We start from the raw sequence: 288358 nt of genomic DNA, 5'->3' as shown, positions 1-288358 counted from the left end.
GTGATACATACATATAAACAAGATTATCATAACTGGCAAATTATAACATTTTTGCAGATATCTTACATGGCATAGCTGGCTGTGACTGGTGTTCCAGGGTGGGATAGCTATGGTCACTCAATTAGTGTGAACTGCAAAGAATGGGGCAGACAATCCTCATAAAGCTGGTGGATATTCCAATTCTTATAACTTCACATACAAAAATGATACATGCATACAGATAGCATAATCGTAACCAGCAAAACATAACCTTTTCATAAACAACTCACTTGACAACCTTTGTATAATATTTGCTGCACATATATAACAGTGATTGCAACAATGATCTACAGGGTCATATTTTAATCAGATAACATCACACTTCCTAAATCCTATAGTCCTGAATATTATTTGTTTCTATCCTCAAGCATGAATGTCTGCTGTAGAAAAAAATAAAAGCAACAGAACTGCTAAACCCACATCAAAGCTGGGTAATCTTTCATCAGTATCCAGAGGTTTGTTAGAAACAATAGGTGTTAAATTTAGCAATGAAAGAGCTAGTTAATCTGCCTGCTAACATATAGTTATTTCTGACACAGCTAACTGAACAAAACATTTGTCACTTAAATTATGTCAAACTGTATTGTAAGGTCACCATTATAAGCTGGGTGTTATAAAGAGTACAAATGTCACCGTATCCCTGCCAGCTCACATCTTCTCCTTCATCTTAAACTCTGCATTCACCTGCAAGAACCCATTGCAATACACCTCTGTGCCTGCCTCATTTGACTAAAACCATGAATTATATGGGATGTGCGAGGAAAGGCTAGTCTTCAGAACTCCTTATTGTTCCTCTCTTTAGAGGAGGAGGGATTCTTGTTTCTTTTTGGTGTGGTCTGCCTAAAACACCCATACAGCAGAAGTTTTCTAAAAAAACAAGATTTATTAAACATAAAGAGAATGGTAGTAAAGCCAATGACACTGTCTGCATTATGTACCTCATATGAATACTTTGCAAAATCCCAGTAACCTTTGTTTCAGAGAAAATAAAATCTTACATTTCTCTAAACTGCTCTCACTCTGGTCACTCCCTGGTTAGCCTGACAGCCTCTAGTCACTATGTCCCCTACCTCTCTTCTCCCCGCTCTTTGTTTATCAGATCCTCATCTTTAGATTTCATCATCATATCAGGATGAGGTTTCATCAACATTTCCACAAATAGAGTTTTGTCAGGGTGAAATACCACATCTTTGTCTCCCAATTCAACAATTCAACAGGCCAGCTTGCTCTCCAGCTCCCTAGAAATACCACCCTATGTGAAGGTGATTAACTTCTGATTTGCATCTTTACTGTTCTTAATTGTAGGAGTTCTCAACTTCATGCCTCTGTTCCTTTGTCAGGAAATACACTAATGACAGACACCATGGGATGACTTCTGTAATTTATATAGACGTGCTTAGACTAGAACTGGTGAGAGAAAACTTTACAGAGTAGAGAAAATGGGGTCTGTAGAGGAGCCAGGAATCACTAATAAGTTATTCTTGTTATTTAGAGCCAATTATTTTATTCCTAATATAAGCATCTTTGTATTCTAGTGAATAGTGGCTGTCTTTGTGAAGGGACATCACTGATATCAAGGTTGTCATTGGTGATCGAACCACTCATCTGCACAAGTAGCACAAGCCTCATCCAATTTAGCTATTATTTTATTTTATTTATTATTTGTCTTGCCATAGCACCTATGAACCCTAGTCATGGACCAGGACCCCATTGTGCTAGGTGCTGTACAAACACAAAACTAAAAGATGGTCCCTGCCCCAAGAAACTCACAATCTAAGTATAAGACAAGAGATACAAGATGGATACAGATAGACTGGGGTGTATAAAGAAGTAAAGATACAATATTTCTCAGCATGATAAGCAGTGGTCTCAGCACACCAGCAACCTAGGCATCATGGTAAAGGGGTGTTTTGAGGAGGGCTGTGAAGGTGGTTAATGAGGTAGCTTTGTGGATATTCACGAGAAGCACCTCTCAAGCATGTGGGGCAGCATAGGAGAAAGCACTAAGGTTCTTGTTTGAAAATTTAATAAATGGTGGAGGCTGGCACCATGGTCCAATCGGAGGTGAGCATCAGCAACTTGATAGCAATCTCTTTACCTCAGGCTACTAGCTTTGAAGAAGACATGAGCACGTGCACTTGGCCAATATCTTATACTCACCTATAGACGAACGTGTCCTGAATATCTGAGGTCTTCAGGAGTTCAAGTTTCATCTGGGGGGGGGGGGGTGCCATTTGCAATGCACCATGACAGCCTACATACAAACACTGCACTACACTGGCTGGGACTTGCAGCACCAAAAATGCAGGCCCTTGTTACTTGAGCTAAAGGAAGACTCTTTTAGGTGTGAAAAACATTGCAGGCTGTGCAATCTGTGGGGGTCTCCTACTTGAAATAGACCTGATGGAAGCACCCAGCTCATTGTATTGCACTAGTAATAGCAGAAAATGGCCTTTGTGCTGTACCAAAATAGATAAGATATCCCTGGTATGTGACTTAAACAAACATCTCCAGAGCCAGAACAAAAATAGATTATTTGCTTCTTACACCAGACTACTTTGAATTTTGTTGGGAAAAAGAAAATAATGTATGTCCACGTCACTAGTTTCATATTCAATATGTTTAAATCCTGTAGGATGCAGAGTTAGCCATTCTTTCCTTCCCAGGTTAATTATGTTTCTGAGAGTTCATTTGCAAAGCAAAAACTCATAAGATGTATTAAGATGTAGGAAAAGCAGCAGAGTCCTGTGGCACCTTATAGACGTATTGGAGCATAAACTTTCATGGGTGAATATCCACTTCGTCGGCTGCATTTAGGATTTAGGAGTAAATTAAGGATGATACCTGTACAGACCTAACAGGTGCATTTGAATCATAAAGTGTAGAAATTGTGATGCACTAACAACAATTTCCTTTGGGCCTTATTCACGCTGAATAGTACCTTACTTCACAAATGGCCCATCGATGGAATTACTCATGGAGAAATGTACTATGCACTGTGAGTAAGGGTATTACAATCTGACTCTTTGTATTTCTTAGGCTTGGTTACTCCCTTCTCCACTGGTCTGGCCAAGTGAACCTATGCTGTTAAGATAATATACCTGTTTGCTTATGTCTCAGTTCATGTACTGTTTTTGTCTCATGCTATGGTTCATTATTATTTATTATTATTATTAACTCATAATCAGTGTTCCGAAGGTTGTTATTTATTGTTCTCTGAAACAGAACAGTGCCTCCATCAATGCTCTCCATTTTTAATGCCTTCCTTAATAATAAGTTTCCATGAAGGCCCTTTTATTACTGATGATTGTGACAATAATTACTGTGGTTGGATGTATTGTAATGTTATTTTTGAAATTCCATGATGCAAAACTGTAGCCCTGTTTGTTTGTTTGTTTGTTTGTTTGCTTGTTTGTTTGTTTTGAGATGGTGTTTTGGGAAAAAACACCAAAGCTCAAATTCATACATTTTTCTTTTAGAGGTGAATCATAGGCAATTAACGGGAACAAGTCTAATTAACTGACATAATTAAAAAACTAATAAAGTTTAACATTATTGTTTTATACAATGACATTAGCTTTAACAGCCTAGCAACACATCAAGACTTCATTTGCATAGTCACTGAGTATATTATTTATTCCTAGTTTCTTTGGTAACCAAATTGACAATAGGAACAGCAGTGTGAATTCCTAAATTGTTTTGCCATATAGTTTCATAATTTATGCCATTGGCAGTAATCATAATGTCTGTATAATTTCCTTTTAATTATCAACTAATGAAATTTACATTCATTTGGGTAAAAAACAAATATTCACATTCAACTTTCAATCACCTGTCCAAGTTTTCATTCAGTTTGCTGATGTTTGGTATCTTATATTTATTTATATTTTAAATGTCAAACAGTGAAAGATGTATTGAAATCTCTTTGATTATTAATGGTTGGAGGAATATTGATGACTGTATATGCTTCTATGGCACTCTTCTGCCTTCAAAGTTTCAGAATAGAAGAGAGATCCTATTGGCTTTTTCACATTAAACTCTAAGGATCTTAAGTGGAATTAATTCCGTAAACTTTAATTGCAGAATAATCTCTGCTTGTTCCCTTATCTCTTGATTTATTACATGCATTTATTTCTAGTTTGAAACATTCTCATCAGTTTCCCAGGGAATTAATTTAGATTTTCAAAAAGAAAAAAAAAGAAAAGATAAAAAGGGGGAGGAGGGAGGAGGAAATTGCTTCTAAATTCAAATTAAGATGCTAATTACAATAATTATTTCATGAAATTATATAGAAACTTTATACATATGAGTATAGTCATTTTGGAAAAAAATGTGATTTGCAGATAATCTTAATTGAACTCAACTTTTGAATGGAACAACACTTCAATTCAGTTTCTCTTAAATAATGACACTTGAGGAAAAACAGAATAGACCTTTTAGGCCCTGATTCTGCAAACATAAGCCTTTTAATCACATGCCTAGGTATCTGTAGTATCAGAAACTCACACGAGGCAACCCCATTGAAGCCAATGGGATTACATTTGAGTAACTAAGGAGAGAATTTGTCCAGGTGGACTAGGTGCCTGGTGCAACCTCATCAGGAATTGATCTGACTGACTATGTTTAGTGGGCACAAGTGGTAGGGTCATCTTAGGCAAGATGCCAGTGAGACAAGTGAAACCACTGAACTTAGTGAGACGAGCGACTCAGTGGACAAGGTACTGGGAAACGTCCTGTAGCAACTTGCTAAAATGTCAGCCGCTAGATCAAAAGGGAAATTAAGATAATTTCCCGGGTTCTGGTGGAGTTGCCAGTTCTTCACTTCTTTTTTCTCTGCAGCAGGTTAAAGGTCAGGGGGACTTTTGTGGAAGCCCCTGGACACAATGCTTGCAGCCCAACAGTAAATGGACTGCATATAAAGTGAGCAGTAAAGGCTATTATTGTAAATTGCCTTTCAGTGGTTAGAATATAGATTAGATGTGAATCTGTATGAGACAAATTAAATAAATTAGTGGATAATTTGGGCCAATCCTTGATGTGAAGCACACATTGTTTGTGTGGGGTTTTTTTTTGGTCAGACATGATTCTTGCACATAGAACCTATTAGGCCTTTTTGATTAAAAAAGGAAAGCTTGACAATTATAATTGCTAATGTGCTCTGTCCCTTGGCAGATGATGTCTGTCACCATTACTGCACTGAAGACTGAATCCAAACCGAGCTTTATGGATGGCTCCCCGAAATGGAACAATCTATGTATTTAAGGGACCAAGAAAAGCCTCTGCTGAAAAAGGTAACTGTATCAGCATACTTTTCTGTATCTATTTTGATTTTTTTTTACAAACTATAAAAGAGCATCCATCCACATAAAAATATACAAAATAAACAGACCCATCAGTTCCTCCAGATCAAATCAAATATACTGTGGTAAGAGAAATGTATTGACCACACACAGAGTCCTCAGAGAGCCACACCCAGCCCACCCAGCATTCATCTGCCTATGGGCAAGGGAGAAAAGGTGGGCCTTGCAATGCACCTCGAAGGCTGACCTGCATGGTCTGTTATAGATCTAGGTAGGAAGCAAGTTCCAAGGATCTGGGAACAAAATGGTCCATATCTATCACCCTGATCCATATTGAGAACACTCACCTCAATCCCTGGAAACCTCAAGGAATCAATTTTGAAGCACTTCGAGCAGAGGATAGTGATCAGGAAAAGTCAACATGGATTCACCAAGGGCAAGTCATGCCTAACTAACCTAATTGCCTTCTCTGATGAGATAACTGGCTCTGTGGATGAGGGGAAACCAGTGGACATGTTATTCCTTGACTTTAGCAAAGTTTTTGATACGATCTCCCACAGTATTCTTGCCAGCAGGTTAAAGAAGTATGGGCTAGATGAATGGACTATAAGGTAGATAGAAAGCTGGCTATATCATCGGGCTCAATGGGTAGTGATCAATGGCTCCATGTCTAGTTGACAGCTGGTATCAAGCGGAGTGCCCCAAGGGTCGGTCCTGGGGCTGGTTTTGTTCAATATTTTCATTAATGATCTGGAGGATGGTGTGGATTGCACCCTCAGCAAGTTTGCAGATGACACTAAACTGGGAGGAGAGGTAGATATGCTGGAGGGTAGGGATAGGATACAGAAGGCCCTAGACAAATTAGAGGATTGGGCCAAAAGAAATCAGATGAGGTTCAACAAGGACAAGTGCAGAATCCTGCACTTAGGCCGGAAGAATCATGTGCACTGCTACAGACTAGGGACCAAATGGCTAGGCAGCAGTTCTGCAAAAAATGACTTAGGGATTACGGTGGACAAGAAGCTGGAAATGAGTCAACAATGTGCCCTTGTTGCCAAGAAGGCTAACAGCATTTTGGGCTCTTTAAGTAGGAGCATTGCAAGCAGATCAAGGGACATGATCATTCCCCTCTTCGGCATTGGTAAGGCCTCATCTGGAGTACTGTGTCCAGTTTTGGTCTCCCACGTTTAAGAAGGATGAATTCAAACTGAACAGGTACAGAGAAGGGCTACTAGGATGATCCGAGGAATGGAAAACCTGTCTTATGAAAGGACACTCAATGATCTTGGCTTGTTTAGCCTAACTAAAAGAAGGCTGAGAGGAGATATGATTGCTATCTATAAATATATCAGAGGAATAAATACCATGGAGGGAGAAGAATTATTTAAATTCAGTACCAATGTGGACACAAGAACAAATGGATATAAACTGGCCATCAGGAAGTTTAGACAAAGGTTTCTAACCATCAGAGGAGTGAAGTGTTGGAACAGCCTTCCAAGGGAAGCAGTGGGGGGCAAAAGACATATCTGGCTTCAAGACAAAGCTTGATAAGTTTATGGAGGAGATGATATGATGGGATAGCCTAATTTTGTCAATTAACTGATCTTCGACTACTAGCGATAGATATGTCCAATGGCCTGGGATGGGATGTTAGATAGGGTGGGATCTGAGTTACTACAGAGAATTCTTTTCTGTGTGTCTGGCTGGTGAGTCTTGCCCACATATTTAGGGTTTAGCTGATTGCCATATTTGGGGTCGGGAAGGAATTTTCCCCCAGGGCAGATTGGCAGAGGGCATGGGGGTTTTTCGCCTTCCACTGCAGCATGGCGCACGGGTCACTTGCTGGAGGATTCTCTGCACCTTGACGTCTTTAAACCATGATTTGAGGACTTCAGTAGCTCAGACATAAGTTAGGGGTTTATTACAGGAGTTGGTGGGTGAGATTCCGTGGCCTGCATTGTGTAGGAGGTCAGACTAGACGATCATAATGGTTCCTTCTGACCTTAAAGTCTGTGATTCTATGATCTCCATTAGCATAGAGAATGGAGAACAGAGATTCCAAGGCAAGAACCACACTGAACTCTGGCACCAGAAAAGCAGGGAAGCACTGCATCCTGGGGGATTTCTGCTCCAGATGTTAATGAACCTACGCCTGCACACACCCAACTCAGTAGTTATCAGACCAATTCTAGTAATGAATCCTTGATTGATATCCAAAATACTGAAGCAACCTAATTGCATTGTGAGCTCCCTGGAAGAAACACCACCCGTAGCCAAGAGTGATCAGCTCCTATTGTCTAGCCTAAAGAAAACCCTTGAGTCATCAGTTTACCCATAAACAAATCTAGTGTTCTCCCTTGAACCATTGTTGTTTCCCTACAAAAAACCCTACCCACACTACAGTAAGTGTTCTGATGCATGGATCCAAACTCTGTATCAGTTTCACTGGGATTTCATCTTCTCCTGACTGATCGTGCTGGGGATTCTGCCTGTCTCCAGCACTCAGAACCCTGAGCTACCACCATCACCTGGGAATCCCGACCAGTTCAAGCTTCATGGAGTAGTGAGATCCCTCTCTCTCTCTCTGTTTTCTTTTCTACCTCAGGTATAACTTTCTAACCCTGACTTGTTTGATCAGGTATAGTTTTTTATATATGACTTTTGTAATCTTTAATAATGTAACTGTTATGTTGGTTTAGCTCTCCTTGTGCAGTTATCACTATTATTCAATAAATAACATTTATGGTTAAGCTGGTTGCTTCCCTCTCTCTCTCTCTGAACTTTACTCTTTTGCGTTTTTAGCTTCCCCCATTTACTCTGCAGCAACGCTTCTCTTACTTAAGCTAAAGATCCCTGTGGCACCCAAAAATACTGTGGGGTTTGCTCATCAAGTGGGTTACTACCAATACAATTGTAATGTGAAAATGGGGATAGGGACGTACTGAACCTGTGACATACGAGGGTGGCAGCTTGACCCAGTCAGCTGAGTCCAGGGGCATATAAGGGTGGCAGCCTGGAAGTGCTGTTCAACCCAGCCTGCTCAGGCTTACTCTATTCCAGTGCAGTACCTGTGGCATATAAGGGTTGCAGCTTGAAAGTGATGCTTGGCCCAGCCTATTGAGCCCAGGGACATCTAAGGGGTCAGCTTGAAAGTGATGATTGACCCAGTCCACTCAGACTTGCTCTGGTAATGTGTCTGTGTGTGTGTTCATCTGGTTCTGGGACTGGAGGAACCCAGCCCTGGGGAACTTAGGTCCTCCAGGATAGCTCCTTTGGGAGGGGATTTGCAGAAGGGAGAAGTAGAGTGCCATATGAAAACACAAGTGACACAAGCAGTACATTAATAGAATTACAGACCTCCCCCCCGCCCCAAAGAGTAACCCTAATGAATGAGCATACCCCAAAGCAACGGGCAAATCTGGTAACAAGAGCTACAAACATCAGAGTTAAGAACTGACTAGTCAACCACACACCTCATTTGGAACTGGAAATAGGCAATCAGGCAGCACCAGAGAGAAAAAAAAACACCAGCCCTTCTCCCCACAAAATGCAAATACAGTACAGTACTGTGTTAAATGTAAATTACTTTAAAAAAATGGAAAGCAGCATCTTTCTTCTGCATAGTAAAGTTTCAAAGCAGTATTAAATCAATGTTCAGGTGTAAACTTTTGAAAGAAAGAATCATAACGTTTTGTTCAGTTATGAACATTTCAGCATTACAAAAAACCTCTATTCCAAGGTCTTTGTACCTCTGAGGTTCTACTCTATAACATGAAATGAAGGATTTCTAATGATAACATTAAAAGCTTTGTTAGTTATATTAATTAGTTATTATTAATACATTTTAATTATGGATAGTGAATAAGTATTTACATAAGGTAATATACTGGCCAAGGCTTCACCTGGTATAAGTGTGTTTTTGTTTATTTGTTAATTTCTCTTTGAAAAAAATTGCTAATTTCTTTATAATGATATTGTTGGCAAGATATGTAAGATGTTGTGTTGGAAGATGTAAGAAAGAGGTACAAATGTAATGATAAACAAAAACTCCCTTTTTCTGGGAAACTGAGAAAATGGGTGACCAGGGCCACATGACCCTGAAATTGAAAATTCAGCAGAGAAAATTTGGACATTAGGAGATCAAAGCTTGCACATGTGTAAAATAAAGTTTATGTAAAAATAAATGGGTAACATTTTGAACACTGATGGGAGGAAAATTAGTAATGGAGAATATGAAAATGTTTAAGAGTATGTATGAAAATGAGCTCCAAAACTGGAAACTGAAGAAGAATCCTGAAGGATCAGACCAGGAGAACAGGTGAGGTGATGGCCATCCTGGAGGTGCCCTGGTATGTGGTAACTTGGTCCCATTTACCTATTCCGTCTTGTCTGTTCTTACTTGTCTGGCATGAATGTATGTCCAGACATTGTAAGTAACAATAATTCTGTCTGAAATTGTATTAAATAAAGGCAAAAACTGATTAAGCCTAAATTGGGTAGATGTATGACTCAGTTTCCCACTTTACACTCCCAATATAATAGTGTGCAAGCTCCTTAAAATAAAAGGAAGGTGACACTTTTAAGAAATAAACATCTGAGCTCAAACGAATTATACTCAGCAAGCAGCAATGGTGATCCACATCTGGGTCCACGGAGCAGCATTTCTATAGCAGTTGAAAATTAATTTAATTTCATTATCTGAACGGTTCAAGTACCCCAGTTTGGATCAGAGAAATCTTCTTAAACCTGCAGGAAACCCATTTACCCCTGCTGAGGCTGCAACTTCCTTTCTTATATTAAGGTAGAGTTGTCTTGCTTACCCACTCTGGCAGATATCTAAGATATTTATATATATAAGATTTGTATTGAGAAGAAAAGGAACATTTGCTGAAATCTGCAGTGGATAGGAATTGTGTTATTACCCTTTTCTGTTTTATTGAGGTCTGTTTCAAGGCTACTTTACTGATCTCTCATCTGTTACAAATACAGTTCTTGATACATTAGAAGGGAGAGAGCTGTCTCTGAGGTGATGCAGTGTAGAACAAAGAGAACAGCATTTGCCCTTTGAGATTTTACTAATGAAGGAAGTTGTGGTATCGTTAACTCAGAAAGAAAAAAAGTGCAGCCATCAGTGTGTAATGTTTTCAAATTAGGGAGAAATTAATGCATGAAATGTTTGTAGCTGCCAAGGTCCTGCTTAGTTCACCTGCACAGATCAACGCTCTGCTCTCCACTCCACACTGCAAATCTTGACCTAGATGCAGCTCTCAGTTACGCAGGTGTATATGCACAGTAACTTCACTGACATCAATGGGTTTATTCCAGATTTACACCCATATAAATGAGATTACAATATTGCATGTGCAGCACCCATTAGGAATATTGAGCTCCCACAAGCACAGAACAAGCATGGAATATGTAATAGTTTTCCACAGTTTGGGCCAGCATCTCAGCCTTGGTACATCTGTATAAATCCAGCCTGACTGCATTAACCTCAGTGGAACAGAATTGGGTATCTGTGGCATTACCTGCAGCAGCTACCTTTGTGGCCTGAAATGTATTCTACATTTTGTAATGGTCCCATAAAAGGTTATCCTAAAATAAATAACTAAATGTAACCCTTTTGCCAATGGCGTCAGCAGCAACTAGAGCCAGGTCCTTATTTTAGGGGATTCTCTATAATTTCTTAATATTTTTTTACTTGAGCCCCCACCCAGTAATCTGGAAACCTATAAGCATTCTGAGCATCTTTGCTAGGCAAATCTGTACCCGCTCGCAAGCACAAAGGTTTAAACAAAGAACTTTATTTGGGGGAGGAAAGAAAAGGGAATGGCTTGGTTGAACTGGCACAAGTATTTTCTGTGTCGAATCTTCCACCACTATTTACCTCAGGGTACATAAGTCACACTTCCTAATAATTGGGACCTAGCTTGGCTGATGCAGTTGTTCTGCCTACCAGGCTCCCAGTTCATGGGTCCCCAATTTCCTCACTTACAGCTTGTAATTCCAGGAGTCCAGGAAAATCGTGCTCCCTGTTTTGTAGGCAGCTCAGGGGCTCCACCACCCCTCCTGCTATAATGATTTCACCAGCTAGGACGGGGGGGACTCACCTGCCTCACTAGGCTGACATAGACAGTTGCTATGAATTTCTCTACTCCCACTATAGTGCACGCAACTCTTCTCACTCTGCCACTCACCTGCTGGAAGCTCTGGCCCATGGGTGAATCCAACTGCTGCCTTGCTATGCCTACTGTCAGGTATCTGGAACTGCTGCTGGGGTCTGACTGCTGTTTTTCACTAGCTAGACAACCAGGACCTCTGGTGAGCTCTGCGGTAATTATAGCTCTTAACTCAGCTCTTTCAGATTTGAGGTTATTGGTAGTCTTAAAAACTCATCAGAGTCCCCACCCTCCAGAGATGTATTCCCAGCAGCAAGCCATGAATGTGCATTCTTTCTTCTTTCATTTCCTATCTCTGTGCAGGGCCTCTTACCCACCTTGGCAAACATCAGTTTTTTGTTGTTTTTTTTTTTAATCAGGGTGATCTTATACCCAGTCATTGTCCAGGCTTTTTCCAGCAGAATAATCTTCAAAGTACAATACTTAGTCATACCCCAAACTACCTGCAGTTCATCTGTAAATGAGGTACTGACTCACTCAGTCGACTTCTCTTAGTCTCCAGTAGATGCCATAAAAGAGCTCACTCAATCGCCTCTGTTCTATCATAGGTTTCAGGCTACACAGCTTAAATAAAATTGAGATGATACATACACACATGGAATAATGTACTGAGTCCAATTACTGCAGTCAAGGGCAGACCAATGTGTTCCAGAGAGGAATTTCCACATGGGAATGTTTCATGAGTCAGATTGAGTGAACTATACCTTCCAATTTTATGAGTTCCTCTTGAGTTCTTTTTCCAGATCTGGGCTCCAATGGGTGTCAGAAATTTTGGAGAAGAATCCTAGGTTATTAGGTATTTCCAGGTTATTTTGTGACCTTGGACAAATCACTTAAGACCTGATATTCAAAAGAGCAGACCATGCTGACTCCTAATTTCTGCATGCAAATGGCCAGTAAGACACACAAAAGAGGGCGTTTGAGAGACAGAAGAAGAGGGAACAAAATAGTAAAAGGGAGAAAGAAAAGAAGAAAAAGGAAAAATGCTACAAAGGTGTAAATGGGAGATAGTAGGAGAGAACAATGGAAAAGATTAAAGAATGGGTAGGAGGGGACGATCTTCCTATGTGTGGGGAGATGGACAAGTTGACCTCTTGTGTCCCTTCCGGCTCTACATTTCTATGGTTCTATGGACATTAAGGGGTGTGTGTGTGTGCGTGCGTGTGTGTGTGTGTGTGTGCGCGTGTCTGTGTGTCGGGTTCCTACAGTGTTGTTTGTATTCCCCTGTCAGCAAAGGAAGGGTTGGTGTAGGGTTGGAGTGGGAAGAGCATGGTAGACTCACCTTAAGATATTTAAGCACAAAAGCTAACTCTTTTGGCTTATCAAACTGTGTGTGTATGTGTGTGTGTGTGTGTGTGTGGAGAAGAGTGGCTTTATGTCATAGGTAAAGAGGAATATTGGGGTCAATCTAATCATTGCTTGAAATGAACATAAAGAGATGGGGGTGAGGGGCATACTGCTATATTTTTTTCCCCAACCCCCCAGGCACTGTTTTGGAGATTACTGCTTTTTTGAACTGAGCAGTGGCCCTAATGAAATTTGTATCTGTCCATATGTTACACAGGCCTCTATCTTTCATGGAGTGTGTCTGTGCATGTGTTTCTATATCTATAAAACAAGAAAGAGAAAGAGAAAGAGAAGTGGTCACCCAAAAAATGCTACATTAAGGGAACACTTTGGCTGTACAATTAAGTACTCAAAAATAAGAAAATGCCAGCGTTGATCTCAACTCTGCCCCCTTTTACATAAATATGATGATAGACTGTGATCTCCTCAGAGGAGGGACCATCCTTCTTGTGTGCATGGAAAGCACCTACGAGTCAGTGAGTGTATCATAAGATACACGGATGTAGTTGTAGGACTGTATTTACACAGCAGGCTTACAATGAAGCACCTGAACTTGCAAACACTTATGGACATACTTAACCTTAGTCTTCTTAGTAGCCCCGTTGAAGTCAGTTCTTGGTTTCAGGAAGTTCAAGTTTCACTGATGTCAGTACTAAATTTCAGGCAGTTCTATGCAGAGCTAGGTGATCAGGCTGATATTTTGATGTGTTGTATTGAGACAGTACTAATGTAATGTAAGAACTGTGGGAAATGTTTGGTAAATGGTAAGTAGTATTATATGAATATTCTGAAATCCTGACTAGACATTTCCAAAAGTAGCATGTTGCAAATGACATTATTGCACAAACTTCCTGATTATTGAACGATAATTGATAAGGTCAAATCTTTTCTTATATTCAATTAAAACATTTTGAAGGAAATGAGAGGCATTTTTTGTTGAAAAAAATTTTCAATGAAAAATTTCACATTTTAGGTCTAATAGTTTGGAACAGATCTGGCTGAAGACCCTGCATATACTGATGCTATTACCTTCCAAAGAATGAAGTAAACATCATGTAATGAAGTAACTAACATAGGCCATGACCCTACAAATACTTAAGCATGTCTTATTTTTATTACTATTTAATCAATGGGAATATTCATGGTAGTAAAGTTAAACACATATGTAAGTGTTTGCAGGAATGGAACCACTAAGAAAACCAACAGGGAAAAAAACGTTTAAAGAAAACAGAACCAGTTAAAGCTGTTTCTCCCCAGCACATCCTATTTCACAGCTTTCTTTCTTAGCAAAGCCCATATTCAGTTTAAAGGAAAAATGATTTCCTCCACTAGAACTCTGGTTAGGCAGAAGAGTTTCAGAAATATTGCACTTGTGCAGACTCAAGATTTGGCATATTTATATGGAAAATGAATCCTGGCAAAAGTTGGAGACGACAAATGGTCTTGCTTAAAATGTTGGGGGAAGGAGGAACATAACACCCTTCTTGTGATTGCACCTACATCAATGCCAGGTGGTTTGGACTGACACTTCGGCCACCTGACTAGGAGTAACATTGTATGACATCCACAACACAATGGATTTGATGTATTGTAGATGGGGTAAATGCACAGAAGCAAATTCACTGGAGACAGAAGTGCACATGATTCCATTAGTCTTTAATGGACTTGGCCTTGCTTATCTCATCAATGAATTTGCCCTCCTGGAGCAAAGAGTTTTCCTGGATAGTGTTCTACAGCTACTTTTCTGTGACTCAAACATTCTATCTAATGATATACCTCCTTGCCTTTTCTAGAAACAACACTAGATGGCAGTATATTGTCAGATTACTGGTATATTACTCTCTCCAAATGCAGCTCATGCAGCTATCATTAAGGACTATCTGACTGAAAAGCCAGGGCTGCATTGATTCTTACATATGGTATTTAAAGCAAGGGGGACTGTATTATGCTGGAAAGCCTCTTTACATGTGAAAGGTCCCTTCCAGCTATCCCACCAAGATAAGATACTTAGTTTTAGCTAATGACAGGTTTCAGAGTAGCAGCCGTGTTAGTCTGTATTCGCAAAAAGAAAAGGAGTACTTTTGGCACCTTAGAGACTAACAAATTTATTAGAGCATAAGCTTTCGTGAGCTACAGCTCACTTCATCGGATGCATTTGGTGGAAATGCATTTTTTTCCACCAAATGCATCCGATGAAGTGAGCTGTAGCTCACGAAAGCTTATGCTCTAATAAATTTGTTAGTCTCTAAGGTGCCACAAGTACTCCTTTTCTTTTAGTTTTAGCTATCTGTGAGTATTCATTTCGTGTTACCTTTTCATATTTGGGGCCTATTTCTCTCTAGGTAAATACCACCTACCACAACTATGCAAGGTCATTGCAGAAAGAGGTCCTCGGTTTAAAAAATGGTCTGAATCACTAACATGGTTTCTCACCCCTCAGACCAGCTGACTCCCACTGATTTCAATGAGCTTTGAATCAAGCCTCAAGAAACCACCCAGATTATATACCTAAATCTATTAAGTGAAATTGTAGTACCATTAAACTCAATGGCATAACTCCCATTCATGACAATGGGATTTCACCCAGTGAGCACTATTCTGTTTCTATTAGAAGCAGAACCGATCTTTGCTGGAGTGGTCACATACACGGCATACCATTTATTTCAGTTCACTTTACGTTACAATGAATTACATGATGGCACATTGGGAGGTAACAACATAACTGGCTTTGACTGCCTCCCACTAAAACTACATATAAATTCAGGGTAACTCTCAACTTTACTGGATTGAGTTCAACCTCTGGAAACAAGGACTTTAATTGAACACTGATCATCAGCTAAAAGTGAAGAATTCTTTCAGAAATCATTTCAGACCACAAGCCACATAACAGTGTTTAGCAGCTGCTCTTTGTCTTACTGGAGCCTAGAGATAAATTGTATAGTGACTGAATCAGTTTTCTAAGCCAAAATTAGTTGGTCCTTTTGAGTCCTCTGATCAGTGATCCTATGATCGAATGATCAATTTTATATTGCCCAACTATAGTTATGGTCTTTGGAATTTTGGTACTAATATTTCTTTCTCACGCTCTGTATTTGCCTTACTAGGATAGTCCACCTGAGACTATCCTAGTTTCTGATATGTTGGTGCCCAGTAGTGTGTTCTGTCCTCGCTCTGATCCTCCAACTGTGTCCATACTCTTCAGAAGAAGAGCTGAATAGCAAAATACTGATTCTGAATAGAGTGATCTCATCTTTAATTAGAAAAACAGTTATTTTACCTGAAAATATTCATTTGGGGCAAATATGACACTTGCCCAGTGTGACTGAATGGTTCAGTTACAGTTTAAAAAAAATATTAACTTACGCTGAACATATCAATATGGAATAATGAAATCAGTACAGCCGCATTATCTTCTAAATTAACACAGCATAACACTGTGCCAAAAAGATGTAGGGCCTGATCCAAAGCCCTTTGAAGTTAATCAGGCCCTTAACTTTGCCAGTTATTATTCAGGGATCTAGTATTTGATTTCATAATCTGGTTACAGAAAAGGCACAGAGCAAGGTATACAATAGGATCATGAAGTCCATGGAGAAAACATACCCTCTCTGCCAATAGAGAAAATATGATTAAACTGAACCTTAGGTTGTTTAGTTCAGTTTTTGCATTGATGTGTGCTATTGCACAAAAAGAAAAGCTCCACCTGTGTTATGCTAATGGTATGCATCATGCTGCCACCTCCATCTTATCCATGGGCGAATTACAATTATGTCATGTCCCATAGGTCCTCCTTTCTAATTACACAAAGAGCCATCCTTCTACTGTGCATCTGTCTGCTGAAAATGTTGGGAAAGGAACAATTCCCCACAGTGCCATGTGCAACTCTCTTATAATACTGTAACTGTGTATTTGCCATAAGAGCTGGGAAATGCACGTATTCTATATACTTAGAAATGCATCACATTTTAGATTTTAAAAAATGTAAGTGGTAGCACAGCCATTTAAAACATATTTACCAACCCCTTTCAAATGAAAGAGTAGGGTTCTGTTTTTAGCACGTGTTATCATTCACATGAATTATTACAATTATTACACTGCTAAAAGGTGAAAAATGACCATCTATTTATGGATCAGTAACTTTATTTCTCAAAGATGATGGTGTGGTGGCCTCAGGGGTTCCCAACCAGGAACAGTCAAAGAAGAAACTGCTCCAGGTTTCATGAGCCCAGTGATTTTGGGAGCATAGTCAGCACAGTGTATCACCACTGCTATATCAACACACCTGGTTCAATAGCATTTTCTGATACAAGGACAAAAAAGAAAAAAGCAAGAGTTGCCACATTTAGGTTTAAATGTTTCTCTCACTATGTGTCCAATATGCTGTATTTAACGCCAAGTGACAAGACTGTAGACCATGAGTGAAACCATCAAAAGCCAGAGGTAAAAAAGCCAGAGGTCCATTGATTATGGAAAAAGCAGCAAGTCTAAATGCTATAGAAACCGAGCAAAGAACTTTCACCTCCAGAATCAGACATAAGGGCTAATGGCAAACTTTTCAAAACTGGCTACAATTTTAGGCTGCTTTGAGTTTTGGGGCCCCAATATAAGACACCTTGGGCTTGATCAGCAGAAATGCTGAGCACCCAAATGCAGGAGCTCATCTCCTCTAAAAATGAGGCTCAAGATACTTCAAGTTGGGCACCCAAAGATGGAGGCACTCAAAGTTAGTGACTCAAGTTAGGCACTCAAAGTTTCCCAAACTCAGCCATGGTGTGGATGCTACTCTGCTGATGCCACAGTAAGACTGTTTTTTTTTTTACCCTTAGAACCTGATTCTAATTTCAGTCACAGCCGTGTATGTCAAGAGTAATTGGATTGAAGACAATGGAAATACAGTATAAAACTGATGTAACTGAGATCAGAATGGGGCCCTAAGACTCTCCAGAAGCTAAGCCATGAAATTTGGAAATTTGACATCTTGCCTGGCTAACATTTCAGTCCTAAGCAAAGTTTCGTGGGAGAGTTTTATTTTTTTTCTGAATTGATGAACCCATCTCTAGTCATAAACCTATATTTTTGTTCCAACTTTTACTAAGAATATTGTAAATATCAATCTGGTGGGGCCAAAATACAATGTTGTGTTAGGGCAACTCAGGGCACAGTTCAAACAAACATGACCCTTTGGCTCAAGTGCTAAGCCAGAATTTAAGACTACCCTGGTAGGGCAGTTTCTGTTATGAGGAGAAATTAGTTATGTGACAGATATATTCTTGGTGTAATCTTGTTTATTTACAGAAATGTACACAGGATCCCATTTGTCTGAGCACAGCAGAAACAAATCATAGCAGGCAGTTTTTTTGCTCAGAAATTCCCAAGTCTGCCATTCGTGTGAGCTGTGTGGCCAAGAAGAAGCTCTGTTTCTTTGCTTCCTCTCACAGTCATGATTAAAACTCCTTCTCTAGGCTTTTCTGCTTCCAGCACACACAGGCTACAAACAAATATCCTAACCCTTATGTTTGCAACCAGGGAAACCTCTCAGGCCACATAGCTTATCTCAGACCTGTCATGTGTCCTAGTGCTTTGGGTGGTAGCCTCCATTGTTTGCAGCTTTCTTTACTACATAGAGGGTCTTCATTGCATCTTCTGTTGAGGCTGAAGGAGGGTGCTGTGTGCAGCCATTGGCTTTATCAAGGTCTATGATTGTCTTCAGAACCAAAACTCCACGATGGCAGCCATTAGCTGCTATTTCAGAATAGCAATTATTTTAGGATTCATCCTCATGTAGATCAATCTAGGAAGTTTCTGAAAGTTCAAAAACCAAAAATCACTTGCTATTTTTTCATGTGTTTTGTCCCTTTATTAGTACTCCTTCTCCCCCAGACAACAGTTAAAGACCATTCTAGGAGCCTTACACATAAATGACGTGAGTAGTTCCATTGCCTTCATGGGGTCAACCCACATAAGGGCCACCACTGTGAATAAAGGTTTGCAGAACTGGGTCCTTTAAGGCTTTCTCTAAACTGCAAGTCATTCAAATAAATGTAAATAAAATAAAAATTACTCTGAGAAAATTACATATTTACAAAATGCTTCATCATGTTTTTGCACATTCTTGAGTAGTTTTATCATTTCTCATTGGACACTATTGGCAAAATATTTCCTGGCACAAGCACACATTGAAAACAATGATCAGATTTGATAGGCACATTAGATCAAAGATGGAAGTATCTGCAGAAACAAAGGATAATGAGTCCTACACATATGTGAAAAGTGTTTCAGTACTGGTTCAGATACGTAAATTAAACCATCCAACCAGTTGGCTATGGGTTGGTTGCAAAAATGGAAGTAAAATACCATTACTTATAGATAAAGGGACAGTAGGTGAATCAGCTGTTTCCTTCTAGCTCAAGCTTTTTCAATGGCCTCTAAGGAATACAATACAATACAATACAAGACTTTGCTGCAGATTTATAGACACCTGAATCCCTAAAAAGGATTCTGACAATACCCTTCCCTAGACAAGTACTTGTGAGTTTTGGAATTATCTCATATTTTCCAAACTAGTTTTAGCATATCTAACTTCATAACATTCATCTAGCCCATATAACTCTTCATAAATTTTTGGCAGCTCAGCACAGTGACTTTGGCCCCAATATAGTAAAGCACTTATGGTCATGCTTACCTTTAAGCATGTGAGTAATCCTAGCAAAATAAGTGGAACTACTCGTATGATTAAAGCTAAGCATGAGGTTTGCTGGACTAATGCCTTTCTTGCTTCATTTGGCCATAAGGAAGACATTTAAACAACAACAACAATGAATAGAACAAAAGGCAGATTTAAGAAGAGTATAAAATCAGTAAAAAAAAAAGAGTATAAAATGCAGGGTATGATGCAAGCTAATTCATAGATTATTTTTGTATTTGTCTATTCCAAAATGTTCTAGAGGCTGAAGAAATATAAAGACTAAGAATCACCTAACCAGACAATGCAGGAAGCAAACTTTACTTGGTAGCAGGTGAGGAGAATGGGTTTGAAATGGTTGTTAGCTTACCAGGTCTTCTCCTTGGCCAAAAAGGATTTGCTTTGGACATTCTTCTTCAGCATTAGGCCCCGAGAATGATTTTAATTTCCAAAATAAGAGCTGCATTTGGTGTGAAGAAATTCAGCAACTATTATGACTGAAATTTTCAAAAGTGCTGTGATTTTGGGTGTCTCCATTTTTAAAGGTGTCTAACTTGAGACGCCATAAAGGGGCCTGATTTTAGAACAGTACCCTTTAAGGCGCCTTAAATTTGGCATCCAAAGATAGAGGGCACCCAAAAACACTAGTCACTTGTGAATATTATTTAAGCCCTTATATTTTCCTACATAGTTTGTTGATTCAGTGCTTTCAACAAGGCACATATGGGGAATAGCTGCCATATTCTTCACTATGCATGCACATCAGCCCTGGGGTGACTCATATTTGTCACTTCTTTGGTTTTGCACCATGATCTGCTACAAATTAATGTGTACTTGAAATCCCCTTAAGTTTTTCTTTTCCCTCACATACTGTGAATTCTCTTTTTTTCATTATATTTACAGCTGTTTTATATAAATAGTTTAAATTATATTATGAGACAATTACATAATTGTTTTGATTAGATAAATTGTTGCAAACATTTTTAATTGAGTTCTAACATTTGGTACTTAACACATCTGATACTCCATCACATTTAGATAGCTCTTTTTAAAGGGCAAATGAGTGGGAGAAGTGGTCTCTAAAAGGTAATGTCCAATGCCAGGAGCCAATCCTGCATGAGGGAGAATGTTTCTTCAGCTATTCTCCACCGGTAAATGGGCCATAACCGGTGGGTATATTTTAGAGAGCCCCTAGATTACTTTGAAGTACCTCAGGCCTGGCATGGGAAGGTCCCAGAATCAGAGAGCTGCAGCATCTACTTCCCATTGCCCAGCAGATATAAGGCACAGCAGAAAACCTGGCCCTATGACTCTTAGGAGGCTAGGCATGCTAGGGAGGAAAGGAAGTCCACGTCTTCATCCAAAATCAAATGTTACACTCATATTGACAAAAACAGATGGGAAAATGTCCACCTGGCCCTGACTTCCACTCCACATCTAGCACCAGCATTGGGTCTGTACACTGAGATTCAGACACAATGGACATAAGCCATCAACTGAGGGTGCCTGATTTTGATTGAGCTTCACCCAGCTAGCTCTCATGCAAATCCCTATGTCCTGTAGGTGGTTGGTCATCCCAATGAAAGACAATTGGAAAGGACAGGAGCCCTAATCAATAGGGTAATGTGTCTTAGATGTTAACCCTTTGGATTGCATTTGCCTAGACATGGAAGCAGATAGACAATTTCAATATTTTGAAGAGCCATCAGTGTAATAGGAAGGGAATATTTCAAAAAAGAAAAGTAAATTTTTGTGGGATTGTCTGTTTAATAACAATGGGCTAAATTCATCCCTGTTGTAATCCTCTGACTTAATCTCAGTTTAATTAATTGAAGTTATCAGTCACTTAGACAAAGCACAAATATTTGCTCCATTTACCAATAAGAAACATCCAGAGAGGTGCCCACTTAGTCAGGAGTAAGCAGACTTTTTCTAACAATGGTTAATGGCTTTTTTAATTGGGATGCCTTTTATACAGTACAGGAAGAATCAGGACTTCATTCTTCTATTAGCATTATGTTTTCTGTGTAAGCAGGATCAGAAGAACTCTGCAGCCTTTTCAGTCTCACCCAAGTTACCCATGCAACAAAATTGTTATCTTAAAAAAGACATTGACAGGAACAGTACTGTATAATTAAAGCAAAACATTAATTACCAGGCTTCCCTGATGACTATTAAACACTTGAGGCAAAATTGCTGTCTCTTACTCCTTGTTGAAGAATTGTTACTATTTAGTTTCAACACCCGGCTTTAACAATTTAGGTTGCTTCCTTTGGGGCAAATGGGTAGTCACAAAACAATATTTATGTGTGTGTAAGAACAATTGCCACAATACATTTTCCTTCCAGTAGCTCTGACACCATTCGACACACACTAACATTTGAGTGTCTGGATGTTTTTTGGAGGCTGGCAAAATCCCACAGAGGTGGACACATTCATCAGCTATAGACATAGCAGAATGCCTGAATTGTGCCTTTAAACTGTAACTCGGTATAATGCTGAATTGGGAACTTCAGAAGCAATCCGAGCTGAGTCAGCTAGAATCCTTCATGGCATGCTCGATGAGGCCGGGAATCTCCACCCTTGGGAAGAGGGCAACAGGTGCTCCTCTTTACACCCAGCATGCTATATCATGGCTCCTTTTGGGATGATAGCACTGAAACTATCAAGGAGGATGCCAGAATCTGGCCCTTAATGCATGATTCTGTTCCGCTTGGGAGCAGTCCTGCACAGAGGTAACTCTTGCCAGGAGCATGAATAAACTCAGTGATGTGTGTGTGTGTGTGTGTTCTGCATGTAGCTCTGAGCAGAATTTATTAAATTATTTTTTTACCACAGTGAAGTTTATTCTGTAGTGCTCTTTACTCCTCTTTTTCCTGAAGGATTGAATTGGGTGGAAGAGTGGTTATACAGGGGGCCACTGCCATACAATATATTTGCTATTTCATGTGAGGGCAGTCCATGTACGGTTTCTGTTAAACCAGTCTGATGCCAAAATGTCGGCTGCCCATTATCGAAGTAATTCTAACATGAATCCTTTAGCTAAAGAACATTTTTCTGTGGATGTGTGGGTAAATAAAAATGGCTAATTGTTATGCAGCGAACTCTGCTGGAAGGAACTGCCCTTTTAAGGTCTTCAGAAAGACTGGCTTCAGCTATGTTATTTGGAGTATAGTTATGGTTAAATGATGCCATTATCTGTGATATTTGAAGAATAAAACAAGTAGTAGGTATGCATTTGATGGGATCCATTAAGAAGTGGGCATTCCAGAATAATACAGACTGATATTCATGTTATGTACTAGGACCGGAAGAAACATGAGTCAGCCAAAATTGGTTTTCAAAAAGGAATGTATTTCCTTTTAACAGGTGTACTTCTCACCAAGGAAATTACTCCCTTGGTCTGACCTGAAAAGTGATGTAATATCAAATGCTTATTAAGATTTAAATCTGAACTTCCAAGGCCAATAGATTATACCTAGAGGGCCTCTAGTTAAACCCAGAAGACAGATGCACATGGTCATGTGATCAGATTTAGCTAACAGGCAGAAACAGATAGCTTTTGACTATGCAAGGAAAAGAAATGTTTGAAAGGAAAGGCATTTCAATATTCTTCTGAAATTTACACTCAATGCCAAGGCTACAGTCTTCACCCCTTCTTCTCCAAAACATGCCTCTGTATTTGTCATAATCCTTTACCCCAGAAGTTTTGACTAAAAGAACGTTTTGTCCACCTCCATTTATGTTCCTCTGGTGATTAATCCATATAATCCTATCATAAAAAAACTTTCCTCCTCTATTTCAAAGGGCATTCCTGTGCAATAAATAAGTTCACCGGTAGTTCATTTGCATTTCAATAAATTGCTCTTGTAACTTGTATTAGAATGATTTTTTTTAAAGAGGATAGTTCACAATTGTGACAGATATGGTAATTTCCTTGAAAAATCTTACTGAATGAAGTTGAAGTATCTCTGGGGTCCATTGTACTAAATGCAAAATGTTTGGATTATTATGGGCCAGAATTGTTTGCAATTGCAATGCAAATGCAATGCAACCTCTCTGGGAGGGAGAGATGAGGTACGTCCTGGGCAATCAAAGGACAATGTGACAGACAAAAATGGACTTTTAGGACAATCTGTGTGAAGTGGATTTCCTGGAAAATACCTAAGGAGAGGTTAATACAAATTCTCCACCTATGCAAAAACTTAGCCTTTTAAAGCTATGTCTGCTGATCACATGTTACATGAAATCAAGCTCAAAGGCCCAAGTTGTATAAAGGAAAGACTGAACTATTCATGGTTGTTCTGGTTTGAACCTGAGAAAGATTTGAACTTGAAACCATGGGAAAAACCCAGCTGTGGGTTTTGAAGGATTGACAGCTACCAGAGCCCAGAGTTGGAGTTGGGGTGACCTCTGGTGAGCTTATTAGCATTTGTGTAAGTTCTTTTATTGTTCTTACTATGTTTTTGCTATAATGCTTTCACCTTAAAAATAAATGTATTTGCTTATAATGATCTATGTGGTAACTTGTGACTGCTGGCAATTATAGCTGTTCATAGCCTTCAGAAAGAAAGCAAAATGCAGACACTGGCTTGCTGGGGATATTACAGTGTAGTCAGCGAAGTGTGCAGCCTGAAAAAAACCCAGTCAGGAAGGAGAGAGACGTGTGTCTTTATCCAAAAGAGGTGAAGTTTGAGGAGTCGGTGCCTTGGCAGACCATCAAGGGGGTATACAGGTTCATTTTCCCCTGCATTTGGACACTAATATGTGGGGGGGTTTCTAATATTTTAAACTCTTTCCTAGCTGTTTTCCATTTGACACACTCCTGCAAATTTAGAGCTAAATCAGATTTTACACATAGTCTGCTCTATATTATACATATCCGTGGTCTCAGTCCAGTTCTTAATGAACAAATATCCACATCAACAAAACTACCACTACACTTGCTTCTAATTGGCACCATTGGGCCAAATTCTGCTTGATTGAATTTTTGCCTGGTTAAGGACCACACAGTGGCCTTTTTTGCAGTTTAGAAGCCAATGACAGGAAGAGTATGTGACTAAACTATCCTCTCAGAAGGCATCAGGGTGGGTCTTTCTAGATCAGGAGTCTCCAAACTACGGCCTGGGTCTTCCATTTGTCCAACCCTCCAACCAATGGGAGAACAGCTGAGCAGGCACCCCATGCAGGCAGGGGGAGGGGCCAGCGGCAGCAGCTCACGCGGGGCGGTAGAACAGCTGAGCTGTGCAGAGGGGTGAGTGCCCCCGGGAGCCAGTGTCCCCCCAAAAGGGGAGCCAACTTAGGGGAGAGTGGTTGCTGCAGCCGAGCAGGAGACGCAAACAGGCAGGCATAGAAATACGTGAAATCCAACTACAGATTGACCTTGTCTAATGAACATTTACAATCAATTTTGATGATAGGGAAAACTAACTGTGAACCACAGCTAAATGCAATTTTGTCAGAAAAACATCAGTCCCATACTTCTCACTAATTCTAAAATAATATTTCTTTATTTTTGAATATGTGTATTTGTATGATATAAATGTGTGAGTTTTTAGAAATAAAATTAAAAAAAAAGTGAAATGATTTTTAATGTATTGACAAATATTTTGTTTGATTTCACAGTACCTGCATTGATTAACATTTATAGCTGATTTAGAATTTAATGCAACACTGACAGAGTAGAGTAGTGTTGTTTTTTTAACAATTTTGCATATATTTTGCATATATTTTATTTATTTCACAGTTGCTTTGGCCCGCGAAGCCCCTTCAAAAATCTAATATGGCCCTTGTCTCACAAAGTTTGGAGACCCCTGTTCTAGATCATGGTTGAGGCATAAAAGCAGAGATGTGAGAGTAACCTTTTGCTATCTCACTGTGTTATTGTTTGGATAAATAGTGGACCTCCTTCTCCATCTCCAAGATGCCTATTTGGCTCCTTTCATGAGTATTAAATATAGACAGACAGAAGTTTTGTTTATTCTTGGGTCATCATATGTGGAAAATAATTGATCCAGATGATTTATTAGACTTTCCGTGAAATAACAATCCATAGTTATCTTTTTCAAACTATGAACAATGATCCAAAGTCCATTGAAGTTAATTGGAGTCTTTCCATTGAGGTCTACAGGTTTTTGGATCAGACCCCAAACTTCTGACTGAGCTTAAAGTTTTACTAAAAACACAAATGTGTAGAATCGGGATGCGAGGAGGGGCAAGTCTATGCCAAAATATGAATTTCTCATTCCTCTTTTAATGGATTTGTGGAGTTGACTCTGACATTTTATAGCTTACTTAGATGGAAATGGAGCCTTTGGACAGCAAGATTTAGAACTAAATCAATTGAAAAGCAATATAAGGGTTGAAACTTTAGAGGATTAGAAAACGAGCCTTATAGTGACAGACTCAAGGATCTCAATCTATTTGCCTTAACAAATAGAAAGTTAAGGGGTGACTTGATTTCAGTCTATAAGTATCTACTTGGGGAACAAATATTTAATAATGTTTTTCCAATCTAAGGGTTTTCCAATCTAAAAGAGAAAAGTATAACACAATCCAATGGATGGAAGTTGAAGCTAGACAAATTGAGGCTAGAATTTGGAATTTCATATATTTTTAATGGTTAGAGTAATTAACCATTGGAACAATTTACCAAGGGTCATGGTGGATTCCACATCACTGACCATTTTTAAATCAAGATTGGATGTTTTTCTAAAAGATCTGTTCTACGAATTATTTTGGGGAAGTTCTATGGCCTGTGTTATACAGGAGATCAGACTAGATGATCACAATGGTCCCTTCTGGCCTTGGAATCCATGAATTTATAGTCTGACTTTTTATACATAAGCTTATATCACTGTGTATCTTAGAAAACCAGCTTCACTGAAGCTGACTCAATACAGTATGTGTTGAAAAAGCCCAATGAACCCAGCACTAAGCTTGAGCCCTGAACCTAACTTAGGGTATTTCACAGCCTTCCTGTGCCTCTTGTTTGTTATGAGGGCTCTAGAGTTATTATAAGAACCCATTCTGGTCTCTGCTGAAATACCTGTTCCTGTGTAACTGCACATTGGGCACTCAAGATTGCTTATTTTGCTGGAAAGAGGCATTTGGATTCTGGATATTTTTGTGCTTAAAGGAGCTGTCTTTTAAGAAGAGTCATGTTCAAAAACTGTGTGGGAGTCAGTAAGTCTTAAAAATATTGATTCTTTAGATGATTCTACAGCAGTCCTCCAATTCTAGTCTGATCCAATTATACCTAAGATAGGTGTCCTCACAGACTATTTCAAATACTACTTGTTAGGGCCTCATTGCTGTTTGGTCAGGTGGCCCATTCTTAGTCAAATGGAGTGTGGAAAGATGACTGAAGCCATCTGACTGGCTGATGTGCAGGGCATTAAATCCTACAATTTCAAGAGAAGTGTACATATTTATGTACACTTTGGGCTTAGGGACAGCTCTTTGAAAAAGAAAACCTCAAATCCTAATACTGCAATGAGACCTGTGTGGGTAGAGTCTTATGCTGGATGGAACACACCGTAGGTTCGGGGCCCAGGTAATAGAAAATCCCTGTACAGATCAACTGAAACCGCCTCTCCCCTTAAAAGAGATTCATACTCCTTCCCCTGTCCTAGAGTCAGCAACAGCAAGATACAGAATACTAATCTCAAGTCCCGGCTGAGCGTTCCTTGCCTCTGAGCCCTCACATAGTCTTAAATGCAACTTCAAGGGCTTTGGGATTGCATTTTGCCCCAACTCCCTGGCACATTTTGGCAGCCATGAAGTAGTTAGTGACGACTGGAGTTAATGATTTTGGCTTTCGCACACCTGGAGCCGTGGCTTTCTTCCAAGATGGTTCTTAACCCCCTGGAAATGCACTGCACCTTGATCATTAGTGTGTAGTGATTTATATATGCTTGACAAAGCCACGTTAACAAAATAATTTGTCACTCCAGAGCTGGGGGGCTCTTAGTGAAAAAGAAATTGCCCTGGCCTGGCAGTACATTTGCCAACAGAGATTGTTCATCTTACAAAGGGGCAGCGTTGAATATTTTTAAAAATCCAATAGCTTCACTTGCTGCTCTGACACTCTCGCCCGGTGAACTCAGGGGCAATGGACTTTGAAACTGCCCTGCCTTTCCTGGGGTTACAAGTCAACCACGGAGGGGAACTGGGCCGCGTTTCTCCCTCCCATGGGCTCCAGCCTCGGCGCCTAGGAGGAGAGAGGGGAGGGGCCAGGGCCGGGCTGCACCGTCCCCGGACGTGAGTGCCCGGGCGAGGAGCAAGGGAGGGGAGAGAGCCGAGGAGAGCAGGTAAGGAGCGGTAGCCCACTGGCTTCCTGCACAGGCCTGAGAGCTGGGGAGGAGAAAGCGGCAGTTCAGGGCCCCCGGGTCCGTGAGAACAAGGGAAAGGGCTGCCTGCCACGTCCCCTCCCTAGAGATTCAGGGGATTGATCGTTTGAGGCTGGAAATGCGCAGGTGTGGAAGCTGGGTCGAGAGGACTCAGCTGATTTTTATCACTCACGATCTGCTTTTTATGCCAGCTCTCTAGGTTGGGGGCTGGATGGAAAGCACCGGGCATAGCTTGGATGCCACTGCATAACACAAGCCTTAGCAATAGGGTTTCCTCTCTCAGTCAAAAAGAAAAGGAGGACTTGTGGCACCTTAGAGACTGACAAATTCATTAGCGCATAAGCTTTTCGTGAGCTACAGCTCACTTCATCGGATGCATTGAAGTGAGCTGTAGCTCACGAAAAGCTTATGCTCTAATGAATTTGTTAGTCTCTAAGGTGCCACGAGTACTCCTTTTCTTTTTGCGAATACAGACTAACACGGCTGCTACTCTGAAACCTCTCAGTCAGAAACCCTTTGGGGTTTTGCACGCTCTCCCTGGGCAGGAATGCTGTGGCTGTTTAAATGTGTGACATGCAGGAGATTAGAAATGTGAACAAAGTGATGGTTGTGGTGTGTTTTAAATTTAGCAGAGCTTGTTGGTGGAGAATGAAAGTGCTTGACTATCAGTTAGGGACCCATCCTCCTAACCCTTTACTTGTTCAGGCCCTCCTGTGACTAGTTACACGAGTAACTAACGTGAGAAAGGGATATAGGGTGAGTGAGGATATATCTTTTTATTGCATGCCAGCTTCTGTTGGGGGGAGAGACAAGCTTTCGAGCTACACAGAGCTCTTCTAGCTTTAAGCTTGTCTCTCGCCCAAACAGAAGTTGGTTCGATAAAAGATATGACCTTATTCACCTTGACTCTCTAATATCTGAGGACCAACATGGTGACAACAACAACACCAGGTTTCAGAGTAGCAGCTGTGTTAGTCTGTATTCGCAAAAAGAAAAGGAGTACTTGTGGCACCTTAGAGACTAACTAACAAATATATTTGAGTATAAGCTTTCGTGTAGCTCATGAAAGCTTATGCTCAAATATATTTGTTAGTTAGTCTCTAAGGTGCCACAAGTACTCCTTAACAATAACACCGTCTACATGAGAAAGGGATCTGCCTTGCAGACCCCTTAATGTTTGCTGTGTGTCTCTGGTAATGGAAGAAGTGTTTTGGGGACAGTAACATCTAAGGGTGAGAGTAGCAGCCATGTTAGTAAGTACTCCTTTTCTTTTATCTAAGGGTGACTTCATTAGAATAAAGGAGGAATGGAAGCACAACGAAGGGAAAAGATTGTGCTTAGATGTACAAACTAGGGCACCAATCCTACAAAGATTTACATATGAGTTTAACTTTACTCAGTGATGTCAGTGGGGTTACTTGCGGTATGTAAAGTTAAGTATGTGCATAAGGCTTTGCAGCATCCAGGCTTAATTAACTGAACAGTGTATCTTCCATCAAACAATATCACTCTAGACAAAAAGTCAGAGGGGAGACGCGTGCGATTGTGAGCCAGGTCCATTAGTGGTGATGTCCTGGGCATTTACAGGCTCTGGAGTGTGAGGATGACAGCTTTAATTATGTTGTGCTGCCGTGTCTATGGCTGATGGCACTTTTACTATAATTCTTTGTTTTCTGGCACTTAGAACCTTCTGGAAAAAAAATACCACTTCACATGTTGTCTCCTCCCAAAGCATATGATTAATTCTAAGTGTGTGAGTAGTCCCACTGAAGTGGATGGGACTAGTTTAGTGCTTTGCTAGAGTAGGGCCCCAATTTTAATGCCTGTACCATCTATAGTAAAAGTAAATGCACCAGTCAAGTTATTGCTACTGGAGGACCTAAACATCTGATAACTTCAAAAAATCTGAAATAAACATCTCAACTGTAATCTTGTATTAATTTAGCTTTTTGCCTAAATCAGGCATGTACTAGAGATAAAGATTTATTTCAGAGAATGCTGTACTGCATTATCTCTTCCAGTTACAGGCAACACAGATAATTGTCCCTTGATATAAGGAACTTTGCTCCCTGTGAATGTAGACACCCTCATTGCACCCAAAGACAAGTAAATATTTGCATGTTGGTTTTTTTTAAGTTGAAAAATCCAGGCATGTCTTGTCCCCCGTGCCGCTGCCCCCTCACACCTCCATGCACACATGCTTTTGGTAAAGAGTAAAATAAATAGCTGATTATATTCTCATGGGAAAATACTCTAGTATGATAGTTGCCTGAACTATTTATTGTAAATAAATTGTCCAGTGAATCTAGTTTATTTAGCAGTACACACATTCTTCATGAACCTATCCTGATTTCTATAAATATATTTGCCAAACAACTCAGATGAACGATTTTTCAGTTTATGGGTTGTTTGCAAATTGTTCCCTTTGACTATTTGCAGTTATATTTGTGCTGTATGATTGACAACCAGCATCATCTGATACTGTTTCTGTACCATGATTGGATGAGAGAGGGGGAGGGATAGCTCAGTGGTTTGAGCATTGGCTTGCTAAACCCAGGGTTGTGAGTTCAATCCTTGAGGGGGCCATTTAGGGATTTGGGGCAAAAATTGGGGATTGGTCCTGCTTTGAGCAGGGGGTTGGACTAGATGATCTCCTGAGGTCCCTTCCAACCCTGATATTCTATGATTCTATATTCTATGATTCTAAACCTTTTATACTGGAGAATAATGAACAGTAAACATTCCTCCCTGAGCACAAATAGCAGCGTTCACATGTAAGTACAGGTATTCATACAAACTATTGCTCAAACATTCATGAGAACAAAATACCTCAAGAAACTTTCCATAGATATTCATGAATAGCAAATTAAAAGGTGAATACATTTTTACTGAGTATTGTTGAATCAAATAGCTACTCCTCATTGAAATTAATGTATGCAAACACTGCATTGCAGTCATCATCCAATTCTAACTTGTAGCATTCAAATGTATTCTGTACTGAGAAGAGTTTACAACCAAGTGGAAAATATGTGTGTGCTTCATGCTGGTTGTCTGAAGATTAACTTTGAATGATCCAATCTGGATACTCAAATTCACTGCTTCCCTTTAAAATAACTATGAACCAGCCAACCCCTAGACCAGGGATGGGTAAACTTTTTGACCTGAGGGCCACATCAGGGTTCTGAAACATTATGGAGGGCCGGGTAGGGAAGGCTGTGCCTCCACAAACATCCTGGCCCCTGCCCTCGATCTGCCCCTTCCCGCTCCCTGATTGCCCCCCTCAGAACCTCTGACCCATCCACCACCACCCCGCTCCTTTTCCCCTGACCGCCCCCTCCCGGGACTCCCTGCCCTTAACCACTCCCCCGGGATCCCACCCCATTTACAACCCCCCCACCCCGCTCTGACTGCCCCGACCCCATCCATACCCCTGCCCCCTGACAGGCCCCCCCCAGGACTCCCATGCCTATCCAACCCTCTCTGTTTCCTGTCTCCTGACTGCCCCCCCCCAGAACCTCCACCCCATCCAACTGCCCCCTGATGACCCCCCGGAACCCCCTGCCCCTTATCTAACCCCCCCCGCCCCCTTACCATGCCGCTCAGAGCACCAGGGCAGGCTGGCGGCTCTCACAGCCTCGATGTCCGGCAGGAGTTTGCAGCCCCGCTGCCCAGAGTGCTGGTGGTACGGCGAGCTGAGGCTGTGGGGGAGCGGCTGGGGGCTAGCCTCCCTGGGCGGGAGCTCAAGAACTGGGCAGAAAGGTCCTGCGGGCCGGATGTGGCCCATGGGCCGCAGTTTGCCCACCTCTGCCCTAGACCTAAAGCTAATCATGTAAAAGAGATTTTCATAAGCAGGTAATAGCAGAGTGTGAAAAGAAGAATCAAACTATGACACAGAATAGGTATTTCTACTTTTATGGGACCTATTCTGAAAAGATGTTTCTAGTAAAGGAGCTAGTTGTCACGCTTATATGGCGAACAGTGCTTTGGACCCTTTTAGTCCTTCTCAAGTGGACCTTTAAGTGACAGGCTGGGCTTGCTGCACCTCAAACTGGGCGGAACTGCATGGTTTATCCATTCTGGGACTGCGTCTCTGGGTGTCAGCTCCCTGTTTTCCCAACTGTGTTAACTCAACAGGCCCAACCTCGTTTGGCTCTTGTAAACCCTTTCACTTCAGGGACATGTGGTGGTTTAGTGTTCCCATTGAGCTCTCTTCTCAGCTGTGGCAAAACAGCTCTGTCGCCAGAATTGGGGCTGTGGAGTTGCCTCATCATGCTGTAATTAAACCTGGCTGTTGAGTTTGAGTGTTGAGATGCTCCTTATCTGGGCCATTTTATTGCCTTTCTGTTTGGTTCCCATAGCAAGCTCTTTGGATCTAATTCATAGCAAGTAACTCATCACAAATACAGAAAGCATGCACCTTATTCACAAACTATAATACAGATAGGTTTCAGAGTAGCAGCCATGTTAGTCTGTATTCGCAAAAAGAAAAGGAGTACTTGTGGCACCTTAGAGACTAACAAATTTATTAGAGCATAAGCTTTCGTGAGCTACGTGCATCCGATGAAGTGAGCTGTAGCTCACGAAAGCTTATGCTCTAATAAATTTGTTAGTCTCTAAGGTGCCACAAGTACTCCTTTTTATAATACAGATGTTTCCTAGCTTGTTACACACGGCAGCTGCAAAGCTGACAGAGAAAATGTAGCTTACTTCACAAGTAGCAATTTTAGAATATTGCAGAACACCTATGTAAGACACAAGTTGGCATCTATCCAGTGTGCCAAAGGATTTCTCCATGAATGTCATGCCCTTTAGACTGTGCTTTCTGAGTGTAAGACAAGTGACTTTCTTTCTACTGCTGTCATAAATATAAAGGGAAGGGTAAACACCTTTAAATCCCTCCTGGCCAGAGGAAAAACCCTTTCACCTGTAAAGGGTTAAGAAGCTAGGATAACCTCGTTGGCACCTGACCAAAATGACAAATGAGGAGACAAGATACTTTCAAAGCTGGAGGTGGGGAGAAACAAAGGATTCTCTCTGTGTGATCATTTTGCTAGGAACAGAAAAGGAATGGAGTCTTAGAACTTAGTAAGAAACCTAGCTAGATATGTATTAGATTCTGTTTTGTTTAAATGGCTGATAAAATAAGTTGTGCTGAATGGCATGGATTTTCATGTACCCTAGAGTTCAGAGTGGGGAAGGAACCTTGACAACTCTGAGCTGCATAAAGTGTGTGTGGGGGGGGGGGGGGAAGAAATCAAGTTCCCGGTATCATTTCATTCTGTTAACATGATTTAAAACGTAATAGAATGTCACTTCAAAAATTATCTTTAACAAACTAGTGGTGCGATGTTAATTGTTGGCATTTCAAGGTCAGTACAGTTCTATTAAGGATCTTACGCTGTGTCCTTTACCATGGCATCAAAATGACCGTACAGAAATTCTTGTTTAGTGTGAAGATTTCTTAGATGTGTAAAGAACCTATGACCTGCTTTTCAGAGGTGCAGCTCTGTGTATCTAGGTGATTTAGCTCTCCTCCTGGACTCTGTCAAACTGAATATCTTCCATGGTGTGACATACCAGGGTACAATCAAGACCAATGAGTAGCTGTGTCACCCCTCCCTGTACCTGGTGTGCTTTTTACAATGCCTTGCTGCTGCAGCCTCCAATGTGGACTGCTCACAAACTGCCTCCAACATGTAAGTCGCCCCCAGCTATGTCTTTGTGTGTGTTGCAGCCAGCAAACCACACCCTGGCTCTTATCAGCCTTAAAGATTACCACAGGGTGACCCAAGCACACCCCTAGTGCGAGATTTCCCCCCAGAAATGTACGTCCTTTACTGCCCAGCCCTCTCCTAGACAGTACAAATATATTAAGTCTGTTATTCCTTTAAGGGAATAATCTGTTACCTCAAATGGAGTTATGCGGATACTTCAACTAGAACATACTGGATTAGATAAAAAAGTAAAATTAGTTTATGAACTACAAAAGAGACCTGTTAAGTGAGTATAAGCAATGAGGCATAAAGTCAGAAATCGTTAGAAGAAAAATAACGATAAAATGCCTGCAAAGTTTTCTCACCACATGCTTCCAGCAGTCCTACTGACCAAACCCTTTAGGTCAGGACCCCTCCTCCAGAGTCCAATGGCTGCTTCCTTTGTTTTTCCAGGTGCAGAGGATGTGATGGGCAGAGAGAAGGGGTGTCTTGGGGTATTTGCCCCTGCTTTTTATAATTTCAGTCCCCCTCTAGAAAAATATTTCCAGCTGGGAGCAAGGTGACAGGCAGTCTGTGTGGAAGGACATTCCATTCTGTTTGTTTGCTAAGATGTAGATTTTTTTTTTGTTCCTACCCCCTTTCCTACCAAAGAACAGTCACTTAGTAGGTAATGGTCCATCAGCCTTGTTTACACCTGGCAGAGGTGTCATCTTGCTCTTTGTCTCTGAGGAACTAGTTTGGCCACTCCCCGGATTTATCTGGAAAACATACTTTTGGTCATGATCTCAGCTTTTTTTATAACTTCACATATAACACTGCTATGTGCATTTTTCCATGATATTATTGATCAGCAAATTGTGAGGTGTCATTTAAAAACTCATAAGGTGCACCTTGGACAAACATTATTACAATAGCATGTAGGGTGTGAACATAGGTTTATATTCTGTCACATATTTAATGACTTGGACACCAGGCAGGTTGCATTGGTAGACGGTCTCCCGCTTACTATGTATGAAGCGGCAGTGTCCAAGCCGACATTATTCAATCTATCAGCACCTTGAGTACTGTTGATTGCAAGGTGGTGTTGAACACAACTTCTAGACCACAGTAGGAATGGGGGAAGCTATTTTTTGGGGTTGCTCCATTCTTGATGATCATTCACAACTAATTTTTGAGGACAAGTTTTCCTTCTCTCCAATGGTGTTCGTATAAGGGGTTCCATAGGATTCTGTCTTGTGTTCCCTGTGGAATGTGTACATGGGACCCTTAGGAGGTTTAGTAAAGAGACACGAGTCTTCAGTATATTGGTGATACGCAGATGTCTATCACCATTCTGTCCAACTCAGGCAAAGCTGTGCTTTCCCAGTATTTTGGTAAGATTGGGGTATACATGAGGGCTAACCTGGGAAGACTCAATCTGGATAAAACTAAGGTAATGTTGATTGGGGAAGCAGATACAAGACATGGCCGGGATTATCTCGGTCTCTTAGACCATGGTATGTGTCTGTCCTTTGGTTTGTGTTCACAAAAATCTAGGGATACGGTTAGATTTCCAGCTACTCTTAGGTGGCAACAGTGGTCAGGATGATACTCGTCCTCATGTGATTCTAGCCAGGATTTTGTGAATTTTGTTGCTGGATGCAAGCCTCAGTGCTACTGGTCGTGATTTTGTCACCTTGAGATTAGACATAGGCTGTGAGTTCCACATGAGGCTATGCCTGTTCAAGACCATTGTGAACTAAAGCAGGTATTGAATTTAGCAGTCCACTGATTGTGTTGTCTCTTGCCATGATCTTCACTGACTGCCTGGTAGTCTCCTGGTGAAGTTTGGTTTTGACCCATAGAACAAAATCTTAATCAAGTGTTTATAACCCATTTGTTTGAGTAAACATCTTTCACCATGAAGTACTGCTGCAGCTTCCTTGGCTTATAAGAAAGGGGCTGCTGGTGCATCTTTCTCAACTTTGAACCCCTCATCTCTGGGACTCGCTCCCTTACTCCTGTCTAAAATAGTCCAAATCCCTTGACATTCAGGACACTCTGAAATGTCTGTCTATGATCTCAACTTTTGGGAGTGGGGAAAAATTGTGAGGTGGTAATGGTGAGTTCTTTGTTTACTTTCCTTGATTGTTGGCAAGGGAGTGACTTGAAATTGCTGGATTTGTAATTTTGTAAACTTTTTTAAAAACTGGAGTCTTAAACATTTGTAAAGAGCATCCAAAGCTCATATGTTAAAGAAATTACAGTTTCTCTACTTTTGTTTTCTGCCTGAGATGTGTACTTGAAATATATTAAAGTTAAAACTTCTGTAGCCTGGATTAGTTGCTGGTGATTCTTTTAGCAAAATGTGCAAGCCAGGTCCATGCTGCTCATGGTGGTAGTGACATTCCTAATTTATTACAGCGTTAAGAGTTTCAAATGGCCTAATTGGGTTTTATGAGAAAATGCCTTAATTAATTAAACGTGCTGACTTAATGGTACTTCCTGTTTAGTAAGGCAATAATTTTAGTCTGGGATGAATAAACAAGGGCTGATGCTGTAGGCCAAAGCCTCGTGTAGTACAGGAATCAGATTGTTGTTGCTGAGTTAAATGGAAACAACTGTAAGTTCTTATTAAATTGACATTTTGTGTTTTAAATAATCATATTTTAAATGAGATTTTAAAAGTACAAAACCCAAAAATAATCTGTAAACTTTGGAAAAACCTCACTCTATATCTACTGCTTCCTCTTCCTCCACTAATGTTTTAAACCTTAATAAAACATTGCACAGATCAATTGGATCTTATTGTTGCAGGAGCAATTGTTAATTAATTTCAGATTCTCCAAACATAGACGTTTGACCACCTGACTTTTAAAAAAATATATTCATTAATCTGATTCTATATATGGTAAATGGAGTGAAATATATGCATATCTTCTGAGATATGCTGTTTATATACATGTTCACTTGAGATTAATCCAGCTGACACTGGATGTCACCATTGTACCACAGAAACATAACTGCAAGCAGGTTGGGACCTCATTCTTGGTGTGTAAAGCCAGTTTTCCCATGCTTTAGAAAAAATTGTTTTGGTTGGTGACTCTCCCACTGCCATGAAAAAACTCATATTGTGGAATGCTACAATGTTGAGTCCAGTCTTGCCACTTACTCAAAGTGAGCCGTTGTCTTTCAGTGTGAGTAGTCCCATTGATTTCAGTGGAACTGACTCTGCCCCTCTTGCATTGCATAGTCTTGGTGAAATCAATGCAACTACTTTTGGAGTACAGTCTTACTCAGTCTGAGTAAGATGGCAGAGATAGGAACTCCTATAAATTGAATATGACCAGTTTTGAGGTGTGGAATGAAGTGACAGGTGAAAAATACTTTTGACTAAGCAAATACTTGCACTGAAATTATTTGGATTGCCAATAAAAAAAATTACTGATGTCTTGTATGCTGTAGCATATTTGAATGTACATTCAGATGCAACAATTGGATAGGGGACTTCCTTAAGTAAATTGGGGGGTGGGGAAGTAATACATCTTGAAGACTTGAGAGGTCCTTTAAAATATGGAAATTATGCACAAGGTCATATTTGCAGCTGTCTTAAAGGCATTTAACTGTATATTATGAGCCTTACTGTATATGTTATTAATGATGCAATGGACGTGTAGATGCATGTACAAAATTAAGTTAATTCTCTATGGATATTTGTATAAATAAAAGACAAAATCCACTTCTCTCCCAACTATACAGAGCAGTGAAATGCACACATAATGAGTACCGCAGTGAGGCTCACAGAACATAAAACAAGAGATGACCAAGGGATGGAAGGAAACTATGTCCTTTATGGATCTTCTTCTGCCCAAATCACTGAAGAAACAGAATACATAAAAAAGGTACAATTTTTTCATTATTCTTATTGTGTTGTCTTGTCCTCTGATTCAGAGGAGAACAATGAATACAACCCATTGCAAGTAAGAAAATAAAAAATTTGAATCCTTCTACACTGTCTAAATTTTCCAAGCTAAACAAGTGTGTGTTGACTTACTGAGGAAATTCACAGTTCACTGTCCCTTAAACTCTTTCTGGCCTAATACAATTATAATGGATTCTAACACAAAACCTCAAGGAACATTGATCAGTTTGAGACAAGGATTTAATTGGAGTATACACATCTGTCTTTATAATGAGTCATATGAGGGAGCAAACCAAATGCTTGTCGGAACGCCTCTATGAGAATTTTGTATCAGTTACAAAATTATGATCCTAAGTCATATTCATGATGCAATATCTGAGGAATGGATGAATTTTTGAAACAAGTGTGAGACTTGTAGCTTAGGCCCTCTTTTGGGTCAATGAAAAGTATGTTGATCCTGTCACTAAAATAAATATTTAAATTCCATGAATCCATTTCTGCATTAGAGATCTCTTGGACAATACGGTTTGGCTTGTTGAGGACAGATGCTTTATTTCTAGTATTCAAGCAAAAGAGTACAATGGTGATCATGCCCAAAGGCAACTTTTCTGCATTGCTGCTGTCCTAAGGAGAATGTCCTGGAATAAATAACCTGGCAGATTGACAAGCAAAAATCTTTCTTTCCGTGACCTATTTCTAATCTTTTCTTTGCAGATCAGATCCACACTAGCAAAGATTCAAAATCAGGTATGCAAACCATAAAATTGCAAATGACACATCAAATGCAAAGGCTTCCCTTCCCCTGCAGCTCCCAATCCCAACCTCTCTGCACAACGCCTCACCATCTCCCCTCTGCCTCCCCGTGCCACTCCCCACTTTCATCCCTAGTCACAGTTGCTCTCTGCACACTCTATACTCTTTCAGTCTGTCTCAACAGCATGCTCAGGGGATGGCACATACACAGCTTTGTCAGCACTAGGAGCTCTGAGGGGTTGGAGCATGCTCAGTGAGGATGGAATTTGGGAGATTTTAGCCAGATCTAAGATCTATACAGAGGATGTGAAAATGAAGATTATTCAAAGGCTTAGCGATTGACCAAACTTTGGTGGATATGAAGAATATCAAAAGGCACAGCACTGACACAAAGGCCACCCTCTAGTCTATGCTCCAAAGCAGGGACTTTCTCTAGCATCATTCTGAAATGGCTGAACCATTTTGGCAGAAACATTCCAAAAATGCTCATCCTGAAGGAGACACCTGGCATGAAAAATGTTAGCCCAAATAAATAAAGTCTGGCAAATATAAGCAACTAAAAGAGGGTCTTATAATGGGTAGTGTCAGGCAACCTTCATAATTGGCGACACTGCTGGTCCCAATACTATAATACGCCATATGCTGCAATATTCTAAATGTTAATTAACCTCATGTACAAAGTTACACTCTGGAGAACCAAAAGCAGTTATGTATTGGTAATGATGTGTTTCAAATGTAAAACCCTGGAGAGCTGCACAAATAGAACACTGTTTTATTTAATATTGAAGGTGGGGAATTGGTCAGTACCTAGAAACTGTGGTGATTGTTGCTCTGTAATTACTCTAGACCATGATCCTGCAATGAGCACCATGCAGGCCTGGGTGCCTGGAGCTCATTGCAGGGTGGGGGCCTGAGATAGGAAGGTAGATGAGTGCAGCTTTACCTTCATGAACCCAGTCTGCTAAAGCTGTCATTTATAAATTATTTTCATGTTTGTTCATTTTTAGCAGCCTTTCCGGGTGCCCAGAAATGAGTTGGAGGCTGAGAAGGACACGCTTAACTCCAGCTACAATCTAACCATGGAAAAGCTGAAAGAAACTGACCAGCAGCTCTTGCTTGTGAACAGGGAGAATGAAATACTAAAGATCAAGGTGCATTCCATTTTAGAAGTCTCTAATGCATATTTCATCTTATCAGCCTGAAGAGAAGATCTCGTTTTGCCTGGATTAAAGTTCCATCCCAGCAGTGGCAGGAAAGCGATCGTTCATTGTGGCTTTGCCCTCTCTATGAAGTGCAGTAATCCTGCAGAGTCTCATCAGATTTTCTCAGTAGGATGAAATAGATTTTTAACTAACTGATGGTGGAATTTAACTAGCTGATTGCTGGGAACTACAGCTTGTTGGGCTGTGGTCTGGGCTTGGATTTTCTTGCAGTGGTTCCTGGCATGAAGTCTGCTCAGCCAGTGGTCTAGAGCAGGTGTGCTTGTAACCAGTCAGAAATGTATCAGTCATTTTAAACTCTCAACCTTCATCTCCAGTAAGGAGGGGCTGTTGTATCATATAGCAAATCTGCATCCTTTACTCAAAAATTAGAATTTAAATTGTATTTGCCATATATTTTAATGGGTTTGTAGGGGGGGGTTTCTGCAAGAATTGGTGCTAACAGTTGTTGCTATCATGTTTGAACTGCATCATTTTTGTGCTACCTGATTTCCACACCAAACTTTTAAAGTGTGACATACATTATTAATCCTATTGCAATGGCCTTTTCCAGCTGGATGCAACAAGAGAAGCAGGTGCACAGTCTCTAAGACATGCCTCGAAAAGTCTATATGAGAATTATTACAGTCGGTCTGAAGAACTGAAGAAAAAGCATGAAGATGATAAACTGCTGATGCAGGTACAGCACTTTCCTATGCGTGGAAAAAGGCAAACACTGGAGCATGCAGGGATACAAGTGTTCCTTCTCTCCAATATGCTGGCAACTCCATATGTCAACATAACAAATCAGTACCTTGGATGTATAAATAGAGACCTAACTCTTTCAAACACGACTTTTGAAAAACTGATGATTCCTTAAAGGGGCCTGATTTTCAGAGGATGCTCAGCACATTCTGAAAACCAGGTCCCTTTAAGATGGACACCCAATGTGGAGGGATCCAAAATCACTAGTCACTCTTGAAAATGTAAGTCAGGGCTTCTAATGCAGACTTCCATTGTCTTATAGGCTTAACTTTAACTACAGTACAATATAAAAAAGGAAAGCTTAATTTTTCCTGACTTCAAGTGTCCAGTCTCAGATTTGATGGGTACAGTGCTCAGAATAAGGCAGGAATAAAGGGGTAGAATTTGCCCTATTCTCTTGCTGCTCACTCTTGGGGAAAGAAGCATGGATCTTTCTTGACTACAAGTGGTCAGGATTTTCATGGAGGGTCAGTTGTGGGTCTAGCAACAAATTGAAGAATAGCAGCAAAATGGTTTTGCTGAAAATGGAAATCATCTTCATTCATTGGTTTGGGCTTTTTTTTTTTTTTCATTTTTCTCTAAACACAGGCCTCCAAACTTGAGCAAGAACAAAAACTCAAACAAAATCTAGAAAATGCCAATTGTGTAACTGAAAGACTCGAAGAAAAGTACAACCAGATTACAGACATGGAGAAACTAGTGCAACGAATGGAAGAGGTATGCTCATAGAGCCCAGTCATGCAGTTCCTGGATAGGCAATAGGAGTCTTCCCTATGCAAGGATCATGGCCACTGTCTCTGAGGCCATTATGTGGCTTTTGTTAGTATCTGTTGCACAATACTGACCTTGCAGGCTGTTAGCCATGTGGACAGTCCTTGCTCATTTGCATATTGCTCTTGATCTGGAACAAGTGCTATGAGTAAAGATATCAAGCTCTGTGGAACTACATTAAATAGAACTACAATATAAAGGGTATCCTGAGCACTCTTTATTGTCAGTCTCGTGCTGAACTCTAATTATAAAGAAGAGTTCAATTACTTTAAAAAGTTTTTGGGCCAGATCCTCAACTGGTATAAAAGCCCCCTGGATTTCAATGAGGCTACCTCAATTTGCATCAGCTGAGCATCAGGCCCTTTAAATGTAATTTTTAAATGACATGAGAGGTCAGGGGTTTTTTTCTTTCAGTTATTTAAACACTAGATTTTTAAATCAATTAACTTAATCTAACTGCCATACATGAATTCTAATTTATGAGACTTGAAATGTCCTGGTTTCTAAGAGGAAACACCTTCAACTCCAACTCTTGCATTGTCAAAGTACAGTATATTGCAATATGCTATTAATCTCCTCCCCTTTGTAGTGAATTTCTTTCCAAAATCCTTCCCAAGTTCTCAGCTGATTCAGAAGGAGTGAGTGTTTATAGAGAACAACTTTCCAATTATAGTAAATAATCGTTAGCCAGTGAAAGGTATTGCAATGACCATATCACATAAACTTTAACTTTCACCATCTGTTCTGGAGTAATTAAGAATGCAGCAAGATTACACATCACTAATACAGTTCTGCCAAAAAGTCAGATTAAAAGCATTTAAATGCAATGTGCTTTCAGGCCATTTTTGTCACTTGTCATGCCAAGCTGTGGTATGGTGCAGCCTGTGATGGGGAAGTAGAAGAGTTTGGTAGCTGTGGGAGTTCCCCCAGCAATTATGAGTGACTAAAGATAAGTCGGTGGGGGAAGCTCATTCTGAGTGGCTGCTGTGATGTCATTTAACAGGGGCAACATGTGCACTCTCCCACCCCGTGCCAGGTCAGCTCCAGTACCTCACCAGTACAGGAGCTGGGAGGTGGGCCATGTCTCCACCCTAACCCCCATTCATCACTCCATCAGTGCTGCTAGATTCTCTCCCTGTTCTCATGGTTAGGTTCAGGAGGACTGGAAATGTGGTTGGCTTATGCTCCTGCAGCCAAGTGGCAGAACAGCTCCTTATGCCCTCTCCTCATTTTCCCTGATCCCTATCTTTTTGCACACCTGAGTAGAGTCAGTCACAATAACTCATCTTCCGATATTTTTAATACACCTTTGAACATCTTTCTCCCTGAGTATACTGTCCTTTACTGTGTTCCCCTGAAGCATTTCTCAGTGGTCTTCCCAAGCCCTTCCCTCTGGTACACTCAGGCAATCCTCATGCACATCAATAGGTTTCTTACCCCACTCCAGTTTCTTACCCCATGCACTGAAACTTGCAAAGGTGCCTCCTATACCTCACATCTGACTGACCAGGCTGATAGCAGATATGGTTTAACCCTGTGTAGTTTGGCATTACAAATCTGCACACAATCTGTTGCACTGTGGAGCTGGCTGAGGAAAGGGGCTGTGGGTAGAACACACAAAGCTTCATTTTCATGGCTACATGCTAGGATCTCTTCCAGCCAGCTCCATAGATAGACAAGGTTTATATGTTGATGTGTTTTTGAAAAATTAGTTAATCACTTCATATAAGTTTTGTATGTGCACATTATTACTACTTCGTTGTTCCCTAGGAAAAGAAAACATTAATAGAAAAAAAGCAGTTATTTGAAGAGAAGCTTCTATCAAACTCTGAAGATACCAAGAGGTGAGCAAATAGTGCATGAAGAAATGCTTTTTCTGTTCAGAAGGATTATTTCAAGTGAAATACCTAACAATAACTTGGCCCGAGTAGTGGATATATACATGATGTTAGGCCTAATGCCTTCACTGTCTTTACTTTTTAAAGAAGAATAGAAGTTCTCCTGTGATATGTGCAATAGGGTTTCTAGACCTGGGTTTATTTAGACCAGGGGTGGGCAAACCTTTTGGCCTGAGGGCCACATCGGGGTTCCGAAACTGTATGGAGGGCCAGGTAGGGAAGGCTGTGTCTTCCCAAACAGCCTGGCCCCTCCCCCATCGGCCCCCTCCCACTTTCCGCCCCCTGACTGCCCCCCTCAGAACCCCCAATCCATCCAACTCCCCCGGTCCTTGTCCCCTAACCAGTCCCCCGGGACCCCACCCCCATCCAACCACCCCTGCTCTCTATCTCCTGACTGCCCTGACCCCTATCCACACCCCTGCCTCCGACAGGCCCCCTGGGACTCCCATACCTATCCAACCGCTCCCTGTCCCCTGACTGCTGCCTGGAACCCCCTCTCCCTTATCCAACCTCCCCGCCCCCGCCCCCTTACCATGCTGCTCAGAGCACCAGGACTGGCAGCCGCGCCACCTGGCTGGAGCCAACCACGCTGCCGCGCAATCTAGAGCACCAGGGCAGGCCGGCGGCTCTCACAGCCACGCTGCCTGGCAGGAGCTCACTGCCCAAAGCACTGGCGGCATGGTGAACTGAGGCTGCAGGGAAGGGGGGATAGCAGGGGAGGGGCCGGGGGTCTACCTTCCCTGGCCAGGAGCTCAAGGGCCGTGCAGGACGGTCCCTCAGGCCACTGCAGTTTGCCCACCTCTGATTTAGAGAATAAGTAATTGTTCTCTACTACTCTGACATGCGAAGGCACGAGATCAAATCATGCTTACTCTGGCAAAACTCTTGGTTCAATTAACAGGAATTCTGAGTAGAGGATAATTACGGATTGCAGGAGTTGGCCTGCTGAGAGGAAACCATACTACCCACCTTAACCCCCACCCTGTTAAGAATTAATATCTTAATGGCTTTTGGGGCCTCTTCCAAACAATACATTTTAATAATTTCTATCTTCTATTCAATTACCAAAATTTCCAGATGCTGGACCGGCAAATATTTTTAAAGCATTTGGTAAACATTCTCCATGCATAACTTGAAATGTTTGTCAACAATAACGATCAAGTGGGCACTTCAGAGAAGACACTGAACATATAAAGACAACACCCTGAAGAAAACTAGCATTTGTGTCTGAGTTAACAAAAACTTATCTGCTACTAACCTTATCAAGCTGGACTGCCTTCTCTTTGTAAGCAAATAGAAGCCGATCTTTCTCAGCTTCCTATGCACATCCAAACAGAATAAACTCTGTCATTGACACTGACTTTTTAATGTTAGGAATGAAAGTAAAATAGAGAATGGGAAAAATAACTGTCCCTGAACAGTGTAGAGTTCAGTCCAGTCTAGTCTGGTCAACTTCTTCAATGGTGGGTCCCCCGGCGCCACCGGGTGGGGCAGCTCCTCTCTGGTACAGTTTGGTGGTGGTGGGGTTGCAGAGTTTTTCCAGCTCCTTCTGTTTGTGCTCATCTTCCTCTAAAGCCCACCTCTCTCCCTAGGCTTCAGAGCCTAAGCTCTGGCCCAAGCCACAACCTAAAAGCACTGTCAATGTAGCTAGCACAAACCCTACAAGCCCAAGTCTGTTAACCCGGGTTTGGAGGCTTACTGCCACAGGCTGTCTAGACGTACCCAACTTACTACGCAGTACACTATTGCTTTGGAAGTATGTGCCATGATGAACTGTTGAAGAATTTCTCCAATATATTGTGCCGAAACTTTATTCTTCCAATATGAAGTATGAATGGTGCTGTTTTTCCTATAATTGAATATTGTTGTTAAAGATAATGTAAGAAATAAACTACAATTTTTCCTTCTTTTATATCAGACTATGCTTATTACCATGAATGAAATTAGTTCACGTACAGCTAATATGAGTCAAGGCCAATACAATGAGTTGGAATCCCATGTGGAATGCAAATTATTGGATCTGGTCACTAAAAGAATCTTAATGCCTATAGTTATAATTCATATATAAATGCAACTTTGGCCAAACCCAAAAGTTTGGTGCTCAGATGGCGAGTTTGTATATTCTTGGTCAGAAAGCATCTATCAGATCACTCAGATCTTTCTGGGAATAATATTTCCCTTTAATATCAACTGAAAAAGTTATTGGTAATCTATCTTTTCCCCACCAGCTGTCGTGATCTTCAAGTGGAGATTTTCACTGTACAAGAACAGATTTCTCACTTGCAGCATGTGATCCAGACCCAGCATCAAAGTCTACGCAGTGTGATACAAGAGGTCCGGTTAACAAAGCACGTTTAGTGTATGGGGAACAAACATTAGAGACTTGTTTTAGTGCTTCCTTCACTTTTGTGAAGTTTATTATTGATGATGTGATGATCTCCATCACAGGACATGCAAAACCAGTTAGCAATAGATGTTGTTATATAATATTTTATATATAATTAAAAAAAAAGTGGCATCACTTTAAAAAATGGGGGTGATTCTACCTCCCAGACTGATAGTGATTGAAATAGAATGTTGCAAGGAAGGAAGAAAGGAAGGTTTTTGTTTCCTGCAAGTGGGATGGAAGGGCTGAGGTAGCTGCCTAAGGAGCGTAGGAGAACAGGCCCATACCATAGGCCTACATCAGGAAATACCTAGTCCCCAACCAGTTTAAGGTAAATTGGGAATATCCCTAAAATGTGGCAGACCATGGATACTCACTCACCAGGGGAAGACTTAGTGTTGCTTCTGAAATAGTGTTTGGTTAGCTACTACTGCAGAGGAAGCAATGAATGCAAGAGCTGCAGACCTCTTATGTATGTTCCACAAAATGAACTGCCTTTTTATGGGGGACATTGAGTCTCTAATGATGCTTGGCTGCTGCAGTTACAGGCACTGTGTAAGACGGTCAATAAAATAAACAGGTGTCTGAAAATCTATAGGCTGTTCCTCATTAGAGGCTCAAATCCTACTTCCCTGATGCACACAAGCAATTCTAGTGAAGTCAGAGACCAAAGCAAAAAGGATTTGATCCCAGATAAAGCTGGAACAAAACTTGAAACCATTTTAATATTTATTACTTGACATCCCGTTTAAAGAGGGTACTAATATGAGCTACTCTCACGAAGGGTATTAATTTGTGCTCAGCTAAACTACCTGTACAAAATTTAATTCACATTTTGTGAATCGTCAAAGGGTAGGAACTTCTCTCATCAGCCTTAGCTTGTTTAGGCTAAGAAAGCTGCATGTGGGGAACAAGTGTGTGTGGGCACAGAGACCAAGAATAAAAAATGCAGATATGTTACCCTAAGTGGAAGTGTGACTTATGATCTGTTTAAAAATAAAAATAAGTCAGCCAGCCAATCATGTCATTGCACTTTCTCTAGAGCATTTTTTTTATCATGTAGACTTCAGACTATATTGACTTTCTTGATCCTCATGCTCTGAAAATGTATCCCTCTACTTAAAGGATGGTTATTGAAAGTGTATCTAATATATTACAAAGTTTGAAAACTATTTCTAACTTTACTTTCTAACTCTTAGATTGAAGAACTGAACATCGGACTACAAAACCAAGATAAAAAAATTAAGACTATGAAAGAAAAGATAACTATGCTTGAAGCTCAGGTAAAGGGAAAGATTGTATCACATCAAACTCTACAATTGTGAGCCTAAAACTATTTCAAATCTGCATCTTTTTGAGTCTCCTTTTTCCTTCCCCCAAGCAGTCATCAAGAGATCATACCATTGTCTTTGGCCAACTGTATGGTACGATAAGATTCTTTAAGTATTTTTCTGAGGACAGAGAAGTGGGAGTGGTTGGTACAGTTGCAGGTGGGGTTTTTAAAAGCACTCAGCAAGGGTCTAACTCTGCTCCTATTGAATACAATGGTAAGTTTTGGTCAAAGTTAGAACAAAGCAGAGTGCATTTGGAAATCTCTCACCCTACATGTCCCTAGAGCTATTTCTATTCAATATACAGTATTGGTGAGTTTGGGAGGAAGAATGTCAAAACTGCTAAATTTCTATTTAACAATTATTATTTGCACTATGGTAGCACCCACTACTTGCCAGGCACTTTCCAAATATGTGCTAAGACACTGTGCCTGTCCCAAAGAGCTCAACCTGAGCATACAAACAACATATGAAGACCTAAAGGTGAGGGATGAAAGGATAATTGCTTTTTTTTGTATCTACTTTCCCCAGTCAGCCTTCTGCGTAATCATAATTCTTTAGTAATTGCTTGTAGGCCACAGGCTGGAAGTGGGAGTTAGGGAGGAGAGGGAATGCTTTTTGAATTTCATAGGGACTGAAGGGAAGCAATGTGCATTTTAGGGTGGCTAGAGAGGAGGTTGTTGCAGTAATGCAGATATGAAATGAGTGCCTGGATGAGAATTTTAGCCGCGAGGATATAATTTAGGCTCTGATCCTGCAAACATTTACCCACATGGCAAACTTTACACACCACAAATAAAGTGAAGCATTTGTGTAAATAGTCTCAGCATAGGGCTTATAATATATATATGTTGGGCATCATTAAGAAAGAGAGAGATAATAAGACTGAAAATATCATATTGCCTCTATATAAATCCATGGTATGTCCACATCTTGAATACTACGTGCAGATGTGATCACCCATCTCAAAAAAGATATATTGGAACTGGAAAAGGTTAAGAAAATTATTAGGGGTATGGAATGGCTTCAGCATGAGGAGAGATTAATAAGACTGGGACTTTTCAACTTGGAAAAGAGATGACTTAGGAGGGATACGATTGAGATCTCTAAAATCATGACTGGTGTGGACAAAGTAAATAAGGAAGTGTTATTTATGCCTTCTCCTAACACAAGAACTAGGAGTCCCCAAATGAAAATAGGCAACAGGTTTAAAACAGCAAAAAAAGGAAGTATTTCTTCATGCAACGCACAGTCAACCTGTGGAACTCTTTGCCAGAGGATGTTGTGAAGGCCAAGATTATAACAGGTTCAAAAAAGAACTAGATAAATTCATGGAGGATAGGTCCATCAATGGCTATTAGCCAGGATGGGCAGGGATGGTGTCCCTAACCTCTGTTTGCCAGAAGCTGGGATTGAGTGACAGGGAATGGCTCACTTGATGATTATCTGCTCTGTTCATTCCCTTTGGGGCACCTGGCATTGGCCACTGTCGAAAGACAGAATACTGGGCTAGATGGACCTTTGGTCTGACCTAGTATGGCCGTTCTTATAGTCTTAAAATGTGTTTGTTTGGACTTTTTAATAATGGCCCTTGCTCACTTTCAGCTTCTGAGGAAATATTACATGTTGGTATTTTGGAAAGCATTAGGCAACAGTGAAGAACTGTGCATTTTGTCAAAATAATTACCCCATATTTTCAGCATTGCATAGAAACTAGCCTCTTGCAATTTTACATAATCTTCAGTAGCAATACTGTTATTGTTTTGTGTGGTTTTTGGCAACATTTTACAGTTTGTAACAATCTTTTGTGTAATGACGCATTGCAGCAATATAGTTCTTGACATCCCATTGTAAACACTAGTCTTTTATCCTGGAATTTACATTGGTACAAACATGAAATATATTACAAATAAAATGCTTTTCTGCTATTCAGAATCTTAATTTCAGTCATAGCAGATCCACTAAATTGATTCTAATTCCAGTATGTATGGGAGATTAATCCACACACATATATAAATATAATAAATACATATGATATGTCAATTATAACACTAATTATATAGTTCTAGACATTTTCAAAGTGACCTGTATTAGCTAACTAGTGTTACAGCATCCCATCCAGGCACGGTATATAAGGCCATCCCTGCCCCCAAGGATCTCGGTCTAAATGAATAAGACAGATCAAAGGATAATTGTTGCCATTTTTCAGACAGACCAGAGCGGGGAGACTAATGCATCACGCAAGATGTTGTCCAGGCCATTGAGGAGAATGAGAGCATGAGGCACCGCAGCAGAATACTCAAATCAAAATATTTTGGGGGCATTGGTTTTCTGATGGAAGAATATATAAATATATATAAAAATGAGTGGAGTCAAAACCTCCTCTTTGTATTGGAAAAACGGATTTGATGGAAAATTTTCAACTATCAAAAATGCTTTTCAACTAACAAAAATACTCCGACACTTCAAAAGAGCTGTGCGGGATTTTCTTACCAATAGAGCGAAATCCAAACAGTGACAATAATGCTGGGCACAGGAAATTGATGTTTGTTCAGGTTTTGAAGCTCTGCCAGCATGCCAAGACTTTCAAAAGTGACTGCATTGTATCCCTCAGTGCCTGTAAACTGTATTGACATTCTGGATGACCCAAAAGGCCAAATCCTAAACTGGTGTAAATTGGAATAGCTCTATCGAAGTCAATGTACTAATTGGACTTGTTTCAATTTATCTGTGCTGTGGATTTATACTAGCTGAGGATCGCACCCACAAATTGTATCTTTGACTTCCTTAAATGCTATAATATACTGGTGGAAATGCAATTAATTTAATGTCTCAATTTCAGAATAAAGAACTTAAATACAAAGTGGAATTCTGGTCTGGCCAACCCAAGATTAAAGTTTCAAAAGGTGTCTCAACAACGTAAGATTCTTTTGAAGTTATTACCATATATCTGAAATCTCTCTTCCTACACTGTCCGCAAATTTTGTTAATCGTAAAAAATTGTGTCGAATGATTAATAAGTGCTATTTGCGTGTTAATGTCACATTTATTCCAAACTGTTTGAATTATTCTATTTTAATCTTGTTAGAAATAGTCATAACATTTTCATGCTGTAGTTTCTTTATAAAGAAAAAAAACAAAAGCCTCAATGTGAGAGAGAAATTAAGTAATTGACATTCTAAATAATAGGGGTCTTAATTGTGCAACTGGCAATAAGTCCATCAATGGTGCATCCTTCTGCCTGTCTCATGTTGCATTCTGACTTGCAAATGGCAGTGCCCTCAGTCTTGAAAGAGATGTGATGTCTGTCCTATTTACTGAGACACCAATGCAGTCAAAATCATACAACTACACCAACTAGTGAGCATCTGCACAAAATGTTGTCAGATCAACAACTAAATTTGAAAAGTAGCTTTTAATAATTGGTGAAGATGCTGAATACTGTGATTAGTATCAGACTGGGCTTAGAGGCTTGCAGTTTCAACTGTAAAAACATTTTACAGTTGAAGAATGCCATCTCCATTAATGTCACTTTAACAATGTGTGAAATCACATAGGAGAGAAAATTACACATTCAATGTCTGGAGGAAAAAAACATTAAGACCCTTTCAGAATACCCTCACGTCTTGTGTGGCATTAACCTTAATTGCATCAGAGGAAGTGAATTGTTCACCCGAGGACCAGCACTGATGGGCTCTGGAGAGGAGCAAGAGTCATTACTACAGAGGGAAGGCAGCCATGAGTCAGGACTCTGATGAGAGACTGTAAGGGGGGGAAGAATGGAGGTGGAAAAGACAGAGTGCACTGCACACCAATATCTGGGTACAGTAGAAATGTCTAGATGCCTATACTAAGTTTGTTTTGTATTGGTGTGCTTCATTCTCTGAGTAATCGTTACCTTCTCTTTTCTAGTTCTTCCAGGATTGATGGGGTATCCCCCTATTCATTGCTAGCTAGGCTACGGAAGCAAAATGGTTAGATGAGTCCATCGGTGGTGTCTGTTCCAGCTTCCTCATAAGGAGCTCTGTGTATCTATGCTAATGACCCTTCATTCAGTCCTTCCATTATAATACAGCAACTTGACATGCTTGGCCACCAGGAATAGCACTTGTACAGAAGAAGATTCATTAAATGAATAAACAAATTTGGATTTAAGGCAAGAACTGAAGAGACGTGTTCTTATAGTAACATACAGTATAATTAAATGACAGCAGCATCCTATGGACATTGCTGATGGGGAAATATATGTCATTGTAACAGCTTCTTACCTATTGAAGAGTCCATCTTCAACAAGCATTTTATGGGCCATGAGGTACATCAAACAGCTAAGAGGATATTCAAGATTAACGAACTAAAACTTTCATAATTGTATACAAAAAAGACTGGTGTTTATCCAGTTTTAACACAATACTGTAATGTGACTAAACTTTTTTAAATTGAGAAATGAATTTAATAAATTATTTAATCTTTTCAATCTTTCCGAGTTAGCATCTTAAACTTGTCATTTCTAATCTATAGTAAGTGTGTGTCGATGGGGTTTTTTTATAGCTATCAGAACATGACATACTAATAGGTTATTTTGGTTTTTATACAGGCATTGGGTAGCTTCACCTAATGGTTGCACAAGTGACAACATGTGCTATGCATGTTGATTGCAGCATTTTCAGACTTTGGGAAAAGTCTAAAGAAACAGTTTTAGGCAAAGCAAAAGCTTACCTTCTATGGCACTTAACTGAATTTATTGATCTTCTGAGACAGATGATATTAAACTGTTTTGCAATAACCATATGTAGCTGAAAATGGTCATCTAACTTAAGTGGGAATGTTGTAGTCTGGCTATTTATAAGGTAAGCTTTCTTCCCCGAGCCTTCCAATAAGTCATAGAATATCAGAGTTGGAAAGGGACCTCAGGTCATCTAGTCTAACCCCCTGCTCAAAGCAGGACTAATCCCCCACTAAATCATCCCAGCCAGGGCTTTGTCAAGCCTGACCTTAAAAACTTCTAAAGAAGGAGATTCCACCACCTCCCTAGGTAACGCATTCCAGTGTTTCACCATCCTCCTAGTGAAAAAGTTTTTCCTAATATCCAACCTAAACCTCCCCCACTGTAACTTGAGACCATTACTCCTCCTTCTGTCATCTGCTACCACTGAGAACAGTCTAGGTCCATCCTCTTTGGAACCCCCTTTCAAGTAGTTGAAAGCAGCTATCAAATCCCCCCTCATTCTTCTCTTCCGAAGACTAAACATTCCCAGTTCCCTCAGCCTCTCCTCATAAGTCATGTGTTCCAGTCCCCTAATTTTTGTTGCCTTCCACTGGATGTTTTCCAATTTTTCCACATCCTTCTTGTAGTGAGGGGCCCAAAACTGGACACAGTACTCCAGCTGAGGCCTCACCAATGTTGATAGAGGGGAACGATCACATCCCTAGATCTGCTGGCAATACCCCCATTTATACATCCCAAAATGCCATTGGCCTTCTTGGCAACAAGGGCACACTGTTGGCTCATATCCAGCTTCTTGTCCACTGTAACCCCTAGGTCCTTTTCTGCAGAACTGCTGCCTAGCCATTTGTTCCCTAGTCTGTAGCGCTGCATGGGATTCTTCCATCTTAAGTGCATTAAATGAGCTACTGCTACCATCTTCAAGGAGACAGAGTAATTGTTTCTGTACCTTTTCACTGCCGAGACTGCCTCCCTGGTTGCTGTTTGTGAGGGAATAAACATTCTAGGACTTGCAGTAGAACTGAGCTACTTTCATATTGGTTCTATTAGCTGGCAGTGATCAGAATCCAGTGCTAAATTGACTAGATTCAAACTGCTGGTCTAGATTTTGTGGGACATTGCACCTGTCTACTCCTTCACACTTCATAATTTAACTGGAAGTACTGTAGTATTGTTTGACAGCCCGGCTTGCACTTTTATTTTCAGAGGGAGGAAATTGCTTATACTAGTGATGGATGCAGTATATAAAAACTTACAGAACATTATTACAAACCCATACATTTAAATGAAGGGGACAGTGAAATATCACTTTACTATAATCAATGCAATTTTATAAATTGTAGTGATTAAAGTTAGTTTTTAAAAAAAAATTAACATACTGATACACTAGTTTTATGCACTGGTAGAAATGTAGACCATAGGGCCAACCTAGCAGAAAACAGCAAAGAGACTAACTTATACCCTCAAGACATTTGACCCCGACTAAGCTGATCTCATGCTGACATGTTATGAATTCTGGCAAATTCATGTTTAGACCAAATAAGAGAAGTGGTCACATTTGTGTTATCCAATATGTGAGCTTTAAGGGTTATTTTTTTTCAGTCCAAGTTTACAAAGCAGTAGAATCTCAGCAGGAAACACCTGCAGCAGAGCTGAAGATGTGCATTACATAGAGGACACAAATACCAAAACCATGGTATTCTGCTGGGGGATTGTTGGATAGCTGACAGTGTCCACTCTCAGCTGTTAGAGGGTTGTAGTTTTCAGAGATGAGCAAGCTGAGGACTTGTCTACCCTAGAAGTGTTACAGCAGCATTCTCCTGCTGCCATAATAAAAACCATCTCTTTGAGAGGTTGGCAGGAGCCACTCTCCTGCTGCCCTAGTGCTGTGCACAACTGCTCTTAGGTCAGAGTAACTCATGTCACTCAGGGGGGTAGCTTATTCACATCCCTGAGCAACATAAGTTATGGCAACATAACCTGTAATGCGGACAAGCCCTCAGGAACACAGGGGGACTCTGCTGCAGTGTAACCTTCAACGTTTAATGCAAACAAGCTCATTTCCCAGGCTAGATACCATGTGAAACAGCTGTTTAAGGGGAAAGGTTGTTGCAGAGCTCAAAAGATTACCCTCATTTATGGAAGGCAGGGCTGTGACTGTTTGTAGGCTATAAAATATTTTTCCTACTCTAGCTAGATCTTACACTACAGAAAATGAGGTGTCCAGTACCTGCTCTCCTTACTTCAGTATTTATAATCTCCTCATGGATGTGGTGGAGGGAAAAATACACTATATGGATCTATTTGAGTGGAATGCCTCAATCACTTTTGGAAAAAGTGCAACTCCCTTTTAGTCATGTCTTAAAATGAATCTAATTTCAACAAGCTCTTAGTCCTGCATGACTTAATGGACTTGTATTCATGCAGCTTGTCACTTCAGGATTAGCACACTAAGGTGCAAATGAAGTTTACCTTCCAGCTAGTCTGGCAGTTTATTCAGCTGATATGCTGTGCATGATTAAGCCTTTGAATAGGCTTAGGTTAGAAAAAAAATACTTGACTGTCTTGCATAATTACTAGACAATTGTAGAGTGCTAGCTTTGTAAGCCATATCACAGCAATTGTTCTGCCCAATGCATGTCAATCAGGTACAATTCAGTCTCATCAAGCCCATCTCTTTCATTGCTTCTGAGAGTGAGATTGTGATTTCCTCACTTAAGTGTATACCTCTGCACCTGCTAAGCAGATGTATTTGCATAAGGCTCAAGCAGGATCCCCTACATATCTATCCCTATAATTATTGGGCCAAATTCTGAATGAGATTCCATCCTAGTGGAGGACTCAGCCTTTGGCTCTCTCTGTTTAGCAAGCTGCTACTCCACTCAAGAGGAAGATTTTTTGCTGGAAGGAGTTTGCAAATCAGATCACCCCTCTCTACAAAGGTAGAGCATGGTATACAATTAGTAGACATACCTTCAATGGCACAATGCTCCGTTTCAAAATGGGGCAGGCTATATAGCAACTGTCATTTTCAGTGATTCTACCACCGTATTGATCTAGAGGAACTTGATCTGGTCTAACTCTTCAAGCCAAATTAGGGCCTGCTATATGGAAACAGTCAGTGGCGGAGGGGATGGGGGAGAAGAATGGTTCCTCTCTCTCCCCCCTTGGTCAGTCATTCTAAACCTGGAATTATTGTGCTACAAACACTAGACAGCTGGGTCATTTTGTTTATGGAGGAGCTTTATTTTTCTCCCCGCCCCTCCCCACACAGCCAATACAACAGATATAAAATGCATTTTTATTTTGAAAAGAGCAGTGCAGAAACTGAATCACAGGATTACATTCCTTGACCATATCATACAAACCCAGACACCAGAGAATCATTGGACAATATATTTTGAAGCCATCAGTAAGTTGGTACAACAAAATAATGTTAACAGTGTTATGCAGGCACCACAGTCTATCAAGGGGCATATATAATAAAAATACTATGTTCATGAGTTTAAAATCACATTCATATCACTAGGCATAACGTTTACAGATCTGTTGCAAAGACAAACATAAAACATGCTTAAGGTGACATAACGGAACATTTAAAGGTAACAATAAACATTGTTAGCATTTGTTGGCCGGTTACCTTTAACAAAAAAATTTGACTTCCATAAATAAAGGTCCAGTGAGATACAATTGGTATCAGAGTATACAGTATGTACATTAAAAGCCCTATTGAGCAATGAGGCTTGACCCCTTTAGGGTATGCTTTCTAAAGAATATTTTCCATTTTTAAATTACCATACAAAAAAAAAAAGCACACAATGAGTTACCATCTGTATTTCCCTGAACTAGCAAATATAGACCTAAAAAGAAAAAAAAAAAATCAATCTAAAAACAGATCTGTCCACCAGCCAGAGGGATGGTTCTCAGCTGACTGCCTTGTCTCTGGTTCAAAAATTGTCCTATAGGCAGTGATAGGAGGGGTATAGAGCAGATGGCTTACATGTTATTGATGACAGGAAAGCAGCTATGAAAACAGTTTCCTGTTGAAAATACACCCCAAAAGATATTGCAAGCCTGGTCTTACTTGATTCAAATGGACCATCTTTGGAGTTACACCAGTGTAAAAATGCAGTTTTGAGCAAAATCAGAATGAGGCCTGAAATCTCTATATAGTGTTTTGTACCGGTACTAGAGTAGCAGTTGCTAATTTCTGTTTCCTGTCTAATTACCAGGATCCTTCAGTTATGGCACCACTGATACAAGTGGCTCCATTAAAGAAAGCAGAATTCTTTAAGTGTCTAAGACAGTTCACAGCTAGGTTTGATTACTATTGGAAGTACAGTTCTAGCTGGATATTTTGGTTCTATGTTTCTAGAGGCTGGATGTTGATCAAGGGATCTATTTGTAAGCCTTACAGTATTAATTTTAGGAGATGAACTCTCCACTTTGAGTGAAACGGGTTTTGAAATATTTGCTGTCAAGCAGGTATCAAAATATCTCTATTATATATCTTTTCTATAGTTAGTCTAATGGCCCAGTGTTATCTAAACTCTAAACAAGTGTTTGATAATTCTTTACATATTCAAAATTTTAACTAAGATTTAGCCTTCACAAAATATTTCTAAGGCAACAGATTTTACAAAATTAGCAGTATAGCTAATGGCAGCGTCTCTCAACTACATGTTGTAAGACAAATAATTTGTGGATTTTTGGTACAGCATATCAATCAGTCTCATCTACATAGTCGTGGAGAAATGGGAGTAACTGTTGAAAAGGCACCTATGACCCACCACAAGAAAAATGGAATATCTACATTCCTTTTCACATCTTTTAGAGAAAGTCTTTATTTCAAGCTCCAGAAAAGTGCTTTCTTGCCTTCAATGGCAATGGTACCATACACAAGGAATTTTATATATTTATGTAGGCAAGTTTTAGTTAAAGACATGTTTAGGCTATTAGCAACCCAAGTACATCTTTGGAGACCCAATATATTTTCAGAGATAACAGTATCTTTTTAAACATAAAAGGGTATGCTCTAAAGAGCAAACATGGGATTTGTAGTCCTCAAAGAAAGATAGCATTTGGGGCTTACATAAATTGACAGCGGCAATTGCAGTAAATTCTCCACCCTGTGCATTTTAAAGTTTTGTTTGTTTCACATTCTAATTTTGGGGAAAAAGGTCAAAATTAGAACAAAAGAATTAGCATAGAAAGTTAGACAGATGGATGTATTTTACAGAAAAAGGGGGAACTAATACTAGGTTTCATAATGATGTAAAGTAAGTAAGTTACAAAACGTAGAAGAGCATTTTAAGTTCAAACTCTTTTTTGCTGTCACCTTGAGTAGGAGTCTAATCCTGGAACAGTTCAGCACAGGCAGTGCTGCTGCCACACAAACAGGTGAGTGGCTATACTCTTTACATTATATCAATAGAAATCATATGCTTAAGGCTGCAACCAATCTTTGAGACAAGTTAATGTTGTTAAATGTTAAATGTTAAAAACACTTAACATTTTCCCCAGTGCTGATTTAATAGTTTTTCAAATAACTGGATAGTAAAAAAAGAAATCAAAACAACCCTGTTCACAAGCTTACATAGTTTAAAAAAGTAAGTCTTTTCTACCCAGTTGCATTTTTAAGGATTTGAACTACGGTTATTCTACTCTGGCAGTTCTACTTCTCTCCATAAAGGTGCCCCAGCTCTTGATTCAGAAAAGCACTTTGGCATATTCTTAACCACTTTGCCGAGTTGGAGACCCGGTGAACATTTTAGGTCAGGTCTATAATCTAGGGGTAATCTTAGAGACAGACTCAACCCCCATGAAGACGTCACTATGGAAAACCTGTGTACTATGTGCACCCTTCTTATGCCCTTAAACTCTGAGATTTAAGTAGTGCACTCGTCCATGTTTGGGCTCCTGTATTGAGGACAATGTCACCTGTAGAGGATGTAACATGCAGATTACATAGGTGACAATGAAGGATTTAAGAAGCTTTTGGTCATAGAAGCAGCTGAGACATCATTTTAGAGCAATGTAAACATGGCTATTGTATACTCACTGCAGAAAAAGGTTTCTATATTTGCAAAGAAGTTTTTGATTCGAGTGCCACCAGATCAATCATCCTTCATTTTCCCACAGATGCATTGGAAGACCCTTAAAATTCAGGCTAGAGATAGAAAATAAGACTAATTTAGAACAAATAAAGGATGCTGGAGATTGAGAACCAGGATTAAATGGATAACTTTGGCTAAGAGGACTTTCAGCTTTGGGGAATGGCTGAGAAGGTTGGTTTGTCTAAAATATTTCCTACTTGAGTTTTATGGACTCTCAAAATGGTAGTTTTCATGCAGCAGAGCACCACTTATTTCAGAAGCTTAAAACAATGACTTTTTTTCTTAAAGTGTATTTACCCATCTGCACTGGTATTTTTCTAACCCATTGTTCCACTTCAACAGCTGGAACTGAAGGCTGGGGTGAAGGTTACAGGAAACAAAGATTTTTTTAATAATACATTCTTGTTTTTGACCATTCTGAAATAAGTCTTCATACAATGCTGTGGGGTTGCTTAGTGTATTAAATAATGTCACAATTTTACATTCATGCTTCAGATTAGGAGGACAAAATACTTGTAGATACTAGTAACAGGAAGAAATGTTACTCAGGAAGAAATAATGGACTACTACCTGGAGTTAAGAAATGATTTCTGACCCTACAGTAGATCAAAAAGTTAATTGAGCATGGATGGAGATGAACAAGAAAACATACGAGACAAAAATCTGATGACCTCTGATTTGTACAAAGCCTGGAGGCTACCTCTGAAGAGAGTCGATGAACCTAAGACATACCTGATTCAAATCAAAGAAAAAGAAATCAGCACATTGTTGCTGGGTTTAGAGTCCTTGAAAATCAGATCTACATAGGTTTGGCAGTATTATCATCTTGGGTGCTGCATGTCATTCCTTGATTAAGTAATTACCATGGTCAGGGTTGGCTCACGCATAGCACCATGTATTACTGCAAACTCAGAAATGAGCACTACCTAGAAGAGTGTTACAAAAAAGGGTATTAAGGAGGGGAATTCTGGAGGGAGGCACACATTTCTAGGGGAGAAGACAGAGAAACCAGCAGGACACAGTGATTAATTTGTGAATTAAATTTAGAAACAAAGGTTAGCAGGAGCAGAAGGCTTATACTGATATTAAGTACTTATGTATACACATGTACAACTGCAGGAGTCATTGTTCCAATGCCTTTGGGATAGTTAGAAGGCTTGTAGCTAGGTTGTGTTTGTACATAAAGCAGATGTTGAGCTTCTGATCCAACTGGATACCACATAATTTATGCAATAGCAAAGTTGAAATACCGAGTCTAGATTACTTGAAAATGAGAGAGTGGTTACTTCTTGATGGAAATGGTACATGAAAGTGAATTCATTTTAGAGCCATGTGGTCCTAGGGGTATTTGAAGGAAGGATTATGCTCAAGTGCAGTGCTCCAAAGAATACTGGTGTAAAAAAACAGGTTTTGCAGCTGCTACACTCTGTAGCAGTTCAGAATGAAAATTTAAAGAGTTTGAACTGGTAAATATGAGTGTCATGGCAAGGGACTGAGTTCTCTACTTCAGCACCACATCTGTGTAGATATTGAACTATTCTATTAATGTCTCAGCTGCAACGTAGAGATTGGAAACTAATTGGTGCACAAATGAGTCACAACCAGTCATGCGTCACTCGGTATGGTCAACTCAGTACATTATCAGTTATGGAAAAGTTACATAGTGGGATCTGTGCATAGTGAACCTCCAGATAGTGAAAAATTGAAAAGGCTTCAAATGGCAACTGCAGCCATGTCCCCTCTTTTCTTATAGGAAGTGGTTAAGGGAGGGAGTTGGGGCAGTAGGGTAAGACTTCACTACATTAGAATTCCACTGGATACAGGCACTTTAAGAGCTTAAGACACACTGCTCTCAAGATAAGCATTTCAGGGTAGCTTACAGTAAAAAGGACACTAACATGGAAACTCTCACTTCCATTGCATGCAGCAATGGAGACATCTTCACTAACACAAAGGAGTGAGCCCAATGAGAATCTCATCATCTCAAATCACCCATTGAAGTGAATGGGGATTGCATCTGCTCAGTAGTTAGAATCAGGCCCCAAAGGCTATTACACGAATATAGCAGACTTCTCTCCACTAGAACCTGACCCTAAAAACAGTAGTTAGGAGGAACAAGAAGGGTGTGGGGAAATGGAAGCAAGCTGGGGAGACTTAAGAAATAAGGAAGTTATCTAGTTTCTTATGGAAAAAATGAATCTGGGAGTTCTCCAAATCAGCTACTAACTGCTTTGTAGTTAATTTTAAATAGTAGCTGAATGCTACTCAGCAAAACTTTGTATCTAAGGTATAGATTTACTTTTCTTTCCCTCCCTCCACACTATGGTTTGGTGGCTACCAGCCCAACCACATTAATATATGAAAATAATTTATGATGGCAGCAAGACTGGGATCATTAAAAATTGATAAGAGCTTTTTCAATGAGCTAGTATGTTAAGGCAATAGAGAGACTATGCCATACTCAACTGCCTACCAGTCTCAACTACAGTACGCAAGCAATGTCACTGGCTAAGGTCGGCCTGGGCCTCCTGCTGCTGCTTAACATACGAGGAAGGTGGGACAGGGCCAAGTCCAAGTTCGAGTGACTGGAATGAAATGGGGGGGAAGAAGTGCTGTATTGGCAGGAAATGCTGTCATCCCCCCAACAAAGTGTTGCAATGACATGGCTTCCTGCCAATGAACTGACCACTTACCTGCCGTACAAATGCTAAAGCTCCTGGGGAGGGACCAGCAGGCCCTGCTGGAAGAACTGGGGCCCGGTGCTGACTAATCCAGGGTAGGGGGAGGCCTGGGGTACCTGCTGCAGTTGTGTGCAGAGCATGGGGAGGAGCTGCCTGGCTGGAAGCTTTGCACAGAGGCTGGAAAGTTTCTGCCCTGGCTTTGAGATCAGCCCATCCTGACCTGCCAGGTGGGGCAGGGTAATTGGAGCTGGGTCATGCTGCATTGTGCTGTGACCTCATGGGGGGAGCTCTGGAGTGTGCCCCAAATGGGTAATAGCCATGTCAGGTCCCACAATGGGTCACCCTCCAGCGTGACCTGGGGTGAGTCGATGGTGGTGGTGGGGGGGGGGGGTCAAGCTCCCATGGCCTAGGGAGCCCTTCAAGTTGTGATTGTTGCACATTTCACCCTCAAGCAGTGGAATGTCTTAGAACAGTTAAATTTAGAAGGAACACCAGTTCTGAGACAGCCCTTTCCCTTGGGAGTTGTCATGCAATGGAGTTTAAAAGGGGAGGATTACAGGGTCCTGCTGTAGAGCAGTCTGCTTTGGATAACATGAGGGCAAAAGCCATGTTTTCAAGAGGGCTGGCCGCCTCACCCTGTTTGAATGGGAAAAACCAGACACTGTAAATTAAGTACTGATTCTACCTGGCTGAGGATTTAGGGAAAAAATAAAATAAAAATAATGAGGCAGGAAATCCCAGGTTACAACCATTCCTACCCTTATCACAGACTTTGTTCAGTTAAGTCCTCCAAAGCTCTGGTAGTATTTAAAGGAAGAGAAACTCCACTAACTCAATTTTCCTCAATTTTGTGGGACTGTACTTGAAATTTAAACAGCCTACTCCAACATTTATAGTTTTTGCCTAGGCAATAGCTACCAATTATAACAGTGTCTGTCCTGCAGCCACTGAAGTTCATGTGTAACATGTGCTTTTTATGGGTTACAAAAGGGCAGCAGGTATTTCAGAACTTGCTGCATAGAGTATGTCTTCATTTAGACACTTAGCAAACTGATTTTCTCTCTCCAATTTGTTTACAGGGGCTATTTGGTTACTCAACCTACAAAAACGGCTACCCTTATTGTCAGACCATCTGCCCTGTCTACATGCCAAATCTTTCAGTAAATATCATTGGGAGGGATGGGCAGGAAGTGTGATGCCCAGTCACCAAAGCAGCTGGTAAACCCACAATATTTTCCCAAAAAAGGTATTAAATCAGATAGTTTGTGGACCAGCCACCTGGAAAGCTTAATTGGTTCAGAATCACAGTGCTTCAAAAACAAACTGAAAACCTCACATTTGCTTTATGTTTAAAGCAGAGGAAGTCTGTCTCCCTTCCACCATCTCCCCCAACCCAACCAATTTAGTTTTGCTCTTTGGCGGAGCTCTTCCGTGAAACGTTTTTCCCTGGAGTGATTTTTAAAAAAGTTAGTCTGGAAGTACAAATTCATGGAGTCCTTTAAATATGTTGTTAGATCCTTAACAATTTAAAAAAAGTAAAGCCTAAATATTTTCGTGTATTCTTTGCATTTAAATGAGAAGCCAGTGATGAGACATTGTTGTAATAGAACTCTCATTCCTTCTCTCATCCATACTCAGAGATACTAAGACAATACAAAAAGTTACATTTTACCTTCCTGCTTTACTTTTTAATGCAACTGGCAGTGCCTTCTAATTACCTGCCATCCACCCCATTTCTATAGACTCTACACAATATATTTTATCTAGTGTTAGATCACATTTAATATGTTGGCATTCCAAATCCCCACTTAGAAGTATTTTACAAGGAGGATCACTTTCTAGTCTATTTTGTATACGAGAATGTTGTGCTGATTTGAAAACAAAGCAAAGCATACTGGCAACATCACAAATCATGGCAGGTGGTGAGTTCCCAGTCAACAACTGAATAATCTTTTAGAGAATCAGTAAGTGCTATACATTTTTTGCAACTCTTTTATAGACAGTGATACCATTTTCACAATTCCCTTTGTATGCCCTATGTGATGCACACAGCCGTGTCGAACACCGATTTTTTTTTTGATTAGCAAAGAATGCTTTTGCTTATGGTGAAATTTGCAAGACACTCCACGAAATGCATTCTGCCGTCCTCAAACAGTAAGTGTTGCCACTTTTCCATGTAATGCTGGAATTTGAGTATCTTCTCCCTAACCCTCCAAACCCTGCTTGATTATTTACTAGCAACACAAATAAATGTTGCATGTTTCCCTAGTTTCATTTTAAAAAGATAGCCTCCACCCCTTTCTCCTCACACACTAAATCATCACCAGTCAGTCACACCATTGCTTGCGTTGTGCAAGTAATAAGGTCATTCTTAATATACCACATAAAATTCTCTTTACTCATATCTCCACTTGAGCAAATGCCTGGTCTCTGACGTAAATACAAAGTAGTATAAAGAAGCAAGATTCATTTAAGACAGAGACCTACAAAGTACCCCCTTTTTAGTTTATCATGATATTCAATTTAATTATTTCTCCCCCACCCCATAGAAACAATAGTTTTTTCTCCATCCAAGGAAGGAGGGAACAGCTCTCCTACATTTTCTAGTCTGACTGTGTTAAGATAAAGATGAGGACTCTTAGCTCTTCCATGGTGCCATATCAGGAATATTTGTTCCAGCACAGAAGCCTCTCTGAAAACTCAGTTCTCTTGAGAAAAGCAAAAACCCAAACAAGACAACTTTGTTTCTGTGCATGGCCAGGTTTGAATTTAGTGGTAGATCAAATATTCTTATTGGTTCTCACAGTTTAGAGGTGAAGTCTAGCAGGCACACTTTTTCTCCTCTGGCTTTGCTGAATCTAGCTTCCCCGAGCTTCCTCCATTGGCTGTGTCCGACACTTGTGTCTTGTCAACACATTGTTCCATGCGCTTCATTATCAAGTCCAGGAGCATTTCCACAGCTTTATCCACATTTTGCCCAGTAGCTGCACTTGTTTCAAAGTATGGTATGCTAATATATAGGACATGAAAAAAAAATTAAAAAGCTCATTAGAAAGGGCTTAAAATGAGAGAGAGAGAGGCGCGCCCCAGAGCAAAACTCTTGATCCAAACACCCCTGAACAATTTTCTTGGTGGGGGATAGGGAATTTTGGAATTGAAATTGGTCTGTCCTTTATTGCATTAAGTGGGCTGAACAAAATCCCAGATCTTTAAACAGAGTTGGGGGAATGGGTATTAAAATCAAGGTAAGTTTTGCATCTTGAATCAACTGCCAATTTTAACCAACTTGGAGGTTCTGGCTTCAAACCAGAATGGCAGCATTTGCCCAGACTACATCTCGGAGAAACAGGCTTTCATAAAAGTTTAGTTTTTCCAACGTTCTGTAAGGAAGAACTGCAGTGCCTGCTCATAGAGAGATGGAACAGGAAGCAGAGATGTATTGACAATCACTTATTTAGTGCATTCAGGAGCATTTCCAGTTAAAATTTCTACAGTCACTCTCCCTCACTATTTGGTCACATGGATTTCCAGATACTTCAGCTTTGAAGTATTTCATACATTTATGCACAGGCAGTCCATTTTATGTCACCAGAAGTTTCCTGGGTAGAAAATAAAGACTGTCTGCATCTACAGTAACTCTCAAAGACCATTTTCCATCTCCAACAGAAGCATTTATCAGAAGCTTCAGGAAAAAAGGTGCAATAACTATCTACTAGATAGTTATGGAGAAGCCTACCCATAGTGGGATAGGATTAATTTTTTCCTGTGGGGAGCAGGAGGGTTTTAAATTTCTATTTGAAGGTTTTGTTTTTGGATTCTATTTAACGTAGCTGTGGACAGTATGATCTTTTTTCTGATCTCCTGTGTCAGTGAATTCCACAGGTAGATTCCAGCTTTACAGATTTTAAAATTGTTGCCTTTTGATTTTAATGGAAAGTATACTGAGAACAGGTAAGGAGGAGTGGTCATAAGGGTTTTTAAAATATATGTACCCTGTTATCCAATCTTGTCAAAGAGGAGTTTGGACTCTTCATAGGGAAGTTTTCCCATGTTTCTGATCATTGTTGTCGTCTACTTCACAGATCCCTGTATTTCTTCTGAATTCTTTTTGGAGACAAATGACCAGAATTGAACACAGCACTCTGGGGCGGGGCCAGTGGTGAGCTGGAGCCAGTTCGCTGGAACCGGTTGTTAAAGTTAGAAGCCCTTTTAGAACCGGTTGTCCCCCAAGGGACAACCGGTTCTAAAAGGGCTTCTAATTTTAAGAACCAGCCAAAAGTGGCGCCTTAGACACAGACTCCGTGGGTGCTCTGGGGCTGGAGCACCAGCAGCTCCCTGCCCCGAACCACGCCCAGCCCCAGCTCACCTCCGCTCCGCCTCCTCCCCTGAACGCACTGCCCCGCTCTGCTTCTCCGCCCCCCGGTTTCCCTGCAAATCAGCTGTTTGCACGGAAAGCCTAGGAGGGCTGAAGCAGGTGGTGGCTTCGTGCCCAGGCCCAGGGAGATGGAGGTGAGCTGGGGGGGGGGGGGGGACATGAGGAGGGCCGCCCACACCGCAGCAGGTAACCTGGGCGGGGGGGGGGGGGGGTGAAGAAGCCCGCAGGGGAACCGCTCCCCACCCCCAGCTCACCTCCACCTCTCTGGGCCTGAGCATGAAGCCGCCGCCTGCTTCTCAGCCCTCCCGGCTTCCCTGCATGAACAGCTGATTCGTGGGGAAACTGGGGGTGGGGTGGGGGGGCTGAGAAGCAGAGCGGGGCGGCGCATTCAGCGGAGGAGGCTGAGGTGAGGTGAGCTGGGGCCAGGAGTGGGGCAAGGAGCTGCCAAGCACCCACCAAAAAGTTTTCCCCGTGGGTGCTCCAGCCCCGGAGCACCCATGGAGTCTGTGCCTAAGGCACCACTTTTGATGTGATCAGTGGGGGGAGCGGCTGCTCCCCCTGCTCCCCCCCAGCTACTACCCCGCCCCTAGGAGCCAGAGGGACCTGCCGGATGCTTCCTGGGAGCTGCCCCAAGTAAGCGCTACTGGGACTCCCCACCTCGCCCCCCCGGCAGGTCCCTCTGGCTCTTGGGGTGGGGTGGGCACCCACTACGGTGGCCCACAAGACCCTCCTGCCCGGTTCTGGGGGCAGTCAGGGGACAGGGGTGGATGGGCAGGAGTCCCAGGGGGTAGGGGTGGGTCACGACCCCCTCATGGGGCGAGGAGGGAACCGGTTGTTAAGATTTTGGCAGCTCACTGGGTGGGGCACAAGACTAGTTTATGTAACAGCAGTATATTTTCAGTTTTGCTTTCATCTCACTCTCTATGCATTTTAGTATTGTGCATCAGCGGTCAAACAGCAACAGCAAGCAGCAGTTCCCACTGAGCGGTCACCCATGATTACCGGTTCACTTTTGAGTTGAGTCGTTACATTCCATTTGGAGTGCAGCAATGTGTAGGAATAGTTCAAACGATCCCTTTCAATGTGAATGAACTTGAATTTCATAACACTGATAATTCAATGGTGCCGCCCTATTATGGAATATTGAGTTACACTACTCTTCACATTTTGCTATAATTAAAGTATACTGTTTACTCTTACTTCATTTTCTGTCTGAGATCCAGGATTGTCAGGAGTAACAAACCGTCACTCTGACCACTTAGTTTCCTTAACCTTTGAGGGATTTTTTCAAAATGCCCTGATGCTTTGTCAAAGGTAACTGGTTCTCCACGGTTTTGTAGACAAGCATAGAGTCCTTAGAGATGAGGCATAGTATAATGCAGTTTTCCTTTACCAGGCCATCCTGTTCTAGGGGTTTTACAACTCAACTGCTTTTGATTAGAACTTCAACCAGTTTACCTGATCGTGAAGTAAGCAATACTGATCTAAAATATGAACAATTTTTACAAAAAAAACCACACACAAAAACCAAGATAGGTACAACATTTGCTACTCCCCAGTTCTTTGAACTACTGGCTATTTCAAAGAGATTGTCTGTTTATGTGCACAGCTTAGCCTCATTCTTAAATCTCAACCTGGAATTCAGAAGAATGCCCTCTAGTTCTGTTGCTTTTTCTAACAAGCAAAATGATCAATTTGCTCCAGTGCCTCCTCTTTTGACCCCTCAAATCTTTGTTAATATCTCATTGATCTCCACCAAATACTCTTATGCAAGTTGATGCAGCCCTTTCACTTCTCTGCAGTGTCCTTACTCAATTGATTAAGGACAATTCTTAGACTTTCTACTTCTGATGTAGCTAAATAAGAATTTGTCCGATTGCTTGTTGTAGTCCCTCAGCTTTCTTCATCTTTTTTTTGGCTCAGATTCTCTGTGAATAGCCACATTCAGCTCTAATGAATCAGATCAGGGAAAAAAAGGATGCTTTTTATCTATTTAATGAGACACACTCAGTGCTATTTTCTGAGTTTAACAGGCAGTTCAAACAATGTAAGAGTTAGTTTTATTAAATGTTCATACTATGTATCCCCAAAATTCTAACCAAATTTTCTGTAATTAGAAGAGGGCATTTCTTGTATTAAGCATTGCTCATTTAAAAAAAAAGTGCAGGGCATGATCATGCAAAATATGACAATTTGGAATTGTCCAATAGAAAAGGAGTTGAGGACATCAGAGTGTTACACTCTCCACTTGTAAGATCCTGGGGTCACTAGGTACAATCATGACAGCGTATTACCAGTCTCTTTAGCCCTGCAGTCCTTCTCACAGTGAGTTTTAGGGCACATGCTTTAGACATTTTTTGTCCTAGTTCTCAGGACTAATCAGCTGAATTAGAATGTAGCTCTGTAGTAATTATATTTTGCTTAAGCATCAATATGCTGTAACACCATCTTCTACGGTGTTATCTAGCTTGTCAAACTTTGAAACATGTGAACCACTAATTTCAAAGTGCGACAGGGTGGGCAGCACTGTAGAAGATTTTGCACATCAGACTAATTTCTATAGCATATCAATGTCTGTTACTCTAACCAATCTAACTGGTTTCCTAAATTTCAAAGCTGCATGGTAGTAATTTAGGTTTTAAAAACTTTACACTGATGTAGAGATCAGCTGAAGTGATTTTCCAACCACAATTTACTTACCCATATTTATCTGCAAGGTCTCTTGCTTGTCTCTCATTGACTTCCCTCTGATCTGATAAGTCAGCCTTGTTACCAAGCAATACTATATCGGGATTCTCACAGTACGCATTGGCTTGCAGTTGACCTAAAAAAAAAAAAACAAAAACAAAAAAAAAACAAACAAACAAACAAACCTAGAGTAAAAAGTATTGAAATGCCACTATTGGCCAAGATTTAAAAAATAATTCTTGTATCATATGGACGTTTTAGAATACATTGACTCATTAAAGTAATTTTCTATAGAGGAAAATGGAACAGATGTGATTAGGAATTTATTTCCAGTGAACTATTCATTTCACCTCCATACAGCCTAGAAAGATGAGAATCCAATGCAAAGGTATATTCTACATAAAAGTACTTCAGTCTACAAGTAATAGACATCAGTACATTTTGGTTAGGTTTTCTTTGATATAGACAGACATTTTCCTATTCAAAAGAAACCCATTAGGAGAATCACAGAAACAAAGATAATTCCAAATGCTTTTCACAAGCAGTTATTTAGAAATTTGAGGCCAAATCTTCAGCTGGGATAAAAGTATGTAGATCCACTGGTTTTATTGGAGCTAGATAGAGTGCGAGTGAGTGAAAACAAAAATATTTAAGTAGTTTCCTTACACTTTCTTTGCTTACCTCAAAAATTGGGGTAAGAAAAGATGAACAGCTGCAGTATATATGAATATGTGGAAGAAATTTAGAGGAGCAGTGTGGCAAAGGAACCACTGAAGCAGATAGAGTCCAATGCATTAACTTTTCAGTAGCCAAATAGTGGACTGAAGTGGGAGTATGACTACTGTTATTTCTATTAATAAAGCTCTAGCTTGCTATGAAGGGATTTATTTGTATTCCCATATTGCCTTTCACGGTGCTCTTGTACACACAGGCCAGTATACTCCCAACTAGCATGCAGAAGTTAGTTTGCTAACAAATGGCAAATTTGAATTATACGGAATCTGAAATTAAGTCTGGTCACCTTTTGCAGGTTGTTTTTTCTTCCAGTACAATAGCTTAACCGGTACTGGATAAGAACGAACGAACACACACACACACACACACACACACCCCTTTTAAACAGGGATGATCCATGCTCTCTAGCAATTTTGTTTTAACCCTTGCTTCAGGTTACCTCACATATTTCTGCCTTGCAAAACAAAACAAACACCACACACTATAAATCCCTCAATTTCCTCTCTTTTTTTTTTTTTTTTTTTTTTTTAAAAAATACATTGGGTCCAGATCCTGGTCCTGCTCAAGTCAGTGGGCAACATGCACAAGATGCAAGAAGTAACCATATTTTTCAAAATGTAGATTTATTTAAAAAGTGGCATGTTTCTTGTTAAGATTCAGAGCAAGTATGGTCAGTTGTTAGGAGTTATGACTGCACTGCACTAACACTACTTTTCAGGAGCCTTGAAGCTCAACAGTAATAAAACCCCCTAGATAGGCAGGAAAGGATTATCCTATTTTAGGGAAAGGAAAAATGAGGCACAAAAGTTCAGTGACATAGATTCATAGATACTAAGGTCAGAAGGGACCATTCTGATCATCTAGTCCGACCTCCTGCACAGTGCAGGCCACAGAATCTCACCCACCCACTCCTATGAAAAACCTCACCCATGTCTGAGCTATGACCATGGTCACAAGTAAATCAGTATCGGAACTAGGAGTAGAAGTGTGAACTCCTTTAGTGTCACCTCACGAAACTGTATTCTAGACAGCATACAATGCTACCGCTTGGATGTTTCTAGAACTAGATTTCTTAATAGGTTAAACCAAATGCGAAGCAAGAAGCTATTGAAATATGCCTAAAATACACATATTTCTCATTTTTGTTTGGTAGGCTATGTTTAAAATCTGATGAAACATCTAACCAAACCTTAGGCACTGTACTTTATTAAAGACCAATAAATATCCTTTATACAAATAAAAATACAAGTAGAAAAATCAGGACAATGCCACACAGCCCAAACAGTGATAATACAAAATGTAACAGTCCATAACATCATAATAAGCACATATATGGTATGATTAATTTTATTTTACAAGTCTCAAAAACTGACCACCACAAACTTTTCTCAACCTCCAACCCATCTCAGAAAAGGCCAGAGGAATAGATGTGCTTTGCAGAATGCTCTGAAGGTTAACGAGTTTGTGTAATTTTCCAGAGCTGGGACTTCAGAGCCCACTACTCAAGCCATAGGTTTATGACCACCTGAAAAATACTGGACCACGCTTTGAAATTAAGATCACATAAATGAAGACCTGCAATATACAGTAAAAAAAAAACCCCAAACACAAAAACAAGCTGCTAGCTATCGGATGCATGCAAGCGTTTTGTTTTACTTACTCATCCAGTTTCTGACATTTAAGAAGCTCTGTTGACTGGTGAGATCAAACATTAATAAAAAGCCCATGGCATCTCTGAAAAATGCTGTGGTGAGACTTCGAAATCTGAAGGAAGGAACAAATAGGCAGCTCTGTTAACACAGATGGACCTCTAAAATCACTAGGTAATCATTTTTAGTGCAGCACTTACGGGGGGGGGGGGGAGAACAAAAAACCCAAAAACCAACCAATCAAAAGGGGAAGATACAAAAAAAGCTTTACTGAATCTCTTTTGCAACAGGCAGCTTTAAAAAAAAAAAAAAAAAGAACCCAGAGAAGTTGCACAATTTATCAGCCAAGTGTTCTCATAATAGTCAAAAGCCCCTGTCCTTTCTTTTGGCTAGATTTATCATAGCCATCAGTGAGCGTGTAATTTACCAGAGGATGCTTAGATGTTTGAGAATGTTACATTGTCATTGACCACCCTGCAAGTTCAAATTCTCTGTCCTTTGGACTAGCCTAAAAATTAACACATTGCTTGTTTAATCACAATGATACAGATGTACTGAGTTCATCCCTAATCAATGGGACACAAATTGGTTCAATTGATGAACATAAGAGTATTGTGAGGAAACTTTTCCTTGATGGAAAACCACCACCTAATATGGCAGATATGAAAGAAGTATCTGGCCATTTAATCATAGTTTAGAATAAAAACAGTTTACTGGGAAGCTCATCTACAGAGCCCCTGATTTACCTGTATTTGACAATCTGAGCTCAATGAAACTTGTTTGGTCTTTGTGCATTCAGAGATGACACATTTTGCAGATTTTCCACAAAGCCACGGATCCAGCATCCAAAATATAGCCCCAGTTTGCTGCCACAGAACCACAAGCCAGAGTCTCAAATAAATTAGGAAACCAAACACATTAAGAAAACTGAATTCGGTGCTTGTGCTTATGTACAGGAAGTTTACCACATCACAAAAGCTACCACATAATCTGGTACATCTGTCAGTAGCAGATAAGATACCCCAGGGCACATGCATCAAAATTAAAACAAACTACTGCTGCAAAAAGAGAACCACACACTTATTAGGTTTCCCATGACAAGTTAGATGCAAGAGTGCTACCATATGATCTCTTTTGTAGAAGTGATCCTGTATAAAAGGCATGGCTAAATGTGGTTGTCAGACAATGGGACAGATTCAAACCAGAAAAATGGGTGCGTCTTAATAAAAGCCAATTTTAATATAGCACCACAGTAAGAGTGTTTGCTATCTACAAAAAGCATGAAGACAAGATCCCTACCTTGAGAAACTTATAATTTAGACAGACAACACAGACTATGGACACAGGGATAGGTGTTTTAGCTGTGACATTTAGCATGCGTCTAGTTCCTTGTTTGCCAGTCATTTACTTTGTGACCTCTCTTAGGTTCTATACCCTAGAACTCCCCAATGTGCTTCAGGAGGGCTTGAAAAAAAAAAAACAAAAAACAAAAAGACATGGAAACATGTTGGTTCAAACCAAAATTAGTCTTTCCAGGTGTAGATGCCACACAAAAAGGTGACAAAGGCACAAACAATGCAGTTGCTCTTCTTTCCTCAGGTCTGATTTTGTTCTCCTATCCACTGAATTTTGCTGTAAGCAATTTTCCTTTCAGGTTCCCTTTAGAAGTATGAAGACAGCTTGTACTCCATTTCCCTTTCTTCATTTAATGAGTTGTTTTAGGCTGCTGTTTCCCACCCCAGTGCCTCAATATGGTTTCCTGCTACATCACCGATTTCCCTGCCCCCTTTCCTTTCTCTACGCACAGCCAATATTTAATCATCAAGAGCAGGCCAAGCTATATACTGTACGCTAACAAACCACCATGAACTTTACTGCTCCTCCAGAGTAGCTAGGGGAGCTTACAAAGGAAGTGAACACAGTATTTCAGTATAATCACAGCAAAGCAGCAACAGTTAAAAATGATCCTTTGGGAACAAGTGGTAGATTTTCATTTGTTGTCAAAACCAAAATCTGAGACAGAAGACCAGTGTTTTTTCTGACTCACCTGAATAGGATACCTGTCTACATTTTAGAAAACATGCATATGATTCTGATTAACTGAATATTACCTTTCCTGCCCAGCAGTGTCCCAAAGCTGTAGATGGACCTTAAAGGCTTTTCCTGGAGATCCATTTGGTCCTCTGCTATTGTATATCTGACAAACACATAGTAGAATCAGCTTATTGTATAGTCAATAAAGTAGCATTTTGCTTCATTTATGAATGTTTTTCCCATTACTAAAATTTCACCCTTAGCACATAGTGCTGTACTGAAACAAAAAAAAATTTTCAGAAACAAATGGAGAATAAGTTGGTTTATTAAATATAGTTTATACTTGCTACAGAGATTCACATTCACTAATATTCCACTTCAGAGGGCCTCTTACAAACCAATATGTCAAAACCAGAAAACCAATACTGTCTTCTGAAGATGAATGCGTATATTTAATACTGTCATTTAGACCCTGATTCTGTTCACCTCAGGATACAAATGTGCTGAAATCACTTTAAGTGATCACTCTGGTTACAGTGTGTATGGTAACACCCATTGTTTCATGTTCTCTATGTATATAAATCTCCCCACTGTATTTTCCACTGCATGCATCCGATGAAGTGAGCTGTAGCTCACGAAAGCCTATGCTCAAATAAATGCGTTAGTCTCTAAGGTGCCACAACTACTCCTTTTTTTTCTCCTCCTAGATTTAATTTCTTTAATATGGCCTGCTGTGCATTAAAGACCTGCTTTTTACAAATGCTCCATTCTGGTTATGGTTAATGCTTCCAAAACACTTCGCAATGCTATGTGAGCACTTCACATACTCTAGTGATTATGTAAAGTGCTCACATAGCAAGTATTGGTTTCAGAGTAGCAGCCGTGTTAGTCTGTATTCGCAAAAAGAAAAGGAGTACTTGTGGCACCTTAGAGACTAACAAATTTATTAGAGCATAAGCTTTCGTGAGCTACAGCTCACTGCATCCGATGAAGTGAGCTGTAGCTCACGAAAGCTTATGCTCTAATAAATTTGTTAGTCTCTAAGGTGCCACAAGTACTCCTTTTCTTATAGCAAGTATTAACATCCAAGGTTTGAGAACTAGGAACAGAGCCCACATTTCCTGATTTCCGATCCTGTGATTTATGATTGCTATTGTGCTTCAAGCAAGCCAAGAGCATTCTTATCTGAAGACAGAAATTTTTGTGCAATAAAAAAAATACTATCCATTTTTGTCAAGGTCTGTGGATATGCACAATAGTTGTGTTCTATAAAAAACAGTGGCAATGAATGTTAGTACACATGAAAGGAGTCAGGTTGACAGCACAGAAGATTGTTATCTTCCATTTAATATTAAGGAACAAATGCACCTCAGTACAAGTTAGCCCACACTGTTCTACAAGTGTGGAATTGTAGCCTGAAAGGGCCACCTATAGAGGCATGAGGATAGTTCAATCTACAGCCACATTACCAAAGTGAGTCAAAGAAGTCAATAGTTTGTGCTATAGACACCTTGGGAGGCAATATTTAGTTCGGGGTTGGCAACCTTTAGCACGTGGCCCATCAGGGAAGTCTGCTGGCAGGCCACAAGACATTTTGTTTACGTTGACCATCTGCAGGCACGGCCCCCCACAGCTTCCAGTGGCTGCAGTTCACCACTGCCGGCCGATGGGAGCTGCAGGAAGCAGCACAGGCTGCAGGGACATGCTGGCCACCACTTCCCGCAGCTCCCATTGGCTGGGAATGGCGAACCGTGGCCACCGGAAGCTGGGGGGGGGGTGTGGGGGTCATGCCTGTGGACGGTCAACATAAACAAAATGTCTCGTGGCCCTCCAGCAGATTTCCCCGATAGGTTGTGTGCTGAAGGTTGCCAACCTCTGATCTAGTTGACTGAGCATTGGGAAGGAGTATGAAGAAATGGGTTCTACTTCCAGTTCTACCATTTACCTGGCATGTGATCTTGGGAAGACACTATCGCTGTGCCTCTTTCCCCTTCCATTCTTTTTCTGTCATGTTATCTCTTCAGGCCGCAAACTAATTTGTGGCAGAGGCTGTCTCTGTAATGAGTCTGTACATCAGCAGCACCGTGGGCCCCGCTGGAGGCCTTTGGTGCTAATGGAATGTAAATACATAATACCCCACTAGGATACCAGGCAGCCATCTGAGGGCAACAGCTTCTACCCCACTCTCTTCTATTTTTGACCGGACACAAGTCAGAAATTAAAGTAGAAAAGGCATTCTCAACACACCTTAAACCTTTCAGTAAGGGGAATCATGCATTTACGTAAAGCATGTTCTCAACACTATTGGAAACTGGAAGAAGTGAAGACATTGATGACTTGAGAAACTTACCACACGTTTTTCCCGAAAGTCTATTCCTACTGTTGTGATGAATTTTGGGTTGAATTTGTTGTCTGTGTATCTGTAAAGGAATGTCGTCTTCCCAACCCCAGAATCCCCTAGGGCCAGGAGTTTGATCAGATAGTCATAGTCCCCATCAGTCATAGTGCTGATTTTTATGAACCTGAAGAGAGGAAGAAGAACTGGTTTTAAAACATAACAGACAGACTGAGTCTGACCAATGGTCCAACTACCCCAGTATCTTGTCTCTGACAGTGGCCAATGCCAGATGCTTCAGAGGGAAATGAACAGAACAAGGCAATTTTGAGTGATCCATCCCCTGTTGTCTAGTCCCAGCTTCTAACAGTCAGAAAATTAGGGACACCCAGAACTTAGGGTTGCATCCCTGACCATCTTGGCTAATAGCCACTGATGGACCTATCCTCTATGAAGTTGTCTAATTCTCTAAAGCCAAAAGTATAACTGGGTTCGACAAAGAATTCTTAGTATGCTTAATTTTAAAAAAACTTTTGTTCATTTGACTGAATTAAGTTGCTATTGTCTGTATTCAAGACTGTCTGCTAAAATGTTTACGTAGGAAGAGAGTAGAGGAAGGAAGGAAGCCTATAGTTTTAGATTTTAGCCCATGTAACATGAGAACTCAAATGCTAGTTTGAAAGTTTTAGGGCATGGCCAAGGCTAGTCTAAATTTTAATCTTGTGAGTTGGTGGAGGCTGGCACAAAATTTCAATTACACTTTCAAATGCCTCAATAGAATCAGAATTTAAGGCCAAAAGGACCACTGCATCATCTAGTCAAACCTCCTACATGTCACAGGCCACCACCTCTACACAGCACCCACACACACCCATCAACCAAAATTATACCAGCCCACAAGAGACTACACCAGCAATTCTCAAACAGTGTGTCAGGAGCCCAAAGTGGGTCACGGCCCCATTTTAATGGGGTCACCAGGGTTGGCTTAGACTTGCTGAGGCCTGCTGCTTCAGCCCTGGGCAGCAAGGCTCAGGTTACAGGCCCCCTGCCTCAGGTTGAAGCCCTTGGGCTTTGGCTTTGACCCCCCCCCCCACACACAGGGTGGGGCTCCGGCTCTGGTTCCCCCCCTGCACCCGGGGCCATGTAGTAATTTTTATCATCAGAAGGGGGTCGTAGTGCAAGGAAGTCTAAGAACCACTGGACTAGACAATCATGTGCCACAGACACATGAATAGGAAATACCCTTCTGGTACCCACAGGGTAACACCAAAACTCAGGGATACAACCTTCTTGTCAATCCATTATTTTACTGTAAAATTAAAAAGAAAAAAGGTAATGCGGATGTAGTTGCATGTTCTTTAAATTCCTCTAATCTGATGATTAATAGGATTATTATTGTCTAACAGATATGCCATCTGTACTCAAATCTTCACACTAAAGAACCTACCACCCACTAAGGTTTACATGGTTTAAAAACCACCAATGCTGTAGGAAAGTCACAGATGACACAAACTAAGTCTTCTTCACATGACTTAGAATACAATTGGTTAACAGAGGAAAACAGAATTGTCTTCTCTTGATGATTTCGTATGTAATAGGCTTCCAGGCCAAAATCAAAACATTCCTCTGGATTGTTACATTATTCCTACAAATGGCTTTGTAAACTCCTCTGTATTGTACAAGTTGTGTGGCCTGTTCTACAGATGCTTCACTGGTGTGTGTGTGTGTGTGTGTGTGTGTGCGCGCGCGCACGAGAAAATCCATCTTAGCTTAAAAACCAATTTACCTTCATGTTCCAAAATGGGGAGGAGGGGAGGAGGAAGAAGGTTTTGTTTTCCAAATACAAGAAATGTGTATCTTCAAGATCAAAGGAAAAAAAAAGACCCCCATCTCAGAGCTCAACTGCTGTATGTGATCAGTTGACACTATTAGTGCTAGATTTACGTACATTAGGTAGGAGGTGGTCTATTTTGCTACTCCATGATTTAAGTTAAAATTTCAGTAAGCAATTGTCCAAAGATCACTACTAAATGCACGAACATGTCCAAAACCAAGTTTACTCTTGGGCATGGTTATATGGACAGAGTGGTGTATACTAGAGATGGGTGAAATTTTTAGGATGAAGTTTTTTTTAAAACTTTAAAAATATAGATTTGGGTAAACCAAAGTATTTCTTGGATTTGTGTTGAATTCACCAAAACAGGTTTGGCTGATTAAAAAAGGGGGAAATTCAAAAATGGTAAAATATTTCATTACAAAATGACATTCCATTTTGGAATTTGGCCAGTATGAAAGCCAAGAAGCATCCTAAAATGACCAAATCAAAAAGCAACACCTGAACAGTTTCACTGCATTCAAAATGAATTTTTTCCCCTCAAGTTTAAAAACTTGAGTGGGGGGGGGGGGGGAAGATTTTGGTTCAAAATGAATCAAATGTTTTTAGGATATTTTTTGGTTCAATGCCAACCAAGTCCCAGGGAGCCTCACTGCGGCTACTCAGTGAGAGTGAACTGCAAAGAATGGGGCAAATAATCCCCAACGCTGGTGAATATTACAATACTTGTATTTGCCAAGCCAGCACAAAATGGCTTCTATAATAATACCTTACCTACTGGTTACCCAGTAAGTTACACCAACACAGTTCCCTTAAAAGGAACCCAGCCTTAGGCCTCCACTTAGACACCCAAATCAAATATGGGGAGGATTACTGAAAATCTTATTAACCTGGGAGGTTAATGGGATTGGTAGAACTTTTTTATATGATGAATATTTCAGATCTTACCCAAATACATTTTTAGTTTAGAACTGGCTGTAAGTGTGTATTAAAAAAAGGAGAGAGAATTGGTTAAAAGATCAATATACATACAGATATGAGTACAGTTCTGAGATCATATTCAAAATAGAGATGGTCAGCTTTGTAGTTGCAAAGAATTTTCAGAATTAGTCCATAGGTTATAATCCAATGTCCATATTCAGGGTGATCCAGTTAGGACTGGAGATCTCAGTCTTGTGACTTAAGCTTCCCCGCATGAAGCATCAAGCAAATCTGAGATAAAAAGGATCAGGACCCAAAGGTTTTTATACAGTTCCAGGCCTTCTCTTGACAAGTTGGAGTCCTTAGGCGAACAATAGGCAATCATGGAGACTTTGAAGTTGATCTATTTCTGAAGCATCACTGATAATTAGCTACATGGATTAACATAACACAATTGCCTGTTTTTCCACCATTCACAGGTGATTTGCTATACATTTCAAAGAGCTGAATATTCTGTAAACAGTTCATTTAAAATGTCTGATCTCTGAACTAACAGAATACAGCACAGACAGGGACTGTTTGATTACACTGTTAACCTCTAACAATATACATGTAAACACACAAAAACACAAACATTATCTACTAAAATGTCTAAGGGTTGAATCTGGGTCAATTCGCCTGCAAAGCTGCTTAACCCTTTCTGGCCATGCATCAAACTTTGTATAAGATTCATTGCAATTATATAACAGTGGTAGCAACAATGATTTGCACGGTCATGCTAATCAAATAACATCACTGTACCCAAACAGAAATATTTCACTCAGCTTGACTCCCTACCTTCCCTCTTCTCCCTCTATGTTCCCCTGCCAAAAAACAAAAATAATTATTAAACCCAACAGTATCAATAAGGTTTTAGTTTAATCGTAGTTGGGAATGGGATGAGGAAGATCATAGGTTACAATATGCCCAGGTACTTACTCGCTTAGGGTGTGTGTACATCCTGATGCCTCCACTAAGTAGTTTTTTGTTTTTTTTTAAATATGGTAAGTTATTCATATATTGAAGGCAGGTAAGAATTTTGCCTAGACTCCAAATACGTAATGTTAACACAAAACCAACATTAAATTCTGAGCATTTAAATGGTTTCTATGTCTAAAAAGACCAATGGACCAGATCTATGGAAGCTGCATCATCGTACACCTCTGCTACAAATATTTAAATAATTAAGTTATAGAGGATAGCACATATTCATGCAAGAGTGAGAAACATTGAACATGATCTGCCAGGCCTGTTCGGCTTGCACTGAGCATATGCTCTTAGAACTAAATAGCTGCAATAGTAACACTTCCGAGAGACTTCCTTTGCATCACACAACAGCTGTCTAATCTTATTACTTACACAGCAGGGCCTTCGCAGGTTGTCAGAGTTTATTTGGGGAACCCAAATACAGCTTCAGCAGAGAGGAAAGGATGGTTGCCAAGCTGCATCCATTTGTGATGAGGCATATTTTATTTCACTTCTGTCCCTTCATTATCCTCCAAACCAGGAGAGGAGCTACAGTATGCCAGGAAATCATTATCATGAAAGTGGTACAGTAAATCTCCCAAGTACAATTTGTACTAGCTTTATACATCTTTAGTTATAGCATTTGAGGTCAATATCAAAAATATTGATGGAGCTGACCGATTATCCTCTTCTTTTCTTAGATTCCATGCCCAGAGGGGACCTTTGTGATCATCTATCCGTCTTTCTGTATAACAGGTCATAGAACTTTCCCCAAAATAATTCCTAGAAGAGATCCAAATCTTGATTTTAAGAAGTTGCCAGTGATGGAGAATCCACCCTGACCCTTGGAAAATTGTTCCTAAGGTTAATTTCTTATCCATCAAGGGCAGAAACTGCCCTTTTGCTTTCTTTGCAGCAACTTGAGGTTGCTGGACCTGGTTGACCAGAACTTGGAGGTATGTTACTTCAACATACTTCATCCCTGCCACTTTTATTTATTCAGTTACTCCCTCTCCTTATGCTGATGGCCACCTCAATACCAGGTACTCTCCTCCCCCCGCCCCCAAGCAATAGGGAAAGATGCAACACCTGGTGGCATTGGTTCCCGCCTAAGCAATTCGGTACACACTACAAGGTCGAACATCTTTCTGTACTGATGGATAACCACAGCAGGTCCTGGTCAGCAGGACACTGTGGTGTGAAAGCATGAGAGTGGTATGCAAAGATCAAGTGCCATTTATTAGTAACCATGGCTCTTACTTTGGAAAAAGAGATGATCATGGTTCTTAACAGTAGTTCTGACCAACTGGGGTCCCAACTAGCCCTCTGTTGTGGATAATTTGCAGGATGCAAACCCAGAGAGTCCTCCAACTAGACAGTGAACTCTTAATTGGTCAATACTACTCTAGCGTATGTGCCTGACAGCTAAAAAGCTGCATTTTTGCAAGATGGGGAACATGTTCACCATCTGTTTTTGCAAAGAAGCACTTATGAAATTTAGACATTGGCTATTGTCCCAAATCTGACCAAAAAAAAAATTAAATTAGGATCAACTTCAAAGTTGAGGCACCATAGTTTAGCAGTGAAAACAGGGGTGAATTGAGATTCAGTGGACCTGGATTTCATTCCAAGTTCTGCTGAGGACAGGTTGCATTATCTTGGGTATTTAAAGCAACAGGGAAGCTATCCATAACAATGTTCCTCAGCTCAAAGGTTATGACCCCGAGGGGTCCCAAAAGGCAAACGGGGAGGAGGAGGTCACGAGGCACTGAAAATTCTATTACAATCTAAAGCAGAGAAAATTTTGTTCCGCATTCCCTGTGATATGCTCCATCAACCTCTCAAACACACACACGAATTATATGTTTTATTTTACTTTTATAGCAAATGCAATGTGGTCATGTTTTGTTTTTTTACTTTGAATCAGGTTGGCAATCCCTTAAGAGGCTGAAACACTGATCAATAAGAGAACAATACTTACCTACTTTTGTAAAATGCCTCGAGATCATGAGATGAATGAGATTATGTATGTGCAAGCCATTTTACACTGCCTCTCAATCTTGGTACTCCTCATAAGTAAAAGCATTTGCTTCCTTATGAATAGCGTCTAATGAACCTTAGGGTGGAAGAGGTTCTATTCTATTCAAATTCTTGTATTGTGTGCATCACCAAGGCATCTGAACTGGATTCCCTGGGTCATATTCTGCTCTCGATACTCCTATTTGCACTAGTGTAATTCCAGTAGTTTCAATAAGAACAGAATCTATCCCCCTTGGTGCGTGAATAAAGAAGTGCCAGCTTGCTTTAACTAACAAATTTTGACTAACCTGAAATTTATTTTCATTTGTTATCTGTATCGCTGAGAGTGCTTCCCAAATGCAGTTTCAGCTACATACATGTTCTTTGACAAATACGAAGCAGCCCAGCGACTGCAAGAGGCTATTTGGCATCTTGTGACTTGGGAAAGATCAAAAGAATTTTTTTAAAAAAGTCTAGCAGCATCAGTTTTTGTAACAGTCTATTCACAGATAGCTTGGTGTCTCCTTTGTTCTGTACACTGCAGAGAGAGGACAGAAAATTCACTGGATCATTCTAGTTCAACAAGCCAATTTCATGACAAGAGATTCCACATAGAGTTTCTCTCATCCAGCATGTATGTCAAAATATGGAGCAAAATTCATGGCCTGAAGTATTGTTCTTTACAGCCATAATCTCATGTGACCCATTAGATAAAGCAAAGAAAGGCAGGCATCTTGGGAGTAGCCATTATTCATTCACAATCTCAAGCAGAGGTTGCATGTACTCTACACCTACTGTGATGCTCTGTCCTCCACTATTCTGAGCCACTTCTTATTAGAGTCTCAGAAGCCCACTTTGGCCTTGGATAACAGAGCTGAATCTTAGATCAGGCAGAATAGAGCATTGAAAACCATCTATCATAATCTATAAACTCAGCATTAGTCCCGAGCTTCATGTCACTTGAAAGCTGCGTTTTAAATTTCTCCATCAAATAAAAAGGTTTCAGTGTACAAAGTGAATAGTCAAATGTACATGGATGGAACTACAACTTACTATTCAGGGTTCGCAAAACAAACAGGAGTACTTGTGGCACCTTAGAGGCTAACATTTATTAGAGCATAAGCTTTTGTGGGCTACAGCTCACTTCATCGGATACATAGAATGGAACATATAGTAAGATGTATATAAATAGATACACACACACAAAGTTGGAAGTTATCTTAACTAATTAGCCTCTCACAGTTTGTATGGTGAGCTCGTTTGTCAGAATGCATTGAATCTACAGGTGTTGGACAAAAGAAAGGTACTACCAGATTAGCAAAGTGGGTCTGAAAACTAAATTTATGGATCTACTGACATAAGTGCATATGGGAGACCACCACCAATGGCATCAGGTCATCTCCACTCGGGAAGTCTACTGATAAGCACACTAGAGGTTGTGTTGACTGAGGGCACAGGTACTATAAAAGCCAGAGGGAAAAACAAAAAAAAAAAAAAAAAAGAAGCCTCAATAGCTCTAGTCCTAACAAGAAAACTGAGCAGCCACCATCCACAGTCACATGAGGGAAAAGGACTGGCTGAGTGGAGAGTTAATAGCCAATCTACTATGAACCGCAGTAGACAAAGAGGCAACATGATCATTTGTCCAATAAAGAAAAGGAGTACTTGTGGCACCTTAGAGACTAACAAATTTATTTGAGCATAAGCTTTCGTGAGCTACAGCTCACTTCATCGGATGCATTCAATGGAATGCATCCGATGAAGTGAGCTGTAACTCATGAAAGCTTATGCTCAAATTTGTTAGTCTAAGGTGCCACAAGTACTCCTTTTCTTTATTGTGAATACAGACTAACATGGCTGCTACTCTGAAACCTGTCATTTGTGCAATATATTACTATTTTGGTTTTTTTCACATTTTAAAACAGGAACCACTGGGCTAAATTCATCCCTGCTACAGGTAGAAATTTCCTCCTGAAGTTAACACATCTTAAATCAGGCAGCTTGATTAGCTGTTTGATGGGGAGTTTTATACCTTCTTCTGAAGCATGATTATCCAGTCTCCAATGACTCAGACTAGATTGCCCTACTTCTATCACATGTCCAAAGGCTATTTTAACACACCTTCGACACTTATATTGCTTGCCGTGCTAATTAAAATCTTATGGCACTGAAGTTTTCCATATCCCAGACCAGTAGCAGTCCTTGCATTCCTTGATGAGAAGTGTTCAAGATTTGTGGTGAATAATTGTGCATTTTTTAAAAGTTGCTTTAAACCTGTCAACTTAGTGCCTACCCCACCAACTTTAAAATACTTAAAATGTATTCAATTTAGCCCACTATATTTTACAAATCCGCTTTGGTTTGCCTCTACAATTACACTATTGGAGTGCATTTATGTTGAGTGCACTCAGAACAAGGAATGTTTTACTTTGGTTTATGTGCATGGTTTGTGTTTTGATATTACAGAGTATAACAACCTAATGAATTGTCTCTTATGAGAAAGGTCTTCTCTAAGAGTTGCCAGCCAATAATTTTATAACCTCAACAGCAGTGCTAGATGACACCGAAGGTCACACACATTCAATGGGTGCATTTGGATAATGATTTTTTTCCTGAACTAAAAACCATCAGAAAAAGTGAGTTTAAGCTGAACAGTATTTAGAGAGAAGTGATAAATAGTAGGTCTCCACTGGTCATTCGTGAGTAACTTGGAAGAGGCGTGGCCTTATGTCTGAATCGTGATTCCTGAATCATGCCTTCTGGACCTGTGATAAATGAGCGAGGTACACATGGGATAGTACAACTCTATTGTATAATGGAACTTGGTCTATTGCAGAGACCACAGCATTTTAACCCCATTGAGCTCATTCCAGTACCGCCAGCAGCAGTGTTATAGTGTTAGAACCGTGCAGCACTTAAAAACCCATGGCTACAAAAGCCACATCACTAATGCACCCATATTTCTACTTATTCCCTAGTGGATTCCCTCCTTCACCCTTTTCTCCTTCATTCGCACAAGAAAAGGTCAACAAGATCCACTGTAACTTCCTCCAGCTCCTTCCCGGTCACTGACAGGGTTCTTGGGTGCCCTGTTCCACTAGTGCAGCATTTCTCAGACCAGCCTCTCTGGTTTTCCTAACACCTCTCTAATTGCTCCTTCAACATCTCCTTCCCTACTCCATTCAGTGAGACCTTCCCTACCCTTCCCCTCCCCAAAACACTTTAACACTTCCCTTACATCCTGTCTAGCTATCTCATTTGCTCACATAGCTTCCAACTAGCACCTAAATACAAAATGACTCAACTCCACTTTTTACTCCTCACCAGTGTGGATTTGATTTAAAAATCAAATTGATGTAAATCATTATTTAAATCACTAGTCAAGAAGACTCGATTTAATCATGGTTTTCTACATAAGTGCATTCTTGGTGGTTGTTATAACCTCAATACATATTCTTCACAACTCAGAGATAGAAGTAGGTTTCATTTTTAGAAGGTACACACTATACATTTTTAAAGTGATTTTGAAAACTTTTCAGATTAGTTTTACAGCTATATCAGAAAGTGAATGATTGTTTGGTTATTTCATTTACCAAAAGGTAAATGAAACATTTATGAAGTCATTGGGAGGTGAACTATCTCCAGTTCAACAGGTTAATCATTAACATTTGGAGGATTTTCTTGCCATGCCATATTAGGAGGAGACCACCACCATACAGACGTTGTTTTAGTTAAATAAAAACATGTTAAATATTCTGGATTTTTTCTACAACAGCAAACATATAATATTTTAACAAAACAAGCATATGTCCCTTGCTTCTCACATTTATCTCCAGACTTCTTCTCCTTGTCCAGATCTATTCCGCCCCAAACAATCTTCTATTCATTGAACTTTTTGAAACTTTTCACTTTGAGAGAGGGGTAAGGAATTGACACTGTGTACACAAATTTGCAGAGGGACAATAGAGTTGAGGTCTTATTTCTCATCTCTATACATTTAGATATTTTAAAACATTTTTGCCATTAACAAGCATGCTACCTCTGGAGACACAAATCTATGGTTTGAGAACGGCAAAACTAAGCATCTGTGATGGCATTTTCTAGACTGAGCACTGAGTCCCATTGATAGAAAGATTAACCTAAATAAAACTATACCAAAGCCTTTAGAATCCCATAAGATTGGGTCCCTAATCCATGAACTATTGAAACTCATTTACAAAATGTTTTCTTAATTACATGAATATATTGTCTCGTACTATAGAATTAATAATCCCTACTCCATGATGAGATATCTTTGAGCTATTATGTATCTTAATTTAAACTATATTTAGATAGGTTTTTTCCTCAAAGCATTTTAACAAAAAAATTGATTTTTTTTTAAAATATCATTGATTTTTATCCACCTTGCTCCTCACCAAGCAACCTCTCCTTCTAGCCAATTCCATCTCTCAGCCCGTCACCCCGACATCTCCTCTCAGGCGGCACACTGTCAATTAAAAAAATTTAACATGCCTCAAACTGACCCCCTTACCTTTCCTTCAAAACCATCCAGGCCAATAACCAGGGAGGGGTGCATGTGTCATTTTTGACACTTCTTTTAATCCCCCCCCCCCACCACCACACTCAGACTAAGTCCAATTCAAAGGGGGGGGGGGGTGTCAGGGATATCAGATCTTTTCTTTCTGTACAGACAGCTAAGGCTCTCATCCAGCCCATCATCTCCCGTCTTGATTACCGATTATTTTTCTCTATTTAATATTCTCTAACTGTAGTGTGGCAGATAATTGAAAATCTGCCATTTGTCATCAGATATTCCAGAGTATCTGCATTTGACTATGATTACTTTCGGTGCATAGATTATACTGCTTCAAATAAGTCAACTGAATATTTTAGAGGTTGGGCTATGAAAATTGTAAGTGGGAGAGTATTTTCTCCTTTTATGCACGGATGTGTAGTTGAAGCAGATATTTTCAAATATTTGTTTAACACGCCCTGTTGTACTTTTGCCACATTGAAGAAATTGGTGTCTTGATTAATTTATTTGTGTATGCTAGTCTGTCAAAGTGCTTTCTGATCCCAATGCTCTACAGAAAATTTGAAACAAAGACGAATCAAATCATATAATTTAGGTGAAAGGGGTCAGAGTTTGCTCTAATCCCTTTCACCTAAAGGGGGGGGGTGTCACAAGGTTATTGTAGGGGGGTTGCGGTACTGATACTCTTACTTCTACACTGCTGCTGGCAGAGGCTCCGATTTCAGAGCTGGGCTTCCGGCCAGCCGCTGCCATTCTCCAGCTGCTCTGCTCTGAAGGCAGCACCACCAGCAAGAGTAGCAGTACCACAACCCCCCTACAATAGGTAGCATGGTATGGTATGCCACCCAGCTCTGAAGTCAGCACAAAAGTCAAGGTGCAATACTGTGACCCCCCCACAACTCCTTTTTGGGTCAGGACCCCCAATTTGACAAATGCTGGTCTCCCCCCCATGAAATCCATATAGTATAAGGTAAAAGCAAACAAGACCAGATTTCACAGTCCACAACACATTTTTCCATGGCCGTGAATTTGGTAGGGCCCTATACATGCTCCTCATTACCTTTTCCACCCTCCTCTCCTTTTTGCATTGCTTCCATGACTTAGCCTGTATAAAGCAGCAATTTTCCCCTTCCTCCAAATCCTAAAACAAACATTATCTCTGCCAACCATCACTCTTCTTGCATGTTGCATCCTTTCCTCCCACCCTTTGTCAGTCTTGTCTACTCAGATTAAGCTATTCAGCTAAGAAACAGTCTTACATGCATTTATACCGCAAGTAGCCTGAATCCTGCTGGGCACTCTAGGTACTACGGTCATGAAAATACAACATGCAGTTTCAGGGCACTGAAACAAACACTTCCTAGAATAAAACTGCACTGTTTAAACATGAGCTGGTGCCATGCTGAGCTGAAAAAACATAACAGGACAAGTACTACCAACTGTCAGCAAACTCATTAATGGTTCTAGTGTTCCTTAAAGTAACCCTATTCTTTGCCTTTGCTATAATTAAGGTTAAGATTTTGTCACAGGTATTTTTAGTAAAAAAGTCAGGGATGGTCACAGGCAACAAAAATAGATTCATGGAAGCCAGCGACCTGTCCCTGACTTTTATTAAAAATACCCCAGGATGGGGGGAGGAGGGAGAAAGTTGTGGGTTCACTGCTGCCCCCTGCTCCAGCCCCACCACTCTGGTGGGGGCTGAAGCCAAAGTAGTCACAGAATCTAACCTCCATGACAAAAATCATATCTTTAGCTACCATAAGGCTCCTCTCTCTGTAGAGAGAGAAGGCAGCCTTCAATCAACTATATTTTCTGGATGAACCAGACTGTCCCCTAGTGCACTGCACAGGATTAAGGCAGGTGCCCCATACTGCTGCTTTTCTATACAAGGAGGGAATGAGGTCCAGGGAGGAAGACTTACCAATTTGTTTTCTTCTTCAATGTATATGTACAGCCTTAATTGGATTACTCCTTCCCTCATCCCAGAAGCTACCAAGAACCAAATAGTAAACACCTGGTATCTCAGAGACTTTGAAAACAAATTTCTATGTAAGAAATAAAATGTATTTATCAGATTTTCTGTTGGTCGCTTTTTCCCCTGTTAACGGGGATGTGTGCGAAGACAGGATCTCTCAATATTCAATCCCTGCAGTAATTATTTGTGATGTCACTAAGCAGAGAGTATCCATAGAACAGCAAGAAAAAAAATGAGCTCTTTAAAAGCCAAGAGATCTTGTGTTTGTCATTAGTGGGAGATCAGGGAAGAGCTGCACAAACAAGAATCTTCTGCATAAACACGACTGGCTCTTAAGAGAGCAGGATAAATTCCCACAGACATATGGGTACAGGGCACTAAGTGTGCTAGTGGGAGACAATCCCTTGTGGGGGAGTGACATTGGCAACACTGCTGGGGTTCTGCCAAGGATGGCAGCCTTAAGCTCCAGCAAAGGCACCATGGGAAACAATGCATGAAAGACTGCCCTGGAGATGCACATCTCTACGGTTTTTCTACAGTATCCATCATCACTTCAGTATCCAAGGTTAGTATCTCCTGGTCATACTAAGCTGGCCTACTCTGGGAACTACACTGGCCAGCTCTACACTCTGCTGGAGAGGGGTTTGTAGAAATTTGCACTGCTGTGCCCCCATTCCCAGTGGACTTTCTTCTGCCTTGGGCCCAGAGCCTGGCCTCTTCTAACACCTCCTCTAACTCCCCTGCCCCCTCTTTTTTATAGTCTCTGTAACATGTACAATAGCAGCAGCTGAAACAAATTTGATGCACAAAGAAAATAACACTGAAAATACAAGTGTTCTAGGTGCCCTGACAATTACTCCCACAAAAGCACAATGCATGTAGCAGCATTAAGGAAATCAAAACAACAAATATCAACTCAACCATCCTGTGAGAGTCAGCCACATACATATCCTCAACCTTTCATTTATTTGCTCAGGCTCTTGGTGTTTTTAGGAGGGTTCCCATTTAAAAAGATATCTCCAAAATTTTACCCTTCCCTCTTGCCTTCAGTCATCAGCTTTACCATGACATGCATGTTTCAGAGATGAAACGTGTAGTTGCACTACATGTAGGTCTGCAAATCTCAGCCAACAGTAATTCTGGAAATGACTTGTAGCTCCATCTAGCGATTGAAATAAACAGGACCTGGGAGAGGTTGGATTTAGAAGGACTAGAGACTGTTTATGCAAATATCCTCCCTAGAGCAAATCTCTCAGAGGACTTATCTTTGATTCCCCTTGCCAAACAAACTAATAGAAAACAGTATTATTGAGAATCCTCCTCCACTCCTCCCATTCAGAAGCAGGAGAATTAACTCCTTAAAAAGAAAAAATCATGGAAGACTATTGCTGGAGTTGATCATTGTATTTGCTTCTGAAATTACATCAAATTATTTCTTCCTCCCTACCACCAGTTAATTTAAAACTCTGCAAAAAATACAGAGAATTGGAAAATTCCATATAGCATGCACAATAGTTATTCTTTATGCTCCACTCAATGAGACAACAAGCAACTTTCCAGATTCTACACCAGTCTCTCTCCAAGTCAGAGATGGGCAAACTGCAGCCCGTGGGATCTTCCTGCCTGGGCCTTGAACTCCCAGCCGGGAAAGCTAGCCCCTGCCCCTCCCCTGCTGTTCCCCCTCCCCTGCAGCCTCAACTTGCCGCACTGCCAGCGCTCTGGCCCACTGCTCCTGCAGGGCAGCGTGGTGGTGAGCTCCTGCCCCTCTGAGCGCCATGGTAAGGGGGCAGGGAGTTCCGGGGGGCAGTCAGGGAACAGGAAGAGGTTCAATGGGGTGGAGGTTTGCTGGGGGGGGCAGGCTGTTTGGGAAGGCACAGTCCCCCATACAGTTTCGCAACCCCAATGTAGCCCTGGGGCCAAAAAGTTTGCCCACCCTGCTATAAGTGAAGATTTAGGCATGGATTTCAATTTTCAGACACACCTTGGCAAAGGGATTTCCCAACCTTCCTATCGCTACCTTACCACAAACCAGATCCTAGCAAATGAGTATAACCAACTGCTACTAGGATGTCCCATAAGAGACCTTTGATCATCATTCAAAAAGTCTTAGTGCCCAGTCTAGGACTGAGTCTGAAGATGGAGTTCCGAGTAGCATATGTAAGAACCTGGACTTTAGATGTAGCCCAAGCTTCATTCTTAGTTCAGAATGAAAGTTCTTTTTTAAAAAAAAGAAAGCACAGAACCCCCAACCCCAAGAGAGTTCTCTCCTCATTTGGGGCATGTTTCCCGAAGAAAAGATAGAGGGTGAGATCACGGTTGCAAAACAGGAGGAGGGTGCAGAAGCCAGATTTTAAGAGAGTTTGAGTTACCCATGGATGGCCTCAGGGCTGCTTCCTGAAAAAGGGAATAAGCAATAGACCCTCAAGACAAAACCCTTTCCACCAATCATACCAAGTTCACACTACTTCATCTGGAATTGTGTGGCCAAACCCCACAAAATAAAATTGAAAACCTTTGTGATGAACCAACACCTTCATCCTTTCTGAAGGAATACTCAATCTGCTGGAACTGAACCAGTATCAAATTAGTGTGGGATCACAATCATGGCCCCTTCTCCCATATAAAGAAGAAAACCAAAACCAAAACCAAAACCACACACATACACACACACTCCCTACACTGGAGCACTCTCAATCCAATTATGTCATTCCGGTGCCTATCAATCTGAAAGCGAAATGAATCTCTTGTCATTTTTCAAGCTCAGAGAGGACAAAAATAAGTCGTAAGAGTACCAAGCAGTAAGTTTGGTTCACTGGGCAGCACTGGGGACCTTGGAGGGCAGAAATTCAGTACATGTATGCACCACTGAAATCATATAGGCTTCTGCATATATGTGAAAAGCTTTTTACAATCAAAAGCAGACTTATCACTCCTTCTCGGTTAATAAGCCAAGATGTTATTTGTAACACAGATACAGATGTATATACAGTCAATTGAAAAAAAGAAAAGGAGTACTTGTGGTACCTTAGGGACTAAAATTTATTTGAGCATAAGATTTTGTGAGCTGCAGCTCACTTCATCGGATGCACAGCCTGTGGACTGTGTGGATCCAATGAAGTGAGCTGCAGCTCACGAAAGCTTATGCTCAAATAAATTTGTTAGTCTCTAAGGTGCCACAAGTACTCCTTTTCTTTTTGCGAATACAGAGTAACACAGCTGCTACTCTGAAACCAGTCAATTGAAAGTATCCCTTTAACACAACATACCATCAACATTTAGAAGTTTGAATGCACTTTGACAGCTCATCAACAACAAATAGAAAAGGAGTACTTGTGGCACCTTAGAGACCAACAAATTTATTTGAGCATAAGCTTTCGTGAGCTACAGCTCACTTCATCGGATACATTCCAATTGTCTAATGCAATGCAGTAATCATTTTTCAGTACCAAACAATATGAAACATAATTGAGATAAAGAAAATAGTTGATTCTTAAAGTTATCATTTAGAAATGCATTTGGCATTTTTTGTTCCATGCTGAGTGCATGGTCAGGAATTAGTTATACCACAAGAGACCATATAAATTCTTCTCTGTTTCAAAAACCTGTTCAATAAGTATCTGATTCAGATTCGCAGTTGACTAGTCTAGGGTATGCCTGCCTCTAATATGCAATCCATTTGGTCATATTTGAGTGACTGAATAGCATAACTGATTACTGACAATAAAAATACACTGGACCCTCACTAGAATGCGGTATTTGGGATCCATGCCAAGTACCGCATTATAGTGGGGACCGTGTTAAAATGAAATTACTGTATACAGTAAATGTCAATCCATAAAGTATAGAAAACCTTAGAAAATAAACTCCTACTTGAAGGAAACAAAGGAGGGGAAAAAAAGTGTTGCTTTATTAGAGATTTAAAGTAGACATTACAATAAACTATGTCTAGTTTTTCTTTAAAAAGTCAGCGAGTTGCCTTTGCTTCTTGCAGCTTCTGCTTAGCAAACTGCAAAAGACTACATAGCTGCATAATTTTTATAGGCTCAACATCACACTACTTCATCTAGAATCATGTGGCCAAAAAGGAAATCAACCCCCCCCCCCCCCAAAATAAAATTGAAAACCTTTGCAATAAGCCAACACCTTCATCCTTTCTGAAGGAATACTCAACCTGCTGGAACTGAACCAGCATCAAATTAGTGTGGGATCACAATCATGGCCCCTTCTCCCACATAAAGAAGAAAACCAAAACCACTACACTGGAGCACTCCCAGTCCAAATGTGTCATTCTGGTGCCTGTCAATCTGAAAGTGAAATGGATCTCTCGTCATTTTCCAAGCTCAGAGAAGACAAAAATAAGTCCTAAGAGTACCAAGCAGTAAGTTTGGCTCTCTGGGCAGCACTGTCGACCTGAGGAGTCAATCTCATCCCTTCCTCCCATCCCTGTTCACCCCAGTTGTTAATGCCGGATCACGTGTGCAATCTCTAGCTCCCTGCACTTCTCCACCCCATTATAGGTTTCCTGGTTTGGTATTTAGATTTTTTTTTTTTTTTTTTTTTTTTTAAATCCACACCTTTTACCACCACTCCTGGGGCTGTGCAGTTTTCTGAGGCTCCATTATTTCTACCGAGACAGCATAAGCTGCTAGATGCATCCTCTGTGTCTAGCAAACCCCCACCAAGAGTACAGGAAAATGGTGGGCCAGATTCAGATACCACTAATTGACCTTGAACAGACCCATTCAATGGGGCAACTGTCTGAGTAAGGGGTATCAGAATCTGGCCCTTAGTAATCAAAGAAAGGAAGGACAGAAAAAGCAGACTTCAATAAAATGGAAAATTCGTGTGCCTGGTATTTCCAGAAACTGCCACTAGGACCCTTGAAAGAAATTCATTTTACTTTATTTGTATTAGATATCCTTTAAAAATTAAAATGCGAGTAATTTTTGAAATGCGGATCTCAGTTAAACTCATCTTAGGTTTCATTCCTATATTGCTCCAGTGTTGTGTTCTGGTTCTCTGTGGACAAACTGATAATTTTCTATGTGACGTATTTTTGTAGCCGAGTGTTCGAAGTCCTCAAACTTTCTGCTTAAACTGTAAGTAAAAGAAAATAGGGCAAGTCCACAGATTATCAACTGTTTGTTGGATCAGGGGAATAAGAAAGGGAAAGCACCTGAAGCTAAATTCTACCTTCAGATACACAGACATCTTCCACTGGGTTTAAAACAGGAATTGTTCAGGAATATCTGAGCACAGAATTTGGCCTCTGGTGACAAAGCTGCCAAATGGAATGTTGCGCTTCAGGACTAGAAGCCTGGCACCACTAATCACAGCACCTTTTTTGACAGAGGTTAAACTAAATTCTCTTCTTGCTCCCACAGTGTTACCCTTAGAGCTGGCTGGGCCTCTATTGGAAAATGCCAGTTCGTCAAACCTGAAATTTCTCGTGAAAGCAAGGTGGATCCAATGAACTTTTACTGAATCACAGGCCGGTTTCACTTCTTTCAAATTGCAGCAGTGACACTGACAAGAATGTCAATTTCATGGCACAGCTGGGAGCAAATTTTGTTTCAGGAACACCAAGTGTCAGTGTTTCCAAAACAAAAGTTGTTGTTGTTGGGGGGGCAGGGCAGAATTTCGGGTTTGGGGGAAAACGTCTAAACAACAAAAGCTCCCATGATCTGGAAATCCCACACTTCAGGCACATCTGGTTACTGACTACAATGTGCTTAACCAAAGGAAATGAGGAAACATTTTGACCTCTGTTACATATCTGGGACTAAATATTGTCTTCTATACCAGACTTCTAAATCCAGAATCACTCCACATTAGCCTTTAGACAGAGAACAGATTGCCTGCAATGTCATACCGCACTGCGCTATCCAGCCAGTGGCCAGAAGAACAGATACATGGCCAAAAATCTATTCTTGCACATATACAGTATTTTTGCACAGTTCCCATTGGCTTCAACAGAAGTTGCTCCTATTATATGAGGCCCATTATATTTTTATTGGCAGGTAAAAATGTCTCTACTTTTAGAAGAAGGAAGTGAGGAACAGAATAGTCTCTGCTCACAGGATAGAGATGAAGCAGGGAAGACCGACCCTAACTGGAAACAGGAATCTGACAGATCAAGGCCTTTCTGTGTTCCTAGGGAGGAAAATAGAAGGGGGGTATCAGAGCTCTGAAAAGATTGAGTAGCATTAAAATGACTGGCTTGGTAGGAAATATTCCTTGATTTAGTGAAAGAATTGGGAGTAGGGAGGCAGAACTGATTGGGAAAGAGATTTAATTGGACTAGAAATAGACAGACTTGACTGGGACTCAATGGGTTTATTTGTCAAACACAATAGTGAGTGAGGAGTGAAGATCCAGTAATGAAAATTAAACATTCACAGATCACAGAGTTGGTGTGACTTTGGGGGTGCTATTTTTCACCCACTTCGTAGGCTTGGATGAGAAGGTGTTGGTGAAAATTTTCCAGCCCTGTTTACCTTAATTATTGCCTAGTCCGAAACAATGGGTGGGAGAATCAGAATGCATATTGTCATTTAGCTCTGGGAATATTAAGGATAACACTTTTTTTAAAAACTTGAAGAACCTTCTATACTGCTGAACCACATTTCTTAGACCTGGTTCTAATCTCACTCATACTGGTTTTGCACTGGTGTAATTCCATTGATTGTAAGGGAGTTAAATTGACACTTGCTCAAATAAATTTGTTAGTCTCTAAGGTGCCACAAGTACTCCTGTTCTTTTTGCAGATACAGACTAACACGGCTGCTACTCTGACTCCTGTAAATAAGATCAGGCCCCATTATGCATTTGCAGCAATTTATTTCCAGGCACTGTGGTAGGCTCCAGGCTGTCACATATACATACAATTTTTATCACTCAGACAAATAAACCTTGGTATCTTTCCTACAAATCAGTCATCTCAAAAATTGTCTGACTTTCCAGCACAGATTAATTCTTGGAAATACTGTTGTGTAAATAACATTTCATTTTATTGTTTGTCTGTGGATTCTTGGAGATGAATTAAACAACAACAACAACTTTTAAAAACGGTCACCCTGGGCCTGATTTGAAGAGATTTTGAGCACCTGCAATGCCTGTTGCCTTCATTTGCAGTGGTCGATGCTCAGCACTCATGGAAACCATGGTGTCTCAAACTGGGCAGATCTAAAAATGAGGCATCCCAAAAAATCAAAATTCAAAAATTTGGCTGCAATTGTTATAAATAAATATATCATGGATTAACATGAAACAACCTTCTGTTGTAGAAATATTGTACTACCAAGCCAAGGTCAATTACCAGCTTGACCCACTGCACTTGTATGTTGTAATTCTTCGCCCTTCAATGCTTATGTCACTGGTCACCTGCCTGGAAGACCTTCTGAATAGTTTCCATCCATGTCAAAGCCTCTCTATGCTACCAGAAAGGCATAAAAGGGCCTTATGTAACTGAAAATCAGGTCCTTCGTCTCGGGCTACAAGTTCTGTGGGGTAAAATAAAATGTTCTTTAATGTTTGGAAAGCACCTAGAGCATTGTAAGTGTTACCAGAAACAAACAAGAATATTAATTACTATGATTTATCTTAGTTATAGTTGATCCCTCTCTCTACAATATGTTCAGGCAGTCTCACATTTCCTGTATTGTTCTGTTTAAATAAAAATGAACAATAGCGATCAAAATTGTTTGGCTTGTCAAATAATCTTCTCCCATTTAGTGTGACTCTTAAAGGACTGCACATAATGAAGGAAGTTTCTCAGTGGTAGTGGCATTTTAGTCAGGAGTGAATTCTAAAGCACTGATGTCTTTTATGCCTTTAAGTCATCACTTTTGAAATAGTCAGTTATTTCTCCATTCTATGGGAGCCCCACATGAATATTCAAGCAATTTGATTATTCAGTGAAAAGTTCTTAGACCAGCTTGGCTTAATGGTGAAATCCTAGCGGATCTTAAACATAAAAAAGAAGCTTACAAGAAGTGGAAGGTTGGACATATGACCAGGGAAGAGTATAAAAATATTGCTCGGGCATGTAGGAAAGATATCAGGAGGGCCAAATCGCACCTGGAGCTGCAGCTAGCAAGAGATGTCAAGAGTAACAAGAAGGGTTTCTTCAGGTATGTTGGCAACAAGAAGAAAGCCAAGGAAAGTGTGGGCCCCTTACTGAATGAGGGAGGCAAGCTAGTGACAGAGGATGTGGAAAAAGCTAATGTACTCAATGCTTTTTTTGCCTCTGTTTTCACTAACAAGGTCAGCTCCCAGACTGCTGTGCTGGGCAACACAAAACGGGGAAGAGATGGCCAGCCCTCTGTAGAGATAGAGGTGGTTAGGGACTATTTAGAAAAGCTGGACGTGCACAAGTCCATGGGGCCGGACGAATTGCATCCGAGAGTGCTGAAGGAATTGGCGGCTGTGATTGCAGAGCCCTTGGCCATTATCTTTGAAAACTCGTGGCGAACGGGGGAAGTCCCGGATGACTGGAAAAAGGCTAATGTAGTGCCCATCTTTAAAAAAGGGAAGAAGGAGGATCCTGGGAACTACAGGCCGGTCAGCCTCACCTCAGTCCCTGGAAAAATCATGGAGCAGGTCCTCAAAGAATCAATCCTGAAGCACTTAGAGGAGAGGAAAGTGATCAGGAACAGTCAGCATGGATTCACCAAGGGAAGGTCATGCCTGACTAATCGCCTTTTATGATGAGATTACTGGTTCTGTGGATGAAGGGAAAGCAGTGGATGTATTGTTTCTTGACTTTAGCAAAGCTTTTGACACGGTCTCCCACAGCATTCTTGTCAGCAAGTTAAGGAAGTATGGGCTGGATGAATGCACTATAAGGTGGGTAGAAAGCTGGCTAGATTGTCGGGCTCAACGGGTAGTGATCAATGGCTCCATGTCTAGTTGGCAGCCGGTGTCAAGTGGAGTGCCCCAGGGGTCGGTCCTGGGGCCCGTTTTGTTCAATATCTTCATAAATGATCTGGAGGATGGTGTGGATTGCACTCTCAGCAAATTTGCGGATGATACTAAACTGGGAGGAGTGGTAGATACGCTGGAGGGGAGGGATAGGATACAGAAGGACCTAGACAAATTGGAGGATTGGGCCAAAAGAAATCTAATGAGGTTCAATAAGGATAAATGCAGGGTCCTGCACTTAGGATGGAAGAATCCAATGCACCGCTACAGACTAGGGACCGAATGGCTCGGCAGCAGTTCTGCGGAAAAGGACCTAGGGGTGACAGTGGACGAGAAGCTGGATATGAGTCAGCAGTGTGCCCTTGTTGCCAAGAAGGCCAATGGCATTTTGGGATGTATAAGTAGGGGCATAGCGAGCAGATCGAGGGACGTGATCGTTCCCCTCTATTCGACACTGGTGAGGCCTCATCTGGAGTACTGTGTCCAGTTTTGGGCCCCACACTACAGGAAGGATGTGGATAAATTGGAAAGAGTACAACGAAGGGCAACGAAAATGATTAGGGGTCTAGAGCACATGACTTATGAGGAGAGGCTGAGGGAGCTGGGATTGTTTAGTCTGCAGAAGAGAAGAATGAGGGGGGATTTGATAGCTGCTTTCAACTACCTGAAAGGGGGTTTCAAAGAGGATGGCTCTAGACTGTTCTCAATGGTAGCAGATGACAGAACGAGGAGTAATGGTCTCAAGTTGCAATGGGGGAGGTTTAGATTGGATATTAGGAAAAACTTTTTCACTAAGAGGGTGGTGAAACACTGGAATGCGTTACCTAGGGAGGTGGTAGAATCTCCTTCCTTAGAGGTTTTTAAGGTCAGGCTTGACAAAGCCCTGGCTGGGATGATTTAACTGGGACTTGGTCCTGCTTTGAGCAGGGGGTTGGACTAGATGACCTTCTGGGGTCCCTTCCAACCCTGATATTCTATGATTCTATGATTCTTAGGAGTAAAAAAATATATATATTCCATTCTGCAGACACAAACGACTATACCAGAATGTTTGCTTAACTCTTTACAGTGCTGAAAGCAAACAAACAAACAAAAAAAACCTGCTTGCAGAATGCAGCATGCTTAACTCTTTACAGTGCTTCTCAGTGAGCTGCACAGAGGCAATGAAGGTAAAAATCTTTTAGCGTATCCTAGCACTAACCCCTAATATGTTCACCATCTTTCTCCAGTGCAGAAAAGCTTGGGCCCCACACACCAACAACTGCAACCTAAACTGTCTCCCATCCACAGCTTCTCCTACCTGCTGCCAGCCAGATCCCATGCCCTGTTTTCACTTATGCCAGTTTTACACCAGTGGAACTACCTTGACTTCAATAGAGCTACTGCAGATATATACAGGGGTCAGTGATGGGAGAACCAGGCCCTTAAACTCTGCATCCAGTCACTCCCTCTCTAACCTCCAGAAACATCCATTTTTGGTCTCACCCGGCTAATTGCCCAAGCCAACGGTGGAAATGCAGGTTCCTTGGGTAGGTAGATTTGAGATCAGTGACAGATTGTGACTGCAGGGAGGTAAGTGAGTCAGGACCTGCTTCAGGGAAGATTAGCAATTTGCTCCACCTCCCTACTGCCAAATCCTTCCCGATACCAGAACCCTTGTGACAATCAACTGGCTGTGTTAGGCATCTGGGAACTAAACAATTCCTTAAGGTTTAAATGGAAGCCAACATCTTAGATGCTCTTTTTGTGCGGAAAATGTAATTTTTTGTGTGAACTCTACAAGCATATAGTCCATTATCTACTGATCCACCAAGGAATCATTTATTGCATTCTGAATTTGCTGTGGTTTAACCCACAGAAGCATTTCTATCTCCTCATTCTTTCAAGTCAGCAATTAAATCTGTCATTTAATAAAACAGCATTTGCTAAAATAAAGATCCTTTGCAGAGTATTTGTATTGTTATACAGGATACTAAGCCATATACAAAGGGATGGCGGTAAAGGAGAAGAAAAAAAAAGTGATTTAAAAAAACAAACAAAAAAAACACACCACAGTTGGGGCCAAATTCATCCTTGCTATAAATCCACTGAAGCGAATGCTATTGCATTAATGTTTCCATGTACAATTGCAAACAAATACATTCATTTTAGATTGAAGAGGGAAAACCATCCAAAAGAAAAAGTCTCTAGGAGAAAGAGCAGAGTATGTGTAGTCTCTACAGCAAATCTGAAAACGAAATATAGCTGTATTGTGCTCATCGGGTGAGCTCAGAAATTTAAAGGTTCAGCACAGAAAAAACAAAAACAAAAAAACAAACAAAAAAAGACTGTAGAGATTCTCACATCAGGACTTGATTCCACTCTATGCTATTATTATGGCTTTTAGACAGAAATCATGGGTGTTGAAAGGCATACGATATACAACGTAGTGCACAATTGTAATTTTTTTTTTTTTTTTTTTTTTTTTTTTTAAAGGGCAATATATTTTACCAGAAGTTCTTAATCATGCCATTTGATAAATAGCAACTTCCATATCTAAATTAACGTAGTCTGGCAGCAAGCACATTCTGTGTCCTGGAGTGTCTGCCCTCGGAATTTCTAGGTACATTAAGGGAGCATTTATGAGGACATTTTAAATGGGTTGCTACACCCTGATGCAGATTTGTCAGCAGGTTTATTATAGTGTTGTTTCTCTGAATGCAAACAAAGTGCAGTGCCATAAGAGCTGTCACTTATCTCTATAACTGTTCAAACTTTATCATCACCACAACTGAGCCGGACCTGCAAACATTCTGTATGCAGGGCTACCACTCTGGCTTCTTTAGCATTCACATGCAACCCCTGATTTTTGAGAGCATTGTGCCACACTGAATTTTTTTGCTCAGTTGAGTGTTTGGAGCTTGGGAAAACTATCTCCTGTTTTTAAAAAGCAAGAATTAAAAACTTTTTGGGACAGATCCTCAGCTGGTCTCAATGGGCATAGCTCCAGCCCTTTCTTTTCACATGCCTGAAAGCATGTGATTTATTTTACTCTTGGGTGATTGATGTGCACAGTTCGTTTAAAAGATCTTATAACACAGAGCTCAGGAGGGATAGAAAATAATGATGTAGTTCTACGCCTTCCCAAACACATAAAAACAGACTGCAGCCTGAGGTTATAGCTAGGAGTTCTGCTTTATCGTTGAAAAGACTAAATATGTTTCGTTGTGGCGCACATGCATGAAATGCTATCGGAAACTGTGCCAATTTACTCTGAACTGGTATGTTGTGGCAATAATATTTCTCAATCAGTCACATTGTGAATGAAAAGCCGTGTATTTTTCTTCTAGTTAGCTGATTTTCTTGTACTGTACACACCACACTATTTTCTAACTTTACTCATTCTCCCAGCAGTGAGGCAGAAGAAGTGTTAATGACAGCAGAATTTGGTATTCTGTGGGTTTGCCTACACATGGAGTTAGTCAGGAATAGCTATTCTGGAATAATTCCTTGTATGGATGGTTTTATTCCAGAATAAGAGTACCGTGTTTTGGTTTTGCAACTACTGTCTCTCTTGCCCCTAATTTGGGATGACCCTGTGCCTCTGAGTGAGTGTATTACAGGTTTCATCTCAGCAGAACAGGAAATTGATTCTTAAAATATGCAAGCAGCCTTTTCCCACCCCACAAGAGATCAACTGCTTCAAAGGAATGAATTGGGCCGCTCAAAATGTAAAATATCCCACAAATATATTAAATCTGTTTTATAGGTGGATACATCTATATCACACCTTTTAATGAAAAAAAAAAACCCACCATCAACCTACCACAGTGTTAAAATCCCAGCTCTGAGCTGCTTAGTGCATGGCAGGGCACTGAGTGCAGGTCTACACTACAGTGGGGATCGATGTTCTGAGATCGATCCACCAGCAGTCGATTTGGGGAGGGTCTCTACTAGACCTGCTAAATCAACTGCAGATCACTTTCCAGTCGACCTCTGTACTCTATCCGACGAGAAGATTAAGGTAAGTCGACAAGAGATTTTCTCCTGTCGATCCCCCGAGGTGTAGACCCCACAGTAACTCGACTTAAGGTACATCGACTCCAGCTATATTAGTCACATAGCTGGAGTTGCACAGCATAGGTCGATTTACCGCAGTAGTGTAGACATAGCCTGATTTGCCAAAGTGGATTTGCATCTCTTCTCCTGGCTGTTCTGATCCTTCTGAGCCTGTTGAGATTGAAATGGACAGGAATTCTCTAGAGATCACTTGTCAGGTTCACGCATCTCCTTCCTCGAGAACAGATTTCCAGAGTAGAAGACAGCTGGCATGATATTTAACTTAATTTATTTAGACATACATAAATGTGTCCAGTCCTGCCTCTAAAAGAGAAAATTTAATTAGTTATATCCATCTCTATATATACACATAGAGAGACACACACACACACACACAGGTCCAACGTCCCTTACTAAAACCCCATGACACTCAATCCTGTCCAGCCCACACTAAGATTATGACCCTCCACTTCTATCACAACAAACCCAGCACTCTAGGGTTATTCTAAGTGGATCACTGAATTATGGTTTATTTTTTATTTGGAAAAATAACCAAGCCAAAAAGATGGGGGAGAGGGGAACGAAACATTTTGTGCATGTCAGCCTTGCCAGTGCCCATTTAAGTGACATCTGCCAGGAGATTAGGATAATCCAATGTCTGCTGAAAGTTTGCACGGTCCCCTCGTGAGCAGTAATGGTGAAACTCAAATAGCCCTTCAGCACAGCAGAATCACTATAACCTTTTCATTATTGTGAAGCAACTCGCTATTGATTGCAAGGAAACCTCTCTGCTCCCCAGGAAAACCTCTTAATACACTGACTATTCAGCAGCAGGAATTTATTCCAGACACAACATGGGGAGAGGGCAAGGTTTTAGAATGCAGGAATGGGAGACAATGTCCATTTTGACAGGTTTTAGAGCAGTAGCCATGTTAGTCTGTATTTGCAAAAAGAAAAAGGAGTACTTGTGGCACCTTAGAGATTAACAAATTTATTAGAGCATAAGCTTTCGTGAGCTACAGCTCACTTCATCGGATGTCCATTTTGGTACGCAAGCCACAATTTGAACTGCTCACATTTTATACACAAAAACTAGCCTCTCTAAACTAGAAGCAGATTTCTTCTTCCTTTTATGCCCATGTAAAACTTGCTGCAAGTCCATCTGCATCCTTCAGCTAAACTTGATGTAAATCCGGACTACCCATCAGCAGAGCTTGCCCTTAACCGTCCTACATTTTAAACAACACAGAACTAGGGAGACCAGTTCTGCTCCGTTTACACGTCATGCAATCCTACTGACATCCATGGGGCATAACTGAGGACTAAATAAATTGTCTAGTGCTATAAGAATGCTAGTACTTAACTACTATTTTGTACTTAACTAGTATAGCACTTAAACCACAATCACCATTGACAGTGAGTAAAAGCTACTGCCTGCCATGACAGGAGTCTTATTTAAAACTGGAGGGAGGACATAACAAGAATGCTTCAGCAAACAAACATCAGCAGTAACCTCTTATTGAAGAGAAGCAGAACCGTATCAGCCTTCAGAAAACACAAGAGTGCTTCTAGAACACAGCACTTCTGGAATCCCAGGGTGGGAAGGGACCTCAGGGGGTCATCTAGTCCGACCCCCTGCTCAAAGCAGGGCCCATCCCCAATTTTGCCCCAGTTCCCTACCCCCTCAAGGATTGAACTCACAACCCTGGGCTTACAAGGCCAATGCTCAAACCACTGAGCTGTCCCTCCTTTCCAGCCCCCCGTCCCTGCAAGTTTTAAAACCATATCCAAAAGTCAAACAAAAAAGTGGGGCAAATTGGCCCGCGGGGGGGGGGGAGAGAATCACAACTAAGTTCATAATAAAAGTTTAAAGAACCTGGGGAAAACATTGCGCCAGTCTCTTTTTCGCAAAAAAGAAAAGCAGGACTTGTGGCACCTTAGAGACTAACACATGTATTAGAGCATAAGCTTCCGTGAGCTACAGCTCACTCTTTTTCCTTTTCTTTAGAGCTCTTCGGAAAGCACCCCTGCCATTTCTAACAGCAATAAAATGGGAGCATCGACACCTCCGTGCTTTTTAAAAGCAGCTGTTTGATATGCCCACATCGAGCAGGGGGCACCAAGCAACAGGGGTTTGGTGACCTATGGCGGAAGATGGGTACCTGCCGGCATGGAAATCCACGTGCCTTAGAGAAGGGTGAGCTTTGAAAACCAACCCCCCCCCCCCCTTTGCAATAGAATCTGAAGCGGCCAAAGGGTAGGAGCAGCAAAGACATAAACCCAGCTCTTTGCCATTTTAGGCCTAACTGCCTTTCCACCCAGTTCCGGAGCAGGTCGAGGCGAGCCCAGCCCAGCCAGCACTAGCGCTCCCTCCCCCGGCTTGCCAAACTCACCAGCGTGTGAACTCGGGCGTCGGATTTCAGGGACCGAGGTTTGCTTTGCCTTTGCGTCCCGCACTCGGCTCCTCCTAGGCAAACCCCCCCCATCACCCACTTTTTGTTGGAAACGCTCAAAAGCGCAAGCCAAGAAACTTACTGTGATAGTCCCGAGCGCTTCGGTAGATCCCGGGGCAGCGAAGGAGTTGAAGTTTGGTTTAGCACCACCCCTGGGCGCAAGCCTGACTTTCTGTCTGCAAGGCTTGGAGGAGAAGAAGGCGTGCCCTGAGCGCCTGGACACGGATGTAAGGAACTGACCTCGGGCAAGTCTTGCGTGTGACTCAACTGCAGGCACTAACTGCTAAACTCCACCCTTTGTTAAAGGCTCTGCCCTGTTTGATGTTCTGCACACATGCCACCAGCTGTGCGGTAGCGGTGTCAGGCTTACTAAAATGTGATCAGCTGCTGCAGGTTATCTGCAGCGATTCAAGCCCCTTTTCAGCGCGTGGAGGGGTTGCTTTGATTAACCTAGCAGTATACAGAGAGACTTGTGGCACCTTAGAGACTAACAAATTTATGACAGGTTTCAGAGTAGCAGCCGTGTTAGTCTGTATTCGCAAAAAGAAAAGGAGGACTTGTGGCACCTTAGAGACTAACACATTTATTTGAGCATAAGCTTTCGTGGGCTACAGCTCACTTCATCGGATGCATCCGATGAAGTGAGCTGTAGCTCACGAAAGCTTATGCTCTAATAAATGTGTTAGTCTCTAAGGTGCCACAAGTCCTCCTTTTCTTTTAACAAATTTATGTGAGCTGTAGCTCAGGAAAGCTTATGCTCAAATAAATTTGTTAGTCTCCAAGGTGCCACAAGTCCTCCTTTTCTTCCTAGCAGTATAGTGTCTAGATAGAGAGATACCACTTAGTATGCTTGGGTTGGTAATTTTGCACCAGTTCATTCAGGGTTACTTTTTGTGTTTGTAGAACTCTGTGTTGCTTTTAACAATTGGTTCTATGTAACTATATGGATTGTCGCATTACCGCCAGACCTCTGAGCCTGCCAAAGGCCAAACATAGGGTATAGTGGGTGACAAAGACCCAAGAGACACCAAAGATTATTCATGCAGGAAACTTAAAATACTATGATATCCCTTTCTTTAGTGTAAATGACTCTTCCTATTATCTCTGGTCCCTGACTCTTTATGTCTGATTTAAATGATTTTCTATAATAAAAGCAAGGGGGTGCCAAATTTGTGTAAAATGTTGGCAATTTTGGGAGCAAAATTTCTCTCCAAGTGTAGTAAAGTTGAGAGGTATGCATATCATCCACTCCACAACTGGCACCATGTATAGGTTGTGTTCAAATGGCCACCGCTTTAGTAAAACAAAATAAAGTAAAAAAAAACATTTTCCTGGACTGTTATATCCCCATTAAAAGGAAAATAGTCAAAAGATCCACAATAGCAGAGCAAAGGGTGAATCCTTATTTCCTTGATTAGTTTCATTGGATGACCCCCCACTTATTTTGTTATGTGAGGGGTAAATAACACTTCCTTATTCACTTTCTCCACACTATTCAGGTTTATCTAGATCTCTATCATTACCCCCCTTAGTCATCTCTTTTCCAAACGGGACAGTCCTAGCCTTTCTCATCTCTATTCATATGGAAGTGTTTCATAACCTTAATCATTTTTGTTGCCCTTCTCTGTACCTTTTCTATTTCTAATATATCTTTCTTGGAGATGGGGTGACCAGAACTGCATGCAGTATTCAAGATGTGGGTGTACCAAGGATTTATATAGTGGCATTATGATATTTACTATTTTATGTATTGCTTTCCTAATGGTTCCTAACATTTTGTTAGCCTTTTGTTGTTGTTGTTTACTACCACTGAACACTGAGCAGATGTTTTCTGAAAACTATCCTCAATGACTCCAAGATCTCTTTCTTGAGTGGTAACAGCTAATTTAGACCCCATCATGTTGTATGTGTAGTGGGATTATGCATTACTTTGCATTTATCAACATTGAATTTCATCTGACATTTTGTTGCCCAGTCACTCAGTTTAGTGAGATTCTTTTTGTAACTTTTGGCAGTCTGCTTTGGACTTAACTATCTTGAGTAATTTTGTATCATCTGCAAGTTATTCCACCTCACTGTTTACCCCCTTTCCCCAGATCATTTAGACTCCTAAAAGGAGTCTTTCTTAGTATTAAAATAAGTCCTTGAGTTGTTCTTTGTGGTATCCTGGAAGGAAATAAGACAGAATGCAAGCAGAAAGGAACAGCTTGCAGCTCAGTCTCAGAACAACGTAGTTAGTCTCAACTTGTGGGAGACCCAGTTTTCATGTCTGTGTGTCCAACATTGATCTGTAATCTCTGGGGGTGGCAGCAGGATTCTGTAATACAGGTGTGTTTCTGAGAAAGGAGGAGGATTGTAGTAGAATCAGAAGTAAGGGCTGAAAGATTCCGAACAAAGCATCGCCCTAAATATTCAACCCATTCATCTACTGCTTATTGGTCTCTGAAATCATTAGGGAATAGCAGTCTTTTAGATTATAAGGTCTTTGGGACACAGACTGTCATTTATTAAATGTATATACAGTATCTAGCACAGGTCAGGGGTCCTGACCTGCTTGAGGATTCTAGATTTTCTACTATAATATAAATAATAAATCTATTTCTATCTAAAGCACTGCCTAACTTTCTAATTAGTCAATATGGGAGGATAAAGCATATTCTTATGGAATACTGTCCCGCTAAGTATACAAAGTTACTAGTTAGGGCATGGATAAGGGGTCTATATATTGTATAGCCTCACTATATTGTAATCAATCAGCATAATAACTATTGCATACAGAACAAATTAGAGTATCATGAGGAACTCAGACTACATAATCACAGTGGTCTCTCCCGATCATAGAATCTCTGAATATAGTTTGCTTTAGGCCATGCTATAAAGTTGTTACAGTATGATGTAGCCTAAAGCAAACTATATGACAAACACTGGGAAATATGATGATAACAAATGAGAGAAGGAGAAGATCAAGGAGGACGGTTTACACTATGAGTTAATGCACATTAACTTTTCAACTTCTGAGACCTGGGTTCAAGTCCATCTCGTAGCACAATTTAAAATGAATTTGCTGGCCTCATCTTATTCCACTCAAGAAGCAGCCCAGGACTGACATAGTGAAATGTATTCTACTATGTATATTATGCAATGCTCTGAAGGGAAGTTTGGTGGTAGGATGAAGAAACGTGCATCACACTGCTACCAACTGGGACATGTGAGACCTCAAGCAAAGTTTTTCTCCATTTTAAAAATAAAAACATGAGTAGGAGAGAGAGGCAGAGCTGTGGGAAAGGAAAACCAATAACAGTAAATAAGAAATAAGTATTTTGATTATCTCGCTTTCTTTCTTTCTTTCTTTATTTTTCTACTTAATACATAAAAGGAAATAATTGTATCTTGGGGCTCTCATGAAAAATCTTCATGTAGGAGTTATAGTTTTCCTGGAATTCATTGATACAGTTGCAGCCTTCCATATAATAGCATAATTGTGTATACAGTATTATCTTTGGTGTGAGTTCAGAGCTCAGAATTGGCCAGGGCTCAGATACCATGGTGATGAGCATGGTATAAATACCTAGATACTGTAGATTGAGGAGGACTGTACATATAATACAACTGTATGTGGGAGATCAGAAAACTAACTGCCAAATTCACTGCTGACTTACCCATGGAAAACTCCACTGGTATCTCTTGATGTTTGCTCATTAATGCCACTGGTGAAACTGGTTTGAACTAGCATTGATGAAATGCTAGAATTTTGTCTTTTTGCCTTTTCTATTTACAATGCTGGTCCTAATGGCAAGTGAGTGGTACCTATGGCACATTTTTGGTCTCCATGAAAGTCTTTTGGTGTTTAATTCTTTGGGGTCCTTTAACTCTGCCATCCTGTCACCCCTCCTTGCCCTCAAAGAGCCAAAAACAGTGGGAAAGAAGAGGTACATAGGAATTGCCACACTGGATCAGACCCTTGATCCATCTAGCCCAGTAGCCTGTCTCTGACAACAGCCAGTACAGGATGCTTTAGAGGAAGATACAAGAAACACTACAGTAGGTAGATGTTGGATAATCTCTCCCCCCATGAGTGTATTATCCTAATACCTAATAGAGTTTGGGTAAACTCCAGAGCATGAAGTTGTATATCCCTTTTAATGCTCCTTTTTAGGATTAAATATTATAATTCTTGTTTATCTCATTAAGAGAGGGGCATAAACTAGGTTGGGAAGGAAAAAAAAGTCAGGGGAGAAAGGGGCAAAAAGAGAATGGAGAAGTAGGGCAGGCAGAGAGAAGGGGAGCAAGAGAAGAGGTAGATACCGGTGGGGAGAAGCGGGCTCCAGGTGAAAGCTGGGGAGCAGAGAAGTGAGGGAGCAGGATTGAAAGAAATGGGGGGATGGGAGAACACACAGTAAGAGGGAGAAGAACAAAAGAAGAAGGATATGAAAGAAAAGAGGTGAGAAACCAGTACAATGGAAGAAGAAGGCAGTGAAATGCTCAAAGCTGGAGGAAATGGGACAGAGACCCACTCGGGGTAGCTTTCAGGTGGGAGGAGTGCTGTAGGGGAAATGTGAGGCTGAGATGGATGAACCTAGCCACCCAAGTCCAAGCTTGCCCGACCCCCCCGCGTCTGAACTCAGGCAGCTAGCCTGAGCCGCCAACGATGCAGCAACATCCACACTGCTCTTTTTAATGCGCTCCCATGAGTAAAGTTAGCATGAGTCTGTCTACCCATGCTGGGAATCCCACCTCCATGCTGGAGTGTAGACAGACCCAGAGATGCTCTACTTACGCTTCATATCCCAGGCCTGGTAGATCTTGGCTGGGGGCCTGAATAGATTTACATGATAAACTGTGTGGAGCAGCTGCTATTGTTTTGTAGAGATGTGGGGTGTGGCTGGAGAAACAGAAGGTCTCTGATGGAAGGTGGGGCTCTCATCTGCAGAGGGGTTGAACAGATGGCGGCAGGTTGTAGCAGGGTCTCAGTGCGTTGTTATAGAATGTTTAGAGAAAACAATGGAGAGCTCCTTGCCTTAGTAAGGAGCACAAACAACACGGTGATGGCTGATTCTAGTATGCAGCGTGAACATGCAGGACCCCTTCTTTCTTTATTTGTTTGTGTTTTTTATAATTGAGTGGGTTCAGAGATGCATGCAAAGTGGAATAGATGCAAGAAAACTCCCATAATCCTTCTGGGCAATTGGTCAAAATGCACAGGCTATGTCCAGGACCGAAGGATAACCAGCCCCTTACAGTTCTGTGTAAATGATATCTGGAGTTTGTTTACTGGCTGCATTTACAATTGCACCATCACTACCACTGGCAAAGGGTCTCTCACCTGCAGCTTGAACAGCTTTCTTCTTTTGGTTTCATTTGGGCTGCTACACATAGTGCTGTGTGTGTCCTTTTTTATGGCAGTTCCAACACTGCTCACTTGTGAAATGACAGTCATTAACTCAGTGATCAGCAAAAGCTATTCAACTTTGGCTGTTCACTTCCGCTCATGTGGCATGCATCACTCTTTCCATAGGTCATTTCCCCAGTGCTTTTTTTTTCTGTAGTCTCCACTGATCCAGTAGCAACCAGTGCTTGTGAACAGATGAAATCAAACTGTGTTGGCAAACATTTCTGTAAGACCTGCTTCAAAATAGACACTCTATGATCCCTTAAAGCATTCTCCAAATTGGTTTAAAATTCATAGTGCTTCAGTTCTGCCACGTATACATTTACTGACTCTGCAGGTTACTGGTTCCATTTATATTGCTGGAAATGCTCTGCTATGACAGGAGACTTTATAGTCAAGTACCTTCACAAAAAAGTTCTAATTTCTGGATAACTTTTCTCTTTTAGTTGGAATTGGCTGTGAGTAGATGTAACAGTCCATATGTTCTGCTTCCTTTGGGTCTCTTAAACAAAAGGAATGTCTCTCACTCAAGGACCACCTCGGTTTCCTGCCTATGCCTCTGCTAATTAAAATTAAGTATTATTTGCAAGAACAGGAAATGTGTATGGATCCTCTTCTTTCCAGATAAAGAAAAATGTCATACTGTACATAGCAGTGACTAAACAATTACTGCAAAAAATGTCTCCAGTAAATAAATAAATAGATCCCATATATTGAATGAACCTCCTCTTAGAAGAAAGTTTTGGGTCTGAATTTATCATCCCTCTGAATAGGATATTTGCATTAACTGTTATATTACACCACACTAAAAGACAAACACATTATCTCACCTCTTCTTTGAGTACCCACATATATGACTGAGTGTCCCCAGGCAACTACTGACTGAATCCTAAGATAGGTTTTCCTTCTCTTTAAGAGCAGTTTTCAGCCATTTCTCTCCCCTCATATATTACTCTACCACTTATCCTTTATCTTGTCCAAACCACTATCTTCTCCCCATTCAAATCCCTCTTTAATGCTTGCTCTACATTGGAAAAAATTGCATTCGAATAATTACATTAATTTTAATTCAATCTAGTTAATCCAATGCAAACCCCCTAGTGAAGACACACATAAACCAATTTAATTCTGGTTTAAATTCGTTTAGCTTAATTTTGTAATTTCCTGATGCAAGCTAAATTGATTTATAGTCAATCTAGTTAAACTGATGATTAGCAAACTCCTAAAACTGATTTAATTCTGGTTTAAATCAGGTTAGTATAAATTACTAAATTAAGATAAACAGATTAAGCAAGAGGTGAACTAATTTAAGTGCATCTACATTAGGGGTTTGCACCAGTTTAGCTAGACTGATTATAAATCAATGTAATTAAACCAATGCAACTTTTCTAATGTAGACAAGATTTACTTCTTCCTCAATACCTTTAAGAAGTCAGTCAATTATTATTATTAAAATATCAATAAATTAATTAAAAGCGGCAAAAAGTCCTGTGCACCTTATAGACTAACAGACGTACTGGAGCATAAGCTTTCGTGGGTGAATACCCACTTCGTCAGATGCATGTAGTGGAAATTTTCAGAGGCAGGTATAAATATGCAAGCAAGAATCAGACTAGGAATAACGAGGTTAGTTCAATCAGGGAGGATGAAGCCCTCTTCTAGCAGTTGAGGTGTGAACACCAAAGGAGGAGAAACTGCTTTTGTAGTTGACTAGCCATTCACAGTCTTTGTTTAATCCTGAGCTCATGGTGTCGAATTTGCAAGATCAGCAGTTTCTCTTTGAAGTCTGGTCCTGACGTTTTCTTTGCTGCTGGATTGCTACCTTTAAATCTGCTGTTGTGTGTCCAGATTGAAGTGTTCTCCTACAGGTTTTTGTATATTGCCATTCCTAATATCTGATTTGTGTCCATTTATCCTTTTACGTAGGGACTGTCCAGTTTAGCCAATGTACATAGCTGAGGGGCATTGTTGTCATTGCATAATTAATTAAACCAACCAGAAATGCACATGCCTAAAAACAGAGTAATGACATAATCTCACTGATGTAATTTTTATTCTCTACTCTTCTATCCCATGATTTATAGTTTCCTATCTGCCCTTGTCTCATCACCTCTCAAATTCGATTGTTAGATCCTCGAGACATAAACTGCATCTTTCTATTTGTCCTGTAAAGCATTTAGCATTTTTCTGGGCACTGTAAAAATAAACAAACAAACAATTCCTGACTCACAATCACTATTTGAAGACCAATTCTCTGAACACAAGATTTATTTCATTTAGAAAATATACATTAGATTGAAAATCAGGGTGAATGCAACAATTCTGGGTAACAGCCTTATTAGGTAGGCCACATTTTTGGAAACCAAAATTTTTTATCCAAAAGCTGACAAAACTAATAAATGGTTTGGCCACAAACTGTTTTTGTGTTTTAATTTCCAAATGAAAAACCAATTTTTTTTTTTTGAGGAAAGAAGCCACTTCCCATGAAAATTTCCATTTAATAGAAAACCCAAGTTTCCATCAGAAAAAAAGTTTAAATGGAAAATTGTCAGTCAGCTCTAGTAGTGAACTTCCAGAAATCTTTTTTGAATAAACATTTGGGCTACTATCTGTGAAATATTTGACATTCACAAACATTTTCATGACTAAATCAGTGACTGTCCTGATACTTGCTGATGGGGAATATGAGCCAATAAATAACAGCAGAGAAAATCTACCATATTTATTCACTGCCATATTTAGACAAGACCTCTTGTAACTTTGCCTGCAGACAGATTGAGACATGTCATAATTAGAGATGTTTTAGTGATTAAATCATTGAGTTAATTAGGACAGAGTAAAAGAGAAAGAAACTGAATAATTATCATCACTCCCTAGCAATTGTCATCAGAACTAGAGTGTGCCATGAAATGTGTTATGAACTTTGCTGTAAGAAAGGCTCAGATTTGATTAATTAGGCAGAACCAAAAAGTTTCCATGCAGCTACAAGACATTCACATTGCTATCAGACCCGAGATACATTCAAAATCTGAGCAGAGTATTAGAATATCATATTTCAAATGTTACATCATTATCTACAGGCGCTTGGCATTTATGTAATTTGGCACTTACGTTAACACATTTTTGTCCTGATTCACCATCAGCTTGCTCCTTTTGGAGTCATTAACACTTGTGCAATGTACAGGGCAATAATTGGCCACCTTGGATGCTGTTTTTTAAATTGGTGCCTCTGCTCCTCCCCTCTCCCCACACCAGCTAGAAACCACACGAACAAGGTGCTGGGACCTTAAAGAGCATCCCCATACCCACATCAGTGGCTTGGAACAGTGCATCCCAAAGGTACTTTTGAGGTGTTGCCCCTTTAAGCACAGAAACACACACACCAGTTACAGGGCTAGTGCTGAACGCTGCTGCACCATTGCAGCTCTGGTCTGGCCACTTCTTTTGCAGCTCTCACGGAGAAAGAGGATGACTGCCACTTTAAATGGACCCCTTAGTCCCCTCCAAGACACACACCAGCCACTGCACAAGAGTATCTCCTGCCCGGCTGCCCCATTCCTCCAATATCTTTCTGAATTGATAGTTTACATTCATTTTTTACTGAAGTAGATGACTCCACAAGGTTAGAGTTGCCAACTTTGGTTGGACAAATTCCTGGAGATTTCATCACGACATAATCTTTAATTGAAGATTAATCTTAATTCCTGGAGACTCCAGGACAATCCTGGAGGTTTGGCAATCCTACACAAAGTGCAAAGCCATGGAAAATCAAGCCCAATACCTAAGTATCCCAAAGCACTTTACAAAGGTGGCAAATACCATTTCATTAGAGAGGAAATGAAGACACTGAGAAGTTAGGACCAAAATTGGAAAACCTGAGTGACTAAAGTTCAGCCTCTAAATCAACATGGCCTGTTTAGAGGCTGCTGCTCCTGTTAACTTCAGCGTAAGTTATGGGTGCTCAGCATGTCTGAAAATCAGGCCACTTTATTTCAGGTGCTTAGCATTGTCCACTCCCGTTGGCAACTTCTGGCCTTAACCTCTCTCTGTCCCAGTTTCCGACATAAAGATAATAATTCTTTGGCTGTTTTATGGTACAGTTTTAGGGAATTGATTTTTCAGAAGTGTAGATGGCTATAAACCAGCATATAGACTCACCAACCTGGGAGGGGAAAATAAAGTCTCAGTTACAGGTTTCTTCACATCGCTCTCTTCAGGGCTTGCGGTAGTTTTAAAACCCAAACTCAAAACCAGAACCAATCATCTCAAGCTACTGGGTGATAATTACCCAAGGCCTTTCCAGCTTTGAGAAGACAGCGTTACCCTGTGATCCATAGATTGTGAGGACAGAAGGGACCATCAGATCATTCAGGTTTATCTGTAACACACAGTCTATAGAATTTCATCCAATTCCTCTTATTGAGCCCCAAACTTGACTAATGCATATCTTTTATAGCCCATGTCTTTGATAGCCTCCTTTTACCATCTTCCCCCGTCCTTTTATAGCTCATCCCAGGTCAGCCATGTAATAGGCACAAATCTGGTAATCTCTTATTTATCAGCCAACCTCTACACTTCGTCACAGGTGCCTGACTTTAGGCACTCAAATTTGAACATTTTGGCCAACACTTTTACTTAAGTGGGGATACACCAGGTGGCCTGCCAGGAAGCTGGAGATCCTGGGGAACCTGGGAGTTTTTGTTTTTGTTTTCCCAATGGAAAGATCAAAACTTCTGGAAACATTGACAATTTTCATGGTCTAGTCTATACACATTTTTATACCATTCTTGTCATCATAGTATCTGAGTTCCTTCCAGTAGCATATTAAGCAATAATTTAAGCAACATATTTTCTGGAAGATGCATTTCTGATGGAATAGTTTTCCAACAGAAAATTCCTCACCAGCTCTCTTTGGCAGACCAAAGAATCTGGCCCATGTTGTAAAGATAATTCAATGTACATTAATCTTCAGAGCACCCCATATGAGAGAAGTATTACTATCCCCATCCCCATTTACAGACAGAGCCATAGAAAGGTTAACTAAGCCATAGAAGGTTAACAAATAGAGGACTCTAATTTGGCAAAGACCTAACAAGATCCGGTGCCTGGAAGCTGAAGCTAGACAAATTCAAACTGGAAATAAGGTACAAATCTTTTAACAGTGAGGGCAATTAATTGTCAGAAGACTATTTCCAGTGGATGAAATAACGGATATGGTGGATTCTTCATCACTTGAAATCTTGGAATGGATGTTTTTCTAATTGATATGCTCCAGTTCAACCACAAGTTATTGAGTTTGATGCAGGTATTTCAGCATGAATAACTATACACTGTGTTATTCAGGATGTCAGTCTAGGTGATTAGAATGGTTCCTTTTGGCATTAAAATCTATGAAAGTGATTTAATTTAGATCCTCCCCACCCCATGAGTCTGCAGCAGAGCCAGGAATAGAACCCAGATTTTCTGACTAGCAGTTCCACCTGTAACCACTTGACTGTGCTAATGTAGCTTTGTATGAACTATTAGCCCCTTTATGTAAGTAGTTCCTCATATCTGCTCCCATACACATTACCAAATTGTGACAGTCTGTACCCTATGTTCACCACTTTTACAAGACAACAATGAATTTTGTACAAAGTATGCCTTGTGAGGTATCATTTGAAAACTCATAATTCACTGATCATTATTGTCCTGGTAAAATGTGTGTATCAACATTGTATGTAAAGTTATAAGATTCTATAGTATGACATTGCTGAGACATGCTCCCAAGTTAGAAAAGCAGGCACAAACTAGTTCATCAGAGACAAAAGGCAAACTGACACCTCAGCCAGTTGTCAACAAAATCAGATGGGCTATCACCTGGGTAAGCGGCTATTTTTTGGCAGGAAGAAGGGTGTAGGTGAGAAATGTACATGTTGGCAAATAAATAGCTGGGAGTTCCCATCCAAAACAGACTTACTGTCGCCAGAACCCCAGCTGGAGATGATTTTCAAAGAAGAGAAATGCTATATAAAGGGAGAACAGAGGACACAAATCATCTCTCCTCCTTCATCTCTTCTCAAGGCATCAACATTTGACAGACAAAAGAGCATAATTGAACTGGGGGAGTGGTCCTGGTTGAAAGATCCAGCCAGACTGCTGTGAGCATATAGTGAGGAAAACCTTTTTGCTTCAACTGTCACTTATGTTGGCAAAACGTATGTCACTCAGGGGTGTGAAAAAACCCCTACCTCAGCGACATAAGTTTCACCAGCATAAGTGATAGTGTGCACAACACTATGTTAGTGGAAGAGCTTCTCCCGCCAACATAGCTACCACTACTTGTTGGAGGTGGTTTAATTATGTTGATGGGAGAGCTCTCTGGTTGGCATAGAGCAGCTACACTAGAGATCTTACAGTAGCGCATCGGTACAGCTGCGTCACTGTAAGGTCTCTAGTGTAGACATAGCCTAAGCTTGTTAAGTTAGGTATTAGTTAGCATTTTACCTTTTATTTCTTTGTAACCAATGTCGCTGTTAGCAGACTGGCTTGCAGCACAACTGAGACAGTTGCTGGTAAAAGCATTTTATTTCTGATTATACAGTCATATATATACGATAGTTGTTTATCCTTTTTACAATTCATTATCCAACGTTCTTATCTTAGTGTTTCATTATTCTGCTGTGCTGGAAACTAGAAGTCGCTTCTCATGATATTAGCTTTGTAGTGTAGCCAAATCCCCAACGTGTATAATCTTGTTTACTTCGCTTCTCATGACCCGTGGGGTAGCTTTATGTTCTGCCAAATTCTGATATCTTCCATTGACAAATTCTTCCTTAGAACATTTGATAGTCTCCATCTCCCACACCTCCCCCTTTTTGTTTTTTAAAGGCAGCAGAAACCATGCGAGATATAGCCCAACGCATACATTGGATTATACAAGGACCACATAAGCAAAAAATACAAATACAAAATCCCATTATTATTATAATATGCAACAACGAAGTTAGCCAGCCGGGCCATCCAAATTTAGACAACCAATCCCATAAGGGATTGGATTCCTTTGTTCATTTATGAAGATTTTGTTCTAACCGTGCAAGTAATTCATGGATGGAATGAGAATGGTCAGACAAATTAAAACAGCACATACCTTCAAAATCCTCACATCCATGCCCATGGGCTAACAGCAAAAAATCAATTGCAGCACGATTTTGTAATACCGCATGACGAATACTATCTACATCCATTAGTAAAGCAGTTAATATTTCTGAAGTTAAATTAAATTGCTTAATACTCCAACAAGCCAATTTCTCTAAATCAACTAAACTCTTTATACTAGCGACACCAGGGGCAAGAAATGCCGCAAATATTTTTGAAGGAGTATCCCAAAAGGTTATTGTATCCTTACAATCAGGAGTAAAGTCCTACAATGCTCGCCTAGTGCGATTGCTTTGGCGTTTAATCATATTACGGTTAGGTGCATACAGTGTCAAGCGGCCTAAATAACATGGCCCTCCCATGGGAAAACTAAGAAAGGTCCCTGGTGGTAATGCCTTTGCTGATCCATTATTCCATATACCCTTTTGTGGCAATTGTAAGCCTAGGTTGGCCTCTCCTTGCTGACAATAATTTCCCGCCACAAAGGAGGCAATTGGCGTAATATTTTGCATATTAGAAAACATAGAAGCATTCATTCTCCACCCATATTGAGAATACAATACATGGAATTGTCCACCTAATTCAATGCACCCCACTGAATGATTATGAGTATCGTTTATTGTTGCGGGTAAGGATCCTAATAATGTAAGTTCTTGGGGTGGGTTAAACAGTGATTGATTTAATAAATTTATTATCGTTCCTTGCAATAAACTCCAAGCAACCCCCGGGCACTGTTGCCCTGGTGTCCCATACGTTCTGACGGGGATCAATGCGTGTAAGCAGAGAAGAGACTAGCCATAGCGGCCATAGGATTATCCACAGAAGCAGTAGTTTCATCCTTCGTTGATTCTGTAATACAGGGCCGGACCCACTTTGCGGGTATCCACCGAGGACCTGCGTCAAGGGAGACACAAGCATAACCTCGACCCCAGGTTAATAATGGTACCGGCCCTTTCCACTGTTGAGAGGCATAATCAAACCACTTTACCTTTGGTTTTTCCTGCTCCTTTTCCATCCCTGTTCCCCCTAAATGCTTTTGTATTGGAACATTATTACTGTTATCAACAGTGTTAATAGGTTGGAGCCAGTTCAATACATATATAGCCTTCGCTAGTCGCCCAGCGGGAGTCTGCAGTATAGCATCCTCCCCACATCGTGATTGCTTATCTAACATTCCTTTTAAAGTAGCATGAGTGCGCTCAACAATGGCCTGGCCTGTAGACTTCCCCGGCACCCCTATTTTATGGTTTACTCCCCACAATTGCAAAAAGGCTTGCGTACGCCTAGCAATATACCCAGCTCCATTGTCTGTTTTTATTGTTTTTGGCACACCTAGCGCTGCAAAACATGCCTGCCAATGTTTGATTACATCCTTACTACTGGTGGAAGCATGGGGCATGGCCCAAATAGCCCCAGAGAACGTATCTATAGATACATGAACATATTTCTGTTTTCCAAACGGATTATATTGAGTAACATCTGATTGCCATAATATTAATGCTTCTAAGCCTCGGGGATTGACCCCAATAGGAAAAGCAGGGGCTAGTTTGTTACATTCTGAGCATGAGGCCACAATACTCCGGGTCTGAGATATGGGTAGAGAAAATTGTCGAGTAAGAGCTCTTGCCGACTGATGGAAGAACTCATGAGATAGACGGGCTTGCTCAAATTGATTCGGTACCACCACAGATCCTACTAGAGTGTCCGCTTGCTCATTTCCTATACTTAAGTATCCCGGTAGGCCCATGTGGCTTCTTAAATGCCCCACAAAATATCTGTCCCTTCTTCCATCAAGTCGATGCCAAAGACGCAGAAGTATTTGTTGTAATCTAGGGTTGTGAATTCTTCCAAGCATCGCTCTCTCCAACTTATTCACCAAGCCCACAGCATACTTGGAATCACTTATAACATTGAGTGGTTCTTTGCTCCAATTTTCAAAGGCCATAAGTATGGCCAAAAGTTCTAGTATCTGCACTGATCCTTCACTAATAATCTTTTTATGGGCCCAAACACATCCATCCCACCATACCATCCCCGCGGTTCCCGTTCGTCCCGCCGCATCAGTGAACACCGTTATTCCTTTTACCGGTCTTTCCTGCTTCATAAGGTGTCTTTCTAGTTGCAGAGGGGAGGAAAAGAGACGGTGGGGCGGGTAGTGACAGCTCAATTGGCCTTGATAATCAGCTAAGGCAATGGCGAACATAGTATCATGCATCAACAACTGTGTAATAACCATTTTGGAAAAGGGTAACAAAATCTGGTGCGGCTCAGTCCCTGTCATGGTAGTTACTCTTTTTCGTGCTTGCATTATTAACATAGCTATAGCTTCAACTCTGGACGTTACCGTCCATATATTTTTACAGGGTGGAAATATCCATTCTAACCCTATTAACGAATCTCTATCCTTCTCATCCCATTGAAATAACAATGCTTCCAATACTGAATCCAAACTAAAAACTGCTACCACAAAGGGCAGATTTTCTTTGTATCTGCTCGAATAACCATTTCCAACCTTTTGACCAATTCGTTGTAATGCCTCCCGCTGTTGTGCTGATAATTGTCGTTTATCCCCGGGACTTCTCCCCCCTTGTAATAGAGGTAGGAGAGGGGCTATATCATGATTTGTGATACCACAAAGTGGGCGGAGCCACTGAAGTTCACCCAGTAATTTCTGAGCATCATATAGTGTCTGGACATGAGGTGAAAATGTCAAATGTTGAGGACGTACTGTACGATCAGTAACCCGAAGACCCAAATATAAAAAGGGAGGTTGGGTTTGAACCTTTTCCGGGGCCACTACAAGACCTGCTTGTGCTAACTGGGAAGTAATCAATGCAATAACAGAGGGTTCAAAGGCTGTAGGAGCCGCAAACAAAAGATCATCCATATAATGATATATTTTCCAGCGGGGATACCTTGTTCAAATAGGGTGAATAGCCCATGCAACAAAAAGTTGACAGATTGTGGGTGAATTTTTCATTCCTTGAGGCAAAACCTTCCATTGGTATCGAAGGGCAGGAGCCTCATGGTTTACTGTCGGGACAGAGAAGGCAAAGCATTCTCTGTCTTTTGGGTGCAAAGGAATGGTAAAATAACAGTCCTTTAAGTCAATAATAAGTAACGGCCATTCAGATGGGAGCATAGACGGGACAGGTAGGCCAGGTTGTAAGGAGCCCATACCGACTATGATGGCGTTAATGGCACGTAAGTCCTGCAATAAACGCCATTTCCCTGATTTTTTAAGAATAGTGAATACAGGCGTATTCCATGGACTAACGGAGGGTTCCAGATGGCCGAGATTTACTTGTTCAGCCACCAATTCCGTTAACGCGGCAAGCTTAATTGTTGGCAGCAGCCACTGAGCAACCCAGATCGGCTCATCAGAACGCCAGGATAATGCAAGGGTTGGCCGCTCCTCAGTGGCCGCTACTAGAAAGGCGGAGAGCTAATCGTGACTCCCCACTGACTTAAACAATCTCTCCCCAATAACCAAATAGTTGTATCAACAAGATAAGGGCGAACCGACCCCATCAATGTATGGTCAGTGACATCAGTAATGTTAAAAAAGAATTCACTCAACATGGGATTACGTTGCCCCCCGATACCCTGAAGGGGTGTGGTTACTGGCTGCAGTGGCCATGCCGATGGCCATGCATGCAGGGGCAACACCGTAACATCCGCTCCTGTATCAATAAGAACTCGGTGCTCAAAGGAAAGCCATCTTGGCCTCTGAATTGAACTACACGCGTAGGACGGTCCCTTCCAATTGATAGAACAAATGCTGTCGTCAGTGGCGTAGAGTCTGAGGACCCAAACCCACTGGTCCCTCTCACCTGAGGTAATGCAGAGGGAACAGTCGCACAGAAAGGTATTAGCTGTGAAATTTTCGTTCCGGCCATAATCGTAATGGTGCTCGTACCATAATTCCTATGTTCCCCGTGTAATCAGCATCAATCAGCCCAGGAAGCACAAAGAGCCCCCTAAGGGAAGAAGATGATCTGCCAATCAATAACGCACTTAGCCCATGCCCCAGCGTCCAGAGGCCACGGAAGGGACAAGTTTTACCTCATCATTCTCTAATGTAAAGTCGGTGGTGGTGGCCAAATCAACTCCGGCACTGCCGGCGGTTGCCCCGCGGAGGCCATCCAAGCAGCCGGAGTATTGTTTGTCCTCACACCCTGCCGGTTGGCGCTCCGCGAGGCGTTTCCCGCCTCCTGCAATGGGGTTCCATCCTTTTTAAACCGAGAGCGGCATTCCGTGGCCCTGTGGCCGAATTTTTCACATCGATTACAGGTCCCAGGAAAAGGGGCAGGGGGTGAGCCGTTTGTGCCCTTTTCTTTGGGCAGTTTCGTTTTAAATGACCCATCATACCACATTGATAACACGCCCCCTCCCTTCCCTTTCGCCAATTCGGCTTGGTGGTGTTCAAGGCTACCGCCAAGGCACGTGCATGAATCTTTGCCTTATCCTCCTCCTCCACCAAGGGGGCACGAGTGCAGGCTTCAATCATATCGACTAGGGAGGCTGATTTTGGCAAAGTCACCAAAATCTTCTTACACGTGGGATTAGCATTTTGAAGAGCTAAATCTAATCCTAGCGCCGATTGGGCTTCTGGTGTTAAATTAGGGGCCCTATCCAATGCCGTTCTTAGACGATCCAAGAAGAGGGCAAAGGATTCGCCCATACCCTGCGTGATTTTTAAATATGGGGGTGAAGGGGTGCCCAAATCAGGTTGCTCCTTAAATGCCTCCAATGCTAAAAGTTGAGACTGTTGTAATATTTGGGGTACCAATCGCGCCTGTACCTGAGGATCTTCAAATCGCCCCTCTCCCAACAGCATGTCTAATGTTGCTGCCTGGAGAGGGTCGCCCTGGGGTTTATCTAAATTAGTCACTACCGCATGCTCAGCCTTCTTTTTCCACGAATCTTTCCATAATAATCTCTGTGTGGGTGTTAATAGCATGTCAGCAAATTTTTGTGCATCAAAAGGACACATAGCCTGCCCCGAAAACATTTGCTCCAATAATGCTTGTACATAAGGATTTTTTAGCCCATATGCCATAATAGCCTTTTGGGCTTCCCTCATTAGTTTCCAATCTAACGGTACCCATGTTCTAGCCCCGGTCTGTGATACTGAAACTGGGAACGTAGCTGGCATAGCATCCAAGAATTCCCCTTCAATAATAGCATCCTTTATCAACCCATGCCACCTCTTAATCGGATCAGGGGATCCTTCTCTTCTTTCTCCCTCTGTTCTCCAAATCACCCCTCTCCCTCTGTCCCCTTGTTCTCGTTTGACCGGAGAGTACTCAGGCGGCGGAGGCTTTGCCTTTGGTCGGACCGGTCGCGTAATAGGATTCAAAAGTTTACGGTAGTCTTCCTCTGCTGTTGTCGTCAAGGCTCCTTCCGATGTGAGATGTTCCGTACAGTCATAATATCCGCATAATTTGCAAACATGAGGCCACTGCGAAGGATCTGGTATGCCTTGATCCCGTAGCTGTTTCAATAAATGTGACTGTGATGATCCCGCTGGTCTACCCTCCTTTCGATCCAGTTCATCCATTATCTGCTGAGCCTTACTGCCCTCCTTGTACAAACGGCAAATTATTTGTTCCTGCGTCAGGTCACCAAATTCTCCCCCCTCAGGCAAATCAGTAATCCGAACCGGTGCAACAGGGGCCGACAGTAAAACCGAAGGATGCTCCACCGAAGGATATAGCCCGGATTTCTCAGGCACAGAAACAACCTTGCCCTGGGGAGATTGTCCCTCCGAAACCAATTGATCCAGTGCCATTGGTTCTTCATTACTGGAGCAATCGGCATCTCCAGGTAGTGGCACTTCACCAGCTTCTGGGGGTGCCAAGGGGATCGTGGGTGTTGTTTTCCCAAAAAAGTCTCGCGCCCCGGCCTGGAACACCCCTTTAGGGGGCGACCCAAGCGCCTCATGTAGCGCGGTACGGGCTCCAGCCTGAGCCGCCGCACTTGTAACGGCTCGATGAACTATTCGCCAGGTAGGGCTTAATGCAATAGCCTCTTTATTCCCAACACCCACTGAATCCCACATATCCTCCCCCAACGCCTTCCATACCGTAAAATCAAATACATTCTTTGCAATAACCAAAGAACCCTGTCGTCTTCCCCACCGAAGCAGTTTTTGAAGAGCTTCCGGGAAAATTTTTCTTCCTGGTTACTGAGCAGATTGCTTAAGACCTTGAATACGGCCTGCTCATCTGCAGATGCTGCGACTCCCATTATGAGAGATGTCCCCCGCCGCTCACCTTTAATAGTGGGGAGCTCCCTCGCCTCAATTGGGTGTCCTGGTTCCTCCGTTAAATTGAGGACACCGGCAGCGGCGGTCCCTGCTGTTTCTTACTCCGGACGTGGTGCCGAACTCACGGAATTCCTATCACGTCGGGGTCACCATTTGTCGCTGTTAGCAGGCTGGCTTGCAGCACAACTGAGACAGTTGCTGGTAAAAGCATTTTATTTCTGATTATACAGTCATATATATACGATAGTTGTTTATCCTTTTTACAATGCATTATCCAATGTTCTTATCTTAGAGTTTCATTATTCTGCTGTGCTGGAAACTAGAAGTCGCTTCTCATGCTATTAGCTTTGTAGTGTAGCCAAATTCCCAACGTGTATAATCTTGTTTACTTCGCTTCTCATGACCCGTGGGGTAGCTTTATGTTCTGCCAAATTCTGATATCTTCCATTGACAAATTCTTCCTTAGAACATTTGATAGTCTCCATCTCCCACAAACCAATTCTAACTTTTATGCCTCATTGCTTGTAATCACTTAAAATCTATCTTTCTGTAGTTATAAACTTATTTTATTGTTTCATCTAAACCAGTGTGTGTTTGGGAACCTCCATTTGAGATAACAGGGTTTGTGCATGTCATTAATAAAATGATGGATTTTCTATGAGTTAATATTGTCCAGGAAGGTGCTGGGCAGAAAAAGATACACATTTCTGGGGACAAGTCTGGGACTTGGAGTTTGCTGATGTTGCTCTGCAATATAATTCAGGAGTGGCTGGCTAGAAGCACTCATGTCATTCAATTGGGAGTGATTTTGCATGCTTGGGGCTGTGCATGAACATGCCTGACATGGCTGCTCTCACAGCAAAGCAGTGTAAAAGGCCCCCCAGGTTGGAGAATTGAAAGGACACAGATATTCAGCCATCCAGATTGTACCCTGGGGAATGTCGCACAAATGGATCCCTTTTTAACTGTAAAAGCATGATGAATCCCTTCGTTGTACCTAATACTTTCATTTTTGATGGTACATGCAGTATGGGAAAAACCTAAAATGCTTTAAACTAGATTAAATCTCTAATATCTAGAAACTGAGAGCTTTTTATTTAAACTTTGCTGGTCAATGGAAAATATTATTCAGTCTATGGAGTTCTGAGCAAGAGGAACTCTTCACTCATTGTAAAGATTAATCTAACAAGATTGTCATAAAATCATGATGTTCTCAAAAAGAACCAATGAATATATCTGTGACTAATTCTGTGAAACCACTGCAAGATAATGTTATTGTTAACAGAGTCCAAATAATCATTTGCTGTGAGCAAGGATTACAGTGTAATGTGTGACAAAATATAATGAGCAAGTTTGACCTACCTGTCAATACTTCTACAAAGAGACCAAACTACTCCCCAGTGTACTCATATGGCGGAAGTCCTGGATTTTTGAATTGGAAGTAATGAATATTGACCTCACTCTCAACAAGAAGCCTAGTGGTAAATGCTTGGACCAACTATTGATCCCTTTTTAACATTCAGGAGAATTTAGGTACATTGTAACAGCCAGAAGAGTTCTAATGATGGAGAAAATTGTGAGCTAAGTGTGAGGAATCAGCTACCAAAAAAAGTCTGTGGAAAAGAGATTGATGAAGAATTAGGAGAGTTGGTGAGGGAACAGGAGTGGCAGTCCCCCTGGGAGCCTCATAAAAATTAGAGAGGAATGTGGAGCAATTTAAGTAGATAGGACAGGGATATGTTAGAGACATGGCCTTACTACAAGCTAGAAAGGCTGGAAAGGTGGCTGAGGAAGGTGCTGGAGATTGCATCTGACTATAAGCAACAGAAGCAAGGGGAGGGGATTGTTGGGTAGAAAGAAGTGAAGCCCAGTTAGGAGGAAGAGAAGGAAAAGGAGATTTGGCCAAAAAGGAACAGGTAAGACCACAGAATCTGCAATGCAGTGGGGGAGTTGCAAACTTTTGACACACAGTGGCCTGTAGCACTTCAGATTAAAAGGTTTAACAGATAGTAGAACATGACCAAAATGACCAGATAAATTTCCCAGTCTGACTGCTTCATTTTGGAGACAAACTCACGGTCAAGATGTCCTGCAGTGGCTCAAGAGCATGAGTACCAACCTCAGGCCACACTGTTAAGAACCAGGGCAAAAACCCCAAATTGGTTGTGAGTAATACTTAAATTTCTTAAATACTTAAATTTCACCAACCAGTTATCAAGTGTAAACTCCTCAGGCACTAAAACAGCCCTGACGTGGAGTCACAAACAGTCCTTTGGGGTACTCTGATCTGTCTTGCCAGCCACGCAAGCTTACTTTTGTGATACATGATCCCATATACCAAGTATCACAGCAATATTCAGGTTATTCCCAGTCCCAAAGACCAATCGTTTATCCCAGGTCAATTGCACTTAAGATCTCACATCAAAGGCAATGCTTTTAGCCAATATCTAAAGATTTACTATATAGAAAAAGGAAACGAGAGTTATTTAGAAGGTTAAAGCAGGTAAACATATATACACACAAATGAGTCCCAAACTCAAGTTTCAAAAAATAAAAGACACTTCTGTAATAAGCACACTCTATATGTCCTTAAGGATTAACTCAGGCTAAGCACTAGGGATCTTTTGCTCATGCCAAGAAGTCCTTGCCTCCCAGAGTCCAAGCAGCATAAAAATACAATTCTTCCCATTAGGGGATTTATACCCTTCCTCCTTTCTGCTATGAATGCAAACTCAGCCAATGGAAGCAATTCATTTGTATGACCCATCTTCTCTGGGGGCGAGCAGACAACAAAGTCTTTTGTCTCTGTAATGTTCCACTCTCGTCTGCGGGGTGTTGATGGGCCTTCCTTGTCCCTGACCCACTCCACCTCTTCCCCAGAGGCTCCTCCTCCCGCTTGATCCCCTCCAACCATGCCCTCCATCGCTTGCCCTTAAGGCAGGTAATGTGTTGGGGCCATGGCCCCTGGTTCCCCCCCGTTCCAGCATCCCTGCATGCAGGAACTTACAAACATTCAATAGTCTAAACACATTCTTATAATTCTAATACCTATTTTTAGCAATACTAACCCATATGTGAGCCAGACTGATTTCAGTGACGTATTTGTCAATATTGAATTGAGGCATGGGGGACCTTGGCCTGAGCTGGCACCTGGTTGCCCATGTCACACTCACTAGCTTCTCACTGAGGTCTTATCTAACCAGTTCTTGGACATCTGCACCAATGATATCTCTTGTCTTATCAGAAACATGTCAAGTTCTGACACTGCCCATTTCCTCTAATTGTAAATCTAGTTAAAAGATTTCCTTCTTTACTCTCAGGCTATTTCTTTCTCTTTCTTTTTTGTGACAGTGAATAATTCCTTTCTTTTCTTCAGAGCATACTCTAATCATGTCTTGTCTAATCTTTTCTATACGTTTAGCTCCTTCAGTCTCTCTAATCATAAGCATTTTTCTGTTTAGAATAACAATGTGTGTAAATTTAGCTTCCTCAAATCATCCTTGAATCTCTATGTGATATTTGTTACTCCTTGTGTGTATATCTGACCTCCCTCCTCCCCCCCGCCCCCGCCATTTCCCAAGTTTCTGGTTTCTATACTGTGGAACTACAACTATTTATGATTTTCCAAATGCAGTCGCATCAGAAACACTGTTACAGGATCTATCAGGAAGTCTCAGCCCCCTGCTGCAGACTTCAACCCCCAGGCACCCTCAGCTTAAGGAAAACCTGGGCTACTAGCAAGATTCAGTCCACCAGAGGCCTAGAAAGGACAGGAGGTGACACAAATCCAGTTAAGAAGGATTGCCTACTTCCTCTGACAGTAGTGCTGGGTGAGACCAAGGCAAGAAGGAGCTCCTCAGTGCTAACACAGAACCCCTGGGCCAGGTCAGGTCTTGGGCTTAAAGCATTGCAACTAAGCATCTGTCTTTTATGTTTTTTTGTTTGTCTGTCTGTTTAAAGGCCTAGAAAGACAAATTCTGATTTGGTTATTGTTTAACCTTGTAAGGACTGTCCGCTGATCTTATGGCCTGCTCTGGACAGACTGCCAAACCTTGTAAACTGAGGCAGGATGTGCCTGCAATGCCACACCCAATACAAGGGGTGCAACCAAAATGTGTGACCATTTACCTGACAAACTTCTTTTACACTGTATGAGTTGTAGTGCTTTTCACATTTAATTTTATGGTACTGGCTTAAATTTATTTTTTTTTACCCTGCATTAATTAGTATTATTATTCAACAGAATTTTTTTGACTATCCCTACTATTAAATCTAGGTCTTGCTGCTCTCCCGAGCATAGTCTCCTAATTTGTATATGCACTATTTATTTGCTCTTCCTGAGTATAAAGCAGTAGATTAGGGCTTCTCAAACCTTTGCATAGTGTCGACCACTTATTACTGGAAAATGGTCTGACCTCTCCTCCCATTATGATTCATAGATTCATAGATATTAAGGTCAGAAGGGACCATTATGATCATCTAGTCTGACCTCCTGCACAATGCAGGCCACAGAATCTCACCCACCACTCCTGCGATAAACCTCTCACCTATGTCTGAGCTATTGAAGTACTCAAATCATGGTTTAAAGACTTCAAGGAGCAGAGAATCCTCCAGCAAGTGACCCGTGCCCCATGCTACAGAGGAAGGCAAAAAACCTCCAGGGCCTCTCCAATCTGTCCTGCAGGAAAATTCCTTCCCGACCCCAAATATGGCGATCAGCTGAACTCTGAGCATATGGGCAATATTCACCAGCCAGATACCCAGGAAAGAGTTCTCTGTAGTAACTCAGATCCCAACCCATCTAACATCCCATCACAGGCCATTGGGCCTTTTTACTATGAATAGTTAAAGATCAATTAATTGCCAAAATCATGTTATCCAATCATACCATCTCCTCCATAAACTTATCGAGTTTAATCTTAAAGCCAGATAGGTCTTTTGCCCCCACTGCTTCCCTTGGAAGGCTATTCCAAAACTTCACTCTTCTGATGGTTAGAAACCTTTGTCTAATTTCAAGTCTAAACTTCCTGATGACCAGTTTATATCCATTTGTTCTTGTGTCCACATTGGTACTGAGCTTAAATAATTCCTCTCTCTCTCTCTCTCCGGTATTTACCCCTCTGATATATTTATAGAGAACAATCGTATCTCCCCTCAACCTTCTTTTGGTTAGGCTAAACAAGCCAAGCTCCTTGAGTCTCCTTTCATAAAACAAAAAGAAAAGGAGTATTTGTGGCACCTTAGAGAATAACGAATTTATTTGAGTATAAGCTTTCATGAGCTACAGCTCACTTCATTGGATGCATTCAGTCCACTTATGCTCAAATACATTTGTTAGTCTCTAAGGTGCCACAAGTACTCCTTTTCTTTTTGCAAATACAGACTAACATGGCTGCTACTCTGAAACCTTTCATAAGACAGGTTTTCCATTCTTCTGATCATCCTAGTAGCCCTTCTCTGTACCTGTTCCAGTTTGAATTCATCCTTCTTAAACATGGGAGACCAGAACTGCACACAGTATTCCAGATGAGGTCTCACCAGTGCCTTGTATAATGATACCAAAACCTTCTTATCTCTTCTGGAAATACCTCGCCTAATGCATCGCAAGACCGCATTAGCTTTTTTCACTGCCATATCACATTGGCGGCTCATAGTCATTCTGTGATCAACCAATACTCCAAAATCCTTCTCCTCCTCCGTTCTAATTGATGCGTCCCCAGCTTATAACTAAAATTCTTATTAATCCCTAAATGCATGACCTTACACTTCTCATTATTAAATTTCATCTTATTACTATTACTCCGGTTTACAAGGTCATCCAGATCTTCCTCTTTGATATCCCGGTCTCTCTCTAAATTGGCAATACCTTCCAGCTTTGTATCATCCACAAACTTTATTAGTACACTTCCACTTTTTGTGCCGAGGTCAGTAATAAAAAGATTAAATAAGATTGGTCCCAAAACTGATCCTTGAGGAACTCCACTGGTAACCTCCCTTCAGCCTGACGTTCACCTTTCAGTATGACCCACTGTTGTCTCTCTGTTAACCAATTCCTTATCCACCTTTCAATTTTCATATTGATCCCCATCTTTTCCAATTTAACTAATAATTCCCCATGTGGCATAGTATCAAACACCTTACTGAAATCTAGGTAAATTAGACCCACTGCATTTCCTTTGTCTAAAAAATCTGTTACTTTCTCAAAATTAATAATTATATGAACTCTCTCTCCTCCAATGAAGAATTCTGCTTGAAAAGTGATAGTACAATATAGTTAAGGATACCCTTTTGTCACGGCAGTCACAGATTCTGTGACTTTAAGAGAGCTCTGTGATTTCTTTGGCTCCGGCTTCAGCCCCCAGCGGCAGGGCTCCAGCTTTGGCTTCAGCCCTGCCGTGACCATACCCTGATTTTGTACATTTTACCATGACTGCTCTGTAAATTTTGCCTAATTTTATGGTGACAAAATCATATCCATAGATACAGTTCAATGTCATTTAAAAAAGAATTTTAAAAAACTCGGGGAAAAACTGATATCAATTGAAATCTATAAAAAATATAAAAATAAAATCCTCCAAACCAGATTTTATCTATTCCTTCCAGTCTCTTTTTTCTTATATAATTTTTTTCTTAATCTTTCAGCTCTTTCACCAATAGTGCCTGAAGCACAAACAATATTGAGTGCTTTGCACAGAATGATCCTGTTCTCTGTAAAAAGCTAATATATTGTACTTTCCAGAGAAGCATTCTTAAGTACTTTTATAATCTGAGTGACTAAGGTTTGCTCCTACAAACCATTACTTAGAGCAGTCCTTATTCACAAGAGCTGTCCCTTTTGCTTCAGCTAAATTAAGGAGCAAGCCCTTAACTGATCAAACTAAAAGATCTTGGCACTTGTGAGTCCTGAGACTGAGATGTGAAAAGGCTTTGTGATATATGCATTGGGACTAAAAAGAAGTGTGACAAATTGGCCAACAAATATGCATGTCCCCCAGAAAAACTGCACTTCTGATTTGACAGTCCTGCTGCATGAACTTTTCTGGACATGCCAGCTTCTGTTCTTTTACAATGTTGCTACTAGAGATAGGTTAACACAGTAATAATCATCCTCGTTGACATCATGGTCTCCTTGGAGAACAGGACCCCAGCCTTCCGCGAATCCCAAGCTCGTAAGCTGGAAAAATACGCCCCCCTGGCCGACACCCTGAGAGCGAAGGGCTAGGAGGTGGAGATGGATGCCCTGATTGTCGGAGCCCTGGGCGCTTGGGACCCCTGCAACGAGTGTGTGCTGCGGACCTGCGGGATCGGTCGACGGTACGCACGGCTCATGCAGCGCCTCATGATCTCGGACACAATCCGATGGTCCAGGGACATCTACATCGAACACATCACCGGCCACCGACAATACCGGGAGGTGTGAAGTGGTACGACATCATGCATCAACTATGGGAAAGGGACTGAGAGACTTTTTCCATGGGACCATATGAACTGGAACCATAAACTCACTGAACATTAAATCCCACCAAATGAGAGTAGATCCATCCTCATCATTGTATCCGCTCATTATACTCCACAATGAACATAGCCATTATATGGACAATATACCCCCATATCTCAATGTCTGTACTTTGACCCGTTAAACTTTTACCCACAATCGGGGAGATTGCAGATTATGTACTCCTTATGCCACCCGCTCCTAAACTGAATTTTACACCCCTTGATAATCTGTACCTTATTTCCTGATAACCAGAAACTTCTATGCCTAAACTCTGTACCGTTTTCTTTTTACTTCAACATTATCTTAATAAAATGATTAAATCTGGATGCAGAGGTCCCCAGAATTAGAATTTGGGGCTCAGTTTTTTCTCTACCCACTCTCAACCGTATCGATACAGATTTTGGATCCAACATCTGAACCAAAGATGCAGAAATCTTCTTGGAAGGTTTCTGCCATTTCCCTATGAATTTTGACAGGACTTCTGGGATTTGATATTCCAGTGAGCAGTGCTAGCACTGGGGAGCTAACTGCGTCACTCCCAGCTGTAAAGACTGAGGGAAGCTTGTGACAGCTACCACACACTGGAAGATCCTTGTTGTACCCACGCAGAGTTACTCCCGTTTTACACTGGAGTAAGTGATTGCAGAATGAGGCCCAATAGCTGGAAGGGAGGTGTGACCTGCCCTGCTCATCTAAATGGGCAGCTGACTCTGACATCTAATGAAGAGAATTAAGATATCTATCAACATTGTTAACTCATTCACTGTTGATGATTCACATATCGGGATTGTGAGTGGAATTCAGTACAGTGCCAATGCTTTTTCTTCTTTCCCAACCTAGCCCCTGGGGGTCAAAAGAACTACAGTATGTGCATGTGATCATTGACTAGGCTCTAGTCGGTCCACTCTTTAAAAAAATGAATTCTTGCACACTGACCTTTGCTAGAAATAAAATTATATCAAGTACCATACAAGTGAGTCATGCCTTATCCTTCCTTCCTCCTCTCAGCCACACCCCACATTGATAGCGTAGGCAGACAGTGACTAATATTTCAGACTGAAAGCTAATCTAGCCACAATGATTTCAAGTCAGATATACCCCATACCTGCTCAGCAACTAATCCAGTTTTCCTGCATTCCCTTTTTACTTCCTTCCTGCTCCCCTTGAATATTTCTCTCAGGCTTGGCCATAAACCTGTTCCAAACAAGGCATAAAATCTATTATTCTCTTGGTGAAGAGCTAGCATACTCTTCTCTCTCCCTCTCCATTCTCACACTGGGAGCAAACTGTTGAGTTTTCTTTGTCCCAGAGCATCTGGATGCTTTTAATGAGCCAAGTGGAACATGCCTATATTCCTGCTCTGGGACTGGTATTCCACACTCAACATCTTGCAAGCAACCTCATGATAATGCACCACATTGGTTTTTTTTCTATTTCAAAGCTCAGGGGCATAGTCAGATGGCTTCAGTGTGCTCACATCCATCCTAGTCCATCTTGAAGGAAAATAACTGCACACTAGGGCAACGGCACTATGATTATCTATGTTCCCGTGAGCAGTATAGTGCTAACAGTGTGAGCTCAGGGAAGAGAATATCAATGTGTACTGTGCATTTTGAGTCACTGTTTCCTTGTCCTCCTGGGACTTCTCTTCATACTCTGCCTTTTTGATATACTATGGTTATTTTGCATGGGCACACTGGGATAGCCTCATGAGATACAGATCTCATTTTCGGGAATCTGCCTGAGGACATCAACAGTTGTACAATGTTACTCAAGCATAAATCAGTTCAACACACACAATATAATGCCGGGACATTTAGCAGTCATCATTTCAGTTCATTTATACACTGACAAGACTTCTTCAAAATGATCAACACCCCCTACAACGCACCATGGGTCCTACACATGCCTATCACAACATATGGTATACATCATCCAGTGCACTAAATGTACCAATAACCACTATATTGGTTTCCGAGTAGCAGCCGTGTTAGTCTGTATTCGCAAAAAGAAAAGGAGGACTTGTGGCACCTTAGAGACTAACAAATTTATTTGAGCAAAAGCTTTCATGAGCTACAGCTCACTTCATTGGATGCATGAATGTAGCTCACGAAAGCTTATGCTCAAATAAATTTGTTAGTCTCTAAGGTGCCACAAGTACTCCTTTTCTTTTCATTATATGGGTGAAACCGGACAATCACCATGCTTTTGAATGAACTCACACAGGAAAATGATAAGACAAAAACACCATATAACCTGTGGGTGAACACTTTTTGCAAAGCGATCACTCTATATCTCACCTATCAGTCCTCATCCTCAAATGAAACCTGAAGACTAGCCTGGGAGCTTAATTCATAACTTTGCTAGAAACTAAAAATCATGGTCTTAATAAAGACACTGGATTTATTGCTTATTACAACGATCTATATAACTCACTAGCCCCTCTTTTTTGTCCTGTGACTACAGGAATGTTAATTGGCCACTTCATCTTGAATGGTCCTTACAATATGTGCTAACTACTTATGCTAAAAGTACTTGTTTTACTTGAAATACTTGTTCAATCTTTTATTTAGCTGTGACACTCTTGGGGCTTGTCTACACTACCAAGTTTTGTTGACAAAACTTATGTCGACACCCAATAGTCCACAAAACAAAAATCACACGTGTATTCACACATGCTCCCTCTGTCAACAGATCATGTCCACACTGGGGACACCATCATCGACAGGGTGAGCAATGCACCATGGGTATGTATCCCACAGTGCAGTGTTGTGGGAAGGAAGAGCTGATCGCTGTGCATCTTGGGATTCTCTCCCAGTTCTCTCACAGCCCCCCCGTGAGCTCCCCATGCTGAGGAATGGCAGAACAGGAGCATTCCAATGATTTGCTCTTTGTTTGTTCCCCAAAGGGAGCAGCCCACAGATTCTCCCCGGAGCTTTGAAAGGGGAGGGGCGCACGCCTGGCGGGATACTGGCAGAAGCCAGTTCTGTCGACAAAGCAATCAGCCGTGTCTACACTGGCTCTTTTCCCCTCCCTTTATTGTCGACAAAGACAGAAGTCTCTCATAGGAGTGGACATTTTTTGTCGCCAAAACTGGGTGTTTTTCGCCACAAAAGTCCCATTGTAGTGTGTATGCTCTTGCTGTTTGTTTTGACCAAACTTGCCAGTGTATACAAGCCCTTAGTACCTTTCTCAGAACTGAAGAATAGCTCTGTGTAGCTCGAAAGCTTGTCTTGCTCACCAACAGAACTTGGTCCAATAAAAGATATTACCTCACCCACTTTTTCTCTCTAATATCCTCGGACCTACATGGTGACAACAACACTGCATTCTTCAAATAGAGGTATAAATGTTTCTTAATGAGGGTGGCTGTTTCAGTGGAACTGAAACCAATCAGGAACTACAGCTGTTGCATCACACACACGCACACACACAAACACACACACACACACACACACACACACAGAGCCTGCCTTTCATTGCAGAGTTAATTCTAGGCACTCTAAAATGAAGAGGCTTCTCTGAGCAAAGTGCATCTCTGCATTGTGCACTGAGATAAAGTGAATATACAGTAAATGTGAGGATGCCAAGCAATGAATAATGGGCCAAATTCACACCTCGTGTCATTCCATTGAGGTCAGCAGAGTTACACAGATATGAATTCGATTCACTATGTCTTTTCTTCTCACTGACTTGCATTTTTTGGAAAGTGTGATTCTGCTTGTTCATCTCTAGCTTTTATGTGTTTGTTTGGTTTTGTGGTCTAATGTCTTCTACATAAACAGCCAGGTACTGTGAGACTGTAACTTCTGAACTGTAAAGTACTCACAGCATACACCACGATTAGAAATACTAGTGATTACAGTTATGTAAATAATGGATTTTTAAGTTCACTGAAAATTTAAAAAAAAAAGGTCACACACAAACAAAAAATTATTTCAGGTCAAAACAAAAGTGACATTTTTTTTTTAAACTTCCAGCCAATCAAAAAGTTGCACATCATCAAAATATTTTGTTTGAGCTGAAACAAAATGTTACAGCTTGTTTTGAAGCATTTTAAAGGTTTTTGATTGTTTATAAATAAAATTAAGGGAAATTTTTAAATGAAAAGCAGTTCTGAAGCAAAAAATTCACATGCTTCATTTAAAACATGTTGAAATGAAACTTTTGAAATTTTTTAGAATTTTTTTTCAGGTGTTTTTTCCAACAAAAAATATTCAGTGAACCCGACACAAATTCTCAGCATGTTTTTAGGTTACCAAATCTTCATTTTCACAAAGTTATGGTTAAAAAATGTCACCTTTCTGTACGGGTGACAATGTAGTAATACCTCACTGTACTCACTCAAGGCTCATCTGCATCTTAAAAATGGAAAATAGTTTCAGTCTTACAAGGACAGAAAAGACTTCAGAATGAAACACTATGCGATAGCTACATTTCACAACTTCTCCTTTACAATTTTATTAAGTTATTGCTGAAAAAAAGTATGAGGTAAAGCAGCAGAAATAGGTATTAAATCAGCAAATTAATTCAGATATCAAACATTTTTACTGAATTTGAAATGAAAAATCCAGAAAATTACAGATATAAAACATGCAGTCAGCAGGAACAGTGATCAAAACGCACTGTTTTCAGAGTAGCAGCCGTGTTAGTCTGTATTCGCAAAAAGAAAAGGAGTACTTGTGGCACCTTGGAGACTAACAAATTTATTAGAGCATAAGCTTTCGTGAGCTACAGCTCACTTCAATCGGATCGATGAAGTGAGCTGTAGCTCACGAAAGCTTATGCTCTAATAAATTTGTTAGTCTCCAAGGTGCCACAAGTACTCCTTTTCTTTTTGCAAAACGCACTGTATCTCCTACAAGTCTTCATGACAATATTTACCTTTTCCCTTGCTGTGTGTACTTTTAATATCAATGACAAATAAAACACATTCCTAGCAAATCCACTCTGAGGGGAGAAAGCTATCTGAATGACAAACCAGAGTAGCTGGGCTTCCAATGGAATGATGGGTGGAATCCTACCACTGGCCACTCTATTGCTACAACATTCATGAATTAAATTTCACAAATTATTATGTCCATATTTTAATAAAAAGTAAACTGAGGCATAGACAGACGCATTGGCATGCTCATGGTCACACAGCATAATTCCATACAGAACTGGGAATAGAACTCAGCACTCTCGATGCGCAGGTCCATGCTCTAACCACTAGAGACTACTACTTCTCTGCAGGCCAGTGTGCTTCTCCCCACCCTCCAGTACCTTATTCAACGTGCCTCATTCCTGAGCTAGACAGAACACCCCTAAAGGTGAGTGTATAGTTACAGTGTCATGACTAGGGCTCTATCAAATTCATGGCCACGAAAAATGCATCCTGGACTGTGAAATCTGGTCTACCCCCATGAAATCTGGTCTTTTGTGTGCTTTTTATCCTATACTATACAGATTTAAGAGGGAGAGAACAGATTTCTCAAATTGTTGGTCCTGACCCAAAAGGGAGTTGCGGGGGGGGTCACAAGTTTAGTTTAGGGGGGTCGCAGTACTGCCACACATATTTCTGCGCTGCCTTCAAAGTTGGGTGGCTGGAGAGTGGTGGCTGTTGGCCGGGCACCCAGCTCTGAAGGCAGTGCCCCACCAACAGTAGTGCAGAAGTAAGCGTGGCAATACCATACTGTGCCACCCTTACTTTGGTGCTGCTGCCTTCAGAGCTGAGTGGCTGGAGAGAGGTGGCTGCTTACTGAGGCTCCAGCTCTGCAGGTAGCAGCACAGAAGTAATGTTGGCAATACTATACCATGCCATCCTTACTTCTGCACTGCTGCTGGATGTGTCTGTGCCTTCAGAGCTGGACTCCTGGCAAGCAGCCACTCCTCTCCAGCTTTCCATCTCTGAAGGCAGCAGCACAGAAGTAAGGGTTGCAATACTATACCGTGCCATCCTTATTTCTGCCCTGTTGCTGGTGATGTCTCTGCCTTCAAAGCTAAGCTCCTGGCCAGCAGCCGCTGCTCTCCAGCTGTCCAGCTCTCAAGGCAGCAGCACAGAAATAAGGGTAGCAATACTACAACCCCCCTATAACAACCTTGCAACTACAATAACCTTGAGCTATGGAGTTTATGGAATACTTTTCTTGAGATTACAAGTTTGGCTGATAAAGGTCAGTATTGATATAACATATTTAGACTTCTGTATGGTATTGGACTTGGTAATGCATGATTTAAAAAACTAGAGTGATATAAAAGCACCATCCATTGAGGGTATTTCTTGCTGGATCCTGCAGGGATCAGTTCTTAGCACTATGCTATTTAACATTTTTATCAATGACCTGAGAGAAAACATAAAAACATTACTAATAAAGCTTGCGGATAAAGATTGTAGGGTGATAAATAATGAAGAGAACAGGTGTCTGTTATGGAGCAATCTGTATCACTTGGTAAGCTGAGTGCAAGCAAAAATATGGTGTTTTAAATATGGCTAAATGTAAAGTTAGACATCTAGAAACAAATAATGTAGGCCGTACTTACATAATGTGGGACTATATTCTAGGAATCAATGATTCTGAGAGACTTGAGGGATAAACAGCTGAATGTGAGCTCCCAATACAATGCTGTGGCCAAAGGGCTAATGTGATCCTTAGCTGTGCTGTGTAAACAGGGGAATAGTGAGTAGGAGTAGAGGGGTTATTTTACCTCTGCATTTGGCATTAGTGGGACCACTACAGGAATACTGTGTCCAGTTCTGATGGCCACAGTTCAAGAAAGATGTTGAAAAATTGGAGAGGATTCAGAGAAGAGCCAGAAGAATGATTAAAGGATTAGAAAACACATGTTAAGAGCAAAGCCTCAAGGAGCTCAGTCTATTTAGGTTATCAAAGAGAAGGTTAATGGGTGACTTGATCCCAGTCTATAAATATCTACATGCAGAACAGGCATTTAATACTAAAGGACTCCTCCATCAAACATACGAAAGTATAACAAAATACAGTGGCTGGAAGTTGAAAAAGTTAAACTAAAATAAGATGATAAGATTTAATAGTGAGGGTAATTATCTATGGGATCGACAACGGTTGTGGCAGAGGTTAATGCAGAGAAATTCTACGGCTTGTTATACAGGAGGCCAGACCTGTTACAGTCCCTTCTGGTTCTATAATCTCTGAACTGTCCCTACCAAAATTTTCCACAGGAAGGAGAGTTTGGGGCAGTATTTTGTTATCTAGAAGAAAGGAAGCAAACAGGAATCAGATAATCTGTTCTTTTGAGGCAGAGGGCCATCAGGAACCTGGTTATCAGTGTAACCACACAATCTTATTTTCATTACCCTTGTTCTCCTTCTTTCCTTTCATTTGTCATTTCTGCCTCAAATTATACTGTAAGCAATTCAAACCAGGGTCTGTCTCATGCTGTGTGTTTGTACAGTGTCTTGTACAAACTAACAAAGTGTAAATTAGTAATCATAAATTAATTACTAAGAATTAAGTATGTGTTAATACAATATATTGCACTAAATAATTAAGATATGAAGGATTATTAATAAGTAATCAGACATAGAAGGATACTTCACTGATAAAACTGAAAAATAAATGATGTCTAGACAGACATGCTAAAATATCAATAAACTTCTATTTAAGTGTTTAAGGAGCCAGGTACTATATCTGCTCTGTCTTTGTACAGCACCTAGCCCAATGGAGATCTGGTTCATGACTGATGTATCTAGGCACTAGCACAATAACAAACAAACAATAATCCTACTTGAAAACTGATTAAAAAAATCAGTCATATCAAAAGTCATGCTTCAAAATAAGGACTACTATGTTTTATAATTTTTAAGACATATTCTAGTTAAAAACCAATAATTACCCTACTGTCACTAAGTGCTTTTAGCTACATTGCTGAATAGAGCGTTACGGGAAAGAATGTATGAGGAAGTAAAGTGGGATTAGTGTTTGCACCTAAAAGATCATATTAAGGGTTGCATAATAGGGGGTATAAATCATAATGCGTATAAGAAACTGAAATGTGATTTTTCAAACCAAGCTTTTGTCCTCCACCAATTATACCAACTACTCTGCATTCTCTTACAGTAACACAGGATAAAAATTGGTTTTGTTCAGAATCAACCAGACTGCATAATCTATGCCCAGAGATGAACTGTCTTGAGTATCTTTAGCACACACAAGCGTGGGAACCAGCAATTTACCCTAGAGATAAAAAATGCTACTGGTATAAGACACCTACTTTTACTGCCTCTTATTAGGGACCCACTACTACTAGATCTGACAGAAATTAAGACACAAACTAACATTTTTACAGTAGTGTTAAATTTTATAGGTTTCAGAGTAGCAGCCATGTTAGTCTGTATTTGCAAAAAGAAAAGGAGTACCTGTGGCACTTCAGAGACTAACAAATTTATTTGAGCATAAGCTTTCGTGAGCTACAGCTCACTTCATCGGATACAGACTTTCTTTGGACCTTGTGGCATATGTAGGCCAATAAATTAATTTTGGTCAAGGCTAAATGATCAAATAGGTATCTCTCGCTGCTTTGATGTATCGCTGCAAAAGGAATGTTAATCATAAGAACACTGAGGAAAGGAGAAACATATAAATGTAGATATGTCAAATAATACAATCAAATATTCGGTTTAAAAGAAAGTTTCTTATTGTGTCAGGAGCCTTTTCTCTGCTCAAAGATGCTTTCTTGGTATGTTATGTAGGGTCCTTTTTAATGTCATTAAGAATTTTTGGATAGCTTCTCCTTCTGGATTACATGCCAACCCACTTGCAAGGCAATGGTTTTATCATCTTCAGGAACATGCCTCTTTATCACCCATGATTTATAGTTTCTGAATTTTGAAAAAAAATCCCTTAAGTAACGGCAGACTGGATTCAGCTTTTTCTGTTCTCATCGATTCCTAAATCACATTTGCACTGATTCCACATACCTCATCTTTAAAAATCTTTTAACTGGCAAGTAGAATGCTATGCAGGTGGAAAATCCAGTATCTGTACTGCATTTCTGAAGCTGCTTTCATGCATATGTTAAGGTCCATTGCTTATGCCAAAAAGTCAGCTAATTCTGCTGATTTAACCATTTCAACTAACTAAATAATGAAGTGCCTAGGTCAATGTATGATTATTACTTCCATTTTTTCAATACAACTGTAAGTGTTCTTCCAGTGCTCTGGGCACGTACAGCACTCCAGTTCTTGATTGGAACTTAAGGCATTACCTTAATACAAATAAATAATCATTATTAATAATCAACAGTTCTCTTTTGTTTGGGTATCTGGAGGCAGGCGATAGTTACAGAGGAAATTGCTTGGCAGATCATATGAACAAAAAACAAGAGCTAAGTGTAATTTATTGTTATCAACTGTCCAGATTCAGTGCTGATTTACCAGAGCCTCTGCTTTCATGATAGAAAGAGATGGCTGCTGATAGTAAGCACAGCGACGTAGATGGTAATATTCTTCTTTATCTGATCATGGAAACTTTTGTTTCTCTGCTTTATTCAGTGATCTAAAGAAAGGTACACAGAAAAGCTATAAAGACTTGTCCTCTCTGTACAAAGATGCACACTATAATTTCAAGGTGCTTTTTTGATTTTACTTATGCCAAGCCAAGAGGGACATGAAAGGCTTTGCTATCATTGTCCTTGGGGTATAGAAGTCATAATTACCATTTTTCAAAGCATATTACTAATATGTCGTGGATTATATGTTCCAGAAGCATGTAGCATTACTGTATTTTGACACTGCTTGAAGGATCTCTTGCAATTAAAGGAATCAGGGTTTAGAGGTGGAATAAGCCTAATAAGCCAACTAGTTCCTCTCCATGGAGCCAATGCACATTGTTCCCTAAAGTATATTTCACTGAGGTTTTTAAACCTAGTTTTAAAACCCATGTAATGAGGTTTGAAACACTTCCCATGTGAATTTTTCCACACCACGGCCAGTTGAAGTTTTCCTCATTCTTAGTTTCATCCTATTACTTCATGTTATATCATTATGTCCTCTACCACACTAAATAATTCCTCTACAGCCTCAGTGTCACATATATCTGTAGATTATCATGTGCCCCTTGGTAAATGCTTAGCCAAATGACACATATTTAATGTCAAACTTTTACTATTAGGCAGACCATCCATTCATCTGATTATTTTGTTGCTTGTCTCTGAGCTCCCTCCATTTTATCAAAACCATTCTTGTTATGCAGTGCTCAGAAATTATGACCCTAGTCTCTGTAGGGTGACACCTGAGCCCTATGAAAAGAGACTCCTACTTTCCTAGTCTATAACTGGTTGCATTTGCTCATGCAGCCTTAAACTGCACTGGAGCCATATGACACTGGAAATTAAATTTACTGTCTCGTATCACCACTCCGCAAGCTAGATATGGTTTGCTAGATATGTGCACAGTGGGCAGGTCCCTCAAATGAGCAGCAGGGTGAGTGTATAGTGGGAACTTTGATAAATGCTTCACTCACTCTACCTAGTGCACATAGCTGAGATAGAACCTCTTGCTCATTCACTCTTCTGGACACCTGGTGGATTGAGCAGTGGAGCAGAACTCTACCCACCCACTCCGTTTCCACCCCAATAATTACCGTGTCCCACAAACCTAAGTAATTATGCATAACCATCATTTTCCTGGTCATATCCTTGGAATAGAAGAAAAAGCATCTCTAATTCCCTCCCCCTTTTGGGGTGAAGGAAATCTCCACTTCTGCCTTTCAGGATGAGAGAGAGCAAGAAAGAGGGGAGGGGTGCAGTCAGGTAATCAGAGATCCATGTCTGTAAAGCTGCTCTGCTTTGCTCCTGCAAATAAGTTCCAAATGAAAATAATTGTGCCCACAATTAACCATGGGCACAAGACTATGGGTGAATTTATTTGTGGGCATGAACATAAGCATCGACTTCAGTGGAGCTCAGCTGATTTAAATCAGTTTAGGAGCTAGTCTTATGTGTCATTCAGTCACCCATCAGCTGATTTAGAGCGTTTCATCCCTCTCAATCTGGAGATAGTGAAGGTGATCTGAGGGATCTCCACAGGGAGATTTATGCAGCCATTTAGCCCAAACCCCCTCTACTGGGCAAGCCATAGATTTAATGGCTCCTGAAATATTCACATCCATTGTCCGGAAAGAGGGATTTGTGTATATGTTGTATATGGTACTACAGGAATGATGCAGGACAACAGGTGTTGGGGATAGGGGAAATCCATCAACGCAGGAGATCGGCCAATTACAAGGAAAGGGTTAAAGAAAGCAAGGAGGCTATACTTTCCAGGTGTAATACTTGTTGTTACATCTAAAAGAAGAAAGGAGACATAGAGTTTACCTCTTATAGCCAAAACAAAATGCCCTAGGAAACTGTGAAAGGTTGAGGATTAAATGATTTTAGGGTGCCTTTAATCATTTGCATATTCATTTCTCTGAGAACATTCAAATATACTGGCAAATGCAGGAATGAAAAATATTCAAACATTCGGGGGGTGAGGGGGAGTTGTCATTCAGGAGGGCTAGTCTTTGGGCAACCTAATGAGCGCAGATGGCCTGTAGTAGGCTGCCTGACTGGCGGAAGAGTCAGCACCACAGACCAGCTCTTAAGACCAGCAGCAGCAGTTTGGTGGCTATTTTTCCGTGGCTGAGATAGCGCCTGCCTTAGCTCCAACCTTGTTTCTCTCCATGTAGTAGGCTATTCCTACTGTGACCCTCAGCTCTGATTCCTGACTCCTGCTCTGACTCTTGGCACTGGCCTCTGACTCCGGCTCTGATCCTGAGCTCCTATTCCTAACTACTAACTCCTGCTTCAACCACTGGGCATGACTTCTCACATCCTGATCTCTGACAGGAAATGAAAATGGAAATGTCAGCATCTAGAAGACCTTGACATGGCATGAGAAGGTCTTAAATAAATAAAGGGGTGTAACATCATGGCTAGGGCCCTACCAAATTCACGGTCCATTTTGGTCAATTTCATGGTCACAGGATTTTTAAAATCGTTAATTTCATGATTTCAGCTATTTAAATCTGAAATTTCATGGTGTTGTTATCATAGGGGACCTGACCCAAAAAGGCGTGTATGGGGGGAGGGGCCGCAAGGTTACTGTAGGGGGAATTGCTATACTGCTACTCTTACTTCTGCGCTGCCTTGAGAGCTGGGCAGCTGGAGAGCAGCGGCTGCTGGCTGGGAGCCCAGCTCTGAAGGCAGCAGCGCAGAAGTAAGAGTGGCATGGTGTGGTTTGCCACCCTTATTTCTGCACTGCTGCTGGCAGGGTGTTGCCTTTAGAGCTGGGTGCCCATCTAATAGGTGCCACTCTCTGGCTGGCCAGCTCTGAAGGCAGTGCAGAAGTAAGAGTGGCAATACCATGACCCCACTACAATAATCTTGTGACACCCCCCTGCAACTCCCTTTTGAGTTATGACCCCCAATTTGAGAAATGCAGGTCTCCCTCATGAAATCTGTATAGTATAGGGTAAAAGACCAGATTTCACAGTCCATGGCACATATTTTATGGCCATGAATTTGGTAGAGCCCTAATCATGGCAACCATGGCAGGCTGCTGCTCAAGTGCAAGCAATAAAACCAACTTTTTAAATGAGAAATTAACCCATGATAAACATATGTGTAAGTCTACGTAAATGAAGCAGAATTACTGTCATGGCAACTTCTCACATTTAATTTACTTTACTGTTATGAAGAGTGTACGTCAAAGCCATCTGATATGCTGCACAAGTTCTAAGGGAAAATAACGCTGGGCCATCACTCAGAAATCAGCCAGTTAAAAAAGATACATGCAAAAGAAAACAAGCAACAGGGTCAAAAGTCTGTGAGGAAAAGCTGGGGAAAACCAAAATAGTCAAGAAAGAATTCTCATGAACCTTGCTGACAGCTACAAAGGACATATACAGAATAAGTCATATCGATGGGATCCTCCACCAAGAATGCCCAGACTCCACCCAAACTAGAAGGACCTCAGCATAGACAGTATGATCAATCCAGTTGATCCCATTTGCCTTGGAGTGACACAGGGGAGAGGCAGTCAGGTACCTCTGATCTAGCATATTAAGGGCTTATCAGTGGTTTAGGCCTTGGACCTACAAGCTCCTGTGCAGTTCAGAGCTGAATGTGCTAGCTTATTGCCCTCCAATGCTAAGGATGACAGTGAAGACTCTGCATGGGCCAAAATAAGGTTATGTGCTCGTTATAATCCCCCCACACTATCAACATCAATGCTACCATCACGTGACTGTAATCATCATCCCCAACAGCTGTAAATGCATATACTGCATACACTGTAGGGGAGGCGTCATGCTCAAACAGTGTGATTCTTACATTCCTGTGTTGGTTTATCACAATGGGATCAGCAGGTTTAAAATTTGACCTTTTAAGATTTTATATAATAAATTAAATAAATAAAATAAGTACCAGAATGCTCATTTAGATAGTGTCATTGATGGACATGACAAGTACAAAATGACAGGTTCTTGCCTTGGGGAATTTATAATCTCTGTCCCCAATTCAGCCAAGTACTGAGGCTTTAAACACGAGTAGTCCCATTGATTCAATGGAGCCCAAATAAATATTGGTCAATGGGACTAGTCATGTGTTTGTTAGGCACATACTTAAGTAGTTTGTTGAGTCTTTGTTAAATGGATGAAAATAAACAAGGGAGTTGGGATTTTTGTCCACAGCATCTTAGTTCATTAGAAAGGATTCCAAATTTATAAAGAAATTATCTAGCATCCCTGTGAATCCTGCCTGCACACTTCCATACTGATCAAAACCAGACTGAAAGTTGTTTTCTAATACAATTTTAGAAGAATTATTTTGAAATTATATAGCGGGCTCTCTATAATGCTTTACAGAACTGATGCACATGTACAAATTTGAAAGAAGTTGAAAATTTCCCCAAAGTCTGCATCTAAAGAGGGAATGCATAATCTAAGTTAATAGCATCTAATTTCAGTACTAATTATACACAAGTTTTTTTTCTGAATGAGCTTTTAGTTATGAAATACATTACAGGATTCAAATGTCTGTGACAAGCATGTATTGTCCTTGATAACACCGTAAGAAGCTTCTATACTGCTCTAAGCGTTATCATCAACATCAAGGGTTACTGACAAACCACATGGCTCAACACAACGAGTCTCTAGCAAGATGTAATATATAATTACAGGGGTTATTTTCCAGCAGTGGCTCCAGTGATTTGTAATAATTTGACTTTTTTTCCAGATAATCCAGGAATTTCCATGATAAGTAAATTTTTATCTTCCCATTACAGTGTACAAAGTAGGAATTCTGATTCAAGAGCTATCCCAAGCCAGGCCAGTAAAACTAGAGCAGAAATCTAGATAGGAAGATACTACAGGACTGCTTGAAAATCCATCAGATGTGAGGGTTATAAACAATTCTTTGTAAAGAATAGCAGTGCTAAGGAATTGGGCTGATTCCTGTCATTCAGGATCCTCCTTTTGTAAAGACAGATTGTGGCACCACCTTATATAACTGTGCAGAGGTGTAAGGAAGGATCGGGGTAAGACCCTACCAGACACATTCCTCTCCATGATCTCCCTGTATAACAAGTTGCACGGAGGAGGAGCAGGCTCCATCAAGCTTTTCACCATAGGGTGGGAAGAGGGCAGTGCCTGCTTTGACTGTCTCTCTAGTTCCAGCCTGCACATCTCAGCTAGCATGGAGAAGTAGAAGAGATTTCTGCTGGTAAGGGCCTATTACAGATTTTTCCCAAAGAGAAGGTGGGAGCAGGAGAGGAATACTGACTTCATAAATCATAACTTCTGCCCATGGCTATTCCTCGGAGGAAGCAACTACTAGAGTTGGGTGAAATTTTTCAACTGATTTTTTTTTCCAGTGAAAAATGAAGATTTGGTGACACTGAGGGCTTGTCTTCACTACTGGGGAAATCGACGCTGCTGCAATCAATGCAGTGGGTGTCGATTTAGCGGGTCTAGTGAAGATCTGCTAAATCAGTGGCAGAGTGCTCTCCAGTCTACTCCAGTGCTCCAGCTCCCCGAGAAGAGTAAGGTAAGTCAGTGGGTGAGTGTCTCCTGTCAACACGGTGCAGTGAAGACACTGGGGTAAATCGACGTAAGCTACATCGACTCCAGCTACGTTATTCACATCGCTGGAGTAGCATAACTTAGGTCGATTTACCCCAGTAGTGAAGACAAGCCCTGAGCCACTGTGTGAATTCATGTCAGTTTTGTCAAGTTGTTTCAACTGGGGAAAAAAACTCTAAAATACAATTCTGAAACAATGTAAACATTTAGTTTTGATATCTTTGAAATGAAATGTTGTGATTTTTCAATTTAAAAACCCTTCATTTTGAAACTTCCTTTCATTTTAATATAATTGAAAAATATTTCAAATGCTCAATCTGAATGAAGTGTTTCATTTCAGGGCAAATGAAACATTTTATTCAACCTGAAATGAATTTATTTGGATTTTAGAGAACAAAACAAACAAAAAAAATCAATCACCACCCAGCTGTACAGGCTATATACTAGAGGTATAACCTAGCCCTTAGAAGTAAAATGATTACAATATCATTTGGCTGCACTGTGATTCGCCTTATGTACTGTATTTTAAAATGTTTCCCCAATCACATTGACATGACCCTTCTAACATGGCACACATTAAATGAATTAAAAACTGGCTGATAAGTCTCAAAAGGTAGCTGTAAACAGGGAATCATCTGAGCTGGTCTGTTTCCAGGGGGGTTCCTCAGGGATTGGTTCTTGGCCCTATGTTATTTAGCATCTTTATTAATGACCTGGAAGAAAACATAAAATCATCATTGATAGTTTGCAGATGACACAAAATTAGGGGAGTGGTACATAATGAAGCAGACAGGTCATTGATTCAGAGTGATCTAGATTGATAAACTGAGTGCAAGCAAACAATATATTTTAATATGGCTAAATGTAAATGTATACGTCTGGGAACAAAGAATGGAGGCTTTATTTACAGGATGGGGACTCCATCGTGGGAAGCACTGACTCTGAAAAAGATCTGGAGGTGGTGGTGGATAATCAACTGAACACAAGTTCCCAGTGTGATGCTGTGGCCAAAAGAGCTAATGTAATCCCCATATGCATAAACAGCGGAATCTCAAGCAGGAGTAGAGAGGTTATTCTACCTCTGTATTTGGCACTGGTGCAACTGCTATGGGAATACTGTCTCCAGTTCTGGTGCCTGAAGGAGAATGCACTACATGTCTTACAATGCTAAACTCAAGGACTTGCTCTAGTTCGCTTAACAAAGAGAAGGCTAAGGAGTGACTTGATTACAGTCTGTAAGTACCTACATGGGGAACAAGTATTTAATAACGGACTTTTCAATATAGCTCAGAAAAGTACAATGAGATCCAATGGCTGGAAGTTGAAGCTAGAAAAATTCAGACTGGAAATAAGGTGCAACTTTTTACTGGTGAGAGTAATTGATCATTGGAACAATTTACAAAGGTCTGTGGTGGATTCTCCATCACTGACAGATTTTAAATCAAGATTGGAAGTTCTTCTAAAAGATCTGCACTAGGAATTATTTGGGGGAAGTTCTATGGCCTGTGTTTTATAGGAGCTGAGGCTAGATGATTGCTGTGGTCCCTCCTGCCCTTAGAATCTCTGAATTTAAGAATCTATAGCTAGATGCTCTGAATTAATTTGACATTAACGATAGGCTTTTAATTTTGTGATGCCACCCATTCTTTGCTTTTCCACACTTTGGATCTTCACATACCCAGATAAAACAATGCAGTCTCAATACTCTTCCATCACTTTATTTCTGAGCAGTAGTTATAAAAGTAGGGATGGCTTCATGGTCTAAGTATTCAGTTTGTAACATTTAGACTACCAGGAATCACAGGTTCAAATTCCTAGGTAAACTGAATTGCAATTCTTTACTGTGGATAGGTCCTCCAAGGTCCTCTCTGCCCTGCATGAACATTAAAGGACCCAGGATACTTTCCTAAGACAAAGTTTGCCCTGATGCCTTTACCAACACTACATCTCTCTGCAACAATGCTTTGTACTAGCCGATGGCTGCAATTTTGTGGTGCATGATTTGTAATGTGCTGTATAAATATGAACTATTATTTAAAGGACAATACATATTAATTGCTCTGTTACAGTGGGGTTTTAATGGAAAACCATTCAAAGCAGCAGGGAAATGAAAAGTGGAATTCTATTTTCTATCACAATGTTTCCTGTGATACTGTAGGAGGGAGAGGGGGATCATTAATGAGCTGGTCAGCTTTTTCTTGCAATGGCAGCCTAGCATACAACGTGCTGGTTGAAAACAAACATAAAGCCGATGTTAAATAAAAATCCATCCTCTAGTGATGCCAAGGTCAATGAGAATCATAGATATGCTGAATAAATGCTGGGCATAAAAGCTATCTGGAGGCACCTACAGAATAGCCACCTAATATTTTTAACTGCTTAAAGAAGAGAATGCAAATACTATAATCGAATGTTAGAGAAGTTTCTACCTTTTCCCACTGCACATGTACCTATAGGTACTCTATGCATGATACAAATAAAAGCCTTGCACAGTGCTACATTTTTATTTAGACTTAAAAAAAAAGAGCCAATCTAATGCTATTATAAACTATATGATAACAAAAAGAACCAACCTCTCTAATTAAGACAGTTGAGCCAACCTCACCTCTCCACTAAAAGTCTCTCCAGCCACCCCTGCAAATCTACGATGCTCCTCCTTCTCTGGCACCTTAGGAGCCAAAAATTTTATCTGAATTGAAGCCTTCTTATCCATGAAGCATGACGAGAAATAACGGACTCTGCTGCTGAATGGAGACAGTGAGGATTAACCAACAGTCCTCTAACCCATGGGTTCTCAACCCTCTTCTTTCGGGGCCCCTCGCCCCCACAATACGATATAAAAATTCTACGGCCCACCTGTGCCACAACAAGTAATATTTTGCATATAAAAGCCAGCACCGGCATTAAGGGTTAGCAAGCATGGCAATTGCCTTGGGCCCCATGCCAGAAGGCCAACGTGAAGCTAAGTTGCTCAGGCTTTGTTTTCCGCCTCAGGTGGCAGGGTTCAGGGTCCCAGACTTCAACCCCATGCAGTGGGGCTTCAGCTTTCTGCCCTGGGCCCCGGTGAGTCTAGCGTTGGTCATCCTTGGAGGACTCCCTGAAACCTGCTCATGACTCTCAAGGGGGCCCTGGACCCCTGGTTGAGAAACACTGCACTTACTGGAACAGGAATTCACAGACACAATGACAGAAGAAAATGATTTGTGTATCACTGGCATAAGATTTAAAGTCCTCTGTATTTCTAAAAATGGTCAGGAGCAGCCTTAGATTTCCAACACCAGAGTTCTAACCATCTTTCCTGTATCCCTCTGTCTCAAGATGATCTGTGAGAAAAGGGTGTTTGGGAGCTGCCATATAGATAATTGTGGGCAAAAGACAATTGTAACATTGTATTAGACCACAGATAATGGGAAGGCTTTTCAACCTAGCAGACACAGGTATACCAAAATTGGCTGGAAGTTGAAGCTACAAAAACAGACTAGAAATAATGGACTAGTATTTAACAGTAAGGGTAACTGTTGGTTCCACAGAAATCTTCCTCCCAGCTATCTGAAATCAAACTGTTCCATAAGCCGCCAAAACTGGATCAATAAAAGAGATTCTCCACCCCAATGGAAGAGTTTATCCCCAAATCAAAATCAGCAGGTGGTAGTTCAAAGCCAGGCTAAAAAAAAAAAAGTCATATACAGCATAAACTAGGTCCAAATACCAGATAAGGCCTGTTGTGATAATTGGGCCAACAAATGTACCCTAACTGTGAGCTCAACTATAAAAAGTAATGACAGGTTTCAGAGTAGCAGCCGTGTTAGTCTGTATTCGCCCCTCCACCCCAATGGAAGAGTTTATCCCCAAATCAAAATCAGCAAGTGGTAGTTCAAAGCCAGGTTAAAAAAAAAAAGTCATATACAGCATAAACTAGGTCCAAATACCAGATAAGGCCTGTTGTGATAATTGGGCCAACAAATGTACCCTAACTGTGAGCTCAACTATAAAAAGTAATGACAGGTTTCAGAGTAGCAGCCGTGTTAGTCTGTATTCGCCCCCTGGCACGCCCCCTGGCCATGCCTCCCCCTAGGAGCAGAGGGATGTCACCACTTCTGGGGAGCACCCCCTCCAGGTAAGGGTCGCCCAGAACCCTCACCCTTTCCCGCATCCCAAACCCCAGTCCTGAGTCCCCCATTCAAACTCCTGTTGCTGCTGGGAGGGGGCGGGGTGGTGGCTGCTGCAGAAGTCATGGACGTCACAGAAAGTAATAGAATCCATGATTTCAATGACCTCTATGACAAAGTCTCAGACTTAGCCATAATATACAAGAACAAATGGGTATAAACTGGCTATGAGTAAATGTAGACTGAAAATTGGAAGAATGTTTCTAACTGTCAGAGGAGTAAAAAGAAAAGGAGGACTTGTGGCACCTTAGAGACTAACACATTTATCTGAGCATAAGCTTTCGTGAGCTACAGCTCACTTCTTTGGATGCATTCCTTTTCTTTTTGTGGATACAGACTAACACGGCTGCCACTCTGAAACCTGTCAGAGGAGTGAAGTTGTGGAACAGCTTCCCACTAGAAGTAGTGGGAGCAAGCAACCTGATTGGTTTTAAGATAGAACTTGATAAATTTATAAATATGATTCTATCACTTGGCTGCTTGCAATAGCGGAGTCCAGACTCCATTGGTTTAAATCACTTTTATTAAGTGTGTGCCTTCAGCCCTGTCACCTCTCACTATGTGTTCATTAGATCTTGCTAGCCAAATAGGATTAGGCTAAATCAGTACTTAGGGAAAATTTGCACCGAGTCGTTTTGCGGGATTCATTTGTTGGCATTCTTCCTTCAGGCATCTGTACTGAACAATTGTTCATAGCATGGTGCTAGGAGGCACTTTGCTGATAGAGATGAAGTTTTTAGGATCAGACGTAAAAGATATTTGACCTTTAAAGATCCCAGAGTCAGAGTGCTTTCAGGAAGAGCAGTGGTGTTCTCCCTGCTTCTACTGATCACATTCCCACTCAGGTAAATAAATTCTGACTACCCTAAAATTCTTCTGTGCTCCCCATCTGTAGCTGTTGCATAAATACAGTGTTGCTATATGCTGTCACATGTTTTCGTATCCACATCAGAGGTGATTACATTTAAATGATGGTTCAAGTGATTTTTATACATCCCTGACAATTTGCAGGAGCTTTATAAGGCTAAATTAATTAGCTTAATTAGCTTAATTAGCTAAATTCCATGAGACACTTGGATGAAAGAAGTAGAAGGAATTTGTATTATTTGTGAAATGTGATTCTACTGTGCTTGGAATATAGTATGCCTGATGCCTTGACTCATGGGTCCATGAGGTTTTATGAAGGCATAATTGACAGGAAAGAAATATAGCCTGTCTAATTTCAGTAGTCTGTCTCTAGTTCATACTAGTGCCTGCAGAAGATTGTCTCATTCTCAAGCAGTAAAGACTACTCACAGCACAACTGGAGACCAGTTTGACAAGAACACATATTTCAGATAAAGAATGTCAGTTATAGTGAAGCTGCACTTTCAGAATGGACAGGCAACCTACTGAAGCTGCATGGATCAACAGCCATTGTCAAAGAGAAAAGGACATGACATTAAAAAAAAGATGTTGTATTTGGGAGGCTTCTTAGGTTGGATTTAAGTGCATTTTTCCAACCGTGTGAATGTAAGTGTTAAACCAACAATACTTGCCACAAGAATGACTCAGAATGCTCCTCCTGAATTCCACTTAGCTGTCATTGCCTTTTAAACTCACCTCTGATGCTTATGAGATACTTGCAATTGATACTGTCATGCTGGTCAAATAACTTGAGTATGATTTATTTGTTCCATTTATTTATTGCTCCCCATGTTGTCTCTTTGTTTACTTGTCTGTGAGTCACCAGAGTCACTCCTTCTTCTGTGTTTGGTAAGTGCCTGCTATGCCCCATCTCAAAAAAGATAGATTGGAATTGGAAAAGGTTCAGAAAAGGGCAATAAAAATGATTAGCGGTATGGAATGGCTTCCATATGAGGAGAGAGTAATAAGACTGGGACTTTTCAGGTTGGAAAAGAGATGACTAAGGGGGGATATGATAGAGATCTATAAAATCATGACTGGTGTGGACAAAGTAAATAAGGAATTGTTATTTACTCCTTCTCATAACACAAGAACTAGGGGTCACCAAATGAAATTAATAGGCATCAGGTTTAAAACAAACAAAAGGAAATTTTTTTTTTTTTTTTTTTTTTTTTTACACACAACACAGTCAACCTGTGGAACTGCTTGATAGAGGATGTTGTGAAGACCAAGACTATTACAGGGTTCAAAAAAGAACTAGATAAGTTCATGGAGGATAGGTCTATCAATAGTTATTAGCCAGGATGGGCAGGGATGGTGTGCCTAGCCTCTGTTTGCCAGAAGCTGGTAATGGGAGATAGGGGATGGATCACTTGATGATTGCCTGTTCTGTTCATTCCCACTGGAGCAGCTGGCATTGGCCACTGTCAGAAGACAGGATACTAGGCTAGATGGACCTTTGGTGTGACCCAGTATTGCTATTCTTTTGTTCTTATGGTGAGATACCAGGGGAAAAAATAATAATAAAGAAACAGATACTGAGCACAGTTGTCTTCCAGGAAGTTCTGTGTAGTCTTAGATGACACAGATTGAATATCTATATAGATTTTTCTATCCAATGTTTAAAATCCCAAAGGCCATTGGACATGACATAACACCTGAATTGTAATGACTAGAATTTACATGATCAGACGCCAGTGAATAAATAGGGTTTAGCTTGGGATATTTTAGAAGAATCACTTATTTTCAGCATTATATAAATCACACGTACATTATGTTCCATTACTATAGAGCTGGAAACAGTACTGCTCTAAGACAAGGAACTACATTATTCACTATAGCTTTGATATATTGGAACTTGTTCTTGATTCTTGTGCCACCACTGCTTTTTCTGGAATTTTCAGTTTGATATAAAAATGTTGATTAAATGCATACTTTAACCCCCTATGGATTTATGCATTACAATTTACTGTCATTAAGTACATAAATATTCTGGGAATATAAACTAGGGCAGTTTCCTTCTAACTAAGAATCCAAGTGTATGTAGCCAAAGTGCTATAAAATTACTGGGCTAAATCCTGTAACAATTACTCTGTCATAACTCAGGCAGAATTCAATGACAGTTTTATCTTGGAAAGGCAGAAAGAGGACTGTAGGATGTGGGGCGCTAAGAACATTGGAAGATGTGCGTTGTTGAGCCCCTGGGGTTATTGGTGTATCATACAATTTTCAAAACTCTTCGGTGATTTAGGCTGCTAAGTCCCATTGAAAGTCAATCGTACATAGGTTCTTAAGTCACTCTGGTGCTTTTGAAAATGTTACTCACTGTGGTCACAGCAGGGGATTTCAGGATTCATTGGTTCTATTCCCACACCTGTGACCTTTGGCAAATGTCTTCACCACTTAGTGAATCAAACTTTAAAATGAAGATCATGTCTTCCTCACACTGGAGCTGGGCAGCTTAATCAAAGTTTGTGAAGTGCTCTGAGAACCTGGAATGACTGGCCCTACATAAATATTATCAAATCACGGTTAGAAAATAGCTTGCTCTAGATAACCACTGATTCCAGTGGAAAGATTCAAAGAGAGGGCAGGCAGTGTCATGGTCAAAGCAATGGGAGAGAAATATGATTCTTGTCCATGCATTTTGGAGAGAGTGAAGAAAGGGTCAGATAAGTATCTAGGAGGATAAAGTAGCCGTAGTCAATATAGATGCTGATTAGGGCATGCACAAGTGATTTTGCAATGGGAATGGAAAAGGACAGATTTAAAAATTGTGGAACAACAAGTGACAGGGTTGTCTCATTGTCCAGATGGGAGAGGAGACAGGGAGGACTCAAACACAACATCCAGATTATTGGCCTGGGCAGCATTGGAAGTAGTGATGTCAATAGCAATGGAGAATGAAGGAAGCAAAGCAGGTTTGGGAGGGAAAATTATAAGCTATACTTTTCTTTCAACAAGGACTATTGTTAGATCATATTAGTGTCTAATATGAATCATATCCCCTTTCCTCTGTATTGTTTTCTTTTGAGATGATGTTGCTGTAAGGCAAAAATTAGTTGCTTTTCTTGAAGTATTCAACATTTTTGCTTTATGTTACAATAATAATACTCCACACTCATCTAGCACCTATCATCTGGGGATTTCAGAGTGATCAATAAATTTGACTGAATTCTCCCAAATTTATGAAAGAGGAGACATAGGGCTTGTACACACTAGCATTTACTTCGGTATCACTTAAGTCGCTCAGAGTTGTGAAAAAGCCACTCTGAAGCTCCCCCACCAACATAGCTACTGCCGCTCGGGAGGGTGGAGTAATTATGCTGATGGGAGAGAGCTCTCCTGTCGGCATGGAACATCTTTACTAGCAGCGCTACATTGGTACATTAGCTGCGCCATTGTAGGGATTCTAGTGTAGACTAGCCCTGAGACACAGAGAGGTTAAATAACTTCCCTAGATACACAGCCTGTGGAAGGGCTGAGAACAGAATGAAGTTCTCCCAACTCTCAATCTTTTGCCTTATCCAGAGACAAATCTTTCTTATGGGCCAAAATAACTTCCAGACAAGAGGAAACTTAAAAAAAAATGTTAAAAAAAGAAAAGAGTATAAGAGGTGAGAAAGAAGCTTTTCCCAGGGCTACTGTAGAGCCTTTTGCATTCCTCAAAGCCCCAGGGAGATTGCACAACAAGGTGTGCATAAAGCAGAGCCATTTGCATGCACAAATCCCCATTTTATGCATACACATATACAACCTCTGTGGACACAATGGCAGCACATTGATTTTTTGCTGGAGTTCTTGTAATCTCGCAAAAACAGCCTCCCCCTCTTCTTTGGGAATGTTGCAGGTAAACACTCAAAGTCATTTCCTGTAATGGCAAATAAGCATGACTGCATCCCTCTTCGGTAATGAAATTTTAAATAAGTATAACTAATCTGGCAGATAGTCTATTTTCCAGCTTGATCTAAAAGCACAACACAGAACATAAAGGACACTGAGGGTGGGGAGGAGGATAAGTGGTCAGGCTCAAATAAAATTAATACAAAAATCTGTATACATTTAGCATAATGCGGCCCTTTACAGACAGTGAGCTTGGTAAAATTAAGAGAAAATGCTCTATGAATTCCTCCTGTAGGGACGGTTGGCTTTATTGAAATTAGAGCATAATCTGTAAATGTTTAAAAATAGTCTGGTGATGTTTTCTAGGCAATGGGCCTGGCAAGCTGTGGATTCTGCTTTTTAAAGTAAGAACAGTGCTTGCGTAAGCTTTTAAATGAAAATCATTAAATGTTAAATCACAGGATTAGAGGGAATGTCAAATTGAATTCAGTGCACTCTTTGCCCCAGAGGACCTAGAAAGCCTATTGACCAGATCTGACAACATCTTTGAAATCCAGAAATAAATTAACAGCTGGATTTAAGTGGATGGAATTTACATCAATCAATAATGACAGTGCAGATGGTAAGAAACTGAATGTTCCACAACAGAGAAAAAAGTAGTGAAGTGCAGACTGAAGACAAACAGCATTAATGAAGAGCTTCCATTCTTTGCACTTGACCACCAAGTCAAACTTCAGATTTATTCAGGTAACGGGGGAGAGGGGGAAAGCTGCACACTTTTCATTACCCTGCCCCACAAGTCTCTATTGGCAAGAAAGCGAGAGTTCTTTTCTGAACTCACTTGCTGAAAAGTATATCTGTATTCAGTAATAGCAAACATTATGACTGTCTTTACCTGACAATCCTCTGAAGAACCTACCAGTCATACATGAAGCAAAGGTTAAAATAAAATGCCAAATGTCTCTGCTAATGGCCCTGAACCAAAACAAGGAGTCCCATGACAGCACAGACCACTTCACAACTGACACAGACCTAAATGACTTGACATATGGTAATCTAATAATATTGCCATCAGATAGAACCATTCCAAAATGACCCTAGTACCTAGAGACGCTCAAATGAAATTAATGAAAATAGGATTAAGCCCCAACCAAAATCATTAATAACGTTGCTTCAGCACAATTATATTCTTCATCTATAGTTTGGGCATGAACTTTGAGGGAGATTAAACTAGGCAGAAAGTTTGCAGGATAACAAATAGACCAATTTTGAGCAAAAATGACCCAAAGAAACAATAGAAAAGGGTAAAAATTTACAATTGTGACTACTAATGTGTTATGGTTGGTTTCACATATCTGCAATGTCTAGACTCTGCCTGTGCAGTTTATGGGATATTTGATATGACATTACAAGGTAATTAAAATGTTCTGTGTAAATGAAAGAATTACTATGTTTTTATAACACTGATTGCTATATGAAAAAAATTAAAATAAAAAAAGAATATAGCAATTGCACATTTGTGCGACGGCGGGGAAGGCTTTCAAAACCATTGAAGTAAGTAGAAGATGTGTTCTTAATTCAGGTTAGCTAACCCACAGTAACTAACCCAGGTTAAAACAGCAGTGAAGACATAGCAAATCAGGTTTTAACTCAGGTTATCAGCTTGAGTTCAACCCCAGGCTCCCCTATAGGCTTTAACTCAAGCTGCTAATCCATGTTAAAACCCAAGTTGTTGTGCCTTCATTGCTATTTTAACCCAAGTTAGGTAAAGTAGGTTAGCTAACCAGACTTAAGAATACACCTTCTGCTTGCAGCATAAATATACTCTTAGTGACTCGGGACTCATAGCACGCATTCCACTGACTTTCAGTCGGACTTTTGCTCCTAAGTCACTTAGGCTTAGCTCCTCAAAGATATTTATGCACCCAACTCCCATTGATTTCAATGAGAGTTAGGTTTTTAATCACCTCTGAGGATCTGGGACTTAGGCCTTTATGAAAATCCCACTTCAAGTTGTAGCCCAGTGGCCTAGTTTGCTTTTATTGTATTCACTGCTCTGCATTATATTCTGCTTTGCATTATGTTCAGCAGTAATGCAAGAAACCTATAGGCCTGTATCCTGTAAGACATTTGCTTCAGCAAGTTAGCATAAGGCTTGAAGCTTATGAACTTTGAACTGATAAACTTTGCACAGATAAATGGCCCAATGAAAACCCCAAGTATTTGGGGAGCTGGAAATAGAGTTTCAGGGGAAGTTCTGACCACAGGTACATGATTCAACCACAGAAGTGTCCTGGAAATGAACTGATGTACATAACAGGTACATGAGATACATCTAAGGCTAGCCTGCTTCCTTGCCTATATATCTTTTCTTATAAGTTCTTATGGGTTTGATTATTTGTTTTATTATGATAGGTTATTATATAGGTTTATATTAGAGATATTTTGTCCGTAACACAGGGATCTACAGGCCACATCCTGTATGTTGAGCTAAGGCAGAGTTAGCATACATATGTCTGGGACCGTTCACCTAAATAGATGGTGATGAGCTAAAGCATAAGGATTATATATGGTTGCAACCTTTAACATAGAGAATGCATTGAAGTAGATTGGCATAGGGGGCTTCCTAAGTTCATACCCTTTTAAGCTTAACTGGTACACCACAACTTGAAAAGAACCAAAATAACCGGTTAGGACAGAAGTAAAAAATATGATACCTAAGCACAAAAGGATCATGGTAATGAATTAACATATGATAATAAGTTGAGATCCTTGATATACTAACCTATAGAAAAAAAACACTCCAACTTTAGTAAGGTAAGAAAATACAAATAATGAAAAGGGGAAAATCCCCTACTGAATATGCATCAAGCATAACGGCGTCACTGTAACATATTATAAAAGTGGCATCCCAGGGTAGGAGCAGTAGGAGAAAGAGATGTAGTGCTTGGCAGGTGCCAGAATAATGGCCACTGAAGATAATGGGAAAGGTGACAGTGATGAGGAAGACAATAGCTAACATTTCAGGTTGTTCTACAAGGAATGGTATGAGTATATGAATGTGCAGATGTACATTCTGTATTATCTCTATCTACCTTACTGAGTTGGGGTGTTTGTGACTGTGCTAAAATATTAATAAACTATATCTGTAAATATAAAAGAGTTCCTATAGTGTGAGTGTTGCAACTGTGCACATCGAGGTTCTCAACTATTAGAATAATATTGGGCCTGATCTTGGGGCAAGGACCTGTCAACCCTCAAAGTGATAACTGGGAATTCTTAGGTAATCAATATAATTAACACATAATCTAAAGATCAGGCACCTGATTGCCTGATTGCCAACAGATTAGCACCTCAGATGGGACCCTAAGAGGCACATAGGGACAACCTCCCTACCGGAATAGGAAACTAAGTAAATCTAAGTTGAAATCCAACTGATCTCTCAGTCAGAATTTGATGCCCATCAAAAACATTGTACAACTCACCAGGGACTTCCTCTTTTTCCTCAGCTGTTTCCTTTCTGTTTCTTTGCCTCTATCACACTACTACTACTTTTCTTAACTGATTAATTCTACAATAGAGGGAGGAATATGTCCTCTGGGGGAAATAGTAGACAGACACAAAGGAGCACTCGAGGTCTTGACTATCAGTAAAACTTGGCATGCTGTGCATCCTATGAAGTGAGCTGTAGTTCATGAAAGCTTAGGCTCAAATAAATTTGTTAGTCTCTAAGGTGCCACAAGTACTCCTTTTCTTTTTGTCTCCCACCAGTAGGTCACCATGAATATTGTAAGTATGTAAGGATGCCTCATTGCACTCCGAGGACATCCTCATTGGGTATTATTGACTAATCACTGGGGTTTAGAATCTCACAAAAAGGAGATTCCTTTATACATGTGTTGGAGGGCTTTGTAAATTGAATTGTGATAACATTATAGTACCTGCTGTTAAAATGGCAGTCGCACAGAGCTCGGTGACCCACACTCCATGGTGGCGGGAGTAGCGAATTCATGTTTTAATTGACACCAAAAGGCCACAGTAACTCAGAATTTGTACAGTTCTGGCCACCATATTTCAGTCCCCTCAGCTCTCCCAGGCTGTGCCCAGATCCATCTATCGGCAACCTGCTCCTTGCTGCTCGGTAGGTCCCACCTGGGTAATATCCTCTCAATCAGCTAAAAGCACATTAGCCATTGAGGGAAGAGAGAGGGAGAAGACTCCCCCACCCTCTGCTTTTCTTTAAGTAATTATTGAAACTGGTTAAGGGTTTAATTATTTAAGCAGGGAAGCCTCCACATATGTATAGCTTGAAGTGCTAATTAGACTAGCTAGTATAATTAACTTCTACTTCAAATGAGCGCAATTAAAAGGTAAATGGAGTACAGTTAGCCAAAATTTCTGGGAACCCAGTTATTGTCAACCAAAATACAGCATTAAAATACATTAAAAATCAAGAAGGAGGTTTCGTACAAATGCAACATCGCCAGGTTATTTTAATCTCCCTAGTTGGTGGGGTTTGATCAACCTTACTGAACTGGGGTGTTTGTGACTGTGGTAAATGTATTAATAAACTATATTTGTCAATATAAAAGAGTTCCTATAGTGTAAGTGTTGCAACTGTGCACATCAGGGTTCCCAGCTATATAATAATTTCAATAATACTGGGCTTGATTTTAGGGCAAGAACCTGTCAACCCTCAAACTAATAACTGGGCATTCTTAAGTAATCAATATAATTATTACATAATCTAAAGATCAGACAACAAAATGAACTCAGTTTGGGATTTTCAGAAGTGCTTAGATTTGGCTTAATTCTGCTCCCATTAATTTAATGGGAGTAGACGAAGTTAGGACAACGTTAAGCACCTCTGAAAATGCACCCCTTAAGCTCCTAAATCAGTTGCAGAGCTAATAAGAGGCTGTCAGGAAGACGGCCGTGGACCAACCTCCTTGGCAGCCTTTAGGTGTATGTGTGGTGCCTTTTCACATGGGGCTGCAGAGCAAGCCCACCCCACATTACCTGGAATCAGCAGTTCCTGTCCTGCAGAGCAAGGCCCAGCTTCCTGTTTGGGCTTTGCAATATAGCATATGACCCTGTGCACCATGTTGCAACACCACTCATTAAGATTTCGCCTGCTGCCCCTCCATCATGTCAGGATTAATACCCAGAGTGGGGAGCTGGGCCAAGCCCAGCAGGACAGAAACCCCCACTCCAAGGAGTGGGGTGGACTTGCTCTCCAGCCCCCACCTGCCCCCCCGATGGTTCTCGGGGTATCCAAGACTGTGAGTCATCTCATTACTCCTTGCCTCCAGCAAGAGGGAATCTTGCCTACACTAGCTGGGTGTCAGCGTCCTAACATCACCAGCCCTTTAGCAACTCCAGCACTTTCCTCAGAGCTATGCCAGCCTTGTCCTTACCATGCAGTTTAGGTGCACTCCAGTCCCCAAGTCCCTTTGAATTGCTCCCCTGTGATAGCCAGCTCATGATGGTTACTCATAGAAATCCCAAATCCCGTGCCCCAATTTACTAGTTCTACCTTAAATCACCACTCCTGTAAACCACACTGCACTGATAATAAAACAAAAGCAGGTTTACTTAAAAAAAAAAATTGAGATACCACTAGAAATAAGAGAGTGATGTAAACACTTGACTACAGTATGCAACAAAATCATAAAATGCAAATATGGGTATTTACTTATCAATAAAGTAAGTTTTCTCCCCAAAGTTCAGTCTGTTACAGAGCTGGCTGCCTTCACAGAAGCCATGATCCAATTTTTCATGAGAACATCCCCACAACCCAAGATGTCTCCTCAGTGAATGTATCCCAAGTGCCCTTCCCGCACTCTGTATTATACTGAAACAACTTTTTGTCTTTATTCATAGGCAGGGTGATTGTCTGCCTGTTGTAATGTTCCTCTTTTGCCTCCAAGTGGTTTTGATTGCTGGCAGTTGTCTCTCATGGTTTTCCATTGAAAATATTGGGATAGAGCAAAGCTAGACAACTGAGCCTTGCAACATTACCAGCTAGAGGTAACAGCTCTCTCCAGTTTGAATGGGCCATCACAGAGAGAGATATTTCCTGGTGACTAACTTTGACTCCAAATCCATAAAGTACACTTTCAATATAATGACATTATTTCTTAAATATTACCCCTACACACACGTCTTGCCAGGATTATTAACCTTGAAAGTTACGAGCTTTCTGTACTTACTTACATGTTACTCTTTATGGAGAAATATTCTGCAAGACATGTGTTTGGTGTAATGAGTTTATCAGGCGTGACACAAGAGTTGTTTGCAAAGAACAGGGGACCCTTTGGCAAGGACCCTTGGTATCACAGTCCCCCCTGCCACACACACACATACACACCACAAACATGCACAGCCTCCTCTCTGTACCACATTCTGATTCGCATTGTGATGCCAGGGCAGAGGATGCTGCTCTTGGTGGTCAGTGCCCCCTCAAACATCCCACCCCCCACCTCCACCCTGTTGCAAAACCTGGCTCAGCCATTGTCTAAATAATCATTTTAGGAACCCACAACACAAGCCAACACACTTTTCACTTTGTGAATCCTTCATCAAAGTATGTATGGAGGGTGCATTTGTGTGAATTAATGAATGGGGAGAAGGGGGTAGAAAGCTTGTTACATGCCCAATCTTCAAGTCTTTGCACCTCCTATTCTTTCTTTGATTTCAGAGGCAGTATAGGCCTTCAAGACTGAGCCCTAGATGCTATAAAGCAGTGCAGTCTAATCCCACTGGGTGTCAGTAGATTTTTCCCCTTGATTCATAACCCAATAAAGGTTGTGTAATATGCCACACAAACTACAAAATTTGGCCCCAAAGCTTTTCTTAAGAAGTGAGAAGTAAATGTACTGAAGCAGAGAAATGTCTACTAGAAACTTCTGCTTTTGCATTATGGACACGGAAGACCTCAAAACTGTCTCCTTTGGCATAGAAATATGTTAGCCTTCTGCTACTACCACCCCTCTGTGCTACCTTTGCAGTGCATATATAGAAATCATGTAGGGCCCAATTTCTCACACGAGAAGATGTCAGGCTTATGCAGACATTTAAGGCAGCAATTAGTATTATGCAGCTGCTCTTGAGTGAAAAAGTACCTCTTTGGAATAGGTAGTGGCTTCTCCAGTTGCAGAGATAGTCACTGACCTTTAACAAGGTACAAAAAATCCTAACATCAGAAATCCAGAGCACTCAAAAACCCCGCATGCAGGAAGCAAAACTAAGTGTAACGGAAATGCCTGTGGATAAGCAGTGGGGTGCACCCAACAGAATTATCAATATCAAACTTCATAAATTATAACAGGGCAAGCAAATCATACAATGAGAAATTACTGCCTGAAGTCCCCAAGTCCTGCTCTCCAGCAATAATGGCCTGTTATACATATATATCAGGTCTTAAGGTATAGTATACATTTCAAGACACTTCAACAGTCAAGCTTCCCTCTGAAAAACCAAGAACAAGCTCTCTTTATACCATGATAATACTTAGTCCTGCCATGAGTGCAGGGGACTGGACTAGATGACCTCTCAAGGTCCCTTCCAGTCCTATGATACTATGATTATGTTTTGCATTTTCTGAATTAATGTACTGGCATACAATATTCAAATGCTGTAATTAAAATATTTGAAATCTGATTAGCCCTCTCCAAGTTTGGGAAAGAGAGAATTTCACACTTTGACAGACTCTCCCAGCCCCATACTTGTTCTATAACCAATCACAATCCAGTTCTCTCACTTTGCACTGAGGGGAGGGGAGAACCTGCACTGGGCACTTGGCAGAATACTCAGCAAAGTGTCTGTTTCGTATTTTGCCAGGATTCTCTAGCACTGAACAATCCCACAGGCAGGCCCTCTGATGGGGGAAGGAGAGCAGAAAAGGTGGCAATCGCCCGGGCGGGCCCCAGGGCTCCTTGGCATGCGCGACTGCTCCGGGCCCTGTGGGCCAGCGCGATTGGCCAGTACAGTCAGTCCCAGAAGTGATGGGTTCGTCATGTCCACCCCAGGTCCCCCCCGGGACGACCCTGGCCCTGGGGCCCGGAATTGCTGTTGGCAGGCCTGCCACCAGGAATCTACAAATTATTGAAAACTGCTCTGTGGGAATCCAAAACTCTTCAGCTGAGGCTGCTCAATAATTGAGTGCTCAGAACACAGGGTCTTTCCCCAATTGCTAGCCCACTAATACTTAAAGAGGAACAGCAAAAACAAACTAACCAAACACACCCACCCTAAAATAATTTACTATGTAAAAATCACAAAAAACTCATGTATGTGCCTTATGTATGCTTTTCATTCATTGGGACTGATGCTCAGCTGGTGTAAATCAGTGAAGCTTCACTGAAGTCAATGCCAATCAGTGGTTCCATGTGCCACAGAAAGCTTTTGTCCTCTATTAGTAGTGGGAATTCCTGTGCTTTTGGTTAGCCTACTGAGCACATGGCCATAATCAGAAAGAACCATCTACAGCTTTTCAAAAAAAACACAATTTTGAGAGGGTTTCAATGCACCAAGTCCTCAGAACTCCTATGCAGAAATACCAATGCATATTGCTCTTGATGTTTAAGAAGGCAGCAGTCCCAATGGAGGAAGCAGATGTCACAATGTACACGTTGCATGTATATTGTAACACTGGCAAACGTGAGGAATCATTTTTGGAGCTACTGAAGTGCGTGATTGAAGGGTTTTTTTTTATAAAATATGAAGTTCAATAGTACTTTGTAAGAAAGGACTTCTGGTAACTGAGCTCCAAGTTACATAAGGTTATGGACGATTTCAGTGATAGGCAAAGCTCTGGCTTATTCAGCACCAACAAAGATGAAGACTAGATGTAAAGAAAAGGGTTTATCATTGGCACTGAAGGTCAAGCCAATGGGAGCTTTGATTCAGCCCTTGTCATGAATCAAATAAGCATGATTTCCCTCAGAGTTGAGTAATCTCCCTGTGTTTCTTTTCTACTTCCCCACCTTTTCAGAAGTCCCACATCTTGGCAACTAATCAGAAGAGAGTGGAAAGTAACCTCAATACCAGTTGAAGTTGCTTGTGGGGTTGGCCAGAGAAGATACTACAAAATAATGTGAAATATTCCATCCCTGTAAGACACGAACGTGGTGGACTGGATTGTCATTTACACCGCTCTGGCAGTGTGAATGAGTCTTAAAGTGGGCCCAGAGCAGTGTAATAGGATCTTAGTGTGAATGAGAATCTCCGCACTTGACCTTCTTGTGAGCCTTTTAATTCTGGTCCCAAATCAAGGTTCCCACATATGGTAGCAAGTTACATTATTATTAGACTGCCGGGTCAGCACAAGATTGAGTCTTTAAAAATATGATAGTAACACTTTATATTATTGATTTGTATAAAAATACAATAAATGGGTGTCTTCTCTCTTTACGCCTTCTCTATTATCCATTCATAGAGATCCTGCTATGATCTCTATGCTGGTGATTTATAAGTTTGTCTCCCCACACACCTCTCCTGTTTCCTTCTGTCCAATCCTGCAAATATCTGACACGTTATCCTGTATCACCTGCTGCCAGTTCAAGCTAAACTGAGCCTAAGATGAGCTCATTCTTCTTCCTAAACCCTCTCCACTCCCACCTTCCTGTCAGCTTGGACACCACCATCACTCAGACTCATAACCTCAGGGAAATCTTAAACTTCAACTCTTCTGTCAGGTTGTTATGAAGCTCAGTTCTTTCCCCACAGTATGTAAAAAGTACTAAATGCCTAAAACATATATCTATCCCTCCTACTTGGATTTGATGTTCAGCTTCTGACCTGGCTCTAACCCTTGGCTCCCAGTTCCTAGCCCTGACTCTGGCTTGCTGCCAGGAGTTGGTAACTTGGTACCTGGTTTAGGCTTAGGCCCCTAGGCCAGGTCACTCTGTTCCAGCCATTCAGTAGGGCTGCCCACACCCTAGTCCACAACATTTTTTTAAGCTAACACCATCTCCAGCCTCCTGGTTTCTCCTGTTCTTTTTAGAGCTGTGTAAACTGAAGTTCTGTGGGCCATTTTCTTATTTGTTGAGTGCTAACAAGGAGCTTGGTACAATGCCGGACTGCCCTGAGCAGTTTACAAAGTCCTATGTAAGTCTAGAAAACTCCCAGTTTCGTTTACAGTGCAATGAATGTATGAAACACTTTTTGAGAAGACAGTTTCTTAACCTAGCCTACAGTGACTCTCCAGTCCACACACAGTGAAATCTCCTATGGTATGGGGACAATGGGCACTTTGCCACTGTATCCCTTGAGGGTTACAAGGATTTATTCTGGCCCATTTCCATTTTTCTTGGTCAGAAGAAATTGTAGTTAGTAGCTTCTTACTTCTACTTATTTGTCCCCTTTTCATGTCTCGGTCATTTTAAGGCACATTCTGCTCTGAAAAATGACTGTAAAGATGGCTCCGTAAGAGTCCACATTTGTGTCTCAGTAGCGTATGGACATCTAGGGCCAAATTTGCTAAACTTAGAATTAACAAGATGGTTTAACTGCTAACCTTGGAAACAGCCACAGAACTGAAAGTCAAGTTGTGTTCTTTTGCACTCTGGTATCATCAGCAATAAAGATTATGCAAATCAAAATCTGTTCTCAATTGTACCCATCAAAGTGGTATATAACTGTTAGTTACTACGGAGCCCACTTCAGACTGACATTGGTGTAAATGAGATCGAATCTGATCTCACTACTAGAAAGGAGGGTATGGATCAACATTTACCTTGCACTCCCCATCAGTACCTGGCCCGAGCCAGGGAGGCTAATGATCCAACCAGCAGACCAAGTTTGGTCATGTATTCTGGTCATGAGCCACTGGAGGCACGTTGTGTATGTGCTAAGAAGTATACTAAAAAGGAAAACCTAGTATTTGCCAAATCAAAAATTTGGTATTGGTAAGTAGTCACCAAGAAATTCGGACACACTTTCAGATTTTGCGTTGTTTGTGATTTGTTCTCTTTAACTATTTGCTGTTTGACGAGTGACTGGTCACACAGTATTAGTTATGTTCCCTGATGGGATGACTTTTTTTTTTAATATGAGAAAAATGAATGACAAACAGCAAATAAAATACTTCTGGTAGGGATTCTTGAAATTGTTGGGATTTGAAAACATCTTAATGAATCCCCACAAGTATCTATAAACTTGTGAATAATGAATAGGATGACTGTATAAGTAATAATAAATCAAATTCAAGATTTTTATTGGAGAATATATTTGAGAATCTCATTTTTTTCTAATGATTTGGCTAACTCTACCCAAAATATTAGTGCTTTTTAATACTCAAGGAGCCATGCTCAGATCAATATATATTCTCTCAGCAATATTGATGGATCTGGTTAAACATGAAGAGATTAAAGAAAAGTCTTAACAGAGAGCCCAGTCATGCACTGGCCAAACTAGGAAAGGAAATATGAACCTGAGCAGCTGCAACCTTGCTTCTTAGCCTGATCCCTGAAAACTATAATGTGTGTTACAATGGCCAGAGCAATAGATGAAAGGGGCAGCTCATTACATTTCTTTAACTCAATTTGTACGTACAGCTGGTCCATTCCCCTGTGGAATGGAATTTTGAAATTCATCTATTAAATAGAATCTTACTTTTTGCATTATGGCCTCAGGCCTGCCATGACATGGAAATAAAGATGAATAAGGTTTAGTCATGTTGCCTTACATGTAATTTTGTAATTGAATGTGTTTTATCTGCTTAAAGGACTGTTCATGTAAGTATGTATTAGAATATTACTTTTTAATGAGGACTGATTTAAAAAAAAAAACTCCAGCTCATGTATAATTTATGGTGCATCTCCAGCAATATAACTACTGTAAGCAAGAAAAGCATCCCCCAGTTACATAACACTAGTTCGAATAATGTTGATACTGTAGACGGTAAATCAGCGATACCAACGAGCAATGTGATGATTATAATTGTTACATTAGCTGGTTATTCTGAAAGAATTCCTTTTAATTAGCTCAGCACAGATTGTATATGTTTGCATAAACAGCTATGCTAGAATGTCTCAGAGAGAACATGGTAACAGTTTTCAAGTACATAAAAGGTTGTTACAAGGAGGAGGGAGAAAAATTGTTCTCCTTAATCTCTGAGAATAGGACAAGTAATGGGCTTAAATTGCAGCAAGGGAGGTTTAGGATGGACATTAGGAAAAAATTCCTAACAGTCAGGGAGGTTAAGCACTGGAATAAATTGCTTAGGAGGTTGTGGAGCCTCCATCATTGGAGATTTTTAAAGAGCTGGTTAGACAAACATCTGTCAGGGGTGGTCTAGATAATACTTAGTCCTGCCTTGAGTGCAAAGGACTGGAGCAGATGACCTCCCGAGGTCCCTTCCAGTCCTATGATTCGATGATTATGTAAGCAGGGGAATAGTCCTGCTCTTGTTGGGAACTTTCCTGGCTTCTGCACTACCCCGGTGAAGTGGGCTAGCGAAAGGATCTGAGTCCTCTCTCCCACTTTTTACCCAGTGGCCTCCTTGCCCTTGAGGACTCCCCTTCCACTTTCCTGTCTGGCAGAGTCCTCATAACCCCAACAAGGCTGGGCCCAGGATTCCTGGGGGGCTCGACTCCCAACCCTGCTGTGTTCACCTAGGACATGGGCTAGGGTGTCCCCACTCCGGGGTACTCTCTGCACTGGGCACTTCTCTGACCCACTGACCATAACATACAAGTTAAAGCAAATGCAAGTTATTTAATCAACAATTAAATTTAAAAAGAATAAGGGAAAATGGGAAAGGTTAAAGGAAACACATCAACCTGCTCTGTGGCAGGAAACATCACAAACAGCGTCTCTGGAATGTCAGGGCAGTTCACAGTCTGCTCCTTGTAAGTCCCAGGCCTTCTTCTCAGGCACTGGCTGTGCTGCAGGGATGCTGTGGGTTGGACACTTGCTCTGGTGGTGGCCACACGCTCTCAGGCTCTAAGTGGCAGGACCCTTCTTCCCAGTGTCGCCCCCGCCCTGTCGGGGTTATGATCCAAGCCTGGCCTGCAGAGCCTCTTGGCTGAGGCATCTCCCTGTACTGGGCCTGCTGCCCAAGGTCCCCCTTGGTCTACCCAGCTCCAGACCTCTCGAGCCCCAGCTCCACCACTCTGTCTCTGCACTGCTGCAGCAGCTCTGCCTCCAGCTCCCTGGGCTGCTTTTCTGGCTCCTCTGGCTCTGGTTGCTGCAGCTCTCCTCCCAGGGCAAGTCTGCTCTCTCTGGGCTGTGCCTCAGGCTTTGGGGCTGCAGCTCTGCTCCCAGGACAGGGTCTGCTCTCACTGGATCTGGCACGGCTCAGCTTGGACCCCTGCTTTCTCCTTAGCTCGGCCCCACTCTGTCTGACCCAGGCAATTCCAGCTCACATGGAGGACGGGACCTCCCTGGCCTCCTGACTCCCTGATTAGCCTGCCCACCCTGTCATTCAGGCTGACCTGGAGTATTGGCCTCTCCCCATTGTTCCTGGGGGCTGTCAGTCTCAGGGTCCTGATTCCCCATCAACCCTTCCCTCTTTTTAGTACTGGGAGCTAGCAACTAAAACACCCCCACTGAATGTTAGTAAGTGGGCAACAGTCCCCTTACAATTAAACCAGGAAATTTGTGATTCAATTGAGGACTTAAGGGGTATAATTTGGTTCAGATAATAGCACTTTTAAATAACCATCAATTATGTCTGCTTAGACAAAATGGACTACAGAATGTATTAACACTTTTACAGCAGGACTCAAAAGTTTCCTGAAAACATATTGATGTGGATGGAATCTTATTTTCACTGGCTACAGTACAGTAGCTTCAAGATTTAAGTAAGAGTTGCAACTCAAATTTTAAAGGGAGGGCATCTCTTCCGAGCATTGATACTGAAGTTGTGTTGATCATGCAAAACAAAAGCCATCAGCAATAGTTGTGGAATTAACACATAGAATTTACCTACAAATCACAGAGTAAGAGAACATCCTTCATCTGCAGTGTGGTAAGCAATTTCTTCCTCTTACTCAAGCTCAACTTCAGTGATTTAAGAAGAAAAGTGCTGCAAATGTATTACTTTACGTCTTCCTCAGACTCAGTATATAAAGTGTTGGGGAGGAAGTTGTTAAATTAAGGACAAAACAAAACACCAAGGAACTCTATGAGGATAAAAGCATATCCAACTACAGTTTAAATTTCTTGCATACCATAGTTGTCTGACCATGTGTCATAAAAATAAAGGGAAGGGTAAACACCTTTAAATCTCTCCTGGCCAGAGGAAAAACCCTTTCACCTGTAAAGGGTTAAGAAGCTAGGATAACCTCGTTGGCACCTGACCAAAATGACAAATGAGGAGACAAGATACTTTCAAAGCTGGAGGGGGGGAAACAAAGGGTCCTCTCTGTCTGTGTGATGCTTTTGCTGGGACCAGAGCAGGAATGCAGGTCAGAACTCCTGTAAAGAGTTAGTAAGCAATATAGTTAGATATGTGTTAGATTCGGTTTTGTTTAAATGGCTGATCATAGATATCAGGGTTGGAAGGGACCCCAGAAGGTCATCTAGTCCAACCCCCTGCTCAAAGCAGGACCAAGTCCCAGTTAAATCATCCCAGCCAGGGCTTTGTCAAGCCTGACCTTAAAAACCTCTAAGGAAGGAGATTCTACCACCTCCCTAGGTAACGCATTCCAGTGTTTCACCACCCTCTTAGTGAAAAAGTTTTTCCTAATATCCAATCTAAACCTCCCCCATTGCAACTTGAGACCATTACTCCTCGTTCTGTCATCTGCTACCATTGAGAACAGTCTAGAGCCATCCTCTTTGAAACCCCCTTTCAGGTAGTTGAAAGCAGCTATCAAATCCCCCCTCATTCTTCTCTTCTGCAGACTAAACAATCCCAGCTCCCTCAGCCTCTCCTCATAAGTCATGTGCTCTAGACCCCTAATCATTTTCGTTGCCCTTCGTTGTACTCTTTCCAATTTATCCACATCCTTCCTGTAGTGTGGGGCCCAAAACTGGACACAGTACTCCAGATGAGGCCTCACCAGTGTCGAATAGAGGGGAACGATCACGTCCCTCGATCTGCTCGCTATGCCCCTACTTATACATCCCAAAATGCCATTGGCCTTCTTGGCAACAAGGGCACACTGCTGACTCATATCCAGCTTCTCGTCCACTGTCACCCCTAGGTCCTTTTCCGCAGAACTGCTGCCGAGCCATTCGGTCCCTAGTCTGTAGCGGTGCATTGGATTCTTCCATCCTAAGTGCAGGACCCTGCACTTATCCTTATTGAACCTCATTAGATTTCTTTTGGCCCAATCCTCCAATTTGTCTAGGTCCTTCTGTATCCTATCCCTCCCCTCCAGCGTATCTACCACTCCTCCCAGTTTAGTATCATCCGCAAATTTGCTGAGAGTGCAATCCACACCATCCTCCAGATCATTTATGAAGATATTGAACAAAACGGGCCCCAGGACCGACCCCTGGGGCACTCCACTTGACACTGGCTGCCAACTAGACATGGAGCCATTGATCACTACCCGTTGAGCCCGACAATCTAGCCAGCTTTCTACCCACCTTATAGTGCATTCATCCAGCCCATACTTCCTTAACTTGCTGACAAGAATGCTGTGGGAGACCGTGTCAAAAGCTTTGCTAAAGTCAAGAAACAATACATCCACTGCTTTCCCTTCATCCACAGAACCAGTAATCTCATCATAAAAGGCGATTAGATTAGTCAGGCATGACCTTCCCTTGGTGAATCCATGCTGACTGTTCCTGATCGCTTTCCTCTCCTCTAAGTGCTTCAGGATTGATTCTTTGAGGACCTGCTCCATGATTTTTCCCAGGGACTGAGGTGAGGCTGACCGGCCTGTAGTTCCCAGGATCCTCCTTCTTCCCTTTTTTAAAGATGGGCACTACATTAGCCTTTTTCCAGTCATCCGGGACTTCCCCCGTTCGCCACGAGTTTTCAAAGATAATGGCCAAGGGCTCTGCAATCACAGCCGCCAATTCCTTCAGCACTCTCGGATGCAATTCGTCCGGCCCCATGGACTTGTGCACGTCCAGCTTTTCTAAATAGTCCCTAACCACCTCTATCTCTACAGAGGGCTGGCCATCTCTTCCCCATTTTGTGTTGCCCAGCACAGCAGTCTGGGAGCTGACCTTGTTAGTGAAAACAGAGGCAAAAAAAGCATTGAGTACATTAGCTTTTTCCACATCCTCTGTCACTAGCTTGCCTCCCTCATTCAGTAAGGGGCCCACACTTTCCTTGGCTTTCTTCTTGTTGCCAACATACCTGAAGAAACCCTTCTTGTTACTCTTGACATCTCTTGCTAGCTGCAGCTCCAGGTGCGATTTGGCCCTCCTGATATCTTTCCTACATGCCCGAGCAATATTTTTATACTCTTCCCTGGTCATATGTCCAACCTTCCACTTCTTGTAAGCTTCTTTTTTATGTTTAAGATCCGCTAGGATTTCACCATTAAGCCAAGCTGGTCGCCTGCCATATTTACTATTCTTTCGACTCATCGGGATGGTTTGTCCCTGTAACCTCAACAGGGATTCCTTGAAATACAGCCAGCTCTCCTGGACTCCCTTCCCTTTCATGATAAAATAAGTTGTGCTGAATGGGATGTATATTCCTGTTTGTGTCTTTTTGTAACTTAAGGTTTAGCCTAGAGGGATTCTCTATGTTTTGAATCTGATTACCCTCTAAGGTATTTACCATCCTGATTTTACAGAGGTGATTCTTTTACTTTTTCTTTAATTAAAATTCTTTTTAAGAACCTGATTGCTTTTTCATTGTTCTTAAGATCCAAGGGTTTGGGTCTGTATTCACCTATGCAAATTGGTGAGGATTTTTATCAAGCCTTCCCCAGGAAAGGGGGTGTAGGGCTTGGGAAGAAAGAAGTTTCCAAGTGGGCTCTTTCCCTGTTCTTTGTGTAACACTTTGGTGGTGGCAGCTTTTAACCTAAGCTGATAAGAATAAGCTTAGGGGGTCTTTCATGCAGGTCCCCACATCTGTACCCTAGAGTTCAGAGTGGGGAAGGAACCTTGACACTATGTTACCTCTGTCAATAGTTAGTACAGCTATGAATATGACCTTTGCATCTTATTCACTTGAACAGACTTTTGTTTAATGTCTCATTTTTCAGCGGCCTTTGCTAACATGCTTATGGACTTCCACCTGCTTCTTTAGTAATCATGTGTCTGCAGAGAGGAAAGATGGTTGTGTGATTAGGGCACAGGACTAGGAGTATGGAGACCTTTTTCATCCTCAGCTAAACGACTGGCTTCTTGTGTGCCTATAAGCAAGTCACTTAATCTCTCTCTGCCTCAGTTTCCTCAGCTAGAAAGTATTATTAAAAATGTTGACATCTGGAGGCGAGAATAGGTTCTCGAAGAGGTGCAGCACACAATGCATAGAAGAAGTGGAAGCCTAAGCTTTAGGCCACACTTTCATTCACCCAGACCTAGGCTACTCAGGCACCCTCAGTACAACTTAGGCTCCCAGGTTTGCCTAATGATCACAGCTGGTTGGAAAGAGTTCCATTGGGAAATTTGCAAAAGCAAATACCATTTTGTTACAATCAAAACTTTCTGCAGGAATTTGTCAATCTGAAATTTTGTTTTTGTTTTTTAAAAACTGGAAAAATGTTATGTCATAGGTAAGACATGGGGGAGGTTATTGTCCTGCTTTACTCAGTAGGGTGAGGCCTCAACTGGAGTACTGTGTCCAGTTCTGGGTGCCACACTTTAGGAAGTATGTGGATACATTGGGAGAGCCCAGAGGACAGCAACAAATATGATAAAAGGTTTAGAAATCCTGACCTATGATGAAAGTTTAAAAAACTGGATGTTTAGTCTTGAAAAAAGACAATTGAGGGAGGATCTGATAAGTCTTCCATTATGTTAAGGGCTGTTATTAAGAGAATGGAGATTAAATGTTCTCCATGTCCACTGAAGGCATGACAAGATGTAACTGACTTAATCTGCAGCAAGGGTGATTTAGGTTCAATATTAGGAAAAACTATAACTATAAGGAAAGTTAAACTCTGGTATAGGCATCCAAGGGAGGTTGTGGAATCCCTTTTGAGGTTTTAAGAATAGGTTGGACAAATACCTATCAGGGATTGTCTAGGTTTACTTGGTTCTGCCTCAGCACAGGGGGCTAGACTTGACTTCCAGCCCTACAATTCTATGGTTATCAGAATGGAACATTACAATTTTTTGTTTCAAAATGACTTTTCATTTTGAAAAGTATTTCATATAGATTCATAGATACTAAGGTCGGAAGGGACCATTCTGATCTAGTCCGACCTCCTGCACAGCGCAGGCCACAGAATGTCACCCACCCACTCCTATGAAAAACCACACCCATGTCTGAGCTATTGAAGTCCTTAAATCATGGTTCAAAACTTCAAGGAGCAGAGAAGCCTCCCTCCAGTCAACCATGCCCCATGCTACAGAGGAAGGCAAAAAAACCTCCAGGGCCTCTCCAATCTGCCCTGGAGGAAAATTCCTTCCCGACCCCAAATATGGCAATCAGCTAAACCCTGAGCACATGGGCAAGATTCACCAGCCAGATACCCAGGAAAGAATTTTCTATAGTAAATCAGATCCCATCCATCCAATATCCCATCTCAGGGGATTTGGCCTATTTACCCTGAATATTTAAAGATCAATTACTTACCAAAATCCCATTATCCCATCATACCATCTCCTCCATAAACTTATCGAGTAGAATCTTAAAACCAGATAGATCTTTTGCCCCCACTGCTTCCCTTGGAAGGCTATTCCAAAACTTCACTCCTCTGATGGTTAGAAACCTTCATCTAATTTCAAGTCTAAACTTCCTGGTGGCCAGTTTATACCCATTTGTTCTTGTGTCCACATTGGTGCTGAGCTGAAATAATTCCTCTCCCTCTCCTGTATTTATCCCTCTGATATATTTATAGAGAGCAATCATATCTCCCCTCAACCTTCTTTTAGTTAGGCTAAACAAGCCAAGCTCCTTAAGTCTCCTTTCATAAGACAAGTTTTCCATTCCTCGGATCATCCTAGTAGCCCTTCTCTGTACCTGCTCCAGTTTTAATTCATCCTTTTTAAACATGGGAGACCAGAACTGCACACAGTATTCTAGGTGAGGTCTCACCAGTGCCTTGTATAATGGTACTAAAACCTCCTTACCCCTACTGGAAATGCCTCTCCTGATGCATCCCAAAACCGCATTAGCTTTTTTCACAGCCATATCACATTAGCAGCTCATAGTCATCCTATGATCAACCAATACTCCAAGGTCCTTCTCCTCTTCCGTTACTTCTAATTGATGCGTTCCCAACTTATAACTAAAATTGTTATTAATTCTAAATGCATAACCTTACACTTCTCACTATTATATTTCATCTTATTAGTGTTACTCCAGTTTACAAGGTCATCCAGATCCTCCTGTATAATATCCCGATCCTTCTCTGAATTGGCAATACCTCCCAGCTTTGTATCATCTGCAAACTTTATTAGCACACTCCCACTTTTTGTGCCAAGGTTAGTAATAAAAAGATTAAATAAGATTGGTCCCAAAACCGATCCCTGAGGAACTCCACTGGTAACCTCCCTCCAACCTGACAGTTCGCCTTTCAGTAGGACCCGTTGGAGTCTCCCCTTTAACCAATTCCTTATCCACCTTTTGATGTTCATATTGATCCCCATCTTCTCCAATTTAACTAATAATTCCCCATGTGGCACGGTATCAAATGCCTTACTGAAATCTAGGTAAATTAGATCCACTGCATTTCCTTTATCTAAAAGATCTGTTACTTTTTCAAAAAAAGGAGATTAGGTTGGTTTGGCACGATCTACCTTTTGTAAAACCATGTTGTATTTTGTCCCATTTACCATTGACTTCAATGTCCTTAACTAATTTCTCCTTCAAAATTTTTTCCAGGACCTTGCATACTACGGATGTCAAACTAACTGGCCTGTAGTTACCCGGATCACTTTTTTTTCCCTTTCTTAAAAATAGGAACTATATTAGCAATTCTCCAATCATTCGGTACTACTCCTGAGTTTACAGATTCATTAAAAATTCTTGCTAATGGGCATGCAAATTCAGGTGCCAAGTCCTTTAATATTCTCGGATGAAGATTGTCTGGGCCCCCCGATTTAGTCCCATTAAGCTGTTTCAGTTTCTCTTCTACCTCTGATATGATAATATCTACCTCTATATCCTCCTTCCCATTTGTCATGCTACCATTATCCCCAAGATCCTCTTTAGCCTTATTAAAGACTGAGGCAAAGTATTTGTTTAGATATTGGGCCATGCCTAGATTATCTTTAACCTCTGCTCCATCCTCAGTGTTAAGTGGCCCCACTTCTTTCTTAGTTTTCTTCTTATTTATATGGCTATAGAAACTTTTACTATTGGTTTTAATTCCCTTTGCAAGTCCAACTCTACTCGACTTTTAGCCTCTCTCACTTTATCCCTACATCTTCTGACCTCAATTAGGTAGCTTTCCTTGCTGATCCCTCCCATCTTCCACTCCCTGTATGCTTTCTGCTTCTTCATAATCACCTCTAAGATGCTTGCTCATCCAGCTTGGTCTACAACTCCTTCCTATGAATTTTTTCCCCTTTCTTGGGATACAGGCTTCCGATAGCTTCTGCAGTTTTGATTTAAAGTAATCCCAGGCCTCCTCTACCTTTAGATCCATAAGTTCTTCAGTCCAATCCACTTCCCTAACTAATTTCCTTAATTTTTGAAAGTCAGCCCTTTTGAAATCAAAAACCCTAGTTGCAGATTTATTTTTGTTAATCCTTCCATTTAGTTTGAACTGAATTAGCTTATGATCACTTGAGCCAAGATTGTCCCCTACAACCATTTCTTCTATAAGGTCCTCGCTACTCACCAAAGTTAAATCTAAAATGGCATCCCCTCTAGTTGGTTCAGCAACTACTTGATGAAGGAATCCATCAGCTATCGCATCTAGGAAAATCTGAGCCCTATTATTATTACTAGCACTGGTCCTCCAATCTATATCTGGGAAGTTAAAGTCTCCCATGATCACGCAGTTTCCATTAGTATTTACTTTATTAAAGACATTAAAAAGGGCTCTATCCATATCCAAATTAGATCCCGGAGGTCTATAGCACACCCCAAGCACTATCGTAGGAGAGGCTTTACTAGTTTTCTTCCCCAATGTAATTTTTGCCCAGACGGACTCTGTTTTATCCATTGCATCGCTTCTTATTTCTTTACATTCTACCTCATCATTGATATACAATGCTACTCCACCCCCTTTACCTTTGTTTCTGTCTTTCCTAAACAGCACATACCCTTCAATACCTGTAGTCCAGTCATGACTACTATTCCACCATGTTTCTGTTATCCCTATAATATCTGGTTTCACTTCCTGCACCAGTAGCTCTAGTTCCTCCATTTTGTTACCTAGACTCCTTGCATTGGTGTACAAACATCTTAATTTTTGCTGTTTGGACTCGCTCACATTTTGTACCCTATTAGGCATAGTCATTCTACAGCCAGTATAACCTATTAGACTAGTATCCACACCGCCCTTGCTCCTTATATACACATTCTCCTACCCATGGCTGTATCCTTTCTTACTTAGTCTTCTTCCCTCTCAATGCTAAAATCTGGCGTGGAGATTTTCTGGACATCTCCCATCCATCTCCCCCCAATTCCTAGTTTAAAGCTCTCTTTATCAGTTGTGCCAGCCTCGATCCTAGAAGTCTATTTCCTTTCCTACTCAGATGAAGTCCATCCCGAGAGAACTGTCCTCTGTCCGTGAATGCCTCCCAGTGGCCATACATCCCAAAGCCCTCCTTATAGCACCACTGCCTAAGCCATCTGTTGACAGTCATAATCTTGTCAGACCTTTGTTGCCCTTCTCTAGGAACAGGAAGGATCCCGCTAAAGATCACCGAGCCTCAATTTCCTTAAGCGTCTTCCCCAGCCTAGCATAGTCTCCCTTGATATTTTCCAGTGAGAATCTGGCTGTATCATTTGTTCCCACATGAAGAATAATTAGGGGATTCTTTCCCGCTCCCTTTAGGATCCTTTTCAACCTCAGGTCTACATCCCGTATCTTAGCACCCGGAAGACAGCACACCCTTCTATTCTCAGGATCAGCTCTAGTTACAGGCCTGTCTATTCTTCTCAATAAAGAGTCCCCGATCACATAGACCTGCCTTTTCCTGGTGACAGTGCTATTCTCCAGTCTCTCCCCTGTTCCCTCTGGCTGCAAGTTCTTTCCATTCCTATTTTCCCTTACAATCCTCTTCAACCCATCCTGTATCCTCCTGGGGCTCATATTTGGTGTAGTCTCCCTTGACTCTTCCCCTTTTTCTATAGGACTAGCCTCTCTTCTCTTCTTCCTTACCCTTCCACCTTCAACAAGTACCTGCTGAGCCCCTTCTTCATTTTCCAACTCTGCAAACCTGTTCCTAAGCTCTATTTCTCCTTCACTAGCCCATCTTTTTCTCTGCCTGGTTCTTTGAGTCACATGTTTCCACTGACCACTTTCCTCATGCACTCTCTCCTCAAAATTCCCCAGCCCTGCTTCCATCTGTGAGTCTGAGCTTTTCCCTTCAGATACCTCATATCTTTGCTCCATCATCTGCTCAAACCCCTTCCTAAACTCAACCAGACTTTCCACCTGCATCTCCAAACCTCAGATCTTTTCCTCCATCAGCTCTATCAGACAACATTTCATGCAGAAAAAACTCTTACCGGTTCCCCCCTCCAGGATCATGTACATACCATAGCTTCCACATCCAGTCATCCTCAATGTGTCTTTCATTACAGGAGTCACTCCCACAGCTGCCTCTGTATCTGTCATCTCCTTCCCACCTAAATCCTGTTAATCTGGGAAACACAAGCCACACCAAAAAAGACCACACACCCCCCAGCAAAAGCAAACCCCAAACAAGCACCACAAGCCAAACTCCCCTGTTTAGAGCTCTGTTTGCTAGCTCCTGGGCCACTGGCTGGCTACCTTTATAGGGCCCCTAGTCAGAAGCCCCACCCCCTAAGCAGGGCTCAGCTGCTCTCAGCACAAAGCCCCACCCCCTAATCAGGCTCAGCTGCTCTCCCAGCACAAAACCCCTACACACACACACACACACACACACACACAAATACTAAAAATACGAAACCAAGTACAACTACCTTCTCCTCCAACAGAACTCCCACTCAAACTCCCCTGTTTAGAGCTCTGTTTGCTAGCTCCTGTGCCGCTGCAGCTGTCTGTTTGTCTTCAGCAAACCAGTAATGTGCCTGAAACCACTATTGCTTATTATTAAAAGAAGCCAAGTCAGCAGGCCATAAATTGGCCATGCAGCAGCCACAGCTTAACCAAGGCAGGAGGGGAGGGTGTTTTGGGTGCCACAGAAAGGGCAGCTTGACCCCGCATCCTTCCCAATAAGAATTGTGTTTGAAATTGCTGATAATATGCATTTTAGAAGAGCAGGATATGCCCCCAGGAATGTCTATTAAGACCTCAAGGCTGCAAAATCTGGGAAAAACCCACAACTGGTTAATCAATAATCAGAAGGAAACCTCTTGCTTGACAATTGAAACTTCTTACTTAACAAGTTTTCTTTGAGGGACATGTCATTGTGTTACTAATGTATAAATAAGGGGGGGAAGTTTGAGGTAATTGGACTCTTCAGGTCTGAACTCTCCCTCTGGATACATCTTGTGGTCCCCACCGGCAGACGGAAGATTTGGCCACCGGAATGCTGCCGCTGTGCCACTCAAGAGCCACACTCAGCGCTGGTAATTATCGAGGTTGGGGATGTTTTACTAACCTGTTGTAAATGTGTCTAAGTGCTTGAGACTAAGCAAAGTTTTGCTTTAAGTGAAAGGACTCTTGTGTTGTCCTGTGTCTATCAGTCGGACGGCCGTGTCTCCCCTGATTTATTTCCTGACACCACCTCACACAGAGTAAAAAATACCAAGAGCTTTGGGTTAAAAGAACCCAAAAGACAAAAAACCACACTGACACCATTACTGATAACATTGGGAAAATAGAACAATCCTAACCCAGAGCCTCTTCTGAGAAGTTGTTCTGATGTTCAATTATTCCCCTTGCACACTTCCTTTTTTACACATGTGCCTTATACCTCTCCTTCCCCTATCCCCACATTTGCGTTTAGTATAAGATAGTCTTTGGGTGAGTCTTCAAAGGTCTAATTGTTACTCCAGTGGCAAATCCTAGAAGTGAAGGGAAGTGGGCTTGTTATCTCTCTGTCTTTGGTAGCAATAGACGTGTGGCAGGATGCAACAGTCTCCTCATTGAGCAGTACAGTCTTGGCATGCTGGTGCTGTGCCAATGCTTGCTCTCCAAGTATACTGTGCATTTCTGAATTTCCAACATCCTCAGAAGCACGTGGGATGAGCATCAAACAGGCTCTAGAATCCTGAAAGAGAGCTGCTGTAGTGGAGTGAATCAAAAAGACTACTGGCTCCCAACAAGGTTCAATTTAGGGATGGGGAAATCGGACATTTAGCAACTCCTAAAAAGAAGGAATGAGGAAGCATATGTTCCTAGTAGAGCACCTAGGTGAGCTGAGGCAACAGGCCATATGAGCAGTGGATCTTCAATAAATAAAAGTTACTTTCTTGGGAAGGGTGTTACATTAGAAGGGTCAAAGTGAGAGAAGGATGGAACCCTCTTCCATCAGAAAATGCTGATTCAACAGAATCCAAATATTCCACAGCAACCTCTCAATTTCATCTAAACTTTCTATGCAAAACAAGAGAAGTTACCTGGATTTCTGCCAGACTCCCAATCTCCCTGAGATCCCCGGTTCCTCTGCAACCTGCTACCAGGCAGAATAATATCCCCAGAGTATTATGGAATTTCACTACTGTGAAAAATTTAGTATTTGGCTCTTCACCTTGATTTGAGATGAAAATTTTCCCCAAAAAACTTCATTTTGCGCAGAATGGAAATTCTGTTTCCCAGCCAACTCACCTATTTAATTCACTTTTGGATCTTCCGGTCTTACACAACCTTTTTTTTTTTTTTTGAGAAGTCCAATATAATCCATCCCAAATGCAAAACCAAAACACCCCAAATCTCTCATTCTTTATAGCACCAATAATGTTCTAGGTCAGAGGTGGGCGAACTATGGCCCGTAGCCCACATCCGGCCCATGGGACCCTCCTGCCCGGCCCCCAAGCTTCTGGCCTGGGAGGCTAGCCCCCGGCCCCTCCCCCACTGTTCCTCCTCCCCCGCAGCCTCAGCGTGCGATGCTGCTGGTGTAGTGTATTAAACTACTCTGCGTGGGAATGTGCTACTGGTAGCCGTTATGGAGAGCAATTTACTATACTACACCAGCGCAATGCTCTGGGTGGCCGGGCAACACTCTGGGCAGTGAGGTTGTAGCACCACCAGTGCTGTGTGCTGCGCAGTAAGGGGGCAGGGAGCAGGGGGGTTGGATAGAGGGCAGGGGAGTTTGGGTGGTGGTCAGGGGACAGGGGTATGGATGGGGTCGGGGCAGTAAGAGAGCAGGGAAGGGGGGGGTTGAATGGGGGCAGGGGTCCGGGGGGGCAATCAGGAAGGAGGGAGGATTGAATGGGGCAGTGGGGGGCAGGGGGTGGTTCGGGGACAGGGAGCGGGGGGGTGGATGGGGCAGGGGTTCTGGGGGGGCGTCAGGGAAGGGCGGGGTTGGATGGGGCAGGAATCCCAGGGGAGGGCATCAGGGGGCGAGAAGCAAGGGGGGGGTGAATAGGGGGCAGGGGCACAGTCTCCCCTAATTGGCCCTCCATACAATTTCCAAAACCCGATGTGGCCTTCAGGCCGAAAAGTTTGCCTGCCCCTGTTCTAGGTGCTTTAGAGGCATGTTTTTATGGGTGAAATATTTCATGCACACATCATGCTACACTCTGAGTGAAAAAATTTTCAGTGCCCCTAAAACATCATACTAGCACAAGAGGATTGTAATTAAAGTATTCATTTTTAAAGTACCATTGTTCACAGTCTGGTACAGCAAACTGTCTAATGAGCAGGTCACCAGCAGGTTCTTCCAACACTGGTCTAGTCACACACCAGACCAAATTTGTAAATTAACCTCATTATCAGAGTTGCAATAAAAAGCAGTATGAAGTGTCCCAGGATTAGGGGGAAATGTTGCCCTAGCAACAAATTACCACTGTTCCTGCCATGAAGGAAGTCACTAATGTTTACATATGGGTCAATACTTCAGTGCTGCTTTGAAGAATAATTTACAGTAAAAAAAAAAAAGACACATGGTAAACATATTTAAAATGAATGTTAATGATAGTTAAAGTGGGTATTCCTGATACAACTAAGAGCATGCTTATGCTAAATATTTCAGAAGCTTAATATGAGTAATAGTGTAATACTGTTGCACAAAAAGCAAACATCATTCTGGGATGTATTAGCCAGAGTGTTGTAAGCAAGGCACGAGAAGTAATTCTTCCGCTCAACTCAGTGCTAATTAGGCCTCAACTGGAGTATTGTGTCTAGTTCTGGGTGCCACATTTCAGGAAAGATGTGGACAAACTGGAGAAAGTCCAGAGAAGAGCAACAAAAATGAATAAAGGTCTAGAAAACATGACCTATGAAGGAAGATTGAAAAAATTGGGTTTGTTTAGTCTGGAGAAGAGAAGACTGAGAGGGGACATGATAACAGTTTTCAAGTACATAAAAGGTTATTACAAAGAGGAGGGAGAGAAATTTTTCTCCTTAATCTCTGAGGATAAGAGAAGAAGCAATGGGCTTAAACTGCAGCAAGGGTGGTTTAGGTTGGATATTAGGAAAAGCTTCCTAACTGTCAGGGTAGTTAAGCACTGGAATAAATTGCCTAGGGAGGTTGTGGAATCTCCGTCATTGGAGATTTTTAAGAGCAGGTTAGACAAACACCTGTCTAGATAATACTTAGATACTAACACTAATACTTAGATACTAATACTAACATTAGATAGTACTTAGTTCTGCCTTGAGTGCAGGGTACTAGACTAGTTGACCTCTTGAGGTCCCTTCCAGTCGTATGATTCTGTACATGTAGTTTATTTTAGAGTGTTTCATTTACAAGGTACATATACAACTTCAGTAGCCACTGACTTCTAGTACCTTTCTCATTATGATTTCAGGTCCAGCATACTATATAAGCACAGTTTTACCACTGAACAAAATATTACCTTTTAAACTGTACCTGTTCAGTTAAAAAACATAGAAAATATGATCTGATAGGTCGTCTTCTAGCTAACAGTTCATCTGCCAAAAAGGGTTGTTCCCTGCAGTGCACTTTCTAGTGTTTTCTGCAGTCTAATTTTAAGTGTGTCAAGTGATGGGAGGTGGGATGGAAAGTGAATCCAAGAACCGTAGTACCCACTTGATCCAAATATGGGGTTCCTCCAGAACAAGACTGAAGCACTGAAGGTGGGTCAGGATGTTTGCAGTGTTACTGCTAATGTTATTCTATGGATAAATACTGTACAAGCCTTCTGTCTTGGGGTTGTCAATATGACATTGTTTGTGAGGGATACATTCATGATTTTTTTAAAATGCAGTAGAGGGGAAAAAAACCCACTAATTGGCTTCCAGTGAATAAAATGAGGTCACATTCCAGCCATGGCATGCTGAAACATATTTAAGCCTCCTTCTGTGTACTTTTATTGGAAAGTATTTTTATCTAAATACTTAGTTAGATCCTTACTAATCTGATTTGCATGCACACAATAGTTTATTTAAACTATTGTATGAAATATGCTATTGGGAATAACTTTGTAAGTGAAAATAACACAGGAATTCTTTAGAAACCAGACAGCCTTTCAGAACAGAGATGGATAATGGGATAAAAATTCATAAGTGAAACATGCTTATCTGGGGTAGTAAGGAAATATAATTTCGCACCCATTACTTGCAGGCTTCCCATATCTTACATTAAAACAAAAGCCAAAGAGCAGTATTTCCAGTGGAGATCATGACTCTTGGCAGCATTAGCTCATGTTAACATTAAAAATAATGTGAGTCACCAATATAATCAAGACTACATAAAATATTAACTCAGACATTTTCAAAGAGCTACACTGATTGTATCATCTTGGGGAGTCATGGGACTAAATCCTCACCTACTGTGCTGAAAAATATAGTTCCAAATTCTCGTTTCATTATTATTTTGTATTCTGCATAAAATCATTTATATTCAAATATTTCAACCAGGAAACATTTCACTGAAGTTCTTCCTTTCAACATGCACTGAAAACATTGACCCAAAACTTCCTGGGTGCTCACACAGGCATAACTTTTTGACTGAGTTGAGTAAGAATTGCACTCATGTGAGTTAGGACAGAAATATGCCCAATGATTAGTGCAGGGCAAAATTTTTCAGCTGAAACTTTTTTCAGAGAAGAATGCACATTTGGCAACACAAACATTTTGTGAATTTGTATTAGGTTTGCTGGATTGTTTGTTTAAAAAAAATCTGAAAAATTCAAAACATTTCATTATGACATTTTCAAAGGGAATCATTTTGATTTTTGGTTCAAAATGACTTTGCTTTGAAATTTCATTTCATTTAACTAAAAACCCTTTAAAAATGGCTATAATTGCACTGAAACAAAACAACCTTCAACTTTTCAATTCACCAAAAATTTTGAAATTTTGTTTTTCAGTCAACCCAAAATATTCTTTGTTTCAGAATTGCCAGCAACCCAAAAAAGTCTGTTATTCCTACAGCTCTAGGAATGATTTCATTTTACTACAGTAAATTGGATACATTTTTAGGCTGCATCCAGGAATGCACTTCAACCTAATTCAGCAATGTTTTGAAGAACATGCCTAACTTTAAGCATATGAGGAGTCCCATTGACTTCGTTGACATAACATGTGTGTGTTTTACAAGATCTCGGCCTTAGTGTTTTTTATATTTAGGAAAACCAGTAAAGAAATTGAATACATTAAGGCTAATGCAGGTTGTTTATAAATTTTTATATAAAGTAATTCAAGAGTCTCTTCTAATTACCGTGTGTGAGGGACAATCAGAGAATTTGACCAATCAAGTCCTCTTTTTGACCATTCTTTCAATCCTAATAAAGTTAGTGGGGCTTCTCCATAAAATGAACAGGATTTGACCCCAGATAGTGACTAACTTGCTATAATCACATATAATGCTGCACACTATGTCTGAAAGTTCCACTGAAGGTGGAGCTGGTAGAATAGTATTTGGTAAATAATTTCCTTGACAAACTTTACATATTTGTTTGTCCATTTTTCTCCATTAAGTCAGCTTTATAGTTGTTCATACATACTATTGAATGACTGTTATTCAACAAACAATGACATTCAAGTATCAGAGGGGTAGCCGTGTTAGTCTGGATCTGTAAAAGCGGCAAAGAGTCCTGTGACACCTTATAGACTAACAGACGTATTGGAACATAAGCTTTCATGGGTGAAAAAACTTTGTCAGATGCACGAGGTGGGTATTCATCCACGAAAGCTTATGCTCCAATAATCTGTTAGTCTATAAAGTGCTACAGGACTCTTTGCCGCAATGACATTCAAATAATGGATTCACTGTGTATTTTTTTCCCTATTCAACCAGCTCTGATGGCAGGTTATGAAATTGAAACCAGAAATAAAAATATGGAACCAAGAATGAGGGAAGTTGTTAACTCTTTACTTACACTCGTGAGGAGTTACTTGCCCAAGCAATAACTTCAATAAGAATACTGAAGCGAGTAAATCCTCACTCCCATTGGGTGAGCATGGGACTCACAATCTAGTGCCTTGAAATCCTTTTTCAGTTTTTATTCAGTCAGCTAAAGTCAAAGGACATTTTGCTACAGCATGAACTGAGTACTAAGTATGAACTTCATGTCTGTGGAAAATAATTCTATCAGAGCATATATCAGGCAGTAGTGACCAGGGTAGGAGATCACTTAGGGTATGTCTATCCTGCGAATTAAAGTGTGACTGTAGTACAGGCAAGCATAGTGAAGATAATAATAGTAAAGATATGGCAGCATAGACTTCAGCATGGGCTAGTCACTCCAGTACAAGCTCTTTGGGGACACTGGGTATGTACTTGAGTTGTTGGATCATATCTGGGTTGATTCCATTGCATCTTCATTGCTATCCATTCAATCAAAAGAGGTAATTCATGTCCAGAATTTTGAAGTCCTTTAATAAACATCATTGCAGTTCCTGTTTTAAGTTAAAAATCTCTACAGAAATTAAAACAAACAAACAAAATAAAACAAGCCAAAGCTTGCAGAGGAAGGGGAGAAAGGAACTAAATAGGCAATACATTACCAATAATTGGCCAATTCTTAGAGCCATATTCTATCTGCAATCCTTGCAAAAAAAAGAAATCCTTAGATCCTTTCCATTGACATCAAGAGAATTCTCTGAACATGTAGGGCAGTACAAGGTCCTTTGAATATAAACATGAAAGAATAATGATAAGGATGAGTGGAAGGAATAATCAAGCTGGGGAAAGGCACATCAAAATAAATGAAAGATAACAGACTGTTTCAGCGGCAGAATTATGTGATACTATCTTCCAGGGTAGAAAAAAAGACAGTAGATAGAATATGTGTGAATCTCCTCTAAAGCATGGCCACTGTCAGGATGAAGACAATGGACTAGATGGACCTCAGGTCTGATCCAGTCTGGCTGTTTCTCTGTTCCTTCGACTGTACAAGGTAGTAAACAAGGAACTGTGGCTATATTGAGTCAGTATGAACCAGATGGCTGAGGCAGTAGATGTTCACATGGCATGTTTCTCCACGGGCTGACATTAACCATTCTTAGGATCTTGAGGCTTAACCTTTAGGTTTAATGTAATTTAAAAGAATTGTTGAACCACCTCTGATCTGTTTGCCCATTTGCCAAACTATAATTATGAAGAATCTTATCTGCTACATAGTAATGCCCCTCTGCCATGTACATTGGTCAAACTGGACAGTCTCTACGTAAAAGAATAAATGGACACAAATCAGACATCAAGAATTATAATATTCAAAAACCAATCGGAGAACACTTCAATCTCTCCGGTCACTCAATTACAGATCTGAGGGTGGCTATCCTTCAACAAAAAAACTTCAAAAACAGACTCCAACGAGAGACTGCTGAATTGGAATTAATTTGCAAACTGGATACAATTAACTTAGGCTTGAATAGAGACTGGGAATGGATGAGTCATTACACAAAGTAAAACTATTTCCCCATGTTATTTCTCCCCCCCACCCCACCCCCCACTGTTCCTTAGATGTTCTTGTTAACTGCTGGAAATAGCCTACCTTGCTTGTCACCATGAAAGGTTTTCCTCCTTTGCCCCCCCTGCTGCTGGTGATGGCTCATCGTAAGTGATCACTCTCCTTACAGTGTGTATGATAAAACCCATTGTTTCATGTTCTCTGTGTGTGTATATAAATCTCCCCACTGTATTTTCCACCAAATGCATCCGATGAAGTGAGCTGTAGCTCACAAAAGCTTATGCTCAAATAAATTTGTTAGTCTCTAAGGTGCCACAAGTACTCCTTTTCTTTTTGCAAGTACAGATTAACATGGCTGCTACTCTGAAACCTGTCATAGTACAAGAGTTATACTTTTCCCCACCGTTTCTACCAGGGTTATTTTCTTTCTTTATTAGTTGCCCACTTTGCAGCTCTCAGATGCTAGCAAGTAGTCTGCTTCAATGCTTGCAGATTTGAGAAACTGTATGATATAATAATGCCACTATAGAGAGCCCAGTACACCCACACCTTGAATACTGCATGCAGTTGTGGTTGCCCCATCTCAGAAAAGATATTAGAATAGGAAAAAGTACAGAGAAATGTAATGAAAGTGATTAGGGGCATGGAACAGCTTCCATATGAGGAGAGATTAAAAAGACTGTCATTGTTCATCTTAGAAAAGAGATAACTATGGGGGTTATAATCAGAAATGGTATGGAGAAAGTGAATAAGAAAGTGTTATTTACCCCTTCACATAACAAGAACCAGAGGTCACCCAGTGAAATTACTAGGCAGCAGGTTTAAAACAAACATAAAGAAGTACTTCTTCCCAAAACACAGTCAACCTGTGGAAATTTTTGCCAGGGGGCGTTGAAGATCAAAACTATAACTGAATTTAAAAAAGAATTAGAGAAGTTCATGGAGGATAGGTCCATCAATGGCTATTAGCCAACATGATCAGGAACTGAACCTCATGCTTGGGCATCCCTAAGCCTCTGACTGTCCCAGATGCTGGGACTAGATGACAGGTGATGAATCACTTGATAAATTGCCCTGTTATGTTCATTCCCTCTGAAGCATCTTGCACCAGCTACTGTGGGAAGACAGGATATTGGGCTCGATGAACCGTTGGTCTGACTCAGTACGGCCATTCTTATATTTTTCAGAGGCTTTGTCAAGAGCGAGTTGGAACCGGTTATGTTATACAGAGGCTCACATTATACAATTGTCAATGCTGATTCCCCACTCTGGCACTTCAAGTGCAGAAGGTGGGGGCCAGCAAGGATTCTAAAAATTAATACTGGCCACTCCAGGCTTGTATCAAACTCCCAAGGTTACAGCTTCTCTCCGACCTTGGATGGGTAGATGCTACCAGCACCCAAATGCAAACAAACCCAACCCCTTTGAACCCAGGAAGGTGCACCTGGGAATTCTTCCCTGTGGGGTAGGAAGCCCTTTCACCCCTCCCCCTCCGCCCCTTGGGAAATAGCTGAGAAAGAAAACAAAGAAAATCAGCTGTTGCTATCAGCTAATTAAACAACATATGCACAAAGCTCTTAGGACACAAAAACCTAATCCTGTTCTTAAAAAAGGTAAATTTTATTAAAAACAAAAAGAAGAAAATACATTTGGAACTTAGGCTATTGCTAGATTTAAAAAGAGCAAATATAATAATAAGCATCACAAATGGTTTTCTTGAGGTACAGCTTAATGGTTACAAGCAAAACAAAAGCATTTGGGGGTTAGCACAGAGGAGTCCACAAGCCTTACAGAAATAAAAGAGATAAACCTAATCGCACCTTCCTAGACATTCCGTGATCTACTTACATATCTCATGTTTTAGATAAGTAATTCCTAGGTATGATTTGATGATTTTTCATACCTGTTTTAAAGCTTCTTACAGCATTGCTACTCTGTGTCTTCTCTCTCCGGAAAACAACTTAAGAAAGGAAAAAAAAGTGATCCGGGTAACTACAGGCCAGTTAGTTTGACATCTGTAGTATGTAAGGTCCTGGAAAAAATTTTGAAGGAGAAATTAGTTAAGGACATTGAAGTCAATGGTAAATGGGACAAAATACAACATGGTTTTACAAAAGGTAGATCGTGCCAAACCAACCTAATCTCCTTTTTTTGAAAAAGTAACAGATTTTTTAGATAAAGGAAATGCAGTGGATCTAATTTACCTAGATTTCAGTAAGGCATTTGATACCGTGCCATCTGGGGAATTATTAGTTAAATTGGAGAAGATGGGGATCAATATGAACATCAAAAGATGGATAAGGAATTGGTTAAAGGGGAGACTGCAACGGGTCCTACTGAAAGGCGAACTATCAGGTTGGAGGGAGTTTACCAGTGTAGTTCCTCAGGGATCGGTTTTGGGACCAATCTTATTTAATCTTTTTATTACTGACCTTGGCACAAAAAGTGGGAGTGTGCTAATAAAGTTTGCAGATGATACAAAGCTGGGAGGTATTGCCAATTCAGAGAAGGATCGGGATATTATACAGGAGGATCTGGATGACCTTGCAAACTGGAGTAATAGTAATAGGATGAAATTTAATAGTGAGAAGTGTAAGGTTATGCATTTAGGGATTAATAACAAGAATTTTAGTTATAAGTTGGGGATGCATCAATTAGAAGTAACGGAAGAGGAGAAGGACCTTGGAGTATTGGTTGATCATAGGATGACTATGAGCTGCCAATGTGATATGGCTGTGAAAAAAGCTAATGCGGGTTTGGGATGCATCAGGAGAGGCATTTCCAGTAGGGATAAGGAGGTTTTAGTACCGTTATACAAGGCACTGGTGAGACCTCACCTAGAATACTGTGTGCAGTTCTGGTCTCCCATGTTTAAAAAGGATGAATTCAAACTGGAGCAGGTTCAGAGAAGGGCTACTAGGATGATCCGAGGAATGGAAAACTTGTCTTATGAAAGGAGACTTAAGGAGCTTGGCTTGTTTAGCCTAACTAAAAGAAGGTTGAGGGGAGATATGATTGCTCTCTATAAATATATCAGAGGGATAAATACAGGAGAGGGAGAGGAATTATTTCAGCTCAGCACCAATGTGGACACAAAAACAAATGGGTATAAACTGGCCACCAGGAAGTTTAGACTTGAAATTAGACGAAGGTTTCTAACCATCAGAGGAGTGAAGTTTTGGAATAGCCTTCCAAGGGAAGCAATGGGGGCAAAAGATCTATCTGGTTTTAAGATTCTACTCAATAAGTTTATGGAGGAGATGGTATGACCACCCCGACCACCACTCCCAAGAGGAGAAGGCAGGTGGTGGTGGTCGGGGACTCTCTCCTCCGGGGGACTGAGTCATCTATCTGCCGCCCTGACCGGGAAAACCGAGAAGTCTGCTGCTTGCCAGGGGCTAAGATTCGTGATGTGACGGAGAGACTGCCGAGACTCATCAAGCCCTCGGATCGCTACCCCTTCCTGCTTCTCCACGTGGGCACCAATGATACTGCCAAGAATGACCTTGAGCGGATCACTGCGGACTACGTGGCTCTGGGAAGAAGGATAAAGGAGTTGGAGGCGCAAGTGGTGTTCTCGTCCATCCTCCCCGTGGAAGGAAAAGACCTGGGTAGGGACCGTCGAATCGTGGAGGTCAACGAATGGCTACGCAGGTGGTGTCGGAGAGAAGGCTTTGGATTCTTTGACCATGGGATGGTGTTCCATGAAGGAGGAGTGCTGGGCAGAGACGGGCTCCATCTTACGAAGAGAGGGAAGAACATCTTTGCCAGCAGGCTGGCTAACCTAGTGAGGAGGGCTTTAAACTAGGTTCACCGGGGGAAGGAGACCAAAGCCCTGAGGTAAGTGGGAAAGCGGGATACCGGGAGGAAGCACAGGCAGGAATGTCTGTGAGGGGAGGGCTCCTGCCTCATACTGGGAATGAGGGGCGATCAACAGGTTATCTCAAGTGCTTATATACAAATGCACAAAGCCTTGGAAACAAGCAGGGAGAACTGGAGGTCCTGGTGATGTCAAGGAATTATGACGTGATTGGAATAACAGAGACTTGGTGGGATAACTCACATGACTGGAGTACAGTCATGGATGGTTATAAACTGTTCAGGAAGGACAGGCAGGGCAGAAAAGGTGGGGGAGTAGCACTGTATGTAAGGGAGCAGTATGACTGCTCAGAGCTCCGGTACGAAACTGTGGAAAAACCTGAGTGTCTCTGGATTAAGTTTAGAAGTGTGTGCAACAAGAGTGATGTCATGGTGGGAGTCTGCTATAGACCACCGGACCAGGGGGATGAGGTGGATGAGGCTTTCTTCCGGCAACTCACGGAAGCTACTAGATCGCATGCCCTGATTCTCATGGGTGACTTTAATTTTCCTGATATCTGCTGGGAGAGCAATACAGCGGTGCATAGACAATCCAGGAAGTTTTTGGAAAGCGTAGGGGACAATTTCCTGGTGCAAGTGCTAGGGGAGCCAACTAGGGGGAGCGCTTTTCTTGACCTGCTGCTCACAAACCGGGTAGAATTAGTGGGGGAAGCAAAAGTGGATGGGAATCTGGGAGGCAGTGACCATGAGTTGGTTGAGTTTAGGATCCTGACGCAGGGAAGAAAGGTAAGCAGCAGGATACGGACCCTGGACTTCAGGAAAGCAGACTTTGACTCCCTCAGGGAACAGATGGCCAGGATCCCCTGGGGGACTAACATGAAAGGGAAGGGAGTCCAGGAGAGCTGGCTGTATTTCAAGGAATCCCTGTTGAGGTTACAGGGACAAACCATCCCGATGAGTCGAAAGAATAGTAAATATGGCAGGCGACCAGCTTGGCTTAATGGTGAAATCTTAGCGGATCTTAAACATAAAAAAGAAGCTTACAAGAAGTGGAAGGTTGGACATATGACCAGGGAAGAGTATAAAAATATTGCTCGGGCATGTAGGAAAGATATCAGGAGGGCCAAATCGCACCTGGAGCTGCAGCTAGCAAGAGATGTCAAGAGTAACAAGAAGGGTTTCTTCAGGTATGTTGGCAACAAGAAGAAAGCCAAGGAAAGTGTGGGCCCCTTACTGAATGAGGGAGGCAAGCTAGTGACAGAGGATGTGGAAAAAGCTAATGTACTCAATGCTTTTTTTGCCTCTGTTTTCACTAACAAGGTCAGCTCCCAGACTGCTGTGCTGGGCATCACAAAATAGGGAAGAGATGGCCAGCCCTCTGTAGAGATAGAGGTGGTTAGGGACTATTTAGAAAAGCTGGACGTGCACAAGTCCATGGGGCCGGACGAATTGCATCCGAGAGTGCTGAGGGAATTGGCAGCTGTGATTGCAGAGCCCTTGGCCATTATCTTTGAAAACTCGTGGCGAACGGGGGAAGTCCCGGATGACTGGAAAAAGGCTAATGTAGTGCCCATCTTTAAAAAAGGGAAGAAGGAGGATCCTGGGAACTACAGGCCGGTCAGCCTCACCTCAGTCCCTGGAAAAATCATGGAGCAGGTCCTCAAAGAATCAATCCTGAAGCACTTAGAGGAGAGGAAAGTGATCAGGAACAGTCAGCATGGATTCACCAAGGGAAGGTCATGCCTGACTAATCTAATCGCCTTTTATGATGAGATTACTGGTTCTGTGGATGAAGGGAAAGCAGTGGATGTATTGTTTCTTGACTTTAGCAAAGCTTTTGACACGGTCTCCCACAGCATTCTTGTCAGCAAGTTAAGGAAGTATGGGCTGGATGAATGCACTATAAGGTGGGTAGAAAGCTGGCTAGATTGTCGGGCTCAACGGGTAGTGATCAATGGCTCCATGTCTAGTTGGCAGCCGGTGTCAAGTGGAGTGCCCCAGGGGTCGGTCCTGGGGCCCGTTTTGTTCAATATCTTCATAAATGATCTGGAGGATGGTGTGGATTGCACTCTCAGCAAATTTGCGGATGATACTAAACTGGGAGGAGTGGTAGATACGCTGGAGGGGAGGGATAGGATACAGAAGGACCTAGACAAATTGGAAGATTGGGCCAAAAGAAATCTAATGAGGTTCAATAAGGATAAGTGCAGGGTCCTGCACTTAGGATGGAAGAATCCAATGCACCGCTACAGACTAGGGACCGAATGGCTCGGCAGCAGTTCTGCGGAAAAGGACCTAGGGGTGACAGTGGACGAGAAGCTGGATATGAGTCAGCAGTGTGCCCTTGTTGCCAAGAAGGCCAATGGCATTTTGGGATGTATAAGTAGGGGCATAGCGAGCAGATCGAGGGACGTGATCGTTCCCCTCTATTCGACACTGGTGAGGCCTCATCTGGAGTACTGTGTCCAGTTTTGGGCCCCACACTACAAGAAGGATGTGGATAAATTGGAAAGAGTACAGCGAAGGGCAACAAAAATGATTAGGGGTCTAGAGCACATGACTTATGAGGAGAGGCTGAGGGAGCTGGGATTGTTTAGTCTGCAGAAGAGAAGAATGAGGGGGGATTTGATAGCTGCTTTCAACTACCTGAAAGGGGGTTTCAAAGAGGATGGCTCTAGACTGTTCTCAATGGTAGCAGATGACAGAACGAGGAGTAATGGTCTCAAGTTGCAATGGGGGAGGTTTAGATTGGATATTAGGAAAAACTTTTTCACTAAGAGGGTGGTGAAACACTGGAATGCGTTACCTAGGGAGGTGGTAGAATCTCCTTCCTTAGAGGTTTTTAAGGTCAGGCTTGACAAAGCCCTGGCTAGGATGATTTAACTGGGACTTGGTCCTGCTTTGAGCAGGGGGTTGGACTAGATGACCTTCTGGGGTCCCTTCCAACCCTGATATTCTATGATTCTATGATATGATTCTATGATTCTATGATGGGATAATGGGATTTTGGTAAGTAGTTGATCTTTAAATATTCAGGGTAAATAGGACTAATCCCCTGAGATGGGATATTAGATGGATGGGATCTGAGTTACCCAGGAAAGAATTTTCTGTAGTATCTGGCTGGTGAATCTTGCCCATATGCTCAGGGTTTAGCTGATTGCCACATTTGGGGTCGGGAAGGAATTTTCCTTCAGGGCAGATTGGAGAGGCCCTGGAGGTTTTTCGCCTTCCTCTGTACCATGGGGCACGGGTCACTTGAGGGAGGCTTCTCTGCTCCTTGAAGTCTTTAAACCATGATTTGAGGACTTCAATAGCTCAGACATAGGTGAGGTTTTTCGTAGGAGTGGGTGGGTGTGATTCTGTGGCCTGCGCTGTGCAGGAGGTCGGACTAGATGATCAGAATGGTCCCTTCTGACCTTAGTATCTATGAATCTATAACAGACAGACAAAGGGAAAGTTTTTTCCCAATTTTAAAAAGTTCTAGCCCTCCCATTGGCTCTTTTGGTCAGGTGCCCACTCCATTCCTTTTTCCTATGGGCTTTTTTAACCCTTTACAGGTAAAGCAAGTAGATAACAGTGGCCACCGTCAGCTCAGTGCAGAGAGAGGAAGAGAATGGGCCAGAACCAGGGAGAAAGTAGGTACCTACTCTATGTGGACAGGGCCGGGACCCCAGACTGGCAGCAGGCTGAGCAGGGCCGGCAGCCAGGACCCTGGCTGGCAGGAGCCGGTGGACGGAACCCCAGACCGGCAGCGGGCTGAGCCACTCAGCCCACTGCTGGTTTAGGGTCCCGGCCCCGGCCCCGCTCAGCCCACTGCCGGTCTGGGGTTCTGGCTGTCGGCTCCTTGCCAGCCGGGGTCCCGGCCACAGGCCCCGCTCAGCCCGCTGCTGGCCTAGGTGAACAGAACCCCAGGCCAGCAGCGGGATGAGCAGGCCGGCGCTGTAAGATCAACATTTTAATTTAATTTTAAATGAAGCTTCTTAAACATTTTGAAAACCTTGTTTACATACAACTATAGTTCAGTTATATAATATATAGACTTATAGAGAGAGACCTTTTAAAAAACGTTAAAATGTAGTATTGGCATGTGAAACCTTAAATTAAAGTGAATAAATGAAGACTTGGCACACCACTTCTAAAAGGTTGCTGACTCCAGGTATATACTGTGCTTGCTCTTGAGTCTGGGGGAATCATTGCTCTGTCTGATGTGAACAATGCTGCCTTTAAGTGCTGCATTTACAGATGCAACCTTGAGATCTCAGCCATCCGTGTTATCAACAGCCGAGAGGCTGCAAAGAATCAGGAAGAGGCCACGTAGAAGCAAAGAGGACATGCTGCATGAAGTCATGCAGCATTCAACTAATGAAAATAAAAAAGTGCAGGAGTGGCGGAAGAGTGAAAGGAGGGTCCGCCAGCAGAATGCGGATCACCGGCATCAATGCACAGAGCAGCTGATAAGCATCATGGAGCGCCAAGCGGACTCGATCCAGGTGTTTGTAGCCATGCAGGTGGAACACTACCACGCCCCCACCCCCACTCTCTGCAACCCTTGTCCCAAAACTCTTTCCCTTGTGCCACCATGACACCTCCAAACCACTTTCCCCAACATCCGGGTTCTTACCACCACCCGCTGCCTCCAACACCTGTAGCTTCACCACCCAGCCCTGAAAACTATGACCCTTACCCACTGCACTCAATCCCCATCACCATGCAGTATAGCCATCCTGAAGTGCAGCATGCATTGCACAGCAGTCCAGAGAGGACATACGCAAATCTGTGATTGTACCGTTCCCTGCCCCACTCCACCCCACCCCCTTGCTCTTTGTGTTTCCCAAAGAGTTGTGTTGAGTTTCTTTTCAATAAATTGATTTTTTGGCTTTGAAAACATTCTTTATTATTGCACAACGTAAAAGAAAAACCTTAGCCCAGGAAAGCAACAGGCACTGCAAGTCAGTGTATCATACATAGCAAAAAAGATTCCTACTGCACTTCATTCCTATGCAGGGCACCACACCAGACATTACTGTTGGCTTTCAGCCTCCAATTGCTCCCTCAAGGCATCCCTAATCCTTGCAGCCCTGCGCTGGGCTCCTCTAATAGCCCTGCTTTCTGGCTGTTCAAATTCAGCCTCCAGGGGTTGAACCTCCAAGTTCCATGCCTGAGTGAATCTTTTACCCTTCCCTTCACAAATGTTATGGAGGGTACAGCACGCGGATATAACCGCGGGGATGCTGTTATCGGCCAGGTCCAGCTTCCCATACAGAGTGCACTAGTGACCCTTTAAACGGCTAAAAGCACACTCCACAGGTTTCAGAGTAGCAGCCGTGTTAGCCTGTATTCGCAAAAAGAAAAGGAGTACTTGTGGCACCTTAGAGACTAACAAATTTATTTGAGCATAAGCTTTCGTGAGCTACAGCTCACTTCATCAGATGCATTTCACACTCCACACTCATTCTGCACCGGCTCAGCCTGTTGTTGAACAGCTCCTTGCTGCTGTCAAAACTCCCTGTGTAGGGTTTCATGAGCCAAGGCATCAAAGATGTGTGCATCAAGCACCTTTCCAGGCCAGCCTGCATTAATGTCAATGAAACGCCCACGGTGATACACAAGCTCCTGGAGAACCATAGAGAAATAGCCCTTCCGATTAACGTACTTGGAGGCTAGGTGGGCTGATGCCAGAATTGGAATATGCATCCCATCTATCACCCCTCCGCAGTTAGGGAAACCCATTTGTGCAAAGCCAGCCACAATGTCATGCATGTTGCCCGGAGTCATGGTTCTTCTAAGCAGGATGCGATTAATGGCCTTGCAAACTTGCATCAACATGATTCCAACAGTTCACTTCCTCGCTCTAAACTGGTTAGCAACCAATCAGTAGCTGTCAGGAGTTGCCAGCTTCCAGACTGCAATAGCCACCCGCTTCTCCACCGTCAGGGCATTGTACTTGCGCCGAAGGGAGGGGGCGAGCTCCTCACACAGTCCCATGAAAGTGGCTTTTCTCATCTAAAAGTTCTGCAGCCACTGCTCATCATCCCAGACTTGCATGATGATGTGATCCCACCACTCAGTGCTTGTTTCCCAAGCCCAAAAGCGGCGTTTCATGGTGGACAGCATGTCCGTGAATGCCACAAGCAAACTCGTGTTGTTTGCGTTACTTGAGTCCTCACTGTCAGAGTCCTCATTGTCACTTTGGATCTTAAGGAATAACTCGACTGCCAATTGTGACGCGCTGGCGAGACTTGTCAGCATATTCCTCAGCAGTTCGGGCTTCATTCCCACAGACCGAAAGGGAAGACAGAGCGCGCGGTACAAAAAAAGTTGAAAGATGGCGCCAAATGTGGACGGAAGCAAAGAGAATGCTGGGATGCGAACCGATGCATTGTGGGTCGTTGGGACAGGACCCAGAATGCCCCGTATCCACCGTCCCCTTCCCACAATGCCAGAACGGGAAGAGGTGCTCTGTGGGATAGCTGCCCAAAATGCATCACTCCCAATGCCACTGCAAGCTGCGCTGTCAGCTGTCAGTGTGGACAGATTGCAGCACTTTCCCTCTTGCACTGTACGAAGGCTCGTTTAACCCAAAGCGCTCTACAACTGCAAGGGTTGCCATACCCTTATCTATACACAGAAGTTGTCCAGCTTTAAGCTTATCAACAGAGTGAAAGGTGTCCCTAGTGTGGACACAGTTAAACCACTATAGCTTATTCCCCTTTCCATATAGGAATAAACTATACCATTATAAGGCACCTTCATATCAATATAATTGTGTCAGTGGTATGGGCTGTACCACTACGTCAATTTAAAACATCACTCCCCTACCTGACCAAGTTATACCAGTACAAAAAGTGTGTAGACCAGCCTTAGTTACATTATTCCCTGTCATTGTATCCAGAGGTGGATTACAGTGTTGTGGGGCCCTGGGCCAGAGCAAGTGGGGGCCCCTCCCCGCACCTTCTGCCTGCAGTTTCCTGCCTCCCCCTAACCTCCGTGCTCCTGCCAGGGAAATGGGGTCGGGGCACAGGGGTGTCCGTTTTCCAGGGCCCCCCCAGTTGGTCGGGGCCCCTGCGCACAGCCCTGTTGGCTCAGTGGTTCATCCACCACTGTTGTGTCAATATGCCCAGCCTCCTTTCACATCAGCTGCTACCTACCTGTAGTTCTCTCAAAATACTGTACATGGGCTCCTCAAAATTTACTTTCTTGGGGATTCTGACCCCCAGCTATTCCCACTCCTTCCTTGAATGGATAAAGACTAGGGATGACTGTGCATTTCTGAACTTTACCCAGCATACTCTGACAAGCGCATTGGGTTGTGGGACCACCTACAAAATAAATATTGTATATTTTAAAATTAATCAGTATTTAAACTCCAGCTATATAGCCTGCTCAGCTCATGAGTCAAGTGGGGTTAATAAAACAAAGGGCAGGAGCAAGTCTGCTTGGGTTAGATTGAAGACACATTCTTACAGGAAACTGGAAGGCAAAGAGGATTGTGTGTTTTTTCTCCCTTATGGCAGTAAATCAAGCTTATTGAAAATGATGAAATCGAGGGGGCTGAGTGGTTTTGTGGTGGTGCAGTGAAAGGCCTTATAATAATAAATCAAACAAAGACAAGCATAAAAAAATATTACCCTCACGATGGCTGGCACAAAAAAATTAACATCTAAAAATATTGTAATGTTCTGGGCCCCTTCCCTCTGGGAAAGCTCTAAAGCCAGCAAGATGAATACAGTTAATTCCACCTAAGATGGGGATGGGTTGTCTGAAGCAGCAGACAAACTGTTCTAACGGCATAATTCTGTATGGTTTGGAAAAATCACTTAAGCAATGCAGACAATCTATTTAGGCAGCTACTTTTGCCGCCTCTTCAAGGCTACTGTGTGTGTGAATAAGGCCCCCACACCTAGGGCCGTCGTTACCCATACTCAAAGTACGCAGCTGCTCCAGCCCCTGCCCTGCTTCTTCCCCAGGGCCCCCGGCCCTGCTCTGCCCCAGCCCCACCTCTTCCCCGCCCCAGCCCCACCCCCACTTCCCTGAGCTCTGCAGCGGGGCAGGGCCTGCACGTACCGGTAGCGGGAGTGCAGCGACCCGACCCCAGCCACACTGCCGGTAAGTGCTGGGGGGTGGTTCCTCCCTGTCCCCAAGCCATTCCCGCCCCGGAGGCCTGGGGCCAGCCCCCTCCCCCCCACTCCCACTCCAAAGAGACCTGGGGCCCCACATCACCCCCCGCATAGGGCTGCATAGGGCCCCAGAATAGCTAGGGATGGCCCTGCCCACACTCACATGTACCTGCATAAAACCTACCTGGTTTACAGCCCCAGGCACAGGGGGAAGACCATGGAATATGTACCCTATACTTCACCCCAAGAGTAAGTGGGCAGAGAGGGTCAGGGAATAGACATAGCTATGGCTGCATTACTCCTATGCCCCATCCAGAAAAGTGTCTGGAGGTAAATGAGGCAAGTATGCAGCATCTTGTAAAGGACTGACACGGCATGCTCCCCCCATTAATGGAAAAGGCAAACTCTGGATGAGTTGTTCCTCAATGGAGTATCTCTATGCCCATATCCACACTACACAATAGCATGAGTACAGGGCCGTGCTACAGATTTGAGGTGTGTATTTACCCATAACCCCTCAAGGGTGCTACCTTAGTCACCCCGTACTCAACTTCACACACATTCTGCCTGGATTTAGATGTGGACCATAGGGGGGTTATGGCACAACCACATGCATGGACATGTGTATGGTCACTAATGTAGATGTACCCTATAGTACAATGTGTCCTCACATAGTGAAGCTATGCACTGCCCCCTATTTGTGGCTCTGCCTGTGGACTCAATCTACCCATTGATTTCTTTCCATCCTCTAGTAGTTCCCTGCCCTGTCCTGCCTCTCTCTATGGTTTCCACATCCTTCACTAATGGCACTCCCTAGTGCCCATCCTTAATAGGAATTATTACACTTTGCCTTGACTGTCAACTGGCCAACATTCTGCTCTACATTTTAGAAACTTTGGGTCAGATCCTACAAGTATAAATCTAAAATAAACTTCACTTACTGTAGTGCAGTACCGCTGGATCCATGCTAATGTAATGGAATTGAGTTCAGACTCTAGACTTACTTGTAAGTTCAGCTACTCTTTAGGGGGAGTTATATGGACATCATCTAGAGAGAAGTGTAACCTGAAGAAAGAAAGCTATTCCTTTTTTTTTCTCTGGAGTGAAAAGCAAGTATCAGAATAACCTAAGAATGACCATCCTGGGTCAGATCAAAGGTCCATCCAGCCCAGTATCCTGTCTACTGACAGTGGCCAATGCCAGGTGCCCCAGAGGGAGTGAACCTAACAGGTAATGATCAAGTGTTCTCTCTCCTGCCATCCATCTCCACTCTCTGACAAACAGAGGCTAGGGACACCATTCCTTACCCATTCTGACTAATAGCCATTAATGGACTTAACGTTCATGAATTTATCTAGGTCTCTTTTAAACTCTGTTATACTCCTAGCCTTTGCAACCTCCTCAGGCAAGGAGTTCCACAGGTTGACCTTGTGCTGTGTGTAAAAGAACTTCCTTTTATTTGTTTTAAACCTGCTGCCCATTAATTTCATTTGGTGACCCCTAGTTCTTATATTATGGGAACAAGTAAATAAGTTTTCCTTATTCACTTTCTCCACACCACTCTGATTTTATAGATCTCTATCATATCCCCCCTTATGCAAGCCATATGCATCTTAAGCAGCTTCGGAGTCACCACAAAATAGTAATGAAACGTTAAGAAAGTTGCTGAGTGAAGCACTTTCAACACTTTAAGCACTTTCAGATGAAGCTTGGATTTACTTAGGGTGATATAGCTTCAGCAAGAGAGAACAAGGAAATGAAACACCACAAATTATTCCAACACAATGCCTAATTCCAAAGCCAATTTCCTGGTGCTCTATACAAGATGAAGCCTACAACATCTTCAATGCACTTCCATACATGGTCATAACAATAAGGTATAAAATGTCAAATGTGTGTATTGTGCACATTTAATTTGCACTGTAGGATTAAAATGGTAAGGTAGATTTAGACTAATTTCACAAAATTGCTGATCTAACCACCATAGAAACATAGCAGCCTATGTTTTTCTTCAAAGCACAGTCATCCTGTGAAGGAGAAAACTATAATGGGGTTGAACAAAGAATTAGATAAGTTCATGGATAGGTCCATCAATGGCTCTTAGCCAATATGGCCAGGGATCCACATCTTTCTTGGGTGTCCCTAGCTCTGACTGTGAGATGCTGGAACTGGACGACAGAAGACGGCTCACTTGATAATTGCCCTGTTTTGTTCATTCCCTCTGAAGCAGCTGGCATTGGGCACTGTCAGAAGACAGGATACTGGGATAGATGGACCATTGGGCTGACCCAGTATGACCATTCTTCTGTTCCACAAAGAAGCACTCAGATAGAATATGCAATCTTATTTGCCAGGCTCAGCATATTTATTGTATCATCATTCAAAGATCTTATATGGTTTTGAAGGAGGTTATAGCCTCCACACTACTGATACAGTAGGCAGGGGATGTGCAGATAAAAACTAGTGAAAACACTGATCATCTGAATACATAATATATAGTCCTGCACTTAGGAAGAAAGAATCCCATGCACCGCTACAGGCTGGGGACCGACTGGCTAAGCAACAGTTCTGCAGAAAAGTACCTGGGAATTACAGTGGACAGAAAGCTGGATATGACTCAGCAGTGTGCCCTTCTTGCCAAAAAGGCCAATGGCATAGTGGATTGTATTAGTAGGAGCATTGCCAGCAGATCAACAGGAGTGATTATTTCCCTCTATTTGGCACTGGTGAGGCTACTCCTGGAGTATTGTGTCCAGTTTTGGTCCCCCCACTACAGAAGGGATGTGGATAAATTGGAGAGAGTCCAGCAGAGGCCAACGAAAATTATTAGGGGGCTGGGGCAAATGACTTACGAGGAAAGATGGGGGAACTGGGGTTATTTAGTCTGCAGGGGGGATTTGATAGCAGCCTTCAACTACCTGAAGGGGTGTTCCAAAGTGGATAGAGCTAGGCTGTTTTCAGTGATGGCAGATGACAGAACAAGGAGCAATCGTCTCAAGTTGCAGTGGGGGAGGTCTAGGTTGGATATTAGGAAACACTATTTCACTAGGAGGGTGGTGAAGCACTGGAATGGGTTGCCTAGGGAGGTAGTGGAATCTCCATCCTTAGAGGTTTTTAAGGTGGATGTGGATGCCTCAGGTTGAAGTCCCTCTCTACCTGATTTGGAGCAGGGGCTTGAAACTGCGTCTCCCATATCCCAAGAGAATGCCCTAACTGCTGGACTGTTTGATTGTGGATCTCTCCCTTCACACCTTCCCCCAGTCACCAAAAAGATTTCATTTTCATCCTGTGTGGAACAGGAAAAAGTTCTGAAATCTCAGACTTTCGCAGGACAGGACACCCAGCTCTAAAGGCTTCAGACACCCTTCCTATCTGTCTATCTTAGGTACTAATATGTTCCTTATTGCCACAGCATTTGAACACAACAGTCTTTAATGTCTCAACACCTTTGAGAGGTAGGGATGTGCCAATATCCCATTTTACAGGAAGGGAACTGAGGCACAGAGAAGCTACATGACTTGCCCATGGTCACATAGGAAGTCTATGGCAGATTAAGGATATTTTCCATATTATTTCCATGTCTTCTCCCCTCCACACTCCATAATGGAGGGGAGCATATAGACCATAGATATTACCAATGGAAAAAGTCATTAGGCTATCTCATCAATTCCTTTTCAACACAATATAACATTTTCAGTGATTTCCACCCAACAAGCTTTCTACTTTAAATCGTTAACAGAAGCTGTATTTTTTTGCTTAAAGTTCCTGGTAAAGACAGAAATGTGTCTCTCTTTTGTACTTGAAACTAGGACTAAGGGGTTCAAAAGGATCAAAGAACATTATATACATATATTTATACAGCCACCCATACACACACTAGATGATAGTCTATCATGGCTTTTAACAGTGTCTGTGGTTCACTTGCTGACCCTCACTAAAACTTGGTTGGGACATAACTTAATTTGAATCAAAGAGATGGCTGGTATTCAGTAAAGGGAAGGGTTTCTCTGAGCCTCTTATTCATAAACATGCAGATTTCCAGCCTTTTAGTATTTCTGCTTGTAATTTCTTCATGTACGATAAAAGTGGAATTTATTATTTAACGTCTGTGTTGAGGCCTCCACCAACCCAGAGCTCCACTGGCAGGGGGTGCTGTACAGACATTCAGTAAATGTCCCAAAGAGCAGACAGTCTAAAAAAGGGCAAGGCATAAAGCTGACTGAGGCAAACCAGTAGGGAGGAGAAGACAGCATTTAAAAAAAAACAAAAAAAGGTAGATGTGTACACAATTCTTATCTAAAGCAGCAGCATTCACATCTCAGTACCAGAATAGTCACTTTCACTTTACTTGAAAACACTGCAAAACAGTAAAAGGAGCTATATTAATATCACCAACAACAAGAGGCCCGTTTTCAGTGTTGTGGAAGTAGTAATATTGTCCAAGTATAGGAGGTCGTTCTCCTTACTCTAGTGTTCTAATATTGTATTAACAGCCCACAATCAAATACACCCTAGGGCAACACACAACTGCCAAAGAGCAAACTGTAATGCCTGGTGGCTCAGGCAGGCTAGGGGGCAGTTCAGAGCAGTAGTCAAGTTTTGGGAGGTCAATCAGTATCACAGGAAGTCCAGGGTAACGGTCAGAGTTTTTGCAGGGGTCAGTGGCCAGATCCATTCCAAAGGGCCATGTCAGCAGGTTAGGGAGGCAAGCTTGGGCAAGGTGGCAGGATCAGTCTAGGCAGCAACCAGCAGACAATGGTCAGTTACTCAGAAATCTTCTGTGTCCTGTTGAGGTTTTTATATAGCCCAGATACCCAATCAGAGTGCTGCTTCTCCATCCAATCAGGAGCTTGGGGTACAGCTGCTGTGGGTCTACAGGCATTTAGCACTAAGGCTGTTGGTCAGGGGCAGCAGCTCAGTCCACCAGCATGGTGCAGTGGCTAAAGATGCTACCTGATGACCTGGTCGGTTTGAATTCAACACATGCTCCTGACACTCATACACTGACCTGCAGACAGCAGCCTGTAAATTGAGCTGGTTTAAAATATGAGGAGAAAACCATTTTCAATTATTTTATTAAATTGTTTTTCCAGCTTTTGTTGAAAAGTCTTTTAATGGAAACTTTCAAACCAGCTCGACATGTAACGTTGACATTAATGCAATTTTTGTAATCGGCTACCCAATGCATTTATTTATGGAAACGTTCTTGGCTGAAATCTGATAAATAGAACTGGTGTCCTGAAATGACCTTATTTTCACCAAATTAATAAACTTTTATCCAACATGATCACTAACAGAAGATTTTTAAATTTTGTCAATGTAAATCATTTTTATGGGTAACATTAACATTGACAAAAAATGACTCATGTAAGGGCACTTGAATGGATGAAATCTTGTAAAAATGACATGACCTTTTGCTGATTTCCAATGGAAATGTCAGGTTTCACTTTGGGATTCTTTTCTCCTCCCAGAGGCTCATTAATTAATTAATAGAGTGTACCAAATTTCAAGATTCTTGTGTCAATCACTTAGTTATCTAAAGGCAGTAGTAGCTTTAGATAACTACAAAAGTCTCCTCAGAATCTGCAATATACCTTATGGTAAGTGAATGGAAGTATTGGGAATATTACAGATACTGTGATAACCCTGTGTATTTGCCAAGTATTTGAAGTCAGTTATTATAACTGATTATGTATGCAGACCACAGTATAATAAAATACAGTGACTGCCCATATATAACAATATGTAAGATGCACTGAATGCCAGTGGTTACTAATTTTGTCTTATGTTTGTGTATAAAAATTCTTGTTCTAAAGTCTTAGGAATGAGTCTGCTACCATTTAATCATGTTGAGAGGTGTATTTGTGCCACAGGTAGTCCTACTAAAATCAGTAGGGCTATTTGTGAAGCAGGCAATTCTGAATGAGTAGGACAGGGGAATGTGGCCCTTATAGTCTTAAGGCATTTTTAATGAGCGCTCTCTCTCTCTCTCTCTCTCTCTCTCTCACACACACACACACACACACAGTCCTGATTTTGAAGTCCTAGTATTTCAATGGCAACTGACACCTGCATTTGCAGGTGCAGTCATGGTAACAACTATATGTGTATATTTTCCATTCATCCTGGTCTTCTCAAGGTTTGAAAAGCAGACCTTCAATATCATTCTTGAAAACAGGAAGCAGGTATCATATTTAAGAGGAAATTTTCTTAGCTCCAGTTAAAAGGTTAAAAAAATATTTCAGGTTAAAAAATAATTCCCATGGTTATGACTGACCTGAAGAACAAGTCTGAAGAGAATATGGTTAATCTGAATAACAAACACCAAGTTAAACCTTTCGGAAAAAACAGCCATGAGAAAAGGCTTTCTTGCCCCTACATTTTCTGGCATACTGTGCAATAGTGTAGGAGAACGTGTCATACAAACCCACGGCAATATTGAGAGGCATTCAAGGTTTGAATTGTTCATTGGTCCAAAGGGGAGCTGAGCATTCACAAGTTCCACATGATTAATAGCTAATTTGCGTTGACTGTAGTTCATTAAACCCACAAATTTATATAGTTGTTACTTTCCTCAGATTTCCCTTTGGTGAGACTGTACAGTCTAGAGAACGTAGATATTTAGGTTGAAAGAGACCCTGTAAAAATGAAGAAAAATATAATTAAAATAATCTTTGTGTTGTTTAAGGATTTAACACTGTGGCAATACATTGTCATTACATTTAATAGTTAGTGTTAGATGCTTGACTGCCAGCAGCACTATTCTTCAAGAATATTCTCTGTTGACATCAGTGCTGGGCAGTGAAAATATTGTAATCATCTTCAGCCCCCTCCTTCCAAAAGTTAGGTCTGACTTTTTAAGATTGGGTAAAATTTGTAATGTTTTCATAGTCAACACATAATTGCTACTGTAGTGACATCATGGTTATGACATCCAGCACTTTCAAAGCACTTCGGGCCAGATCCAAAGCCCATTGATGTCTTTTCATTTACTTCAGTGAATTTAATTTTGGAAAAGACTCTGAATCAGGCACTTATGATTAAACCCCTCCCCACATTGTTCTTATCTTCAGAAAGAAGCCAGTAAGGTGATTAATCCACTATCGCAAGGAATACAAGGTTTAGCAACTGAAGAGAGGTTTACAATTTATAGTATGCATGAAATAGCACAGTTACTTAATGAAACAAACTAAAATTAACCAATAGAGTTAATACACAAGAAAGAAAAGGAGTACTTGTGGCACCTTAGAGACTAACAAATTTATCAGAGCATAAGCTTTGGTGAGCTACAGCTCACTTCATCGGATGCATTTGGTGGAAAAAACAGAGAGGAGATTGATATACACACACAGAGAACATGAAACAATGGGTTTATCATACACACTGTAAGGAGAGTGATCACTTAACAGACTAACACGGCTGCTACTCTGAAACCTGTCATTACACAAGAAAGGAATCAGTATATGGGGAAGGAAATCATTTGTTCTGAATTGTTAGAAACCATCACTAGCCCTTCACAATTTTTCAAACTGGGGAAGGTTCCACATTTTTTTAAGCATGAGCAACTTTTAAATTGGTATTGTCCAAAATGTATTGAGAGACATGCAAAAGAGAGAGCTAAATGTTTAACAAAAATGTCAAAAACTATAGAATCATAGAAGATTAGGGTTAGAAGAGACCGGAGGAAGTCATCTAGTCCAATCCCCCACTCAAAGTAGGACCAACACCAACTAAATCATCCCAGCCAGGGCTTTGTCAAGCTGGGCCTTAAAAACCTCTAAGGATGGAGATTCCACCATCTCCCTAGGTAACCCATTCCAGTGCTTCACCACCCTCCTAATGAAATAGTGTTTCCCAATATCCATAATATATAATATACATGTTGCAGTTAGCGATTTGGGATCTTTGATTGCGCATCCTAACTATGACTCATGTTATTTAATTTTTTTTTGGCAACTTATTAAGTTCCTGGTGTGTCTTATTCACAGTGTCCTTATTCATGTTGCATCCAAATAAGGATGTGTGTAATCAGCTGGAAGCTCCCCATTCAGTGGGTCACCTGTAAGATAACATCTATTGAGAGCTACTGACGGTACCTCTACTAGTGATCGATTATTAAGAAACACAAATGTAGAAAGTCCCGCAGATTGCCTGTTGCTCAAAAAAAAGGCATCAGTCCATCTGTAGGTGTAATGTGTTTGAGGTAGCAATACCACAATAACACATAGAAGAAAATGAACAGCAATCCCAGCTGAAAGCCACACCATTAGTGGCTTGCCCAGTGCAATTAACTAAGTGGAAATCTCCTATGGAGATGACCTATAACGGAAATGGAGAGTGTTGTATGGTGATTCCAGACCAATGGGGACTGCAGGAAGCGGCGCGGGCCGAGGGATTTGCTGGCCGCCGCTTCCTGCAGCCCCCATTGACCTGGAATGGTGAACTGCGGCCAGGGGGAGTTGTGAGCGGCCGAACCTGTGGACGCTGCAGGTAAACAAACTGTCCCGGCCCACCAGCAGATTTCCCTGACGGGCTGCGTTCCATAGGTTGCCGATCCCTGATCTATGTGTATATAGAATCACAAAAGCGGAGGACTGGAAGGGACCTCAAGAGGTCATCTAATCCAATCCCTTGCACTCAAGGCTGGACTATGTAATAACTAGACCATTCCTGACAGGTGTTTGTCTAACCTGTTCTTCAAAACTGCCAATGACAGAGATTCCACAACCTCCCTAGGCAATTTAATTCCAGTGCTTAACCATCCTGACCGTTAGGAAGTTTTTCCTAATGTCCAGCCTAAACAGCCCTTGCTGCAATTTAAGCCCATTGCTTCTTCTCCTATCCTCAGGGGTTAACAAGAACAATTTTTCGTCCTCCTTGTTGCAACAAATTTTTATGTACTTGAAAACTGATATCATGTCCCCTCTCAGTCTTCTCTTCTTTAGACTAAACAAACCCAATTTTTTCAATCTTTCCTCATAGGTCATGTTTTCTAGATCTTTAATTATTTATGTTGCTCTCCTCTGGACTTTCTCCAATTTGTCCACATTGTTCCTGAAATTTGACGCCCAGGACTGGACACAATATTCTAGTTGAGGCCTTATGAGCATGGAATTATTTCTCGTGTCTTGCTTCCAACACTCCTGCTAATACATTCTGGAATTATGTTCACTTTTTTTGCAACAGTGTTAGACTGTTGACTCGTATTTAACTTGTGGTCCAATATAATCCCCAGATCCTTTTCTGCAGAACTCCTTCCTAGGCAGTCATTTCCCATTTTGTAAGTGTGCAATTGATTGTTCCTTCCTAAGTAAAGTGCTTTGAATTTCTCCATATAGAATTGCATCCCGTTTTCTTCAGACCATTTCTACAGATTGTCCAGATCCTTTTGCATTTTAATCCTATCCTCCAGCGCACCTGCAACTCCTCCCAGCTTGGTATCATCAGCAAACTTTATAAGTGTACTCTCCACAGGCATCATCTTTCTCTGGGCCCGGGGGTGCTCAACTCCTGCTCTGCACTGGGCCCCGCCCCCACCCTATCTCTTCCCCCACGCCCCTTCCCCTGCCTCACCTCTTCCCGCCCCTGCTCCACCTCTTCCCACCTAGTTGCATCTCCTACCCTGAGCGTGCCCCATCCCCGCTCCCCCCCTTCCCCACCAGCGTCTCCTGCATCAAGGAGTGCCTTCTCTGCTGGCTGGCTGCCGGTGGTTGCCAAGCACCCACTAATTTTTTTCCAGGGGTGCTCCAGCCCGAAGCATCCATGGCGTCAGCGCCTATGGTACTCTCTATGCCATCATCAAACTCATTGATGAAGATATTGATCAGAAACAGACCAAGGGTCAATCCCTGTGGGACTCCATTCAATATGGCCTGCCAGCTTGACTGTGAATGTTATATTCTGACATAAGGCCTGTAGTCAGTATTGCCAACATGAAGCTTTCCAATTATCATGAGGCGGGCTCTCTTAACATCATCATTACATTAGCTCAAAAATCATGAAATTTAAAAAAATAATAACTATGGGATTCTTTTTATTGCCTTCTGTTTTTTGAGCCTTTAGAGTTCACATTTTCAAAATTGTCTCTGCAGCCATGAGGGCTAGAAACTTAAAAAAGAAAAAGAAATCACATGACTGAAGGAGCTGTGTCTTTAAGAAAAAACACAAAAAATATCATGGAGATTCATGATAAATATAATGAGATTTGGCAACATACAGTATCTCTTTCTCTAATACAGGAGTAAAACAAACTATTTCAAAAAGCTACTGTATTATTATGGATACGCCCTCTGTTATTCTACTCTCATTGTCTCTAATGTACCTAACATTAAAAAACTAAATTGATGCCTGCTTCTTCACTTATTAATTTACACTTTTATTGCATTCCTTTGTTACTATCTCCCCTGTTTCTTTGAGCTGAAGGGAGCTTACACCCAAGAGTTCCTAATGAGGAGACATGGAGATGCAGAGTGCTATTTCCAGGGCAGGCTTCCTCCTCTCTCTTCCCATGGAGCCCCTTCACAAGGCAGAAGTGGAGCTAATGAAGTCTACACCAGATCTCCATTCCAAAACCAACAGGACGAAACAGCATGAGATACAGCAATGTATGCTACCTCCCGCTCTGTGCTCTGGAAACAACTCCTGAGTGCATTTACAGAGGGAGCCAAGCAGGTGGGGAAGGAGGAGCAGCAATACAGGGGAGGGGCTCTCAGGGAATCTGTGCTCTTGGAGGTAGAACTCTGAGCTGCTTCTACAGTGATGGAAGGCACAACCTACCCTCCTCCCTTACCCTAGACACAAGAAAAGAAATGCCACTCCCTTATATGAATTATTTCCACTTTTGGGGAGAACAGGGATCCTAGATACATTTTGAATACAAAAATCTAACGTTTCATCTGCAAATAGCTGTGCCCATAATGGTCTTAATGCAATCACCTGTGTGTACAATTTAGTTGTAGCATGTCAGTCCCAGGATATTAGAGACACAAGGTGGGTGAGGTAATATCTCTTATTCAACCAACTTCTGCTGGTGAGAGACACAAGCTTGAAGTTGGTCCCATACAGAAGTTGGTCCAGTGAAAGATATTCCCTCACTCACCTTGTTTCTCTAATCACCTGTGTGTGTCATAGAAATGGGACATTTATCCATCTGAGGAAATTAAACATCTGAATTTTATTATATGCACCTAAAAAGATTAGCATTTGCAAAACTACAGGTGCAAATAACAGTATGTATATTACATGTGCACAGAATTAGGGGTGCAGTTTCAGAGGTCAGGTTGAGGCCCATCTGTTTAAAATATGTGGCCCTCATTATCAATAGTTAGTATTTATTTTGCCATTGCACCTACAGGCCTCCATCAGGAGCTGTACAAACACATATGAAGATACAGTCCCTGCCCAAGAGCTTACATTTAAAGAAGATATTTATTAAAAAGTTATTTGAAAATAATTCATTCTTCATTCTTGGTAGCATAACTCAATAGAATACTATCACAGCTAATCAAATCTACCATGGGATGCTGATAAGAATGAACTTTACTGTCTCTTAGGGATGCACCAATCTGCGTTAACAGGTTTCTCCATTTTGTAAGCCTGTTTTGTTTGGCTGAAAGTCATCTGAGAGCCAAAAATTTTTCTTGACCTGTTTGGGTGGGAGGAACCCAATGACATACAAAGGAGGACAGGCTTTATTTTATGACCTTTCTTGGTCTCGCACAAATTTCCAGCCAGTTACACACAAATAGTCAAGAAGACCCCCTCAGTAGCAATAGAATGTATATTTAATATGCACATTAATCTAGCTCTAAAATAGCTCAGTGACAGCATTTTTTTTGTTAACCTCATGTTCAAAATCCACTCCTTGCAGGGAAGCCTGCCCCAAACACCGTTGTTACTGCACAGCATAGTTCTCCAGCTACTTAGATGTTACACTTAGCATTGTGCCTGCTCATCCTGGGCCCTATCTGAATAACTGGAATTTATTCAAGCCAAACAGTTGGCTGATTGCTTGAACAAGGTATATCTTAGTTTTTGATACTAACCAATGAGAATGAATTTCCTTTAAGTAATTAAATACACACATGCACAAACCATTTCCGTACAATACTTCCAAATCTGGAAACCAAGTTGTATAAAGACCTGACCAGAGCTACTGCAGCCAGTGGGAATCTTTCCATTGACTTCGATGGATTCTGGATCAGATTCTGTATACCGAAGGATAAAAGAGTGCAAAAGCAGCCAGCAAAGTGATAAAGAAATCAGCCAATTTCACTGATGTAAAATTAAAGTGTAAAATACTCTTAGCACTGTAATTATTTTATCATTGATAAAGAAAACAGTCATTAATTTGAAGTTGAAGTTGCCTTTGCCAACACAATGTAATACAATAAATGTAATGTATGTGAAGGTTATACATTATATAAAGTCTGAGTTTCCTCAGACCTGCAACTCCAAAGCTTGATCACTCCACTACTGTTATACTGGGGAAAGGGAGGCAGGGGGATGGTGAGCAATCACATCGTCTCATTGAAGCTGTTGGATGCGATAGCCACCTTCCGATCAGACTAAATGAGGGAACAATTAAATGGCCCTTTGTTTAGTGATAGCTGAAACACCACCCAAGGACTAGATTGCATGCAAGTCTTTGCCATGCTGTGCAAGGGGTTTTCCAGCGGTTTTCTGGTAACAAACATGGGGGCAGGGGATTGATTTGATGGCAGTTGTGTTTCTGTGAAAGAAAAAAACAGCAGACATACCACAGAAGTACACAAAGAAGGCATCAAGGAAGCTCAACAGACTGCCAGAGAAGCACTTGCAGCATAAAACTGAGAAAAAGCAAAGAAGGAGCTTTGTGTAGAGTGCAGGATGAAAAAGAGGCTTGGAACTGTGAGCAAAAGAACTGTCTCTTGCTGTTTGATTCCTATTGTGTTCAGGGAAACAGGACTTTGTGTACACTCTTTAAATAAACAGGATTGCATGGCTCCATCATCAGTTTATTCTCCTAGCAGAAACAACATGCATATCCTGAACTGCTCGAGTCAAAAGGGGTAACAATAAATAAAAGGAGTAACAATAAATTTATTTAGAGCATTATGATATGTACCTGCAAAAGAGGAGGCCAGCTTGAGGCCTTTTAAAAGGTAGCCTGGAGCCCACATGCAAAGCAGCAAGGCATTTGTTTAGGCTTGTTATATTATCCTTCTTACTAGGGGGCCTGATCCAAAGCCTATTGAAGTCTTTCCACTGGCTTCAGTGAGCTAGAATTAGGGACCACATTTATCTATTTATAATAACTTTACACAATATAGTTAATGGATAGGTCATATCTTTTAATATATTATTTAGAAACATATAGCAAATAATATATGCACAGAAAAAAACTTACACCGAGACATATGCAAATTAATGCAAAACAGGTCATAGATCCTAAAGTATAATAAACATGCTTATTCAAATTTAATATTTCATAGCCTCTCATGTGTTATTTTATTTAGCATGCAGAGCAGTGACCCACATGCAAGCCGAGCAGTTTCCTAGTTCCCCAGTTCCTGGCTCTATCCTCTAATCTGACACTACTTCTTCATGCCCCCTTCCTGTTAAAGCAAGAGTATCAAATCATCCATGCGTGGAATATCTACCTAGTATAACACAGAAGATGACACTGCCAACATTACATTTTTGTGGTATGTAATAAACACTGCTACTGTGCTGTCATTTCTTCTGGGTCATTTAATATCAGAAGGGTGCAGTAAATAGGAGGTTACTTCTTCAGAGTTCTAGGACTGCAAAAAGAGTTAAATGTTAAAAAGCAACTTGTCAGTCTTAATGTACCTTTTTTTCTGGTTATTTATTTTCCTCAGATAGGAGATTTGATATTAATCAAAATAAGTAATCAGTTAGTATTAAAACATGCCATTATGAAGCAAACAGACTCTGACCTGCCAGAAATCAAACCAAAAGTGTAATTCTTCTATTTCCTTGTGCTACGTCCAACTTCTAAGCAATAATTTATTGTTACTGCATAAAATATTCAAGGCTGTGCATGTAGCATTGCCCTATTTTCTAAGGACTCTCTTCTGCTGTTTCCAAAATGCTATAAAGCTCCTATTTATTACTAATTTCTAATGATAAAAAATTAATAGTAATAGTTTTTTATTAAGCTACTCATCTTCAGTATTTCTGTAGTATGCCATATATGGCAGCTGGGCTTCTATGCAGTTTAGATTGGAAAACAGCAAAATGTACTCCCCATTTATTCTACGGAAAGCTGGCATATAGTCATCTGGAGTTTTTGGAGGTGCATTGAAATGCATGCATAGTATGCAAAATGGCCATATCCCAAAGGCTGTTAGGCGATTTCTACTTTCATATTCTTTTCACGTTGTAGGGTCCATAGTATAGCAGGCCTTATTTCAACAATTCACTGGCTAGAGGACTTTTCTTTTTTTTTTGAATGGAAGATTGAAAGTTCTATACCTCTGAGCCCTGTTTCACACATGTAGTGAGTGAAGTAATTACTGTTTTGTTTACATATGCATGCAACCACAGACCTTCAGATGCTGGAAATGGCTCATCTCTGTTTTTCATGTCTGTTAAAAATGGACAGCATGCAGCTATGGACAATGCTCTCCCCAGCAAGGAATTATGCAGTTTTTCAGGGGCTTGTCTAAAGATCGATTATGATACTTTACAAGTTAGTGTCAATACATCAGAAGCTCCTGCTGATTTCCTGTTTCAAGGGGCTAATTGCTATACCTCCTCCTACGAGGGAGAAAAGCTAAACAGTCTCAACTCTGGTACCGGTTATTTCCTTCCTTGTGTAGAAATATTAAAACCTGCTGTGAATTTCTGCTAGGAGGATTTTCTAAACATTGCATGAGACACACAGGGACAAGACCTATTATTTGTTTATCCAGGTTTGTGTATGCACATGCAATGCTCCATGTTTATAATAGGCCCCTTGCAATAGACAGAAGAAAAGAGGAAAGCACTTTCTCTTTTAAGACTTCAGAAAGTTAAAATAAGGTTATCTGGTGTCTTAGTTTCTGTTTCATGGATGCCTACTACGTGCAATCTAAAAACCTGTTTCCATATAGCAATATTTTGAAATAAACTTGGTGCGGACTAGAGGTGTATTTTGGGCATTGCTTATAAAAAAATATAACTGTATATGTATACAGTTAATGTTGAAAATGCCTTCTACAGGCACATGAGAATTTGAAATATTGTTCATAAATTTCTTGGCCAATAAAATTACAGGTGTGCATTGCAAATAGTGCATTGTGCACAGCCCTTAACAGTATGGTCATTTACTGAAATAGCTTTTTTATGCCTCCCATGTAAGCTTCCTGGAGCAGAGAGATGAATAACCAATTTCTCCACATTTTCCTATGTGGTAATCAAGGCAACTCTTTCCCCCTTAACCTGTATAACTGGCCTTTATATCTTTCCACTTCCTGTTTAAACTGATGAACTAAAAGGCAGCACTAAAATATATTCAATATGGGGAAGTATTTCTTTGTTCTTAATAACATTTGCAATGTCACTCAGTTTCATCACTAAAGGAAAAGCTAGCTTTGATTTAAAAAACAAACAAAAAACAAACTAAGAATTGCTTGGATCTATGGGATCAACAAACTCTCCTCCCTTCCCCAAGAACTAATGGAATCAGTAGGAAGCTTACCTCCTCTGTAGGCCAGTCACTAAATGGTGAGAGAATTCGACATTTGAGCAGTAGAGGGGCCACCAAGTAGAATACAGTAGTAAGCACATTAACCAGTGAACGACCTTGTCTCCAGAGTTTCAGTAGTTCTACTTGCTTTAGAACCTCTGGGTATGCCCACACAGCTGCTGGGAACGAATCTGGCAGCCCAGGTGGACTGACTTGTGTTAGCGGGGCTTGTGCTAGTGTGCTAAAAATAGCAATGTGGATGTTCTGGCTCAGGCTGCTACTTGGGTTCTCAAGCTTAGCGGGGCCGGCCTTAGGGAAAATGGGTGAACTTGCATTTTGGTGCCCCTGGCCCCTGTGGGTGTGGCACCCCCTATTGCCCCTGGCCCCCATGGTCTCCGCAATCTCCTTTCCCCCTTAACCCCTGCACTGTGCTCTCTTTGCCCCAACCCTTGCATCCCCTTTCTGCACCCACGTGGGGAAACTGACCTGGATGCACAAAACAGCTGGCATTGCTGCTCGCTCCCGCACTGGACTGCTGCTCCTCCGCCCCGGGCAGCCCTAGTGGGGAGCAAGGAGCAATGTCAGGGTTTCCTGCATCTAGATCACTTTCCCTGCGGGCTGTGTAAAGGGAGGGCAGGACAGCAGCAGCTCCTGATGTCACAGCACAGCCCAGGTGGGGAAGTGACCTGGATGCAGGGAGCCTTGGTGTGTGTGTTGGGGGGACTGTGTGAAGGCCTCTGTGTGTGTGTTTGTGTGTGTGTGTGTGTGTGAGAAGGAGAGTGTGTGTGTGCCCGAGTCAGTACACTGTGTCTTTAAGAAAGCACTCAGAGTCAGGAGCTTGAACTAGGCTTGTTTAGACACAAGCAGCTGCCAGCAGCTCCAGACCCAAAGAGGCAGCAGCACCCACAGATTCCCCCTGTCCCATCACCCCAGCTCAGTGGAAATCGGGGGCACAGGGGAGGGGGCGGGGACACCCTGCCATCAGCTTCCTGCCCAACAGAGCAGACAGGAGGACGCTCCCAGTCCAGAGTGGCCAGTGGCGACTCCAGGGATGAACAGCTGGGGCAGGGGACAGGAACAGCAGCAGCTGCACACCTGAAGCAGGGCAGAGGCAGGGTCCCCCTGCTCCAGAGGAGTCACCTGGTTCCCACGGCTGGTCATCCAACTGCCCCCTGCAGCTCGGGTCTCTCCCTCTCCCCCACGCTGCTGCTCACCTTCCTCCACGGGCAGCAGGTCAGCTGGGAATCCAAACCCTGCGTGCGGCCCACCCTCCAAAGGCCGGCCCTGAAGCCTAGGGAGGGGAATGGGCTTCCGAGCCTGAGCTCCGGCCCAAGCATGACTCTCAAAGCTATTTTTAGTGCACTAGCCCAGGCCCTGCTAGTGCGAGTGTGTCTGCCTGGGCTGCGAGACCCACTCCAGCAGCTGCGTAGACATACCCAGTGTGGCAACATACTAGATTACATCGACTACTGCATGGCCTTAGAGGAAGGTTTCCTTCTCTAATTGCTCTGCCGAGAATGCCGCTGCTGAATAAAAATGCTCAGATTCAGCACTAGGAACTAGATTTTCCCCCATAAACCAGAAATGAAGAGCACTATTTGCTGATGAAAATTGCCTTCTACCTGGGACAAACTGGCAAAACCACACAAAGAAAATGATTCCCTGCTTTTCCATGAACCCCTTGTAACTGGCCTCTGAGAGTACCACTTTAACGAGAAGCTTTTCACACAGCTCCATTAAAGGGAACAAAAAGATAGACACTTCTATTTCTTCTCATCAGAGTGACTACATACGTAGCAGGAAGTGGGATAGTTTAAAGATAATTTTAACTACAAGCAAAATGTCAACATGTTGAGCAGATGGAAAGGTTCTCAATTCCAGTTATAATTAAATATACTGTGACAGCATCTTTCCTTTAATTGATGGGAATTTACTCAAAAATAACATTTTCATTCTTTCCTTTTGAAAAGGGATGTCTCTGACTTAAATACAGCCTAAAATAACCTCTCTGTATTTTTCAGATGAAAGGATTGAAAAGTAGTTTTTAAAAAATTCCAAACCCAAATGGTATTTTAAAGTAAGTTATAGGGTATGGGGAACTCAATGAGACCTTTCTAGTGTACTTTGCTAATTAAAATTACATGATAATGGAATCTGATTTGATGCCAAGTGCTACACTGTTTTTTAAGTGAAATAACGTATTCTTGTACTATATAGGAATAAAAATTAAGCAGTCTCCTTTTGTTTTATTGGCAAATATGTTTACTTTGGACTAGCTTCTCCATGGCCTTACACCTCATCTAGTCATTTACACCAGTTCAAAATGAGCTTCAAAGGCTACCTAATCAGAATGATAGTATCTAACATTTATTTTGAATCCATTTGCACAGGGGTAAATGGTTAAATTTATAGCCTCACAGATATTAAGGCCAGAAGGGGCCACTAGTAAATCATCTAGTCTGACTTCCCGTATAACGCAGGCCATAGAATTTCATCTAGTTTCCCCATTACTGAGCCCAATAACTTCTGTTACCTGGAGCTGGTAGGTAAGATCCCATGATCTAAGTCTAAAGGGGAAAACTGTTCAAGAGAGTTGGCAGTTTTTCAAAGAGACATTATTAAGGGCACAAGAGCAAACTATCTCACTATGTAGGAAAGATAGGAAGTATGGCAAGAGATCACCCTGGCTTAGCCAGGAGATCTTAAATGATTTGAAACTCAAAAAGGAATCCTACAAAAAGTGGAAACTAGGTCAAATTACAAAGGATGAATATAAACAAATAAGCCAAGTATGTAGGGAGAAAATTAGAAAGGCCACGGCACAAAACGAGATTAAATTAGCTGGAGACATAAAGGGTAAAAAAAAATATTCTACAAATACAAGAGGAAGACCAAGAACAGGCCCATTACTCAATGGGGGGAGAGGGGAGAGGGAACAACAACAGAAAATGTGGAAATGGCAGAAGTGCTATTTTTTTTTTGTTTTTTGTTTTAGTTTTCACCAAAAAGGTTAGTAGCGATTGGACAGCTAACACAGTGAATGTCAGTGAAAATGAGGTAGGATCAGAGGCTAAAATAGGGAAAGAACAAGTTAAAAATTTCTTAGTCAAGATAGATGTCTTCAAGTCACCAGGGCCTGACGAAATACATCCTAGAATACTCAAGGAGCTGACTGAAGAGAAATCTGAGCCATTAGCAAATATCTTTGAAAAGTCATGGAAGACAAGAGAGATTCCATGGGACTGGAAAAGGGAAAATACAGCGCCAATCTAGAAAAGGGGGAATAAGGACACCCTGGGAATTACAGACCAATCATCTTAACTTCAGTACCCAGAAAGAGATAATGGAGCAAATAATTAAGCAATCAATTTGCAAACCCCTAGAAGATAATAAGATGATAAGTATCAGAGTAGCAGCCGTGTTAGTCTGTATCCGCAAAAAGAACAGGAGTACTTGTGGCACCTTAGAGACTAACAAATTCATTAGAGCATAAGCTTTCGTGAGCTACAGCTCACTTCATTGAATGTATAGAATGGAACATACAATATATGTATATACACACACAGGTAAGTTGGAAGTTACCATACAATTAGAGGCTAATTGTATGGTAACTTCCAACTTATCTGTGTATATATATATATCTTACTATATGTTCCATTCTATGCATTCGATGAAGTGAGTTGTAGGTCATGAAAGCTTATGCTCTAATAAATTTGTTAGTCTCTAAGGTGCCACAAGTACTCCTGTTCTTTTTAATAAAGTGATAAGTAACAGTCAGCATGGATTTGTCAAGAACAAATTGTGTCAAATCAACCTAATAGCTTTCTTTGACAGGGTAACAAGCCTTGTGGCTGGGGGAAAGCAGTAGATGTGGTATATCTTGACTTTAGTGAGGCTTTTGATACTGTCTTGCATGACCTGCTCATAAACAAACTAGGGAAATACAACCTAGATGGAGCTTCTATAAGGTGCATGCGTAACTGGTTGGAAAACCCTTCCCAGAGAGGAGTTATCAGTGATTCACAGTCAAGCTGGAAGGGCACATCGAGTGTGCTCCCACAGGGACCAGTTCTGTGTCCGGTTCTGTTCAATATCTTCATCAATGATGTAGATAGTGGCATAGAGAGTACTCATATCAAGTTTGCAGACAATACCAAGCTGGGAGGGATTGCAAGTGCTTTAGAGGATAGATGTGACGCATGGCTAGAAAGGGTTAAACATCCTGCAAAATAAATAATGCTCAAAAGACATGTTGGGAGATAACGTTTGTGTTTTTGTGTATTTACGTATGTATGAATAGAGTCAGCAATGTAATCAAACAGTCCTGTCTATGCTGTATTCTGATAATTCAGAGGTCAAAAGAACATACTATTATTTAAATGAATTGTAAACATGGGATATCTCTGTATTCATCTCTTTTTGAAATGTATAGCAAATAATCTGTGAATGGTGAAGGAACAAGCAAATTGCCTTATGCTGATTCTATGGCTAAATACCGATGATGAACCTCCTTCAAAGTCATGCTAATTACCTTTTTAACTCCCAACTTGTCAAAAGACATGAAATTATACAAAAGATCCTTGTGTCCTGATTCTGTTGTCTCTGATCTGCTTAGGCTTCATCAGTGGAAGTTTCAGTTGCAAGACTGAGGTCCAGTTATGCTGGTACACCCTGAATATGATATTTGGACATTGGACTATAACCTATGAACTATTTCTAAAAGAACTCTTTATAACTACAAAGCTCACCATCTCTGCTATGAATCTGCACCTAAATTAATTGAACTCATGTCTGTATGCATACTGATGTTTTAACTATACTCTCTCTCATTTATTTTTCAATAAAATTTAGTTTAGTTATTAAGAATTGGAAGTAGCGTGTATTTGGGTAAGATTTGGAATATTCAATAACCTGGGAGGTAATGTGTCTGATCCTTTGGGATGGATTCTTTTCTTTTATATGATGAAATAATATTGACAGAAATTGTCACCATATTTGACATAGATACCTGGATGGAGGCCTGAGGCTGGATCACTTTAAGGGAACTGTGTTGTTTGGACTTCTGAGTAACCTGTAAGGTAATAAAGAAGCTGTTTTATGCTGGCTTGGTAAATCTAAATAGTGTAATATCCACCAGCTTTATGGGGATTGTCTGCCCCATTCTTTGCAGTTCACCCTAATTGAGTGATCATCCCTGACCCCCATTGGGACCCCAGTCACAATAGGATTAAAATTCAAAATGATCTGGACAAACTGGAGAAATGGTCTGAAGTAAACAGGATGAAATTCAATAAGGAGAAATGCAAAGTATTCCAATTAGGAAGGAACAATCAGTTGCACCAATACAAAATGGGAAATGACTGCCTAGGAAGGAGTACTGCAGAAAGGGATCTGGGGGTCATAGTGTATCATGTATCAGAGAGAGGTCCTTGAGTAAGGGCATAGTGCTTAACAAATGTGTGTTCAGAAGACTAAGTGGCTGATTTACAGATGTCATCCAGGGGAACTTTGTGTAGAAAAGCCACGGAGGTAGCCACAGATCTAGTGGAGTGAGTTATGATGCCAGCTGAGGCATCACTTTCTTTATCTGATAGCACAGTCGGATACTTTCAGATATCCAGTTTGAAAGTCTCTGGGTAGAAATAGGTGACCCTTTGGAATGCTCCATGATGGAGACAAAGAGTCTAGAAGAGTTTCTAAAGGGCTTGGTTCTATCCAAATAGAAGGACAAAGCCTTGCGTACATCTAACGTATGCATGGTGGATTCAAAAGAGTTTGCCTGTGGTTTAGGAAAGAAAGTTGGTAGGTGTATCGGCTCATTGATGTGGAATGACGAATGCACTTTTGGAAGGAATTTGGGGTGTAATCGGAGGGTAACCTTGTTCTTAAAAAATAGTGTGTGCCATGGGTCTGCCATGAGAGCTGCTATTTCTCCTGCCTGTCTGGCGGAGGTGACTGCCACCAGGAATGATGTTTTCATAGAGAGGTGTAAGAGGGAGCAAGCTGCTAGGGGCTCGAATGGCTGTTGAGTTAAGCAGGATATAACTAAGTGAAGGTCCCACAGAGGGGTAGGAGGTTTAATGTCCGGGTATAGGGATTGGAGTCCTTTGAGAAAACACTTGGTGATTGGATGAGCAAAAACAGAGGTATCGTCGATCTTGTCATGAAAAGTTGTAATAGCAGCTAAGTGGACTTTGATGGAGCTGAAAGGCCCAATTGCTTGAGGTCTAAGAGGTAGTCAAGTATGAGCGGAAGAGGTGCAGAAGTAGGAAAAAGTTGTTTAGGTGAGCACTATTGTGTGAATCGCTTCCACTTACGGAGATAGGTGATGCGAGTAGATTGTGTTCTGCTATGTAGGAGCACTCTTTGAATCTGCTCAGAGCATGCTAGTTCGTTTTGGGAGAACCATGTAAGAACCAAGCTTTGAGGTGAAGCATGGACAGGTTGGGGTGAAGAAATCGCCCGTGTCACTGCTATAGGACTGAGGGGCAACGAGATTGGTGGGCGGATTGACATTCTGGTGAGGAATAGAAACGATGGTTGTCTGGGAACGATGGGGCAATCACAATTACCGTAGCACAATCTGTCCATATCTTTGTTAAAACTCTCTGGGGAACCGGTATTGGAGAAAAAGCATATAGCAAGTTCTGGTGCCATGGGATCATGAATGCATTTCCCAGAGAATGTTTGCCCATCCCGCTCTGGAGCAAAATTCGGGACATTTCATAGTTTTCGCAGTTGTGAAAAGGTCTATGGTTGGGTAACCCCACATGCGGAATATGTTGTGGATGATCGCCTCATTTATCTCCCATTCGTGATCCCAGAGGAAATGTCTGCTTAATTCGTCCGCTGTGGTATTCAAAGCTCCAGGAAGATAGGTGGCTGATATCCGAATGTTGTTTGCAAGGAACCAATTCCAGAGCTTCATGGCTTCTGTGCAAAGTGAGTGAGAGTGACCCCCTCCCTACCTGTTTACATAGACCATGCAGGCGATGTTGTCTATCATTATCCGTACGTGTTGGTTCCGGATTAATGGGAGGAAGTGACGGCAGGCATTGCGTATGGCTCGAAGTTCTAGGACGTTTATGTGCAGGGAGGTTTCGGTTGAAGATCATAGCCCCTGGGCTGTGTGGTGGGACATGTGTGCACCCCACCCTGTGAGGGATGCATCAGTAGTCATTATGAGGGATGGAGCATCCTGGGGAAAGGGGACTCCAGAGCAGGGTTTGGAGGGAACTGTCCACCATAGAAGAGAGTCTGTGACTCTGAAAGGTATGGATAGAGGCTTGTTTAGAGCGTGCATATTCGGTCTGTAAACCGTGGCCAACCAAACTTGGAAGCACCTCATGTATAGTCATGCATTTTGGACCACGAAAGTGCATGAGGCCATGTGACCTAGTAGTTGTAGACAGTCTCGAGCGGTCACCTGAGGACTGTTGCAGAGTTTAGTTGCCAATAATTTTATGGTGTTGAAGCGATCAGGCGGGAGAGATGCTATTCCCATCTGGGAATCAAGGTGTGCTCCTATGAACTCGAGGTGCTTGGTAAGAGATAATGTGGATTTGTTTTTGTTTATTTGTAGGCCGAGGGATAGGAAACAATCGACAGTGAGCTGTGTGAATCAAAGAGCTTCGTCGAGCATTGAGGCTTTGCGGAGACAATCGTTGAGGTAAGGAAATATTATGACCCCTTGTTTCCTGAGGTGGGCAGTGACTATTGCTAGGAGCTTGGAAAAAACATGGGGGGTGATGGATTGGCTGAAGGGTAGCACCCTGTATTGAAAATGTGTTGAGATGAGGGTAAAACGAAGGAAATGTCTGTAGGCCAGATGTATAGTCACATGAAAACAGGCATCCTGTAGATCGAGGGCTGAAAACCAATCACCCTGCTCCAGTGCTGGGATTATGGTGGTGTGGGTAACCATTTTGAACTTTTGCTTTTTGATAAATCTGTTGAGCCACCTGAGGTCAAGGATAGGTTGCCATCCTGCGGTTTTCTTTTCTGTTAAGAAATAATGGGAATAAAACCCCTTCCCTCTGTGTCGTTCAGGCATAAGTTCCACTGCTCCCAATAGAAGGAGAGGTTGTACTTCTTGGATGAGCAGTTGCTCATGAGAGTGGTCCCTGAAGAGGGATAGGGAGGATGGGTGGATAGGAGGCAAGGATAGGAAAGGGATTGAATAGCCAATTGTGACGACCTCTATAACCCACTTGTCGGTGGTAATGTTCTGCCATTGATGGGAGAATGGTCATAGGTGGTGTCCAAAAATAGGGACATGTGGTGTAAGCACTGAAATGGGAACATTGGTTTCCTAAACCCTTGACCAAGACTTCAAATCTGCTTATTAGTCGGAGGGGGTTGAGACGCTGCCGAGGAATTGGGACGGCGACACTGGTATCTGGGTCTCTGGCGTTGCTGTTGATGTTGTTGCTCATGTGATCTATGGAATTGCTGGGTATATGAGGGGTAGCGTGGACACTGGTAGGATTGATATCGATATTGTCGCCTTCTGGTCGTAAGGGTTTGAATTCCTAGAGACCGGAGAGTTGCCCTTGAGTCTTTCATTGAATGGAGTACATCGTTCATTGTGGAGGCAAAGAGTTTGTCACCATCGAAGGGAAGATCTTCAATGGTGTTCTGGACCTCTTGAGGAAAGGAGGAGGAGGAGAGCCATGAACCTCTTGCTGCAGTGTTGGCTGCCTCGAGGGCTGCTTGAAGAACGGTAAGTGAGAGGATTTGTCCCTTGGAAACTAGAGCCGTGAATTGTTGTTTCTTTTCTTCTGAAATGTCATCAATAAAGTCCATAAATTTGTTGTAATTTTTGTGGTCATATTTTGCCAGAAGCCAGTATAATTAATAATGCGAAATTGTAAAGTAGAAGATGCGTATACTTTACGTCCGAGCAGATCTAATCACTTACTGTCCTTGTCGGATGGGGTGGAGCGGGGAAACTGGTGTTTGGTCTTTTGGTTGACTGTGTCTACTACCAGCGAGTTTGGCGCTGGATGAGTGGAAAGGAATTCACAGCCCTTGGAAAGGATGAAGTATGTGCGGTCCGCTCATTTACAGGTAGGTAAGAGTCTGCCAGATGGCCTTAGCAGGTTCCAAAAGGATTGCATTGATCGGTAATGCAATCCTAGAAGAAGAAGAGGGCTGCAGAATGTACATTATTAACTCATGCTGCTGTTCAGGAACCTCTTCCAAGTTAATTCTTATCTCACTGGCAACTCTTTTGAAAAGGTCTTGAATTTTTGAGAAATCATCCGAAGATATGGGGAGAGGAGGAAGTAAGGCTTCATCAGGCATAACAACTGTGTCTGCTGGGTTTGAGGCAGGTCGTGACTGATCCTGCAGTTGTGACGGTGCTGCCTGGTGCCTTACGTCAATGGCAGGTTCGTCAGCTGGTGGTGCGGGACGGGTCTCGTGCCTGGTTGAGGTGGCATAGTGAGTGTGGTCTCAAAGATAAGATGCCCATGGAGCCCAATATTGCCACTGTGGAGGGAAGGGCATAGGTGGTTCCATCCAGGAGTTTACACACCACTGGGCAGGATCCTGTGAGTAGGGCAAGGTAACTTTTCTATGACCTCTATTGATTGGGGTCTGAGGATGGAAGATTTGATATGGGGAAAATTCCCCCTGCAGTCCAGCTTCCTCATCCCTGGAGGAAGGCTATCTGGATCCTGACTGAGCATTTGGAGAGAAGTAGGCATTGAGTAGGGGTGACTACAGGATAGGTGATACTAGCAGGTCCCTTGACTCAGTAAATTGCAGTGCTGGAACTCCTGTGAGGTGAGGACTGTGCAAGAGGAATCACCTGTGAAGAAAAGTTCCTCTGCATCGGTGTCCCAAGCATTGTTTCACTGCCGGCCAGCTCAGCGGATGTCAGTGCCAGTGCCGGAAAAGCAACAACAGCCTGCGGGGGGGTCAGGCACGTCAGCATGTGTCGGCACTGCTTCTGTTGCGGTGCCGAACGGTGCCATATGAGAGACAGGCAACTGGAAGTCTGAAGCCTTGGCACCGGAGCTTTGTTGTACTGCGGCAGCCACAGGCAGATTTCGTGCAGCGCTTGAGGAGCTTGGCATGTCAAAAGTGCTCAACTGGGGAAAAACCAGGAGGGAGGCTGTAGATCTGACTGAGGAAGTTTTCTCCTGTGAAGTTCCCTTTGCAGGTGAGAGAAGGTGCCGATTTTTTTGTAGTTTTTTTGTCCCTCTTGAGGCAGGGGGCTGTGGCATGCAGCGGAGCCAGAGTCAGAACCCGGGTCTGAAGCTGACCCTAATGATTTTTGAAGGAAGAGCAGTTTTAGCCTCAGTTCCCTGTCCTTCGTGCCCTAGATTTAAGTTTGCTGCAGTGGGCACATTTTTGGGGGATGTGGGACTTCCCCAAACATTTTATGCACTTTGAATGGCCATCTGACAGAGGGATGGCATCCTTGCAGGTAGAGCAGAGCTTAAATCTGGGGAGCCAGGCATGTTGTAAGCAGCTGCTGCTGACAGGAATGAAGAAAAAGTATTTGTTTGTTTTAGGAGAGAAAAAAAAGATAGAAAATGGTAACTAGGTACTGCTGGTAACAAACTAATTAACTAGAAAGGTAATTGTAACAAAAGGAGAGACAGTCTCTAATGAGTCTGCTGACCTCCGTCTCAGGCTGGGGACGGTAGAGAAGGAACTGAGGTGACTGGTTGCGCACGCATACTATTAAGGTTCACTCAGAGCGGGGAGGCAGACTCTGCGCGTGCATGACCAGTATGAGCAGTGCTGTAAAAATCTCCGAGTGAAAGGTGCAAGGATGCACCAACACCTGGAGTGGAGCACCCACAGGGACATCTCTTGAAGAAGAACTGGAGGTTTTTTAGAACGGGTTAGACAATCATCTGTCAGGGATGATCTAGGTATATTTGGTGTGACGTTGCACTCCATATGCTTTATGGAAATAGGTTTATGAATATGACATAACTGGAATATGCTTTACACTAAATACCCCTGGTATGGTGTCATTAGAAAGCTTGTAATCTACTAAGTGTGTTCATCTTATTTGTTTGCATGTATTATTTCTATATCTGGAGTTAGGAGAATAAGATATAAATTTGTATCATTGATGTAAACATATTAAGTGGAGGCCATTAAGGGTGCTCCAGAAACAATCAGTTGTAAATGGCCTTAGTTACTTGAAAGCCTTCCTGTGTATGTGTGGTTCAGCCCACAGGGAATGGAGACTAGGAGTCTTATAGTGACATGTGACCATGTCATCAGATAATGAAATCCATCTTAAATCTGGTACTTTTCCATTTAGAAGGAGGGTTGGGGACTCAGAGAGACAAAAGATTCCTGCCTTGTTCCAAAACTATAAAAGGGGTGGAGCAGGACAAAAGAGGCGGCCAATCATGAGAAAACCCCTGCTTACCACCTGAGATGTCTGCTGGATCTAACAAAGACTAAGTCAGACGAAAGGATTGGGCCCAGAGTAGGAAGGAGTCTAGTCTGTAAAAGAAGCTTATTGGAAACTCTCTGAGGGTGAGCTATTACCTGTAATCAGTTTCTTAATGTATTAGGCTTAGACTTGCGGGTTTTTCTATATTTTGCTTGGTGACTTACTTTGTTCTGGCTGTTATTACTTGAAACCATTTAAATCCTGCTGTTTATACTTTATGAAATCACTTTTGTTTATTAATAAACCAGAGTAAATGATTAATACCTGGGGGAGCAGACAGCTATGCATATCTCTCTATCAGTGACATAGAGGGCAAACAATTTATGAATTTACATTGTATAATCTTTATACAGAGTAAAATGGATTTATTTGGGGTTTGGATCCCATTGGCAACTGGGTATCTGGTTGCTGGAGACAGGTAACCTGCTGAGTTATTTTTAGTTGAAGTCTGCAGCTTTGGGGGCATGGCCCAGACCCTGGATCTGTGTTGCAGCAGTCTGGCTCAACAAGGCATGATTCTGGAGTCCCAAGCTGGCAGGGAAAACAGGCTCAGAGACAGAAGATCCCCGCCTTGTGACAAAGCTATATAAAGGGAGTGGAACAGAACAAAGAGGGCTGCAGTTAGGAGAAATCCCCTAGCTACCTCCTGATCTGGAACAAGCACTGTACTGGGGAAAGGATTGGGCCCAGACTAGAAAGGAGTCTAGTCTGTGAAAGAAGCTTATTGAAACATCTCTGAGGGTGAGATTTATCTATAATCAGTTTCTTAATGTATTAGGCTTAGACTTGCGTGTTTTGTTTTATTTTGCTTGGTAACTTACTTTGTTCTGTTTGTTATTACTTGGAACCACTTAAATCCTACTTTTTATATTCAATAAAATCACTTTTGCTTATTCATTAACGCAGAGTAAGTAATTAACACTGGGGGGAGCAAACATCTGTGCATCTCTCTTCATCAGTGTTATAGAGGGCAGATAATTTATGAGTTTACCCTGTATAAGCTTTTTACAGAGTAAAATGGATTTATTTGGGGTTTGGATCCCATTGGGAACTGGGTATCTGGGTGCTAGAGACAGGAGCACTTCTTAAGATGTTGTCAGTTAAGTCTGCAGCTTTTGGGGGATGTGGTTCAGACCTGGGTCTGTGTTTACAGCAGAGTAGCGTGTCTGGCTCAACAAGATAGGGTACTGAATTCCCAAGCTGGCAGGGAAAATGGGCTCAGAGATAGTCTCAGCACATCAGGTGGCAGCCCCAAGGGGGTCAGTCTGACTGAACCCATCACAACCTGGTCCACAAGAAAGCAGATATAATATGACATTACTTGGGGACTTTCTGACATTTCTTCAGGATTAGCAGCAACTTAATTATTTAAAACCTGCTGTTTAGTTTATGTCCTACATCTTCTGATTCAATTAAAAAGCACAGAAATGTTGATGAGGCATTTAAACTGTGATGGCAAGCTACATAGTTTAAGCTAATCAAAGAAAAGCTTTCTAAGCAAAACAAAAATGAAAAACTACATGGTTATACAAGGCTATATGAGGTGTCCAATGTAAAGCACATATAGAATAGCATAAAACCCTGAACCCTGTAGAACAGTGGTGGGCAACCTGTGGCCCGCAGGCCACACGTGGCCCATCAGGGTAATCCTCTGGCGGTCTGCGAGACAGTTTGTTTATATTGACTGTCCGCGGCCACAGCCAGCTGCAGCTCCCAGTGGCCGTGGTTCACCGTTCCTGGCCAATGGGAGCTGCAGGAAGCGGCAGCCAGTGGTTGATTTAGCAGGTATAGTGAAGACAGCAGATCACTCTCCCATTGACTCCTGTACTCCTCTGGAATGAGAAGAGTGAGGGGAGTCGACAGGAGAGTATGTCCCATTGACATAGTGTAGTATGGAGCCCACAGTAAGTAGATCTAAGCTACATCAACTCGAGTTGCGCTATTAACATAACTCAAATTGCATAGCTTAGATCAACTTTCACATGTAGTGCAGACAAAGCCTAACAATGAAGGAAGGGAAGCAATCTCTGCAGAGCCGCTGCATCCTCACCAGCATGCATTGGTGTGTGGGAAAGACAGTGTTGTTGAGCCAGTGAAATCTACAGATGTATGCTGTGCCAGTTATAGAGCTGGCATAGTTTAATCCCTCTCTCCCCAGGGCAGAAGGGAGACTGGCAGGAAAATTGTCACTCTCTGAGCACCACTAAATCACCCTTTGGGCACCACAACAAAGTGCTGCGCCATGTTAAATTATGATCTAGTATTAAGGAAGTGTGGGGTTTCATGCGAGCCGGACAAAGCACAACAGCCAATATGGTTGGTAGCTAAGCCGTTTATCTGTTGTTTTCTCATTGCTTTTATACACTCCTCTTACATAATATTTTCAACCCCCTCCAAACCCCCTCCAAAGTCCATCACCCGATCACGGAGACGTCTCGTTGGTCGAGCAGCCTCAGCACGGGCTATGCACGTGCGTCCTTCCTCTTGATTGGAGCATAGCTGTCCACTATCTGTTGTCAACAAGGTCTGGTGTTGCCAGTTTGCCTGGGTCACGTTCCAGCCTGTAACTATTTCTCAATAGTTCATCAAAGGTTCACCGCGATCTCAACTAGCTCATAAATATTCTTAACTAGCTCACAAATACACCATGTTCCCACATCTCCCCCCTTATTATTACATGGTACACGGACCACCGGTCACTTGCGTAGTTCCATCCAATTTTCGTTCATTAACAGGGGTGACCCAACGGGGTCGGAGCGATGCATTTTACGGAATATATCAAACAAGGAGGGGATACATTGCAGACAGCAACAAAGGCAAATAAGACCAATACATACAAAAACTATAATTCCAAATAACTGCCGAAGCCACCCCAAAGAAGGCAACCACCCTGTAAGCCAGTCCCAAAATCCCGCAAACCCGGTATCTTGACGGATGTGCTCAGTGAGAGAAGTCAACTCATCCAGGCGCTCCTCAATGGATCGGCTATTATCCGTAAGGTTAAAGCAACACATATGTTTAAAAGAATCACATCCCATATGATGCTTAAGCAATAAGAAATCAATCGCAGCTTGATTATCTAAAATGGCATCTCTCAATTCCTGCTGTTCCATATTTAAAAGAGCAATTGCCTGTGATGTAGCATTAAGCGCCTTAACAGCAAAGCAAGCTAATGCATTCAAAGTTTGTACCGTGTAATAAGTTGAAAAACCAGGAATGCCTGCAACCGCATTCATTAAGGCCATATATTCCGAGTGACTGTATAAGTTAACATCGGCTGAACATGTATCTTGCAGGGTCGCACTCCGCCGACTTCGCTGCTGATTCTTTCCAGGCAACAAAAGGGTCATTCGGCTAAGGCAGCATAAGTTATTATGACTTCAATTAGCGGGAATATAACTGAAAGTCCGTGCGCCACAGGTAAAAAACCAACCAGACGGCAAAATAATATGTCCATAATTAAAAGAAACATTAACCACATTAGTACAATTCAAAAAGGGGGCGCTTACGGTTTGGCAGCCCATGGGTACTTTTGCGCGTGTGCAATTAACCACTCGCGCACACGTTACATTATCCGCCCCGGCTGGATACAGGGTATGTAAAGATAGGGCCCCAGGGGGCAAGGAATAATTGGCGGGGCCCCAATATGCCATATTCGAATACTGTGAAGACAAATTGGCATAAGCTACAAGCATGGTATTATTGCCAATTTCTTCGGGATGATGACATATGGGCACAAGACAAGTGCCCAGTAATTCCCCGGCTGCCACAGAATCAGACAAACAAAAGTGTGTGACATTGGCTATCAATGCTAGACGTTCCCATAGGTTATACGTCATTCGCACGCATAGGGGTACAAGGAGCCCCCCTTGCAACCCAAGCAATAATACTATAACAATTTTGGCAACCCACATCCTCATTCTGGAAATAAACAGGATATGGCCGCAAGCACAACCTCCTCTGATGCTTCCTCTCCAAGCGCGGGATCTTGTTCTCCAGGCGCCGGGCTCAAGGGCGAGCGAGGTTGCTGTAGCCACGGACGTACCCACTTGGCCGGGATCCACCGGGGACCTGCATCAGTAGAAACACAAGCATATCCCCTTCCCCAGGTTAATAATTCCACCGGCCCTTTCCACATCTGTTGGCGATAGTCAAACCAGCGCATTTGGGGCCGGGCGATTTGTTCGTCCCGGGTCAACCCAAAGAGGTGCCGGAATACGGGAGGTGTGTCATGTTGTCCAGGCTGTAACCAATTTAAAACATATAATGCCTTTAACAGACGGGCCTGCGGGGTATGCTCAAGTGCATCTGGATGTGGGTCAGGGGTTACTCCCCCTTTTTGTTTAAGTAATAAAGATTTAAGCGAAGCATGAGTACGTTCAATAATAGCTTGACCCGTGGAATTACCGGGAACCCCGGTGAGATGGGATACACCCCAACGAGCAAGGAAATGAGCCGTGCGGCAAGATGCATAACCGGCACCATTATCCGTTTTAATAGTGGTCGGAATGCCCATCGCGGCAAAGCAACTTTGCCAGTGGCGAATAACATCGTGAGTGCCGGTTGAAGAAAGGGCAGTAGCCCAGATATAGCCTGAAAAAGTGTCAATAGACACATGAACGGAGCGAAGGCGGCCAAACTCAGGAAAAATAGTAATGTCGGTCTGCCATAGTTGGAGGGAGGCAAGACCGTGAGGATTAACACCGAAAGAAAGGGGTAGAGAATGCCTCTGACAATTTGAACAAGAGGCAACAATCGCACGGGTGTCTGCAAGGGGCAATCGAAACTGACGCGAAAGAGCGCGTGCAGATTGGTGAAAAAAGTCATGGGAAAGGCGAGCCTGAGCAAAGGAGTTAGGAAACTGAGCATATAATTGTGGGGGATTAACAAACGCATCGGCTCGCGCGTTACCCTCCGCGAGGAGCCCAGGAAGACCGGAATGACTACGGATATGCATAATAAAATATGGGACCAAACGAGCATTAAGGAGGTGCCATAATCATAAAAAGCACGCCAGAGGGCAGGATTAGGAACGCGGCGAAGAAAGGCACGTTCCATCCGGAATACCACCCCAACAACATACAGTGAATCAATAACAATATTAAGAGGTGTGGTAGGCCATTTTTCAAAAGCACGAATAACGGCACAAAATTCGAGAATTTGGACAGAACCTTCCGCTACAACGGTCTCATGGCACCAGCGGTCAGCACTACGCCAAGAAAGGCCGGCACGGGCAGCGCGGCCACTGGCGTCAGTAAAGACCGTAAGGCCAGAGAGAGGCGCCAGAGAAAGAAGCGGCATACGTTCCAACGGAAGGGGAGCAGAGAAAAGACGGTGCGGGGGGTAATGATTGTCCAGATGGCCAGCATAATTCAAGAGGGCCAACGCAAAAGGCAAAGATTCCGCAAGTAAACGAGTGAGGGTGCGGGAATCATAGGGGAGATAAATAATGAATGGGTCACAACCCGCAAGGGACACCAAGCGATCTCGAGCACTTATGAGAAGCCGGGCAATAGCATCGACACGAGTGGTAATTGTACAGGAGTAACGCGAGGGCGGGAAGATCCATTCTATCACAATAAGAGGATCAGAGAGACTGGGGTCCCACTGAAATAAAAGGGTCTCCATAGAGGCATCGTGGGAGAGTAGGGCGATACAAAAGGGGAGATCAGGAGCAATACGGCCAGAATATTGACGCGCAACCTTATCTGCAATTTTTTGAAGGGCCACAATATGAGCCGGAGAAAGGGAACGGGGATCGGTAGGAGTTTGTCCGCCTTGAAGCAGACTAAAGAGGGGTTGCAAATCATCATTAGTAATACCGCATATAGAGCGGACCCACTGGAGATCTCCAAGCAAACGCTGTACATCGTAAAGGGAGCGGATATCAGTATGAAAGGTAAGCTTTTGGGGCCGCACAACGGCATCAGTAATTTCCATGCCCAAGTATTGAAAAGGGGAACTCTGCTGAATTTTATCAGGGGCAACTACAAGGCCAGCCACCTGGAGGGTGGATCGAATTTCTTGAATAGCTGTATTGGGACACAAATCAATACCAGCAAATAGGAGATCATCCATATAGTGGTAAATAAGCCAGCCAGGGTGCGCGTGGCGAAGGGGAGCAATGGCCCAGGCCACAAAAAGCTGGCAAATGGTAGGAGAATTTTTCATGCCCTGTGGGAGTACGGTCCACTGAAAACAATCAGCGGGCTCAGCTTTATTCATTGACGGGACCGAAAAGGCGAATTTCTCGCGGTCCATCGGATGTAGGGGAATAGTAAAAAAGCAATCTTTCAAATCGACAATAAGAAGGGGCCAATCACGGGGGATCATGGTAGGGGTTGGCAGCCCAGGCTGCAAGGCACCCATATCTTTCATAACAGCGTTGACCACACGGAGGTCCTGTAATAAGCGCCATTGTCCAGATTTTTTGGGAATGGTAAAAATAGGAGTGTTCCAGGGACTAGTGGAAGGCTCCAAATGACCCGCCAATAACTGTTCGTTTACAAGTCTTTTAACATGGCGAGCTTTTCTGTTGTAAGCGGCCACTGTGCAACCCACACAGGAGAGTTGGTCAACCATTCGAGTCGAGGGGTCGGTCGCCCGTCAGTGGCCGCTAAGCAAAAAGGGGTTCATTTTGTAGCGTGACGCCCCATTGGTTCAAACAATCCCGGCCTAGGAGCCAAATAGAAGTAGCAATAACATATGGGCGTACCCATATGTAGAGGGACAGTAGAGGGGTTCTGAGTGTCAGTAACAGCAATAAATTCGGTACTAATACGGGTGTTCTGAGTTCCCCCGATGCCACGCACGGGGGTGTTAAGTTCTTGCAGGGCCAATTTGAAGGCCATGATTGGAGTGGGAGAACAGTAACATCGGCTCCGGTGTCTAAAAGGGCATTATGATAAAGCAAGTGTCCGTCAGGGCCCTTATAACATACGGCTCGAAGCGGTTTGCTGGCAGTTATTCTCATTGCAAAAGCGATCTCAGGAATTCCAGTAGACCCAAAACCACCAGAGCCTCGACGAACTGGATTAGTATGGGGAACTGCGCTCTGAAAAGGGATTAATTGTGCGATACGAGTGCCTGCTGAAATGAGGACAGGAGGACAAAAAACACACACCATGATCTTTATCGGGCCGGTATAATCTGCATCGACAAGGCCCGGAAGAACAAAAATACCCTGTCGGGAGGCGGAGGAGTGACCAATTATCAGGGCACTCAGCCCATATCCCAAGGGTCCCGTGGCTATGGACGGGAGAACATGCACTTGCTCATCATTTATGGAGGTGTCAGTGGCGAGGGCCAGGTCCACTCCGGCACTGCCGGCGGTGGCTCCTGTGAGGTGTTCCAAACAGCCGGACGAAGGGGAGGCATTTGTATCCGCGCGCCCCTCCGTTGAGCGCTCATCTGTCCGTTTCCCGGTAGGGGGGTTCCATCCTTCTTATAGCGAGAACGGCATTCCGAAGCACGATGCCCAAACTTATCACAGCGATTGCATGTGCCAGCAAATGGGCGAGAAGAGACGGAAGGCGTAACCCGTTGCCCACCCCTGTCGTTTCTGTTGGGACAATCTCGTTTCATATGGCCGGGGCGCCCGCAGGCAAAACACGAACCTGGGGGCCGAACGGGCCCGCCGGCCCGAGGGGCACGGCCAATGAGTGGTTTGAGAGCGACGGCTAAGGCTGTTGCTTGGGCCTGCGCATGAATAGTAGCCTTTTCCACCTCCTCAACCGCCGTGACACGGTTACATGCCTCAATCATTTCCATTAAGGAGGCTGTTTTTGGCAATGAGGCCAAAATGCGACGGCAAGTAGGGTTAGCATTCTGCGTTGCTAAATCCATTCCCACCGCCGCTCTGGCATCCTCCGTTAAGTTAGGGGATCTTTCTAAGGCCTGCCGAAGGCGGTCCATAAAGGCGGAATACGGCTCCGACGCGCCCTGTACAATTTTTGCATAAGGAGGGGAAGGTTTTCCCATCTGGAGTACCTCTTTAAATGCCGCCAAAGCCAGACCCTGCGCCTGCTGCAGGACGCCAGGGTCTAGGTGGGCCTGGAGTTGAGGGTTGGTATATTCCCCAGTGCCCATCAAAACATCTAGGGTGACCGCCCGTAAGGGGCTGTCGTCCGGCTGATCCATATTATGAATAATCGCCACCTCAGCCCTGCGACGCCAGCTATCCTTCCATAACAGGCGCTGGGTCGGGGTCAACAGCATATCTGCAAATTTTTGTGCGTCATAAGGACACATAACTTGACTAGTGAACACTTGCTCAGTTAGAGATTGGACATAATGATTATCTAAGCCATACGCCATAACGGATTTCTGTGCTTCTCTAATCAATTTCCAATCAAGGGGGGCCCACCTTCGGCGCCCGTTGGCGTCCGTAGTAACAGGGTAAAGCACGGGCGACTCAAGCACTACTGGGTACGCCGAAGGGAAAAACTCCCCTTCGATAATCGCATCCTTTATCACCCCGTGCCAGCGTCGCGCCGGATTTGGGAGGCCCTTTCCCCGCTTCTGCCCCGGGAACTCAAGGGATTCCTTCTCCTCATCAGAGGAGTAGACCAGGGGTGGGGACGAACCACCCCGAGTCCCTAATACTTTCGCCACCTGAGAAGGGCCAGGAGGCGGATCGCCTGCCATAAGGGCCAACTGCCGAAGCATGTCAGTCAGCTGCTGGCCCTGCTGGCGCATCTCCTGCAGAAATGCGTCGGATTTAGTCAATTTAGTAAGATCGGAATAGGCAGGCTGGGAGGCATGTTGGGGAAGAACAGCGGGAGAAGTATTTGCAAAGGGCACTGACTGCCCCGGATCCCACTGAAGCGTATCTGAAACAACAGGGTGGGGGTCATATGTAGGCATATCTCTAACCCAAGAACGGTCGACATGCTCGGTGGCATCCATAGGCACATCATCTGGTGGGAGCGGAACAGTACTTGGGTCTGGCGCCGGGACGGGCGTGGAGGGAGCCACAGGAATCACGGTCTCGGGGGCACCGAAAAAGTCTCGAGCCCCCACAGGAAGAACCTGTGGGTGATCATCCTTAGGTTTGGGGCGGAACAGCTCAGAAACCGTCGCTTGCACCTCCGCCTCAGCTGCCAGGGCCACTGTAGCTTTCTTAACCTTGCACCAGGTCTGGCTAAGGGACACAGACTCCTTATTCCCATGGGCAACGGAGTCCCAAAGATCCTGTCCCAATCGCTCCCACACTTGTCCATCAAAAGCATGGTTTGGTCTCTTCAGAAACCCTCTCCTCTGTCCCCATTTCAGCAGATGAGACAAGGATTCTGCAGTTACTTTCTCGCCCTGTTTCTCTATGATACGAAGTAAAAATTCATGCACAGTTTTCTCTTCGGCTGATACAGCGGTACCCATTGTTACTTAAAGCCGCTCACCTGTGCACACTTGCGTCACTCTCGGACGCCCAGGAGCCGAAAAGCCGGTGCCTCCTGCCGCGGCCAGAACCCTCGCTTTTTCAGAAGGGATCACGTCGGGGTCACCATTTGTGGGGTTTCATGCGAGCCGGACAAAGCACAACAGCCAATATGGTTGGTAGCTAAGCCAATACTGTTATTTTCTCATTGCTTTTATACACTCCTCTTACATAATATTTTCAACCCCCTCCAAACCCCCTCCAAAGTCCATCACCCGATCACGGAGACGTCTCGTTGGTCGAGCAGCCTCAGCACGGGCTATGCACGTGCGTCCTTCCTCTTGATTGGAGCATAGCTGTCCACTATCTGTTGTCAACAAGGTCTGGTGTTGCCAGTTTGCCTGGGTCACGTTCCAGCCTGTAACTATTTCTCAATAGTTCATCAAAGGTTCACCGCGATCTCAACTAGCTCATAAATATTCTTAACTAGCTCACAAATACACCATGTTCCCACAGGAAGCACAATATATTAGCCAGATACTTTCTGTAAAATATGATTTAACCAGAATGGCACAGATTCTGCTCTTACTTATGGCCAGATCCAAAGCCCATTGAATCAATGAGACAACCATCCCTTAAATACTGTGAAAATTCACTTCCTTCCCCAAACTTCCATGCGTGTAACAGTGAGCAACTTAAACCCAGTAATTATTAGAATTGTGCAGAAACTGGAATTTCAACTGCCCAGGAAATTCCACAGTTTTGACATTTGTTTTTATTCCAGATCAGAACAAAACCAAAGAATTTCTAAGGGGGTAGAGGAGGATCTTTTTTAAAAAATTGGGTCCAGAACAGAACGAAGTGAATATTGCAAATTATGAATATTCATTCAATTTTTAAAAGAATTCACTTTGACTTTGGCAAGTATTCAAGTAGATTTTGCAAAACAGTCATGGGAAAAATAATTCTTAACTTGTAAGCATGCATATTTACACTAGAAGCCTCATAAGAGGTACTCTAATTCAATAAGGGAACAAAAAACATTCAATGTAACCTATGTGTCCTATTATTTATTATTATTTGTATGACAATAGTGCCTAGGAACCCCAATAAGAAATCAAGACCCCAGTTTCTAGGTGCTGGACATATGATTTGGTGTAGGTGTCATACAGGACTCAAAAGGCGGACAAGACAGTGGGAGGATCAGGTCACAAAATGATCACAGTTTAGCAGAAAAACTGAATATCAGCACACCACTTGACCATTTTACTTGAATTTAAAATATCAAATACTTGTAACAAGCTTCTCATGAACAAGAATTATTTTCAGAAATTATACACCAAATTATTCTTAATTAGGAAGACATTCAAGAAAATCAAAACCTGTTTTTAGCTGTTTTCATTTTTTGGGAGAGGAGCAAGTGGGTGCTGGGAGATACCCTAAATACTGCGGTATCCTCAACTATTTAAGGCAAAAATGGCAAACGTTTCAGGACAACCACACATGGGAATATCTGTCTAGGCATTTAAAATGTGCCCATCACTGCAGTACATGATTGCAAGAGGATTTATTAATATAACTAAGGATGGAATTTGACTTCCAGAGGGCATACAAAAAAGAAAAACAGCTATAAAGCAATTATTTCCCTGAAGAATCCTTATTTTGTGTTAAGAGAAAAGGAGTACTTGTGGCACCTTAGAGACTAACAAATTTATTAGAGCATAAGCTTTCGTGAGCTACAGCTCACTTCATCGGATGCATTTGGTGGAAAAAACAGAGGAGAGATTTTGTTTCACTGTAAAAATCACAACCTAGAATATGTATAGAGCAAATATATAAAGAAAATTTACTTATATTACTGCTGCTGCAGAAGCATAACAGTTAAAAAGTAGATTAGTCAAGCACTAGAAAAATATACCATATATATATAATATACCAAATATACCACAGGGTATAATCCTGTACTAGTAGAGGGATAGATTAGAAGACCTGATATTGTAGATCCTTTTCATCTCTAACGTTTGATTTTAGGATTAAGACAAGAAGTTCTGACAGGAAAAATCTACTCAGTTGAAAATTCCACTAGAAAGGTCTTTTCATATATAACTCTCCTTTTACCATCGTCGTTGTCTCTCCTTTTTATATCCCTTCTGTATGTTAATTACCTTTCTATATATCTAATTATTTCTAATTGTCTCTAGTCCATGACTTCAGTCACTCCCAGTATGGCTTTCAGAATCAAAGAGTTTTCATTTCTCCTTTCTTGGTACTTTAAATTTAGGTGTGATCTTATCTACTCTAACGTCTTTAGGTACCTCTCTGGTTTTCAGCAATTGGTTCTTTTTTTTTATTTGCCCCAATCCTGTACTCCTCCTCCATTGACTTGAAGGGGAACCCCACCTGAGTAAGGAGTGCAGGCCCTTTTAGGTGCAATCCCTTTAAGGATTCTGAGATTTGGCTTTCTAGTCTTAAAGGTTTCTGAGCTTTCATTTGTTCCAATTATTTGTCACCTATTTAAGAATCTTCTATGTCTGTATTTTATTTTTTTCATTTTCTGCACTCCTGAAAATTTATCTCCATTTCCAGGATTTTTTCCTTGGTCTCTCTGATGAGCTCTGAGGAAAAGCAACAATTCTCTTTCACAGCAATATCTACCTTATATGTAATAGTACCAAATATACTTCATATTCCCACAAGAGTTAAGCTTTATAGCTTCTCTCATTTAACTTTTCCTCCATATACATATTTATAACAGGTTTAATTTGTCTTCTCAGCTAGTGTAGTCTTTATTATTAACATTAGCTTTCTTGATCTTTATTCACATTCTTTCACTGTGTGCTTGTATGCCTCCCTGTGTGCAACTGGCTGTTAATTTATATTTCTTGTACAACCCTCTCTTATTGTTTTCCACAGCACTGATTACTTTCCATTTCTAGCATGTTTACTCTTCAGTAGTTTACATAATTGCTAACCCCCTTGCTAGTCTTGTTTCAACTCACCTCAGATGCTTAGGCAACGGGATTAACTGTATTTGCCTTTGGGGTGTGGCTGAGTCCAGTTGTTAGATATGATGAAAAAAAGAACATGCAGTCACACATACTAGCACCTAGGGAAGATCTACCTAATCAAATCTGTCCAAGTTTTTATATTAAGGTTATCACTAGGCATTTCTGAGCCCTAAGCCACCTTTTAATCTTCCCAGCCAAAATATTATCGATTCCCAGACCTAGCGCACTAGATCAGGGAGAAGCAAAATAAACTTGCTGTGGGGGCTTAATGTCACTACCATTGCTGGGAGCAACAACATTAGATTTTCAAAATAGATTTCTAAAGTATGGATCCTAAGGCAGAAATAAATAACCTCATTTTCAAAACTACTGAGCACTCACCCACTTCCATTTACTTCCTGTAGTCTCTTCTCTCATTTATGATACACCTCCCAACCTCTTCAGCAAATGAGGCAGGGGTCCTCCAGACCACACCTTCAATCACTACACAACCCTGATTCATTCCCTGAGTGCCCTTCATCCAGTGCAATGAATGAGGTAGAGGTCCTGAGAAAAAGATAGTAAGTGATCATGTATTTCACGATGGTATCATAAATTATTAATTCAACCCCTTGTGTATTTAAAGAAATAGATGGCAGGACTGTGGAGAGACATCGGAACACAGGAAGGGATCAAAAGGACAGAAATTTGCATGCAGAGACCAAATGGAAGAAAGGGAATACACAAAAGAACAAGAAAAAGGAAAATGAAGCAGGGAGAGTAGTGAGTGGACAGTAAAAGATGGCGTGAATGTGAAAGATAAAGAATCAGATGAAAAGAGAGGTTTCAAATAGAAGAGAAGAGAAAGGAGATATTAAAAGAAAATACAATGGGGGGAAATAATAAGGGGGTGGATAGAATAGCCTGGAGAGAAAAAGAGGAATCAAAATGAAGAACGGAACAATCAAGACAAAATAGCTATCCCTTTCCTGTACGCATGTGACTCCCCACTCTAGGCCTCATATATCACTCTGGCAGCATACTGTGAACATTAGTGAACTACAAGGGACAGCATGTGGGGAGCAGGCCAAACATCCACCCCTATGCACAGGGCTGGCCCTAGACCAAATGGCACCCCAAATGAGGAACATGTTCGGCACCACCTGCCCCATTTGTCAAACTTTTGAATACTTTAATTTTTTTGCATTTGTAGCCCATTTCACAACTTTGATGCACAATTTGCATGCATGATTTATCCCTGTCATATAAGATGATAAATTTGCATGCTAGGATCTGTAAATCTGTATTTAATCATGCCACATATAAACAAATAAAAAAATGCATTTCCGCTAAGCTTATAGAAACTTTATAATTTTAAATGTACTAACATCAAGAATTGAACTGTGCCCCAACACTGGGTGGACCAGTATTACATAGTGTTGTAGTAGGTAATGACTGTGACCGACACTGTAAGCAAAATCCTCAAAGCTATCCACACATTGGGAAAAGTGTCCTTGAGCTCTGCATCATGCATGAATTGGAGCCTTAGAATGTTAACCCTGTCCTAGTCCGTTAGTTCAAAAGGTCACTTTTCTCGCCTTTGCCTTTGTGAACTGAAGCACAGTGTCAGAGAGATCCAAAGATTGGCCAATGGCATTTTCAAGCAATAAAATAGCAAGCGATGTCAGTCACTTGTTGTCCATTGTCAATCGAAGGTATGTTTTAATGAGCCTGAGCTTTGAAAAGCTGCTCTCACCTCGCAACTTTGACTGACAGCATAAGCAAAATCCTCAAAGCTATCTACACATTAGGAAAAGTGTCCTTGAGCTCTGCATCATGAATGAATTGGGGAACTTGGAGTGGAGAGTGCTTCCCATGTGGCAAAATGTGACAGATGTCCAATTCAACATAGAGGTCTTTATCACTGATGTCCGGACATTCCTTCAGCATCCAGTAAAGGTCCATGCAATTATTCAAGAGTGTTTTCCTGTCTGCTGGTAGCTTATTAAGGTCATTAAAAAAACCAGGTCTTTTCATGGTGCTTCATTTGTCCTAACCTTTCTTCGATGGACACTTCAGCAGTGTCAATGAGTGAGCAAAAATACTTCCTCTTGAATCCCTGCCTCTAAATCCGGCCCTGCCTACACAGAGCTTTCTGTCTTCCTTCCCATGTGGGAGGCTGCATAAAGGCAGTTCTCTCCATGGGACCCCTTGTACGTGTGCTCAGCTCCCCATCTGGCTATTGTGAAGAGAGGCAATCTCTCATGTAGGCAGGCCCCAAACCAACTACATCCAAAACAGTCTCCTTACAGAGCCTAATGCAAGATAGCATGAAGAGATGGTGATGACAGTGAACATGAGGTCACAAATCAGAAGGCCCTAGTCCCATTAATATGTTAGTGATAGCACCTACAATAAAGCAATCAACATAAACATCATTCTAGCTAATGTATCCTCAGTGTTTAAAGGGCAATCATTTAATAGGGGAAATAAAATCCTATCTTTTAGAATTCCACTCAAATCCACAGTTATTCACTTAGTGCCCAAACCTGCAAGTTGTTGAGAACTTCCTGAGTGATGCTGAGAACCCTCTGTTCTCATGACTTGGCCACTTGCATGACTCGACACAATCAGGACTGGATTAAGGGACAGGTAAACCAGGCAAATGCCTGGGATGCTGGGTTTGGGGGGCGCCACGCCCAGGGTGCTGTTTTTGTTGTTTGTGACAAAAGGGAAAATAGAATGTTTGAAGTAAAATGTTTCAGGTATTCTGTATGTGGATTCATTTTTCACTATCCTCCTAGAATGTTCTGGACCTTTGTAGAATCTCATGGAACCTTCCAGACTTTCTGATAACTATATTTTCCTCAAACTTTCTAGAATGCTATCAGCCTCATGGGTATGTAAGGCCGGGGTATCACCAGTCAGTCAGTGATATATAAGAACAAACTGAAGTGAAGTGAGAGCCCAGCTGCGATATTGTGAACCTTGATTTATTGTGTAATTGTGAAAGTGTACTTGTGTTTTTTAAGATTTGAAGAGTGGATGTAGCAACTAGTAAAGGGCATATTTAATGAGATGCCAGAGATATCTATTGAACCCCTATCTACACAACAGTATAAAAGAAATACTGTTACTTCTTTTTTCATGCTTAATGTTTAATGACTTTCTAAAACTGTGGAACATAGATTTTTGCTCCCCCAATAGTCTGTTTTCCCCCATAGAAAATAAAAGATGCCCCCAAAGAAGCCTTCAGGAACTCAGTATAGGAAGTGAAAAGCTCAACTGCAATCTAGTTTTCAGCTAGGGGCAAACTTGATGGGAAAATATCTGAAACAGACCAACATAGACCAGGCTTTAGGCAATAGTGATCATCCCAGTGCAGAAGAAATTGAGGAGTGATGTGTAAATGATGGAAGTCCTATTAATAAGGAATTAGCAGATTTACTTGAAGATAAGGAATGGAAATGTGAAGAAAGTGATGGAGAATCATCAAGTTTTCCTGGTGGCATAAAGGAGAGTGAAGATAAAGAAGAATGTGGCTCACCTAAAAAGGAGAATAATGACAAAGAAAAATCTGGCTTACATGAAAAAGAGAGAAACAATAAAGAAGAATCAGCCTCGCATGATGACAGAAACAGCAGTGAGAAAAATTGCACACCACAAATTAATACATCAGATCCTGCTTTATGGCTGGCGATCCTAAACTCTGCCAATATTGATTGTACAATTTTGAATGGGCTGGGCAAAATTGTGGATATGATGTTTCCACTAATCAAGCAGAAGCAACACTTCTCAAAGTCACACTGCAAAAAAGTGTTCGAGAATGAGGAGAAACTGAATCAGCATTGGCTAGTTTACTTGAAATCAACTGACAGTGTTCTGTTTTTGTTGCAAAATATTTGGCAAGAATGCCAAGTCTTTGCTTGTGCTTTCCATGTACAATTACTGGCATAATTTAGCTGATGCTCTGAAGCAACATAAAAAGTCATCCAGCCATTTTACGGCCTACTCCAAATGTGTGGAGGCTGAGTTCAGGCTCATGCTGAATAAATGCAGTCACAGAACACCAGTCCATTATTAATGTAGAAACCCCAACACGGAAGGAACATGCTCGAGCATCTGATCTCAATTACCCTCTTCCTTGAAAAGAATAATTTGGCTTTCCGGGGCTCGTTGGACAAGTTGTTCACTGAAAATAATGGTAATTTCCTCGGTTTGGTAGAGCTCCTTGGGAAATATGATGATATCATGCACGAGCACCTATGTCAAGTAGTTTGTAAAGAAGCTATGGACCATTACTGCAGCAAAACAATTCAAAACTGATTGATATACCTTTTAGCAAGGAAGGTGCTTGAGAACATATTGATGTGGCTCAGCAAAGCGAAGTACTATGCCGTAATAATGGAATGCACTCCTGACATTAGTCCCAGTGAAAAGATTTCATTTACAATAAGATTTGTTGATGAAAAGGATAGCTGTATCCAAGTAAAGGAACACTTTATCTGTTTCCGGTTTGTGGATGACTCTACTGGAAAAGGCCTAACAGAATTGTTTATGAACATTTTGAATGAGAGTAAAATAAAGCTTCAGGACTGCCCTGGCCAAGGCTACGACAACGTGTGAACATGAAGGGAAGAAACAGTGGCATCCAGGCTAGAATCCTTGTGATGAATCCAAGAACTTTCTTCATGTCTTATGGCTTCCATTCCATCAATCTGGCTGTGTCAGATGCAGCAGCATCTTCTTTAGATTCAGTATCTCTCTTCAGAATACTGGATATACATTCTGTTTTCAGCTTCAAGTATCAGGTGGAAGATGCTCACAGATAATGTTACAAATCTGACCATGAGACCACTAAGTGACACTCACTAGGAAAGCTGTATTGACAGCGCAAGGCCAGTGAGGTACCAAGAGACTGAGATTTACAGCGCCCTGATGGAACTGATGCAGCAAAGCTGAGGCCAGAATCTGACATGAGGCATAAAGCCTGGCAAACCAGATCACTGACTTCAAATTTCTGGTCTCAGTTGTGGTTTGGCAAGATATCCTGTTACAAGTAAGCAAGGCATTACAAACTCAGTCAATGGGCATCGCAACCACTACTATTCTGATGAGACACAACCTTGATTTCATTGTGGCCTACGGGAGACAATGGATTTGAAGATGCCATCACTGCTACCAAAGAAATGGTAGAAAACTTAGGAGTTAAGACAGTCTTCAAGGAAAATTATATTCATCACAAGAAGAGAGAGTTTAGTTATGAGGGCAAAGATGAGGTGATGGGAAGCTCAGAAGAAAAATTCAAGAGGGAGTTTTTTTGGTTGCTCATTGACACTGCTCAAGTGTGCATTGAAGAAAGGTTCAGACAAATGAAGCACCACAAAAAGACTTGGGGGTGGAGAGGTTATGACCCTTAGCAAGCTACAAACGGACAGGAAAACACACTTGAACAGGGGAACCACTCTCCACTCCATGTTCTCCAATTCATTCATGATGCAGAGCTCAAAGACACTTTTCCTAATGTGTGGATAGTTTTGAGGATTGTGCTCATGCTGTTGGTCACAGATGCAAATGGTGAGTGCAGCTTTTCAAAACTCAGGCTCATTAAAACATATCTTCAACTGACAATGGCCAACAAGAGACATACATCGCTCGCTATTTTATTGCTTGAAAATGCCATTGGCCAGTCTTTGGGTCTCTGACACTGTGCTTCAGTTTATGAGGGCAAAGGCGAGAAAAGCGACCTTTTGAACTAAAGGATTAGGGTTAACATTCTAAGGCTGTCACCTACTGTAACACTATTTAATACTGGTCCACCCAATGTTGGTGCACAGTTCAATTTCCTGATGTTAGTATATTTCAGGTATTCTTAACATTAAAAAGTTTATAGAAGCTTAGAGAAATGATTTTTTTTATTTCCTTATATATGGCATGAATACATACAGATTTACAGATCCTAGCATGGAAATTTATCATTTTATATGACAGGGATAAATCATGCATGCAAATCATGCATCAAAGTCATGAAATGGACTAGAAATGTAATAAAAAATAAGGTATTCAAACGTTTAAGAAATGGGGCGCCATTTGGTCTAGGGCTGGCCTTGGACACAGTGAATGCCAGACAGAAATAAAATAAATAAAATATAGCTACTGGTGCAGCAATTCTGACTATTCTGCAAAAATACTGGTGTCACTATAACTGGTATAGCGATTCCTATCAATACATGGACCATTTCAGTGGGTGGGATGGCCTCAAAAACTATATTTGCATTTTTAGGCACAAGAACTTGTCCTGTGGTGCCATTTCTCTTACTGAAGAGGAAGTATGCTCAGTAAGAGAGTTCCATAATAACTACCTCTAAAGCTTTACAGTTTATTTTAATAACACAGCATACAGTAAGGAAGAGTCTAAATGCCTTTATGAAATCAATGGGTGTGGTGAAGTGGTATGAACATAGCACTGAAAATCAGGAACCAGTTAAACCCAATTCTTACAACTCACTCCCTTTGTGGCTTTAGGCGAGTCACTTCATTTCTCTGCCTCAGGTTCCCAATATGTGAAATGAAGATAGCCATGCTTATTTCCATACCTCCACCAAGTATTGTGAGGATTAGTTAGGTATTCCCAAGTGCTGTACAGAGAATGTTTTTAACTTTCCTTTGCCAATCCTTGTGTGTGTAAGGACATGAAATAATAATTAGGAGACCATTATCTATCAGACTCCTTATTGTGCTGTGCCTTTCGCACAGTTCTTAAATCCACCTGCAGAGATCCTTAAAAGGGAATATCTACAAATATTGGATTGGACAGTGTGGTGGGGCCTATGTTTTAGTTTGATACAGTGAACTACAATAAGAATTTAAGGAGCAATTCATTGCCACTGAACTGAACTGGGAAACACTTTAAATGCAAAGAGCCTTGAAAAATCTTTAGATTGCTTTTGTATTAATCTAAGTGTCACACATCAGCATGACTCATTGCTATGGAATTGTTGTCTCTGTAGTTACTAGTCTGGCTGGTTTTTGAAAAGAAGAGCACAGGAATGCTAAACTCCTCATTTTCAAATGGCTGGAGGTATGTTTTCACCTGCTGTGCATTCAGATCCAATGCTGCACTTATGCACATAAATCAGACATGCCCAGTTACCATGTTTCATAGACTGTGCCTATTTGCATAGACAGAATTTGCAGACATAGTGGATATATCTGTAAGCTTTTCAGGTGTGTGTGAGATGCCTCCATTTGAAAACTTGGCTGAGAACATTTCTGCTATAGTTCTCTTAGCCCCATCTGAACTAACACTCTCTAGGCACTGTTGATAGATGTTGTGAGATGTTTGGCTGTGTGTGTGTTCTCTCTGTGTGCTGTCCCAGCTCTGTGCAGATAGTTGGCACAGCAGACCTTGATTGCACTGCCCAATAACCACAGACCCCTTTGTGGAGAAGGAACTCGGTCAGGTTTATTGTCAACAAAGCCTGGTCCTAATGCCCTGGCTCAATGGTTACAGGTACACTAACACATGTAGCCCATTGCAATTTAATAGCTCAGTTAATGGCAGGACTTTTCATTATCCCCTAGGCCAGCCAAAGACACTCCTTCTGAGACTCCATTTTATATACCAATACAAACAAGTTATGTGTTACTCCTCTGCCACCCATTACCTTGTACCTGCTTATTTGATAAAAACATCTTTATCCATCATGCTATCATCCTGACTTTATCTTTAGGATGGGTCAGCATGTTCCTGTTATCTTTGGGGAATGTGTTGGTATTGAGGTGTTCTGATACCACCTTTCTGGAATGTGTTTGCCTATGTATTTTGTGCCTGGCATTTTCTTAGGAATATGTGTTTCTACAATATCAGCCCTGTTCTTGCCAGATTCTGTGAGCAGAGCCTGACTTCTGTTCACTTTGCTTCTTTGCTTTAGATCAGCAAAGCTTGACCACTACTTTAGTTCAGGCCTCAGGCCTCATACCAGGCTTCTGATGCAAGGCCTTATGTTTCAGGCTCTCTTCCTACTACAACTTCTTGTGGACACTCTCTGAATGGCAGCGGCACTGCCTCAAGTTTCAGGAGGGACTCGCCCACAGCCAGACACTTAACTTTCACTTTTTTAGAATACAAACGGAACTAAACTGGAAGCATCAGACATCTACAAATGTTCCTGTTAAACATGAAGGGCCTGGGCCTGATCCCACTGATAGAAATGGGAATTCTGTCATGGACTTTAATGGGAGCATGTACAAGCCCAAAACTCAATTTAAAAAAATATCTGCACAGGCCCTGAAAAAGGTTACCATTGCAGTGCCTGAGGATGAGGCCTAGAGTGTAAGAAGTTATATTTTTCACTTGGAAGCATAACAGGGAAATCAGTTACAGGCACAGACAATATCCTGCTATATGATATGAATGCAGACTGGAGTCCTTATCAAATATTCAGACAGCTCCTTTTTTCCCCAACCCACTTTATAATGTGCTGTGACACTTGATGGAAAGTAGACCATTGTAGGTCTTTGCTTCTGTTCAATTAAAATGTAAAATTATTTCCATACTGAGCCAAACCTTGCTGTGTCTATGCAATCCTCACACAGGAAAACAACCATTAGCTTAACTGGCAGTTTTTTTTCCTAAGGATGGCAGGATTTGGCTCAAAGTATTTTAATGTAATCATTGACTGACATATAAATTATGGGCCTGATTCTTATCCAGGGACCCCTTTCTATCCACCTTGACATCCATTTACACCATCAGAGAAGATTAAAAGGGCCTTGGTAAATGAGAATCAAGTCCTACAGTTCTGCTATCTCATTTAGTTGAATGAGTCCTTGTTGCTCAAGGCAAGTAATGAATAAATTCATAGATTATAAAGGCAGAAGGGACCATTAGATCATCTCATCTGACTGCCTATATAACACAGGTCATAGCATGTCACCCAGTTAGCTGTGCATTGAGCCCAATAACTTGTGTTTAGCTAAAGCATATCTTCCAGAAAGGCACTGTAACGGGGTGGTCACCCACTCCAGCCTGGAAGGGATTAAAACAATCCTGGAAAAGGGCTGCCCCGGGGAGCCAATAGGCTAGGCTGATTGGGGAAGCAGCTGCAGCTGGGGCCACACCCCAATCAGGCCACAGCTGGTCCTATAAAAGGGCTGTGAGCCAGGAGCTCAGGTAGTCTCTCTCTAGCTATAGAGAGAGAAGGACCTGGCTGTTGAGCAGGGTACCTGAGTGGAGCAGGGCTGCAGAAAGGCTAGAGGAGATGGGGAGCTCCAGTCTGGAGAACCTGCCCTGCCCCCCAGCTGCAGACCTTACTAAAGGTACTGGGGTTGCAGAGGTGCAGCCCAGGGTTAGGCAAAGGCAGCTGGTCCAAATCCCCCCTTGTTGATAAGTGGTTTACAGACTGCAGTTTTCCCCAGTGGGGGGGGGGGCCTAGATGCTGACTGGCAGTAGCTGCTGAGGCAAGGTAGGGATAGAGGTTTGGGGAGACCCAGAGTGTGGGTATATTGCCAGGGGGCAGCACCCCCAAGGTAAAGGGGCACTGGGGTCCAGGAGGGTCATGGGGGCCAGTGGCAGGTGAGACATTGATCTGCAGAGGGCACTCTGGGCTGGAAGAGCTAATTCCTGAGATGACCAGCAGGAGTTACCAGTCTGGTGAGTCATTGCTTTGTGACAAGAACCCAGTCTTGGTTTAACATCCAGGGATGAAGAATCCCTTCCCTTGGTAGTTTGTTCCAGTGGTTAAACAGTTACTGTTAAAAATCTATGCTTTATTTCCAGTTTGTCTGGTTTTGATTTCCAGCCACTGATTCTTATTATGCCTTTCTCTGCTAGATTAGTGAGCCTGCTGGTAGCCAGTATTTTCTTCCCATGCAGGTATTTACACACCCTCTTGATCTTGTTTTTGACAAGCTAAACAGATTGATCTCTTTAATTTTCTCACTGTAGGACATTTTCTCCAGCTCTTATTCCATTTTTATGGATCTCTTCTGCATCCTCTTCACTTCTTCAACGTCCTTTTAAAACCACTGACACCAGAACTGGTTGCAGTATTCCAGGATTGTTCTTATCAATGCAGTATACAGATAAAAAAAATCACTTCCTTACTCCTATTCACTACTCACCTATTTAACCATGAAAGGATGCAATTAACTATTGGACATTCATAACATGATGTATGAAGCAAGTTTCTGTTAATAACAGTAACATGCAGTAGAAACATGTAGTACAGTATCTGTTCAGCACTATATATGATTAAGTTACTAGTCCATGCATGTGTTGAATTATCTGCAAAACATTTTGATCTAGTATCTGAGCACTTAGAATTTTAAAAGGAACTAACAGAATTTACTGTTCAGTAAATAACTGAATATAAGTATCTTATTTTTAAAGAGAGGAAAAGGCTTGGTGTACCCAAAAAAGAACCCACTCTTGTGTAGATTTTTTTTAACCATCTCAGACCGAAAACCCCTGCAACTATTTGAGATTACACATCTCGGTGAGCAATTCCATTAGATACATTTGATTAGAAAGGAAGTAATTGAGGCCCTGATGGAGGAAAACATCCCTATTCAGGTCTGCATTTAAGCACAACCTCCAGTTTAAGCCCATTCTCTTTGAAGGCAATGGGACTTACATGTGTGCTTATAGTTAAGCATACACTTAAGTGCTGTCCTTAGTAGGAATGGACATAGGCACTTGCTTAACTATTTTTCTAGACCAGGATATGAAAGAGGAGCCTCCCTGTCGGGACTATTGCCCAGTCATGCTGAAGAAAGACAGCAGGCAATGGATGTGGTTTAAATAGGTGGCAACTTTACTAAAATATCTGGGAATATGTGGCAATAAATTTGCAGTGCAGGTCATTCCCTTAAGCATTTCCACATAATCCCTAGCCAGAAACCCTGTTGCTGGGACCCTGCCATCCTCTCCTTGTATGTAGATTAAGGGGGCTAAAAAAAAAAGTGGGTTAGCTCTCCACTGCACCTGATGTAGGAGTACCGAATCCTACTTCCTCAGATTCCTTAAGGGATGCTTCACTTTAAATCCTTTTTCCCTGCACCTTATCCCAGAATTGTTGAACTGCCTGAGGACTGCAAGGAGCTTCACTAAACCAGTTCTGCAGGTGGCATACAATCTAGTGTTCATATTTCACATGAAATAGTTAAGTCTGAAAGCAAGTGTGCAAAAGTTTTCCAATGCACCCTGTGAGGTTTTTCCCCAATGTCTAATGGTCTAAGTGATGTGCTCAGTTGGCTGCAGCCTGATACTGAGTGGTGTGGATAAAGTTTGCCTCGCTTCTTGGGGAAATGTGTTTGCTGGGCAGAATCATTTGTAAATCACTTCAGCTAGCAAAAGAGGGGGAAAGGAGGCAATAGTCAAACAATATTTGATCCTGACATAATTCATGGCAACATAAAGAGAAAATTATAGGCCAAATTTTAACTTGACAAGTGACTTCTGTTGAAGTAAGTCTGAGCCTCACATGCCTCACAAAATTTGGCTCAGTAAAAGGCAGCCAAAAGAAAAAGCATATCACTTTATAAAAATATCTATAATACAGAGAGAGAAAAAGATAGGGAGGGACTGTCATATATACAATATAAACCATCTGAAGTACACAGGATATATAACTTAATTCTTACGTTTCTTTTTATTAGAGGGTATCATGTCACACCACATACATGCCCATGTGTCACTTATGTTAAGACATCATCCACTAGCTTATCAATATCTAACATAGCACTATTGTATGTCTTGTTTAGAGCTTGCTCACACCTGAAATTCTATAGCAGCACAGCTTCACAACTGTAGCACTTCAGTGTAGACATTACCTATGCCAATGAGAAGGGGTTCTCCCATCACTGTAGTTAATCCACCTCTCCAGGAGATGGTAGCTAGGTAGATGGAAAAATTCTTCTGTCAACCTAGCGGTGTCTACACTGGAGGTTGTGTTAGGTTGGCTTAACTACACCCACTCAGGGGTGTTGATTTTTCACATCACTGAGCAACGTAGTTAAGCCAACTTAATTTTCTAGTGTAGATCAGGCCTTATTCAACAAAGGAACTAAAAATGTAAAGAGGAATGGTGGGAAATGGTGCATATGGGCCCATGTTTTCAAAGATGTGTGAAATGAGCACACCCCGAAAAGCATGTGTGTCTGTTATGACAGAACATCATACATGCACACCACATAGCTAGCTAAGCACATAGTTATCGGACTTGCATGAGTAGATGCCCAGTTGCTGATGCAGATATGGACTTCTTGGAATGCATATTCATGCCCACATTTACAAATTTGGCCCAGAAAGCAGAGAAATAAAATTACTAATAATGCTCAGATTTCTGATAGATATTAGTAAAGAACATCATGAATTTCACCCTTTAAAAGTAATGCACTGATGTCTAAAAGGAAGGTGTTTTAGCTGGGGGTGGCCAAGAATTTAACTCAGTCATTTGCACAGAATCAAAAATGCTGTGATAGTTTTTGATGATATGGTCTGTAGTGCAAAACTATTGTCTTTTAAAGAGTTGAGATGAACAGCATTGAACAGCCATCTGCTCCCAGCCACAAAACTGCCCTCACATAAAACAAACATATTCTTCTCCAGAACAGAAATATGTGCATTACTACAGTCTCCAAAAATAAGTTTCAATATGATTCTTCATACACTTACAGAAAAAACTCAGCTATGGATATAGGTTGGTCAAGAACCAAGAGGAAAAATGCATCCCACAGTGAATAAAACACCATTCTCAAGCTGCTAGAAATAGTAGTAGCTCTTATTTCATTTCTGATCCCCACCTGTTTCAATAGCCTAGCCAGCTACCAAATCACATCACTGCTTCAAAGACTCTAAAAGATATAAAGTCTCAGGCTGAGAAAAAATAGATTTCTGTCTCCAGTCTTCTCCCCTCACAGATTCCAATACAACACAAAATGAACAATGGAGTGGAGAGGAAAGTTCAACAGAAGTTGCAGCCAGCAGCTGAGCTGGGAAGAAATAGATAACTCCTAAGTTAAATGAACACAAAGTTTTAGGTTTTAACCCTGATTACTGGTAACAAGCAGGTATATCAATGTAGAGTGAACCTGCTCTGATCTTGAAAGTTCCAAGCAGGCATGTTCAGGAATAACGTGTCTGCTGTGCATGTAAATGTGACCTCTGGGGTGCTGAATGTACCAGGCATGTTCCCATGTATGTTCAGTAGAGTGCACCTGCTGTGCTATGGAATGGACCAAACAAAACTCCCACAATTCTAGTTTGAGTGGACTATCCTTTTCTTTCCTACCTTTTTATGCATACAAAATGGTGCATAATCTGCGAAAATAGAACAGTCATATTTTTGAACAGTCTGAGTACATTCTGTAATGGCTCCATGTCACAATAGAAACCATAAGGCAAACATCCACTTACTTTGTTCCTCTATGTTACAAACCAAACTGCTAATGAAAGTTAATAGCATTTAGGGGCATTTTCCAGATTTAAAAAGCACACACTGATTCGTGGAAAAACTACTGCACTCTGTCAATTTAATTATAACTAGGAACTGGCAGTTTCCCAGAGGAAGTGCACCAACAGGGCCGGCTCTAGGTTTTTTTGCCACCCCAAGCAAAAAATTTGCTGCCCCAAGCTCCAGGAGCGCAACTGCCCAAGCAAAAAAAGGGTGGCCGGAATGCTGCCCCAAGCACATGCTTGCTTTGCTGGTGCCTAGAGCCGGTCCTGAACACCAAGCCTATATACAGTGTAACGGTACAGAATCTATTATTTTCTTTAAATGAGTTGGCATGGCTCATCCACAAAAACTCAGTTTTAGTTCAATGAAATTTTGCTATGAATCACTGACTTATATCATTTAAACCAACCATATTTCATAGTAGTTAAAAGTGAGCCAAACTGCAATGTAGATCGTAGCATTGACTCAGCTATAATTTAATACATATGGGTACTAAGATAAAAAACGACAATATAACTAGGAAGAGGCATTGGTTTGAAAATGAAAGATCACAACATCACAGTTTTAAGCAAGACACGAAACTCAATGGCCAGGAGTCTATACTGACTATACAAGCTGCCCTAAACTATATATTTTAATCTGTGAATCCAATAAAATTATGAGAATTTCAGACACCCATCCACCACTATCATCATGAAGAATTTATTTACAGGATAACTTACTTGAAGCAACAGTTTCTTCTTTAATAATAATCTGGCTGTGCCAATGAAACCTAAACTAGGTGGCAACTAGAGATGGGCAAAATATTTTAGCTTAAATTTTTTCATTGAAAATAGCAGATTCAGCAATACCAAAACATTTCACAAATTTATCTTAATTTCACCAAACTGTATTGGTCGGGGAAAAAAACTAAAAATATTCCAAAAAAACAAAACATTAAAATTCCAAATGTTCTTTAACATTTTTCAAAAGTTAAAAAAGTAATTCAAATTGAAATTTAATGTTAATTTCCAATCAAAAAATTTATTTCAGGTTTGACCTAAAAACATTTTTTTCCCCCAGAATCGCCAATGAAATGAGAAAAATCCATCATTCACCCAGCTTTAGTTATTGTATTTAACTAAATAATGCATTCAGGTGCAAAGTTAAAAAAAATTGCATGCAAATTCCATTTGATAATTGTTTACTGTCTAATGCTCCTTTTCTTCCAACAAAGGCTTTTAAAATTTTTCTGAAATAAAAATGCAACTAGCTAACTTTTCCCATATCAAATGGATTATCCCAAATGTGGCATCTCTTACCACTCAAATATATTTCTCATAGCAGACTGGCTTTTAAAGGCCAGGGAAATTACTTGCTTAGCTCCTCCCCCCAAACCCAAATGCTTAGTCTGTGAAAGCAGAATGCTGCCAACCCAATTAGGCCCCATCATTTGTTCTTTTATTTTTAAGTGATTGTAGTACAGTCAGAGGTTACAGCCTGAAGAATGGTTTCAGAGTAGCAGCCATGTTAAAATTTATTTGAGCATAAGCTTTTGTGAGCTACAGCATCCACTGAATGCATCCGATGAAGTGAGCTGTAGCTCACGAAAGCTTATGCTCAAATAAATTTGTTAGTCTCTAAGGTGCCACGAGTACTCCTTTTCTTTTAGCCTGAAGAATGAGGCCTTCAGTCTTGACCCTGCTGAGACTGCCAAGAGTGCAAATTACTAGCCATTGCCCACAACAATGGTAATTTTGTAAGATAAACACCTTTCCTCTACGACCTTGGCTGACACCACACCACCAATTCATTTCACGCAGGCTCCCCAGTCGCTGAGCTAACTGGGGAGCAGGAGAGAGTGAGGAGGGCTTTAAACTAGGTTCACCGGGGGAAGGAGACCAAAGCCCTGAGGTAAGTGGGAAAGCGGGATACCGGGAGGAAGCACAGGCAGGAATGTCTGAGAGGGGAGGGCTCCTGCCTCATACTGGGAATGAGGGGCGATCAACAGGTTATCTCAAGTGCTTATATACAAATGCACAAAGCCTTGGAAACAAGCAGGGAGAACTGGAGGTCCTGGTGATGTCAAGGAATTATGACGTGATTGGAATAACAGAGACTTGGTGGGATAACTCACATGACTGGAGTACAGTCATGGATGGTTATAAACTGTTCAGGAAGGACAGGCAGGGCAGAAAAGGTGGGGGAGTAGCACTGTATGTAAGGGAGCAGTATGACTGCTCAGAGCTCCGGTATGAAACTGTGGAAAAACCTGAGTGTCTCTGGATTAAGTTTAGAAGTGTGTGCAACAAGAGTGATGTCATGGTGGGAGTCTGCTATAGACCACCGGACCAGGGGGATGAGGTGGATGAGGCTTTCTTCCGGCAACTCACGGAAGCTACTAGATCGCATGCCCTGATTCTCATGGGTGACTTTAATTTTCCTGATATCTGCTGGGAGAGCAATACAGCGGTGCATAGACAATCCAGGAAGTTTTTGGAAAGCGCAGGGGACAATTTCCTGGTGCAAGTGCTAGGGGAGCCAACTAGGGGGAGCGCTTTTCTTGACCTGCTGCTCACAAACCGGGTAGAATTAGTGGGGGAAGCAAAAGTGGATGGGAATCTGGGAGGCAGTGACCATGAGTTGGTTGAGTTCAGGATCCTGACGCAGGGAAGAAAGGTAAGCAGCAGGATACGGACCCTGGACTTCAGGAAAGCAGACTTTGACTCCCTCAGGGAACAGATGGCCAGGATCCCCTGGGGGACTAACATGAAAGGGAAGGGAGTCCAGGAGAGCTGGCTGTATTTCAAGGAATCCCTGTTGAGGTTACAGGGACAAACCATCCCGATGAGTCGAAAGAATAGTAAATATGGCAGGCGACCAGCTTGGCTTAATGGTGAAATCCTAGCGGATCTTAAACATAAAAAAGAAGCTTACAAGAAGTGGAAGGTTGGACATATGACCAGGGAAGAGTATAAAAATATTGCTCGGGCATGTAGGAAAGATATCAGGAGGGCCAAATCGCACCTGGAGCTGCAGCTAGCAAGAGATGTCAAGAGTAACAAGAAGGGTTTCTTCAGGTATGTTGGCAACAAGAAGAAAGCCAAGGAAAGTGTGGGCCCCTTACTGAATGAGGGAGGCAAGCTAGTGACAGAGGATGTGGAAAAAGCTAATGTACTCAATGCTTTTTTTGCCTCTGTTTTCACTAACAAGGTCAGCTCCCAGACTGCTGTGCTGGGCAACACAAAATGGGGAAGAGATGGCCAGCCCTCTGTAGAGATAGAGGTGGTTAGGGACTATTTAGAAAAGCTGGACGTGCACAAGTCCATGGGGCCGGACGAATTGCATCCGAGAGTGCTGAAGGAATTGGCGGCTGTGATTGCAGAGCCCTTGGCCATTATCTTTGAAAACTCGTGGCGAACGGGGGAAGTCCCGGATGACTGGAAAAAGGCTAATGTAGTGCCCATCTTTAAAAAAGGGAAGAAGGAGGATCCTGGGAACTACAGGCCGGTCAGCCTCACCTCAGTCCCTGGAAAAATCATGGAGCAGGTCCTCAAAGAATCAATCCTGAAGCACTTAGAGGAGAGGAAAGTGATCAGGAACAGTCAGCATGGATTCACCAAGGGAAGGTCATGCCTGACTAATCTAATCGCCTTTTATGATGAGATTACTGGTTCTGTGGATGAAGGGAAAGCAGTGGATGTATTGTTTCTTGACTTTAGCAAAGCTTTTGACACGGTCTCCCACAGCATTCTTGTCAGCAAGTTAAGGAAGTATGGGCTGGATGAATGCACTATAAGGTGGGTAGAAAGCTGGCTAGATTGTCAGGCTCAACGGGTAGTGATCAATGGCTCCATGTCTAGTTGGCAGCCGGTGTCAAGTGGAGTGCCCCAGGGGTCGGTCCTGGGGCCCGTTTTGTTCAATATCTTCATAAATGATCTGGAGGATGGTGTGGATTGCACTCTCAGCAAATTTGCGGATGATACTAAACTGGGAGGAGTGGTAGATACGCTGGAGGGGAGGGATAGGATACAGAAGGACCTAGACAAATTGGAGGATTGGGCCAAAAGAAATCTAATGAGGTTCAATAAGGATAAGTGCAGGGTCCTGCACTTAGGATGGAAGAATCCAATGCACCGCTACAGACTAGGGACCGAATGGCTCGGCAGCAGTTCTGCGGAAAAGGACCTAGGGGTGACAGTGGACGAGAAGCTGGATATGAGTCAGCAGTGTGCCCTTGTTGCCAAGAAGGCCAATGGCATTTTGGGATGTATAAGTAGGGGCATAGCGAGCAGATCGAGGGACGTGATCGTTCCCCTCTATTCGACACTGGTGAGGCCTCATCTGGAGTACTGTGTCCAGTTTTGGGCCCCACACTACAGGAAGGATGTGGATAAATTGGAAAGAGTACAACGAAGGGCAACGAAAATGATTAGGGGTCTAGAGCACATGACTTATGAGGAGAGGCTGAGGGAGCTGGGATTGTTTAGTCTGCAGAAGAGAAGAATGAGGGGGGATTTGATAGCTGCTTTCAACTACCTGAAAGGGGGTTTCAAAGAGGATGGCTCTAGACTGTTCTCAATGGTAGCAGATGACAGAACGAGGAGTAATGGTCTCAAGTTGCAATGGGGGAGGTTTAGATTGGATATTAGGAAAAACTTTTTCACTAAGAGGGTGGTGAAACACTGGAATGCGTTACCTAGGGAGGTGGTAGAATCTCCTTCCTTAGAGGTTTTTAAGGTCAGGCTTGACAAAGCCCTGGCTGGGATGATTTAACTGGGACTTGGTCCTGCTTTGAGCAGGGGGTTGGACTAGATGACCTTCTGGGGTCCCTTCCAACCCTGATATTCTATGATTCTATGATTCTATGAGAGGCCACTTCCTCCTCCCTGGCAGCCTTTAGGCATATGTGCATAGGTCACTCTAGGCATAGGCAAGCTAGGCAACTGCATGGGGCAGCACAGCAATCTAGGTGGCAGATTCCTGGCAAGCTGGGGTGTGATCTAGCATAGAGTTCTTGTCTGTATGTATCCTGAGGGGCATGAAAAGTTCCTTAACGTGCTTTGATCCAGTCCTTCTTAAAATGAGACAAGATCAAAGCACATTAAGGAATTGTTAACGTGTGTCAGCAGGATGTGCCTGGTGTACACCTTGAGTATATTAACACATGCACACAAGCCTCAGCATGGTCCCATGCGGCTGGAAGGCCTGGCCTGGCAGAAGCCTGTAGCCTGGCCCAGCTCCCAATGGCCTAGGGTTGACAACTTTCTAATGGCACAAAAGTGAACACCCTTGCCCTGCCCCATGCCCCACCCCTTCTCTGGGGACCCACCCCCCACTTACTACATCCCCCCTCCCTCTATCGCTTGCTCTCCCCCAGCCTCACTCTGTTGTTCATTTTCACTGAGTGGGGGCAGGGATTGGGATGCAGGAGGGGGTGAGGACTCTGGCTGGGGGTGCAAGCTCTGGGGTGGGGCCAGAAATGAGGGGTTCAGAGTGTGGGAGGGGGCTCTGTGCCAGGGGGTTGGGGTGCAGGCTGTGGGGTGGGCCAGGGATGAGAGGTTTGAGGTGCAGGAGGGGGCTCTGGATGGGCAGTGGAGCTGAGGGGTTCAGAGTGTGGGAAGTGGCTCCAGGCTGAGTTAGAGATTGGGGTGTAGGAGAGAGGTATAGGCTCTGGACTGGGACCAGAAATGAGGGGTTCAAGGTGCAGAAGGGGGCTCCGGACTGGGATTGGGGTGTGGGCTCCAGGAGGGAATTTGGATGTGGGAGGGGGCTCAGGGCTGGGATAAGGAGTTGGGGTGCAGGAGGGGGTGTGGGATCTGGGAGGGAGTTTGGGCATAGGAGGGAGTATGGGGTGCAGGCTCTGGGAGGGAGTTTGGTTGTGGAAGGGGGCTCAGGCCTGGGGCAGAGGGTTTGGGTGCAGGCTCCAGGTGGCACTTACCTCGTGGTGGGGGCTCCCTGGAAGCTGCGACATGTGCCTGAGCTCCTAGGCATAGGGCCGGCCATGCGGCACTGCACGGTGAATGCTACCTCCACCCACAGGCCAGCCAATGGGAGCAGCAGAGCTGGCGCTCAGGGCGGGAGCAGTCACGAAGCCCCCCAGCCGCACCTTCGCCTAGGAGCCGAGGGACATGTCACTACTTCTGGGGAGCTGCACAGAGCCAAGCAGGGAGCCTGCAAGCCCTGCACCAACTGGACTTTAATGGCAGTGCTGAACAGAGTCACCAGGGTCACTTTGCAACCAGGCATTCCAGTCGAAAATTGAACACCTGTGCACCCTACAGTGGCCACTTCCTGGATAAGCTCAAGGATGAGAGGTTGCCCCAGGGTAGGTGGCACCAGATATGATGCATCCCCATCTGCCTTGTGCCCCCTCGCTCTCCTGCTTCCCATGTTCTATCCCTACCCGATCTGCCCCATCCCCACAGGGTCCTGCCCCCCATTTTCCCTTATGTCCTAACCCCCTGTCCTAACCTTCCTACTATCGCTCCTCTCTTCCCCCAATTTCAAAACCTGGCTCTGCCAATGTATACAGCCAACATCTAGGAAGAGCTTTCATTTCAACCAACACAGCTGTGTTTGAATGGGGGTCCGAGAGACTTTGTTCCACTTCTATATCCCTGAACAATCCATTCCCCAATGTCTGCCCAGACAAGTGTATAAAATATAGTGGGAACAGTCCCCTAGATTTTACATTCAAAAGTTTGTGAAGGAACTTCAGATCGTCTGCTCAGTTTCACACCATGTTTGCAGCCTAATATCTTACCATCTTCCCTTTTTAAAAAAAATTATATAGAATTTAGATCACAGCATAAGGCTTTTTTGCCAACATATCATTTCAATAATAAAATAAATAACTGGCAGATGTATTTTAAAAATTCTTCTAACAGTCTTTTTGCCACTTCGTATCACTATAGCAAGGAGTCAGAGAAACATGAAATCCACTCATATCTGTATAATGAAGTGTGTTTTATTGCACCAGATTGTCTGATCTTTGTAGACCACTTGTAGTGAGAATAGATTTTTGCTAAATTCATGAGGCATCTAAAGACAATGCTTTTTCATAGTGAAAAATCCAGTGGTCTTATTAAAAGATAATAGTAACATCCCATCTCAGGGGTATCTGAGATACCACAGTTTTCCCTTTACCTATAATAGAAGCTTAATGTGGTATCTGGGATACCATAATGTGGTGTGGTAAATGTTACTTATTCCGTGTCAACCACTGTGAAACAGATTTCAATTAATTACTCAGTCAGAAGCAACTAAATGTCATTCATTACTCCTTTCTAGGACTTTGTAATGTCAGTGAGAATTTATTAACCTTTAATTTATTTATTATTTACAATTGTTAACAAGTATAATGTCCTGTAGTATCTCCTTTAGACTTTTTATAAAGTTTGTCAGATTTTACAGTACCAACAAAGTTTGAGTTTGCAATAGACCTGACAAAGGTAAACCAGGAAAAAGAATCTCTACTATTTTTTTCAATAAGATGACTGCCAAAACTCGACTAAGGATTTTACGCACCCTAGACAGCCAAGCCTGGAATAGACTATACAATTGTAATCCTGCACACACTCCAGTATTAGTTTTGCAAAGAGCTCTGAAATCTCTCCACATTCCAGAAAGGAATGTTAAACTCTGTACAGATTGGACAGACTTTATAAAGTTTGTGAAGAAGCTGATGCAGGAGGTTATATTAATTTGTAATTGTCCAATCCACTAAAATATTTGATACATTCCGATGGACTTTGCAACAGACCCTATAATTCTAAATTAGCACAAATTATTTGTATCATCTCCTTCAATAACTTTGAGTATACTTTCTTTTTTTTGAGTATACTCTTTTTCTTGCTGTATACCATTTATACACATGGTCTTGTAACCACATGATGTTCTGTATATACATATATACTACTAGTTAATTGAGATTTAACATTAATAAAAGATTTCATAGCATATTATACCGTGTGTGTGTGTGTGTGTGTATACACTCTCATGCACACACATCTATATCATAGAAATGTATGACTGGAAGGGATCTTGACAGGTCATCTAGTCCAGTCCCCTACACTGAGGCAGAACTAAATATTATCTAGACCATCCCTCACAGGTGTTTGTTTAACCTGTTCTTAAACAATGATAGAGATTCTATAATCTCCCTAGGTAATTTATTCCAATGCTTAACTACCCCACCAGAAAATTTTTCTGAATGTTTAATCTAAATCTCTCTTGCTGCAATTTAAGCCCATTATTTCTTGTCTTCTCCTCAGTTGATAAGGAGAACTATTTTTCACCCTCTTCCTCGTAAAAACCTTGTGAGTACTTGAAGCCTGTTATCATGTCCCCTCTGTCTTCTCCTCTCCGGACTAAACAAACCCAATTTTTCAGTCTTACCTCAGAGGTCATGTTTTCTAGACGTTGAAGCATTTTTTGTTGCTCTCCCCTGGACTTTCTCCAATTTGTCCACGTATTTCCTGAAGTGTGGTGCCCAGAACTGGACACGGTATGCCAGTTGAGGCCTTATCAGTGCTGAGTAGAGTGGAGGAATTATTTCTTGTCTCTTGCTTACAACACTCCTTCTATTACTTCCCAGAATTATGTTCTCTCTCTCTTTTTTTTTTTAATAATATCACATTGTTGACTCATGTTTAGTTTGTGATCCACTAAATTCCCCAGATCCTTTTCTGTAGTACTCTTTCCTAGACAGTTGTTTTTCATTTTGTACTTGTGCAACTGATTATTCCTTCCTAATTATAGCACTTTGCATTTGTCCTTATTGAATTTCATCCTGTTTATTTCAGACCATTTCTCAAGTTTGTCAAGATCATTTTAAACTCTAATCCTGTCTTCCAAAGGGCTTGCAGCCCTTCCCAGCTTCTGGGATAGAGAAGGGAGGACAGGGAAGAGAGACAGAAACACACCTGGTTCACTCTTGAGTCCAATACATGGAAGAACATCTAGGAATACTAGTATGCATTCCCACATGGCACTATGAAGTATAGCTTCCTGGATCCAGAGGGGGAAGTGTGTTCAAATATTAATCAAAACCCAGAATATATTAATTATAGGACTTCACCAGCAGTCAGCTTACTAATTCTTGCAGGAGATAATGGGTGTGCATTTTATTAAGTATTAAAATAGACATTGAAGATACTGTAACTATCCACCCAATATGTTTAATTATATTTTATGCACAGGAGAGAGAACTAACAGATCCACAGGTGAAATCCCTGCTATCATTCAGACAAGATCCTTTATGAATTAATACATTGTTGCTTTTATTATAGATCACAAAAAGGGAACGTTTTGGCATTCAGATAACCATACATCAGTCACTTGTCTTCATTGATCTGCATGTCTTACCTTAGAAATGACACTCTCATGGTCAACAGAAGAAATAACCTGTGCTTTATTAACATCCAAAGTCAATTATTTCCATGCAATATAGAAGAATTGTTATAACTCTGAAGAAGCTCTTTTCAGAACACATCCCCATGTTGGGGGAACTGGAACCACACAGCCCCATAGGGAACTTACAGAGACAGACTCCACAGTTCATATAGGGAATGCATTTTGCTACACCCCTCAAGGAGTGCACCAGATCTTCCCTGAGTACCCAGACATCTCCTCTGGCTGATGTGTAGTGGGATCATCTTCCCCCCCCCCCCCCGCCGCTTTTTGGAGTACTTTAATTGCAGAGAGGAAGCAGGAACTGCAGTTGTATCTCATGGGGAGAGAATTTAAAAACAGTAATGCTGAAAAAGACCTGAGGTGATATGGTAAAATTCATATGTCCACAAGGCCTACACAAGGTGCATTTGTAACTCTTGTTGCACTTGTGCACCTTATTCCAGGAGTTCTCTAGGCCTGACCTTTTTTACTGGCACTTCAACTATTTACATTCTGCTTAAGAACACGAAGCAGCTGCTGAATTTTATAAGACCAATAAAATTTGATGTTGTGCCCTGCAAACAGGACTGTTATGAGTTGTACACAGGAAGCTATTAAATAGGACTTAAGTGGTATATGAGCCTCATGTGGGCTCTCTGTATAGGAGACAGTTGTATGCCTAGTGAATAGAAGACTGGATATTAGCTTTTAAATGTGATATGGTAAGAAACAACGAAGAAAAAAGCCAGTATGGCTTTTGATGGCCTATACCAGGGGTGGGCAAACTTTTTGGCCCGAGGGCCACGTTGGGGTTCCGAAATTGTATTGATCGCCAGGTAGGGAAGCCTGTGCCTCCCCAAACAGCCTGGCCCCCGCCCCCAGTCTGTCCCCTCCAACATGCTGCCCACTGACTGCCCCCCTCAGAATTCCAGACCCATCTAATGCCCCTGCTTCTTGTCCCGTAACCCCCGTCCCTAACCACCCCCCTAGAACCCCACCCCCTATCCAACCCCCCCGTTTCCTGACTGCCCCAACCCCTATCCACACCCCTGCCCCCTGACAGGCCCCCCAGAACTCCCATGCCTATTCAAACCCCCTGTTCCCCATCCCCTGACCGCCCCCCCCCACGGAACCTCCACCCCATCCAACCGCCCCCTGCTCCCAGTCCCCTGACTTCCCCCTGGGACTCCCTGCCCCTTATCCAAACCCCTTGCCCCCTTACCATGCCACTCAGAGCACCAGGACTGGCAGCTATGCCACCCGGGCACAGCCAGCTGCACTGCCCATGTGGCGGTGTAACTGCGGGGGAGAAGGGACAGCAGGGGAGGAGCAGGGGGCTAGCCTCCCTGGCCGAGAGCTCAAGGGCCAGGCAGGATGGTCCCACAGGCCGGATGTGGCCCGCGGGCCGTAGTTTGCCCACCTCTGGCCTATACTGTGGTTGGCCTTACATCATTGACAAGCAAGCTACTTGTTTCTTTCTGTGAGTCACTTCACTAATGACAGGTTTCAGAGTAGCAGCTGTGTTAGTCTCTATTCGCAAAAAGAAAAAGAAGTGCTTGTGGCACCTTAGAGACTAACAAATTTATCTGAGCATAAGTTTTCATGAGCTACAGCTCACTTCAGGAATGCATCTGCTGAAGTGAGCTGTAGCTCACAAAAGCTTATGCTCAAATAAATGTGTTAGTCTCTAAGGTGCCACAAGTACTCCTTTTCTTTTTTCACTTCACTAATGAGAACAGTCCTAGAATATAATTGAAGAAACTCCTATTGATTTTTATGTGCTTTGGATCAGGCCCTTTATTCTGGGCACCTGAGTATCATAGACACATCTATGTGTAGACTTCACTGACAGATACCATGATTCTGAAGGATAACTATCTGGAGACCAGCCTGTATGCTGTCAGGCCTAGCAGTCGGAGCAGGAGTCAGGCCTAGTGGTCAGAGTCCAAATACCGGCACCCAAAGTCAAAGCAGATTCAGAGCTAGGGATCTGAGCCAAAGGTCAGAACTGAAGAGTCCGAATGCCAGAGCTCACAGTTGAGATAGAATCAGAACCAGGGCACATGGCCAGAACCAGATTACAGGGCATCAGGGAAGGCAGGGACAAGACTAGGACAAGGCTGCGTGCAAGGTAGGGTCTAGGCTGGAGTGAGGCAAGGACAGGAAAATGGAGAATCCACAGACGTGGGTTGAGCAGCCACTGATCTTCTGCAGCTGCTGGACTTACAAGGAAGCCACCTATGACCATAGTCAATCAGGAGGTTCTGCTGTGACTGAGCTGCACTTATTGACTGCCTGATGACTAGGCTCCATGAGGTGAGCGATAGAACGTGGTAATCATGTACAAGTACCAATATTGGAATTCTACTACACACAGGAAAGGAACTGAAGAGGGATAGGACTCCAAGGAGACAGATGAACCTGGGTGAAGGCAAGAGCAAAAGAAAAACAATGAAAGCCTCATTGCTTGGGTCATGTAAAAAACTTAGACCAAATGAAATAGTGGCAAACATACTGTAGAGAACAGTTGAGTACCAGCAGGGAGGGGAGAGGATTTACAATACGATTCAATAGGTTTTTATCCATCTCGCTGATTCTAAGACATAAATAAATAAAACTGGTAGAGAAGTAGAAATTGTATTTTAAAGCTTCTGAGGGTAAACAAATAGAGGGGTTTTTAAAAATGTAAAGACAGACTGCAAGGTACTTAAGTTCAAACTTGAAAATGAAATGTAAACTGAAATGGTTGACAACTAAATTAAAAAATACAGGTTCTTTTTTTTTATTTTGGTTTGGCTTGATTCCTGCAGGATTTGAAACCCACACTATAGAGCATTGTGTCTGTGCATGACAACCAGGAAGTGTGACTGCCTAGAATCTGATAAAGAACACAAGAGACAGTCTCCCTTTTGTTCTTACTCATATGGCAAGCATAGTGCTTTACAATACATAAAGTACATACTGGTCAGCTCCCAAATACATACAGCTAAAATGGTGGAGAATTGATAGACATTGTGGTAGCTGCTTAGTGGTAGAAGATTAGGCAAAAGGAATGACTTTTAGGTAGAAATTTGAGAACCTAATTCAAGCAGCCTTGTTCAGGAGAGCACTTAAGCATGTGTTTGAGTCTCATGGAAATCAGTGAGTTCTTCAGCATATGCTGAAGTGCTGTTCTGATTAGGGATGGACTTAACTAACTACAGGTTTAAGTGCTTTCCTGAATCATGTTTTGATCAAGGTGTGTGTTGCATGATTGAATATGACCATTTATGACAGGTTTCAGAGTAGCAGCCGTGTTAGTCTGTATTCGCAAAAAGAAAAGGAGTACTTGTGGCACCTTAGAGACAAACAAATTTATTTGAGCATAAGCTTTCGTGAGCTACAGCTCCAATGAAGTGAGCTGTAGCTCACGAAAGCTTAGGCTCAAATAAATTTGTTAGTCTCTAAGGTGCCACAAGTACTCCTTTTCTTTTTATGACCATTTATATGACTGATATTACCACTGTTATACAATTGTAACAAATCTTGTACAAAGTATATACAAAGGTGTCAATGGAAGAGTTACAAATCTATCAAATGATTATCCTGATTAAATCCATGTATTATCTTTGTATCTAAAGTTATGAATATTGGCTATGGACCTGTATCTTACACGTGTTGCATTCCTGGGTAACACCTACCAGATAAGATTTACATTAAGGGTAGACATCTACGTGTTGCTGGCCCGTTAAGGACACTTCTCTCTAACAATGGGCCATAGAAGAGAAACTCATCTCGCCCAGTAGGTCTTCATGTGGATGCCTCAAAAAGAATATGGGCAGTGGCTGCCCTGTGAGTCATCAAAGCATGTAAGGACATGTGATATGCTCATGTGATCCTGGACTCCATCTTGGGCCAATAACTTTCCAGGCACATGGCAAACGATATAAAAGATCCCTAAGATACCTGCATTTTGCCTCTTTCCTGCCCTGATTCTCTGAACTTACAACTAAAAGGAGCATTTTGAACTATGGACTGAGGACCTTCCAATGTTTTGAAAGTTACCAGAGACCTTACAAGCCATCAGTCTATTCCAGCACTTAAATTATTTGTATATATATGATCTATTAACCCCCTTCTTTTATAATTAAACCTTTAGTTTTTAGGTTACCTAATAATCATGATGCCAATCCTTTAGTAATATATGAATTATATATTGACCTGGCTAAGTGGTTTATCTCTTGGGATTAGAAGGATCCTATATTTGATAAAATTGATTTTCAGTAACCACTCATCATAGAGTCCAGTGTCTGGGTGGTGAGCCAAAGGCTGGAATGCCTATGGAGACTGCATTTTTGGCTTCTTGTTAACCAGTGTGGTGAGACAGAAGTTTACTGGCATGGTATAAACTAATGATAGAATAACTACCAGATTGGGGTGAGTCTGCCCTATTTCTCAGCAATTTGTCCTGAATTTGGCATTCTCAGCTGTGACCCACTGAGAAACGGTGATATGGGGGAAGAGTTATTAGTTTTCACCTGAAAAGAGGGAGGATATTTCAACCATAGAAACAGCATGGAAAAAGGCACTGAAAATTGTTGGTACTCAGTGAAACAAACAAGATAAATGATGAAGAGTAAATTAGATGCATTTTTTTTTAAATCTAAACGAAAGGAAATGGTTAAGCTGAATATTCAGAATATATTCCTAAAAGGGAATGTTAATAATCTAATTCCTAATCAGAAAAGGAAATAAGTATTTTTTAAATATGATTTTTAACCAAGTGCTATTCCTTTAAGAGAAATTACTTAGGCCAGGGGACTTACATGCAGTGTTTTTATAATTTTCAAGCTGTAAAATATCCAACTATCTAAGCTCTTGCACAGGTGAGTTCCAAGAAGACTTTGTTTAAACTGGAACAGAGTAGTAACTCAGAACAATAAAAAATGTGCTAATGACAAATAGGAACAACAGATATTCCAGTATCCATCATAATCCACAATTTCCATCTTTTGTTTCTCAAAAATGGTAAACTTGAGTTTAAATCTAAGTGCTGCAATTTAAACATCAGCCATGATAAAAAAAAAAACACAGGTGTTACTGTGGCATTTAAGCTTTGTTTGGACACATTTTAAATACTACTATACTCTTTCAACAAGTTTAGGGAGGCTGTAAACCAACATTTAGAGAAACAAGAAGGTTCAACTAGTTATAAAGTTAATTTATGTCTGCACGTCTCCAGGTGCAATCCCAATACAAATTCTTAAGAACTCATTTGGACTTCAGTAAGATTTGCTTAAGTAAAGAATTCAAAACTGAGCATAAAACTGACCAGAAGTGGCACAATCTTGATGCTTGTTAGAAAAGTGCTATAGAATTGGTTCAAAATCCTACATTTCGCAAAAAAAAAGTGTTACTGTTACATTTGGAATATTGCTATAGAACAGGGGTGGCCAACTTGAGCCTGAGAAAGAGCCAAAATTTACATTGCCAAAGAGCCACAGTAATACATCAGCAGCTCCTCTTCAGCTCCCTCCCACTGGCAACCCCACCAATCAGCACCTCCCCCTCCCTCCCTGCACCTCCCGATCAGCTGTTTTGTGACATGCAGGAGGCTCAGAGGGGGAGGAGCAAGGGCATAGCTGGCTCAGGGGAGGGGGCAGGAAGGGGTGGAGTGGGGGCAGGACCTGTGGCAGAGCCAGGGGTTGAGCAGTGAGCACCCCCCCCCGGCACATTGGAAAGTTGGTGCCTGTAGCTTAAGCCCTGGATTCGGTGCCTATACAAGCAGCCGCATATTAACTTCTGAAGAGCCGCATGTGGCTCTGGAGCCACAGGTTGGCTACCCCTGCTATAGAACATTGGCTGTAGTATCTTTTTAGCAAGGGGAAAGTATTGGGGAGGGAGACAAATTAGGAGTAACCAATGTTTTATTCAGATTTGAATCAATTGCCTGTCTTTCCTTTTCATCATGCTGATTCTGTTTAAACCCAAATCCAGAAGCATTAAGGATGGATGATGGGCATTATAAAAAATAAACAGATTCAGTTTAGCCACAAGATCTACCTTTAGAAAAAAGAAAGACTTAAGATGTATGGAAGCTGCAGAGTTATGGACTTTTTAACAACAAACTAATAGTATGGGGGAGGGAGGAACCTCTTTGCCTCAACATGATCTTTCTCTATGGATGTACTTCAATAGCCTCAGTGGTTATGATCAAAGTAGTGCCACGGTTCTGCTGTGGTTTCAATTCCACTTAACAGCCATCACTACCTCAGTAGGTAGAATATGTAACATCTCCTTATAACAGCCCCTCAGACATCACATTACTTGTAACATTTCAGCAAACTTCTGTCAACCGAGATGTTCTTTTTGTTGACAAAAATGAATATACACTGCCCACAGGCCTCAAGGAGAAAGCAGGGTTGTATTACTGCAGTAAGATATGAGACACCAGTAAAATATGTTCAGATGAAATGCATAAGACAAGGTGCAAGGCTCACATATAGACCTTCTTAACTTTCTGTGATCCTCCTTAAGTGCTCAGATAACAGATAGATTTTTATCTCATGCAGTGTATAGTGGACCAGATTCTCAGATAGTATAAATCAATGTATTCCCACTGACTTAAGTGAGGCAACTTTAAAGTTATGTCCATTTGCACTGGCTGACAATCAGCCTCACACGAGTTGCATACTGATAAATAGACTACTACATTTTTGGGGCTAGATAGGGCACTATCTACACATGCTCATGGAAGTTAGGGGGAGGGCACAAACAGATTTTTCCTCCAATGTTTTGGCACCAAGGAATGTTTTTGTTTGCTTTTCTGGGTAAATCCTATACGCATCAGCCCTGCACTTAAGCACTGATTTGTCAGAGAAACAAATTCAGCTCCCATTGAAGTTAATACCAAAACTCACTCTGATTTCAGTGAAACTTGATTTGGCTCCAAGATGGGACACAGACTTTACTGTATGCACAAAAAATTATACCACAACTAAGAAAAAGCATTTCTCCAAGATCTAACAGCCTCTACAGACAGCTAAGCAGAACTTCTACAACCATGCATAACATCACTCTTCTTGCTTAAGCTCCTTTTATATTCCCCTTCCCCTGTGCACCATACACAAGGGTGCTGAGAGGATTGCATTCACAGGGGTTAGCAATCAGCAGGTCTTTGGGAGGGTGACCATGGGAGGCTGGGGAAGGACTGAAGGTTTGTGCAGGGAACTACAGTGTGGGTTAGTGGGGAGCTGAAGTGGCCTTAAAAAGGAAGCAAGCTGCGCAGGAGACCAAGTTGCTAAAATCTGTATCATGGGTTGTCTAGGGAGGGGAGAAAAGGAGCTGTAGTGAGAGTGATGTTGGCATCATAACAGAAGGAATCAGCATAGAGCAAGTGTTCCAGTGGGTTCTGTTATGTAGAAGAAAGGAGTTTTGGTAAAGAAATTCTTACGCCTTTACAAGTAACCAATGTCAGTGCTCTGTGTAGAGTTGGCTTTGAGCTCACCAATCATATTACTTGGTTTCCTAGCATTGCTTTTCTGCTCTTTAGTACAGATTTTTAACAAGTTACAGAAGTCCACCAAAATGTTAAGTTGTCCACAAAAACTCCTTCTGCTTAGTAATAGGAAAATAATAATTTGGGCCTCATTGACAGAACTATATATAAAATAAATGTCTGTGCTGCTGAATAAAATGCTGACAGTTTGAAGGTATTGCCTTAACTGTCAGGGGCTTCCTCCCTGCTCCGAGTATAAATTTTAATATAAATCCTTAAGGAACCTGGAGCCTTAAAATTCCACCTCTCTTGTAGAGATTTTCTTGCCAGCCAGGTGCATGCCACTGAGTTACTGCAATGGTTAAAGTCCTTTCCTGTAGGATAGATGAGATCTTTGGGATGCAGGACTACACAGAGCATCTAAGATAATGCAGTCCTTGCATTCCAGCTCACAATCCACCAAGATAAAATTGGTTCTCATGGCCACAATAGCTTGGACAATTGCCAACAAACAATTCAATCACACATTAAATTTTGCTAGGATGCTTCATGGTTGGTCAACTTCTTTTGTTCCTTTGTGATTCTTATTATTCCCGATTTTAATAGACAGCAGGACTTTCATTTTAAGACCCTATTGACCCAATTTCCTTTAGAATTGGAGAACTGGATTACTCATCTTCTCTCTCTCTCTCTCTCTTTCATGCTGGCCGAATCAACTTAATAAAAATGATAATTTTACATAAGTGTTCAGACCTATTTCAGGACATTATTCCTCGTGTCGCTGATGAACTCTGAGACAGCCTCATTGAAATTCCCAGAGTTCCTCTGGGATGAGAGAAGAATGGCCTAAACAGTTGTATGTCATGCAAGTAGGCCTTCTGATTTTGATATGCTGTATACTAGAGATTTTGCCCCTGAAACAAGGTCTAGATCTGAATTTTGAACACCCCAAAGTGGAGTTGGACAGAACAGGGCTTTCAGTTCAGTTCATTATAAAGATAAAAGCCATTTGCAAAATCTGGATCCGGATCCATGTTTGAATTTTGATCAGCAGCAAAGCTCTAACATTTTCATTTGTGCCCCCCCGTCATATCATTTGACCTTCTGCTTTTTAGAGCATACAGATGGTGACTTCCTGTTGGAGAAATGCACTAAGCGAAAGACCAAATATTAAAGGTATATGAACATGTTGGAGTTCTGAATGGAAAATGGATGCTGAGGGGGAAGACTTTTAGGAACTACCTGATTTTTGAATAAAGGAAACAATCATAATAAAAATAATTAAACCCATAAACTGGGCCTGATCTTGGGACAAGAACCTGTCAATCCTCAAAGTGATAACTGGAAATTCTTATTCATAATCTATAGATCAGGATACAGAATTAGGAAGACATTTCTACTATGGACTGATTTTTGCCTACCTATCCAGTATTGGGTTTCTTTGAAGCATCTGATACTTCTCGTTGTCAGATGACCTTGATGGACCAATGGTCTGACCCTATATAACAATGCTTATGTTTGTATGAATCTTTAGGAATACCGAAATCATATTTTCAGCAACATTATTTCTTCACCTTGTTCAACCTTTTACTAACCCCATGTTTGTAATACATAAATATTTCTATTTTCCTTTATATTTCCTCCACTGGATCCAACACATGGTGCTTGGTACTCTATACTAGTCCAATTTAAACTTGCTCAGCTGATTTCTGCAAGTCAGTGAAGGCAGTACAATTAGCTTCACTCACAGCTAACTGCAAGAGTGAGCAGATACTTTTGTAATTTGCAGCAGGGGTTCTCAACTTTTTTCTTTCTGAGCCCTCCCTCCCGCCCCACAATATAAAAAATTCAGGGCACAGCGGGGGGGGGGGGGTGAGGGGATGGCTCGGGGCTCCTGGCTTCAGCCACCGTGTGTGATGCGGGCCTCAGTGCTTTAGCCCTGTGGGGCTTGGGGCAGGGGAAGGGAATGGCAGCTCCAGACTTCAGCCACCAGGTGGAGGGGGAGGGGAAAGGGACTGGGGCTTCAGCCCCACCAGGAGTGCTGGGGGCTCAGGACGGGGGGGGGGGGGCAAGGGCTTCTGCCCTTCAGGGGAACTGGGGCTCAGCGCTTTAGGCCAGTGGGAGCGTTGTGGCTCAGGGCTTCAGCCCCACAGCTCTGCTCCAGGTTTCAGCCCCGTGGGGGTGCTGGGGCCTGGGGCTCCCTGCGGTTCTGCTCCCAGTTTCAGCCCCATGGGGGTGCTGGATCTCAGGGCCCCATGCTTCATTCACAGGGCCCCCATGGCCCCATGAAACCAGCTCATGGTCCCCCAGGGGACGGCAGTCCCCTGGTTGAGAACCACTGACTTACAGAAACCTGCTGGGCAAATAGCATTCAGTCCATCATGTGCTCTCCCAGAGACCAAGAGGATTCGAGCTGAGCCAGTCAGAATTCCTCCTTCTCATTATAACTCAGACCAAAGAGATGGTTGTGGCCCCAAAGAGTTTACAATCTATGTCAATTCTCCTCAGGCTCCTGCTGCAAAGTAAGCTCAGCAAGTGCTTATAGCCCCACTCTGCCCCACACAGAGGCTTGATAGATGTGGTAGTGACAATGGAAACACTGTATTTAAGGTTTCAGAGTAGCAGCCGTGTTAGTCTGTATTCGCAAAAAGAAAAGGAGTACTTGTGGCACCTTAGAGACTAACAAATTTATTAGAGCATAAGCTTTCGTGAGCTACAGCTCACTTCATCGAGTGAGCTGTAGCTCACGAAAGCTTATGCTCTAATAAATTTGTTAGTCTCTAAGGTGCCACAAGTACTCCTTTTCTTTTTACTGTATTTAAGATGCATTCATTACTACAGTTAAAAATCAAGGGTGAAAGATGTGGCATCTTAGTGATCAGAGCCATCATAAGCCAGTTATAGCACCTACAGTATGCTAGCCACCTTGCAGACCATATGGGACAGACACACTCCCTGCCCTGCAGACCATGCAATCTAATGGGAGCACCAGAGGTTAAAGTAAATTGAAACAGAAGGAGGGTGGACATAGGGAAACAGCACTCACCACACCAGGGAGAGTAGGGGGAGCTTTCTTTTCCTCTACTTTTACTAGAGGAGGGAGAGCTGTGCTTATTCTCTCCCCATGCTAGCCCTAGCCCAAGCCCATCCTCCCTTAACCTGTAGTAGATATGACAAAACACAGACAAGCTTCAAACAGACGAGGAACAGAACAGGCTGCAAAAATAAGCTCACATGCTAACTTGGTTATTATGCACACATTCTAAAATATGTACAAAATTTGTTATTGTTGTAGTTTCATGCCCAGCCCACCAAAACCCCCTTTCCAGGGCAAAGTGCCCTTTACCCAGACTCCTCCATCATCCCTCACCATCCCACCTCTCTACCGACCTCCCTCACCATCCTCACTCTACCAGGCAACTGAACAACCACAGAGATTAATGGTGGATTTTAACTTCATAATCCTTCTTTGTGGGTGACTTCAGAGATTTTGTTAGCATGGATACAAACAAGCCTACAGTGGAAGATTTGACAGATGGAGGGTGCTAGCCACAGCAGGGAGAGATATTCCAGAGGATAGAAGACGAGAGACTGAGGAGAATGACATGGAGACTTATTGCTCCAAGCATGCCGCTGAAACAATTTACTGCTTGTCCACAACAATGAAGTGCCAGTAATGTGGGTGAATGGCAAAGACCTACTTGTTACATTGGCGAGATTACAGTTTTACAAAATTGACATTTCTGAATTAAAACAAAGGAGAATGATTGGGTTTTCTTAATGTAATGATTACACTACTTGTAAGAGTTTAATATGATATTTCTTATTTCTTATTTCATATTTCTTAAACACTATGAATAGCAATTTATTCACTTAAATATACAGAAATCTATTATTGAGCATTTCACATAAAAGACTCCTCAAAATTAGTCTCACTGCAATAAAACTGGGGAATATGTAGCCCTTGGTTCCATTTTGAAGAACCCTTTTATCTGAGATGCCTGCTTATTTTGTACAAATGAGTGTACCTGAGCATCCCAATTATGTGGTTTTTAAATTACAGAACCATATGGACCAGCTTCACCAGTACATTCTGGTTGATTGTGCTGCTCCAGTAATGCAAAGCAGCCATAAACCCACATTAACTGCTCTGTTAAGACAGATTTATTGTTACTGTGCATCACTGGAACTGGGTAAAGTAGCTGGAGCTCACGAAAGCTTATGCTCTAATAAATTTGTTAGTCTCTAAGGTGCCACAAGTACTCCTTTTCTTTTTACTGTATTTAAGATGCATTCATTACTACAGTTAAAAATCAAGGGTGAAAGATGTGGCATCTTAGTGATCAGAGCCATCATAAGCCAGTTATAGCACCTACAGTATGCTAGCCACCTTGCAGACCATATGGGACAGACACACTCCCTGCCCTGCAGACCATGCAATCTAATGGGAGCACCAGAGGTTAAAGTAAATTGAAACAGAAGGAGGGTGGACATAGGGAAACAGCACTAAAAAACAGAAAAAAGCCCATCTTTAAAAAAGGGAAGAAGGAGGATCCTGGGAACTACAGGCCGGTCAGCCTCACCTCAGTCCCTGGAAAAATCATGGAGCAGGTCCTCAAAGAATCAATCCTGAAGCACTTAGAGGAGAGGAAAGTGATCAGGAACAGTCAGCATGGATTCACCAAGGGAAGGTCATGCCTGACTAATCTAATCGCCTTTTATGATGAGATTACTGGTTCTGTGGATGAAGGGAAAGCAGTGGATGTATTGTTTCTTGACTTTAGCAAAGCTTTTGACACGGTCTCCCACAGCATTCTTGTCAGCAAGTTAAGGAAGTATGGGCTGGATGAATGCACTATAAGGTGGGTAGAAAGCTGGCTAGATTGTCGGGCTCAACGGGTAGTGATCAATGGCTCCATGTCTAGTTGGCAGCCGGTGTCAAGTGGAGTGCCCCAGGGGTCGGTCCTGGGGCCCGTTTTGTTCAATATCTTCATAAATGATCTGGAGGATGGTGTGGATTGCACTCTCAGCAAATTTGCGGATGATACTAAACTGGGAGGAGTGGTAGATACGCTGGAGGGGAGGGATAGGATACAGAAGGACCTAGACAAATTGGAGGATTGGGCCAAAAGAAATCTAATGAGGTTCAATAAGGATAAGTGCAGGGTCCTGCACTTAGGATGGAAGAATCCAATGCACCGCTACAGACTAGGGACCGAATGGCTCGGCAGCAGTTCTGCGGAAAAGGACCTAGGGGTGACAGTGGACGAGAAGCTGGATATGAGTCAGCAGTGTGCCCTTGTTGCCAAGAAGGCCAATGGCATTTTGGGATGTATAAGTAGGGGCATAGCGAGCAGATCGAGGGACGTGATCGTTCCCCTCTATTCGACACTGGTGAGGCCTCATCTGGAGTACTGTGTCCAGTTTTGGGCCCCACACTACAGGAAGGATGTGGATAAATTGGAAAGAGTACAACGAAGGGCAACAAAAATGATTAGGGGTCTAGAGCACATGACTTATGAGGAGAGGCTGAGGGAGCTGGGATTGTTTAGTCTGCAGAAGAGAAGAATGAGGGGGGATTTGATAGCTGCTTTCAACTACCTGAAAGGGGGTTTCAAAGAGGATGGCTCTAAACTGTTCTCAATGGTAGCAGATGACAGAACGAGGAGTAATGGTCTCAAGTTGCAATGGGGGAGGTTTAGATTGGATATTAGGAAAAACTTTTTCACTAAGAGGGTGGTGAAACACTGGAATGCGTTACCTAGGGAGGTGGTAGAATCTCCTTCCTTAGAGGTTTTTAAGGTCAGGCTTGACAAAGCCCTGGCTGGGATGATTTAACTGGGACTTGGTCCTGCTTTGAGCAGGAGGTTGGACTAGATGACCTTCTGGGGTCCCTTCCAACCCTGATATTCTATCATTCTATGATTCTATGAGCATCCCAGTGAAAATGGACGATCAGTGACACAAACAAAACCTAAGAACTAAGCAGTGTTCTTAAAAACGTTAATGTCTTTTTAACTACATAATCTATGTCTGAATTTTGCCTCCCTTTCAGAAAGGTAAACCCAAAGATGTAGATGGTGCGAGTGCCTTTAATAAAGCCTTCCAAAACAAGCCAGATGTTCTGAGCCTGTTGTGTTCTCTAATAAATAAATCTTCTCGAAGGAAGCTATGGCTTTGATGTCTGTGAGTCACTCCCACCTGCCTACAGCCAGCAAGAAAACATCACAGAATCCAATTTGATGAGAGTTGGCAATGACACTGTCAAGAAAGTGCACAGCTGTATATCAGCCTTAAGTGAGTGAAGGAATTTCAAATTGTACACGTTCAGGTGCTGCAATTCTGAGTTCACATGACCATGGTGACCATGACAGATCCTTTTCAGCTGACCCATCACCTCCAACCCCACCTTAAAATGAGATCCAAAGTATTAGCAGCAAGCAGGATTGTAGCCTCACTGCATTAGTGACTGAACAAACCCTTAGCAAGACACTTCACTATTTACATGTACTGAGACAGAAATAACCTAGTCTTGTCCCATAATTAACATTCCTGCTGTCACAGCATTCATTCACCAAACCTCTCATATTTAAGTTCTTCTGACTGATCTGAACCGCTTGGGCTTCTGTGATTCCAGAATGGCTGGGAAAAGGAAAGAAACAGCAGAACAGCAAACACTCTCAGCCAGGAAGAATTCGTACCTCCTGGATGCTACTGTGTGCACGCAGGTGAGATGCAGCACAGAGCCGCATTCTGAAAGTGATTTGTAGCCCCTTTCGTTGTGATTGACAAGCCAATTAATGCCACAAATTGTCTTTACAAAGTAGCTCCATCAACTCTGAGCACCGCATTCAAGTGAGAGCACACTCATTAAGTTTAATCTGAAAAGGAGTACTCCTTTTCTTCTTGCGAATACAAACTAACACGGCTGCTACTCTGAAACCTAAGTTTAATCTGTCCAGCTAAATTACAAATTCTGTATCCTGTCAAAGGGTATCCACGTCCTGTCAAAGTGATTTCAACTATGTGTATGCATAAACACATGCACATTAGAGCTTGTAAACAGTTTGGGAATCTAAGTCCATATGCAATGGCCATCTTAGGCTCTGAACCATCATCAAAGTTTTACAAGACAGTTTGGCAGGGACTTTGTGACCACTGCAATGCAATGGTCAAAGTGGAGTTGTTACTCTGGATTTACCCAATGTAACTGAGATCAGAATCTGGCCATCTAATACTAGGTACTCACTTGATATGATGTTAGCTATCCCTGTCTAGTCAAATGTCATAGCAGGAAACAAACAAATCTGGATAATCAAAGCAGATGTGTGTCTCCAGGGAAAATGATTTCTGGTGTTAGGTGACATAAAAATCACCTCAGGTGTAAATTCTTATAGTCTGGGGAAAGGGAGAACAAATTCAAATTAACATCAACTGAGTTATTGCACTGTGGGTCTCTATGCATGAACACTAATTTTATTCTGTGACACTGATGTGAGAATTCAGACTTGGGGGGGAATAGTTCTAACTCAATTCACAAGCCTATGATCATGTAGTTCCCCTGAAACTAAATGAGATTTATGTAACTGAAGTCCCATCACATGCATGTTCTTTTGTGCAGGAGATAGATTGTAAAGTATGATTTTTTGTTCTCATGCTTTTAGCTTTGATATATAAACTTTAATAAGGAAGTTGCCTTCCTGAAAACTGTACTTAATGACAAAAATTACCATTAAGGACAACCATCACTTCAATTGTAGATGAGAGATCATCCATAAAACTCACCAAAGAACTGTTATTTCAAAAGGGCAGTTGCATGGCTTCCCACATATAGTTATGACTCGTGTTTTGCAGAGGGGAGAAAGGCAGTACTTTTCTTTTGTATGTCTTGTGAACAGTTCTTTGACATGTTTAAATTGTTTAGAATAGGTTTCCTTTCAAAACAATAGTGGTGGCTTATTATTAGAGCTTATAATGGAAATGTTCATAGATGAAGTTCAAGTAGAGTCCTCTTGCTCAGAAGACTATGGATAAAATCCTGGCCCCCTTGAAGTCAAAGGCAAAAATCCCATTGACTTCAATGGGAACAAAATTTTCACCCTCTGCTTACGCAGGTCCCTAAAGTCCATAATCACAGTATCAGAGCACCTTGTAAATATAAGGATGACTATCACTCTCTTCTTCCCTGAAGGCCTATAAGTAGATTTTCATGATGGTTTTTTGTTTTGTTTTAATACTGCTCCCACTTGTGCTTTGACACTAACACATCTGGTGCTTATCCTGACTAATTTCCCAAACACAGTATCAGTAGCTACATTCTCCCTAGAACCCTATATTATGTAGCAAGGTTCTCCAGTTTCATACAAATTGACAGTTTGATTTGAAATTTTCACCCAGAGTCAAGAGAAAGTCTCCCTATTAAGGACAGCATTTAAGCAGGTGCTTAAATTTAAGCACCTACATAAGTCACTTGAGACTTAAGTACATGACAAATGTTAAGCACATGATTAAGTGTTTTCCTGAGTTGGCACCCAGATTCTGATCTTAGGTACAATGAAAAGTGGTCTATAAATTGTGGTTGTTGCCATCAGTGGAAAAAAAAAGACTAGAAACAAATGGCAGATGAAAACTACATGACTGTACTAGAAGCGTTGATCTGTACACTTACTACTTATAATCACTTAAAATCTATCTTTCTGTAGTTAATAAATCTGTTTTATATTTTTTACCTAAAACCATGTGTTGTTTGAAATGCAAGGGAAATCTGCTCAGGAACAAAGGCTGGTGCAGGTCCTCTCCACATTGAGGAAGGGGCAGACTGGGTAATAAATTTACACTGGTCAGGCTTCTGATCAGGGCAAGACGGTACAGCTCTGGGGTCCTAGGTTGGGGGAGCTGTGGGGAATTGGCTGGAGCCTCTCTATTGTTGGTTCATGAGTGGCTGGCGAAAGCATTCATGTAACTAATATGGGTATGGCCCCATCTGTGGATGGCTGTGTGAGTGCAGGACCTGGAGGGGTTTGCAGCTTGTCACAACAACATCACAGTGTGAGAGGGATCCCAGGTTGGTAAGACAAAGGGCTCAGCAGTACCCCAGCTCCAGGTTGTACCCCTGGAAACCCATGACACTAATCTAAAGGCCAATGGAAAGATACCAATTGACTTCAACCACCTTTGGGTCAGGCCCTAGGAGAGCAGACAAGGGAGAGCCTGGTACAAACCTGACACAATAAATTAACAATTTACTTTTAAGAAATAGTTAATGCTTTAAAAATATACTATTTCCCAAGCACCACCAGTAATAATACATTTGTAAAATGCTGAAAAATGCAGATTTGATATTTATGAGAAAATGTGTACTTCTGTTTCAACATTATTTAGCCCCAGTTAACGAGCACTGAAAATAAAGTATAATCTGATAAAGTCTGGGTGACAATACAAATAATGATACTTTCATTTAAAATGCAGAGCCAGAGATTTTTAAATGGAGAGTAGCTAGGTCAAACTCATCTCTGGTGTAATACCACTGATATCACTAGCATTCTATCAGGGATTAATTTGGCCCATGATTGAGATGCAAAAAGATGAAATAGTAATAGGAATTGAGTAGTGCTACCAAAAATTACACTTCTTTGAAAAGTCTCGAGTCAAGCTTGGTAAGACAGTGAAATCCAAGGATTACCCACTCAACTAGATAGAAAATATTTACAATACTATTGTTCCACAGACAAGTATTCCTTAATTGCACCATCTTATTCTCTAATAGATGGCTTTTGACCCAGTGACTGAATGCTTCAAAGTGTGACTACCACATTGCTAAAAATGATGTATTATGAATCCTTTAAAGGAGCATGCTTTACAATTCAACAAATGGACCAGATAGAGGACTTGCATATATACACCAAAAGGAGAAAACCACATACCACAAAAACTGAATAGTGCTCCAGTTTTTAAATCTGCAGACATGGTATTATATACTGGATAAAATATGTCTTAGCTATAATTCAAAGGGCAATCATATTGAAGAGGATTTCTTGTTAGAAAAGGCTTTAAAAATATCATAGAAACATTGGGTCAGAACAATCCAATGGAGTTACTCAGGGAGAAATAGTGCCCAGTAAAAGTATTATAGATTGCCTTCAGAGTATGGCTTTAACAATTTGTCAGCTATATTTACTTCCACTTAAAAAGTCTGGCTACATGTTGAGATATGACACCTTCACATCCAGAATCAGCACAGGACAGTCCTACTAGATCACTGTTACTCACTGAATGGGCAACAGCTGGGCTGCTGTGACAATAATGCAATTAGAGAGGGATAATGGGAATCAGAATCACCAACCCCTCATTATATCACAGCCTGTAACTTTCATTCATGTAGATTTCCCCAGTGGGACAAATTCTGTTCTCACACTAGTTTAAAACTGGAGTGACTTCATTGAATCAATGAAATTACTCCTGATTTAAACAAGTAAAACACAATTTGGCCAATAGCCTTCAGTGCAAGTACCTGCATGACTATAGACTACTCAGATGAGAAAGGGTTGCCAGATAGGACAGGGTTGCTCTGTGTCCTACTCCATTTGGCAAACATTTATTCCCCCCTACACACACTGTGTTTTCAAAGCAGCTGAAATCCATCAGTGTGTTTGTGTTTAACAAATGCAGTGTCAAAAGACCCACTAATATATGCATAGTTCTGGGAATAACTGCTGCCTTCAGACCACCAGAGGGCAGGTTAAACATTGTTTTGTATACCAACATCAATAACGCTGACCCAATTTGGTTTTTATTTATTTATTTATTTATTTTACAATTATAGTAGAATTAAAAGAAAAAATAAGATCAAGAGAGAATTCAGAACCTCTCCCTTCACCTTACAGTAGATTTTTTTTTAAGATTGTAAACATCTATCAGGCAGGATCATGTCTCCTCTGTGTTCTATTGTGTGTCATAAATAAAAACGATCAGTTGCAGAGCATAAAATCTTTGAAAAGGGCATAAATATGTTCCATTATTAAGTAAATGATCCACAAATACTTTGCCCATTCATAAGCTACTTAGCAATTGATAGTGTGCTGTTGCAGGTGCTTTCTAGACAGGTTTCAGAGTAGCAGCCGTGTTAGTCTGTATTCGCAAAAAGAAAAGGAGTACTTGTGGCACCTTAGAGACTAACAAATTTATTAGAGCATAAGCTTTCGTGAGCTACAGCTCACTTCATCGGATGCATTTGGTGGAAAAAACAGAGGAGAGATTTATATACACACACACAGAGAACATGAAACAATGGGTTTATCATACACACTGTAAGGAGAGTGATCACTTAAGATAAGCCATCACCAACAGCAGGGGGGGAAGGAGGAAAACCTTTCATGGTGACAAGCAGGTAGGCTAATTCCAGCAGTTAACAAGAATATCAGAGGAACAGTGGGGGGTGGGGTGGGAGGGAGAAATACCATGGGGAAATAGTTTTACTTTGTGTAATGACTCATCCATTCCCAGTCTCTATTCAAGCCTAAGTTAATTGTATCCAGTTTGCAAATTAATTCCAATTCAGCAGTCTCTCGTTGGAGTCTGTTTTTGAAGCTTTTTTGTTGAAGTATAGCCACTCTTAGGTCTGTGATCGAGTGACCAGAGAGATTGAAGTGTTCTCCAACTGGTTTTTGAATGTTATAATTCTTGACGTCTGATTTGTGTCCATTCATTCTTTTACGTAGAGACTGTCCAGTTTGGCCAATGTACATGGCAGAGGGGCATTGCTGGCACATGATGGCATATATCACATTGGTAGATGCACAGGTGAACGAGCCTCTGATGGTGTGGCTGATGTGATTAGGCCCTATGATGGTATCCCCTGAATAGATATGTGGACAGAGTTGGCAACGGGCTTTGTTGCAAGGATAGGTTCCTGGGTTAGTGGTTCTGTTGTGTGGTGTGTGGTTGCTGGTGAGTATTTGCTTCAGATTGGGGGGCTGTCTGTAAGCAAGGACTGGTCTGTCTCCCAAGATCTGAGAGAGCGATGGCTCGTCCTTCAGGATAGGTTGTAGATCCTTGATGATGCGTTGGAGGGGTTTTAGTTGGGGGCTGAAGGTGATGGCTAGTGGCGTTCTGTTGTTTTCTTTGTTGGGCCTGTCCTGTAGTAGGTGACTTCTGGGTACTCTTCTGGCTCTGTCAATCTGTTTCTTCACTTCAGCAGGTGGGTACTGTAGTTGTAGGAATGCATGATAGAGATCTTGTAGGTGTTTGTCTCTGTCTGAGGGGTTGGAGCAAATGCGGTTATATCGTAGCGCTTGGCTGTAGACAATGGATCGAGTGGTATGATCTGGATGAAAGCTAGAGGCATACCACTCGATCCATTGTCTACAGCCAAGCGCTACGATATAACCGCATTTGCTCCAACCCCTCAGACAGAGACAAACACCTACAAGATCTCTATCATGCATTCCTACAACTACAGTACCCACCTGCTGAAGTGAAGAAACAGATTGACAGAGCCAGAAGAGTACCCAGAAGTCACCTACTACAGGACAGGCCCAACAAAGAAAACAACAGAACGCCACTAGCCATCACCTTCAGCCCCCAACTAAAACCCCTCCAACGCATCATCAAGGATCTACAACCTATCCTGAAGGACGAGCCATCGCTCTCTCAGATCTTGGGAGACAGACCAGTCCTTGCTTACAGACAGCCCCCCAATCTGAAGCAAATACTCACCAGCAACCACACACCACACAACAGAACCACTAACCCAGGAACCTATCCTTGCAACAAAGCCCGTTGCCAACTCTGTCCACATATCTATTCAGGGGATACCATCATAGGGCCTAATCACATCAGCCACACCATCAGAGGCTCGTTCACCTGTGCATCTACCAATGTGATATATGCCATCATGTGCCAGCAATGCCCCTCTGCCATGTACATTGGCCAAACTGGACAGTCTCTACGTAAAAGAATGAATGGACACAAATCAGACGTCAAGAATTATAACATTCAAAAACCAGTTGGAGAACACTTCAATCTCTCTGGTCACTCGATCACAGACCTAAGAGTGGCTATACTTCAACAAAAAAGCTTCAAAAACAGACTCCAACGAGAGACTGCTGAATTGGAATTAATTTGCAAACTGGATACAATTAACTTAGGCTTGAATAGAGACTGGGAATGGATGAGTCATTACACAAAGTAAAACTATTTCCCCATGGTATTTCTCCCTCCCACCCCACCCCCCACTGTTCCTCTGATATTCTTGTTAACTGCTGGAATTAGCCTACCTGCTTGTCACCATGAAAGGTTTTCCTCCTTCCCCCCCTGCTGTTGGTGATGGCTTATCTTAAGTGATCACTCTCCTTACAGTGTGTATGATAAACCCATTGTTTCATGTTCTCTGTGTGTGTGTATATAAATCTCTCCTCTGTTTTTTCCACCAAATGCATCCGATGAAGTGAGCTGTAGCTCACGAAAGCTTATGCTCTAATAAATTTGTTAGTCTCTAAGGTGCCACAAGTACTCCTTTTCTTTTTGCTTTCTAGACAGTTTGAGATAGTAATACAGGCTAACAGGCTAGTGCATTAGTCTCATTGGCATTCCAAATGAAAAGTCATGTTTAGGGCTATTTGATAGATTTAAAATTATTTTATATGTATATAATTTAGTAAAATACAAACATGGTGTGGCATGTTCTACTCTCAGTGGCACCCAGGAAATCCAACTGACTTCAGTGCTATTCCATGGATATAACAAAGCTCTTAATCCTTGCTCCCTGAGCTCTCCCGGCTACCTCCTTTCTCAATTACTGTGGACACCACCACCATCCTGCCTCTCACTCAGGCCCATAACCTGGTGTCATCTTTGACTTGGACTTCTCTCTAGGTTCTCACATCCAAGTTCAGTCTAAATCTTGCCAAGTCTTTCTGCAAAACCTCTCTCAGATATGGCCTTTCCCCAGCCATCTGCACAGCTAAAACTCTATTCCTGACTCTTGTCATCTTGCATGTTGGTTACTGTAACATGCTTCCATCTGACCCTGAAATGCAATCTTGCCCCACTTGTATCCATTCAGAATGCTGCCACAAAGATCATTTACCTAGACTGTCAATTTGACTATCATCTTTGCATCCCTCCATTGGGTTTTTCTTCCACATCACATCAAACATAAGCGGTTTCTATTATCTTCCAAGGTCCTTTATGGCCTAACCCCATTCTAGCTATCATATCTCATTTGCTACTGACTCTCCCCTCTGACCAGCCCAGGATGCCACACTCCATTGCTCAGCTCTTAAATTTTCAAAGTAGCACCTTTGTGCTTTCTTCCAGGCTTCCCGTCGCTCTTGGGAAAAGCTTCTGATAAACCTAACTCATTATCCTCCTTCCAAACCCTTCTTAAAGCTCTCCTTTGCTGTGATGCCTACAAAAACTGTGACAGTTAGGTTGCTAGTGCATTGATACCACTGCCTTTCATGCTGACCAATATTGTCCCATTGTTTCCTTGTAATTCCCCAATCTGCATGCGTCTGTTGTCTCTTGCCTTATACTTAGATTGTGAACTCTTTGGGGCAGGCACCATCTTTTTGTTCTGTGTTAATACAGCACCTAGCACAATGGGGTCCTGGTCCATGACTAGGGCTCTTAAGCACTATGATAATACAAATAATAAAATAATAATAGTAGACATAGTTGTGGAAAATGCATCATGCAAGAGATGGATAAGATACATAATCTTTCACACCATAATTGCCAGAATGAATTCATCTTAAGTGAAAGTTGTTATCATATCACAATAGCCAGTGTGAAATGCATTAATTGGTGGCTTCAGACTCATTCATAGTGCACATGTGACATCATCATAAAAATCACCACCACACTTGGCAGGCTAGTAATCAATCTCTATAAAGAGGCCAAAGGGGGGATGAGTATGGAGATGGGACTACCTTTTAATCCTTAAAGGAGAAAGGGTGGAGTACACAGTCAGAGCAGTTGCAGTGAGCCATCATCTGCTCTTCGGGAGTGTTAATCCTGCATATTTCAGACTAATAAAGTTAAAAAAAAACAGACAAAGAATCCCCTAAATGATTCAAGTGAGTGGCTCACAAACATTCATTTATTTTCACAGCACTCCTGTGAGATGGGTTGGGGGAGGGTATTATCCCATTTTATAAACAGGGAATTGAGGCAAAGAGATCACGGTCAAAGTATCCACTAGCATGGGGCACCTAAATTAAGATGTTAGGGCCTGAATTTTCAGAATACTTTTATAGCACTTTATATATCCAAAGCACAGCTCGGATTAAGTCCAGTTGCAGCAGTGAGTGCTTAGCAGATGCCAGGGTCTCAAGCTGGGTACCCAGAAAATAAGAAACAGACAATTAGTGACCATCTGTGAAAATTTGGCTTAAGCATCACACAAGAACTCCATGGCAGAGGCAGGGATAGAATCCAGTTCCCCAGGCCAGCATTCAACAGCCACAAGACCATCCTTTCACTTCCTGCAGTCCCCTGCCTTAATCATTACTCACCTTCCAACTTCTGTAGTAAATGAAGCAGGGATCCAACAGACAAAAGTCTCTTTCACAGAACAACCCTGACTCACCCCCCAGAGCAGTTCCATCCTGTGTTTTGGATGAGGCAATGTATAATAAAATACTATATCACAATGCATATGCACAAAGGGCTGAATTAGAGTTGCACAGGCAGGTGTTAACTTCTGAGTGCTTGATAGTGAACCCTTAATAATGTTCTTTTGAACAAATATACACAAAAACTAATTGTAAATGTAGGACAGTTACACACAGTTATACATTAATTCTGAGACACACATAGGCTCAAGTAAAAGCCCCAGGCCTTGATGCCTCACACAGCTGGGCAAGTGGATTAGAATTTGGACCCAGATCTAAATTTCACATCATGGGTGTTAGCTCTATAACAAGATAGAGCCAAACCTTGGGATTCATACACCCCTGAATTTTTGGAGGACTAGTGCTGAAATGGAGATCTAGATCCAGATCCGAAAGTAGATAGTTCTAATCAATGTCTAACCTAAGGGTAGAGGTGGGCAACATTTTTTGTCAAAATATTTTTCCCCAGTGACAAATGAAGATTCAGTGACACCAAAACATTTAGCAAATTTGTATCTTTTTCACCAAATTGTTTTGCTCAAAACAAAATCCTTCAAAAAGAACCCCTCAAAATGTTTTGACATTTTCAAAATGACTTTAATTCAGAAAAATGAAAATAAAAATAAAAAATGTTTTAAAATTATCAAAATTGAAGTAAAACATTTTGATTTTGTTCAAAAGAAACCTTTTGTTTGACCCGAAACAAATTTTTTTTATTTACTTTTCAATTCATTGAAATTTCCAAAAAAGCTTTCAGCTTGACCCACAATTGTTTTTGTTTTGTATTTTTCAGAATTGCCAGTGAACTAAAAAATTCATTATTTGCACAGTTCTAATTCTGAGCTACCGCCACTTTCTAAGTGAGAGTGAAATAATAGTGCAGAAGCCAAAATAGCCTTGATTTTGTGAGTCAGTGCCAGGTGTTTTCTGCTGCTTCAGTATGTGTTTGTATATAGTGTTTACATGTAAAGAAGAAGAGGAATTATAGAATACAGTTACTCAAGTGAATATACTCTAAAAGATAAAAATGCACAGATTATGTATATTCAACAAGTATTAGACATGAACGGTTGAAGAGGTTATTTAGTTCATTTCATCCCCACAGTATGACATTGGAGGATTTTCTGATTTTACTGTATCCTGTCTGCAGAAAATATTGGATCATGGACTTCTATTACAAGTAATACAATCTAAATTGTATCTAGCTATTAAATTAAATCATGTGGAAACTATTCACTGTATTTAAAATGGCTCTAAGGGACACCACAAAAAAAACCCTCTTAAATCCTCAGGTCTCATTGTGCCACCTTACTCTTAACTCTATGGGAATTTTGCATCTAAGTTGTGCTCTCAGTTTCTTAAAAAGAGAAATGAACGTGGCATACGACATCCCACCCCTTTCCCCAGAGAATGCTTTAATTTATTCCTCTCTGCAAAAATATATTTTGGATTGTTTAAATTTTGGCTCAAATTTAACAGTCATGCACATGTTATAAATTACAGCCCTTTTACTACCTTAGACTCACCTATGAATTTGGCCCATTGCCAGCTGAGTTTTGGTCATTACAGTTAAAAACACTGTCTTTTTAAATCAATCCATTTAAAGTTATAAAGCCTGATTCTTCTTTAGTGTACAGTTGCCATTTATAAGTCATATTGGTTGTTTGCATTTCTCTAAAATCCAAATAAATTATTTTTACTCATAGTAAAGTAAATGCTTCTAGCACAGATTGGGATTGGGCCAAATCCTTGTCTCCTTACTTACACACATAGTCCATTGACAAACAGTAGTCACATCCACTTAAATTCAAACTGCAATCAAAACTTCTTTCATTAAACTTTTTTCCCAACTGGCATCCAGTGCTCTATATGCCCTTGAGCAATCTGTATGTCAGTTCCGTGGTAGCTATGACTATATAGGCAGGGTGGTTAAAAGGGAAATTGCAATCATATCTAAAAGATCATCACAAACCTTTTAATGGCCAAAAAAATTGGATATCTAGACCAAATACAACTTGCTTCAATGATAGGGAAAAAACTGTCTATGATCTGTTTCCAAGATTACATCTGACTATTGTTAGCATTGAATGTGAACCTTATAGGTAGGAAGCAATCCATTGGCTTCACAGTTAAGATTCATGAATATCTCTGTACCCTTCTAGCAATGAATGAATGGCATATCTGATGGGACTATCTTGAAATTGGAAAACTAGAGATATGTTCAGAAAATATGCTGGATCGGACAAGTGATTACAAAGAAAACAAACAGTTCTTCAAACCTGCGAATGGAGCACACATAAACCAGTTGTGAGCTTTGCTCGCAGCATCCAGCAAAATCCATTTCTTCCTTGCCTGGGATGGAAAAAAGTCACAATGGAGAAAAAAAATCTGCTATCCTCATCAAAATCCACCACCATCTCACAAGCTGGAAGAAAACACACAATGTCTCCCTAATACTTAGGATTTTTCAGGCATTTGCTAGACATTTTCCACAACAGGCAAACAGAAGATCCAGGTTTCTCTTCCTAGATCAGCCCATCAACGGTTTCCTTCCCCTCTCTGAAGGGGGAATACAATGCAAACCAAAGGAACAAGCAGTGATAAACAGCATAATAAAGATAAAACATGTACTTACACTTTTGGTGTACAATACTCGCAGGTTTCACTAGCTGGAAATAACTAGCCCATTTCTTTATGGCACTGTTGCTCCCATCTGATCTACAGAAATATAAAAACATAATAATATAAACGACTGAGATGCTGGCAATAAACAACAGATGAAATAAGCAGCTCTAAGGCTTTATACTCTAAGAATCCTAAAGATAAATGGTAGATAGATAAATACCTTGCAGGTTTCAGGAGGAAATGCTGCTCCAAATGCTGCTCCTTGTCTTGTGTAACAGCTAAGGAAGCTCTGTGCCACTGACATGCTGCCAGGCAGCATTTCTTGTTGGCATTCGTGGGGTCCTAGTGCCTACCCAAGATATTTCTATTCCCTTTTATATTCAAATAGGTTCACATTTCACTGATCTGGTGCCAGTGACAGAATCCTTACTGAGCTTCCAGTTTCTGATGGTGATGTGCTGTTTCTCTTTTGTATGTATTAGTAGGGGCAGAGAGGGAGGTTCTCCTCTGTAGTGTTTTGGGATTCTCCATCTTAGCAGCAAGTTTCTTCTACCTTTACAGCTGCACAGAAAGTTTGCAAAAGAACAGCCACATGACTTGTTCCTGGCTCTGTTGCCAACTCAGCTCACATTGAGCAAGCCTTTGATTTATGACTTCTTGGGGAAACTAGGTGAAATTTGCAGCTTTGCACAGTCAGGCAATGAAAGCAGGTAGAATTTCACATTTTGGACTTAGTTTTGCTTTCAGTTTTGGGGTCCATTCGGTCCTGAAGCACAAAGCAAGACACAATGGGTGCAAACGTACATTGGTCAAAACTAAAGACTAGATCTGGACAAACCTCTGTAAATCAGAATCACAGTTACACATAGCACAGTATCATGTATAATTTCCCCTCTTAGACCAAGTACATACACTAGCAGGGAGCAGTGGAAGGAAGTGGGGACATTCGAGCAAATTGGAGGCTCCCTGTGAAACCTCTCATTTGAGATCTCCAACCTGCTGCATGGCTCAAATTTCATTGCATCACTTTCTTCCCTACATCAGCCTGCCCCCAAACTATTCTGCCAGGCAAGCTGTGAAGGAGTGGGGAAGATCTGGGAGAGTACAAGGGAATGTGCCCAGTACTACTACATGTGTTTGTGGGTGCATAAAGGAAATAGTGGATTCAGGGTTCTTGTTAAACAGGAGAACAGAAGTACCCATCATGTTCCCTGGGCTCAAAGATATGAAAGATGTCCTGATTCCCCAGGGACTACTACTCACCATCTCAAAACCCTCGCTCCATGGGTAGTAGCTCACACTCCTATCCACATGGCACTGGAGCAGGAGCATTAAATGTTCCACCAGCTTTTAACCTGGCCCTGATGTGATGGAGCCTTCATGACTTGGATCTGAACTGGCCCTGCAAACAAAAACACTTTCTTATAACCCTAAACAAGAAGGGAGACACCACCACTTACAGTGAGTGCATTGACATCACTTACATTAAGAGCACTTTGCTGGAATTTGTTCCTGAAAAGTCTACTGAATATATTGGTAAACAGCACAGTGTTTGGCTTGTGTTATGGGAAAATGGTAATTCCCCTGCAGGGAAAACATTTTAAAATACCTGACACTTAATGTAAGCTGGAGCAGTCCAAAGATCTTCAGAAGTACTTTTATGAGTCTCAAAGATAAATCATTTCTGCCAAGGACGATCTAAAGAGGTGGTGAACTCTTAGTGTTATTTAGAGCAAACCAAAGGTAAACAATTGCAAATGGATCAGAAGCCTGGGCATAGTTTATTTTTTAGAATGGGGATCAGGGATAACAAATATCTACACAGGGGTTCAAGCCAAACTGAATGTTTTTGTTTTTCTCCTCCACAGCTATATGGACTATTATCTAAAGTCTATGGAATTTCATAAAAGTTCCATGGTAAGTTTAATTGCTTTTGTATTTTACTTTACTCATCCAGTATTGTAATGCTTGAATTCACTATCACAAACAAGGTGGAATTATTCCAAGAAAACAACATGTTAAACTGAATAGTAAGTCACATTTTTAAACAAACGGGCAGTAGAAATCTCTGTAGATTCTTCCTCAAATGTAGACATGAACGAGGCTATTGTTAGTAAAGAAATAAGAATAAAAATTAATAATCACTGGTATGTCTGGCACTGTACAAACACATGGCTCCCATCTACAGCTAAATGAGCAAATATTTCTTCCCCTCTTGGCCCCCCATGAAAAATTTTGAGGAAAAATATTTTTAATTTTTATCAAAAAACTGAAATTTCTCTAGTTTTCATCGAAGCTATTTTCCATTAAAAAACATTTCAACAAAAATTTTGACCACCTCCACTCCTGTCCCAATCTTGACAGACAGAGATCATACAGCTCACTACATAAAATACACAGGAAATCATTCAGAATATTAAATTTAAAACACAGGAGTAGTTGAATGTTAAAAAGCTCCCACACTCTTGTTAGTTTTGTTATTTATAATTTGTATTCCTGACAAATATACTATTTATATTCTGGTTTTTTTCCTCCTTCCACCCCTTATGACCGGAGATGTGAGAACTGACTGCTCCACCAGTGGTCCCTTGAAATATGTGTTAACTACTTATGCTAAAAAATCTGTGTCATCTTGTATTTAACTGTGACACTCTAAGTACATGTCCCAGACTTGAAGAAGAGCTCTGTGTAAGCTCAAAAGCTTGTGTCCCTCACTAACAGAAGTTGGTCCAATAAAAGGTTTTACCTCATCCACCTGGTCTCTAAATTATAAAGAGAGAGAGAGAGATACCACCATATCAGAACAGTCTGAGGATAATGGAAAGTTGGCATTAGTATCTCTAGCTTTTAGACCACATCCCAGAACACTTTTGAGCTAGGGCCCCAAAAAACTACATGGTCTGTTACTTATTGTTAACTCTTTCAGCTTCACAACCCATTTCTCAGGAATTTTCTTCCGTCTCTATTAAGAACAAAAAGTTCAGTGATGTCCAATGGAAGTTGTTGTAGTATAATTGAGAGAACATGGCCTATTGTCAAAAACTACCATGAGCATGTCTTGTCTACAGCTACAGTTCTCTTTTCTATACCATCAGCGGCAGACTTAATTGTAGCCTCACAAGTTCTTAGACTTGGAAACACCTATAGGAGGATTTGTTGGATATGTGCAATAGTTGATTTGTTTCAGAAGGTTCCTAGTAGAGTTAGTCAAATCATTTAAAAAAATTAATTCAGAAATATTTTCAGAAATAAAATCACCATGTTTGGGTCCTGCTGGTTTGATCTTATGTTATTTGTTATAGACAATTGCTGTGAAAGAATTTGTAATATCAATGTCTTCATGTATTGTACAATGAGCTTTTTCCTGATACAAATGTTTGTATGACACATTTTCATTTTTCTTCTGTTTAAAATATTTCAGTCATCCAGTCAAGAAACAGGTATCACCTCTCCATAGCTAAGGTTGCAGCTAAGTTTCAGTTTAAATCAGAATTTTGCATCTAAAATATACATACATAATCAGATTGGCTTAAAATGTAATAAGGTAGGTCAAAGGCAAGGGTAGACTTGGTGGAGAAAAATTGAGGCTATTGATCAAGGAGTGCCCAAGATACAGTTCCTTCCTCTACTGTAGGAGGGAAAGAGAAAAAAAAAAAACTTCCCCTACCAAATTCCCCTAGGAAAAAGGGTATGTGCATTGAACTACAGTCCACCAGATCATGAGTTCTAGGCTCACCTGACTCATCTTCAGATGATGCCTATTCATATTTCTGAGCACTTTACAATCTTTATTATTGACCAAAACCTCATACCCATAACCGGGGGCAGGCAACTATCGCCACACTCCGCTCTATTTTACAGATAAAATAATGGAAAGGTTGCACAAGGTGACTTCTAGAGCTGGAAACAGAACCTACTGCTTTAATATGAAAGAAAGAATCAACTTTCATCCGCCTAAGCACCCTATCTTCATGAATGAATGTGCCAAAGTTATGGACTTGGATAGCCTGTTACCACTAGACACTGGTCCCCAAAGCCCAAGCCCGAAACAGAACTCAGGACTCCTTGATTTCCAAAATTCTACTGCTGTCTAGCAAGCAGCTGTTAAAATCCTTTGAAAACTGTAAAAAGAAAAGGAGTACCGGTGGCACCTTAGAGACTAACAAATTTATTAGAGCATAAGCTTTCGTGAGCTACAGCTCACTTCATCGGATGCATTTGGTGGAAAAAACAGAGGACAGATTTATATACACACACACAGAGAACATGAAACAATGGGTTTATCATACACACTGTAAGGAGATCAGAGTAGCAGCCGTGTTAGTCTGTATTCGCAAAAAGAAAAGGAGTACTTGTGGCACCTTAGAGACTAACAAATTTATTAGAGCATAAGCTTTCGTGAGCTACAGCTCACTTCATCGGATGCATTTACATTTAAATGCATCCGATGAAGTGAGCTGTAGCTCACGAAAGCTTATGCTCTAATAAATTTGTTAGTCTCTAAGGTGCCACAAGTACTCCTTTTCTTTTTACTGTAAGGAGAGTGATCACTTAAGATAAGCCATCACCAGCAGCAGGGGGGGGAAAGGAGGAAAACCTTTCATGGTGACAAGCAAGGTAGGCTAATTCCAGCAGTTAACAAGAATATCAGAGGAACAGTGGGGGGTGGGGTGGGAGGGAGAAATACCAGGGGGAAATAGTTTTACTTTGTGTAATGACTCATCCATTCCCAGTCTCTATTCAAGCCTAAGTTAATTGTATCCAGTTTGCAAATTAATTCCAATTCAGCAGTCTCTCGTTGGAGTCTGTTTTTGAAGCTTTTTTGTTGAAGTAGAGCCACTCTAAGATCTGTGATCGAGTGACCAGAGAGATTGAAGTGTTCTCCAACTGGTTTTTGAATGTTATAATTCTTGACGTCTGATTTATGTCCATTCATTCTTTTACGTAGAGACTGTCCAGTTTGGCCTCCTTTCCCCCCCCGCTGCTGGTGATGGCTTATCTTAAGTGATCACTCTCCTTACAGTGTGTATGATAAACCCATTGTTTCATGTTCTCTGTGTGTGTGTATATAAATCTGTCCTCTGTTTTTTCCACCAAATGCATCCGATGAAGTGAGCTGTAGCTCACGAAAGCTTATGCTCTAATAAATTTGTTAGTCTCTAAGGTGCCACCGGTACTCCTTTTCTTTTTGCGAATACAGACTAACACGGCTGCTACTCTGAAACCTTTGAAAACTGTGCGTTAGTTCTAGGGATAGAGGAGTCGGAGTGGATCTGAAGATCCTTCA

The 288358-nt window shown here is 41.8% G+C and overlaps 2 protein-coding genes across 8 annotated transcripts; one reads left to right on the top strand and one right to left on the bottom strand.

The window, feature by feature from the left end:
• The first annotated feature begins 27285 nt into the window (after positions 1 to 27285).
• Positions 27286 to 51092, top strand: CCDC68 (coiled-coil domain containing 68). Of its 5 annotated transcripts, none has more exons than XM_038402830.2 (11): positions 27286 to 27859; positions 37351 to 37493; positions 38228 to 38260; positions 39274 to 39417; positions 40040 to 40165; positions 40819 to 40947; positions 42772 to 42845; positions 45128 to 45233; positions 46485 to 46568; positions 49459 to 49535; positions 50529 to 51092. In XM_038402830.2, the coding sequence occupies exons 2-11, from the start codon at positions 37371 to 37373 to the stop codon at positions 50593 to 50595; spliced, it is 963 nt and encodes a 320-aa protein (XP_038258758.1). In that variant the 5' UTR covers positions 27286 to 27859; positions 37351 to 37370; the 3' UTR covers positions 50596 to 51092. The 5 variants fall into 5 exon arrangements, with proteins under 5 accessions (XP_038258758.1, XP_043370576.1, XP_043370578.1 ...); XM_043514640.1 differs by lacking the exon at positions 27286 to 27859 and adding an exon at positions 30650 to 30672; XM_043514641.1 differs by lacking the exon at positions 38228 to 38260 and having other exon boundaries at positions 27438 to 27859.
• Positions 51093 to 54623: 3531 nt separating this feature from the next.
• Positions 54624 to 283352, bottom strand: RAB27B (RAB27B, member RAS oncogene family). Of its 3 annotated transcripts, XM_038402844.2 has the most exons (7): positions 283292 to 283352; positions 283082 to 283164; positions 73968 to 74139; positions 71695 to 71780; positions 69595 to 69698; positions 67212 to 67335; positions 54624 to 63146 (listed from the first exon to the last, which is right to left on the bottom strand). In XM_038402844.2, exons 3-7 carry the CDS (start codon positions 74118 to 74120, stop codon positions 62957 to 62959), a joined length of 657 nt encoding a protein of 218 aa, XP_038258772.1. In that variant the 5' UTR covers positions 74121 to 74139; positions 283082 to 283164; positions 283292 to 283352; the 3' UTR covers positions 54624 to 62956. The 3 variants fall into 3 exon arrangements, with proteins under 3 accessions (XP_038258772.1, XP_038258771.1, XP_043370580.1); XM_038402843.2 differs by lacking the exons at positions 283082 to 283164; positions 283292 to 283352 and adding an exon at positions 101736 to 101998; XM_043514645.1 differs by lacking the exons at positions 73968 to 74139; positions 283082 to 283164; positions 283292 to 283352 and adding an exon at positions 101736 to 101935.
• Positions 283353 to 288358: the final 5006 nt, after the last annotated feature.

This window comes from Dermochelys coriacea, chromosome 5, assembly GCF_009764565.3.
Source record: "Dermochelys coriacea isolate rDerCor1 chromosome 5, rDerCor1.pri.v4, whole genome shotgun sequence".
Classification (NCBI taxonomy): Eukaryota; Metazoa; Chordata; order Testudines; family Dermochelyidae; genus Dermochelys; species Dermochelys coriacea.
This window is presented reverse-complemented; position numbering and strand designations above follow the sequence as displayed.

Excerpts from the sequence above, each read along its gene's own strand:
- CCDC68 (XM_038402830.2), top strand. The coding sequence starts at position 37,371 with ATGAGTACCGCAGTGAGGCTCACAGAACATAAAACAAGAGATGACCAA. Across the intron at positions 39,418-40,039 it reads ATGAAATACTAAAGATCAAG|CTGGATGCAACAAGAGAAGC; the intron begins GTGCATTCCATT and ends GGCCTTTTCCAG. Across the intron at positions 40,948-42,771 it reads TAGTGCAACGAATGGAAGAG|GAAAAGAAAACATTAATAGA; the intron begins GTATGCTCATAG and ends GTTGTTCCCTAG.
- RAB27B (XM_038402844.2), bottom strand. The coding sequence starts at position 74,120 with ATGACTGATGGGGACTATGACTATCTGATCAAACTCCTGGCCCTAGGG. Across the intron at positions 69,699-71,694 it reads GACACTGCTGGGCAGGAAAG|ATTTCGAAGTCTCACCACAG; the intron begins GTAATATTCAGT and ends TCCTTCCTTCAG. Across the intron at positions 63,147-67,211 it reads GACCTTGCAGATAAATATGG|CATACCATACTTTGAAACAA; the intron begins GTAAGTAAATTG and ends CCTATATATTAG.